Raw genomic sequence first — 288,358 nt, forward strand, 5'->3', positions numbered from 1 at the left:
ATAATTGAAAACAACAAATAATTTTTGTCTTCAGATTTAATATAAGAAAAGTTTTTTCTGCCTTCATTTCAAAGTTAATTTTTCTTTTGTTACAAACTTATATTTTAAAATTTCAGCTAATTTTTATAAAAAATGTTACTTTTTTAATCACAAATTTGATCTTCCTCTTTACATACTTTCTAATTTGTTAAAAATATAATAATAATGCCATTAACAGTTACAAATCTTCCTAATTAAATTTATTTCCAGAATGTACTTTTTAAACTTATCATATAATTTGTTCTAAAGTTTTATATATTTACATAAATAATAATTATTTGTCAGATGTGATTGCTTCATTATTTTTATTTAATTTTAAGGAACAATATGTCAGTATCAAAAAGAAAGTGCCAGTATTCCCAAGTATATTGTAGCTTAGGGTTTATTCCTGTGCCAGAAAATGATAAAATGCCTCTATGTCTCATTTGTGAAAAAGCATTTACTAACAATGCTATGAAGTCATCCCAGATGAGAGCACACCGAAAGACTGCATTCTATTAGAAAAGGAAATAATTTAGAGTATTTTAAAAATTTAAAAGAAAAATTTCTTTTACGTTCAAAAATGGGACTTAAATCATTTTTTAAACCTTCCACTTCTAAAAATGAAGAAGAGGAATATAAACATGTTACAATGTATCACTTTTAATTGCAAAAGGAGGATATCCTCACACTGTTGATGAAAAATTAATTTTACCTGCAATAAGAGAGGTACTAAGTACTATAATGAAAAGAGACCCAGATATAATATGAAAAGTATTCCGCTAAGTAATGCTATTATTTAGCACACTGTAAAACATTGATGAAATGGCCGAGGATATTAAAAAGCCTTTATTATTTGATCTACAAACAAACAAATTTACCATTCAGTTAGACAAGGCAACTTTTGAAAAATGAGCATACTGATTATTTATATTTGCTATTAAATCCTAAGAAATAACAGAAGAATTTCTCACTGCTGAGCAATTAGAGACTTACACAACAGGTGAAATTATTTTTGATTGTTTTGAAAAGTTTTTTGACAAATATAAAATACCTATTTTGAATATAATTGCAGCAGCTTGTGATTTCAATGATTGGCAAATATAAAGGATTCCTAGCTCATTGTGTTTTGCATAAACATTTAGTTGCAAAAAAAAAGTTAATGAAAAACTTTATGATGTTCTAGATTTGTGCATAAAAACTATAAATATTATAAAATCAAAATCTTTAAATAATCATCTTTATGCACAGTTGTGTGATAGTAATGATGCAACATATATTAATTTGCTTTTTCATACAGAGGTGCATTGGCTGTCCAGGCAATTCTTTGCAGAGATTAGTCAAAATTTTCAATACAGTTGTAGAATTTCTCTTTAAATTGATGAACTTATGGGAATGCAATTATTAGATCTAAAAAGACATGTATTTTATTTAGCAGATATGTTTTCCCAATTTAACAATAGCCAAAATAAATTACAAGGAAAAAATATTAATTTTATTCAAGCACAGACAATTAATTATTCTTGGATTTCGTTTTAAAATTGATCTTTTTATAACCCCACTAAACCAATCAGGTTTTCATTATTTTGAAAATTTAAAACAACTAGCTATTCTCAAAAAAAATAAAAATTTTTGCTGATGATATATTATTATATACTGATTATTTGAAAAAATTAAAAGAAGATATGAATATTTGCTTTAAAGATCTCGAAAATTTGGATGTGCCATCGTAGATCACTGAATCATTTGAATGTGACATAACCAAAATAGATATTTCTTTACAAGAAGAATTAATTCAAATTAGATATGATCTCATATTAAAAGTTTTGTTCAAAACAAACATATGCAAAGTTTTGAATTCAAAAAATATAAGGCAAAAATGCCTTATATTTTTTGAATGGCAAATATAAAGGATTGTTTGAAGGGGATCAATGGCTTTTAATACTGGGCAAAAATGCCCAGTATTAAAAACCCTTGTATATTTGAGCTCTTATTAGTCTTGTTGAGTTATTTAGAGGAGGCCAATTTTTTAGCCACCTGAATAATTTAAGAAAAAGTAGAAGTAAATGAAATATATCAGAACATGGAGATTTATGATTAATAATAATTAATTTTGAACCAAACATTTCAAACATTATAGCTAAACATCAAACCCAACCATTTTATTAATAATATAAATATATTATATTCTTTTATTTTTATTATAGGCCTGCATTCTGTAGTATTTATAAATATTGTTTTACATTTTCTATTTACTAGTACTGACTTCATGCTTGTATGTAATATTATTTTGTACAATAAATTATTATTGGAATATTTTGTGTATTTCAATCAGTTGAACAAAATTTTATTAGAGCTAATATAATACACTATTGACAAAAAAATCTGAACACTTATAGTAACTATCTTGAAATTTTCAACAGCATGTTTTGGGTGCTATATAGAGGGATAATCCTGCTTATTTTCATTGAAGATAATTAGGTATTAAAAATGATAAAATATTTTGTTTAATTCGTTATCACTACTAGGGGTGCATATACACACACTTGGCAATTTTATCAACAACTTTTATTCAGGAATTTCTTATTATATATAGAAATATTTTGTGATGAAGACTAAAAACAAACTGAAAATTCTACTTGTACATACATTGCCCTTCCATTTGAACAAAATCTAAATTTAACACTGTTTATATACTATAAACATACAGTTTTAGAATTATAGTAGTAATTGTTTGAAGGGGAATCAATGGAAACCTTTTTTTCTTGTAAGGGGTCAATGCTTATAAAAGATTGGGAACTTCTGATTTAGCTGGTGTCACATAATTCCTTTTTTATTAACTTACTGAGAACAATGATAGTTACGAAGGAATTTATATACATATTAATGGTAAAATCTATTCTAGAAATTATACATATGAGTTTTGAAACATTGTAAAAGCATCTGCAAGACATACCTCCTAGATCAAGGACATAGATTTCCTTTCATATGTTGATTTACTTTTTTAAAAAGTTATTGGGAAAATTTTAGAATTTATTATTACAATATATGACATTAACAAAACAACTACAGGAAATCTTCATTAGTTCAAACTTCAAGGGAATAATAATAATACACTAACAGCTTGCAAACAAACAAATTTTTAGACATCCACAAACCATAGTACAAATACATTCCACAGACAGTATTGGAAAAAACACACACAAAATGTACTATGACAGAGCCATAATCGCAGATAAAGCAATTTACCACAACAGACCAGACATTACACTCATTGACAAACACAATAAAACTACATACATTATAGACATATCCATTCCAAACACTCAGAATATACAAAACATATGCAGTGAAAAAATCAGCAAGTACACAGAATTCGCCCAGGAAATAAGGCATCTGTAGGGTGCTTATTGTATCTTTTGTTCTCCCTCTACAGGTGTCATATCACCTTAGGGTCACACTACACAAAAGCCTGGGAACATCACATAGAAACATATATATATCACACTACAGAAGGCCACAAAATTGAATACATGTCATATTGTTAGGAAATTACTGAATACAGACACACACACAGACACACTTATTTAATTTTTGTCTTATTTTGGTTGCTATGCCTTGACTCTGGTCTGGCATAGTATACAGCAACTGGTGTCTACTGAGTATAATTCACTAAACCCGACATAATAATCTTAACCTTGACAAAGGTATTAACAAGGTATTTTAAAAAGTATAAAAATGAGCAAATTTTTGTTTCATCAATTCAATTGTAAAAATGAGTATTTGTAATAATAAATATATAAATACATTTTAAAAATTATTTTAATATTTTATTTTTATAGAAAAAGATACAGTCAAACCTGTTTTTATGCGGGGGATAGGGGCCGCATTAAAAAAAACGCATTAAAAAAAATCTCACGAAACTTCACGAATGGCTGTAAATAATAGTTTTCGCAACACAATTAAAAAATAATTTTTTTATGCGGTCAACAGGGACCGCATAAAAAAAGTCTCACATAGAAAATAACTCAAAACCGTACGAAATAGAATTTATTGACAACAGATGTCAGCACTTGACTGCATCGTCTGGTCTATCGTCTGTTTTACATATTTTTGTCCAGGTGGTGTTTTGTTGACTTAAAAAGTAAATTATTTCATTTTTCGCATATTCATGCAATAATATTACTATAATAAGTGCATTTATGCTATAATAAGTTTATTTAGCTATAATAAGTCAACGTGAGACATGACGAATCGCATGAGACTAGTCGCCAACTATACCGCACAAATTAAAAATTTGCATTAAAAAAATCGCACAAATAAAAATCGCACATAAAAAGAGCGCATAAAAACAGGTTTGACTGTATTTAAATTTATTTGTTTGATCCATTTTGTAACATTTTTTTAGACATTGAAGGTTTCTCATTGAAGAAGGAGAAATCCCTTTATTATAAGGGGTTTTTGTTTTATAACTAGCTTGCATAGATTTTTCAAAATTATGGACTAATAGATGTATGGAGTCAAATCCAAAAATGACACACTGCTACGGTTCACAAATCACAAACACAAAATTTATAACAAACAAACAGGTTACAGATTAATTTTGGGCAAAACAACTATTAAGTACAAAGATTACAGTTTGCACAGCGTGTCTCCACTCGTACACAGTTCACTATGTTCAAAAGTCACTAAACTCTGATACAGGTCCATTGAAAGAACACCTTGCAGCCCTTCCTTCCGATTGTAACAAGCAGTACAGACCTCGTAGACTTTGGGGCAACCAAGCACTCCCTTAATCCAACAAAATTAGCACCTTCTGTAATTTTTTAAGGGAACCCCTTTTTCGCCTAAAGTTGCCTCTTTTATGCTCATCAGAGCTATTCCCGGCCCACCAATCAGCGTTCCGAGGTCTCCAGCTCGCCGACCAATCGCTAATTGAGGATTCAAACAAACGGTGGTTGTCCTAACCGTCACTCTTCTAACGGTCGTTCTCCAATGGTTTCCTGTAACATCCACTGATTTGAAAATGGAAAGAAAAAGGCGGGAATTGCACATCTTGGCAATTTCCAACCATGACATATGGACATATATTACACAGATGGTACAATTGAAAAATTATTAATAAAATGTTCTGAAGACATAAGAATTAGGGATTAGTATTTATTGAAAATAAAAATATGTTCAAACCATAGTGAATATTTTAACTATTGTTGTCTATGCAATGCTTTCTCTTATAAGCATTATATTCACAATAGCTAAATCAATTGCAAATCTTTTATTCAAATTTATTTTGGTTTGATCATTTTGTAACTTCTTTAGAATATTACCAAGCATGTAGTAATGATGCTGACAATGATAATTAAAAGGTAAAATGAAAATAATATATTTTTTAGATGAAATAAAATGAATGAAATTAAATAAGAATATTATAAAATGGATTTTCTATTTTGTTTTTATAGATGATGACTGGTGGTGGTGGTGAAGAAAAAAAAGGTAATGAAATTTTTAAAAGAATAACTTGAATGATAGAATAATATGTATTTATAAAATATAATTTATTTTACAAAAAATATGATGATGATTATTGTAACTATTTTTTGTATATAAATACTTTTATAAAAGAAAATAAATGAAAAATTTTTTCAGTGAAAATTTTTTTACTTCTCAATATTAAAATTCAAAAAACACTTTTTTTTTATACTGTCAAAATAATAAATTATTACAAATTAAATGTGCTTGTGGAATCCCTATAAACATTGTATAAAATTTTGAGGTAGTTTAATATCTTTGTGCTTGAACATATTACCAGTATATTATCTTATGATCTGTAAGATGCCATCTGACAAAAATATCATATAATATTACACAACATACCTTTCTCTAATATTCTATTAATTTGATTTATTGCAGAAAATTTACTGTACTCAGATATATACATATAAAAGTTAGAGCTGGTAATTTCTTAAAGTTTATGATACCGATCTTATTTCAGTTCTATTAATCAGTTCATTTCTGCTCAAACCATTTCCTAAGTCAAATTTACTTTAATTTTCTTTGCCATTTTTTCAATAATTTCTTCTTTTAACCTGAAAAAAATTAATAATTATCAATTATACCAGTTCTCTCAGAGTATTTATACTTACTCTTCTAATCATTTGGTTCTCTTCTTGTTTAGCAGAAACTAATTACACCCCATTTGATTTTCAGTTCAGATCTATATTACAAGACAAAAGTTTAGAATCTCCTATTATTTTCAATTAGCTAAAGTAGCTTGTTGTAATATTGTAGAGTAGTAATATTGTTGCAGATTTTGTGGTGCTTGCACATCTGTTTGTCTCTATCATATAACTTAGATAGTCATCCTGTGCATGATTTTTTTCCATAATTGTCAGGATCTTTTAAGTAATAGTGAATAACTTGGATCTGTTTAATAATTTTGCAATTTCATATTTTGATTTTATATCCTGTTGATGTGCTAATTTTTTTCTTTTTATAGTCAGTTAAAATTTTACCAGTATCCATTTTTAAATAAACAAACAGGAAGAATATGTACAGTACATTACATATAAATTAATTAGCACAAATAAATTCTATGAATGTTTTATAATAAATATTCTAAAGTGGTATCAACTTTTGTCCAGTATATTATTACAGAAGAAAATTTAAACTTATTACTTTTTCATAAATATATTAATGATAAACAGTGAAACTTATTAAATATACAGTAGACTTTGTTAACTGGATAGCTGCTTCATGTTCTTTAATTCGTTTTTCCAATGTACGACCTGTTTTCCCGATATAAACCTTCGGATTCTGACAGTTGCAATTAATTTTATACACAGTACCAATCTTTTTTTCCCTATCAATTTTAATTGGGTTAGTTCTTACTTTAATATTATTTAATATTTTATTGGTCAAGGACGAAGCCAACACAATTTCATCATTTTTTAAAAAATTTATACACTTATTATATATAATATCCACATAAGGGAAACTATTATAGAGATGTTTTTTATTCTGCTTAATATTAAATTTATTTCTTTCATAATTGGTATGCCATTTCTTTAATATGTGTTGTGGGTAACCAAGTTTAAAATATAACAATAAATTTTTTAAAACAAAATAATTTAACAATAATTAAAGCGGATAAGACTAAACAGCTCATACTAATAGACAATAATGACTTAGAAAATAATGTTAAAGAACAAGTAAAAAATGAAAATCTATATAAAAAACTCAATAATAATCCATACGAAAAAATTAAAAAAGACCTCACTAAAACAATTAAAAATATTTATTCAAATAATGATATTAGTGAAATAAATAAAATAAGATATTAAATTTTAAAAATAATAGAACCCCTAAATTAAACATTCGGTTAAAAACACACAAAGAAATTGAACAATACAGACCCTTAGTAGATTTTCGTTACTCTATTTTGTATAATTTAGAAAGTTACATAAAAGAACAGCTAAAACATATTGATAATTCTAGTAATAGCATTAGAAATGCGGATGAATTTATCAACACTATTCTTAAAATCAAAAGAGAGAACACAGATACCCTCATGAGTTTAGATATAAAAAATATGTACCCTAACATTAAATGGGAATTAGTAGAACATAGTTTAATTGAAAATAATATCAATCCAGTACTAATTGAATTAATCAAGTTTGCTTATAAAAATAATTATTTTGAAGTTTATAACGATTATTATAGACAAATTGATGGTATAGGATGGGGCCAAAACTTGCCGAGTTAGTAATGAAGAATATTGATGTTAAAATACAAAATATACCTGGAGTAAAAATAGTAAGAAGGTACGTAGATGATTACTTTTTAATTTTTAATAACAAAATCATAAATGAAAAATAATATATCAGTATATTATTACAGAAGAAAATTTAAACTTATTACTTTTTCATAAATATATTAATGATAGACAGTGAAACTTATTAAATATACAGTAGACTTTGTTAACTGGAATTCAGGCAACTGGCAAAACAATAAAAATTAAAATAAAATCAATTTCTAGCAGAAATGCAAGTTTCAACTTGATGTAGCATGCCAAATTTAAACTTACAAAAATATTAGTTAAGTTCATTAAATTGAAAAGTTTATTGACTGCCATTTAATTAAAATTGCACATTGCATTCACAAAGCTGTTTTTATAATAAAACTGTGTTTACATTGAATTAAGTTTGCCTTTATTTGTTGTAATTTGCTTTTAATTATTGTATTTCAATAGTAATATCAAATCAGTACAGACTTTATGGTATGGTATAGTATGGGGTTTAGTATTAGCCTATTTTTAATATTAACTCTCAAGCATCCAGAAACTATTTATCTGGCCTCTACAAATTCCTGTGGGTGCCAGTTATCTGAGAGTCTACTGTACTTACATTTAAATGCTTTGTTTAGTCATTCAGTTAAAACTTTCCTAAAAAATTTTCTTCAGAAAATCATAGAGGTCTTAAACTTCTGTCTTACACTGTGTCTATGAATAAAGGGACACTTAAACAAAAAAAGTACTTCATCTAATCAAGCTACAATAAATTGTTAGAATGTGAAATTTTAGTTGACTCAATCAGCATTCATCAGAACATTTCTATCCTCTAAAAACAAGTTGAAAGATGTTTTGAAAAATAGGAATATTTCAAGCAGTATTTATTATGAAGTCAATACTAGATATAATAATACCTAGCAAAGAAATAGCATTTGTTTTAATTTTTATCATAGTAATAATTTAATAAATGGAATTGTCTTTAAAGAATCAAATTTTAGCATGTCTTTTTGAATTTGAATTTACAAATAATAAAAAATATAGATATATAAATTTAGAATAAATCTTTGTTGCAATACTGTTTTTACTATATTTATGAATAAATTTTAGTTCTGAGAATTTTGTTAAAACTAAATTTTTCAATATCAAGACATCTTATTTATCAATAAATACTTCACTTTTTAAATTTGCTTAAATTATTCCTGTTAAACAAACTATTCCATTGGTTTAACAGAAATTTTGCCTCGGTAGATTTTTTCCTAATTTATTCCTATTAACAGTAACTTTCTTCTATATTTTTCATTTACATTTTATGTTTCTGTTGCATGTAGTATAATTGTAAAATTATTTTATACATTAATCTTTTTATTATTGCAATTATATTTTTTATTCCATAACAGAAGAGCTCACCTGTCACTCTTCCTCCTCCATATATTCTTCTTCTTGTATCTTTTGTACTGATATCTTTTATTTGTACAGTTGAACTTTGATCTTTGAAGATATCATTAATACCTATCTGTTGTATTCTACAAATTGATATTGTGTTGTGAATGTGTGGATTTTATAATGCTTGACAGATGAAACTTGTTCAACACATTTGTAGATGATGTGTCGAACAAATTTCTAGTGAATCTAAACACAATAATTGGGATTTTGAAAGTCATACCAGTGAAGAGGCTGGTTGGATTAATAGGTTAAGGCAGTGGTTCTCAATCTTTTTGTAAGGGAACACTAAACTTTTACATTTTTTTTTTCTGTGGAACACTTACATCAGCTTTAAAGCAGGGGTGGCAAACCTTCTTGAAATCAAGCACACTCAATCTAGTAGATGACGACATTGGCATTTGCTGATTGCATTTTCGTACAAAAATTATTTTACATTGTATTGATTTTTCTTTTGCAACAATTTTTAATTGTATATTTGATTTTTTTCACGGAACACTTGAAGTGGCTTCACGGAGCACACATGTTCTGTGGACCACGGTTTGAGAACCACTGGGTTAAGGCAACACAATATATATAGATGATTTGCAAGAGGGTGCCTCTCTGGTGGATTTTCTGTAGAAAACTTTCCCTATTTAGGTGTTAAACATTTAAATAATTCTGGAAAACTCCAGCCCATTGGTCAGGCACTCCCAACTAGTGTTAAGAGGTTTTATCCGCTTGGCCACTAGTTGGCTGTAGTGCAGTGCATTAAGACAAGAATAATAAGAATAAAAATGAACATTAATTTTGTTCTAAACTGTCAATAAAGTAATTTTGAATCTAATTTTTAAGTATAGTTTTTTGCTCTTGATATTCGTTTTTCTGTGCTGTGAGCCTGGAACCTGCTTCTTGCCATTAAAAATTACTCTGAACGTGCAGATTGCCAACGCTTGGCCTGAACAGGCTGAGTAGGTCATGGTCCAGTCACTTTTTTCCTGATAAAAATTGAAGAAAGCTTAATAAATAGATAAACTTAATTTAGTATCATTTTAAGCTAGCGCTGGCCCCCACTAAAAGTTTGCTTCCGTAGCCTATGCTGAGGCCACTCCATTGTCTTTTCTTTGAATCTGTATATTTTCATATTGTCTGGTAATCTATAATTAGCAAAAGAAAAATTCTGTTTTAATAAGATTAAAGAAAGATCGAAATGCAGAGCTTAGATATTGTTGGAGATATTCCGACAAATGTTGATACAGTATTTAAATAATATATTTGTTTAGAGAGAGAGAGAGAGAAAGCTTCGATTTCTATTTTTATCCCCGTAGTTAGTGTCTACTAGGACAGTATAGAGTGCAGTTCTTTCGCTCTTGTGACAACTTAGTAAAAAGACTTTTATTAAGTGAACATAACCCAGTGGCGTAGCGTGGGTGTCAGCCGCCCGGGGCGGAGGAAAATTTCGCCCCCTTAAATAAAATACGGGGAATCCCTACAAGTCAATGAAGACGGTGTTGTCAGTCGCTACAATGAGCAAGATGTCATTATTATACATTCATTTAAAGAAAGGAGATTCCCCAGTTTCGTCACAGAATAAGTAATGAAAAATTCCGTGCTCATTTCAATCGGTCCGAATCGTAGGTGCGACAAAGATATGAAATGAAATAGTTCAAATTTTTACAAGATATTATTATTATTTATTGTGAAAAAATGCCGCCACCGATGTAACCTTCTGTTTATTATTGCCTAAGAAGCTAACAGATATAGCTCTCTATTGGCCCTCCTGTCACTACGCTTCGCCAATCGCGTTAATTCTTGACAGTTGTAACGGGCAGACAAGAGCGTCATGGCAGTATGTGACAAATGATGATATTAAATGTGGATAACAGTGAAATGACCTACACGTGTAAATAACGGAAAAAGAACAGAGAAGGACCGCGAAGTGAAAATGTGAAAATAAATATGAAATTGAGTTGATAACATAATCGAACAAGTCGAGGCAGCTTATTGGCTCGAAATTCGCGGCCGTCAATGCCAAATAATTGTTCTCATAGACTTCGGAAAGCTAAATGCTTGTAATGAAAGTCACTTAGCGTGCACAGGAGAAAGCCTGAGACCGTTCGGACTACCAAGCTGTCTCGAATCTGTGAAATCATAACTGTGACTTATACCGACATCTTATCTGTCTCTTCTCCGTTATCACCAGGCTACGAGTCACGTAATTGTAAAATGGGAACTCTACGACGGAAAAGTGACGAATCGAAAGTATCGTGCGTGCACATTATGATGTATGCATAGGCATACATGGACTTTTTTTTTTTTTTTTTTTTTAACTCTTTCCGCCCTGTGGGCACTACGAGGGCCTCTTTTAGTAGGCCCATTATGGGTTCGGCCAGGCCCACAATGGGGCGACCGGGTGGTGAGGGACGGGGCCCGACATATCCGAACGGACCACCCCCCGAAAAATTCCTGGGGATTATTCGACCCGTTCGGATTCGATCCCGGGTCCCCCAGAGCGGTAGGCTGCCACCTTTACCGCTCGGCCATCCGGCCGTCGGCATACATGGACTAGAGCGACAGAGGAAAAAGAAAGGGAAGAGCAAAGACGAGCGCTTAAAAACTTCTTTTTAAGTCAGGGTCAGACCTCAGATGTGCGACGATTCTCGAAAGAATGGGTCTGTACTGTACGTGTGCTGATCTTTGTAACTATAAATTGTGAATACGTGTGACTAATATTATTTTGTTTTTTATTCAGTGCAGGTTATAAGTTATAAATAAATATAAACAAACAACACTAATCCGATAACATTAAATCTAAATACCAAAATGATTAATTTACTGTGTTTTTGTTATTTCTTACTCCTGTTTTTAGCGTATAAAATAGGCCGAATACCGAATAGTAACCGAATATTCGTTGCATCACTAAAAATAACAACATAACCGCCGAGTGGTGGTAAATACTGTTCAAAATAGTATTTTTGAAGTATTTACGTGTAAAATATATATTTTTTTATTTCAGTAGCAGCTTGAGTTTCAAAACAAAGAATTTAACAAGTATCCTTAGCTTATGTATTAAATCTAACACGTTGAACATGCTACACTTCTTAACTATAAACAGCCATATTTCAATAGTTTGTATTTAAATGATATAAATGATATTTAATGTTATTAACTTTACAAAAACTTTATAGCTAATTCAAACTTATCACTGAAATATGCCCGCTATATTTCGTATAAAATAAGATAATTATGCAAAAATCGTCAGCTATTGGATCGCAGTCGGCAATTGATGCATTTAACTTAAGCTGTTTCCATATCTCAATAATAATAGAACCCTGCTCAATTTGAGTTTGAAACGTCCGAAGAATTTAAGAATTTATGCTCGGTGATTATCTCGACTTATAATGTAATCACGACTGCGTAAATTGTGCTTGCCAGAAGTTCGAAATCGTAAACCCGTACGAAAGATAAATTTATTAGTTTTAAGGAAAAAAGTTGGTCTTTGCTTTAAAAACCCGCTTTTATTTTCATTTCAGTTTGTCGATAACAAATAACATCGAGTGGTGCCACTCTGACTTAAAATTCTCCAACTTAGTTGTGTCTTGAATTGATATCTCTATGGATAGGATGGTAAAGACAAACTTGAATCGGGGCCACAAACTACCGTTTTGTGGACCTGGAATTTGACTTCTGATTAGTTGAGTTTCGTGCATGGGTTGACTCGGATATGTTTGATCATATCTTTACCATACAGTCGTTATATTGTGGGCCTAGCCCGAATCAGCGATGAATACAGTATACAAAAAACGTCTTTAGTCAGTAATGAATATGCTCACCCTAGTAATTCAGAACAAAACGCATTTTAAAAAATGTATTAAAAGGAATGAATATAAACAGGAATAATTTGTTTTTAACTATGAAGTTCAAGAATGATTCCTCTTTGTAAATACTGTATAAACAATAATCGGTATGATATTTTTCACTAGTATTCTTACTTATACTATTCCTATATATTTAAAAGCGACGTGTCTAGTTGGATCTCATTTCTTAATTAAAATAAAGTGTTTGCTTAATATTTAAACCGAGATAAAGTCTCATAAAGCGTGTTTGATCTGATCTCTAAAATCTAATGCAATTATTTATGATGTTTACTCTGCTCTTTTTTGAAAGTTGGCGATAAGATAGTGTTGAAGCTTCATCTAAAAAATGTCAAAACCATATTTCAAAAAATTATCCTAATTTGGATAAGAAATAAAAGTAACAATTCAATAAATGTAACAGAATGTTTAATAAACGCACCATTAAACTGCAGATTGAAATTCCGCATTTCAAAACTGAATTTTAAATTAACGGTTCGTCAACGGTTATAATTTTGTGAAATTACATGTTTAGAAAACCACCTGAAATATTACAGTTTATGTAGCTTATTGCATACATTTTTAAAACATTTTGTTTTTATTAACTAAAATATATTAAAATATTAACATCAGAAAAAACGTACTTGGGATCTAAAAAGAAAATGTTGGAAAAAAAATTACTAGTCGATATGACAGAAAGATATATCATCAGACGTCGGAAAATTTGATGAAATAGTTTCAGCAATTAAAGATTTTATTGATGCTTGACTTTCAAACGATGAATATTCGCATCTGGAATCAAGAAAGTCAAGTAACGGATAAGATTCTTTATTGCACGGGAAACCGAATCGAATGCAGACATTAGGATCATATCTAGAAGATTCTAGAGGATTAAAAAGATTGGACGAATTACAATCGTCATTATTCTCTATTAATCTAGGATTTAATTGCAAACAATTAGCTACCGAATTGGCCGTAGTTCGCGATAAGCCTTCAGTCAATAAACGAGCCATCAGCACAGGTTCCATTTCTTTTCCCGTTCGGAGAATTTCAGTTAAGACTGCAATGTAATTCCTGGCTAATCTGAGGGTCTCGATCTTTGAAAGCTTCTGAGATCGAAATCGAACTGGTAGACGAGAGCGTAGAGCATCCAGAGCTGCATTTAATCCATGCATTCGGTTTCTTTCCCGGGCGTTAGCTTTATGACGTCTCAACTTGAATTTGGCCAGTCTGGCTTTAGGAGAAAGTTTTCTTTTTTCTCTACGTCTTTTACTCGATTTCCATTCTTCCTCTTCACGACTTTTACAACGATTAAACATTTTTTTTTTCAATCTGTAATAAAAATATAAAAAATGAATAAAACCCGCATTTTAAAAAAAAATAGTTATTCAAATCTCAAACCTATATCATTATACTGTAATTACTGACAAAGTTGACAACTCAAAAAAAAATAATAGTAGCTAAAAGCAAACAAAAACACACTAAAAATTGCTTTAAAAATTTCAAAATTCGATTTAAAAAAGTACTTAAACATTATTTAAAGGTTGGTTTTTAATTTATCTATTTTTAACTTCATTCAAAAAAGTCCATTCGTCATTAAATTCCATTACTTCTTCAATTTCTTCATTGTATCCAAAAGATGGTCCTGCTTCAGACTCTAAACTTTGGTATGATTTTATAGTGCCTATTTTTCCAATGACATTTGCTGGTAATTCATAACCATAGTTGCATTTCCCTAATCTCTTCAAACCATATCTAATTGTTAATATGTTACTGAGCGAAATACAGGGCGATTCAAAAAGTAAGGTAACAAGAGCTTTTCTGTACAAACTCTATTTCACAGGCACGTACAATGATACAGAATATTATGGCACTGGTACTTGTTATTTTTCAACATAGTCACCATGCTTGTCCAAACATTTATTCCAACGATATACCAAGGCATCGATGCCGACAGAGAAGAAATCTGCGTCAAGTCCCTTCAGTCACGCCGTGACGGCTTACTGAACTTCCGTATCAGTTTGGAATCGCCTACCACCCAGATGCTTCTTCAATGGTGCGAAGAGATGGAAATCACAGGATGTCAAGTTGGGGCTATAGGGAGGATGTTCCAGTACCTCCCACTTGAAGCACTGTAACAATTCAGTTTGCTCAGTTTGCACATCTGTCCTGCCTTTATCGAACTCAGTGCACCAAACCCACACCTGTTTTTGTGACATGATATTACCACTGTACACCTCAACAAGTTGACAATGAAATTCTACTGATGAGTTGCCCTTCAGACCGAATCACACTACGCACTTCCATGTTTGATCACGTTTCCGTGAGCGTAGCCATTTTCAAAATGATATTGCAAGAGTCTGACGCAACATTTGCACCATCTAACGCCTGTGCGATAAAGCTGTGGTCTTCTGCTGCTGCCCTAATGGAAAATTCGAACAAGAGGAGGAATATGACACCCATGAGAGCTTTTGTTACCTTACTTCTAGAATCACTGTCGTAATATTCAATTTCTTCCGCAGTTTGGTCTTAACAATATTCATCTGACTAAATAAACGTTCTACTTCTGCGTTTGAGTGAGGTAATAAAAGAATTTTTAAAACAAAATTGACCAAGTCTTCAAAGGGATTTTCTCTGGCAGTATCTCGGTATTGAGTTACTTCCATCCACAGGTTTAACCGGCTGAAGTTTCTTTCCACTGGATTGTATAGATTTTCCTCCATTGAAAGTCAATGCAAGTTAATACTGCATCATCAGTGAAAAACATTTTCACAAGGTTTATTATATCACTTATAATTGAGTTGTGACAATAGTCAATACTTAGTGACGTCATGATTTTCAAAATTGATATATTGTCAGGTAACCTTTGCCGAAGTTGTTTTATACGAGACAAAAGAAAGGCAATGCAGCGACTACGAATATTTTTTCTAACAGTGCAGAATTGTTTGTTGCAGTTTCAAACTGATAACACAAATATGGATTGAGTGCTAAATGGTTTTCAATCACTACATCATTTGTTATTTTTGTTTCTGGAATAAAAATCTTAGAACAACGAGATTCTATTAAACTTAGCAAATCCTGTAGCAACTTCGTAAGATCAGTATTCTCAGATTTAAATATTTTATTTAATCTCTGAACTTCATCAAGTACAGGTTTAAGAAATAAAAACAGTCTTTGGTCATCAAACATTGAGAACAAAATTTCTGTCGTATAATATCTCGTTTGTTCTGGCCAAATTAAAATTTGCATTTAAATCATTCCATTGTTTCAAAATTCCATCAATAGCGGTCTGAAATCAGATCCAACGAGTCTCACTACATTGTACTAATTTCAATGGTTCATTTCCTTCGTTCATCAAAGAATAGAGTTCCTTGTATTTGGATTGTCTAATTGCAGAATGAGAAAACCAATTAAATGTTTCTTTAATAAGAAATTCTATTTTTCTTGGAAAGCCTTCTTTTGTAGCGTGGGAAACAGCTAATTGTAATGAATGATGGAGGCAACGTACCAAGATGGCTCGGCTTTTACATGTTTTTGAGTTTTCCTATGCTTTTCTAAATCACTTACTTTTGCTATCATAATGCAGTTTACAGCAACACTCTGTATATTCTCCTTCAATTTTCCGCAACTAGTTTTTATACCTATCGTCACATAGCCATTCTATTCGAAATTTTTGAGTGTATTTTCTCTCATTCGGCATTTTTACACATATAAGGGTAATAAATAATAAATTGTAACATCAATAAATAACAGTAAATAATATTATCTCAAAATGACACTATATTAACAATTGGTTTCTCACGATGCACGATAGATAACTTATAAAGACTCCCAAATTTTAAATGTAACAACGATCACTATCAAATTTTTAAGAAAATTGACAAACTGTTTTAATCAGGATAGGACCTGCTACTGCTAGTTGCGAAGCCAGTGCCTACTAAATTTCGCCCCCTTTACAAACGTTTACCAAATGTAGTCATGGTAAGAAAACTTAAGGTCTAGTTTTGCCCAGAGGCGTAGCTACCGTGGAGCAGTTGAAGCAAACTACTCCAGGCGCACGAATCATGAGGGCGGCAAGTTAGAAAGGGTGAAATAAACACTTGTAAAAACATTTGTAAAAAAATTTTTGAATTTAATAATTACTACTAGATTTAAATCCGTTGGACAATTTTGTGCCCTTTTTAAGTGCTTATCACCCGCATATATTGTCGCCTCATCTGATAAAAATATTCTGGAAAAATCAAAATTTTTACAATCGGCATGTCCCTCCGACAATTCGCCTAGTTTTGGACTTCAACCGCTTCGATTTAAAATGCGTTTTTATACTCAGGTAAAAGAAATTACTTCTATAAGCGAAGTTGTCGAACTACTTTTAATTCACACCGCAGCCTCGAGTAGCTTTTCCGACATTATTGCAGCATGCCTCGTTTTTTTTTTTTTTTTTAACTTTACCGGCGACGACGACGACAGCAGAACGAAGTTTTTCAATATTAAAATTAATCAAAACTTATTTAAGAAGCAGCATATCACAACACCGTCTTAGCTCTGGCTGCTGCTGTATATCAATTGGAAAAACAATAGCTTGTCAAATTGATGTGGAAAAAGTGATGGACCGATTTCTAAACGAAAAAGCGAGAAAACAACAATCTTCAAGTTGTTTTATGTATTATTATGTATTTGTTACGAAAATAAACTTGCATACATTTTGTCAATACAATTTATATAATATGTAGTAAACATTATTAAGTACTCCGTACTAGGCCGGATGGCCGAGCGGTCAAGGTGGCAGCTTACCGCTCTGAGGGACCCGGGATCGAATCCAAGCGGGTCGAGAAATCCCCAGGAATTTTTCGGGGGTGGTCCGTTTGGATATGTCGGGCCCCGTCCCTCACCACCCGGTCGCCCCCATTGTGGGCCTGGCCGAACCCATAATGGGTCTACTAAAAGAGGCCCTCTAGTGCCCACAGGGCGGAAAGTTAAAAAAAAAGGGTACTCCGTACTTAAAGAATTATATTTATTAAATTGAATATCTTATCGTTGAAATGCCTTGAATCTCAAATAAATTGTTATTAAGTAAGATATATATTAAGTAAATAATTAGATATATGTTTTTAAACTAAATGTTAATAATAATTTTCGTATAGCGCACCGATTCTACTTGCTTCGGGGCGCTGAATATGTAGCTACGCCGCTGTTTTGCCACTTACTAAAAATAAGATTTGCGACTCATACACATAATTATTATACATTAAAGATAATATAAATTAAGAAATTTATTTCATTTTAATAGTTTTATGAAATTTTTTGATTTTGTAGAAAATCTCTAAAATGTAGCTAAATTTATTAAATTTCCATCGCTAAATTTCAAAAAAGGCGCGAACAAAATCAAAATCTCGCCAAATTTAGTGACTTTTTCGCTAAATTGGCAACCCATGTGTACTAAAAAACAAATAAAGAGGGGGTTGAAATGCAAAATAAAATTTAAAAAAAAAGTAAAAATTCTACAAATGAATAATAATGCAGCAAATTAATCTACATTATTATTTGTTTTAATAAAAGCTAAAAATAAGTTTAAAGCTTCAGACTAAAATTACAAAATGCAGAATAGCATACCTGAAATAATGTGAATCGCTGAATGTTTAACGTTCATTGAGCTTCCTATTAAAGAGAATGATTTAATTAGTTATATTGATAACGTCATCCATTTATCAGAGTCAGGTTCAAGAGAAAAACATACTTGAGAGGTACGGTGGAGAGTCGAGTTGAATAATCGAATTATTATATTCGGTTTTCCCAATTAATGAATGCCTGATGAAATGTATAACCAGGGCCGGATTTACATAAGGGTATTTGGGCCGGTACCCAGGGTCCCCATAAAACTATGTTTAAACATAATTTTTTTTTTTTTTTTTTTTTTTTTCTATTACCGCGACAGCCTAGTGTGGCCTAATCATGAGGGCCACAGGCAGAGAAAACCAAACCCGAAAAAAAACCTATGAAACATATCGGAAAATTTCGGGAAAAAATTTTACATAGGTATTTTTCAATTAAATTAACGTGACACCAATTGTAATTCTAGTCTAAACTTGCTGACACCTATGACTTTATTAAGCCTTGTTATTTTTCTTTTCTTTACTTTCCTTGTACTATCTTCCTGCGGTAAAAACTGTACTTCCGGCTTCTGTTTACTTAACCACACTGTAGTTAGCTAATCCGTGTGGTCTGAACTGTAATAAAACAAAAGGGGATGACACCCGATCGGTCGAGGGGTTACTGGCACAGGAGAGAGGGAGATTGGAACGAAAGGAAGGAAGATTTTTCGGGGAGAGAGGAAAGCATGACGAGCATGTAACAAAGACAATTATTAAGGAACGGATCCGAGGCTTTTTTTTTATTATTGCCAGTCACCCCTTTGAACTTTTTCATTCTGATAATTCTTATCAACCTTATCTTGCTCTAGGGCCCTTACTTTGTAAATTTAGTTAAACTATAGTTAAGCTAGACATAAGTTAGAATAAGTCCTTTGTTTTGTCGGTACGTGGGGACCAATTTGTGATATTGTTATGGGTGATCCCAAGTGTCTTTGTATTTTCTTAGTTAGTAAGTGTGTATAATTGTTTTTTTTTTTTTTGGAAACTATCGGTGTTAACTGTAATTAATAAACTTTTTAAAAATTTTTATCAAAGCCGAGCGATTCTCGGGATTCTGTTATTTATTACTCGACTACACACCCTCAGGCATCACTGACGTATGTGAGCGTAATGGAAAAACATATAGATGTGCTCAATTGAAAATGTAAGATATCTCTAATTTCCATGCAAATTTCTAGTTCGTTGCATGTTAAAATTACACAGGATGCATTTATTCTGAAGCATGTGAATGCCAATAAAAAAGTAGCCAAGCAATTCCAATAAAGCGATCAATATCAAATATTACGTTATAAGTTGCGAAAAAGAAAAAAAAAACAAGAAATTCAAACGTCTTGTAAAAAAATATTTCTTCAAATACTTCATGTTAGTAAAGATCGAGTTTGGTGATGGTCAAAAATCACGTTTTAAGCGGTGAGATGCGATATGAAAAACAAAGAAGTTCACCAAATAGAAAAATTCAGCATGAAGAAAAAGGTCATAAAAGTGTTCATGGAAAGACTGAAATGCTGCATTTCATTATTGTCATGGTAAATCCATTCACAGAAACTATCCCAGTGATTTGTAAATGCTAATTCTTTTTTTTTTTTCCTTTCTCAAATAAGAGCAAACAAGAAAATAAATAAAAAAAATGAAAATTTACTATAATTGTTTTTGTTCATTAACTTCATTTTTTACAATACTGCAACCACTGAAATATTTTGTTTTGAATTGCAAAAATGGCTATTTTTTACCCATAAGAACAAAACTTACATGATTAAAATAAATAAATAAATATATATATATTTTTTAATCGTATTAGTTTTGATCTTAATTGGAATTATATACAATATATATAATAACAGTTTTACCTGTATAAGAAAATTTGATTCCTTCTATTAAAAAATTCATTGTTTTCTGTTTCAAACTTTGTTTCATATCAATGTTCCAAAACTCACCAAATCCAGGGTATCATTCTAAAACTGTCCTTACTCAAACAAAATAATTTAAAAACACTACCTTATATTTTCTAGGATTATCAAGCTAAATTTTATAGTATTTTAATGAACTTAAAGGTTAACAGAAAAAAGATTATGGTGCTGTAAGAAGTTGTAAACATTTTCCACTTTGTGAAAAATTTGGAAAAGTAGAGGTTACTTTTGGCATAGCACTCTTCAATTGTCTTGTTTCATAACAATATTCTATCATATTGATCATTTATAGCAGTGGTTTTTAACCTTTTTAGTGGTCAGCACCCCCTTGAATCTGAAAATAAGCTCTTGCACTCCCTTAAAAATGTGTGTATATTTGTTGCAAGAGGGTTTTACTAAATTCTTGAACTGTGTTAGAGTGAATCCATGCTATAAAAGCACTGTATTATATGGGAATGTTCCCAATTCTCAAACTGTGCTAAAGTGAATCCATGCTATAGAAGTGCCGTGTTATACAGGGGTTACCTGTAAATATTGTTACAAACCTCGTTCACGTTCTTATTCAAGGGATGTGAACACGTCTCAACTAATTTCTGTACTGCACATGACAATGTGACTACATTAACTGCATGTACTGACAAGTGCAATGTGCTGAGAGAAGGTAAAATAGTGTGTAGAAGTGAGGTGGTAGAGAGTGAAGAAGTGGGGTGCCGTGTTGCTGGGTACCACGATTTGTAGAGAACAGGGTCGCCTAGTTTGTATTTTTTAAAAAAAATTTTTGAAATTTCTCTTGCACCCGAGAGTGCACATACCCCAAGTTAAGAACCACTGATTTATAGGTAGACACAATGTGTAGCAATGGGAAATTCACACTAAACTTCGTTCTGAGATTATCACTTCCCGTAAGTGAAAACTGGCTAAAAGGAACAATATTTCCCAAATACTGATGACATCAAAAATGTGGTAGCAAAGCTGAAGATTGAAGAAGGTGACTTTAAGTCACCTTCTTCAATTATTCTGAGTATCTTTTCACCACTGACAGAAGAATATAATTATAAAAGTGGATATTTTGAAGGAAATAAAAACTATTCTTTGGTTTAAACATTTTTGTACAATTAAAGAACTCGTAAGAAATTTTTGAATGTATCAAAAATACAATTGTTCTTTTATTGTTCAAAATCAATCATACATCTTTTATTATTGTATTTATAAACTATTGATATTAAATAACTGAAAAGGCTGAATAAATGGAATTAAAGTTGATATGAAAGATTTATTAACAGTATTTCAGAAAGCAGTATTTATACATTAAGGCACTTTTATTTAAAAAGTCTGTTCTGATCAATAAACTTTAAAATCCAAATAGTAGTATTTAAATACAAATATATATATGTTTCATTTATTTTGGTTTTAAGAAAACTGTTGAGAAAAACATATTATTAATTTATAACAACTTTTTTAATTATAACTATTTTGATAAACATATTATTTGAATAGTCTTTGAAAACACTGTAAATATCTTCTTGATATAAGACATACTGATTCTTGTACTATCTAAAAAATAAACAGTAATAACTATTTTTTAATTTTTTTAAATCAAAATTAATTTCAATAAAAGTTATAAAGAAAGCCTTTTTTCTGGGTCTTTTATTTTCAATTTAATTAAGTGAATTCTTTGTTCAATTCGTTGTATTTCTTCAACATATTCTTCACAAACACCATTATCCAACATTTTTTGAATAATATCTTTTCTTTTCTTGTCTTCATAATAAATAATTTCTTTTAATTCATTAATCTGTGTGTTATCAATATTATTCTTAAATTCCTTTATTTTTTTTTCAATTTCATTTATTAGATTTTGAGATGGATGTTGTAAACAAATTAAAATATCAATTATACTTTCAAAAGGATAAATAGTAATACTATTCAAAGATTCTTTGATTCCTTTCACTTTATTTCGTTTTAATTCCATAAATAATCTTTCATTACCAGATCTTTCAAGAATAATATAAGGAATTAGAGCTTTCTTTGCCAAAAGTGCTTTCTCTAATCCTTCTGACTTTTGAAATAAAGAAGCAATCTCAACATTACTTACAAATGGTTTCTGATCTAGAATAATGACATGAATATCATTATTTTCTGCAAGAAACAATTTAGTAATATTAAAATCAAATTCTTCATTTGCATCACACAACTGATAAGATTCATTTTCTTCATACACATCAGTTGTTTTAAAATTTTCAGCAGTACAACTAGAATTTGTGAGATCAAGAGATGGAAGAGCTAAATTCTCCTCAATTAAAATATCATTTATGTTTATATTCTGATTATTTGCTATATTGCATAGAAAAATAGATATTCTGTCTTTAAAGTGAGTGTTAGTTACTAGTGCTACTAATTCTTTATCCATGCACAATTCTGAAAATCTAATTTTTGCTTTTTCACTCCAATGTATTCCATCGATAGGCTGAACATAAGATAATCTTCCTCTAAGAGCTTGAGATGGTAAGCTCAAAAATTCTTTTTTTAATAGTCTCAGAGATTTTTTTGATACCTTGCATTTTGTACCATAATCTACATAAAATACCTCAACCTGATCTTTCTGAAGCACTTTGGTTATGATCCCACGATGCCAAGCGTTATTAAAAGACCACAATACAGCACATACATTATGTTCTGCAACAAAATTATCTGGCATCTGATATTTATCATTTTTTTCATTATTATATGTTACCTGAAGATTTTCCATAAGCATTTTTAAACTTTCAGAAGTTGTTTTTCCTTTAAGTTGAATCCAAAATTGATCAGGACTATCAATATCACACACAGAAATTGATATAAAATCTGTTAATTTCTTAGGAAGAGATTGTATTGTGTATTTATCACCTGGAATTACCGAATCTTGGGGAATTCCATTCATTAATTCTGGAATATAAGGATTTATAGTATCTATACATGGATAATCTGAATATAAAGAAATGAACAAAGTAGATCCTTCAAATGACAATTTAATTGGTAGACTATTAGATAATTCAAAGATAAAAGATTCTATATTATCATAACCTAATCTTGCCAATGGAAGTTCACTTTGGAATTTATTTTTGTAAATCTTTTCAAAATCATCTAAAGAAATCTTCTTTAAATATTTTATCAAACTTATTATATTTTCTTTCAGAGAGCTATCAAAAGATGAATTGTCTGTATAATCCTGAGAACATTCAACTAAACAATTTGATTTATGGCAATTTTTTGGGTCATACTCATCACAAGCATATAATAAGCAATCACTTGTTTCATTATGTAAGGAGATAACTTTAAATATCTCAGGAAAAGCAAAAACTAATTCCATAATATCATAGAAGTTATAGTCAGATAATCTAAAGCATTTTCCAGTAAATTTAAAATATTCACTGAGAAATCTAGATGCTAAAATTCCAGAATGAGAAGATAAAACTTGTTGGAACTCCTTTTTAATCTCATTTGGTAATGTTTTCTGAAAATTGTATAATTTATTTACTTTTTCCACACTATTTTGTATATTATCAAATAATTTAGTTTTATTTATTGAAGGACCTATATATTGTTTAAAAGTTTCTAAATTGTTAATTTCTTTCCAATCTGAATTTTGAAAAGCACTGCTATTTGCAGCTTTGAGTCTTAAAATATCAAAAACTTTTAAAGTAGAGATTGCATTTTCATTAGTTTTTTGATTACAATTTTCTTGTGTATCAGTATTTCCAATTTTACTATTATTCATCCTAAAATTGAAGTTCGGCTTCAAATTGAAATTTTCAGTATTTGGAGCCAGTTCCGAAAGTTCAGAATTAGATTTTTCACACACACTTCTATTGTTAGTAGCAACAGTTGGTTTGCAAATATTTGGGTTAAGTTTTACAAAATAATACGAACTAATACATTCCAGCAATACAATATCAGGAATATACATTAAACATTCAGTCAAGGTGCGGAACCCCAAGTTTTCAACAGGTAAATCCCTTCCAAAATATTCTTTGAAAGCATGCGAAAAATTTCTTAAATCTATACTTCCTCCTAAATGATGTAATAATTCTACAATCTCGGTTTTTAACTTAACTGGAAACATATTGCTCAATTCTTTTCTTAAAGTTTTCTTAATATTATCACAAAAGTTCGGAGAAAACTTTGCATTTACGTCCAAATGAGAATCTTTTGGATATTCTTTCGGTTTGCTACTTTTCGGTTTAGTAGTTTTCGATTTAGAAACCCTCGATGCATTCTTTGCAACTGGCTTTGGCTTCACGGTATTAGCATTCGACGACGGAGCAACATTTCTACAATGCCCTTGGAAACGTGGAGCAACATTTCTACAATGCCCTTGGAAACGTGGAGCAACATTCTTCTTTTTTATAATATGACGGTGTTTTGTATTCTTTTTTTGCCTTTTGACCATTTTCTCAATATGTTTCGTGGAAGCATCAGCAACTGCTCCTAATCCATATTCGTTCAGGTTAGGCATCCACTCTAGTTGGACGACGTCGTTCAAGCTTTTTACGAAATCTTCGGCATTTTTATAACCTAACTCAGCATATGGAAGCGTTCTACCGTTTAAGTCACGGTAATCTTTACACAATTGTCCAACCGTTATCTTCGATGGACAGGAAATTAATAGTGAACGAATGATTTGTTTTGTTTCTAATAAAAGTATTTCGCTCATTTTATATCTTGTATTTTCTAAATATCAAACTTTCGAACCAAACCGTCACGCTCTTCAACACTTGAACTAACATCAAATTTTCGAACCAAACAGTCACGCGCTTCACCACTTAAACTAACATCAAACTTTCTCGAAAGATAGCCAAATATCGCCAAATGTTTTTATTTTATTAATAGCCAGATGTTACTTCTTTTAATAATAATTATTTTTATACGAATAATTATACCACGAAATAAATTTTATGGGTGTGTGATTTTAAACAAATATCATCTCCGAAAATATTCTCGTTATGATCGGAACACAGTTCCGATCGTAACGTATCGCGATTTAGTGGCACCGTCTCCCGATAGAGGGCATTTTTGCCCGAATGATGAATACAAACTGATCAAAAGTTTATAGTAAGTTACGATTCGTAACTTAAAAATGGATGTTGCGGGATTAGAGGCCGAAGCGAAAGCAACTGCGGCCAAACACGTTGCTAATATGCTTCAGAGACCGGATCAGTTAGAAAAAGTTGAGCAATATAAGAGACGAGTTGGTAGGAAAAAGGTAATAAGAAGGGCGTTTTCTTATGTTTACATGATTAAATTTCTTTTATTTATATATATATATATATAGATTTATGAGCTGTGAAATGATAAACGTATCCATTAATAAAATTTCAAAATATCCAATGAGGCCAGAAAATTTCAATGTAAAAACATTTTATAAAAAATTAGTGGAAAAAACCCTCCTCCTGTTCTGACTTTAGAGGTGATCCACACAATCAAACAACACTTATAACAAGAAAAGAATCATATTTTTATAATTTTTCTTATTTATGTAATTTATCATGATATCTGTCAGTTAAATTACATATTATAATGAGGTGAAGAAAAATAATTTTTGGCAAATGAAGCCAAAGTGCAAAACAAATTCCGTTTGCTTGATTTATAAGCAGTTATAATGATAAAAATGTTTATGATTATTACCGGTATATAAAAGGGGCTGTAAATGATGTCGCAGGAGCGTAGTTCAAATACGACAACGTGACTTAGCGTTTCACATTTCTAGAAGTTGAAGTTTGAGTCCGACTCTGGCTGATTCTTTTCTTCCAGAAATATTAAAATAAAAAAAAACTAATTTATAATAAATAATTAAAATTAACTTGAGATGATGGCATAACTGCATACCTCTAGACAAATTAGTTTCTAATCGTTAACTTGGTTGTATAATAACTCGATAATTTGGCAGACTGTTTTGTTTTGTCTAACATTTCTGTTCTCTCAATTGAAGAACGTCTTGCAAATCCACGGGAATAAAATAACTTGCTAGCAAGGTGTAGCAAAATTAAAATTTTGTTTAATGTAATGCTATTGTTATGTAATGTTTTATTTTGATAAGAGTGTAAAAAAATTATTTTGTTAATATCTGTTACATAATTGATATAGTGTATTTACTTCACAATGATACAAAGGCTTTGTCAGAAGGGTTGATGACCAATGTGACATCATTTGCAAGGGGGTGTTTTCGTAATGGACATTAAATGTAAAATATAAGATATGAAATGATTATAGAGTGAAGCTAATAAACCACTTAATTAGAAGAATGCATTTTGGAACAAGGAAGATGTAATATATAATTTCTTAGGAATAAAACAAAAATGCTAAAATTATAGGAGTTAATTTTTATTGGTAAAATGTTTTTTGGGACTTTTCCATCCCATCTTTAGACCACAAAAATTTAAATCAAATGTTTGAATGCTTCACAAAGATTTGAACGTTTTATTCAAATTTTTATGGTCTGAAGAGGATATAGAGAAAGTCCCAAAAAATGTCTTACCAATAAAAACTTGTAACACCTATAATTTTAGCATATGTTTTTCTTCTGATCTTAAATGAAATTGTTATTTACACTCAGAAACTTGTAGCCCACCAGTGGCCAAGCAGTTGCGTTCCCTGAACACTGAGAGTTTGGTTGTGGGTTTGCACCTTGCCAGGATAGGCAGGCCATGTGGAGTTTTCTGGGTTTTCTCCACATCTTTAATGCCTAAATAGGGGCCAGTTACCCTTTAAAGATCTCCCGGAAGGCATCCTCCTAGGCGGATTGCCCAAGTCTTGCATTGCTACAAAACAAATAAACTGAAACTTGTAATTTCTTATTGTCATTAAAAAATATTAATTAAATAAAATGTTATTGAATTAAGTAATGAGTGAATTATGTTTCATTCTATGTTTGATATCAATTTATTTTTCAATAAGAAGAATTTCATGAAATTGATTCTAATATGTTCAGATTTATTTTCCTTAGATTTCTGAATTCAGTTGTCTTGTGAACAAATCTCTTCTTTTAACATACTAAGATGATTCCAAATCTTTTATTATTCTAACAATAATAAAATTAGCTTATGTTGATGTTAAGTGCCTTTTTTTTTTTTACTTCTAATTCATGAGACAAAACATAGTAAAATACTTTCATAATGTAAAAGCATTAAATCTTTATCTAAAGATTTTTAACTGCCTTTATCAAGAAAATATTTAATATGTGAATAAAATTTTCCTGAAAAAATTAAAGTAATTAAAAAGTTTTGTTATGTTACATACAGAATTTGTTTTAATGTTAAAACATTTAATAAATATTTGTTCATATGCCTTAAGTTTTATGATAACATTATATAAATTATCAACTTTCAGTATAAAAATGTTTAAAAACTATTAAAATTTACTTTGTGATTTAAAATAATATAGTTTACATTACAAAAAACATACAAAAGTAGTTATTACTTTTCTTTGAGCATGTGTGATTTTTTTATTTTTTTATTCTGTTTTAGAGATCATCTGTAAAGCAGAAAAATCATCATCACCATGACCTTTAAATAATTTCATAGATTTAAAGTTTTCCCTTCTTATATTTTTATTTGATATTTACAATATATATTTTCTTTATTGTTATCAATAAAAACACAACTTGGATCAACAGTTTGTCCTCCTAATGAATAAATTCAATTTTTATAAGGAAATCAGGGTAAATATTTGAAAGTTTAAGTTAATTTTAATATAAATTCACATGAAGCTTGTCAGGATTAGACTAAAAAATTTAGAGGTTCTTTTATAAAAAATCTGTAAACAACTGTGAAAAAATTAAAATATGATGAATACATTTAATATAGATTAAAATCCTTATTTTTATATTTTATTATTGAATTTATTACTGAACTTGTGTGTGAATATGCAAAATGTAAATAACATGACATTTTTCCTTGATATCCCTCTTATATAAATTTATGAAGCATTAATTCTTTTTTAATGATTTGGATCAGATTTTTTTCTTAATTTTGTTCTTTTGTATAAGATTTCTTTAAGCAAGGAATTTAGTTTTAAATATTTTAGCAAAGATTATGAAATTTAAAACAGAATATTTAATCATAATAAAGTAGTTTTTTTTTACATTAAAAATTTAAAATTAAGAGAGTGTTTGTGCAGTGTGTCATATTTTTAAAAATCGTACTAACAAGCATGTGTGGATTTTTGTTATGGTATTTTGATTCCTGTTACATTTTATTATTGAAAATGCATATATTGCTTTTTCATTTTTTGCTTAATTTTACATATACAAGATAACTATTTTAATGTTTGAAATTAATTACCTTAGTTTATGAAAAGAAAATTTATTTAGATGATTAAATATGTATATTAAATTGTCAATATTGTTTTATAAATTTTATTAAAGATAATACTGAAATATGACTACTACTAATTTATTGTTTAAATTATTATTTTTTTTAAATATAGTTTTTGTTAATTATGAGATAAACATTAAAATCTGTGTCAATTTGTTATTTTTATTTTAAAAAATTCTTCTTGTTTAAATTAGGCCTCAGTTGAAGCAATGTTGAAAACTGCCATGCAGACACAATTAGATGGTGTGAAATTAGGTTTAAATCAGTTGCAGACAGCATTACAGGATATACAAGATATTAAATCAAAGTATGTAATTTCATATATACAAAAAATATATGTACATAAATTAATACATAAATTAAATATTTGTAGTTTTAACATATTGTTTTTAAATAATTAATATACCAAATTATATATTAACAAGTAAAATGACAAGGCCATTTTTGGGACGAGACTGTCTTGGAGACTCAGGGCTCAACTGCACACAGTTTTCTAAGGAAAAGAGAAAAATGAGCACTAACCAATGAGGAAAAGCTGACATTGGTACTCAGAGTCCTGGCATAGATTATGGCAGGCTTTGTTGCTGCTGTAGTTATGATGGGTTGCGTTATCACAGGCCTGTTTTTGGCTATGGTAAGTGGGAAGATATTTGTACCTGAATTGTCCCAATGTTGCTCACGTCATTTTGCAGGATGGCGAAACGACGAGAACAAGATCAAATTTTGACAAACGTGTAACATGTCACACATTTGTCAAAATTTGATTTTGCAACGTTCGCATTTCGAAATTCCCAATGAGCAATGCATGCACAAATCTGCATTAGTGCCTGTTTGAAGAAACAGTGTCACCATTCTGTATTTTATTTTGACTCAATTCTCAGTCCCCTGACTATCTACAAGTCTGGTTTTTTTTATGTGCACATGATTGGGCACTAAATACTCTGTGCCAAATTGCAACCCCTGACATGTACTCCTTCATACCTCTAAGGAGTCCAGCCATTGACAGCAGTGCGATTTTATACACAAGACATAGTCTTGTCAATAAATAGTGTTTTTTTTTCTGCAGTTTAGGTTTGACAAATGCCAGATCAATAATAGAAAAGTTTCTAATAATAAATATGAATAGTATATTATTTGATTTTATTATGATGATTTTTTGAACTGCAATTTGAAAAAATTGACCTATAAATTCCCACTATCCATCTGTCTTTCTTAATCTTGAGAATGGTGTTAGATAAATGAAATCCAAATCCAGATTTGGAAATCTTAGGGGCAGGAAGCCCTGCTTAACTGTATATAAACTTCTGATGCAAACTGGAAGTTGTTATTTCAATTAAAAAATTTTCCCCTCTAATAAGGAGTTAGATAGATGACGGCATGACTCTGTTGCTAACAGGAAAATATGATGTACATGTTAGGGTTTCTCGATTCCTGGTCTTTTGCTTGTCCCGGGATCCCAGGATAGAATTAATTATTTTTAAGATATACAAAATATTTTGTAATCAAATGATATAATTATTTTTCATTTTTAAAAGTAATTTAATATGTTCTGCATCTTCCAAAATCATATTAATAATGCTGTGTAAGATATATATTAAAAATTACCTTTGAATTACATAGAAATTTTAACAATAGAAAAAATTTATTAAAGTTTGCTGGAAACTGCATACAACAACAACAAAATGCTTTGAATTGAGTTGAAAATTTAAAGAAAAAATGAACTTAGATCAAACTTTCAACTTAAAAGGTAACTTCCATTTTTTAAATAAAACATAATACAAAATATTATTGTAAATTTTTATAATAAGGTTTTAAAAAGCAAAGATGGTCAATACACCAATCACTCGATCTGGTTCTTATTTAACTAATGAAAAGTCCTGCTAACAAGAATTCCCTTTTCGATTCAATTTGTGAGTGGAATCCCAATTCTATTAAAGCATCAAGCTTATAGCCCAATAATTTGGCAGTTTGTTTGTCTTTAATAATCAGGTTTATGAAGAAAAACTTCATACTTGCAGACGTCATACTCGTTTGTATCCTTGTCCAATTTGCACAACCTGGTGTTATGCAGTTATTGAAGCCATTGGGCATGGTTAAAAATTAAGACAGCATAAGCACAATTATTCCAGATATTACTGGTAAAGAATTTTGAGAGTCCTGCCACAAATAAGCTACGTATTGATTATTGACCATTTGTGAAGTGCCATAACGAGCAAAAATTTAAAAAAAAACTAATAAGTAGGTTTAAAATTAATAAATACAAATGTATTCTGACAGTTTATGAGTTAATTATACTTTCTATTTGCAAAATTTCCTCAAACTTAACGTAAAATAAGGAAAAAGTGAATTTTTAAGAAATTTGTGGGGTTTCCTGGGTTAAAAAACAACCTGGATCCCATTTGAGAAACCCTAGTACACATGTTTTTTCTGAACAGGAAAAGTATTATGTACGGGGACAAGACACCATAGTACTAATTTTGAGGTGGAGAGCATATATTTTAAATTAAATAAATTTAAAAAATATGATTAAAAATTGCAGTCCAGCATTGTGATGATGTCACAATAAATAATTGCTTGTTTGTAGCTGATATCTTATTTAAAGAAAACATGTGTAAATTATGGTCTACAGGTTATAAGCAATCTGTGACCATTCTCCTAATATCTCTTGAGATACTTTTGAAAAATAAATGAGCACTAAAAATATATTATTATAACAAAAACTTTAAAAATATTTTGTTAACTCTTTAAATATGAAATCAGTCAAAATCAGCTTAATCCATTCAAGATGAAATTGGCCAATAGAAAAGTTGCTTATATAGTCTTACTATGGGTGCGTTAACTTCTGAGCTAATTTTACTGTCAGCACACTCAACCTGTATACTATGTCTGAGCACTGTGTTCATTGGCATTTACTTTAGAGTTGTGTGATGTCATTTTTAACAGAGTAAGTTGGGAGTGCTAGTTAGTTTGCTGTTGAGCTTTGCACTAATTCAATATGGTTGCTCCCATGAAAAAATTACTTTCTGTACAAAGTAATGAAAATGGAATTATTTTTGGAAAAATAAATGGCAGAAAGTATTTTTATTGGTAAATTTCAATTATTTGTTGTATAAAATGTTTACAATGATCTTTTTTTATTGTAAGGCTCAATAGCTTTAGATGACTTTTGAAAAAGTTAAGTTCGATTTCTTGTTCATGATTAAAAGTGAAGTTTACCTTACGTGCGTTTGGAATCTTCAAGATAACACTTGAAGATTCCAAACACATGTAAGGTAAACTTCACTTTTAATCTTAAACAATGAATCGAAACTTAACTTTTCAGAGCATTAAATAAATCGTAAAGAAACAGCATTAATAATAATCCAAAATTACATAAGTTTGTATACTTGAATGAATTTTCACTTACATATGGGAAATGACTTCTCAAGAAATTGTATCATTTGAATACCATTTTCTCATTACAAACTGAACTTATATGATGACAGCAGCTTATTTCTATTGAAATAAGCTGCTTCTTCAGTTGTCTTAATAGCCATATGCTTTCCATCAATAAAGCCTATAATTCCAGGAAAACCATATTGGGTATAAAAAAAATTCCATTATTCTTACAGCTTCATGCTGTGATGGCTAAGAGATTATTTTTTCATTTTCATTTAACACTAAGAGAGTATTAACAACCTTATTTAAAATATTCCATGCAGTTTGTCTAGACATATTAAAACGATCGCCAATGCCCTTAGAGAAAAGAAAGAAAAAAAAAATGTTTTCAATTTAATATCAATTATTTGTTGATTTTTAACTCAGACCATAAAAGAGCAATGTCACATCTATTCACTGGGTAAAACAATTGCATTAAATATGTATTATATATGGATAATCTGCTATTCTCTTATATACTGCATCTAATTTCATATATTACTTCGTATAAACAAACCTGAAAGATTCTTGATTTGTTAATGTCTGTAGGCAGCATAAAGGCTGCTTTTGAGGAGACACTGGTTGTTTTCCAGAAGAAGTAATTTTTCTATGTATAAAATTGGGCTTATTTTTTAAAGGAGACTTTCAAAACATTCTCTTGTAAGTCTAAGGTAATGTTTAAAATTGATTGGATTATAAAAACAATCTCTTTAGTAAAAGTGTCTATCTCTTTTATTCAATCTTACTTTTCTTTTTTCTTCTTTCATTTTTTTCCACAATTATATCCATAATATGATCATCCTCATCCGATTTGGAATCAAGTCATTCTATCTGTAACGTAACATTTAAAATAGCAGCTTTAACAATATTATTTGCAGGAAACCACCATATTTCTTGTTAGCATTTGAGTTTACTTTCAAACTGGACATGTAAGCATGAATACACATGCTAATGACATCATTTCTGGTGTTCAGAAGTACCACTATTAGCTCAGAAATAAATGCACCCTATACAAGTTTTCTTTGTAGTCTGAGAAGTAAAAAAAAATTTAGTCTCTACAAACAGAAAAGAAATTTTTAGAGCTTAGAGTTAAAACAATATTTTGCCCAAAATAGAGATTAAAAGATGGAAATAGTTTAATTCATTCTTAACTATACAAACCAAGCTTTTCATATTATGAATACTACTACCATTGCATAATTTTTATCTGTGTAGATTTTCTTATTTTTTATTTCAATAATTAACATTACACATATTTGTTATGGAAATTATATATTGAAATTTTGTGAATGATATTCAATTCATATTTTTTTTTATCTCTTTATTTTGAAATATAAAAATTCTCTTATACTCAATTAAGTTAATTATATATATAATATATATATATATATATATAAATATATTAAATCAATATTTTTTTATGAATTGCAATTTCTTTCAAATTAGTTTAAAGGAATTTGAAGGAAATTTTCAAGTTATTCCATTATTAGCAGAAAGATTGCAAGATGTTCGTGAAGAAAGTATGAAACATAGCCAGGTAAGATGTGCTAAGATATTATCAATCTCTTTTATATATTACCCATCATGGCCAATGCATGATGCAACTCAAAGTGCTGTGTCCTTTGGTAGCACACATTGTTGTGTCATGCCATTTCATATAGGAGTCTGCTGCATTGATGTTCAAACCATTGTAAAATGCCAATTTCACAGTGCTATAAAAAGACAACAATAACTATAGCTATGTTCTTTGTAGCATTAAATTTCAATTTACAACTTAAGTACAAAGCTACAACTAAAAATGTTAACTTTCTAAATAACCAACAAATATCTTAATAAACAGTATTTTAAACAAATAAAATAAAAAGTAATCTGCTACATCTTATTAAAAAAGAAAAGCATAAATAAAAGTTTTTTATAACCTTTTGAAATGGTAATGTTTTCCTTGCTTTCCACTGTGGTGAATTATTTGAATTACAAAGGACTTCCAATGCACTTTCCTTGACTCAGATCTCTATATACAAACTTTTGACATACATAAAACCGAATTGTTCAAATGCAATCAAAATGGAACCTGAAAAACACATTTGTAAACAAAATACAAAGTTCTTGTTACTCTTATAAAAATCCAAACAAAATGAAATAGAGAAAATATTTCAAGAACTTGTAAAATTTTATGCATTAAAAATGCTTTACAGTATATAAAACCAATCAAAATTCATAAATATAATTAATATTTTTTTTGTTTCCAGGGTTTGTAAATTAACCTACACCATCCACATGCAAGATCTTGCATGTACAGTATCTAATTTGCATAAATGGATGTAACTTAAGAACCATGCATACATAACCATAATTTGAATTTTAACTAGTCTATTAATAAAAACATAAACTGAAATAATGCTGAATAAAATTTTTTTCACATCATTTACAAAACAAAAAATTTAGTTATTTACAGATTTTTTTTTCTAATTTACATAAATCACATGTTATTTTCATGAAGAGTAGTATGTGTAACTAACATTAATCCCAGAAAAAATGAATGGCTCTCTTTAATTCAAAATAACATTATCTAAAATTACCCCACAGTTGTGTCAAAAACACTTCTCCATCAGTTCACTTTACCTCCTGAATGTAAAAGAGATGTGGTGACACAATGTTACTATTATGAACCCATTACATGACCCATGGTTTACACCAGCTAAAAACCTAAATGGAGAAATTAATTAATTTGATGGTTACCATACAAAAGCTATAAATCCCATTAACAAGCTAGCCTATTTGACCAACATTTTAAACAAACATATTACAAACACATATGGCGATCTATGAAAAATTTTTTAAAACAGACTGATGAAAAAATTACTGGAAAAAATGTTATAAATTTTAACTGCACTTAGAAGCTTATAATACTGGAAATGAAAAACAAAATGTAAAATTATTAGCTTATTTTCTTCATGATTAATATAAATTAAATGATCTATTAAGCAATAGATAGAGAAGATGTATATAATTTTGATTAACACACAGAAATTGTGACTAATTGATACATTAGCTAAACATTGCCCACAATTAAAACTGTCAAAAAGAAAAAACTGCCAAGGATCCACACATTCATGACACTGTCTGAATAAGCACTTTAATCTAATTATAGCTGTTTACCTTCTGAGGGTAACCAGGAGGTTAATTATCTGAATTGGAACATTAACTGGCCTAGAGAACACATGAAAGAGTTGGGAGAACCATAAACCTATTTTGTTATGATCTTATATCTTATGTGGGGCCAGGAGTTGAAAACATAAATAATAGTAATAATAATTACTGTTTCCTCCCTATTCGAAGTTTAATTTTTATTTCTCGAATTCATTTTTTTATAAGTAATTTAACAGGATAACGAACCTATAAACAGACATCTGTTGGGAGTTCGCCCCCCCTATCGGCAAGTGGTTGTCGAGCTAAAGTCGTTAAATCGGTGATTTATCCAGTAAACAAGATCGAGGTGGTTGAGGAATGGGTACGCTAGACGATTTAATTGTCACATTCCCGACCTAATTGACAGATCCCCGATCGTACATCGTGAGAACGACTGAGGGATCGTCCGCCGGGGTAACTTTGGGTCATCGGGTTGCACCGGGTTCAAAGCGGAATCTGTCCGGCTCTCCATCGGCGGGGCGGTAGTCGGGGCTGAGTAGTCCCAGCTGCACCTTCTCAAGTCAGAAAAACACATTCGGAGTGTAATTTACGGGACCGTCGTCCGGGGAAGGGCTTGACCCGACTCGGACGGGGAGTGGCCCGGGAGGGGGAGTTCAGGGATCTTCAGCGACCCCGCGGCCCGAATCGCGTCCCTGGCAACAGACCAGGGACCAATAGCGAAAAAGAAGACCCTCGTTCGGACCAACCAAAAGTTCGGGATTTTCGGGAAAGAAAGGTTATAAAAGCCCGAAATCCCCCGGACACGGGAGGTTGAGGTTGAGAAGAGAAGACCCGAGTCTACGGATATCATCTTGGAACTGCATATACAGGACTCTGAACGTTTTCACTCGTGGGTGACGAAGACTAAGGGACCCAACTTCCCATTGTGGTTCTCTCAGTGACTTTTCTCCCCATCTAGCCTCCAGTTGGATCTTGCTTTTGTGGTAACGGACTCCAAACGGACGTCGAACCACCTGCCAGTAGGAACGGACTTTACTATGAGACGACACTACTCTTATTGTAAGCATATTTCTGTCAAATAAACGCGTTAAAATGGAAAATACGGTCTCAGTGTGAGTCGTCTTTGCGTCCAGCAAACCACTACCTCCATACGGTAAAGGCCCTTTCGAGACATCCTGACTGGAAAAATCCTTACAGTGGTCGGGTCAACTTTGCCCCTTTAACTAAGAGGCGCAAATCCTCACACTTATTATGTTACCCAATAATGGTTATTTTAAAGCAAAAATGTTAGGTCATAGATTTTGGGTGGGCCACAAGTTAATACTATTGCAATCTTGTTGGGTTATCTAATACCTGCCTTTCTAAAGCCAAATTGATAGAAAATATTGAGTCAAAATTCCAAACATGAGACAATTTTATTTGAATAGTGTACTGAGATAATTTTGATTATACTAAATTTTTTGACAGTGATTCAAGAAAATGTTTCTTATTTTTAAACTCTTGGTAGTTCTATATTGATGCCATTCTGAGAAAATATATCTGGCAGTTTCATTTATCCATTATTAACTGATAAATTAATTTATGTCACAATTACTTTCGTACATCTGGCATTCTTTTAAGTGCAATGTAGGTAACAAAAACAAGTAATACCGTATTTTACGGACTATAAGACGCTACAGACTATAAGACGCACCTTAATTTTTAAGCAATTTTTTTTATAAAAAATACCTATAAGACACACCTGAATTTTGGAGGCAATTTTTCGAAGAAAAAAGTGCCATAGTCCATAAAATACGGTAATTGGCAATGTAGTGTTTAAAAATGAAATTGTTTTTCAAAAATAGTCAGATGGCACTTAATTTTAATTAATCAAATGTGATAATTGGCTATGAATGAGATTGAAACTTATTGTGAAACTTATTAATGAGATTGAAACTTATTATTATAAGAAATGTATATTTTTAAAAATTTATTATTACTGTAATAGAATATTTTCAGTTTGAATGAATAAAAATTTCAGACCGAGAAAACAGATACAAAACCCTAGTGGTTTGTAACGGAACTGGATGCATTGCCATGATTATTCTTAATTAATAGTTATTAATAAAATTATTGTTCCTTTAAACTCCACTTTTTTGTGACTGGAGGGTCGGCACCTCTTTGATGCCTCATCAGGAGGGCACTTTTGTTCGACATGGCAAATTAGTTCAAAAGTAGGTCACGTGAATGATGATTGCGTAAGTGCTATGATTTCAGATGGAGGGCTATGAGATGGCGAGGTGGAAGTGACTCACTCAGATACCAGTTAAACATATAACCATTTGTTTGTAAAGAGAAAAAAAGGATTCATGATACATATAGAGTACACAGATACATATACAGTATACAGGTCAAAATAACTTGTATACTGTAGATGGTTGCAGGGGAGAAAATATACACTAGAGCATACAGAGATAAATACCTTGTAGAGGAGTGGAGATCTGGTGTTTGCTGGTTAAGTAAGTTTTGAAAATAGTTCTTGCAAAGTACATCTTGCAAAAATAGTTTGTAACTTGTAGATATTGTCACAGATGAAAGGGATGAAGTATTAGTAGCTGAGGTAACCGGCAATACAATAATGTAAAGGTTTTTGACAGGAGTGCACACATGATTAACTCTCTCAAGGACTAGACTACGACTGACAGATATTTGACAAAGTTATTATTAAGATGTTATGTTGTTTACTTTGAAGTCCTGATTCTTACATTTTAATGCTAATTTAATAATTTTAAGTTTAAAGAGTAATAGTGTTTTTCCAGTAGAATGATTACTTATTGATTATTCTGATTATTGGAGAATTAATTGTCAAAATCAGTGGACAAGCTGTAGTAAAACTAATATCAGTAAACTCAGTTGCACTTATATTTATATTGATCACTAATGATTGATACTTGTAGAGCTGTAACATAAAAAATAAAAGATTATATAATACATTTACTATTATTTATTTTGGAAATTGATGTACCAGTACATATTTGCAACAGACTTGTAAAATTATTAGTAATGATAATTTCATCTAGCCATTATATATTAACAAGGCAGTAAACACTAAGTTATGGATAGATCAAAATATAAAATAATAATGATGTATTTGCTCTGAAGGCTGATATGAGACTTATGGATTTAGACTGCATTCTGAATTATTTTTTTCTGAATTTTTTTAATTATAATGCAGTCCCAAAATATTACTAATAATGGAATGCAATATGGTTTGATCTTCACACCAAATATTTAATGTTTGGAAGGAAAATCACACTGAGTGCAGCATTATTACCAGCTTCTTTAAACTGGTAGTGCTTTCAACGAATTTATGATCATCATCTTCAGGCAAATGAAGATTTAAAAACGAAGACAAATGCTCTAATGTGAGATGGAACAAATTATTTAAATTCTAAAAAACCTTTTTAAAATTAAAAAGTTTTTTTAGAAAGCATTTGTGTTTGTTTTTAAATCTTTGTTTGCCTGAAGATGATGATTATAAATTCATTCGAAAGCACTAGCAGTTTAAAGAAGCTGGTAATAACGTCGCACTCAGTGTGTTTTTCGTTCCTACTAATAATGGCATATATGTGTATATATGTAGTATCAAATATTTGTTTTAGTAAGTATATTAGTGTAAATCAATTATTCATATGCAGTAGATTCTCACTAATCCAGTCATTCTTTGCTCAGAAGGGTGCCAAATTAGGGAGAGTGCTTGATTAGCGAGAATGTAGACCAAAAGGCAATAAATGACAAGACTTCTCACCATTCAGTACTAATTATTTTTGGAGGGAAGTGAGCAAATAGCATGGCAAGCTGAAATGCAATGCTATAACAAAAATGAAACCTGAGTAAACAGAAAAATGGGATGAGTGACATGACTAACAGTTTTATTGAAATATAAGCACAAAGGCAATCACACTGGAGGGTATGTCATAGTATTGAGGACTGGATTAGCAAGATTCTACTGTATATTAATTTCATAATTTTAATGATTATTAACTTATCTTTGAATTTTAAGTAACAATTTTTTCTAAAGAATTAATTTTTTAATAATTTAAATTGATATTGAACACTAAATTTTTTCATAAATTTAGTATGCAGCAGCAATGGAAAATTTAAAACATATATTTAATGTACCAGAAAGTGTTCAAAAAACTCAAGAATGGATTAATGATGGAAAATTACTACTTGCTCATCAATGGTATGATATTATTCATAGTTATAAAACTTTTAAAAAATTGCATTATTTTTTTTTATAAATTAATAATTTACTTTATTAATATGGAATGCAGATTCCAATATACTAGTACTGTACATAAAAATTATTAGAGTAATTTATCTGCCTTTCATTCAAAATAAATTAATTATAATCTTTTCAAAAAGATTCAAAAACTTTTTTCGTGAGAAATATTTTTAGTTTTATTAGTACAAATTTAGCCATAATTTTTTTTTATAATATCAAATGTTTATTGACTTCAAGATATCACTTCTGGCATCACAAAATAGAGAAATATAACAAATTTGAATCCATGTTTAAAAAATATGACAAAATAGTTAAGTGCAAAATAATTAATTGTCTACAAAGAAAATAAATAACAGCTCTGAATAATATATTTCTTTACATAAAATTTACAAATGAAAAATATTATGTAGTTTGATATTTTATTATTTGTGAATATTAAATATTTTAAGTTCATATTATAATGTTAAAATATGGTTGACAAACCTTAACTCAAAGAAGAAAACTCAGTTTTTTAGTGTTAAATAAATGATATTTTTAATAACTCAAACATTTGATATTTCAAAGTATTTCCAAGAAAATGACAAATGAATTTGAGTACTTGAATTGGAACATATTTTCAAATTCTGGTTTGTGTTTCATTTTCTTGAAAAGGATATTTTAAAATATTAAATATTTGAGATATTAAATTATTAAAAATATTCTTTATTAAACACCAAAATACTGAGGTTTTTTTTGTCATAAGTAATTTTCTTATATTAATTTACAAGCTAATTTTTATACATATAAATTGCTTGGACAAAAAGTAACGAAAGCAAAGATTAAGATTATTAGATTATAGCTGATTGTCAGAAAATGAAGCAAATAAACGAATCTAATGATGCACAGAAATATACAGTTATATGTAACATGAATAAAAGCTGGATGAGGGGAGACACTGTGCCACACAGAGACATAGAAGACCAAACAAGATGGTGACCTATGACCAAAAAAATGTGAAGCTTGCCAACATAGTGCCATCTAATACAAAATATGTCTTAGTGACTTAGCACACAGGGATTACATTTTTACTTTCTTTCACACCAATCTTACCTATTTTCACTGAATGCAAGAATTAGGTCCCCCTCTTCTGAGACTAATTAGAAAATTTTAGATATTTGCTTACCATACTGGGATAATGATAATTAAGACTCACTGCAACCATTTACCGGTGCTTAGTACCACTAAATGATGAATAATAAATGTTTTTGTAACTCTTTCTGGGTTCTTCTTCAGGTTTACTAAATTTGAAAAATAAGCTGGATCCTCTAGAATCATTCATAAATATAAATTTGAACATAAAATTGAACGTTAAGATGAAGAGTTTGAATAAAGTGAACTTATGCACAGGCGCTCCCCACGTCAACTTTATATATGATGGAACACTAAATATCATTGAGAATTTTTAGAAGAGTCTAAAAATATGTTTAATTTTCCGCATAAATGTTAAAAAGGCATCTAAAATAGTACAGTAGAAGCCGAGTTCTTCGGGATAATCTCCCTCTCTCTCCCCCGTGGTGGGAATTTCAAAAAATTCCTTCTTAATGTGCATTCTCATGGCATACCCTATTAAAACACCATCAAAAATGCAAAAACCGCATCTAAAATAGTATAATAGAAGTCGAGTTCTTCACGGTAAGCCTTAATCCTGTCCCTCTTTTCCTTTAGGGGAAATTTTGAAAAATCCCTTCTTAGTGTACATTCTCATGACGTACCCTAACTGTCTACCAAATTTCAACTTTCAACTCCTAACCGTTTGGGCTCTGCACTTATTATTATCATTATCAACCCATCTTGATTATATTATAAGATATATAAATGCTAATAAATTGTTATGCACTAAAGATAATTTGAGAATTAATTTATGAGATTTAATATTTAGATGTATGCAAATCAATAATAATTGTATTTAATTAGAAATCAAAGTATCAGTCTGTTTTTCAATATAAATATTAAATCTTATCTAAGTTTTTAATTAAAAAACCAGTCATAAATTTATTTTTAAGTATTTCAAAATGAGTGCACGTTATCATATAAGGCAGTGTTTCTCAAACTTTTTAGTCCACGACCCCCTTTTGCACTTAAAAATTTCAAAGGACCCCCGAAGAATGAGTATGTGTAGAAAAACATCCCGGAGGGATGGGGTTAATTTAAATTCAGGAGGAGATAATTTCTTTTGTTTAATTAATCTATTCCATGTTGAAATTTCTCTCCATTGCGTGTCGCTTTGCGTTGAATTTTTGTCAATGTTAAGACTAACGAAATTTTTTTAAAAATTATTTCTTTATTTTTCACAAACAAAATAAATATATTGAAAAATATAAAAACAAAAAACATTATATTTTGGAAGTTAATCTAGTCTCAAAACGTTCCGATTCAGCACAACACAGTCCTCAGAAAAACAAGCAAAACTTACCACTCACGATGAGAAAAAGTCTCGTTCAAATACTGGCGCGTCCTTAAGTCCCTCTCATGGTCGCGATCAGTGTTGCCAGTTAAAAACGCATATTAACTAAAATAATATCGGAGTATCCCAAGACATAGCCAAATATTGTGGCGCCACAGCACTAGCGGAAATTCGAATTTGCCGACTGAAACGCTTTCGGTTGATTGGTTTTCGGATACGACGCTCTACTGTATTTCTAACTCGACTTGCCTACAGACGCAACGCTGCTAGCGAACACCGTTCCAAATGACAATGCTGTTCTATCATAGTTTAGGCGGAGAGTGGAACTTGGGGATTCCCCAATAGCGCACAAATTTATAATATTATATTTAGGCTCGTATTTAAATATTTATATTGTTTTATTATTTATATATGCAATTTATTTAAGTAAAAATTATTTTATATATTTTTTATTTCTATTATTTCTAAACATGAATCCATAGTAAATTTATAAAATATTTGAAAAATATTGATCTGGCATCAATTTTTCAGCGACCCCCCCCAAATATTTTTCACGACCCCCTTGGGGGTCGCGACTCCCACTTTGAGAATCACTGATATAAGGTATATATTCTGGACTTTAAGTGTTTTGATGATGATTACTCTATTTGCTTTTTTAATATATATATTATATCCTTTTTTGTATGAGTAAAAGGTTTTTGACTTTGATACCATGGAAGACAGTGATAACTTATATGACATATTTTACTGTGCAATAAGTACAGAACAAATTTATGTTCAACAAAATCAAAAATTGGTCTCAAGTTGTCAATTTAAGAAAAAATCTGAGTGGGCATGTAGAAATTAAGGTGTATCTTAGATTTAATGGTGTATTACATTCAAGTAGATGTAGTAATAAATTATATGAATTAATTTTTTAATATATTAATAATTTTATTTAAATTAATAAACAGTATTTTTAAAATACAAAAAATTTCATGAACTTTTTTTCTCTCCTTCCGTCTTTTTTGTCCGTCGACAGTCTGGAACAAATTACCTCTAATTTGTTCCAGTTTTAATTAAATTTTCAATTTGCATAATGTTGTGGGGTCGTAGTCTAAGGAAAGGTCATCTCCGCATATAGGTAATTTGTTCTGGACTGTTGATGGACAAAAAGGACAGAAGGAGAGAAAAGAAGTTCATGAATTTTTTTGTATTTTAAAAATTAAATACTGTCTGCCAAGTTTTTTAATGTTTACTTCATTTAATAAATGGTATTTTAATGTTTTAACATATAAATTAATTTTGTGTTAAAAATTTTTGTTTTATAAATGAATTATTTATGTAGTGATGTTTTAATTCAATAAATTAAAACTGTGCATTATAATTTGGATTTTGTTTTATTTAGTCTTGCTGATTTAGAAAATTCTAGGGATGATTTATTGTTTGAAATGCACAAACTTCCTTCAAGAAGCCCAACTGATAGGAATGTAAATATTCTTAAAAGTTTTGTATATTTTTCTTTTTAAATGGAACTGATTTACATCTTAAATAAAGTAATTTATAATAAGGGGCTGTCCATTAATTATGTATACAGGGGAAGGGGTTGCAAAAAATGCATGAATGGTAAGAAATGGGCTGAGGAATCTTTTTAATGATATTAGTGGCTTACAGATTTGTTTTTATAAGCCTATTTACTAGTAATGTGAATAACCTATCAGAAAATATTTGGAAAACTTTTTAGTCATTTCTTCAATGTTATGAGATCTATGAATTGTTGTACATGTAATTATAGGAATGGCATTTTTGAAAAGTACATCACTATACACAACAAGTAGAAAGGGAGTCAAAAGTGATCTAAAAACTGTACATATAATTAATGGATGGCCTATAATTTATAAGTGTAAATTAACTTAATGACATCATAATGGAAAAAAATATGAATTACAATAATAAATGAATAAAATATATGCAGATATGCTCGTATTTTTTTTTATTATAATTATTTCAAATTTATATTTTATTTCACTACAATATCATTAATTAATAGTTACGACACTACAGAGAAAAATGTTTGAATATAAAGAATACTGAATAATACAATTCTTTATATCTATATTTGATACCTTTATGTATTTTATATTAAAGAATAAAATAAATTTTTAAATTAAAGATTACTGTAGTTAAGTGTATGAACTGTACAATATTTTGTTTAGATTATGTTGTTCAATGTTTTGTAATGTCTTTGATGATAAAATAATTTAAGAATTAAATTGTATGAAATAACAAACATTTGATTTCAGATGTTAAAACAATATTTTGCTGATGTGGAAAAAATGTCAGAAGAATTAAGTAAGCAGTTATGGTTAATATTGAAACGTACCTTGAATTCTGTTAGAAAAGAACCTCAAGTAATTGTAACTGCCTTACGAATTATTGAAAGAGAGGAAAGAGCTGATACTGCTGCTCTTGTTAGACATAAGACAACTGGATTTTTGCCACCAGGTAGACCAAAAAAATGGAGGCAGCATGCATTTGAAGTTCTGAAACAAGCTGTTGCTGAAAGGTTACATTTCTGTTTAATAAAATATATAAAAATTTACTTTTTTCAATATTAATAAAATAATCAATTGTTAATCATAAGATTAAAAAAATATATTGAATATTGAATATTTTCAGCAAATTGTGTTATTAGATTCAAAAAATAATTATAATATTATTTCAATCTCTTAGTATAACTTTATATGAAAATATGTTTCTAAAAAGTTACAGCATAGACTAAATGGAAAATATTAGAAAAAATGCATTCTAAATGGAAATATATTACTTTACATTTTTTTTCTAATACAATTATTTTTTATAAATTCATTTTATATGTCAAAATGTATTGTAGAAAAGTTATTTTTAAAAAATAATCAACTTCATAATTATTTTTGAATCTGATATGTTATAAAAATGAATTTTATTCATTTTGTAAGATGTTATCAGCTTTACAATTATTAGTTTCTTTAAAAGATCATCTTTGTAAGTTTCATACATTTACTTGCACAATTGGTCACATGCAAAATACAAATGCACATAATATGAAATTGTATGAAACTTTCATAAAATATTCACTTATATGTTCGTCATTAACTTGTTCACTTTTATTTTCATGTACTGTCTTTATGCTTATTTGTTGTATATTTATATACTTTTTTTAACCACTGTGTAATGCAGTTTGGCTTACTAAGCTTTTTTTGTTTTTAAATTAAAGAAATAATAACAAACTAATTATTTGTTTTTAGATTTGTATAAATAAAAATAGGTAGGAATAATTGTACAAAAACTTTGCTTAGAAAGAAAGGAAAAAAAACAGTTTAAATAGAAATAATTTGCAAAAGTATAGATTAAAGATTTGAAATAATTAATTTATGCTCTTGACAGTTGACAGATAGAAAGTATTAGTTTATTTATTGTTGTTAATAAACAAAACAAAATTTTAAAGATATACATTATTTTAAAAATGAATATCAAAATTTTTTTATGTTGATACAATTTGTAATAACAAAATAGATTTTAAAATTAAAAAGAAAAATTTTGATTTTGTGAATATTAAAAAGGCCTTATTTTAGAATTGAAGGAAATCAATTAGAAGAACGAGCTGAGAACAAAATGTGGCTGGTAAGACATTTAGAAGTTACCAGACAACTTGTTATTGAAGATTTAAGAGTTGTTAAAGTAAGTTATTTTGATTCCTTGACAATTTTTAATATTATATTTCAATTTTAATTTAACATTTTATATTGCTGATCATCATTGATATTTTATTATAAGATTAACAAATTATATTTATATATTTCACATTAGGAAGTTTTAATTTAATAATTTTTCTGTTATTACATGAACATGAATCTCATTAAGATTCATGTTTTAAAAAATATTCTGAAACTATTGATAAGCATGACTTACTCAAAATTTTTTAAATAATTTCTTTTTAATGTTTCAGAAATATAGAAATTCTGTTTTAGTATTTTTGTTACAATCAGTGACCAAGCAGTTTACCATTGAAAGTTTACCCAGTTGAATATTTACTTAATAGAAATGAATGTAGGAAAGTTATTTCATTATTTTTTTGATTTCATGGTAGCAATCAGTAGTGACTATTTCACATTTGTGTATGTACTTCAAATTATATCATAGTTTTGCATGAAACATATTTCAGCATTACAGATTTAAAAAACATATTTTGTACATTTTATTAATTATTTTGTATTCAGTTTAGAATTTATTATTATAGCAAAGAATCCTAACCATTAACTCAAAACTGCTTGTTCAGGAATTATAAAAATGTGAAAATATTTATTCAAAATTAATATTTGGAAAATCATATAAAATACTGTATGATTTTATAATTACGTCTTCAGTTGATAGATACATTATACTGTTTGTAGAATAATACTATATAAATTATTTTGTTATTGTATATTTTTTCCAGCATTCTCTTGATACTAGAGTAGTATGCAGTGAATACAGATACTTGTCTTTGTTATATGTTTTTTCTATTTATTTTATTAAAAAAATTATATACAGTATATATATTTAAAGATATAAGATTTATTTTTGATTTTAAATTTGATCACATCTAAATAAATAAAATCTCTACAATAATTTTTATAGAATATATCTTTCAAAATATTCTTACTATTTGATTTTTGTAATATTTGATAATTTTATTTTGTTTGACATCTAAATGAAAAAGAAAATTCTCTGTCTCACAGAAAAAATGTAATCAATAATATAAAATCTAGAGCTTCTTTATTTATGTAACTAATAAAAGTATTAATTCTGAGAAAACTGTAAATGTAATACAGTATATTTAATATTCAAAAGTAAAATATGATGTATAACTATAATTAATAGTGAAAACTTTATCTGCAATTTTATGAAAGATTTTTTTTTCTAATTCTTTACAAAAAAATCAAAAATGAATAAAATTATTCAGTTTAATTTTTTATCATCTGGATTTAGATATACATAACAAACAAGTACTTGATAGTTATATTCATTTTGACAAATGATCTGCCAGATTATCCATTGGGCTATATTAAAGCTAATAATTAAAGCTGGGAAATTGAGATACCCCTGCTTTTTGTTATTTGTACAGGAGACTGTTTCAAAGTATCATAGGATGGTTCTTTATTAAATTTACAATTATTTGAAGGAAGTATTAGTTTCTCTTTACTCCTTTTATACCGCTGAGTACTTTTTGGTATCTATACCCCTTTTGCACTTAAATTGGGGATTTTGTGTATTTTTCTATTTATAAATCTGAAATTAAATTTTTAAATAATTTTTTGATATTTTGGTATTTAAATACATTTCTGTAAAATAATAAGGATGTTTTGTTTATGAATGTGTGCAAGGGATGCGGTGGTGACATGACAGCTTTGATTTGATGGTTTGAAAAATATCAAAGCTACCAAAGTCAAAACTGAAGGAGTTAGTGAATAATTTTAAAGATGAAGGAATTATGACTGATGATAGTATTTTGATATGTGAACTGTATGATGTTTCCATAAATTTGGATAAAAAATATTGATTGATTTAATAAGTGAAATGAGATCAAAATAAGTCACATTAAATATCATTAAAAAGATAAATTTAACAATTTAATAGTTATTAAGATTTTTACAAAAGGAGAAATTTTGCTAAACATTGTTGTTTCAAAAGTTTAGGTAAATTTCAAAAATTACATTGAAAAAATTTTTAATGGCTAATTGAGCTTCCATTATTTTTAATAACATTAAACACACGATTTGGCATTGAATTCACAAGAGTTTGTAACAATTCTGGTTTCAAGTTATACCATGAAACCTCAATTGCACATTTAAGTGCTGTAATTTGAAAACTGACAATCACCTGCATAGATCTGTCTTGCCATGATCCCCTATAAGTTTTCTATTGGGTTTAGGTCAGAGCTTTTTGCAGGCCATTTCATAACATTCACATTTTGACTAACATTTGCAGCATTTGATTCTGAAGCCATTTTTTGGTTGAATTTGAACAATGAATGGGAGCATTGTCCTGTTAAAATTTGTACCACCTATCATTTCTGCTGTAGGAAGGAGACGTTCTATGGTATCTTGAGATAATGTTCTGAAGTCTGACATCCAGAAATAAATTGCTAGACTGGAAATTTCATTGAATCCAAATGCTCCCCACACCATTAGAGAGCCACCTTCTTGCCTGCTCTAAAACAGTCAGTCTTGTTTTTTCAGATCATGCCAGTAGTAATTCCAATCATCAGGACAATCTAGGTTTCACTTGTTTTCATCACTGAAGAGTGTACTTAATCATTCATCTTTCCACTGCATGTAGCTTTTGGCCCATTCCAATCTTGCTTTAAGATATTCAGATTTGAGAGGTGGGATTTTGCACAACCTTGTTAGTATACAGTGAATCGGTATAAGGATTTTAATTTATTATTCTGTGCACGGTATTTTTAGAAATATTTAAGTTAGACTCTCTTAAACCTTGTCAAACTGATAAATTTTGTCTAGATTCCAGTCTAATAATACATCTTTCATCTGTGGATGATGATGCTTTAAGTCAACCTGAATGTGTTGCTGGTTTAAAATTTTTTTTTTCGTGCCAAAACTTTATATATTCTTGAAGTTGAATGACTTATTTTGCTTGAAATTTCAATAACTGAATGTCCACTTGTTTTCAATCTTCAAATTTCAGTCACTTTTTCTGAAGAAAATAGATTTTCTTTAGGCATCTTGATTTTTCCATTATTTCTTTGTTAATTTCAAAAATAACCATTATAAAAACAAGATTTTATTGTTAGTCATAACTGATGCTATTCATTATGAATTTTTGTAGTAATTTGGTCAGAAACAAATAAAATATTATTATTACCTAAACTTTTGGGACAGCAAAATCTAACAAAATTTCTATTATTCTAAGTAATTTAATAACTATTACATTTTTTAATTTATCATTTTAATGACATTTAGTATGATGCATTGTAATCTCATTTGTCTTATTAAATAAATTGAAATTTCAGTGTTTTAAAAATTTTTCATGAAAAATCATTTTCCCTAAACTTTTGGGACAGACCCTATCTAGCATAAATAACAATGAGTTCTTGGAATTCCAGTAGCATTGCTTTTACCAATTGGCGTAAGACAAGTACTGTACATATATGATTCCAGACATGGGGCTACTCAAGGGAATCAACTCTCTTGAACATGTCTTGTTAAAGAGGAACAAGGAATAGCAAACCAGATAGGCAAGATCAAAAATGTGACAGTGATATTTATAGATACCTTTAATGTTGGTGAACAGGAAATCTGAGCCAACAGAGATAGTTTGTTAGACAGGTGTAGGGCCTGAAAATGTATTACAGTCATGTGTTCTTTTTTGACCAAAGAGATGTTATTAAGACATTCCAAAAGATGTAAGGAGTTGTTGACAGTGAAATGGTATCTTGTCAAATTATTGTTATGGAAGTTGACCAGCTTTTATCCATAAAAATGTTTGAAGAGGGATTTTTTTTGGTTACCAGACATAACTGTGTTCCAGGTTTGGATCTTTGCAAAAGTTAAAATGCAGAGTGTTCTAGGTACATGGATATGGAATTTGGCATTTGTAGTATCCCTGCAAGCTGGGTGGAGATGAATCTTCTTATCCTGTGTTGTAGGGAATCCAAGAAGTTTGGAGTGTAATTTGACAATCTATATTTGTGATGTATTCTTGCAGCCTCTCATTGTAAGTGGACTTTTGATCAAGACAATGTTCTTGGACTTGTCCACTCTCATGATGACATCATCATTCTCTCTTAATTAACATTTGCAGTTTGTAAACAAGATGCAATGTTTTGTGATACAAAGAATTGAGCAAAAATATTTTTGTTTTAATAATTATGCATGCAGTTAATAATAAATATATATTATTCATTCTTTAATTGAAATATAAAAAATATTTTCATAGACTAGAATATAAAATTTATAATAAATGCATTAACTTATGATTTTCCAGACTGCTTGTGTTCCTTGTTTTCCTCCTGAATATGACATTGTCATTGAATTTGTTAAGATGTATCATGATTGTTTATCTAAACATGTGAGTAATATTTTTTATTTATTGATAATTTTAAATCCATCAATAAATTAATTTATTTAAAAAAATTTTGATTTAAAATATATATCAATTCAGTTTGAATTATTATAAGATTATTTTAATGTAACAGTATAAATTACGGTTTCTTATTGATTTATTATTGAAGACTTTTTTATTCTGTTAGTATATTTGTTTTAATTTCTAATTGAGATGAAAAAAATCAAAATTAATGATATTTAGAAGTTAAAAATAAATATGAAATAAATAATATATTTTTAATGGTTTTCTTTTCCTATAAAATAAACATATTTTTTGTGAACTTAATAAATGAATTAATTTATTTAAATTAAGGTTTGGGGTGTGTTTTGGGAGTTTAATACTATGTAAGTATATTGTATATAACTTACATTTATTTAGTGCCTGTTCAGTTTCTCCTTAATCTTCTGTATTGTGTTACTCTATATACACACAGTACAGTGGGTGATTGGTTAACGAACAAATCGGATAACGAGCACTTTCACAAAAGATTTTTATTTTCGGACAACAAACACCTCCAAAACAAACACAAGAAGAAGCGAGGTAAAATAATGAATACCGATTGGTCTTCAGGCAACAATTCGAAACTGCAGGAGATGTCGATATTGATGCTCAACCCGGTATATACTAATTGGATAGTATTCCTCCAAACTTTGAAACTCTTGTAATTCCCTTTTATTTTTCTGACAGAAACAATTCTTTTATAGTATTCGGATGGGAACTCGTTAAGTTTTGCATCAGTTTTTATTTTTGAAAGGTGAGAGTATAATAGCAACGGTAGAGAGTGGGCAGATGTCTGATGTTGCTGGGCAGTATGGCTTGAACAGGTGTACAGTAGGCTGCATTTCAATCTTATCTAAGAAAGATATAGTATAATCAAGAAGACTCAAGCAACTTAAGCAGTAACAAAAATTATATCTGAAAAATAAAGAACATCAAAGTGAATGAAGACCATCAAGAAACTCGGTGAGATATGTTTTCTTCTGAAAAAGAGGATTAATGTCGATATCTGCTTTTGAAGAAGTGGAGGATGTCAGAACAACAGTCTTAGAATGGCATCCAAACCAGGATGAGGTTAATAGGCTTAGGGATCTCTACAATTACAATGCTATTAATTACTTCTGAAAAATCCTGAAGAAAAGAGAAAAGCAATCGACATTAGACAGAGTCTTTAACTTCCACAAATGGAAAAACATGACTAATAAAAATGCAAGACTGTGTATAGGTTTTTATTATTACATATAAATAGTAAGAAAGTATATATTTTTTTATTTTTTGGGGTCTTCAGAACGAATTAATCAAATTTCCATAAAAACCTATGGTAAATCGATAATCGGTTAACGAACAATTCGGATAGCAAACAAAGTCTTGGAACGGATTATGTTCATTAACTGATCACCCACTGTACTGTATTTTGTGGCATGCTGGTCTATCCGGGGAGACCATGAAATCAGATATTTCTGTACGGTAAGATGCTGGCATGCTGGTTTAAGTGAGGTTATACATCTCTCTCTAGAGGGTGCATTAAAAAAAAACAAATGAGTTTTTATTCTAAAACTGTGAACTGTCAGCATTGCATCAAAAACTATGATTATATGTTTAATTTCTTCATTTTGTCTTCTTCTAACAACATAAAGTACTTGTGGAATGTCAAAAGTGCTTTTTTTTGTATGTACAGTAGAGCGTCAAAAGTGGAACCAATTGGGGACTGGGGTCCTTCCAGTTAATGATTTGTTCCAGTTTCCGACTTTGTACGAAAAAATACATTAACCTGTCTGATGTTCAAATTTTTCTCCGTTGCGTATCGCTTCCTGTTGAATTTTTCTCCGTTGTATGTCGCTTCGTGTTGAATTTTCGTCGATTTTAAGCCTAACGAAAATTTTTATAATAATCATCGAGGCTATTGTATCGTTAAAAATTATTAAATTTCTGCATTTTGTACAAACAAAATAAATATATTAAAGAATATAAAAAACATGAAAATTATACTTTAGAAGTAAATTTAGTATCAAAAACATTCGATTCAGCACGACACAGTCCGACTGAAAATCGTTCCACTTTCCGGCCATTCCACTTACCGACATTCCACTTATCGACACTCTACTGTATTTTATTATTTGATTAAAAATGCAAAAAATAAACACATTGAATTTAAGAAACTCTCTAAATTATCTCAGCTTACATTCATTAACATTGGCTTTGTATAAAATTTGAGAGGAAGTTGTTATTTTTAAGGTCTGGTAGATGGTCAGTGTAGCCTACACTGACTTGCTGCTGCTGCTGCTGTCAATAAGTCATTGTGTTATTGTCTTGTAAACAAAAACTCTCTTCCTGATTTTAAGTCATTCAAATTACTATGTTATTATTTATTGTACTCAGAAGAATGTTTTTTTTTTTTTTAATGTTTAATTAACAACTAGTTTTGTTAGATTTGATTAATTTTATATTTTAGTCACAGTTTAACTGGCATGCCGGAAACCTTGGGGTTACTGGAATGCTGGTTTTTCCTGTTTTTATGCAGCATGCCAGTCATTCCATGAAAATATGATATAAAAAATTAAAAAACTATAACTAAAATTTTTTTTAAACCCCATCTTTTTAAAAAACCTGTGCCTGGGTCTGATTCTAATCATTTCTGAACTGTCAACATTCATAAAATTCCTTAATAAAAATGATTTTTAAGAACAAAGAATTAAATATCGGTAACTTTTTAAAACTTTTAATTATTTCACATATGTTCAGAAATAAACTTTACTGAATATAAATTTTAAAAATTAATATAACATTGTTAGAATAAAAATAAGTTTTTGTCACATATGTACTTATAAAACCTCATAAAAGAATCCTAAGAAATCCAGAGCTTTTGTAGAAGCACAGTTTGAATAATATTAATCTACTCTGTTTAACTTCATTTTGGATGAGAAAATTTTCATTTTATAGCAACTTTGTGCATTTCTTGTTTTACATGTTGCCACAGAAAATTTAATTTTATGTTAATCATTTTTGTTTAATTTAATTTAATTTTATTATTTCAAAAATACATTAAATAAAAAATATTACAATGTACAGTACATTTGCATCAAATGCACCCTGCAAATAATATTTTAATATAAGAATAATGATCTTTCTAATTACATAAGCATAGGAAGAAGAAAAACTCTACAGGATTATTGCTTAAATACTGTCATTATGAAATTAAGATGATATAATGGTTTCTTGAAAATATTATTGAATTTTAAATAACATGAATGTTTGTAATCTATTTCTTAAAAATTTGTCATTATTTCATTAGCCTGTCATTTTAGTAAATATTAGAGCCTAATTGATAAAGAAATTTTAAAAATTTTGAGAAAATATTGTCTAAGAAAGATAAAAACATTTTAAAATTTTTAATTTTTGAATACTATTAAAATATTTTAAATTTTACAGTATATTAAATTTAACATAATGGAAAAAACTTTTAACAGCCAGTAAAATTAATCTATAATAAATTTTTATTCATTTATAATAAACATAAGATTATATATTTATGGATAATATAAAAGCAAATGTGTCTAACTTGATATCAAATCTAAAGAATTTGTAACTTTTTCAAGATTCCCATTTTTATTTTGCTTTTAAACTAAATGTGGCATGTTTCAGCATAATTGAATGTAGCCCCCTCAGACTACATTCAAAAGAATTAACAATATATTGCAATAATTTTCAATAAAATAGCAAAATAATACATTTGTAATATTTATCATGTATTCATTATCTATATTTTTAAGTGAATACAAATACAAAGCAAGAAAAGTTTTAAATGAAGTACAAACATTTGTAAAAAACTAAGGCCATAGAACATATTACTTTTCTTTTATATAAATCAAACTACAGTGGAACCTCTATATTCATCATTAATCTATTCCTAAAGACCTAACAAATATGGAATATGACATTACGAGAAAAATTGTTTCTATATTAAAGTAACTGATATTCAATTAATCCATTTCCATCCTAAAAAAGTACAAGAATAAAAATTATGTTGTTTGTAAAACTTTATTATACTATATAAGTATAGTGGTAGAAGTGGAAGAAGAGTAAGGTTATTATTGTTTAGAAGACATGCCATCAATTAAAACATTAGGTAATTTCAATTATGATCATGGGTTCTGTTTTGCTGATGATTCAGTAGCACTCGATTTAATAAAGAACTTGTCCAGTGTTGTCTGTTTTTGTCTGTTTTTTAAAACTTTTCTGATGTAGGAAATTACATTATCATTGGATGCATTTGTATTTTGGTTGACTATAGCAACATTTGGATGCCACTTTTCAACCATATTCTGCACTCTGGCCCAATTAGTCAGCATTTCATTAATATCAGTGTTAGGTATGGATTCTTTACTTGACTCTTCCTCTCCGGACTAAATCACCTCCATCATTTCAGTTTCTTGGTTGTTATGAAGCTCCAACAGTTCTTTTGTGATGAGTTCCCTCGCATGCTCCATAACCAATTTCTCTACATTTTCACAATCAACATCCAAACCCATCGACCTTCCCAGACACAATTTCTTCAACAACAGAATGTGATTCAAAACCCAAAATATCTGTTTCTAGCATACATTCTGGCTATAGTTTCTTCCAGGTCAAGATCATTACCTTAGATGACACTTCTTTCCATGCCTTATCAATAATTTTCACACAGTGGAGAATATTGAAATGACCTTTCCAAAATTCCCTTAACATAAGTTTGCTTTCCGACGTCACTTCAAAACATCTTTGAAATAGAGCTTTAGTGTACAGTTTTTTAAATCAGACAATGCAATGACCTGCTGATCCATCGGCTGGATTAAAGGGGTTGTGTTAGGAGGTAGATATTTAACGTGAATAAAGCTAAGATCCTCCTCCTTCAAAACGTCTTGCAAATTTGGAGGATGAGAAGGAGCATTGTCCAAAACCAAGAAGACCTTCACAAATAAATTAAGGCTTTCTAAATAAGCTTTCACGCTTGGGGCAAAGACTGCATGGATCCACTCCAAGAAAAACTGTCTTGTAACTCGAGCCTTACTGTTGGGCCTCCACATCACATTTAAGTTATTTTTTTTTGACATTATTCTTCTTAAAAACTCTTGGGTTTTCTGAATGGTACACCAGTAGTGGTTTGATTTTACAGTCACCACTAAGGTTAACACTTATGCTATATGGTAATGCGTCTTTTATTGGCTTGTGTTCAGGCAGTGCATTTTCCTCTTTTGTGATATAGGTTCTTTTGGGCATTTTTCAAAATAGGCCTGTCTCATCACAATTAAAAACTTGTTGAAGACTAAATCCCTCGGTGTGTACATACTTTCTGAAATCAACAAACTGTGTAATACCTTCTGCATTCAAGCTCAAAGCCTCCCTATGCCTAATTACAGAGTGAATGCCTGTTTCTTTTAAATTTTTTGAACCAGCCCTTACTTGCCATGAACTGACCACTGGTTCCTGGACTCTTTTGCTGTAGGTTGTCATATAACTTCTTAGATTTTTCAAAGATGATTGCTTCTGAAATGCTATCACTAGCTGTTTGCTTCTCAGTAATCCACAACATCTTTTCCATGTCTTCAATCGTTTATGATTTCCTAGCAGCAAGGATTTTGACACCTTTTGCAACATCAGCTGTTTTAATCACCTCTTATTTTTTATTATGCTGCATATGGTAATTTTTGGCATATTAAATTCCTTGGCTAAGTTGGAAACACTTTCTTTATTTTTAAACTTAAAGGTAAAAAAAAAAATTATTGCTATTGTTGTTCTAACAGCTTTCCTTTTTTGCTGTTTTTCTTCAGTGTGCTTTGTTGGAGCCATTGAAACTTGAGTTTTTGAAAATAATCAACACAAGAAACCAAGAACATACATGATGACAACACAAAGCAGACTAACTAACTACAGCTAGCTAACATAGTGTTGACAACTCAAAATTCAAATTTATAGCTAGACATTTTAATAAAAATATTCAAATTATATTGTTTTCATTAAAATTGTTTGATTTTTTTTATAGCTAGATAGCATTATAAAAATAACTAGGCCATTATAATTTAGGTAATTTGCATAGCTAGATTGTTCTTAAATCCACTAAATCTAGCAAAAAATTAGCTAAATTGGCAACACTAAGCTAACACAACACAGCTAGCTGATCAGTGTGGGTGTGCAATTGTAGCACCACTGCCGGTGTTGGGAATGACGATGAATACAGAAAATACTGATGAATATGGAAAACAATGTCATCAAAATGTGACGAATTTCGAATATGATGAATATAGAGGTTCCATTGTATTTATTCTAATTATCACTTCACAGAAAATATTTTCACTAATAATATTGCTTTATGTACACTTTTTTTTTTTTTTTAAAAAAAACTATTGAAGAAACATAGGGCTCCATATACAAAAGTATATTTTCAGTAATATTAATATTACTACTAGATTATAATTTTATTATATAATATAAACTAATGAAACTAAGCAAGTTATAAATTACCTGTTTCTAAAAAATATTTAGTGGTGGTATAATCATATTTTACCATATTTTTATTAGTAAAAATAATGGAAAGAACTGAAATTTATTTTAAATAAAATTAGATATTTTTAAATATTACAAATATTTTTAAAGGATTTTACAATAAAGTATTAATGTAATGATTTTATTTAGCTATTTAGTTAATTTGATCTTCGTAAAAAACTAAATAAGAAATAATAGTCATCATCATTTTTCTTCTCACATGGTAAAATGCATATATATTAGGGTGGGAAAGAAAAAGTCACATAGCACCCTGCTACAGAATATAGAATGTACCCAAAGTTAATTTGCTCGTGTCAGGAACACATTACACCGAGGTAGAAACAGATGATGTTTGTTACATGCACGGCTGCCATCAAGATGGTAGCCATGCATGTTAAAAACATTCTTGTAGAGTTCTGACCCTAAATGATGTGTCACATGACCCCCTTTCCATTTACAGTTTCAGAATTGCATTCAATATGGCCGCCATCAAGATGACAGCCGTGCGTGTAACAAACATCACTCTGTTTCCATCTTGGTGTAATGTGTTCCTAACATGAGCAAATTAACTTTGGGTACATTCTATATTCTGTAGCATGGTGTTAAGTGACTTTCTATCCCACCCTGTATGTGTGTGTGTAAATATAAAAAATGTTAAAATATTTTTATAAGAGTGTTTTCTAAATTACAGTTTTCTTTTAAAGCTTCAAGACATAATTGCAAATGAGTTGGAAGGAAATGAACATATAACTATTTTGAATTGGTTAAATACTTATGAGTAAGCATCAAGAATTTTGTGTTTTCTTTTTTAATAGAAAATTATTATATTTATGTACAGTTGAAACTTTTTTTAAAGATTTTGTCATAAAATTCTTCATTAATGTTCTATATAAACTGATTATCAAAACAATCACAATAAGAATTTTATTTCTTGTTTTGAGTATAATTATTTACTTTTAGAACTTGTATTTAATATTTTTTTTATTTTTATTAACGTTTCGAATATCCATTTAATCATAATTTTATAAACTTTAGTTATCATGCTCAAATTTTTTTAAGGTCTATTTTATAAAAGTTTTGTTTTTATATTTATTTAAACTTAATATTAGAACTTCATAACTTTTAGCTTCATAAATAAATAAAAATGCAATGATTTATTATTTATTTCTTTACTAAAAACAGACAGATTTGGTTTCACTGATCCATTATAAAGTATATTAGAATAAAATAAAATTTATAACTTTTAAAAGTACTTAAACTTTAGATAAATTAAGATTATAATTTAATACTAATCAGTAAAGATCACATAATATAATACTATAGATAATAAAATACTAAGATATATAAATTTTGTAGAATTTTTATATTTATTCCCATTTATCCTCAAATAAGCTAATGAAGCAATTTGACAAACTATTTGAGTTATCTTTTAAGAAAAATCATTCAATAACTTTTGAAAATATTCAAATTTTAAAAAGTACTTTAAAAGAATTAACTTGAAATTGTTTAAAGCAGAAGTTCCCAAAGTGTGCGCCGTAGCGCACCGTGGTTTCCTCACGGGCGCCATGAAATGTTATAAAATTTTTATAATGTTAGAATTTAATGTACTTATTGGATTTTGTATAATGTACTGTACTTGTTAGAATTTGACATGGGGCACCTTGGGAAAATCTGCATTTAGCAAGGGCGCCTAGAATCAAAAAAGTTTGGGAACCACTGGTTTAAAGAATAATGACAAATGCAGCAATATTTAGAAAAAAAAAAATTCTAAAAGCTTTTTATATATAAATAAGGGGGCGCTTAGTTCGCCAGGTGAATGGGTGCTAGTAATTGTGCTCCGTACTTTGATCGCCAAATCTCAGGATATTTTGCGTCGACAGATAAAAGGAATATACCGTTGGATAGCGCAAGTAATAAGGATTCCGTAAGGGTAAACATTTTGGTTTTCCGACCGGTAGTTCGAAAGTTACGAGCGTCCGTAATTTTCGATTTTGCTCGGGCTCCTTAGGGCCCCATTTTTGCCATCGATTAAGATTAACGACGGTATTAGTCAGATAATACTCCCATCTAAGACGTGTATAAATTTCATTCGGCTCGCTCTTACGGTTATTGAGTTATTAACGATCTAATTTTACCGTTAACAAAGAGCCAATCCGCCACGTGGTTGCTAGCCGATCGGCGTGGTTTTAACCGTTCGGCGTCGTTCTCGTGTGATAGCGGGTATCTGCCTCCCGGTTCCGCTTTTTGGTGGAAACTTTATCTTTACTTTTTTACCCACCGGGTTAGTGCGAGCTGATTCGGTTCGGCGGGTTAACGGCTAGGCGCTTAGCCGATCGGAGTACTGTTGTTTTTCGGAACAAATTGTCTCCGCGTTTACTTAACTGTTTCACGTGTATTGCTGTATTTGCTAAGGGCCCAGTTCTCCGAGGCCTAAATCCTTGTTGTGTTAAAGTTACTTTCATTAAGCCGATCGGCGTGTACGAGCCGAACGGCTATTGCGGTATATTTATTGGTAAGGAACGTTTTGACTTCGCTTCTCGATCACGATGGAATCTCCAAAACCGCCTGAGGATGTGGAACAACTAACAGTACCATCTACGCCATCAGTACCAGCCACACAAGGTCCTCCGGCCAGTATACAAAACCTCGAAGACAAGATCTTGGGGGAAGCCAGCCTGCATTTTAAGAAGGTTATGGATCTTCTCCCCGCCAAGCATAAACCTACACTGAACACAGAAGAACGTAAGGAGTTAAAGAACCGTGCGTTACAACTGCACAGTTGCGTGAATCAGATGTTCGGGATTCTGCGCGAAATGAGGACCAAACTAGAGGCCACTCCAGCACAGATCCCAGTCCAGGAATCACCCTCAACGAGGAAATCTTATGCACAGGTGGCCAGCGCTATCGCAGACATAGGACCTGGCATCAGACCTAGCCGCACAACGAGAACCATTTCGGACTCGATTCGCACGAAGGTGCAGTCTGAGGGCACTGGAGGAACCCACGCCGTCCTCCTGTACCCACAAGCCGTAGAGGAAGGTGAGAAAATCGATATGAACGAGGTTACATCAAAAATATTCAAAGAAATCAAACCTCACAAGCTAAAGATAACGGTTAAGGCCGTTCGCAGGGTCAAGGCAGATGGAGTGTGTGTTAGGGTCGGAAGTGAGGAAGACAGTAAAGTATTAAAAGACGCCATCGACGCTATACCGAACATACAATCGAAAATCAACTGCAAGATATCTGAGGGCAGAAAGCCCAGGGTTATACTACTAAACGTCCCCAACGCCATAACAGAAGAAGACATCATCGGAGTTATGGCAGAGCAGAATTATATTTGGGGAAACAAGCCAACGGACAAAGTAAGAACAGAGTGTAAAATCAGCACAATTCTGAAAAACGGCAGAGTCAAAGAGAACTGCCGAAACGTTGTTCTGTCAGTCACGCCAGCCATCCGCAACATTCTCATCCACCACAGACATATATCCATGTCGTGGTTTACGATCTACGTCGATGACTTCATACCGATTGTCCGGTGCTACCAGTGCTGTGGTTTTGACCATTATGCACGGGACTGCACAAGTGATAAAAAATGTAGCCACTGCACGAAGGATCATGGCTACAAAGATTGTAACAGACGGCAGAAAAATCCAGTATGTGTTAACTGCAAAAAAGCAAACGAAAGTCTCCCAGAAAACAAACAAAGGCCGATCAATCATAATGCATTCAGCAACAACTGCCCTATCCTCCAAAGACTGAAGCAACAACGCATAAATAGAACAGATTATGGCCTATAGTCACAATAGCAATCCAACTCAGATTCACACCACTGACAACCAGTTGACGGAGGAAACAACAACAAATAGCCAACACCGGACTACCAACACGATCAGAATCCTTCAAATAAACGCCCAAAAGTGCAAGGCAGCCAGCTCGTTACTTATTAAGACAGCAAACGACACAAACAGCGATATCATAATGATCCAGGAGCCCTACACTATTGACAATACTATCGTCAGATTTGGGAACTGGAGAATTCTTGCAGGCCACGTAAATACACGGCCGAAGAGCGGGATTCTCGTTTGCAACGACAACTTAAACATCGCCCTCATCCCGTGGCTTTGCTCGCCCAACATATGCACTGCGGTGTTACACCAGGAGAATCCAATATACCTAATCAGTGTGTATTTTTCACCTGACGAAAATGATGAGAGCTGCATCAACGAGCTGGCAAGTGTTACAAACAAAATTGACATAAAAAATGTCATCATTGCTGGGGACCTGAACGCAAAATCAGCGATCTGGTTCCACACTAAGGAAGATAAAAGGGGAAGATTGGTGGCAGATTTTATGGACGAAAATGACCTCATATCGGTCAACATGACAACCCACCCAACTTTCCACACTCCTCATGCGGAGGGCTGGACGGATGCCTGTCTGGTTTCTGCGGACCTAAGTCATCGGATCGCTGACTGCGAGACGTTGCTTATTCCGTCCGCCAGCGATCACAGATACCTCCTGACCCAAGTCTCTGACATCATAATCGAAGAACGACAAACTAATCATCATAGAATGCAAACAAACTGGGAGGCATTTCGGGAATGTTTTAGCAGGCAATGGAGGACCTACCATTTCCCTGATATAAAGACCCAGGAAGACATGGATGGATACGCAAAATTCATCACTGAAACCATTTTACTGGCCAAGAAGCAAGCCACCAAAGTAAAAATTACAAAACACAGAAAGACTTACTGGTGGACGGATGAATTATCCATACAAAGGGATAGGGTCTCCAAGACCCGCAGAAAGGCCTCCAGAACGAGAGACGAGGAGGAGAAAGCAAGGCTAAAAGAGATATATAAGACAAAACTAAAAGAATACAAGAAACTGATAAATAAAACGAGAACGAAGGCGTGGAGGGAATTTTGTAGTGCGTCCAATAAAAACGGTCCCTGGGACATTCCATACCACGTTATCTACAAAAAGAGACAAAAGCTAAACATCCCCGACATCATCGAAACTAGCCACCAGGAAAACAACAACATTCCCAATATCCAACAAAATATCACAGAAATCATGGATTATCACTTCCCGATGGATATCGCAGAGGAGGACTCATCAATACACAATACCATCCGCACTGGCGCCGATAACTACACAACAACGAGTAACGACCAGCTATTCTCATTCCGGGAGGTGGAGCGGGCAATCACGTCGCTCGCCAATAAAAAAGCGCCCGGTTTGGACAATATTACACCCGAAATGGTGAAAGAAGTCTTTAAGGCCATACCAATCTCGTTGGTCCACTTATTCAACAAATGCTTACAGACAGGCTTCATCCCGAGCGAATGGAAGGTGGGGAATATCAAACTAATCCCCAAGGTAAAAAAACCAACCGAGCCCAGTCACTACAGACCATTAAGCCTTCTCCCGGTGCTCGGGAAGGCCCTGGACGGACTAATCATCGAAAGAATTAATTGGATATTACACCAAGGAAACCATCAAAGCCCCAAACAATACGGCTTCCGTCCTGGAAAATCAACAACAGACGCCGCCCTTCAGGTTAAAACTTACATTAAAAACACTTGGAAGAAAAACAACCATGCAATCTTAATCAGTATAGACTTCAAGAAGGCGTTTGACCATCTTTGGTGGCCGAGCGTCCTACACCGGCTAAAGACAATAAAATCTCCAATGAATATCTACAGAATCACCAAAAATTACCTCACAAACAGGAAAGTGGTATTCAGGAAGGGAACTATAAACATCGAAAAGAACATCAACAGGGGCTGTCCACAGGGCTCAAGATGCGGACCAGGTCTATGGAACCTAGTGTTCGACAGCCTATTAAACTCGTTCCCAAACTCCGAAGAAGCGTCCATCCAGGCGTTTGCCGACGACCTACTGTTAATGGTTGCCCACAGAAATAGCATTAAACTAGCAGAAATCTCCAACAAACATCTGGAACACATCTACGATTGGAGCACAAACAACAAGCTGCCAATAAATTTCGAGAAATGCCAAGCTCTGGTCTGCACCCGTCAAAATAAAGGCGGAAGGCTACAAAGGGCACCCTGCATCTACATCGGAGGGAAAAAAATAAAGGTCGGCCAGGAGCTAAAGTACCTCGGCATATACTTCGACGAGAAGTTAAACTGGCAGCATCACATCAAGCAGCTATACCAGACTTCAATCCAACGGGCAAACGTGTTAAAATGGATCACGGGAAAAGATTGGGGATTAAATTTCAAAAACAAGAGAGCTATTTATAAGGCAGCCCTTGAGCCCGCTCTGTTGTATGCCATTCCAATCTGGTACGAGGCATTGAACAACATACATGCAAAGAGGCAGCTGCTATCGATCCAGAGGCGCTACACCATACAAGTCTGTAGGACTTACCGTACAGCGCCCACCAACGCCCTGCTAGTTATGGCCGGTATAACACCGATCCACATAAAGGCCATAAGTGTAGCCTACAAGTGGCTCATTAGTAAAAACATAAACATTCAACATACGACAACAAGACCGAGCAACGGGAACGAGAATCAATATACAAGAGGAATCTCGGACATAATAGAGACAGTTAACAAAAACGGAATGGAAAGCATACAGACAACCGGCATGGAAAGACGTCACCCACACGAGGATAACACCTATGTAGTAAACCTTAACCCGGAAAACGACGGAAACACTCAAATTACATGGGACGTCTACACAGACGGGTCAAAGAGCGACGAAGGAACGGGTGCCAGTTTTGTTATAATGAACAATCAAGGGAAGGCTAAATACCAAGCCTACCTCAAGATGGCCTCCCACTGTACAAACATACAAGCGGAACAGTGGGCCTTATACAGAGCAATCAAGTATGTCACGGAGAACAACCAAAGGTATAAAGGCCATATAAAGTTTCATACAGATAGCCAAACGGCACTTAAGATCCTCATGAACAAAAGAAGGTATACCGGCCTCTCGCAAGAACTAATATCAACGGCCAATAATCTGGGGAAAACCAAGAAAGTCATCTTCAACTGGGTACCGGGACACCAGGGAATCCCCGGTAATGAACTCGCAGACAAACTGGCAAAAAGGGCTAGCATATTAGACGGTGAACCTACTTATAAAAGACTTCCTAACACTTGGCTTAAAAATCAACTGCACACGCTTGAAATCAGCCAGTGGCAACGTGATTGGGACTCTGCCGATACCGGCAGGACTACTCACAACTACATCCCATCTATCCATCTCCGCTTAAAGACCAAACATTACACTCCTGACGCTGAAACCTCGCAGATCCTTACTGGCCACGGCAACTTCGCCTCTTACCTTTGCCGATTCGGCAAACGAGAGGCTAACACATGTAATTGCGACGACTTAAGCGAAGGTGATGGCAACCATCTTCTCTATGACTGTCCAATCTACGAGCAAGAAAGGCTCCCGTTTATGGGGACCTGCCTTAAAAACGGTCTCAACTGGCCCCCAAGACCGAATGACATTTTTAAGAACAAAGATGTCTGGAACAGCCTCAAGAAATACATCAAAAACACAAAGGCGCTGTGCAACAACTATCGTACTGTGACCGCGACATAGGACTCGTCATCTACCAACCACACCAATGCCAGGCGGTGTAGAGCCGCATTGTTAAAGGTCATTCGAACGGCTGTTGGACGGTACTTTCGGTGGATTGGTAACTCTGTATTAGCTTCTGGTATCCACAGGGGCTGTGTAGGCAGCCGTATCATCTTGTATAGTCATGTATCTTACGTATTGAATTATTTAACTCGCGTATGTGTAAGGTAATGCTCCTTGTAAATGTCAAATTGCGTTTTCGTTATCCCATGTGTTGTAAACGCGGCATAATGGCCGTGATGCTGTTTTCTGTTCCTCTAACCTATTATTGTAGAAATTTTACTTCATATATGCTAGTATTAAGTCTCCTGTTGTAACACGCGCGGCGAGCGCAGCGCCGCCACGTTTTTGTGGAGCTAGCCAATTGTACCTGTTTTCCTACTTTAATCTTGTTACCCTGTAATTATATTTATGTTGACCATCCATGCTCTGTGTACACATCATCGATGTAAAGTCTATATTGTAGTCACGTTATAACCAACTGTAATTATTTGTAATTGTCTGTAATCAGTTTATTAATAAATGCGATGCGGGCGCCCATGGCGTCTCCCAGGCCTTACTTCACACTTTCCTATCTTACTTTCTGTTCACACTTCGACCACATGCTCTTCCTTCTTTCCTCTTCCAACAGGGCCAAGTCCGTAAGCAAGTAACGGATAGCTCTCTCTGCCTTTGATCTAATATCTAATATATATAAATAAAATTAAAATATTTAAATAGAGAAAATTTTTCTGTTGTTACTAAATTCGATTTATAGAATTTTTAAGTCATTAATGTTAATTAATGTTTAAATAATGCCGTTAAAAGCTATTAAAAATAAATTTTACTTACAATATCTTATAATTAAAGTGTTTTATTTTATGAAAGAAGGTTTATTTTCTTACAGAAAATTAGCATTTAAATAATGTAGACATTGAATAATTTGTTAGACTTAATAATAGAAACATTAATGTTCTTTTTATTATTTTAAAATGTACTTTTTTTAAAATAATTATCCTACAACAAAAACACTGAAAAAATATATTTCTATAGAAAGCAAATTGGCTGATCGCTAAACTAATTTTCAAAGCGGGAATTAGCAGGATAGAAGCGTGCGTCACACGCACACAGTCTTGCAAATAATAATAACCTTATGCATGTTGTAGGCACAATAGCATGACGTCAGAATATGTGGCTGGCGAGTTTTGATCATACATAGGAGGGCGAAAACCACAGATGGCAAAATCAAGGGGATGAAAAGCAACCAACTATACATTCAGGACTACTGACTTCATTATCCGGGTGCCATTCAGTTGTTGGCGATAAGTCATATGAGGGGGTAGTCCCAGTATTAATTTTCGGTATTTGTGCCTTTGTGTGCACATCTCTTAACACTAGGCAGATTAGCCTAGTCAGCTTTTTTTCGCATGACTTAAGTTAGTATATGTATAAAAGAAAGAAGGGGGAGAATACGGTCAAAGTCGAATTAGGATCGCAAAACTCGGACCGTGTTAAAGTTCATAGGAGTGGCGCACTTTGATGCCAATTTGTAAAACGGAAAATTAAACTTTCATTTTCTCCAACGTGCTTCCATCTAACATCAATTTCGTGCTTAATTTCCAACTGAACATTTTTCGTTAGTAGCGAGTGAAATAAGCTGGGAGGTAAAATGAAACAATGCCTTCTAAAGGGTTGAAAGTTACTTGTTGGTTAAAGGGAATATATAGTTTTAATTCCATTTTACGTGCTGGGTATGTGCACTTGTGTCTTGGAAAGCAGAATTCTGATGCATTCTTAATTAACATTCACTCGAATTACAATCAAGATAGCTGCTCCTAGAAAGACAGATGAACGAAAGAGAATAGAAAAGTCTGTTTACACAGTTAACTCTGGAGTATTTCTTTAAAAAGCGAATTTACAACAAAATACCTTTCAGCGTACATTGGGCGCAAATGTAAGTTTAATATGAATATATAAAATGAGGTTTTTTTATTTTTTAAGATTTGTTTTACACAACAAATTAAAATATAAAAGTAAATTAAGTGAGATATTAGATTCTAATTCAGATATTGTTAATTTTTTTTCTATTGTGCAAATTATGATGTCAGCAATTATTGAAAACTGATTTTAAAATTTTAAACATTGAAGATCTTAAAATATATTTGATTTTTAAAAAACTGAAGCTAGTTTTTCCATTCTTATTTACTTTAACAGTGAGAACCATTTTTGAAAAATAATTTTGAAATTATAAAATCAAAGTTTTGTTAAAGTATTGTTAAACCAAAATAACATTACATATTAAATTAAGGCTTAAGATTTTATTAAAAAAGCTTCATCCTCAAACAAAAAAAAAAGGTGATTTTAGTTTTTCTAAAAGTGTTTTTATTTATTCAAGAATCTATTATTCATTAAACTAAATTTATTGATAACAAAAGCATTATGTAATTATTTAGAGATATATAAATATCCATTAAGTACTATAATTATTGCATGGATTTCAATATACAATCTAAAAATTTTGTAACTTAGTAAGTACTGTATAAGATTAGATGAAATCTTATAAACATCTAAAAGTCTGGTGATTGTTGGAAGCAAAGGATTGGAAAAAGTCTGGGTGGTGTAATTGGCAACACATCTGCATGGTAGCAGCAGTTGCTGGTTCAAGTCCCACTCCAGGCCAATTCTGTTCTTCCAAAATTTTTTAAATTATTTAATAAACGTCATCATCATCATCATTATTACCTATTCCTGCTGATAACCAAAGAGGATACAGTGAAAAAATCAAACTTTTATACTACCATCCACTACTTTTCTCAAACTATCAACAGACAAGTTTTTAGCCTGGATTAAAGTTAAATTCTTTTTCTGTAAAGCCTGCTTAACACTATCAATCCACCTTTGTCTAAGTTGTCCCCCTTGGTTTCTTTCTGTTTGATTTTAGCTTTGAATACCTGTTTGGCCAGTCAGTCTTCTCCCATTCTTTCCAAATGGCCAAACCACCTCAGATTAGCCTTGCTTACTCTCGACTGAATATTGTTATCTTAAGGTGTTTCCTTATGTGTTCATTTTTAATATGAATTTGCCACTGTAACCATTTATTAACACCACTAATTTTTCTAAAAACTCTCATTTCTGCTGCTTGTAATTTTTAGTCAATTCCCCTTATATCTCACCACTCTCAGAACCATATGTCAATGTAGATTTAAAAACTGTTGTACACAGCTAGTTTTGTCTTATGACTTATTTTTTTCTTGTTTCCAGATATATTTGATCAATTGGCTCCCTCCCTGACCTGTCTTGTTTAATCTAATGCTAATTTCCAAATCTAACTTTCTGTCTTTGCTAAAGATTGTTCCCAAGTATGAGAACATATTAACATGTTCCAAGCATTTGTTACCAAGTTTAACTGTTAAAGTCTCTTTCTCTCTACTAATAGCCATAACCTTTGTTTTCTTGTAACTGATTGACATACTGAAATTCCTGCAACTTTCTTTTAAATTATTTAAAGATTCCTTGGGGAGGTCCTTGGGTTTACTTTTTATATTTTCCAAACTGAAGTTTGTCAATAGTTTTGATTCGTTTATTAAATTATCCACGAAAATTATGAATAATAAAGGGGACAATGTACATCCTTGCCTCACCTCTAGTTTTACTTGGAACTAGTTACCTATTTGTCCTTCTATCCTTACAGCTGATTTGCAGTTTCTATACAAGCTTTGGATTCCTCTAGGGAGAGTATCATTGACACCATATTTCTTAAGAACTTCAAAAAGTAATCCTCTATACACTCCATCAAATGTCTTCTCCAGGCCAATGAATCCTAAGTATAGCTTCTTGTTATATTCCCATGTTTTCTCTGTCAATTGCCTTAGTATAAATATTTGATCTTGGCATTCTCTATTTGGTCTAAAGCCTGTGTTTTTTGCCTAGGTCACTTTCAACCATTCTTCTGACCCATTTTTCTAAAATGCTAGCATAAATTTTAGCTGGTACACTGAGGAGTGAGACTCCTCTATAATTACTACATTCTGTTTTTCTTCCTTTTTTATGAATTGATGCAATTAAAGTTCTTCCCCAATCCTCTGAAACCTTCCCTTCGGTGGTTACATCACATTATTCAAAGATATTGGCCTACACGTTTTGAATAATGTGACGCTACTATTATTCCCCCATACTTTAGCATCTCTGGTCTGATCTGATATCATCTACACTGGCAGCCTTTCCACATTTGATGTTTTTGATGGCCTTATCCACTTCTATATCTGAGATAGGATCTGATACTTCCAAAATTTTGGTACTTTTCTCTTGTTCAGCTAAATCTGTCACCTCTTCATCAGTAGCTGTTCAAAGTATTTGCTCTGTACCTTCAGAATATCTTTTTTTTCTGTTATACTTTCACCTTTATCATTCTTTATTCCTCTAGCTACAGTTTTCCCACTGGTTCTTTACTAATTGCCAGAATATTTTGCCTTCCCTCTTTGTACTTGCTTTCTATTTCTGTTCCAAAATTTTCCTAGCATCTTTGTTTAGCCATCTTTACTCACAGTTTAGCTGTTTTACATTTAGTTTTATAATCTAATAGGTTGCTTATGGTCTTATTTGCCAGACATCTTTTATAAGCTGCCTTCTCTTGTACTGCTTGTCTAACCTCTTTGACCATGGAGTTCTAACCTTCCTGTCTTTGCAAATGACTTCTCCACATACTATTTTTGTCGAGTCTACCAATGTTTCCTTGAATTTTTGCCATTCCTCCTATAAATCCATTTTGGTAATAGAGATGGTATTAGCTGTGATATTAATCATATTTCTGTATTTAATGGCATTTGGAAGATCTGATAATTTTTCTGTTTTTATCTGTTGAAGCACCTTTTTACATCTCCTATTCCTAATATTGATAACTGTTTTTAATTTGCTCAGAACAGATGATGATCACTATCAACTTTGAAACCTCTAAAGACTCGTGTCTTCAACTAAATGGATAATGTCCTTGTCTACAATAATATAGTCAATTAGGCTTTACAGATTTCAAGTGTGTTCTCTCCATGTGAATTTGTGATTCTGTGTTGGAATAGGAATATTGTATTAGTAAGCACAAAGCTCTAGCAATCTTTAGCCATTGTTGTTAGGTTTTTCTTTCTCACCAAACTTACCTAAAATGCTGCCATAGATGTAGTTGTCGTTTCCCACTCTACTATTAAGATCTCCAGCTAGAACTAGTTTTTCATTAGTATTTGTCTCTAATGCTGATCTCAGAAGGTCATAAAATTTTTCTGTCTTCCTTCTTTGAGCCTTCAGTAGGTCCATAGGCACAGATAAATCTCATTATCCAGTTTCCTATTTTAAATTTTGCCCAGATGACTCTGCTAAAGAGTGCTTCTCATTCTATAAGATTATCTTCCAAAGCAGATGTAAATGCTATGGCTACACCCTCCTTGCATTGAGCATCATTCCCTGAATAGATTAACTTATATTTATTGTTTAGGCTTGTCTCTCCAACTTTAATTTTCTTAGTTTCAGTGATACCTGTCATTTGTACGTACATTATAATTTTCTAGCTCTTTAGCTAGCTCTACTTCCTTTCCATTTAGACTTCTAACATTGATGGTACCAATCCTGATTTGTGTTCCAGTAGCATATTTAGCACTGTGTCTTGTTTCCCTGACCAACACAGTGGGGATCTTGTTGACCTAGGTGATGTCCCATCTGGTATGACTTTCTATTGATTTGATTTACTGTGTTTAAAAGTTTTCACCAATAAGGAGATCCATTATGGTTGGTTAATCCTATAATGGCAGCCCATCCTTGTTTGCTTTGATAGCCCAGTTAAATGGCTATCTACTACCAGGTTGTCCCATGGAAGTGAGGAATGGACATTAGTCTGAGTCCTCAGTTGGTTCCTCGCATGCCTGACTGTCTAGAGAATGTGAAGGTCTTCCTCTGGTTGAAAGACACTATTCAATAAATGTTAATTATAATTAAATAAGATATGCTGTCTAATGCTTACCTATAGTGCCAAATTATTCAGGATTTAATAGTTATTAGTAGCAATAATGCAGTTTGATTTAATCTGGTAATTGTTTGGTTTTAAATGAAATCTTAAAATTTGTGCTTTGCCCTTTGATTTTTTAAATAAAATTTTAAACTTGTGTAAACAAAAAATAAAAGTATATGTGTGTTAATAAATATGAATATAAAATTATAATTCTAAACATAATGACTTCATATATTCAGCATAATAGTATGAATTCATAATTGTATGGCAACACATTACAATTATGCCAATGTATAATTTTTTTTTATAATATAAAGATATTAAATACATTTAAAAATGTGCATTGAAGGTTTCTTAAAAATTTAATTTTTGTATTTGGAGTATAAATTTTTACTTCATTTATTTTTAATTTTTTTTTTTAGAAGTGTAGAAATGTTAGGACATCCAGATTTGAATATAGATGTTAAAAAATTAGGTCCTCTACTTGAAAACAACATAGTGGAAAATCTAATAGATGAGTAAGTTATTTTGATAGAATTTAGTAGTGTATATTAAAATTTTATTATATAATATGAAAAGTGAAATCATTTTACAATTTTAAGGATATTTGAATAAAACAATATTTTTTTAGTGATATATTGATATAATTTTAATTAATTCTATAATAGGTATCTAAAAAATCTTAATACAAACTATCAAGATTGGATGAAGAATACATTAGCATCAGAAGTTAAGGTAATAAATTGAAAAAAAAACTTTTTTTTAACTGATGCTTGTTTAACCAATTATTAAAATATTATATACCTCCAATGTTTAGCTAAGTTGATTGATAGCACAGTCAGTCACATCAGTCACAAATAACTGTGATATTTTAAATTGATGGAAATAAATTAAATGCAATCAATTAAAAAAAAAACATTAATCTTAGCTATTTTAAATTATTGTAATATAGAATTAAATATTTTTCAAAGGCTTTTTTAAGACAGTACAGTGATGTGTACTTATAGAAATAAATTTCAATTAATTAGTAACTATTCCTTAATGAAGACCATCCTGCTTTTTTTTAATCATCAGTCTAATGTTGTTCTGCATTTAAAATCTATTAAGACAGATCTAAATAGAATAATAACTTTATTTGTCAGACTGTTAAAAATTTTACATTCAAATGTTTCTCAATTATTGTCATTTATATTGTTAGGAATTTAAACATGTCAGAAAATGAAGCAAATAAACAAATCTAAGAATGCACAGAAATATACAGTTATATGTAACATGAATAAAAGCTGGATGAGGGGAGACACTGTGCCACACAGAGACATAGCAAACCAAACAAGATGGTGGTGACCTATGACCAAAAAAATGTGAAGCTCACCAACATAGTGCTGTCTAATACAAAATATGTCTTAGTGACTTAGCACACAGGGATTACATTTTTACTTTCTTTCACAAAGAAGAAATTTAATTATCAGTTACACGAAGTGTAAAAAAAACAGATTATGTCTATTTTTATTAATGACTTAAAAAATTTGTTCAGAACTTTTTCTTTTGTAGATAATTTTAACCTTTGTGAAAATGCTCTTAGAAATTTGTATTTTATTTTAAATTCTAAAGTAAAATGTAGAAAAATATAATTGATTATTTTCAAACTTACTTTAAAAATTTTAAATAATATTTATTTTAATATCTAAAACTTACAATGATGCTTTTAATATTAAAATAAATATTTTGCTGTATTATTATTATTTCTTAATTTTGTTCAATTTTTAAAACATTTTTGATAGTTGGACATCTTTGATCTTATCCTAATATTATTCTTATTTGAAGAGTCTACTACATTGGAGAGTATTCAACTTACAAATGGAATTAAATAAATTTACAGTCAAACTTCTGCATAGCAAATTTCTCTGTATAATGAATTTTTGCATTTCAGACTGCTCTTTCAGACAAAAATATATGTAAAATTGCTTCTAAATAATGAAGTTAAATTTCTATATAATGAATTTTTTTTAATTTGTAAGTTACCATTGATAATTAAAAGTTGATTACTCCTTCTCGGTTGAGTTCGAATTTAGGTTCAGTTTCAGATATAAATATGTAACCTTTGTATAACCACCCTAAATAAACCATTTGTAAAACCACAGCCCAGGTGTGAGAAATACTGATCATTAGTTTTTAAAACAATCATGTAATTTGGTACCCATGTTGCTACCGGTTGTAAAGAAGGGGAAAAGAGATTAGGTTCAAATGCAGTCATTGACAGATAAACAATTTACAATTATTGAATGTCAAAAAAATTAGAAAGGTGATAATTTTGAGAACTACTGGACTAATTTTTGAGGTTAGTGAGATTTTATTTTATTTAATAAGTCATCCAGTTGGAATTTGAATAATTGTTAATATGGGCTGTCATAAATGAGATCCACACTGGAAGGGAGGGAAGGGGTTATGAGAAGTTGGACAAAGTCAAACAAGGAGAGGGGGGTAGAACTTCAATGGAGTCTATTTATTTCATTAAATTTTACATAGTTTATATACTTTACTATTCATAGAGTGATAAATATTTTGAAGTTGGACTTCCAAAGAGGGGAGGAGGTTACAGAAACTTGGACAACAGTGAAAAGGGAGTAAAAATTTCAAGAAAAATATGGACATAATTTATGGACAGCTCCTGTAGTGTTTAAGCATTACTAAAAAAATTAATGTGTTGCAGGAAGTTGATAAAGGCTCTAGAAAGAAAGACATTATAACAAAATTTGAAATTTCTGTGAATAGTTTATTAACCATAATAACAGATTATAAATCAATTTTGAATTCGCCAATAATGCAAGACCTACGGGAAAAGATGCTAGGACCATTGTTTATGTTGATGTAGATGAAACAGTTTTAATGCTCTTGATAAGTGTAAAGCACATTATGAAGAGAGGACATTTTTTAATTATTATGTGCAACAAAAAACTAGTTTTTTTCTTTATGAAAATGTAGTTAAACTAAGTTGTAAGTATTTTAACACACAAATATAAACTTATTTAAAATTAAAACTACGTTTATATTACATTATTACTGTATATTACATTTATATTAATTTATATTATGTAAAATAATGAAAAAATTATGTTAAAATATTACTTTATTTATCAAAAATTATAGGAAAATTTTGTTATACAGAAATTACAGTGAATTTTTTGGAGATTTAGCAACTTCTTTATGTAGAAGTTTGATTGTACTAATATTTAATTGTTATGACAGGAATTCAAATTTTATTAAAATATGGTATTTGACTTTTTACTGAAAATTTATTATGTTAAGGATAAGCATCAACAAAAAATTCCTAGGGAGTAATTGCCAATTAGTATAGTAATTGTCACTGCATACAGATTCTATGTTAATTGCTGCAGATAATATCAATGTTACTATTTGTTAGTCATTGATAATACTCAAATAGGTATATATCATGAATATTCTATTGTATTTTGTGATGAAGAGTTATTATGTATTATTTATATTTTACTTGAAAATTATTTAATATTTACAGGATTGGCAAAGAGAAATTGAACCAGAGAAAGATGGAGAAAATCTATTTCATACTTCATTACCTGTTATTGTTTTCCATATGATTGATCAACATGTAAGTAAAATTTAAATGAAAGATATCTATTATATTAAGAATTTGAATATTTTAAGGACAGAAATAATTTAATTACAATTAGAAATTAAAATTATTTTACAATGAGAGAATAATTATTAAAATAATTTAAAAATTATGATGATCTATTTTTTTATGTAGATATAAACTTAATTGTTTATCAAATGAAATTTTATATAAACAATTTTTGCATAATTTGTTACACAACATTTATTTATTTTTTTGTTTTATATTTTGGAGAAGTTATAAGCTTAGTAAACATTTTCTTCAAAATATCTCTGTTTATGTATAATGATTTACATTGAAAGAAAAACTTGTATCTTTTATGCATATAATAACTAAATGTAACACACATCAAATATTAATGTTTTGTATAGTACTTTTTATATGATAGATTAATCTTTAAATAAATAAATATACAGTAAAAACTGCTTAGACGACCACCTGCATTCAATAGGCACCCGTCAAAATGGGCAAAAATTTCCAGCATGAAATAGTTTATACATAGTCTTTGTTTATACATAGTATGCCATTACCTGTATTAAATGACCACCTGTGTAACATGACCGCAGGCAACGATTTTTGGTCCAAAACAACATACAACAACTGTAATAAGCGACCACTTCCGTGAATATATCTGGTCTAAACAATTGTTTGAACCCATTTCAACAATGTTTTCCCCTTCTAATATAATGAATTAGTCTAAACTCTTGTTCAAACCCACCTCGAAGAAAGAGGGACTTTATCTCCCACCCTTGAAATTAGGTGCAGGTGTTAATGAATTAGTCTAGCAACAAAAGAAATTCATTTCAGTTTGTTCGAAATTGTCCGAAAAATGAAAGAAATGCAAAGTGCTGTCGTTAGAAGATCAGGTTAAAGTTATCAGAAAAAGTGAAAATGGTTTAATACAGTGGCAATTAGCCTTGAAGTTTAACTGTGGGATCGCGAATCACACCTAAACTCAAATTTTTAAGCAAATAAATGTAAAAACTTACAGATCGAACGTTTTCGGCCACAAATTTATCAGCCTTCTTCAGGAAAAATTAAACGAAAAAAGAGTTCTATAAATAGAACATAGCTGCCTTGTAAATTTTAAAAGATCTTTTATGATCTTTTAAAATTTACAAGGCAGCTATGTTCTATGATGTAAAATTTACAAGGCTGTGATGTATAGTGTATGATGTCTGTTATGAGTCTAGATAGTGTTTCCAACCATTGATACAGGAATGACATCCGTGTTGATGTAGGTTCCACTCCTGCTCACCTTGTAGATCTCCACTGCTTCTAAAATTTTAATATTTTGCTGGTCGAAGACCTTGTGAATTAGCTTGGCCTGGTCCCAACAGGGAGAAATCCCCACAACAGGAATGTCCCAATACATCATCATCTGAATATGAATAAATAGGAAATTTTTTTGTGTTTTTATCAAATTTAAATTTTTTCGTTTTAAGAACATTATTTACTTGTTTAGTTAAATACAGTTAAAGTGTATTTTCCAAAAAATGTTTGCTTATTACAACCTCAGAACTATGGTGAGTAAACAAAAGCATATGGTGAGTATATAGAAAATTTTTCTGTGAAATTAAACTCATCATACATATGTAACTTTAATTATACAAATTATCTACATAAATAAAACCAGATAAACTAATTTGTCAGGTTTTAAACACGCATTCAGAAAATTACTTTGTTACATAACAAACTTTAATTTAGGTGAAGAAGTGTCCATTAGTCTGTTAAATTGAGGTTTTACTGTATTAAAAATTTAAACCATATGAACAATTGTCAATTTGAAAGACAATTTCTATTTTAAATTACAGTAGGCTAATTTTTTTTTTATGAATTTGAAAATTCACTTGTGTTTAATTAAAATTTACTTTTTTAAATGATCATTAACATTTCTTATCATTAATCACAAATTTTATGTAACTTTCTAGAATATAAAATTATATTTAAATTTGATGATCATTAAATGTAATTAAGCTTTAAGTTTTTATTTTGTTAATTAAAAAAAAACTAAACATTTCTTTGAAAATTGTATTCTTAGATAATTGATGTTTGGTATTATTTATATCTTTAAATTTAGTCCAGTTAGGAATAAAATAAAATTCAGTAAAATGTAGTAAACAGTAGTAATTGAAAAAGTTATTAGAGACAGTCAATTGTAAGTGAAAAAAAATTTACAGAAAAATATCTGAATATTTTTTGTTTTTTTAATGAATAAACTTTTCTTTAAACTTTAATGTGCAACAACGTTTTAGAAGTTTTTTGTCTTCCTTCTTACAAAAGTTCATCATCACAGATGCACATACATTGTAAACTGGTGTGGAGTTTTATTTCCATATTCCCAAAATAAAATGTAAGCATTTAACTAAAGGTAAGAAGATTTCTAATGAAGAATAAATGCATGGATTCAATTATAAATGAAAAAATAATTTTCAGTGTTTTTACTAAATTATCTTAAACTTCTTACAACATCAGAGATTGATGATGCAATGTATGCCCACACGAGGACACACGTGCATATTCATTTGCAAGCATATGTAAAGCAGTGAGATAATGTAGACTCTCGCAGTCACAAATATATTGAATTTTAGCTTATCATGATGTGGCCATTCATCTGCTATCTGCAACTGGCACAATATACAAAGGATGACAGACTGCAATTTGACTGGTGCAATATAATGTTAAATTTATGCTAGGACAAATGACAATGGCTTGAGCACATTTTATGGACTGGCACTTTTTCTGGAGTGAAGTGTGTAACTGCCTTAATGTGCACACTGGACAAAATGATTTACAATACATGCAAAATACATGATACTAGTTACGTATTTTAATTATGTGCAGGATGGTGCACTGACTTATTCAAGCAGATGTGTGTCAGTGGTTCAATGTGATTCAACAACCAATGGATAGAACAACAAGGTTCTGTTCCATAGCCAATATATACTCCAGACTTAACTCCACAGGAAAATTTATAGCAAGATTACCTAAAAGCATCAGTTTATGGCACATTTCCAGCAGTGTCATGTGATTTTGGAGAGCTGCAGAGACAAGTACAAGAGACTTTTAGGAGGGTGACACTAGTTATGCTAAGTATTATCCATAATGCCACTCTCAACTGTGTACATCTTTGTATTGCTGTTGAAGATGATCATTTTGAACATATACTGTAGCAAAATAAATTAATACAAAAACAATTAGCTTTAAGCTAAGTTAGTTTTTATCCTTTACAGTCTTTTTTTTCATTATCCTTATACTCAGGAGAGATGAAAAAATTTATATACGAGGTCTGTTCAAAAAATATGCGGACTGTTTGAATTGCGTGGCTCCAGTTGGTTCCAGGGGAATCTGCTTGGTGTTGCTAGGTTTGTACAGATTGTCTGGTGATAAAGCCGTTTCCGATTACAGATATCTTTATTTGTTGATTAGCTACATAGTTTTTAGTGAAGTGCGATTTTGTTTGTTTGTTGGATTTCAGAATGAATGACCTGAAGGAGCAATGGCATGACTGTGAAATTTTGTGTTAAACTTGGAAATCTGCGACTGAAACATTTGATATGCTCAACACGGCTTATGGTGATGTTGCTATGAAGCGTACGGCATGTTTGAATGTTTTAAGGGTGGTTGACAGTCAATTGAAGATGAGGAGCATCCTGGATGTCCTTCTACGTCAACTGACGACCCACACATCGACAAAATCAACACCCTGGTGCGGGCAAATCGACGTCTGACCATCAGGGAGCTTGCTGAAGAGTGTGGGATATCAGTTGGATCTTGTTACAAAATTTTGACCGAAAAATTGAAGATTCACCATGTTGCTGCGTGTGCCACGCCTGATGATGGACGACCAAAAAGCCAATTGTGTCCAAGTTTGTCAGGAACTGCTTGATTGTTCAGAAAAAGACTCTTCTTGTCAAGGATCATAAAAGGTGATGAATCATGGGTTTACAGTTATGACATTGAAATGAAGGTCCAGTCATCCTAGTGGGTGGATGAAACATCCCCCAGACCCAAAAAATCTCTCCAAGTTCGATCCAATGTCAAGGTAATGCTGACAGTTTTCTTTGATGCTAAGGGTATTGTTCACCATGAGTACCTCCTCGAGGCTCCACAGTGAACCAGACTTACTTCATTGAAGTTCTGAAATGTCTGAGGGATGCCATCCATCACGAAAGGCCAGAAATGTGGAAGAGTGGCGACTGGTTTCTCCATCACGACAATGCTCCGGCCCATTCAGCCCTCAGAACTCTTGAGTTTTTGGCCAAACATTCGATCACTTCTTCTCCACCGACCTTGCTCCTTGTGACTTTTTCTTGTTCCCCAAACTCAAAAGACCCTTGAAAGGAAGAAGATTTGAGAAGATTCCCAAGATTAAGGCAAATGCAATGAAGGTGCTGAAGGACATTACAAAAGAAGCATACCAGGACTGTTTCAACAAGTGGAAACACCATTGGGATAAGTGTGTGAGCTGGGAAGGAGAGTACATTGAAAGGGACCCAGACATGTAACATCTACATAAAGTACATTTTGTTTTATGTCAGTCTGCGTATTTTTTGAACAGACCTCATATTGCCAAGTGATTTACACATGTCCCTTTTTGAATGAACTTTTATTTTACTGTAAACACCTTACACTCATGCAATGCTGGAAAGATCTCTCTTGTTCCTGGATAAATGTTAAAGTTAAACACCCTGAAATTGTCTTGAATTTTATTGTAAGTTATAAGGTATTTTGACAATATTGTTAAAATTTTTCTGATTAGAAGTTGATAATAAAAATATTTTAAAAAAATATTCCATTAAAAAGTTAAGTAATGACAAACAAAAATTTTATAGTTACAAGTTGCAAAAACAGTTAATCAAATGGTTGTTAATCGTGTAATGGTATTAAGCATGGAGCATGTTGAAGCATTTACATGCAAATATAGAGGTAAGTTTAATATTCTCTACTTTACTTTTCCTTTATACAGTTTATATTTTTAAATGTACTAATATACTGAAGATAATAAGAAACTGAAAATATAAAGATTAAGAGTTTAAAACTACACCTGTAATTAGCTTTTTATCTGTTGTGAGAGATTTACTGTGTAGAAATACAATCATAGTTTTCTTATTTTCAAGTATATTTCATTAAGTAAAAATGATTAAATATAAACTTCAAGCATTATTTTCTATAAGAATATCTTACTATTTTTAAAAGGAATATATTTTTTTTAATCCTTAGAAGCAATACTAGAATACAAAAACAAGCATTTTGAAAATCGAAGTGTTCTCAGGTTTTTCACTCATTATATGGTAAATTTTTGTTTATATTTTTTTTTAAGTAAGTTTAACTTATATTTATTTATTTTTTGATGTATTAAACTCTAATAGGCAACTTGACAGAATTTTAAGAAAATTAAAACTTACTAATTATAAATTTTGAATTCTGAATTAAATTAATCAATTTTAAACTGTTATGGTTTTTTAAATATTTTATTAAATTTATCTTTCTTGCTCTTTTTCAAGAGGAGAATACACTAAAATGGTTCTCCTTTTCATATCTGTTTTCTAATAAGTCCAAGTGTTGTTCTGGTGATAAATTAAAAATTTTCCATCACTGTTTTTCCAACAGACACACATTTACTATTCCATCTGTTGCTACAAAATACATTTTCGTTATAAATAGCCCCCTTCAGTTGTAACCAGTGGTGATATTCGAAATAGTTAACAAAGAGTTCGCTAGCAGAAAATTTTTCCCTGACAATCACCGACAAACGAAATGGAAGTTTTGTGTAGAAATAAATACAATACCTTTTCTTGGATATATCTAATAATCAGTGGCGTATTCGGAACGTAAGGGGCCCTGGGCGGAGACCAGGTAACAATAGTATATTAGTGCTGTCAACCTTTTTCACCCCAAATGGGCAGAGAAATTTTTCACCCCGAATGGCACTGCTGATAATAGACAGATGTCATCATCTCTCGAAATACAATATCCTTTTTATTTTGCTGTCCATAGCCCGACATGTGTTCAACAGCCATCTTGTATTATTTCACGTGCATCAGATTGTGGGATCTCTCTTATGACTGGATCTAGTTTCAAGAACTCTCTTGAATCGATCGCAATTAAACCTTGTTTCGGTCGAGATTGAAACAGTCGAGAGAGATTGCACCAAGACATAGTCCCCAACCTTGCTCACAATCTAGATTGAAATGCTCGGTGCGAACGGTGTATAAGGCTCTAGTTTAGTAGTATTACAGAGTATAATATGTATATTTTAATATATTTTTTAAAAAAAACAAAACCACTGAGAAATGTTCCGTGTGTTTAACAAGGTTCGGAAAACTGAAAATTTTAACAACGGGTTCGGCCGAACCTATGCGAACCCGCTGAATATCACTACTGGTTGTAACGAATAAAATAAAATACAGCTTGCATAAAGCTTTATGTAAGTTGTATTTTATTTCTTTTATTTGTACATTTGGTGTTATAAAATGCATGGGATAGTAAATATGTCTATTAGTAAAACAGTGCATTGAGATTTTTAATTTATCACTGGAACCACAATTGGACTTATTAGAAAATAGCTATGGAAGGAGAAACCCTAGTGTATACCCTATTTAATATGGCAGTATTATAATAAAAATAAGAATACATTCTTTGAGTAGTATATACTTAACTAAAACAATCATAAATTAATTTAATGAAGCTTTTAATCCAAGATTACTTCTGTAAACTTGCAAATGCTTTTGACCTTGTAATCATTGTCAAGTAAATAATTTGAACATTTTTAATCTAATTGTGTAATGATTATCACAAAACTTGAAAGCACTTGCAAGGTTTCTGACATAATCTTGAATTAATAATTTTGTAATGATGTGTTCAGTAATTTCACTTAAACAAAACAAAAGAAATTTTTTAATTATGTTATCATCATTAGCTATAATGTACATATATGATTAGTTTATCTTATAATCTTTACATAATTTATTTAATATTTATATAAAAACCTGATAAATTTTAAATTTATAACTTCAGATTGCAATTGCCAATAATTGTCTTCAGTTCAGAGAATTAGCACAAGGATTACGTCAAAGGTATTGGAAACCAAATGTTCATGACAATGAAGCTGAAAAAATTTTTCAGAAAACTCTCTTCTTATTTGAGAAGTTAAGAGAAGAAGTGTAAGTTAACTTTAAGGAAAATTTCTGTTTTCAGTTTTTTCAATAAGAACATAGCTTTGTTTTTTAAACAAAATTAAAATTAAAAAATTGTTAGTTAGTTATTTTTTGATTAATATTTCTATTATATTTAGTTTTTATATACACATAGTGGCCAAATCAAAAATAGTCACAAGGCAACTCTACTATCTTACCACAATTGTGGCAAGGAATGGAAAGGCAATGCAGAAATATACAAATGAACATGCATCTCTTAGATATAGTATCTATACCAACTGATGCAATCTGTTGTTTGTCTAGTCTGATGCACAATGATGATGACATTACGTGTTGATGTAGAAATGACATCACTGAGTTCCAGAAGAGCCAGATCATAGGCTAGTGACAGGCATTGGACAAAGAACCATCCAATATATCATAAAAACTTGGAGAAACAGTGGAGAAACATCCTGCTGATGCAGTACATGTGGTCAGAAGACCATCCTTAATGACTGCAACAGGAGAACATTAGAATGCATGGTGAAGTCCAATTGTACAAAATTAACAAATAAACTCACAGATATATTTACTATGGACATTACAAGCATTTCCACATTACCAATGCAATAGGAACTCAAAAGTTTGGATCACCACTGTGTAGTCACAAGAAAGCCACTTGTAAATGATATGAAGTGGAGGAAATGTCTCTACTTTATGAGAGAACATAAGGATTGAATTGTGGAGTAATGGAGGATGGTCATGTGGCCTGATGTGTCAAGATTCACCCGTTTCCAGAAAGATGGGTGGATGCAGATAAGTAGGGAACTGTACAAAGTGTTACACTCACTACATCCTGCCCATAGTCCAAGTCTCTGGAGGAGTGTGATGATCTGGATGCGTGTTGTGTGGTCTGGCCTGGCCTGGTGTAGTCTCAACATTATACAACAATAAAATGATGTCCACAGATACCTCAAATTGCTGGATGACAAGGTTTTCCAGTGATACATTTCTTTGTCTTTGATGGCATGAGATTGTTCCAGGATGAAATGCCAGAATACATTGTGCTCTGATTATGCATGAATGGTTCTGGGAGGACCACACTTCTTGACAAACATGGAATGGCCACCATAAAACTGACACAAACCCCATCATATATGAGGGGTGTCCGATATTAAAGGTACAAGCCAAAATTACACTAACATCTATAATTAAAGAAAATATTTAATACATTCCACAAAAAACTACATACATCTGTTTATTTCTCAACATAATCTCCGTAAATGTTGAGACATTTATCCCAGTGTGACACTAGTTTTGAACATCCCTTCACTGTGCTGTTGCTTATCAAGTTGCTTGAAGTAGTCCAGAACAGTGTCTTGCAATTCCTCCTGATCCACAAAGTGTTTCCCCACCAAAATTTTCTTTAAAGGTCCATCAATAAATGAAAATCCAAGGGAGCTTAATCTGGACTATACTCCACACATCAAAGCAAATCATAGTCCAGATTAAGCTCCCTTGGATTTTCATTTATTTGGACCTTTAAAGAAAATTTTGGTGGGGAAACACTTTGTGGATCAGGAGGAATTGCAAGACACTGTTCTGGACTACTTCAAGCAACTTGATAAGCAACAGCACAGTGAAGGGATGTTCAAACTAGTGTCACGCTGGGATAAATGTCTCAACATATACGGAGATTATGTTGAGAAATAAACAAATGTATGTAGTTTTTGTGGAATGAAAGAAAATATTTAATAAATTATAAATGTTAGTGTAATTTTGGCTTGTACATTTTGTGATGTGTTGGAGAAGAAACTTTGCAACCAATCACCCCTCCTATCGGTATGATATCCATGTGGAAACCTTGCATAAGTTTGTAGTTTCCATGCCATGATGAATGTATAATCATGCTGCTATGAACACAGAACTATTAAGCTAATAAGTGTAGTTCTGACTAGAACATTATTATGCAAATATGAGGATCATTCAAAAAGAAATGAGTCAGAGGCCTAGGAACAGAAACCCTTAACTGTATGTCAGAAGTATTGGCCCTGGCTGTTGAGGCACTTATCCCACTGTTAACAAGACAGCCATTCACTGCCTTGTGTCAAAGTCCTGGGGTTCCATTGTCAACTAGTTCCTAACGTACTGCTGTACGTCGTCATCCAAGAGTGAATCGTTTGCCCTTCAGAGCCTTCTTTAGGGGGCCAAAAATGGCATAATTGCAGGGAGAGAGGTCATCGGTAATGCAGTGTGGTGTTCCTGACAGTGCATCATCGGCTAGCAACACCCCCCTTCCCTGAAGTGCTTGTGCCATGCCTTGACCCTTGTAAGGGACATGGTGTTCACCGTACATTGTGACATTCTTCAATGAATGTTCATTTCCCCTACTTCTTCTGCTGTCAGAAAATGAACAACACCTCTTTGCTCTTCTTTTGACGCCTCCACTTCACTGTTTACAACTTGACTGACCGCGGTGGATGATTGATGCATGCTTCTGCTAGCTTTGTAGTCACGTGGTATGCACCCGTGACCCCTCTAAGGCAGGCTGTGATCTTCCGTGCTGTTGTTGGAACCACACATTCTTACATACGCAACGATATTACAATTCTGTCATCGGTTTTCACATTCCAGCCTCTGGCTCATTTCTTTTTGAATGATCCTCATACAGTAGTCAATGATCATTAATTTTAATGACTATACAAGGCATATTCAGTAGAAAATTAGAAAAGTGTCACTAAAAGTCAGATAAGATGAAGCATAGTAATTTTGACTTTTGATGATACTCTTCTGGTTTTCTATTGAATGTGCCTTGTAGATAAACTAATTTTTAATTTTTCCAAATAAAATAAAAAGTTTTTATTCAGTACTTATACTAATAAAAATTTTGATTTTCAAATTTTTCCCACGAAACATTTTAACAATGAAATAAATTTTAATACATAGAAACAATAATAATAATGAATAATTTAATATATTTTTATTAGATTTTCATTACAAATAATTATTATAACTATCTTGAAAGTGTCAGTGTTTTAACAAACAATAAGTTAAAAATTGTAATTTTATTTCAATTTTACCACTCAGCAGTGAGCAACAAATATATTTGTCAAGGGCGATTGTGTGACAGTAGTGAGGGACAAATATATTCACTAAATTCTTTTGGGGGTATCGTCAACTACTAGCCAAAAACTACCGCGAAAAAAAAATTCACATAAAAAATGAATTATGTAACAATAAAAAAAGACTTTCCTTTACTAGACATAACTGTTTACAAAATCTTTTTCCAAAACGGTAATGAGAAAAAAACGCGTGAAAAAATACTTTAAAAATTTCCCACATTTCTTCTCCACAACTAAGTGGTAGTGCCACATCTGGCTGTTCCACTGTTGAAAGGTTAATATCAGAAGATAGTCAAACTTCCATATTGCAAATTTCTCTGTGTAATAAATTTTTGCATTGTATACTGCTCTTTCAACCAAAAATATAAGTAAAATTGCTTCTAAATAACAAAGTTAAATTTCTATATAACAAATTTTTTAAAGGACTAAAAATTGATTGCTCCATCTGGGTTGAGTTTGAATTTAGAGATTCAATTTCAGGTATTAATCTGTAAACCCTTTGTAAAACCATACCCCAAGTATGAGAAATACTGATCATTAGCTTTTTAAAACATTGTGTAATCTGCCCTCATATGGCTACCAGTTGTAAAGAAGGAAAAGAGACATTATCTGTGAACAAGGACATTTGGACCTAAACAATTCACAATTAACAAATGTTTTAGGGTTACAGTATTTACGTATTGAAATAAATAAATTTTAATACTGTATTTAGTAATACTAACTTATAGTTAATGATGCTGTATGAAGACATGTTAATTGATAATTAAAATTCATGTCACACAGTGAGATTTTAGTATTTTATTAAATTTGTTTACTCAAATTTATAACATTATTAAAAATTTATTATTACATTTTTAATAATGTTATTACTGAGTTTTTGTTGAATATTTAATACTGATAATAGATGCATACTTAATTTTAGTTCACATGAAATTATGATAAATGGAATACTATCAATAAACAGTATTTATAATAATTTATTTTATGTTATATACAAACAAAATAAACAAAAATTGCATTTTAATAACAACAACATATATTTAATATTTGAATATCTCTGTCGTATTTGTTACTAATCTTGCAAAACTTATTTCATCATGCACTAACATTTTAAAAATTAGATTAAGGAACATGCAGCTTAATAATGTATTGTTTTAGTTGTTACAGTTTTTCAAAAAATATTATAATTATAAAATAAATATTTTACTGATGGGCTTATTTGAATAATTGAATGAACATTCAAATCTGTATTAAAAAAAATGATTTTTTTTTATTTTAATTTTTGTGATGTTACCAATAAAATATTATTGCAATTACTTAATGTATTCCACATAGTTTAAGCTTAAAAATATGAGTTATCTATTTACAAATTCTATTATTGTTAAAGTAATATTTATATTAAAAATAACTTATTCAAAGTGATAAATGAACTAGAAACTTTAATTAATCAAATTATTATTTTAAATAAATTTAAAGACTGAAATTGTTTTTAGTCGTATATGAAAATAAATCAAGAGAATAATCTAAACAGCCATTGGTTTTGTGTCTGATAGGAAACTGCCCAACAGGGACAAAAATAGTTTTTTGATGCAAAACTTTAACATTTTTATAATCTTTTGAATTTTGTAAAACATATCAAAAAGGAACAAGTAAATATTTTGAATGCCTATAGCCAGATGATTATTTTAAATTTGAATGAAGCCATTCATAATTTTAATAATAATAGTAATAAATCAAGATGCATTAAAATAAAAATTTATAAAAATTCTGAAAATAATTTACTTTGTGTTGCATATGGAATTTTAGTCAATGTAAGTTTTATAATTATACAACTAATTCAAATTTGTGATACCTTATTTAAAGAAATTTAATGCGGACTTGAATAACAAAACATTAAAATCAGATAACATACTGTAATAATTTGAGCTTATAATTTCTACATTCAGATTAGACTTCCTTCTAGAAGAATTATTTTTAGATTTGGATCATGAATTCAATGATCTTGTGACTAAAAAATGGTAAGATTTGTTTAAAATGTTTTATGAATTTTGTTATATAGAAATTAAAAATTGTTATATTAGAAAATAACATTTTTGTATAAACTGGAAAAATTAAAATAGGTTAATGACAGGAAGTATTACTGTGGATACTATAAGTGCAACCTTAGAAGATTATTGCCTTGACTATACTCATCTGATGTCCCGCAATTTGGACTATCTAATGACGGCACTTCAGATTCGTGTGGCAAAAAATTATATAATAGCAATATTAAGCAGGTAAGTTCATTATTATGTGTCTTTAACTTAAATATATATTATTTTTAAAAATTAATTAATTTGATAATAAAGAATACATTCTTGAAATAACTAACTGTCACTTTTAATATGACATGGAAACTATTATAACAATTGTTTTTGTGCTCATATTTTTTTTACTTTACTGTAACTCAAATGGAAACTTCTTTGAGAAAAAGCTGATGGTTTGAATCTGGTATGTCCCAACTATTGTCTAAAGCATGTAAAAAAAAAAGCAAATAATATACAGTGGAACCTCAGCATATGATCTTAATCCGTTCCTGATGTTTGGACTTGTACCGAATAGGACGTATACCAAACCAACCTTTCCCATAAGAAGTAATGTAAAAATGATTAATCTGTTCTCATGTAAAAAAAAAACCCTCTTGATATGATATATTAATGGGGTAAAATAATTTAAACACTGTTGAGCTCATTAAAAATCTATAATAAAATTTATTTTTTATTAAAGTTATTACAGTATATTGTATTATATTATTTAAATCATTAAATCAAATCAAACTCTCCTTAATACTAATAATCTGTTTAGGAATTGATTAAACCCCTTTCACAACGTTAGGGGATTTAATAATGTCTTTATGTTTTCACGATTGTCGATATCGTCGTTCTCGGAATACGGTATGCAACAGTTAAATCTCGAACACCCATGCCACCTTCATATTTCTCAACAATCTCTTTTTTCAGTTCCATTGTGATTCTAGTCATTTTTTTAGTTTTCTGTTGCTTTTCATTTGACTTTTTGCAATTCATGATTAATAAAAATAAAATTTTACTTACAAGTTAAAATCAGAAGAAATTTAACAAAGTTATAAACTGTGGGACTGCGAACGTCTAGTCTGGTCTAGTACACCGATAGTGGTACTTGTTCATAGATGACACTTATAATTGAATAAAGTCGTATACTGAGCAAAATTTGTTTCGTCCAAACAGGACGTATTCTAAAACAGACGTATAGCGAGGTTCCACTGTGTCTCTTTTGGAAGCAAACTCAAAAGTTTGTAACAAAAATTTTATTGTGGAAGGAACAAGAATACAGTCGACTCACTTTGAGAGAATATTGTAATAAAACAGAATTGGAAAAAATTTAATAGAACTAATTTTAATGTGAGTAATGGTAAGATTTGTAATGGTAAGACCAATGACAACTGGTTTGAGAATTGATTGCTTTAGTATGAATTTCTTAATATGATAGAATTTTTCATTGAGAAATCTGATGGATTGTAATGGTTAGGACATTAATAAGAGTTTAAAATTCTGTTTTGTTTAGAAATAATAGTGAAAAAAATTTTTGCATGTCTTCAAACTTAAACTGTGTATGAATAAGTAAGTCTTATTATTACTACTTTCATATAAAATGGCTTTTCACATTGTAATTAGTTTAACATCATTACCATTTTGCTTCATTTTTTTATGTTTAATTCAACTTTCATTAGCAAAATGATGGAAGATAATGCTGTTGTACATAAATGTAGCCTGTTTAAAATGATTTTGCAGCTATTTTAAACATATACAGTCAAACCCCTGTTTTTTAATGCCTCACTTTTCAAACAATCAGATTCAGAAACAGAATTTCAAACTTATAATTGTACTAGTTGCTATAAGATAATTTGTTTGCCAAACAAGCAACTCTGCAAGAGCCAGCCACAGATTACAGAGAGACAGGAAGTACAGTATAGGGACTTGGCCATTTATGTTAAAGAAAGTCAACAGACTGACCAATCAACAACAGGTCTACTGATTCAGAAGTTAGTGGCACTGAGATTGTTATTTAAATTTTTCAATATCATTGATGATTCATGTTGTGACATTTAATGACTTCATGCAATGTGCTACAGTTGAATCTAAATCAAATTAATTAATAAAAATAGTGTTAATTGACATTTATGTAATATAAATGGCATCCAAGAATTTGTGTTTAAATATGCTGAAGTTTAATATATTAATAAATTTTTGTTATTTAATTTTATTGCATTTTTATGAATTAAATACAGCTTAAAAAAAAAAAAAAAAAAGGCTTTGTTTCGGTTTTAGAATAGCTTTTAGGAATGAAATATGTTTGAAAACTGAGGTTTGACTTTTACTTCACAAAATTTACTAAATAAAAGCAATGAATTTAGTCTGTAAAGATACATGATGTGATAATTGTTATCCTAACCATCAAAAAAGACTTTGTGCAGCCAAAGATGAACTTTTCAGTCACTTTTTAATGAGTGGTTAGTCAGATTATGTTATTTAGAAACCAACTGTTGTACTTAACCAATCAACTATTGATTATAAGTTTTTCTCTATATATAACAACTCTCAAAGGAGAATTATGAAAACTTATTAGATGTTCATATCTGAGCTTTTAAAGCTAATATCAATAAAAGCATGAATTGACATGCACAAAATGCCTCTTTCCTTTGGTTTTCTCCTGTTGTGTGTCTCCAATGGTTTGATGTGTAAAGAATTTTTTGTGCTTCCTAAAGATTTCCTTGGTCTAAAGTCACCAAGAATAAGCTAGTTGCTGAATTTGTAAATTCAAGTTAAAATTGACAAGTAAAATCCTTATCCACTTTCAAATTAGTTTTTCTATGAGTTGCATGTGTTTAAAAATCATCATAACTTTGTGCAGATAATCATCATTGTTTATATACAGTAGAACCTCTATTATCCAGACTAATTGGGGATGAAGGTAATCTGGATAATCGAAAAAAATAATAATTGACAGTGAAAGACATGTACAGTACATAAACAGTGTCGCAATTCGCCAAGTGCAGATCAGCAAATTCGTACAATTTTTGTTTATTTTGAACAATCCGGATAATCGAGGTTCTACTGTATTATATTACACTTTTAACTAAAATTAAATAGATAATTATTCTAAATAGGAAAATTTCATTAAAAAATTATGAAGAAAGAAAAGAAACAGCTGAAAAGATTATTATAGAAGGTGGAAAGTTAAAAAGTTTATTTTCAAGATTATCGTCATCTCCCATTAAGGTAACTGTTTTGTATGTAAAATTTGGAAAATAATAATCATTTTTTTAATGTAATTGGTTTGAATTGTTCTTTTTTAATTTAAAAATTTCTATTTTAATAATTTACATTTATATAATAAATATAAAAGATTTATGGAAATGCTTAATTTTTAAATTTTAGAATAAATTGACTGAAAATCACGGATCGTGATCGTGATTTTCAGTCTGGTAGGCAATCAACATCATCAATCACATCTCACCACCTTTGCTGCAAACTTTCTTCAAAGAAAAATCTATGCTCATGAGAAAGTGTCAAAGTTGTCTAACATCAGATATTGTCATTGAACTGTCTATTTGCAAATGGTTGTGTATGATTATTGATATGCAATGGAGATTTTATATCGTTTATAAGTTGCATGGGAACAAAATACAGTTGAATTGTCCTAATCACATTTTGCAGTTATTGGGCTACAAATAATTTGAAATAACCTCTAAAAATTGACATCAAATGACTGAGAAATTATTATTTCCTCTATCAATATCAGCTTTCTCTTCTAAAGTTTTTCACTTTTTATAATTGTTTTGACAGAATTTGTTCACAGAGAAGTGTGTATATAAGTTGAGAACAAAATTTATTAGTTCTCATGTTCTTAAGCAATTACATTTGCTAAATCATAAAAAAACTAATGCAAAAAAGCTAGATTTATTCATTATACTAAAATTCTTTATTTTTTTTATACATTAGGATTATTATGCAATGATTTATTTTCTAAAAAAAACCCTGATTATTATTGAATTAAATGCCTTACTACACAGCTTATAACTTACCTTTTCAGCTTTGTTTTTACATAGTAATCAAAATGTAAAGTACTACTTTTTTTAGTATCTTAGGAAACCGACTATAATTACGGTCGGTAAAACTTCCGTTAACCTAATGGGTACTTTACGCGGATTCGAGATTAGTTTGCCAGGCCTGGGCTTTTAAGCGTGCACCGAAAAATTAGTAATAACAACGATAAATATCAAGTCAAATCAAAAGTTCAAATATATTTAATTAGCAACTAGAACGTACTACGTACAAATATCAATAATTCCAAACAAAATTTATTAACGAAAATCAACAAGTCAACCTGACAATAAACTTAGCTTAACTTAATAGTAATTCCCCTTTGAAATTCGACAAATCAAATACTTAGCAACTATGAACAAAATCTCTTACTAATTAAACGTCTATCCGTCACCTCACTATACGAAGAAACTATTTCCTCAATCCTTTCGATATCGTCAAATTGTCAATCGAACTCCTCTTTAACACCTTGGATCGTCCAATTATCAATCTGGACTTCTATCAGAAAATACTTCGCTTTCGAATTAACCTCGCTCTCACAGTCGCCTCGATTTGGAAATCACCTCGGTTTGGAACTCACCGGTTTGGAACTCACCTCTCCTTCTTCGGTTAACGTACGGGTTTTATATTGTGAGGTGACGTCACACTTGAGCTGGGTTACTCCCCTTATTTACATACTTAGTTGCTAACATTAACTTTCTTTTCTGGCAGCTTTAAGTTTCCGACAAAGCTTATAAACCGTTTACAAAATATTTATCATAATTTTCTGGGATGTTTAAGACGGTTTATCAAGTATTTCTCTACTAGTGATTGTGGGGACTCCCCCCTCCATTTTTTTTTCTGCGGAGTGTTACTTCCGCCGGGCAGCGCAAGTGCACAAGATTTTTCCTACGGTGCTTATTTCTCCGTGAGTTGTTTTATCTTCATTTTTCATTACTAACAAGAGAGTGGTGGGGAACCTTCGTCCTAAATAAACATAAACCCCAAACAAAAGATAATAAAACGGAAATAATAATAAAATAAAAAATAAGGTTCGGACTCAGTTCCTTACAAAAATATTATAAGTTATGGATAATAACTATTGAAAACCTTAAAGTGAAATAGGCCTCTACATATTAAAATTATTGTGTTGCAAAGTGATTGGTCTCTGCCTGACTGCTTTTGGCATCAATCATAGTATTTTTCTGAACAATTATTTTTTTTTTTACTGTAAAAGAGAAAGAGTGAAATTTTTAAATTTAATAAAAGTACATTTACTTAATTGAAATTAACTTGTTAGCAAATAAAGTATAAGTAGAAATAAGAAAAGATTACACAAATATATGGTTTAAGAATTATTTCAATGTAATGTAATTTTTCTATTTAGAGGGATTCTCCATTTGATGCCTTGCCCCTTTTGGCTGAAGTATTAAAACTAAAAGATGCAAGTCTTCTGTCTTTGGAAATATCAGTAGGTTTGATCAAATGAAATTTAACTTCACTTGGCATTGTTGTATCACTATGTTTTTCATACAGGGTCTAATTAAGAGGTATCCTGATATTTCTGTCGATCAATTGACTGCATTAGTGACACTGCGAGGAGATGTAGGAAGAGCAGAAGCAAAACAGGTTTAATTAATAGTCTTATAAAACAAACTTCACAGATAATTGAAAATAAAACATTTTTAATATTTCCAGCTTGTGACAGAAATGATTCCTGAAGCAGGAAGTAATACAGAAGTGAAGAGTATATTTTCAGAAATTCAATTCTAGATAGCATTATGTTATGATCAGTATATGAAAATACAAACAAATTGAATTATACTGTATATAAGCATATTTAATATTTGAATAATGTATTAAATTCTGTCTTTAAACAAATGAGTAACTTTTTCTTTTTATCACCAATTGAATTAACTAATATTCTTCTATACACATTTTAATGAAAAATTTAAGTTCATCACATAAGCTAATTTATTCTACTAATATTTTTTATCGAACTTTTTATTAAATTATATGATTTTGTTAAATACAGTATATTGAAAACTTGTCTATGTTCACTGTATTTTAATACTTTCAATAATCATTGCATGATTATTGAAAGTAATATGAAGTTATTATATATAGAAAGTTGGTATATAGAAATATACCAACTTTCTATGTAACAACTTCAGAGTGGTAGTAATAGTAGTAGTAGATATTAGAAGATTGAATATTGGTATAACAAAAAATAGATTTAGTAGTGTTTTTCTTAATATCACAATTAGGGATTGCAATCCAGTTGGATCCAGCGTTGTGGATCCGCAAATACTCGATTAACTTTCTAAATAATGGTGCAAAAGTCTACGTTGTCGGCGTTGCCGCTTTGCTACGTGTGCTATCGCTCGGCAGCGAGAGTGATGTTGCCGTTCAATGCGGCACATGCTACACCCCCTCTCTACACTGCACTGCCTGCCCTTTTGCCTCTGCTGATATAATTGCCAGTTGACTTTCCACTCTTGCTAAATAAAGTGTCTTCGCGCTAAATAAAATAAGTAACTCTTCTCCTAGTCCTGGTGCATAATTCTAATTTACAGTCAGTTGTGACGTCAATGAATCACATGACGGAATGATTTATGATTATTTGATGACCCCGAAACCAACTAATGTAGAGGCAGAAAGGGCCTTCTCTGCAGCAGGATATATATACAGTTCATTAAGAAGTAGGTTGGGAGACAACACCATCAATACCATTTTTCTTGAGATCCTACTTCCAGAAAAGTCAAAAAAATAACAGAAGTAATTCTTGAATAAAGTGATTTAATTTTATTTAATCCTTTAAAATACAAGACTAATATTTTATAACTTCTACTCTAATTCTATTAAGTTAAAAACTCTAACTTTTATTCTATAAGTGGTTAGTGGGCTAGGCAAGGCAATTTTATTGTGAAAATTAGTGAGAAACTGAGACTACTTAGTTAGTCAAATAGTTAATTAAATTAATGAGTATCAGTATCTTAGATATATGATGATATGAATGTTATGTGATTCATGATTGTGATGGTAATAACTACTAGACTGCTACTAATTACTTACTCACTACTTTACTAACACGAATAATTAAATTAGTTATAAATAACTACAGACTGATATGTAGAGCCTATATAAGAAAACTGCTAAGACTGATAGCCCACTGATTATCTGTCCTTACATTATTATAATATATTAATATAAATTAATTAGTAGAATTACCTTTGCTATTATTTAACTTAGATTATAATTATAATGTAATCTTTAACTAAACATTTAAAGTTAATTATCTCTATCTCAAGTGTTAAACCGAACCAAAGTTAAGTTTACTACCTAAACGTGTAAGAAGTTTTACTGATTTATAGTGACCAGTCTAAATAATAAAAGTTTCTTAAAACTTTTTTTTTAATACTTATTTCTTTTAAAAAAAAAACCATAAATTGCTGGATAGATATAGATAGATAGATAACACTTTATTGCACCAAAAATACATCTGTGCTGGATTGCAATCCCTAATCACAATACAACTTTAACTTTTCTATACTAATAACAAATAGAATAGAAGCATGCAATTTGTTACCATTATCCTTTTAAGACTATAACAACAAAATAATAATACTTATGCAGTATTTGTTTAATATAGAAAATTATTAATTATTGATGATAAAAATCTTTTTTTTTTTTTGGGCTGTGAAATATGCAAAGGAAAGTATGAATTGTTAAATTATTTGAATGGTGGATTTTAACAAATAGCCTAGAAATAGTTGAAAACTTTTGATGATGATAGTTTGTAATCTGGAAAAATAAGGTAAGTTCATAGTACTTGAGAGAACAGCAAGCAATCAATTAGTTGTATGTTATTTGAACTTAGCATAAAATTGCTATCGAAAACAAATCAATTGTTGTTTATAACATGAAATTAACTACGAACTTTATAGATACCACAGTTCAAAGATATTTTTTGAAAGTGATAAAATTATCATTTGTTAAACCATGTGATGTCAGAAAGGTCCTCAAATTACTATTCCAGCACACCTATTGAATATATACGTGTGTGTATAAACAAAAAAATTAATTATTTACTGTACAAGATATTGAAATATATGGTATATATATATATACATATACAATTTCTTTCAATTAAACAGCTATCCAACAAAACTATTGACAAATAGCTATATAATCACACTATAAAACAACCAATGCCTAAAACACAAATAATTTATAGAAAACTAGATTATTCCTGCTAATTTTTGAAAACAAAAAATATTAACACCCTATAATAATAATACAAAATCAACAACAAAATCAAAAAATCAAAATTGAACAACAAAATCAAAATTTTTTTTAAATCAAAGAACTAATTAATAGTAAAATAGATGTATTGTTAAATAATAATTTAGTTTATAGTTTATATAATCAAAATAATATTACATAGGTCAGACAGATAGAATAATTACTAGTGTCCGGATTTTTGTGTGCCGCATCCACTTTGTTTTTGAAAGGGGCAGAGTGTAAAAAAGAAACGATGTCGGTTTTAGTGCAGTAGGCTCATTCATTGCCAAATTGTTTAGCACTCAAATGCACCCAAATGATATATTTTGTATCCAGCTTTCCCCTTTTTTACATTTTCAAAGAATATGTTGACAATAACAAGGTTGCGGCCAAAGTTTTCATCTCTAAAACGTGAATGTTGAGTGCCGCTTACAAGATAGTAGGGCTTGAAGTTCAGACTCAGTGCTTTGCTTTTAGAGATGAAAACTTCAGCCGCAACCACGCTAATTAACTCTTTTTTGGTGGTGTTTATTCATTCACTTGAGGAGGAGGAAAAAAAACAATAATTAGCTTACTCTCTTTTGTTGAGAGAAGAGGAGAATTTTCTGGACTAAACAACTAAACCTTAGGGTTGTTCTAAGAATGTAAACAGATTCACTGAAAAATTGCAACACATTTTCTTTTCTAAGAAAAGAACAATCCAGAAAATTCTGTATTGATGTTGCCTTACCCTGACTTGTAAGTGCAACAATTCCAATTTCCTTTGTTCAGTCACATTAGAAAATTGCAAAATTGTCCGCATCTAAACTGAACATTTTAGCAAATAAGTTTAAAGATGAAGGTGTATGCATGGACAGAAAAGTTCTTTGCTGTTCCATTTGCAATTATGTGATTTCAGTTGATGTGAAACTCCAAGAAATGAAAATCATCTCACACATGAGCTTGGAAAAGAACAGAGAAGGCAAACAGAAAAGGAATTTTGAGCAGACATTTACAGGAGCACATTTCAAATAGGAGAAGAATCTCAGAAGGCAAATAATACATTTTATGCAGATTTAACACCTGCTCTTCTGTAGGCGAATATACCTTTATATAAAGGTAAACGATCCAGTCTTTAAGTCATTTCCAGAAATATACAGAAAAGCTTGTCCCCGACAAGAGAACACTTATAAACTGGTTTCACACAGTTTTTTCTAATCAAACCACATCTAAAATCCTGGACATTGAGACAATCCTGCAGTGTTCATACTGGATGAAACAACTGATTCCACAAAACTGTGCATGCTGAACATTCTTGTTGCACCTCTGACCGAATGCTATGTACAATCAACATTCAAAATACAAACTCAACTACAGTGTTCCAAGCTTTCAATGATGTTTGCATCAAGTTGTGGCCAAATGTGTCCAGTATGAAAAGATTTGGCTTGTTGTTACAGATCAAACATCTTACATGTTGTCAGCATTCTCAAATTGGAAGTGCATCTACAACAACCTAAAGCATGTAACTTGTCTTTCCCATGCTCTACACCGAGTATGTGAACGTATTTGTGTAGAATGTAGTAAGACCCGACAACTTCATTTTGAAAATGGTTCTTAAGTGCCCTAGTCCAGACCACTTGTACCAAGACCTAATTGAGCTGCCATTATCACCAATTTCAGTAATCACCCATTTGGGGTCTTGAATAAACAGTGTGGTATTCTACTGCAAGAACTTTGATTTTTCTCAATGTGTTTATCAACAAACTTCCTCTTGGCAATTCTGCAGCCGTCGACAGTGTCAAGAAACTGGTCGCCGATCCAGTAGTGACCACAGAGCTGCACTCCATGCATTCGTACAAGTTATTGGTAGATAAAATCAACGAACTGGAAAGACGTAGAACTGAAATGCGGGATCAGTGGAATGTTGTAAGTCAGGTGCTTTATGTACTGGACAGTTTTGCCACAGACAAACTCAGATCTAGTTTATCAAAAAATCCCGTTTGAAAAATATTTTGGATTGCACTGAACTAGAATTCAGAGTAAAAATGAAACATGCCTCCTTAGTCTCAGTTGACGTAGAAAGATCTTTTTCCCTGTATAAAGACATTCTATCCTTCAAACAAGAAAACTTCACGTTTAAGAACATTGAAATGGTTACTGTTGTAAATTACAATGCTCATCTTTGTGTAAATATAATACTTCTTGTTGATTTTTGTTTTAATAATACAGAATTTAAAACCACCCAATCCTTTCTAAAAATACTGTACAGTGAATTAAAAGGGCATAACATATCAGACTTTCTGATGTGTTATAAGATGAAAGCCTTTAAAAACTGGTTAAAAACAAGGTGTATTGGTTTTAAGGGTTTTATATTTTTACTACCTTTTATTAGTCAATTTTTTTACATTTTAATACTGTTTTTACAGGTATACTTACCCTATCAATATTTGATTATGTTTGTTTATTTTCTTATTTTTTAATTTATTTCAGTTTTACTTGTTCTACTCCACTTTTTAATAATTAGTTATTCAAAAAGAATTACCTAAAAATTATATTTTTAGGTAATTCTTTTTGAAATTTTTGTGAGTTATGCATATGTTAAATACATTCTGTAATTTCTTATTTTATTATGTACATCAGTAAAATTATATAAGGACTGAAGAGGGGCATAAAGCCTGAAATGCATATCCATTGGAAAAAGTAATTTTTATTTTCTATAATTTACAGCAAGAGGAGAGTTCCTGTATGATTTTGTTCTCAATAGCAATTTTATGCTAAGTTCCAAAGAATATACTTTTATAAGGTATTCATTTTTGAGAAAGGAAATGTATTTACCTTATTTAGTCAAGCTTTCATTCTGAAATATGAGTCCATTTTGTGTTACAGTAGCTAATTCTGTAGCTGCAGTTTGATAAGCTAAAACTGTATGGCACTAGTGTCTTTGTGGAGAATACACAGGGTTATTGAATCAAATTCATATATTGATTGAATCAACTCATTTTATGTTTTCATTAGATTTTTGGAAATTTTTCTTAAATATTGTTTAAGAACAAAATGGATTGATATAGAAATGAAAATGAAAGTAAAGCAAGAGAATCGAGAAATTTGGTAAGTTGAACTTTTGAACTTACCAAATTTCTTGATTCTCTTGCTTTACATACTGTTGTATGTTAAAAGGACTATTATTTAAATAGGTACTGTTTAACTATTACTACATTAAACTATATAAAAATATTACTACATTTGAAAAAAATAAAATGTATGAGGATGTATAATACTACTTCCATTTTGGAAATAACAGAATGAGAAGTTAATTTATTGCTTTTAGTGGCAGATTGGTCTGTAGGCAGCAACATCATAGGTTTCTTTGTTAAAGCAAACAATTGTCACTTTGAAAGAAATTTTTGGACTTTCATATTTCATTTTATAAAAATTGTAATGGGAACTAGTTCACACGAAAGTATATAAATAATATTAAATATAAATTTCCCAAAGTTTAGAGAAAAGACAATAAAATTCAACATCCCCACAAATCCACAGTGTCTACAAAGTCCACACATATGTAACTGTGCCACAAACAAAAACAAAATTTTCCTTTTGTTTTTAACATTACATGGAAGGACCAACTACAGGAATCAAATAGTGTGTAGCTTTCTTAAGTATATATTGATAAGGAGTTTCATGTAGTTACTCATAAAAGGATCATTCTTAAGTCTGTTGCATGTGGTGGACTGAACCATAGCTACACAATGTATTTTCTTGCACACGTTGCCCATTCTCTAAGTGTTGAAGTGATTCATGCTGTATGTGAAAAGAACTTTGCAACTTATTCACAACAAATTTAAACCAGGAAATTGCAGAGACTGAAAAAGAGTATGCTGAAATGATCCATGTTTCACTATGTAGAATGCAGTAAGCCAGGATACACTACACAATGACAACTCAGCACCTGTTGACAAGGTGAAGAAAAAAAGCTGGGATGTTAATCTATAAACCAAAAGGTGCATCAGTTACTAAGAAATATCATAAAACAGGTTTGACAGTCAATAAAGGTTGAAAAACACTGGGTTAATCTCATGGCACACTTGAACCTAAATTTCTGTAGATTGAAACTTGTTTGTAAACATTCTATCACCATATTATTTGCCATTTAACCTAATTTTTTTTGTCTATATTTTTTTGTGAATTAAGGAACACCAATACTGTTTTATTTAACTATTGTCGTAACATGCTGCTATTTTATTTAATCATTTCCATAAGGAAAGCAATTACCGATAATGTTATGTCTTAATTTGCATTTAAAAGTGGCATGATAATTGCCTTTAGACACTTGCCCAATGTCATGCTATTTTTTAGATTACATATACAATTATTGATATACTTTTGATTTAAAGAAAATTTCATTTTAAATGAAATAACCTAGTGTTAAGCGCACATAATTTTGCGTACGAATATATGCTTACGAAACGTGTATGAATTTACATTATGTACACATTTACATGTTTACGAGTTTTTCATTGTTATAATAAATAAAACCTCTTTAAATTGATTATTTTTGACATGTACATTTATTGTTCTTTGGGCTGCTTTTGAAAATTTGTCACAAAAATTTTTGAAGGTTATCAGTTGAAAATTGCCAGTCTAACCTATGCAATGCACTACATGTTATGGAGCCCTACACCTTTGGAAAAGCCAAAAAGAAACTGATATTTTTGAGAGAATCTATAAGAAGAAAACAGCATTCTATAACAGTATTCTTACCTCAGATGCCAAACCTGTGGCCTCTAACTCCCAGGATGATAACCCATCATCAGAAAGTGATTACTCTACTTAGATTTGGAATACAGTAAATTATCTGAAATTGAATCTTTTTATTCTTTCCCTATAAATATCTAAGTAAAAATATTAATTCCAGTTCTAGTACAGTATAGTACAATTGTAAAGGCATAGAATTTTAATAATTTTGTGAGGGTCGTATGATAGTTATCCCACACGATCAGTTTGTCACGTGATCTACTGAGTTTTTGTTCATGTCTAGGTTGCGAGTAATGGACTTGGAATTGGGGACTTTAAGAGAATGGAGGAGGAAGTTGATAGGCAATATGGGAACAAATCTCAGATATAGTATTAGATAACAATGAAAAGATTTATTTAAAAGTGATAATTAAGCAAGAAAATAAACTAATCACCAAAATTGCACCTGCTAATTTCACAAAGTTGGAGAGGGAGAGAGTTACAATCAGTTTGCACGTGAGGAGGTACCCGTTAAAAAGTTGATTAGGCTCAATCATCATCATGACAAGGGTTCGGGTCTTCTTTTAATTGTTAACCTGATTGGAAATATAATCCTTATAAATCATCCTGCAACCTTTCCCTAACATCAGCTCACATTAAAAAATTACTGGAACCAGCACTCTGAAGTCAATTTTAGGATAATTACTCTCTACTGCACTAAAATTTCACTTTCTTAAAAATGACAGGTATGTGATCATTTTTGTTAATATTTACGAAATTACCAGTAAATTAAATTCCTTAGGGTCGGGTGAACTTATCCTCATTCACCTTCAAAGTGCTCAAGGCGGTAAGCTTTCTGAGAGAGCCTTTAGGAGCCTTGGAAAGAGGAATCCTTTAGAGGAATTCAGGCGCACTCTCCTTTTATACCTTTCCTTTTGTCAAAAACATTGGTTTCTGACCAAATTTGGTCATCTTGATGCAGTTCCTAACAATCGTCTAATCTAATATTTTAAACAGGAATGACCTCAGGAAGGTGTGTCAGCTGATAGGAAGTTAGAAGTTGATAAAAGTTCATTAACTTCCTCATTGATATTTGCAATGTTACACTTGGTTAAACCTTCTAACAAATATTAAATATTTATAATTCCTCAGATTATTAGAAATATTTAATTTGTGAGAACGGGGCATTAACTTAAAAATTAGTGCTTATTTTAATAAGTAGACAGTCTTTCATTGCAATCTACAATGTACTGAAAATTTTACATTTAATTCAAAATATTTTCGTGAGTACAGTACTTAACTTTCACCGTAATGAATATTTTTATCTTACTTGCCAATACTGGTGTAAAGCAAAACAATAGGATAGAATAGTCTATAGGCCCACTATTGAGCTGACAATTACCATTACGAAATTTCTGGAATTAGTACAGTAGAGAGTAATTACCCTAAAATTGACTTGAGTGCACTTATTTCTTAAATGACAGACAGGTACATGATCATTTTCACTAAAATAAAAGGTAATTTTGTAAATTTTATTAAACTAATAGGAATATTGAATATACCAAGTAAAATTCTTGCATTACTTTTTATCTATAGAAACAATATAAAATTTTTATCTTGCTATTACATAAAAAGTGTATTATAAGTCCTTCACTGCTGAGTGGTTAATACTAAAAAGATCAATTAGAAAAGTAGACATTAATGCATATCAACTATAATTGAATTTACCTTGTTTTTCCAGATGTTTCACTGAAATTGAACAAATGGAAGAAATAAAAAAATCTAAAGTCCACTATTATCAAACTATTTACTTTTGTTTTCTATATTTAACTGTTTCTATCTTATGACACTAAGAGGGCTGTTTGCTGTACATATCTAGGACAAAGTGCCCATAAAACATTTCACTCCGAATTACGTCAATAGTGTGTGATAAGTCCTCACAGAGCCAAAATTTAGTGCTCTGTCATATTGTAACATAAGGACCAAAAGCAATTTACAAACATTTCTGTGTTACGTGGGCCTGCTCTTACCTTTTTCATTCTACTCCACCGGGTCCCACATCTTATGAATTTAAACCTACAAAATGCTTGTACAAATAACTGCACCTAAATACATTTCTTGTTTCAGAATGGAGGGCATTTTCAAGAATATTTATTGAGATACCATTAAATGGGTTACTTTTCTTACATCTAGAAACTTTGGTCTGTTCTGCTGTTTCATGTATTACTTCTTTTTAGCTTTAAGAAGCTAAACTTAACATCAATTGTGATGGGAAATTGCATTTCTCTAGAAAATTTATTTGTATTTACTTAATAGTGCCTTATTTGTTAACCATAGTAAATATGAGTTGAGTAAACCTGAAAAAATTTTAATAAAAATGAATCTCAAAGATAATGGGTTCTAATATTTTGTCCTCTGCCCATTTATTTTTATAAAAAGCAAACCATAACTTTTCATCAAGCAGATGTTAAAGTGAAAAAGATATTTTTTTTCACTTTATTATTGTTGTACACTTCTAAAAATCAATGTAAATGCCAAATGCAAACTATTTGCGGCACAGACTATATACAATTTTTAGTTTGATCTTGTTTATATCTAGTGGATACGGGGAGACACTACACACTTTCATGCTGACTACTATAAATCATTTATTGCAACAAAACAAAATACATTTGCTTAATAAAATTTATTATGAATTAACCATACAGTACAGCACCACAGACCGAAACCAACTGTTTGGTTTTCAGTAGAAGAGTAAAGATTTTTTGGTGTCGTAAATTTCGAGCACTCTCACGAAAAGCTATTATCAACATGTCTCATCAACCTCTCAGAGGCTACGTACTGATCGTCTCTATGTTTCCCAAAATAAGGACGACGGTAATCTAACCCTGCCGTCGCCGACGGTTTCTAATCATTATTAATTTGATATTTCTGATTCTGTAGAGGCTTCTTAGTCAAAATTTAAATACGTGAACGTAATCGATTCGAGGGATTGCATAATGGTGGCACAGATAGATTTGCATGAATTTACAGGCAAAAAATTAATTCCGGAAAGGCAGAAACGATCGAATCTATTCATTTCGACTCGACGACTACTGTTTTCATTCCTTTGCCGGTCCAAGTAGACTTGTATTGCTCGGGAAGAGGATGCTCTGCCTAAATTACAAAGAGAAAAAAGAAAGTTAATAAAAAGTTCAATAGTTTATAACAGACAACGGTCTGAACCACAGAAAATCAGCATTACAGAAAATTCACTTAATTAATCCTTTGTCTCCTTGTCTTACTTTTTAAAAGTACTGTCAGAGATACTTACGAAATCTCCATTTCCTAGTGGAATAGAAACGTTCACTTCTGATGACTTGGAAGTAACAATTTCTGCATCGAGAGACTTGGGACTCAAATATATCAAAACGCCATCGGTTTTATCAATAGCAACTGTTGGCACTTTTCCCATTGACTATTCAAAATAAAAAAGGAGTTGAATGCAAAATTATGTAAATAAAATGTTAATATAAATCAATCAGTAGCATGTGATGTGATATACCAATAACTGTATTCGGTGTCGTCATTGACATGCATCTAGAGCAGTGTTTCCCAACCTGTGTGTTTCAAGTGTGTCACAGAAATAAAAAATATTTTTTTAAATTTTGAATAAGCGCTCTTTAAACTTTCATTTATCTTTCATTTTTTTTAATTGCCGGCCGACTGAATGGAAGTGGTGGTATTCACTAAAATGCCAACTATTGCAAAATTTGCAATATCTGCATACTTCTGTCACAAAAGTTTCATGCATCTGTGTATATGCCAGCTTACCCAGGTTAAAGAACAATACTCACTTTATGCATCACTTCAAATAGTATATTTGTAAAATTAAGTTTTTGTCTTGAGTTTAACTTCTGTATTATCATCATTTTTTAAAATGAATTTTAATTTATTTTAAGCTTTTTTATAGATTTGGTGTCCCTTCGAATCTTGTTAAATTCAAAATGTGTTGCTAATCCCAAAAAGTTGGGAAACACGGGTCTAGAGTGACAACCAATACACACATTCATACATATTTAAAAAATAAAATCATAACGAATAGCATTTATGAATGTATTTTACATTTTTTTAATATTCCTTACTCACTACATACATGATTTTATTATTATTTATAATAATCACACATTCATTCTTTTTAAGTCTGTTCAGTGTATGTTTATTTACTGAAATTACTTAAACTCCTCTTAGTCATGTAAAAAAAAATAAAATTAATTCCAAAATATACCTTACAAAAATGTTATGTAATGCCAGCAACTAACTTATATCCTTTAACCCAAAAAAAACCTTTGTTTATTTTTCATTTTTTGCACTTTCCACTCTGTGGGCAGTAGGAGGGCCTTTTTTAATCATACCTATCATGATTTTGGAATGAATGTCAAGGGATGGGGGGGGGTCTAACATATTTGGACTGGCTATGAAAAAATTTCTGAAGTTGCAGTCCTCCTCATTTTGATCCTAGATCTGAGTAGTTGGCTGACAAGTTAACTTGGTTAAGTTGTCAGCCAATTTAGTTCAAACTTCATTAATTAAGATGACCCTTTATATTGCTACTCTTACTGACCACCAAAAATAATATAGAACATCGACTCATCTATGTTTTTGAGATGGGAAATTCCCGATAAACCACCCTTCATCAATATTACTCCAGAGACTACTACTACAAGCCACATCCTGGATAACCACAGGAGATTAACGACGATCTGGTGAAACAGCAGGTCACCAACAAAGTCTGATTACACAGAGTTTTCTGAACTAGGCTTTGTTTAATATTGCTTTTGATAATTCGCCACATGTGCAGGAAATGAAGCTCTTCCTACACATGAATTGCTTAATTACAGTCTTGTCGACAACCTGTCAATCACTTAATCCAGTATCGTCTGAGTGTCTGGAAGGTGCTTATGGAACATTCTTTCATTTAAAAGTCCTATTGTCACACATTTGGAAAGAGTTGATTAAGGGTACTATCTGATGTTGGAATGTTCAAAGCTTCCAAAGAGCTTTGCAATTTACAAATTTGTCTAGTCAATCCCATTCTAAATTTTGATCACCTCAGTCTGCATGTGATTTTTGGCTGTGAAGATGGTTGTGCCTTGTATAAAAATACTGGGAAAGAAGACTTATTCAATACAAACTCTAGAGTGATTTCCCTGTTCAAAAAACATAACCTGATGAACAGTCAGCAATTTATTGCCAATCATTTATTTTGTGGGATATGAAGATTGGCTGCAGGTCTATTAGAGACATTATTAACAATAAAAAAAACTGGCTAAAAGAATCAAAAAAATGTAAATCAGAATCTTAAAATTACCAAGCATCAAGAATTGGAAGATGAGTTATTTAGATTGGTCAAATCAACACAAAGCAGTTTTAATGTCATGCAGATGAGGTGAGTTATATTTCAAGGTAGTCGTGTGACATTGCTTCACCGTCGTGGGATGGCAGATGCATGTAAAATTTTGTATGCCATCTGCCATCCAGTATGCTGCTCTGTGACAAAAACAACCTTAAGCAATGGTTCTCAAACAGTACACACTCAATAAGTAGTCCTATTATTTTTTTGTTCATAGCATTTTTTCTATGAATCACCTCTAAAAACTCTTATGTATTATGAAAAGGCCTGTCAAATGTCTCTCTTCTTTAAAAACTACAATCACACCACTGTGATTTCTAAGTTTTGCCTCTGACTGGAAATAATAAATGAATTTTTTGGGTAATGTCTTATCATTTTCTTGGTATACCTTATTCAGTTCACAACATACTCACTGTACTAGAATGAATTATGTAATATACGAAATTGCGATGGAGAAAAACTAAATCTATGTTGTAAACTTTTTCCAAAAGAACACCAACCTCATTAAACTGCCAAATTCATGGTTGAACAAACAGGGATGTCTTAACAAGGTTTGACTACAGACATCTTTAAAATATTTTAATGTAATATATTTTATGAAAAATCATTTACCTGAGCTTGTATACTTTGGCAATTTATAACTTCTACCACAGATACAATATCATCAAAGACTAAAGCTGTCTTTTTGCAATTATCTGAAAATTAAAAATTATTTTTATCATCAAAGTTTTAGAATAAGTTAATAAAAAATGGATATAATAATGAATAATAATATTATTATTAAGTTTAAATGTAAAACTAACTAATTTTTTCAGTTCTTCGTTATATTCATTTACTAATTTATTTAATGAACTGCTACTTAAAAGCAAATTGCTTTTAAGCAGCATTAAATGCTAATTAAATAATTAGCATTTATGAAATATTCTTGCTTTGTCTAAAAGTTTCAAATAATTTAAAGCGTTTTTTTCTACTAACCAAAATCAGCAGCATTCAAATAACTGTATAAATTGATGCTATCAAATTTTATACATATCAAAATCATTTATGAAGAGATTCATTCTTTCAAATTAGGAAGATAAAGTTTACGATACAATTACAATAGATGCAAAAATGTTCTCGCTTTCTTACTATTCTCATTCAGATGCCCATATTCCATTTTTGTTCTGAATTCAAAAATAGGTTAGAAAAAATGAAATCTTAAATATTCACTATTACAGCTTTTAACATTGTGTTTATTTTGTCATCTCGTGCCCACAATTTTGGTTTATATATCCAATAATGACAATTCATTGGAATAATTTGTTATTTTAATAGAATTCGGATCATCCATACTCCAAAGTAATTCTAATGTAAATGAATCATTATAATTATTGGTATGTAAAAAAATTTTTAGTTCACTTGTAAGAAATGGATACTGATTAACTGATTAACAACACACAATATAAAATTCTACTCGACTTTTAAATATTCAAACAAACAACAGAACTGCTTTATTCGGTGAATGCACACATCACATTGTGTGCATTCAGAATTGAACACTTTTGGAGCTATGAACAAATGCAATGTGATGATGTGCAAAAGTTCTCCAAATATTATGTCATTAATTCAAACGTGGAATAACATCAAGCAAGTTATTTCTGAAATATTCTTACTTCTTTAAGTAAATATTTTTAAGTCTAAGTGAAGAACATAAAAATAATTACCTGAATTAATGACTTAAGTTATTTTTTAACAGCAAAAATGTTTGAAAATTTATATAATTTAAACATTAATTAATGCTTACTTCTTAATATTAACAGGTACATTAGTCACATTTATTACCATTTTTATATAGTATATATTTATGTAATTTGCACATATATGATCATTATTCTACTATTACTTTCTTTTAAACATTAATACAAAGTCATTATTTAATAACAATAAATATGTCTATGAAATATTATTATTTTTATATTTAATAAAAAATACTATATTTACCATTGCATTATAAAAGAAACTAATGCAATTTCTTTTTGATTTCATTAGATTGGAAAAATTAAAATCATTTAAAAAGGATGATGTTTTATACATTAAAGGTTTTGAAAATTTTCATAATTGTAAGATGATTGTAAAATCTGAAGTTAAAAAATTTTTTTAAGACTGATTAAAATGTGACAAACTGAAGAAACTTACAAAGTCACACAGGGTAATGAAAACTAGTTCTTATAAGTATCTGATCCTGCAGGAATTTAATAGAAATTATATGTATTTACCTAAAACAATAGAGTTAATTTTTCCTTGTACTGTAACCAAACAATCTTCGCATTTATAAACAATAACAGATTGATTCATCTCTGTCTGTGATATCACAAGTCCTTTATTACCAACCTGATGTTCCTATAATAAAATAAATTATAAATGTAAATTCACATAAATTTACTTATATTAAAATATATATATATATATATATATATATATATATATATTTAATTTGCTTGAAATTAAAACAAATTAGCAGTTTTTCTATTTTTTAACTCACAATACACCATTTTTTCCCTTCTAACTCAAATCTTGGAGGCTTAATTTGCAATGGAGCAGAATTCACTGGTTTGAAAGGCCGAGGAGCTGTTGGAGGAGGACGGTATGAAGTGGGTTGAAGTTTCAAATTGGGGTTTTTGTGAGTTTGCTGATCAGCAGTCACTTTCTTTAAGCCTATGTATCAAATTGTTCTCTTTTAATCATATATATTAATATATTATCAAATTTATTAATTACCTTTGGTAATATCTTCGCCCCTATTAATTTCACGGAAAAGGGCTGCTCTTGTATCATCTGCTTGATTAGTTGAGACATCGGCAAAGAAATCAGCAGGTGGAGGAGGTGGAGGTGGAGGAGCACCAGTAGAAACAGACAAGCCAAGATTGTTTGCATCACATCCCTAAATTTAAATAATTTAAAACAATTTCAATTAAATATTTTAAATTGGTGATTTACTTTTTGTCCTTATATTAAAATCTATGAGCACTAAGTTTTGACTATGAAAGAATTATCACACTATTGATATTGGAGTAATCACAGGTTTATGACGACAATGGTATGCGTTTTGGACAGTTTATCTGTCCCTCTTCAGCCGTGCTTGTTAGATGAGTTTACAGGATGTACTATTTAAACTCCTGTAAACCCACCAAATTGTAACAAGCATGACTGGAGAGAGACAGATAAACTGTCCGAAATGCAAACCATTGTTATAACAAACCCGTAATCACCCATTTCTGTGATTACTCCGACGACATCAGTAGTGTGTGTGATAAGTCCTCCACAGAGTCAAAAATTAGTGTTCAGATTCATAAATATGTTAAATTAATAAAAAAAACATCAATAAAACATTCAAAATTTTTATTACTAAAAAAATTATTACAGTAGGATTTAAATTCATACATTTGGATTCCATGTGAGGCCAGTTGTATAGAATTTTTTTATGTATGCTTGCAATTCATTTAAAACTTGTAACCATGCTCGTGCCCAATCAACATGAGTTTTATCTCTGAAGAATAAAAATAAAAGTCAATTGAAACATTCAGAATACTATGTAAGTTCATTATAGAATATAAAAATGATTAAAAAAGTATTTTTTTTTTTATTTTGTTAAAGCTTTTCCATAAAATCATCAATATTTCACTTTAGTACGGAAAAAAAAACTCTCTCAAACATTGAAATAACCAAAAGTTATTTTATTCTTTAACAAAGAGAAAATTATTTTTAAAAGGCGATTAGAAAACTGAACATATAGATAGTACACCTGTACAAGAAAAAATGAAAAACAAAACATCAAATGGCAGTTTAAATAAAAAAAAAACAGTGAATAATTTAAAACAAATAGAATATGTTACTTTATAATTAAAATTTTCAAAAAATTTCAACCATATCAAACTTTCAGATATTTGTTAAAGTAAAAAAAAAACTTTACATTATAATTTAGATTTTTTGTTTGTAGACTTTCCTTAATAAGAATGAAGACTTAAAATAATTTAAAATTAAAAGCTACTTATGTAGCAAACTGTTTTAAGTTCAAATCAGATCTTTTAATCAACTTTAAGTTCCTACTTACAAGTTGTTATTCTTGAAAAATTTAATTTATAAAAATTGTGGTCAGAGTTACAAAAAGAAATTTCTGTCTTAAAAAGAATCAAGGTTATTTGTTTCATGTTATTTTGTTTTGATGTTCAGTAATATGTATACTTAATGAAAAATTCAACACAATGCATGAAATTATTCTATACAATCATGTCTTTGCTCATTATTTTCTCATATCACATTAGTATTACATGGCTGACGTAAGTTACATCTTACTCTGTGATATGAAATGACAACAGATGTCACTACCAGATATGTATTGTGTGATCTTTTATTGCCAATAATTTACTCAAATGATATAGCCATTATTTTCTGTATAATTTTTGTATATTCAATATTTATATTTCTATCTGTTTATGAAGAGAGAAACTTATAAAATTTTCTGAAAGAATTAGTTAAGTAAAAAAAAAGTAAATTTTTAAATATTTCAGTTAAATCATCATAACAATATGAGAACAATAAGACTTTATTATATATATAATTTATTGTGGACATTTAAACACAACGTATTTTTAATGATTTACATAAATCTCACTTATTTCAACGATTTACCAAATAATTATTCAATAATTAGAAAATTAAAACAAAATGTCAATTTTCAGAGAAATTTCTTACTTGTCTTTGTAATCCATTAGAACTCTGTTCGTATAGAACTGACTGGCGTCTGCCATCTCTTTCACAAAAGGTCCAGGTGTAGGAGTCTTAAAAAAATTATCATCTATTAAAAATTTTTTATAGATACTTGAGAACTGGTAAATTATATTAATAAAATAAGGATAACTAGTGCTACATTGTTTCAGAGATCTGGAAGTGAAAAGTAACATTTGTCCAATCATCCAGATTGCTCTCCATATAGTAATGAATCTGCATGGTAAGCAAAAGTTATAGGTTCAAGTCCCATTCTGAATCTTAATTGTTAAACCTTACTAATTTAAATTGCAAAATAATTATATATATATATAACATATACACAACCTCATTCAGAGATGAATCTGAAACATATTTACAACATATTTTTAAATTCATATTTATCTAAAACAAATAAAATTTTAAACTAGGTATTGATACATATAACAAAATTTATTGTATTGTGTTTTTCCTATATTATCCGATATTTGTTGAAAATAATTTATTAATTAATGTTTATTTCTCAATGAATAGATAGTAAAAAAATGGTAAATTGAATGATACTACTGTGCATTTCTGAGTGTTGTCTGAACAGTGAAGAGCTAAATACAATATATATATTTAAATGAATAACATGCAAATTTCTTATTTCTATACCATAATCTGTACTTCCAGTTTGATTACATTATAGAATAAATAAATAATTATAATATCTGTCGCCTAAAAAGAACCATTAATGAAAAGAACTGTTTAACTTTCAAGAACTGAAAATATTTATTAAACCTTATAAGACTAATATCCCACCTCCATATTCAAATAAATAAAATGCCATGTTTAAATGAAAAATAAATACAAAATATGTCAAGCATTTAAACAAATTGGCTTGTAGAAATTACACAAATAATAAGTAATTAAAATAAATCACTTAATTATTTATATAATAATTTCTATATGCAAATTTGTTTAAATACTTGACATTCTGTATTTATTAACTAATTAAACTACTTTTAATTTTTAATATTAAATTAAAAGTTAATTTATATTTATGTAATATAAAACATTCGGCATCGGCAACTTTATACTTACAACAGTTACCCATCCTAAAGCTGATACTGATTCACTGATAGCAGATAAGTGATTGAAAAAAATGCTTGCTCGATTACGCTGACGAAAATCCTAGAATTATATTAATTTTTAAATACTGTAATAAATTTAATACTATATCATAATATTATATACATAAATATTTTATACCTGAATATATTCAATTTTATTACATGTTGGATTTAATAAGTTGAGTAAGACATTTTGAGGTGGTTGCTTAGCTTTAGAAGCTATAACAAGAAACTCTCTCTGTGCTTTAAAGGCTTCATTTACCATATCTACCTAAAGTTTAAAATAGTATCAGTAAATAAAAATTTAAAATAATTGGTAATCATATTTTTAATTCAAATTTCAAAATATTTAGGACTACCGTACTTTCCAGTGTATAAGACAACCCCCGACTTTTGAGAAGATTTTCCTGGGTTATAAAGTCGTCTTATACACCGGAAAATATGGTACTTTATAATTGTATTTTTTAGCAACTGCAACAGTCACTTCTATGTAATGACCAGTTTGGAAGCACTGATTTTAAAACAAAATCTCAGTGCTTTCAAACTGGTCATTACATTTTAAAACAAAACAACAGCCAGTCAAGAAATATGCAGAAAAATCACCAAGCTATGCATTAATTTAATGTTCCATTAATATAAAACAAAAATTAAAACTATTTCTAACATATTGAAAGATTGCAGATAATTTGGCATACATTACAAGAAAAAAAAATTACAAGCACAAGTATTTATTTCAAATACATTAAAAATTTACTGTTAAAATTTAATTTATGGTAAGTAGCAGTTTTTTACTAGTACAGTTTAACCCATTTATAACGTCATCTATGGGACTGGCAATTTTTTGACATTATAACAGTGTGTCCTTATTTGCGGGGTCATAATTTCAGTCTGATAAAAACGTACCAAGAGTGTTTAAGAATCTATTATAAACTCCATTCTAATTTTACATCGTATGTTTTACTGTAAAATTATTTCTTAATGGTAATACAGTATACTGTACCTATTATGATAGTAGTAATTTATTATCGTATGTATAAAAATGCAAACTACATGTTTAAATAAACTTTATTTACATTAATGTAATTAAATATTTCAAAAATTACATTTTATAAGAAATTTCTATTTGTCTTAAGTTTCAATAATGGCGGAACTTCCGATTTTGAGAATAATGTTGAACCAAAAGGCAACAAAAGGTTAAATTAATATATGCCAATTAAAAATAATTCAATTATTTCTTTATAAACTATTTGTTATAATATGTTATATTAAATATAATAGAATATTTAACAATTTAGCATAAAGTAATTTAAAAATGAGCACATAATAACCGATCATCACGTCGTTTAAAAGTGGCGAATTTCACCCCACTGAAGTCAGGTGGAAAGAGCACCGCCCACAGTCGTTCTAGAAAAGTGAACTATGACCCTAGGACTGAACATGTAGTATTTTTTTGTTAAATAAAATTTTAGAGTGCTTCAAATATGAGGGTTTTATGTCATTACAAGTGGACTTTTTAACATTATCTAGTATAGTAAAATCGTGGGACCAATAAAAATTTGACGTTATATTAGGGTTGTCGCTATATCTGATGACGTTATGATCGGGTTAAACTGTATTTAAATTATTAGTTCATTACTTAATTATATTTAAAATTAAATTAAATATATTTTAAAAATTTCAATATAAGATTTGTTTTAGATCACTAACACACATTTCTCCCACATGCTTTGTAGAAATTTATCCCTAAATTGTTTGGGAATCAAATTTGAATCATCTGAAAACTATATTAAAATTTAATTATTGTATTATAATGCAACAATTATTATAATAATAAATATAAAAATAAATCAAGTATTTGTATTTATTGTTTTTAGATCTATACATAGCAAAGTTTGGAACATAAGTTCAGATACTACTCAGGACTGAATAGATTACCTTTTATTAAAACTATAAGCTTATGAGCCAGAAGATACAGTATAATTTTGATAAGTCTGCACTTTTTTAAATATAAATTTTTAAAAACAATTAAAAATGAGAATACTATTGGAGGAAAAATGAATAAAGATCATGTTAGTTTTTTTTTATGAATGCACTTAATGAAAATGCCACTTCTTACAGGAAGATTCAAAAATCTTAGATGCTTTGAGGAAACAAAAAGATCTTGATTTATTATTCAAATAAAACATAGATGACATTAAAAACAGGAAAATTCTTTTAATATTAGATAATGCTTCCTCATATGATGAAGGTATCATCCAGAGTTTTAAACTGAAATTTAGGCAGAGACAACTATTTAATCAATTAATGAAAAAATATAATTATAATTGGTTCAGAAGCATTTCAAAAAACTTTATTCAATGCTGTAGAATAGTTTGTAACAAGAAAAGATGTAAAAAAAAAAAGATTTAAAAAACACTACAGTTTTACTCATTTTATTAAAACTGGTTTATTTATTTTTATCCAGCTTGTATAGTGAAAATAAAGAGGACTTCATAGTCACTCTTGTTCTCTGTTGTGAAGCACTAGCACAAATTAGTCGGTTATTACTTAAAGAGCTAAATTTTGAATGTCACAAACTACAGAAATTTCAAATTTTGAAGAAAATAAAGTAAAGTGAAAATTTGCATAGATAAAATAAAAACATTTGTAATTCATCAAGGTCACTCAAGTAATAATAAAACTTTGATTTAAATGGTGAATTTCAGAAAGTACAGCCACAATTGAAATTTTACCAGAAATCTTTAAACCATTTTAATAAATTGGAATGAATAATTTTAACTTACAACAACAATGCATTTTTAAGCACTACAAGCTGTCTTGAAGTTTTAACTAAGAACTATTCTGTTTCTTTCATTTATTGACAAGTGAAAAAAAGTTCAACCAAAGGGGAAAAAAAAGATTTTTCAGGATTATTCTTATAATGAACATCTAACAGCTTCTGACTTTTAAAAATATATTACTTAAGTAAATATATTTTTAAATGTTAAAATAAAAAAATTTTAGAGTAGTTTTTCTACAAAAATATTTATCATTTCCAGTGGTGATTCCCAAACTTTTTGAGTCACCATCCCGTGGTTCCATAAAGTTATATCCAATGCTTCCAACCCATTCTCCCTTATGTGAGAAAGACTTGGAAATATTCTTAGAAAAGCTTATCTACCAATCTCATACTTTGCATCCTTACCATATATTGCTCTCAACATCTGTAAACCATTAAATGCAATGTTTCTTCTTAGCCATTTTAATAAAGGAAAGGGAAAGTTTATCAGTGACCCCAACCCTTGTCTATGGCTACTGTTCAGTCAGGACCCTACCGCCCTTGCTCCTTTTTGCCTCCTATATTTAATCACCACCCACAAAGAGGCAATAGCATCCACTTTGGAAACTACTGATTTACACTGACAGAATTAATTTTGCAAAAGCATATTGTAGAAAATAATACAATAAAAGTTTTTAATGAACAACATTGAATTTATTATTTCAAAGCACTTAAGATAAATCTAATTAACTTTAAATTTTAGAAAAAATTAAGCAAAGTATAACTACAAAAACCTTCAACTTAAATCATTATTTAAGTTAAGTTGAAAAAAGAGATTAATTATGACATGTTAATTTTAAAGCCATCTTTTTGTGTGTCCCAAAAGGTAACTACAGTATAGAGTCGTTAATCCGAACGATTTTCAGTCGGACTGTGTCGTGCTGAATCGAACGTTTTTGATACTAGATTTACTTCTAAAGTATAATTTTCATGTTTTTATATTTTTCAATATATTTATTTTGTTTGTACAAAATAAAGAAATAATTTTTAACAATACAATAGTCTCGATTATTATTATAAAAATTTTCGTTAGGCTTAAAATCGACAAAAATTCAACACAAAGCGACACGCAACGGAGAAAAATTTGAACGCCGAACAGGTTAATATATTTTTTCGTACATAATCGGTTATCCGAACAACCCCAGTCCCCAATTGATTTAGATTAACGACTCTCTACTGTATTTGAAGTAGTTTCCCCTGCACTTCTGGACTTTATGAAATTAAATATTTGATAAGATAATTATAAAATAAAGAATTTAAGTCGTCGTCTGTCAAATATGATTAAAAATCCTCTCATTTTTCTAACAACATTTCACATTAGTAATAGTAATTACTTTAAAAGATTCAACACCTTGTAGTGTGCTATGTAAAATTATTATTATTTAAATTAAATGGTTTTATAATAGTAGGGACAATTTTCTGTATAAGACATAATACAACAAATTAAATATTGATCCTTTGCTTTTAAAAATAATTTGATTTATACATTTAAAACTCAAGTGGAATTTTTCTGTAAACAAGAATAGCAAATGAGAAAAATGTTACATAAAAAAAACACACTGCAAGTACTTCATTTTTAAAAAACTATGAATTGTTAATGTTAAAAATAATGAATTCTTTTTTAATATTTAATTTTTGATCTTTGAAGACAAAATTACATAGTTAATAAAAAAATTCTTATATTCTTGAATACATGAAATCTAAAATATCCTAAATCAGCATTTTAATCCAAACAATTTTTTTTAAAACTCCATACACAGTCTCCCCCATACATGGCCACCATCCAGCTTTTAAGTCTTCAAAATAACAGTTTCAATTTATGAGATAATTTCAATAATTTTGTTATTAAAACTTTATAGAGACTAAGACGGACTTCAATTGTCAAAACATTGATAATACTTTTCATAAATTTTTTGGTGTCATTTTAAACTTAAGGGAAATTTATTTCAAGATTTAGCAATTAAAAATTAATAGAATGAAATACATTTTATGTTTGTAACTTCATTATTGTATACATCAATATAATTATAGTTTGTTAAGAAGATAAGAAAACACCACCATATACTATTTAATAAACTACTTTTTTGTTATATTTACATGATTAATCTACTTATTCAAATAAATAATCTATACTTATCACTAAAAATTTCATAATTTTATACTTACTTGTGTTTTAACATCCTTTCCAATTGTTTCACTAAGTGTTAAAAATGTCTTTAATGGTCCAGAGAGAATCTGATCATATGCTATTACTGATGGTGCTAAAATATCTATAAATTAGATAATTTAAAAAATTATTAAATAAAATATTCAACTTATTCATAAGTGCATGAAACATATCTTCCATTACATTTCTTCCCAGCAAATAAAAATGACAGAAATGCAACTACAGGTATACCTTGACTTACGTTGTTCCCGATTAGGGTCGATTTACACACAACAGTGACGTGCCGGCACAGTGCAGTAAGCATCAATAAATATCACACACAGCCAATCAGAATTTCATGTACGACACTTGTATGATCGACAGAATACAGATCACGTGTCATAGACGAAACTCTGATTGGCTGTGTGTGATATTTATCGATGTTTATGCACCAAACGGTCACTGTGCTGGCACGTCACTGTTGTGTGTAAATCAACCCTTATACGTCGTTTGTCAAAAAAGTATATGGAAAAATAAAAATAAAGTTTAAGTCATTTTATTTGACTTTACATCCGTCCGCCACAAATATTGAAGTTGTAATATCACTAGAAAAGTGTTAAAAGCACATAAAATCATATTAAAATATGTACATTTACAGTAAATGTTAATATAATCATCATAAATCCTAGAGAACAAAACATGAAAACATCTGTTTCTGTGTTGTCGTCTTATTTAGCGGTCTTTAAGTGCTCATTATTGGTGTTTTCCACCGTAGTTTCGTCTTACATCATAACTACACAAGTAAATTTGACTTACGTCACCTCTCCTGGGACCAATTACCGACGTAAGGCGAGGTATACCTGTATATTTGTTTTCATAAGTTATATAATAAAAAGTTCTTACCTCCTCCATCTCCTCCTACTGATGGATTATTTTGTTTGCTTACTATTTGTTCTAATCTGCATGTAACTGTTTCTAGCCGATTAACTAGATTTGTTATATCTGTAGTTGACATGACTGATGACTTAGAGTGACCTATAAAAATTAACAATATTAAATTAATTATACCATTTTTACTTCTTTGTAAATTTGATTATTATATAATTAAAAAAACAAATTAACAACTAAGATAAGGAAAGAATTTATTAATGCTTGAAATGCAAGAAAAGGATTATTAAGTGCATGTAAACTAAATCAGTCTATCGGTCTTTTATATAAAAAATTTTAAGTATAATGTTAACAGAAGATATTAATAATGATTACAATTTATTTTATTTGCCAACCGATTTCTCGACACTTAGGGTTCAATTAAACACAAAAACAAAAAAAACGGAAAAACACTGACAAATTTTCTCGTAAAAATTAATCATAAACTATCGTTCCCACGGTAATACTTCCTTGTAGAAGATGAGTTAACTGTTGAAAAATAATTATATCATGTAATTCACCATTGGTCAAAAAGGACTTCCACCCTTGACGTACTTCGCAAAATCTCGAACCCAAGATCCCGAGATAAAAGGAAAAACGAACGAAGATGACGCAGACAGAGAGAGAGAGAGATAGAAAGAGTTTCGACAACTGTCAAGTGTGTGTGTGCCGTGGATTATCATCTCCCGCCGTTGAAGCCGTCCATTTCATCTATCTACAGTCCATTGACTCTTATTTTCAAGCAAACTCTCGTTCCTCGGACTTTGTGCAAATCTCAGGATCACAAATCTCCGGATCACTAAGGTATTTATCCTGCTCGCGATGTTTTGTAAACTCTCTCTCTCCAATCACTCGAGACGCGGTTTAATAATTCGATTCGATGATATAAATACTTCCAAATATGTTAATTGATGTATTCCCTATCAATCTCAAAATAAACGGGTATTTTTGTTTAATATTAGAAGAGTGTGCGTTTCTTCCTCCATTACCCTCATCATCGGCATCTTATGCTTCCGAAAAACGCGTATCTATCCGCGAGAAGTTTGATAGATTGGTGTCAGTTCCTGACGTAAACGGGATCTTACGATCCCAAAACCGTAACTAATTATTGACCGCTCGAGCCTTAATCATCCTTTCGACAACCGAGGTCGGACCTCAAGGCTTGTGCCGTTAAGATGTAGAAAATAGGTCATCCTCCATTCAAAAATTTTAAGTATAATGTTAACAGAAGATATTAATAATGATTACAATATTTTATTCAAGTTACTCTAAGCACTTGTTCAATTAAAAAGGCAAAAATAATACTAAGGTATTTTTTTAAAGGCTAGTTTTTAAAATCATGGAAGGGTCAAATTTTGTTTCCAGTCCTACTCTGTGTAGATATATGACTAAGTCAAGAGAACTGGTTGCATTTGTAAGGGAAAATCTTTAGACCATCCTCCACCATCTCAGGCACAAGATGGAACAAATTCCGAAAAACCTTTGTATAGACCTCAAAAGTCTACAGTCAAAGCAAGCCAAGAACTGTGTGTTCTAAAAAAACAGAAATGTTGTAGAAGCATCTGAAAATGTACCCACATTGACTGCAGACTTGCTTACATCATGTAAAGGCAGATATATTTGTTTGCAGTTCTAAGAGTTGCTGCAAGAGCTCATGAAAGATAACAGGCTTATAGAAGAGTTACGGTTCACTACCATTGCCATATTCAAGGATACTAAAAAACAATTTCCACATCAATAAATTTATCTTGATGCTGCTGATCATCATCAACTTTTAAAGTAATCTTTTAAGCCTTCCAAACCTTACTCTGACTTTTTGTGGAAATGTTTACACTATTCCCTTCCCTGAAAATTTGCCTGACTTGAAGAATTACATTATAGAACCAATAGAAACCAGTGATGCCACCATACTCACTGAAGCAAATGCTTCAGTAGGAAGAACTTGAAACTCACATTGATATTTCAGAGTGACAAAGGAACTCATATTGAGCATTTGCAAGCTTGTCAGGCAAACTCTCTCAATTGTAATTTGTATACACACATATAAAGCAGTCTTGTGTTAAATCTATTCCAAACAACATGTTAAAATCATTCAGTTCTTTTTGATTAGTCCTTATTAATAATCAAATTTAAAGAAGTCAAGATATTGACCCAGATTGAAATCTCTAAATAATATGAAACTACTATTATATATAATAGTATATAATATATTCTATATTTAATTAATATATAATTATACATAATTAATAGAATATAATATATTATATAAACATAGTTAACTATATTTATATAACTTTAACTGTTATTTATTGTTCTGCAACTTTTATTCATATTAGTTTACAATATCATATGGCTTAAATTAAGTATTAAATTAAAACCAATCTTTTTAAATCCAGGAAAAAATTTTTGAACAAACTCGAATAAAGTTCAGTATTTGCAGATTATTTAAATTTAAATGTTAAATATCTATACAAAAATAACTGTTTCTATGAGATCAAGCATTAACAATGATAGCAGAACTGATTATAATTTTATAACAGAAGCAAAATACTACAAAACAGTTATATCTAATTTACAATATAATATTCTAAAACATAATTATTAATTGTTTAGTTTAACAAAGAAATCAAGAAATTTAAATTTAGTAAATTTAATAGGTAAAAATAGAAATACAATTATCAAATGAAATAAGTATTGATTATTTAGACATCACTAAAAATAAAGTCAATGCCAAAGTTTTAAAAAAGGTTTTAGAAATCCTTTAAAAAGAATATCTACATAATATTCTATTCACAGAATAAATTATATTAATCCTGAAATTCTATATTGTATTTTCCCACTTTGGTTAGAGCATCAGTTATCCTCATTGTTCCTGTTTGTAAGATTCAATTATCTACTTTTCATATACATTAGATTGTATATGCCAGAGTTGTCCAACCTTTTTTTTCCTAATGGGCCAAATTAGAAATTTAGGTATATTCAGTGGGCCAAAGTTCATATAAATATACACTTTTAAAAAGTTTAAAATGTGAATATCAAATTTTAATAACACATATCACTACTTTGGAAGAACACCGGCACAACTCAAAAAAGTGAGATTTTTTGATTATGTCATAATCAAAATGAAAATGTAGTAAATTTTGATGTGTAAAAGTGTCATAAAAGTAACTTGCGTATTTGGCCACTAAGAAGCAGTTATGTGAGTGTTGAATAAGTGATAAGTGATATTCAGTTAAATCTTTGAATGGGATTTTCTCAAAACTAGTTATTTTGAGTTGTGCCAGTTTTCTTCCAAAGTAGCAATATATATATTATTACTAAAAAAAAAATGCTGTATTATTGACAGTAAAAAAAGAAATTATACTCTCACAAAATAAAAACAACTTCAATGTGATTTTTGACATTGCCTTCCTTTTATAATATTGTCAATATCTGCTTTTATGATACTAGTCTTAATTCTAAGAATGTTAGTTAAATTGGAATCACTCAACCTATTTCTTTCATCAGTTTTGACGTTTTTAATGCATGAAAAGAATTGTTCACAACAGTATGCATTACCCCACATGCATAACAGTTCTCTAGATAATGACATAATTGGTGTTAGAAACTGTTTTATGATATCGAAATGTATCCAGTGAAACGAGAATAAGTTTTACAGCATACTTTACGAAAGTAAATGAAAATATACCTAAAAAAATTTAGGGTGCAGTGAGCCGCAGGTTGGACATCCCTGGTATATGCTTTTCATTAAGTTTGTTAATAAATAATATTTCTTTAATGAAAACTATGTTTTTCAAATCTACATGTACAACGTATGAAAGTTAAATTAATTTTATATAACTTTCACTTTTTATTATATTTTCCTGTTTTCAGATTTCCCATAAATACATATATTTCAATGTATGCTAGAACAAATCAGATGATATAATGAATGAGGTTTTAGAACCAATTACATTCATTCTAATGAATGTTATTGGTTCAATTCATACTTAATTCAATTCATTCATTCTGTATTCACTTACAAATTTGTGTCATAATACAGCAACTTGGTTAATTAGGGCCATAATTGGAGTTTTACTGTATACAAATTCAGCATAGTATAAATAGATTGCTTCAAATGAATCACAAAACATAAGCAATTATTTATTGAATTTACTGAACTTATTAAATATTAAATTAAAATTATATATCCATTCTTTCCACGACTTACATATCTAACTTACCAGATTTTGATTTAACTTACAAGAGAAATATCAAAGTTGGCCTCCCTCTGATTTCACTGAGTTTGATATATATCTTAATACTATCCTTCCAGTACTCTATGAGAAACTATTTGATGCAATTCTCAAACAGTTACAAAAAAATATGAGTTTAAAATTTTCTGTGTTCTTTATGTACTGTGCTATATCAACAAAGTGTCAGACATAGTAGTTGAGTACCTTATCCATGCAGTCACGCTATGTCACATCTCGTAGATTTGACTCTCAAAATTTTTAACAGAAAAATTAGTATTTTGTAATTATAACACTTGCTATGAAATAAAGAAATTTCAAATTATTCTCTAGCTTTGCCACAATTTTTTTATTTCTATGCATTTTATTATATCAGCAATGAATATATTTCTTACTCACATGAGTTGAGTGTCACAAGATATAAAAACTTGTTCAGCAAATTATCACACTAACAAAAACACATCTGTACCATATAACTCCCTCAACTTGCTTAACCTACACCACTGATGACACTGTTAATACACAATAGTTAAGGAACATAGAAAACTTTAAACCAACTTTCTCATGAATGCTTGAGACAAGTTGAGAGGAATGCATCAAGTGGCTTTACCATAGATTACTAAGAAAAACTATGATATACAGTTGAACCTGTAACTCAAATCTTACACAAATGAGAAAAAATTTGAAATACACAGGTTAAGATATATAGGTTATTACACAGTAAATAGTAGCCTAATAGGTTTGATTGGAGGCATGGTATTTATTAATACAATAGCAAGTACAATACATACCTGTATTAGGTATAAATAAAACATTTTTGACATATCTTAACAGAAATGGTTTGTCAAAATTTCTGATATCTGATTTTCTTCATTCAATACGATGCAAGCCAAGCTTGTAGCCAATCAGAGGAAAGCAGCATTAATTATAACTATGTACTGTATAAAAAAGATGTTTTGCAACTACAAATTTATGCTATCAAAATGTACAAGAGGTGTTCAAACAAAAACGTACAAAATATTTTCACAACCAAACCAGTTGCAATGGGAATATGACTCTTTCAGATACCGTAGTGAGACATCTAGGGACGCGAATGTAGTGTCTGGCGTGGTTGTGCATCATGCATATGCATCCGCACATGACACAGAAGAGAAGCAGGCAGTTGTGTGTTCTGTCTAATTGATATGGCAGTGCGTGTGAGGACATCATGGTGTTCACATTGCAAAAGTTGATGACTGAGGAGCAGCAAGGTGTTATCAGATGTGGAAGGTGTTAAACCAGCTGATATTCATCACCTGATGGTGCCTTTAGATTAGCCTTTTCTTTCATTCAAGGTCACTGATCATCAAAATTATAATTTTTATTTTTAAGAAATATTTCAGTACTACATTTTAAATTGGATAAATAAATAAAAAGCTATCAAGAATAATTACAAAGAACTATCAATTTCAAATAAGAAATTAGCAACATATACGGGGGAGACTGTGTGTCCGACAAGTCAGTGAGAAAGTGGAGTGCCCATTTTCGTGAAAGCTTGGAGTGTTTGAGTGATGACCTGAGACCGAGCCAGACAAACACGGTAATCACAGCCAAACTCATTGACAAGGTAAATGACCTGGTGAGAAGTGATCGGCATGTCACAATGCAAATGTTGGCAGTGATGGTGGGGGCCAGCATTGGAACAGTGTGGACAATTGTGCACTACAGATTGGGTTACCCAGAAGATGTATGTGCATTGGATGCCAAAGAAGCTCAGCAAACCGCAAAAGGAACTGCATATGGGATCATCACTGCAACACCTAATCCGGTATCACGAAGACCCTGCTTTCCTGGAGCGGATCGTCACCAGTGACAAGAGCTGGTGTCATCAAAGCGGCACAGCATACAATGGAAACATGTGTTGTCGTCTCCCCCTAAAAAATTCAAAACTGTGCCCTCAGCAGGCAAGGTGATGCTCACCGTCTTTTTTGAAGTACAAGGTCTGATAATCATTGAATTTTTTTGAGCACGGAAAAACAATTAACAATGACGTGTACTGTGAGAGACTCCATAGCCTATGCAAGTCCATCAAGATCAAACGACCTGGGCTGCTCACGGAGGGAGTGATTCTGCTCCACGATAACATGCATCCAAACGTCTCCAGGGTCAAAAAGTGTAATGGCCAAGTTTAAGTGGGAGCAGCTTGAGCATCCTCCCTACAGTCCAAACATGTCACCCTGCAACTTCCATCTGTTTGGTCCGCTCAAAATACATCTCAAAGGGAAGCGCTTTAACTCAGACGACAAACTGAAGGACACAGTGGAGGACTGGCTTTTGTTACAGCCACAGGAATTCTGGGAACAGGGAATCCTTCGGCTCATTAAACAGTGGGATAGTTGTGCTCAGGCCTCTGGTGATTACTATGAATAAAGACTTCAATTATACCCACAGTGTTTGTACCTTTTCATTTGAACACCCCTTGTAGTTGCCAAGCTTTGAATTTGTAACTGATACTTCAGTCTGTAATTTGAGAGGGGCTTTGGGAGAAAATTATTTGAGATAAACATGGAAAATATATTGAATTTAGGATGAAAATGCAGGAGAAAAATAAATTTTGAGATTAAAGGTTTGAGATAGGGTTCAATTTTATATCAAAGTTGTAAAATCAGAAGGAGTCTGATATTCTCTGGTAGTCCTCTTTTTAGTGAAAAAAATAAAATTTATAGTTAAATATAGAATATAGTATCTTTATTAGTATAAATTAAATTTATAGAAAATAGCTATATATATATTTGCATATCTTCACATTTTAAAATTTTAATTGTTGTTAATAATACCCATGCCCCACACTTATGTTTATAAGCATATTGACAAAATATGTAAGTTTTTACTACTAATTATACTTTATTACTATGGTAATAATGACATCATTTTACTTTAAGTATTACTTATTTATAAATCATCATTGATTATTGTTAGTAAATCTTATCTTAGTCTAATGACAATTTTTGTATTGCGTGTAATCTAGATTAGCCTTTTCTTTCATTCAAGGTCACTGACCACCAAAATTATAATTTTTATTTTTAAGAAATATTTCAATACTACATTTTAAAATGGATAAATAAATAAAAAGCTATCAAGAACAATTACAAAGAACTATCAACTTCAAATAAGAAATTAGCAACAGTTAGATAAAAACTAAAAATGAGTAATATATAATTTAAGTAATACAGAAACTAAATACAAATTTAAATCATCAAAAAATGCTTTTCCTCTCTCATGGAACAGAATAATTTTAAAGTGCAATTTATATAGTAAGCTGTCAAAATATCAATTTTCAAACAAATCTATAGAGTAATAGTAGAGGATGATATTAAACAATAATTAAGTTCAGTTAGAAAGATAAGACAAATAAATAAAAGGATAAAGAGAAAAGGTGGATAGCAGTTCACTTACTTGAATTAATTTACTCAAATTAATAGATATTTCTGAAAAATTAACCAAGAAAACTTTGATATTTCCTCAAGTTTAAATTTCTAATTAAGATTCAAATTACAAGTGACATTTTATGCCTAATGAAAATAGCACAAAATAAAACTGAAGAATATTAAATTTCTTTTCAAATAAAACTAAAGAAATTAAACTATCATATAAATTGTTATGAAAACAAATATTAACAAACAGTAAGTGACAAAGATTTTATTTTTATAGAGACAAATTAGCATTAAGAGCTAGAAAAAGAATAAAATTTTTTTTTGCTTTATCAACTATCTGTTTTAATCTCAAATACAACCTTCCAAATCTTTTATATCACTTAAAATCTGCATTTAGAACATAAAAAAGGACTAAATTAACTGTTACAATTATTGTACCATGTATGATTTTAACTTTTAAATTAGCATAAATCCTATTTAAAAGTTGGTTTCTGTCCTAAATGATAATTGTTATTAAAAATCATATAATAATGGAATTACAGATCCAGATGTAATACATTAGTACAACTTCATTTTGCATTGCATACTGAATAACTGCTTGGGAATTTGCCTTATAGCTTAAAATTCAATTGCATAATGAAAGTGCTTCAGGAAATGAACAATGATTAAGATGCTTATCAGTTATTACCTAATGAAGCATGCAAAAGTAATATTAGCATAATACTGTAAATCACATCATTAAAGAAAGACAATAGCGATTAATGACAAAAATCAATGCACTTATTAGTCATTACTTTTCTAAGCAGATAACGAACTTCATTTTAAGTAATCAAATAAGAGTAATGCATTATTTGGATTCTCTCATGTAAGATAAAATTTCATATGGATGATGCTGTATATTAGATATACATATGATGAAAAAGTATCATCTAACTGGAAAAATACTAAAAGCTTTCATGACTCATTTTTTATATCAGATATTCACAAACCAGAAATAGCAGATCCACTATTTTAAACCAATGCATTTCAAATAATTTTATAATAAAAGTTAATTTATTATAAAATTATTGCCTTTAGGTAAGAAAAATATTATTCCACTTGAATAATTTAATTTTTAAAAATTTGTCAATTTAAAAAAGAAATATAATGTTTACATTTGTATTTGAAATAAATCACTAACAAATCAAACCTACTTTAATATGATCAAAAATAATATTATGTAAGAATTTTGTATAATAGTTTTAAATATACATACAATGAATGTAATTATTGCTATCATATATTTTAAATAAGTTACTAATGATGTGTTATGTAAGAGCTAGCTAGCTAGCTAGCTAGCTATAGTAGAATAATCTTATTAAAATGTATTTAGAAATGATAAATTCTTGTATCTTAAGAAAAAGAATCAAAAGAAAGATCGTAGTTCTTATCTATATATTCTGCAAGATGCTATTTAATATAATAATTAACAATTAATAAACTAAATATGCCTTTATTTTTGTTTCATCGTCATCTGTTTTGCTTAAATACCAAGATATAGATGATTATTAAACTTCAGATAATTGTTCCTTGTTAATAATTATTATAATCACTGAATCAAAACAAATAAGAACCATATTCAAATTTTGTAAGTATTAACTATGATTAAATTGTAAATTCTTAACGTTATATATTTAAATTACAGACAGCTATATTTCATCATTTGTTAGCCAATATTTCAACAAAACAAAAATTTTGTTCTTAACAAATATATTACATTATCACTTTTACTTTATCACTTAATTTAAAATCATCTTACAAATTAGGAAAAACTTATAAATTTTAATATATACTTTTAGTCACACATCTTGCTTGTCGAAAAGTTAGTACATTCACACTTATATCTTCGGCAATACAATTAAAAATTAATAATTATAAAATTCATAAAATTTTTTCCTATAAAAAAATTGTTCCATAATGAAGAATGTATTACCTACTTTTTGTAAATATTTTAGCATTTCATGTCCTCATTAGGAAATATATTTGCAACAAACAAAAGCTTTCATTTTGGAAGTTTCAGATATTCAATTTCCAATTATTGTAGATTTATTTTGAATTTAAAATTCCAAACAAAGTCAATTGCTTTTATAATTACTTCATTTTATTACATGATTGAAGTATTTTTTTTATTTTGAAATTTAATATTAAATATCTATTATTATTATTATTATAATTAACTATGAATTTTATATATAATTCATTTCAGAGAAATAAAAAGTTAATTTCATATTAATAATATCTTGTAACATTAACTCTAGTAAGGTTTTCATTATATTTTCATCACTAGGTTGTTAGAAAACTGTTTTAAAATCAGCATAAAACTGATAATCTTAACTAATATTGTAATAATTTATCTAATATAAATATGTATATTATATATTGTCCAATTAAGCATTATAAATAATAATAATCTTTCCAGACATATTTTGGCTAAATAAATGCACATGTACACTTTTTCTTGTTATATTTTAAACTTTTATTAAAGTTTATTTGTAATGGTATGTAAAATATGATTATCACAAAACAGGTTCTAATTTCACCAATGCAATTAATACAATTAAATTTAAATTTCTAAAAAAGAAAAATAAGATGGCTATTTGAAGACATAAATTATTTATAATTAAAAAATATATATAACATTTAGAAAATCAAATTGGTAAACAGGTGTAAAATAAACTAACAGTAAAATAAAGTTATGTACAATATTACCTTGCAATAAATTGTACATAATTGTTAAGACTATATTCTAAAATAAATTCTATACAAATGTGTGTTAAAATAATAAATCTGTCTTTTGTATTGTCAAAACATTATTATTGTTTAATAGTTAAATAACAATTCCTATTTTTACTTTAAAATTCACCTAGATTTTAAATGGATTGCACCTAGTAAAATTTTAAATTTATATATATACAAATATATATTTAAGAAAACTCCAAAAATAATCATGTTTCTATCAACTTCGAGTATACTTAAATTTTCTCCGTTTAATTTTTCATGTTAACGATTAAAAGATATAAAAAATATGGGGGAAAAAACAAAGAAAAAATTTTTTTATCGCATTCAATTTAAACAATGTCTTTGTTTACTTAAATCAACATTTTCATTCAAGTCATATATAATTTTCTAACCAGAATACAATGGCAGCATTTTAAATAAAAGATGACACATTTTTTTCTAATTAAAATTTCATCCAAGTTTATTCTATTAATTTAGAATTCAATTATTTCCGAATTCATCCGTTACGGGATACATATACGTGTAGATTTCATTTTTAAAAAAATCCTTATCTCGATTACAAGAGGAAAGAATAAAAGAATAATACAAGATTGACAAAAGTCTGACTAGAGCCTGAAATTGATAGAATTAGGAGAGGCGGCCTTTTAATGGATAGAGCAGAAGCTGTCAAATCTATAACTGACACAAGGATATTGTTTTTTTGAAACCGAGAATATTAGGCAACAATGTCTCCTCCATCGAATAACAAACGAGAAGTAAAATAATGTCATTAGCGTACCATTAGGTGCTTTGTTGGACAATGACGACCCCATCTTTCTCACCTTACCGTACACCTACCTCGTCAACAATTTTCCTTCTTTCCTATATAAAGCGAAAAGACGTCGACCGGAAACAACCTCGTGGACGGCGGAGACCGCAGCGTGGCGCTCTTTAAACGGCCATGTGACTCATCGCTTCTATATTCAGTCACCGATATATTTGTTTCGGTAATAAACACTCATTTAAATACTATAGTCTAGGTAGAAACGTACATTTTGCCAATTTCTGTTAAATCGCGTATTGCTCTTTACGTGTCTCGAAGACGTATGCAAATCTGCAATTAACATATTTGAAATAAGCTGCAATTAAAAATAATAAGTCGGATATGAAAAGGCGTGAAGTTCTGACTCAACCAGGAAAGAGTATTCAGTTCCGCAAATTCTTATTTTAAATGTAAACTCATTTGAATTAAAATTCTAAGTATTAATATCACTGAATGTGGATTAAACTAAAATACATGTTTATATATCGATTTAAATTAAAACACACTCGAAATAAATTTCGCAGATATTTTAATTAAAGTTTAAACGATCAAACTTTCCTTAAAAAATGTATTATATTTTAACTGGAATGTTCTTTTAAAATTATATTTTTAATATAAAATATAATTTCTGTAGATTAATTATAAATTACGTAAACTTTAAAATAATATAAGCAATATCATTCCTTCGTTACGTATAGCTAATGCACACGTATTGATAACAATAAGTGGCGCATTGTGACAACTCTGCTAAACGAACGGTTTTTATTAAAAAATATATTCTTTTAACATCTGCAATGACATAACTAATATTGCAAACAGTTTCGAAAAGACACCTACGTGAGAAAATATATATAAATACCAGTAACTCATTTATAAAACTTGGCCAACGAATAATGCAGTCATATTGGGCATAGCTAGCACGCCCACTTTATTTTTGCAAGAGCGCACACGAATACTCATACGCTTCTGTATATAAAGACTTTGGACAGGTGTTTGATCTAAGCGCATGAATTCAGATGCATTAACGGTTGACTTAATAACGGTCTTGTTCTTATTTCGAAATAAAAGTTTATTAAATTGGATTTTGCTTCTATTTGTAATGAAAAAAAAAAATACGGCGAAACATTCGTAAACGTCGATATTACGTAATAACTCAGTTATATACCAGCCACTAAACACTGCCAAAACTTTAAAAATAACCAAAAATACACACACAATTTCGAGTGATTTCTTTCTATGTCAACTTACACGGACTGTGTTTTTATTTTAATTAAATTAATGTAAAACGGTCATCATTGAAGACGGGAGGAGAAATCGAATGGCGAAAAAAGTCCGGGCTGTAACGATCTTCAAAACTGAAAACTTATTCTTAAAAACTTAACATTTCAAATTTAGAGACATTAATCATAAGCTCTTAAAAATTAAGAAATTCGCAGATAATTTTAGATTATCTAAAACACCTTGTGCAATCAATTGCGGTTTCTTAAAGTGGTAAATTCATTTAAAAAAACTATCCATGTTTGTACTGGTGACCAAAATAAAAGCTAAACTTTCATATTTCAGATGTAAAAAAAAAATACTTCAAATTTCATAAAGTTTGATACATGCATGGTAAAGAAACAAATTATGATAGAGGAATAAGTATTAGGGCTTCCAACTGTATTTATGCAAATAGCTTCAAGTCTTCTAACCATATTAGGTAATCATAGCCTTAACTTTTTTATTCAATGGTGGTTTTGGCAATCATCCATTCAGCCAGTTACATACAGTGAATGGATTGACTGTTGAGATGAGTACATAGAGAGATGAAATAGATTTCATCTCTTTATATACTGACTTGTATTTTACCGTATAAAGAAATAATGGGTCTTAGGGTGCGACTATGCAGACGCAAATTTAGAGCAAGCGAGAGGTTGCGAGCAATTTAGTTTTCGCAAAGGAACACATGCACAATAAGAAGTGAGAAATCTCGCTGGCAAGAGCAAATTTCTGGTTCTCGCACATATCTGACAGGGTTTGATATTTATCACGTCTCGTCCTTCTCGACATATTCTCGCTTGCTCACGTCTGCATAGTCGCACCCTTAGTTTCTCCTAAACGAATTGGGCAATGAATTTTCTCCAGCAATTTTGATCTATAGCCAGTTTGCTCCACATAATATTTAGATTTTATAGGTCCTTCAACAGTGTTCATTGCCAGGTGTTTTGTGGTCATCCTTTTCATCAGTGTCTATCTGGAATGATCCACCTTAGTGTTGTTTTATGGAATTTTTGAATAATACATTAGTGACACATGACCTGCTAATCACTATTGTTGCTTTTTAACGGTGTTATGCAGGGTGTGCTGATCACTGTTTTAGGATTTCATTCGTAATACAGTCACTGCAATTTATTTTGAAATTCTGCCATAGAAATCTCTGTTGGAAAATAATTAGCTTGGGAATAGATTCTGAAGACATTTGACATTTTCTGTGTCTTGAATATGTTGCCACTAGCAGAATGATTGAAGCAAATAGTTAAACCTTAATGGAGATACTGATAGATGTTGACATCAATATGGGGTGCATTTTTTGGAAAGTTTCAGAGGTCTTTCCAATTCTACAGCTGATCTCAGTGTCAATATTCCAATTATAGCTTATTAGGCTGTCTACGTAGGTGAATTTATCAACATGTTTAAATTTATGTACGGCATAAAAATCAATCAGCAGAATTGTTGTTGTTAATTTGCATAGTGTCTTCTCAATACTAATCCTCAATCCTATTTTTCTGGACATGTTATCAAGCTGGGTTGTTATCCATTGCAAATGTTCTTTTATTCCAGCCTGGAGAATGTTAGCTGCAAAATCTAACTTGTAAGTCCGGATAAAACACGGATATGCATTCCACATGACTGCTGTGTCCAGTCTGGTTAGTGCCTTTTTCGTTATAAAATGTATTGCAATCAGAATTAGGAAAGGTGAGAAGACACATCCCTGTATGATTCCTGTTTGTATTCTAAATAAGGTTGTCAGTTTTTATACAACAGCTTTAACATAAAAAAAATATATGGTTATAATTTATCAAACAGATAGCAGATGTTAATACAGATAATTATGAGGAAATATGATCATTTTCTAATGACAAGTCATATTAATTAAAAATTATATCTAAAGATGGAATTCATTGTCGCTACTGGAAGAATAATAGGTGAAGTTCAGAGAGAAAACTGATCAGCTGTAAGACATCTCCTTAAGATAGGTAATATTAGGTTCAGGTCTGGAAATCTGGATGAACAATTCATCTTTCAAATATTTTCATTTTCAAATTAATCATTGATAAACTAAATTTCCAAAGTTCTGTTAGTATTTACTAGCAATAATGGTTTGTGGACCCAGAAAATGGAAGGGCAGATGAAAAAAATTATTTAGATTACTAATAAAATTCAATAGATAAATATAATTAATACAATTAACAAAACAACAAATGTCTATTTTTATATAGTTTATTTTATGTTTATACAGGTTTTAACAGCGTTTATCACAGCAAAGTTGTGAAGAATACCATAATGAGAGATTCAAACCATGTAATTACAATAAATGCTAGCATCAATATTTAGTAAAGAAAAAAATAAAGAAAACTAAAAAAATTGTTTAAGAGGAATTTAAAATTAAAACAAGTGCAATAAAAAATTCTAAAATAAAATGAATAAAAGTATAAATAAACCAAATGCTTTAATATATGCTACAAAATAAAACAGAATTAATGTAATAATAAACTACTAAATTGGTAAAAAAAAATATTAAGGTGTAGCTAAGTGGTTGAGATTGTTGGGAAATCACCTAAAAATCTGAAAAGTTCACAATCTCATTTTGTTGAATAGTCTTCCCCAATTAATCACAGATCATTAATTAAAACAATGATACAGATAATTTTAATTACAGTAGTTTTAAAAAAACAGTAAAACATGTGAGTAAAAAGTTTTTAATTTGCACTATAAAAAAAATAAAAACTATATAACTGAATCTTGAAATTTTAAAGAGATATTGCTGTAATAAAAACAGAGTGGTAAAGAGAAATTTCTTGAAATTGCCTTCTCTTCAACACTCCTTCCCTCATAGACTATGGCCACTTTCACATAATCTGAATGTTTGTCCAGACCAGCTGTCGGCAACCCACAGCTCCAGACCTGAATTTGGTACTTTCATCAATCTGCTGCAGCTCCCTGTGGCTTTAGAAAATTAGTAGTGAATATTTAATTTGAATTTATTTAATTTTAGTTCATTAATTTTTTAAATGCAATTTTAAATTTGAAGATTATTGTGCTCTTGTAACATTAAAATAAAGTGTTTAATTTTTTTTGTTGCTCAAAATATGCATCACAACCAGCAGCGTGCAATTTGTCGAGCTTTTAAACTCAGGAAGGCAAATGATGGATAAATCCAAGAAAAGAGAAAGTTCTGGGGAAAAAAAAACAGAACATTTAATGCTACTTGGGCAGATTCATTTGCTTTTACTGCTGACAACAGTGGCTTACCAATATGCTTGATATATGGTGAGTTGTCAAACAACAAAACATCATATGTTGCAAAAAACATTTCCACAATAAACACACAACCTTTGCCAAAAAATATCTGGATGGAAACAAGAGGGGAGGAAAAAACCATTTCAGAACTGATGCAGAGGGTTTTTATCACAGCAAAAATCATTTCAAAAAGTGGATCCCATTTGCAAATCAACTAAATATACCAGTTTTGTGACTGCTCAGGAAATAGTTAAGACATGGAAGCCATTCAGAGATGGGAAAATATAAAAGAATCATTCATCAAGATTTCAGAACATCTATTCACCAACTCTAAAAACAAAAGTGAAATTGTGCAGAAAATCAGATATTTTCTGCACAATTAATCAGCACTTTGCAAAGACTGAACCATAAGAATGGCAGAAAAAAAAATCACCAGACAGCAAATTAAACACATCAATTCAGCTGTGGCATACTCAAATTGTCTGTAATGAGGCCAAAGACAAAGGTGATATTGAACAAATAGCACTATTCTGCCAATATGTGAACTCTACTGGACCACAGGAAGAAATGATTGAGTTGATACCACTGAAAGGCCAGACACAGGGAAGACATGTCTTGGATTGTTTGAAAGCCAAAAAAATAAACACCACCCACTTGCTGTCGGTGGCTACTGATGGGCACTGAATATGATAGAAGCACAAAAGGACTTTGTGACTTTACTGCAGAAATTGCTGGATAGCTTCTGATGTTTCACTGCATCCTGCACCAAGAGGCATTGAGCTCAAACATTTCCTCCCAAATGCACAATCCCTGACACTTATGTGAACATGAAAAAGTATGTATTTGGAGTCCTGTCAATCTTTGGATCCACATGCAAAAGTGAACAAGTCTTCTCCAGCATGAACTAAATTAAAAACAAACATCAATCATGCTTGACAGATGACAGCTTACAATCCTGTGTGAAGGTAAAGGTGGTGTCTTACAATCCTGATACGCAGACACTGTGTGCTGAGGTCCAAGAGAAAAACTCACATTAACCAAGTAAAAAAAAATTTTACTTCACTATTATAGTGAAGATCCTTCTTACTCGTCTCGTGATCTTTACAAATGTTCCGTTAGAAGGTCCGTCGGAAAGTCACACCTCCACACTCAATGATTAGTTATATACAGTTTATTTACAAATATTTACAAAGATATACACTATGCAATAGCATTACGTACACTACAGTATCGAAGCTGTGATGCAGCACGTCGACTTAGCTGGCCTGGGAACACGAGTCACTCTTCCGGAGATGGCTTAACCTCGTGGCCGTCCGTCTCTACAACAACCTTTCTCCAGAGGACTTTCCAAGAGGAGAACACTCTCTCTATCCGCCTCAAAGGTCTGCCTGTTGTTAGAGACCGCCACGTACCAGGTCCCTCGCCCTTTCTCCTCGCTTTTTTGCCACCCTTCCAATTTAAGGGATTCTGGCCCTGCCTCCTGCGACCAATCACTTCCTTCCCCTTCTTAGAGCCTTCCAAGACGTCCGCCCTATCTCCCGCCGACGTAGCTCACATTTGCGTCCGTGCTTTATTTATTTTTGTTTTCCCAAGCTGGCCGGCACGTGGCCAACGCATTGACCCTTAAGTGGGGACGCTCCACCTTTGATCCTTCCGGCCGTTTATGACCCCGGCTCCAGGTGGGAGCAATTACCTCAGTCGGGCGGTTTCTTTGACTCAGGCCGCCAAAGGCGACCTTTACAATTATTTTGCAAATATATATTTTACATAGTTTAGTGAAATAATGTTTTTCATTATTCAGCTGACTGCATGCTCATGCAATTAAAGGATGACGGCACACAGAAGCAGATTGCATTTTTTGTTAGCTACAAGTAGATAATTTAAGTTCATTTTTTATTTCATACACTGGAAGGCAAAAGTTAAGTTACAAGTAGTTTTTGCCTCATAACTTCTGAAATAAAGCACCAAAACATTTTGAAAATGTAGACATATGCAAATTTACATGACAAATAAGAAAATAGCAAAATATCTTGTCAATATGCAAATTACGTATGTTTAATTCAACCTTTAGAGGTTCATTGGTCACTCCTTTGACTTTGCTGTTTTTTGTAATCAAACTTAATTTAAACTTCATTTTTTTAAATTAAGGCATATTCATTAACATTCTAATGGCTTCTAGGCATTGTTTAGATGATTCTTTAAGATAGCATGCTATTGGATGGATGGAAATGGGGCTTAGTCAAGCTGATGCAGCAAGGCGCCTAAAAGTTTAAAGAATGGCGGTTTTACGACTCTGGAAACAGTTTACAATTAGAGGGGATATCTCCAGAATTCCTGTGGAAGGACATCCAAGAGTTACCACAGTGCAAGATAACCGATTTTTGAAAGTAACTGCCAAACGCAATAGAGGACTAATACGCAAAATGCTTGCTTCTGAGCTTGAATCAGCCACAGGAAAAAGAATTTGTCAGAACTGTATCCAGAAGGCTTGCTGCTGTTGGTCTTTCTGCAAGATGCTCAGTTGTGTGTATTCCATTGTCACCATTCCACAAAAAAGAGCACTTGAATTGGAGTCGTCAAAATCAAGACTGGATAGACCACAAAGTTCTCTTCACAGATGAATCCTGCTTTAGCTTACAAATGATTCTTGATGATGCTTTATCTGGAGAGAGGCTGGAACATGATATACACCATCAAACACAAGAGAAAAAGACAACTTCGGTGTAGGTGGTGTGATGGTCTGGGCAGGCATCTCTCACTGGGTGAACCGAGTTCCGTGTCTTTGAAGGAGGTTCCTTAACATGTCAAAGGTATCGCGATGAGATCCTTGAGCATTACATTCGTCTAATGGCTCACACAGAAGGCACAGTTTTGTTTTAATGGACGATAATGCTCATCCCCATAGAGCAAACTTGGTGACTCAGTATCTTCAAGATGTTGGAATTCAAAGAATGGACTGGCCATCCAGGTCTCCAGATTTGAACCCAATAGAGCATGCTTGGGATGTCCTTGGAAGAAGGTGGGAAGTCTCTGTCCCCCACCCAGAAACCTTAATGAGCTCAGGACTACTCTCAAAAAAGAATGGACTTTAATTCCTAATGAATTGATCCTGATTTAAATTTAATCATGGGGTTGTCTATTGCAACTTTGTGATTATGTTACTTTTGGATATACAAAACTGGCTCATTGATAATAGTGTAGTATAATTTTTAGCAAAAATTTGTCAGTAAGGCTCTTCTACATACAAAAACAATTAGAAAATGATTAAAACAATTTTTGAGACTACTTATGTAGTGCATCACCACTCTGACAAGAGTTGCTTCTGAGCTTGAATCAACCACAGGAAAAAAAATTTGTCAGAACACACAATTAAAGTCATCCATGGAAAGCTGTTCCATACAGAAGTTGTGAGTTAAACTTACCCTGGCTATAATGTAGAAAATTTGGCAAGAGCATTTGAAAGTATCGTATGATCTTGTCAGAGGCAGATAAAGCTTGCAGCAACTGCAAGCTTTACCTGCCATTGACAAGTTCAGAGGTTAAAATTTGTATAAGCATAATTACCCATCTGGAAAGAGAACATTTTTGAAAAGGACTGGTTTTAGCAGTGAGATGATGTTCATCTCTCCAGCAAAGTTAACCCATAAGAATATAAGAATAGGGAAACAATCTCCTAATGCTACAGTATAGCACAGTTAGGATAGTCCAAAAATCATCCTCTACAGGTTTTTGTCATATTAATAAATATGACAAAAACCTATGATCTACTTTTCTTCTCAGAGGTAACAATGATGAGACATCTATCTTGAAGTGTACCTCCTACCATAGCTATTAGAGAATGAGAACTTATTTTTAACAAGGCAATATACTTTGTCTTCCTAGAGACATCCTGATACCATAAAAGTATCAACACTAGTATCATGAGTAGTTTTAAAGTAATCTTAAAGTTTTGAACCAGCCAGTATTAGCATCAGGTATCAGAACTGTAATATTTGCAGATTTCTGATTCAGTATATACTAAATGTTACCAATACTGCATTAGTTGATTTGAGATGTTAATATATTTTCAAGTTTTTCAAATAATTGGCAAATTATTTATAAATAGTAATCTTCTAAACACTAAGCATGCTGTATATAAACTGTGAAAATGAAATTTGATGTAATAAATTTATTGATCTTTGGTCATTAATATTTTACTATATAAGTTTAACTTAACTAAACTTAACTAAATATTACACTATTTCTGTTTCAGCCAAAACTGGCTTCAAAACCCAAATTCAGTTTCGGTTTTGGCTGCTGCTGTAAAATCCAATTTTGGTCAAATCTTACCTGTCTGTGAAAATGTAACAATACCAGATCAGATATCCAAGGAAAAGCATAGATACCAATATCAAGATATAAACAACAGAAGATAGGATATTTTGGAGATATCAAATTTGTCCAACCTGTGTTGTTGCACAGATTTTTTATGACGACACATCATTTTATGTAATAAGGTTATATTTTCCACCATGTGATGATATTTCAAGTTCTCTTTACGAATCGGAAAAATGTCTGCAATTATTGCATAACAAAAAAAATAATTATTGCTATAAATTTTAATGCTAAATCACAAATATGGGATAGTAATATACAAGAACCACAAGGTAAGGCCTTATTAGAAATAATTATGAAATGGAATTTAGTTATTGAAGATAATGCTATGGAAGGCCCTACATTTATCTCTAGTAGGGGCTCTTCATTTATAAATCTCACATTGACTTCTATTGAAATGAGCCAGGTGTTAATGAGTGGTTAAAGTCTAATAAGATGGTTTTGTCTGTCGAGAAAACTAAGTGTATGTTATTGAAAAGGCTTCTTGCAAAACAACAACTGCCATTATTAAATTGGATAATAATAAGATTGGAGATGTTATACCAAAATATTTTATAAATGTATGTTATGAAGAATGTCTATTACTTCACATGTTGAATACATGTAATAAAGCTCTATATTGTTTTTACAAATTGAGAACTATTGCAGGAAAAAAATGAGGAATGAGTTATATTATTGAAATTATTATAATGGTATATGGCAGTGATTCTCAAAGTGGGGGTCGCGACCCCAAGGGGGTACAAAAAATATTTGGGGGGGGTCGCTGAAAAATTGATGCCAGATCAATTATTTTTTCAAATATTTTATAAATTTATTATGGATTCATGTTTAGAAATAATAGAAATAAAAAATATATAAAATAATTTTTACTTAAATAAATTGCACGTATAAATAATAAAAACAATATAAATATTTTAATACAAGCCTAATATTCATAAATTTGTGCGCTATTGGGGAATCCCCAAGTTCCACTCTCAGCCTAAACTATGATAGAACAACATTGTCATTTGGAACAGTGTTCGCTAGTAGCGTTGCGTCTGTGGGCAAGACAAGTTAGATATACAGTAGAGTGTCAATTATCCAAAAACCAATCAACTGAAAGCTTTTCAGTCGGCAAATTTAAATTTCCACTAGTGCTGTGGCGCTGCAATATTTGGTTGTCTTGGGCTACGCCAATATTATTTTAGTTGGTATGCGTTTTTAGTTGGCAGCACTGGAGCGACATTGAGAGGGTACTTAACCTTCGTACTTAAAGAACAATTTCTACTGCTGCTCTCCAAATATTGACTAATTGTTTACCAATCGATATAGAAGTGATAAAATGGTATTATTTCAGTAAAATAAGAGAAAAAAGTTTTGTATTTAATTAAAGGCCTTGAATATGATTTTAGTATTGATGTTGATAATACAAAAACTAAAACTATTAAATATAAATAAAGAATTGTTGGCATTGTGCCAGAGTAGATGGAATATGGAAGTTAAGGGGTAGAATAACAACATTTTTTCTGTACAGTGGAACAAAGAGTAAGTACAAATTGGATATAATTGAATTATTATAATACCCAGTTGTTGAGTGGGACTGGAGATTTCCAGCAAAAATTGTATCAGTTTTTGTTGGTTGAAAGTGACATGTAAATTTGGAAAGGTGGATACTTTGGAACATTTTTTGTTTGAATGTGATTATTTAAGAAATGAAACTGATGATGTTTTACATATAATGAACACAAATAAAGATGAAAATTGGTCTTTTCAAGATAAATGTTACAAAATAGTGCAAAGTAAAAATAATTTTATTAAAATAACTAAAGTTGTTAAAAATATGTTTGAAATTAGAAATTTGATACATTGTGGTTAATTTTATCTGGTTAATTATAACTGAAAACTTGTTTGTTTTGATGATGTTTGTTTAGTCCCTTTTATAATTTGTTTTAAAGGGATTTCTAATCAGCAGTTTCCTATTTTACTATATACAATATTTGTTTATGTGATTTTTATTGTTAATTACACACAGTTTATTTTATGTTTATTGTAGCTTTTAATATTTGATGTTTAAATTGTAAAGAATCACAAACAAAACCTTTTTAACCAGTAATTAAACTTTAACATAGTTTCCAAACGTTTTCAGCCTTCACCAAGGCCTGCCTCGGGTGTTAAAAATAAAATAACTTGCAAAAATTGGAATGTTAGAATGATGATGCTCAACTTTAAATTTTGAATGTATCAAATTCATGCGGTTGATTGACTTCATTTGAATTTCTCATATAGGTACTTCTACACATGCGCAACCGTCTCACAGTCTTTAAAGTTAATACAGTTTCCTTTCAAGTTGGCTTTATAAATTTCCCAAGCCTCCAGGCAACGATTATGGTCTGTTTGAAAGGCTTGCTTAATTAGTCTGGTGTTCTGGAGGTCAGCATATACTTCTGGATCAGTGGTGTACATGGACAAGGCAGTGTTATGCATGTTGTTCACAAGGTTGTGTTCGTGTTCATGTATCCTTTTACGTATGGTAGAGCCGATATATACTAAGTCTCTTTGGAATCTATCATCCCTAAGAGGAACAGAGTATACTCCTAGGGCTCTGCTTTGACCTATTTTATCATTTGCATTGTGTAGAAGCTTGTATATTGTACTGGATCTCCTGTACACAATTTCCATACTACTCTGGTCTGCAATATCTTTGTATATGGAGTTTAAATGTTGATTGAACTGAACTATAGTGCACCTAGAGCCTGTGATGCATTGTTGGCATCTTTTAGAAGTAGATTGAGTGTTGGTTGCTTCACAATTCTTTTTAGCAGCATATGCATTTTTATTAAAACTGTGCATTCTTCAGGAATGTGTCAATGCACAGACATATCAAAATATCACAGACATTTACAATACCACAGTTAAGGAAGCATTTCTTATTCAACAAGACGGGGCATCCTCTCATACCACAAAGTCAACGACGTGTTGGTTACAAGAAGGACAGATTGCAATCCAAGGCAGGATTCCTCAATCAAGCAATTCCCCAGACTTAAACTCCATTGAAAATTTGTGGGGAGTCATGAAATGATAACTTAATGAACAGTGCCCAACTTCTAAAGAGGAACTAGTGACATGCATTTGACACATTTGGAACTGCATCACCAGAAACGAATGTGAAGCATTAATGGTTACATTAAGACGGCAATATGGAGAGTATAAAAGCACAGTATCTCTAGTATTGACAGAAGGAATGCAAAGCTAAATATATTGGAATGGGAGTAGACTTAAAATTTTTAATTTATATATCCAATAGAAAAATTTGATGTGTTTTTAGAAAGTAGGCAACCAAGACAAACATATGCAATTTCTGGGCAGTCTCTAAATGGAAGGTTAGAAAGTTTAAATAAAATGTAAATTTTAGCCAATTCTGAATAAAGTTTATTTAGAGTAGATAGAGGAACAGAAGCCCAAATATAATCTATTATAGACTGTGTTGGTGAAAAATCATATTACAGTAAGAGCCTGCTTAACGCTGTTTCGGTATTACGTGGTAGTATTGGAATTACCCGAGATGGCACGCAGTGTTGGGATCAAGGCGTAATATCAAATTTTAAAGCTTATCTGCGACAGACGTTCCGACAACTGATTGATACAACAGATGGAGCAGATAAACAATCCATTAGAGATTTTTGGAAAAACTATATCATCATGAATGCTGTAGATAACATCAACCTTTCCTAGAATGAGGTGACCGAGAAATGTTTTGAAAGGAGTATGGAAGAATGTATGACCGGAGCTAAGCAAGGATGTTGACACAAGAGAATCCATTGTTAATGTCGACGAAATTGTCAAGCTAGCTAATGAAACAGGGTTGGATAATATAAATGCACAGAATATTGAAGAATTATTGCAAGTTACAACTGGAGAAAGTTTTTCCAATGACGATCTTAAAGAATTAGTAGAACAACAGGTGCATGAAGATGACGAAATTAGCGTTTCTGAAGATGGGGAACAAAAGGAACTTTCAACGGATTTTCTAAAAAAAAGTTTAGCCAGTATAATGGAAATAATGGATCAGTTTATACAAAATGATTTCAATTTTGATAGAAGTTCAAAGGCAAGACGAAGTGTCATGGATGCGATGTCTTGCTATCGACAACTGCTTGCTGAACGAAACAGGAAAAGGCAAACGATGTTAGATGACTTCTTCACAAAGAAACAAAAGATATCAAATGAGGAAGAACCTTCCTCATCACAAACATAACTTCTTTACTCAAACTTCTTTTTTTTATTTTCGTGAATGTTTTATGAATAAATTTAGATATTAGCAATAAATAAGTCTATAATTAATGTAATAAAAAAGTATTTAACAATAAATGTTACAAAATAAAACAAAAAAAAAACTGATAAATTTTCCTATTCTCTGTTCTGTTTCACTTATCCCCCTTATTTACATGTTAAGATGACCCCGTTTAACACTGTTTTGTTTAGCGCTCTGTCATCTAGGAACACATCTCCCATGTTGAGCGGGTCTTACTGTATAAGTGTTTTTACTGAAAATTATTTTAAGATTTTATCAAAGCATTCCCCTATGAATTGAGACTTGTTTAAATTTTCTACAACCAGTTTGAAAAAGCATTTTGAATCAATTATTATACCTAAATCCTAAACTCAATCAAAGATTGAAAGTAGTTGACAATCAATAAACAAGGTATAAGTTGGTGCTCTTACCAGGATATAAATCATTATTCTAGTCTTTCTAGAATTTATTTGTAAATTTAACTTCTTAAGTAAGGTATTAAGTTTATTAATATTGCATTGTAATGAATGATGATGATATTAAACTTGCCAATAGCTATCAACATATTGCATTTATGAATGAAGAAGAAATACTAGAAAGTGTTTTATTTATATACACTATGAACAGTAGATACTAAGGATCAAACCCTGAGGTATTCCCATCAGTAGTGAAAAATGCAAAAAGTAAAAATTGGAAATCTTAATCTGACAAGTACATAATAGGAAAAAATTAAGCCAGGTCAAAACAATGTCATCAATTTAAAATTCTGAAGATAATTTATCTAACAGAATATATAAAACAACAGAATCAAAAGCTTTTACAATATTGACGTATGCCACATAGGTAGAAAGTTTCAATTTGAAATTTGATAGAACTATATGCTGAATTTCAAGGAGATTGCTTATAGCAGAGGGATGTTTTATACTAGAATGTTGAACAGGATATAAACAAGAGGCAATTGGGAGATAAATGATTTTATGTAGGCAGATTTGAAATAATTTCAACATGGCAAAGGCTAAAGAAATTGGACAATCAGAGTTAAGTTAAAAGTTCTTTTTTTTTGGGCAACAGGAATTACTGAACAAGGCCATTGGGTAGATATGTAGCCAAAGTCTAGAATCTGAGAAAATAGGTGAAGGAAAATGGAGGTAGACAAAGGTGCTAATTTCTTATTATAAAATGGAAGTAATGCTATCAGGACTGTATGTAGAAGTAGCAAGCAAATTTATAGCACCGAAGAGAAAAGAAAATAAATGACTAGTAGTAGTAAAACCTAATTGATTGAAATTCAAATTTCTTACACTTAACGGTTGATACTGTGTTTGGGATGTAATTAAGATAAAATGATTTATATGTATATAGCATATGCTATATGCTATATACATATAAATCATACATAGCATGTATGCTATATATAGCATATTTAATAATAATATCTTTAATAAGATGGCATTTTATTTCACATTTAGAGTATCTAGGAACTGTTAGCCAAAAAGTTTGAGGATCATGTGCAAAGTTGATAATAATTTGGAATTTACATTCTCTTTGATAATGCTTAATTATAACATAATATAAATGTTTCATACAGCATATATATATATGTTACAGTAAAAACCCATTTTTAGTGAAAACTCATTTTAACTAGTTGAAACTAGTTTTTACTGGATGTCATTGTTAAAACTAGAATTTACTGCTAGTCAAAAATGAATTTGAGTTAAAACTAGTTTTAACTAGACAAAATGGGTTTTAACAAAATGGCTTAGTAAAAACTGTTTCGACCAAGGTCATTCAGCTAACACGTTCCTATAGTGTATGATGAATTTCGTATCGCTTTAATTAATGTTAATAACACAGATGTGTGACCAATATTTTCAATAAATATCGTATTAAATAATACAAATGTTTTAATCCCAATCATCACTATTTATTTCCCCCAAACATATTTATGTAGCTAAAATTAGTTTTAACTAATGTTAAAAGTTAAAAAGTTAATGTTTGATTTTAGTTTTATCTAAAATCAAAACATGTACAGCAGTAAATTCTAGTTTTAACTAGACAAAACAGGTTTTAACAATGACATCCAGTAAAAACTAGTTTTCACTAAAAACGGGTTTTTACTGTAACATATACAAATATATTTTGTTTTTTGTCTTATTTGATATCATATAATACATTTAAAGAATAAAAAGTAAGTGTAAATCAATAAAATATATAATAGTAGTTAAAATATGTACAGATAAAGTGGCTCTGCCATTGACATTAGGAAGGAAATCAACAAGCTACTGTATGTGAAGTTTTAATTCAGTGATACTTGAGTTAGGGAATATTGTAACAGGCTTTCCATGTAACAGACACAAAAGACAGTCTCTCCAACATTTATTGATAAAACTAACAAGCTTATTACATCACTTAGAGCAGGTTGGTTTGATATTAAAAATTTGAAATTTTCTGAAAACACATCATACCCTAGATTGTTTGTTTGTTGAAGTCAAGTCTTATAAGGTGAGATGGCCTTTAAGACTGTAGATCAATAAATGAACCCATACAACATTGAAAAAGTGCTTTGCAAATTTATGTGGTAGGTCATAGGAAAACATTATTTAACATGCTTATCCTTCAAGTGATTCAAAAAACAAAGTTCTAAGTTAGAGAATTGTTCTATAACAGATATTAAGTTTCACAAAGCTGATGTCATATTGCTCTTTCCATCAATCCCTAAATTTGACATTACCATATTTGCCAATATGCTACTTTTGAGTAAAAATTATCCTCCCAATCTTTTTACTAAGAGTTAGAAAACAATTCAGCTACTGTCAACAACAACTATTTTGTTTAACAACACAATCTATTTGCAGTGACAAGGTTTACCTATGGATTCCCCTTAATCCCATTTTGGTTCCTTTTATCTCCACCATCAAGTTCATAGTTGAAATTGAAACTACATGCAACACTATTGCTTTTTTACACCCAACACACACACACACACACATATATATATAATTATTTAGAACCTAAAATGGGTCCTAAATTTAATTTTGGGGAATACCATAAGTTTGATAGCTTACAATCTATAATTTCAGCAAGTTAATTCCAGCCATCACATTGTAAACATTTTGCCATTAATATATTAATCCATACAGTTCCTCTTAATGAATTCACTAGTTGTTACACAAGAATTAGATACAATGGAAATTTCTGAGAGGGCAGCAGGATTCCATGGTTCAACTTTGTATACATATGCAATAAGGTCTACATTTCATTATTCTCTGATGCAATTGTTGCACACTAGGCACTCATACAATTTTTGTCCTTTGTTGATAAACAAAATTTTAATTATACATGATAAACTGTACCATCTGTTCAAAAAATATATTAATAGCAATATATTTTGCAAAAATGCATCAACCCTCTTAAAGACTTGTGGAATGGCATCCTACCTTTAACAACAAATTAGAACTCTCAGGTTATATGTGATTTCCATCTCACCACTTGTGTATTATATTGGTGCTACAACAAGAAAAAGTAAGAACTAAGGAACAATTAAACATCAAAAAAAAAGGAATACTTGTACACAGTTAGCAAAATATGTATTAGAAGACTTACATTTTGTATTAGGAGCAAGCATTGTTATTTAAGTGTGTTATAGACAACAAAACTGTTTATACATAAGACATTGTTTATCAGGCAATTAAGTTCTATTAACACTCCTATGGTACAACCACTTGGATCTGTGTGATTTAACATGGTAGATATTTGGCATCATATATGCTATATTACTAATTGGTTTAAATGGTTTAATTGGGCTGCAATTTGAAAAAATTGTACACCTATAAATTTCCACTGTCATTCGTCCGTCTGTCTTTCCTTAATCTCGAGAATGGAATTACTTAGATGAAAGCTGAACCGTATACATGAAACTTAGGGACAGGAGGGCCAGAGTAACAATGTATGAACTTCTGATGCAAACTGGAAGTCATGTTATTTTAATTCAAAACTTTTCCCTTGAAAGGAGTTAGATAACTGGCATAACTCCATTGCTAACAGAAAAGAACGATATGAGGGGGACAAGACACTACAGTACTAACTTGAAATGGAGAGCATATATTTTAAATGAAATAAATTAAAAATATGATTAAAAATTGCAGTCCAGCATTGTGATGTCACCATAAGTAATTGCTTGTTTTTATTTTAATTTTATTTTTAATTAATTTTTTGTTATGTTAAATTGATATAACCATACATAGATATGTGTTTGGAATGTTATTTTTACATTAATATGATTTATTAAAATACATGTTTTTATAAGTAATCATTTAATCTTATAACTTGTAATACACTGGTTAATGTTACATGCTTAGAGGCAAATTTCTTGCAGAAAATGTATAAAACGGAAACAATACCTTTGCTTACCGACAGAGCAGATACCATTTACAGTTAAGAAAGTGCCATCTCAAATATTTAAATTTTTTTTTTATTATATTGTATCATAGATGTAATTTAAAGTTATAATGTCAGCATTTCATTTTACTTAAGTTCTATGCACAATTTTAAAAAATCCAAAAAGTACAAGTTTTAATATTCAGGATTTACTCTGTTTAGTTTTCCTTAATATGATACCAAACTCTCAAAATATTGATAACAATCCGAAATAAATTGCAAATTTTCAAAATTTTTGATTCGATTAATTCAATTCAGTGCTTCAATCTATTATAAAAAAATTATAAATGTTCTAGTTCTAAATGCTAACTTATGTATAATTCTGTTTTAAGTTTACTTTGTTATTTATTTATTTTGTTTAATTTGGAAATGTGCCAGAAAAAAAAATACTTTTAAATTTAAAAATAGTTTTAAGTAAATTATAAATATGACTAATAAGCACTGTAACATTATATGTAATATTTGATGTTAACTATACTACCTTTTATTTTAATGAATCAAACTTTTATTAATCTACAGAAGTGGTGTGATACTTTTAGGAAATAGTAGTGTTGTTTGTGCATGCCAGTTTACTAAAAGAAAATGCTACAACAATAAATTTTTAAAATATTTAATAAAGTTAATTTACTTTTGTTAACATAAAAATGTAATGTATTATATTTACTTTTTTATTGGTTTAGGAAAACAACTTTCTATAATAATAAAAATTTAGAAAAATACTTTAAAATAATTTATAGTTCTTTTTTTTTTATAAAAAAACAAACTATAAATATACCAACTTTAATATATGATGTTTTGGTGTCTAACCAAAACAGGCTGTACAATGATTTACAGTAATCAGACACATTGAATTCTGTATATTTTGTGCTTGTATCTTCCTAGAACAGCTTGGAAGCATATGTACAATAGAAATAAATGCTCAAAAGTTAAATTTTGTAATTTTTTTTTTAAAGTGCATTAGAATAGATCCAGTTCAGAAAGATTAATACTTTAGAGTGGTGTAGTATTGAGTTTTATTTTCTATTTGTGCCATGTGTTTAAATTTACTGCATTTAATATAGGGTGGATCAATAAGTTTATGCAGTTTTTGTTAATAGATAGATAGTGGTGGGCATTATGAAAAGCAACAAACTTCAGTTCAAATTTTGAAAGCGTGAAACCATTTGAAATTAACTTTTCAACTATAAACTATAAACTTCCTTTATTATTTTAAAAAAGGCAAAAACAGTGTACTTGAAAATGATCAATTTGCTTATTCATCTTTCAATTGACATCAAACACACAAAACAACAAATCTTTAAAACATTTTTTTTAAAGAAAAAAATGTTTTAAAGATTTGTTGTTTTGTGTGTTTGATGTCAATTGAAAGATGAATAAGCAAATTGATCATTTTCAAGTACACTGTTTTTGCCTTTTTTAAAATAATAAAGGAAGTTTATAGTGCCAGAAAACAGAATATTTATTTACAGAAAAATAATACAAAATAATTAGTGTCATCAAGCTCATTAAAATGTGTTTGTTGATGTTTTGTTGAAACACTCTTCCAGGCAGGACTAACTTCTCTTGAACAAATGAGTGTTAGTGTGTTTTCACAATTTTTTTTATTTGCATATGAGTTATGAGTATGCCTGATAGTATTCTGAATATATACAACTCCTAGACAAAAAAATTAGAATATTCACCTAACTGAAAGTTTAGTATACATTTTCCTATGAACAACACAGTACAAAACTTTTTTCGACACTACATAAACAGTGCTTATGTATATTTATTATATCCATTAATCAGACAAATTAACTCAAATGTTTTTTGTTACAAATGGAAATGAAATGACAAAAAAATAGAACAACAGTTTGATCATGATAAAAAATTAGAATATTAGCTATATGTGGGTTAAATATAGGAAATACAACAAAATAAACTTAATATTTTGTGCCATCACGTTTGCTATAGGGTCAATGTGGGTAAATATGAAACACTTTTCAAAACTTTTGTAATAGCATTTGTTAGGATCAGTATTTTACGAGAAATACATGACAAGGTCTACAGATGGTTTTAAAATCTAATGGAGTATTCATTTTTTCTGCATGTGAGAAATGTTGAGCAAAAAGTTTTTCCTATCTCATATTTTACCTTCAAAAACTAAAATATGAGACACTGGGAGGTGAAAAATGAGACACCATAAGAACTTACCTATGCCAACAGGGAGGTTAATAATCAGGTACTACAGGTTAAATGCAAAACATTTTTGTATAAAACATTGCTCCGTGATATTTAGCTCCCAAGATATATAATTTTTAAAAATGATTTTTTGTACAGCTTGACATTTTCACATGAAATTTTTTAATTGAAATAAGTAGATAAGATTAAATATTCATCTAAAATTAGACTCACTTCAACCTTTAACCAGTGTGTATTACGGTTAAATCTCGTTAATTGAATGTTTTCTTAACCCGTTCTGGGTTTTTCTTCAGGCATCTTTTAATTGTAAACTAGCCAGATATTCTAAAACAAATACAAATACAAATATAAAATTTGAACATATTCAAATGGAGCAATGGAATTTCATATGACAAGTTCTTCTGCACATGTTCTCATGATACGTTTAAATATGTTCGAACATAATGATCGTTGTTGAAAAACGACTTTAATACCAAGTTGGAACTCAATAAATGTGCATGAGGATGAGTTCGAATAACGAGAACTTATGCACATGCGTTCCCATGTTTCCATAAATAAGATTGAATGTTATCTATTGGTGTCAAGTATAGTCTCCATGCCATTGAAAGACACATCTTGTCTTTAAAATTAATGCACACGGATGTGCAGCAAGCTTTAAAAATCTCAATTCTCTAACCATTTGAGGTGTTCCAGGTATGGGGTGGTAAGGATGATTTGTGCTCTGGTGAAGTCTGCCACAATGTCAGGGTCCGTCGCATATGTGAATGGTGTAGTGGCACTCCTATTAGGTTGTACTATACATCCAATTTATGCTCCCATATCCTGACTCCCATTGAACATTTAGTACACCATTTCCCTATCACATCTGTTGTCTCTGATAGGGACACTATAAATGCCCGGTAGTCTGTCAGGGTTAGAGGGGTCTTTTCTGTTACGTAGTAGGTTGAAAATGGTGGGGCATCTCCTGTATGCAATACTGATCCAATGTCTTTTTGCAATAGTGGTGTACAATTATTTTAAATGGGCGTTAAAAGTGAGAGGGATCCTCTCCATATTCTTTTCTTGCTTATCCCTCTGTATTTACGTCAAAATGTTGGAAGCTGCCTGTAGACATCTGTGGTGTTCAGAGATTCTTTGTATAAGTTTGTTCTGTCCATGTGCCATCTATATGGCTAAATTTAGCCATATAGAAGATCTAGTTTTAAGCTAGTTTTCAAATCAAATGCTTTATCTTGAAAATAACTTATCCCCTTAGAGTGTCTGAACCAAGGTCTTATACCCAGCAGAATTATCAGGTCAGCCAATTGTTCAGGTTAAAGATTGCACTGTCATTGGTTAAATTAGTTGTTGATTCCAATTTGTCTCTCAGCACATCCATTTTCAAATTCTTATCTATTGATGCATTAGTGGTAATGTCTATTTCTGGTTCCATTCTGTTAATATAAGCAAACACAAAATAGAAGAAGTTATGCTGTTATAGAATACTACTAAACATCAAGAGCTGAGTAGTATAAACCTGTTACAAAAGGCATTTTAGCTTGAATATGCAGAAATCACTTTGAAATTTATTGCTGTTCATCAGGTATGTACAGTACATCATATCTACTAAACAACTGAGACTTCAAAACAACATGTAATAAAAAAACATCACTGATTTTTATAATAAAAATATAGAATAAAAGATTCACTGAAATTTTTCCTTCACCACCTCTAAACCATGGGTTCATACAGGAACTGTCTCCTCCATCAGCAGCTATCAAGATCAGAAACATCTCCACCAATCAATGAATGATAACTCATTTTGAATTTTCCAACATCACTGCTCTATTTTCCAGTTTTACAGCCTGATGATATCCAACAGAATGTGGACAAAAACATTCACGCGTAAACAACCTTTGCTAGACTTTATGCTATCGAGTAAGTTGAATTTATTCATCTTCACTATCATCTTCCAAAACAACATTTCACCGATATTCTTTATTTGCCAATGGCTAGATATTTCCATTGCTTGAAACCTTTTGGACATTGCATAACTTTCAACTTCTTCAGATTATTCTGCAGGTTTAAGTTTTCAAAATGATGGTTATGAGTGCCTGTTAAGTGCTTTGTTGCAATTGTTTTTGACATTCATTATAAAGGTGTCAAACAAATTTCCAATTGACTCTGAAATTATAAATCACCTCAGTAAGCTTAATTTTATTCCAGTAATATCTTGAAAATGACAAACATTTTTGAACAGATTGAATGTCCTGCTTCAGGTATGTGTGTCTCAATTAGAATGTTCATTCTATCACACTACATTTGATTTGAGTTCAAACTTCAAATATACTTTGAAATTTCCTGGAGTGCTCAGTGGAGGAATCATTATCCACAAAAAAAAGTTCCTAACTCTCTTGCCAAGTCTAATTCTTCGCTCAATTTTTATTTTAGATGAATTCCTTAACAGATTCACTAAATCTTTAGCTGAACTTTTTCCATTGATAATATCTACACATTTTAGATCAATGTCGTCTATTATTAGTAATTACATCAATTCTTCCTCATTCAAAACTTTCATCTCATTAATTCATGACTATCATTTTCACCAATATCATACCCCTCTCCACCAAAAGTGTGACATTTACTATATGATTTAGTGTACCCATTTTCCTGCCAGAGGTAAGACCACTTTAAAAATAGCTTCAGGTCATTCTTCCAGCAAGCATTTAGTATACAGAATCCTCTAAACTAAATGCTTAATTCTGAAAGAACATTTACTAGAGTAAGACAATTCATATGAAATCATTTGTTTTTTATATCAAAATCACACTGTATAAATACTGCATTTTACAAGGGTTACCATATATATAAAAATTATAACTATACTAACGATACTGAATATTTATAGGCATTAAATGAGCTTACAAGTAAGCAGATTTCAACAGTTATAAATTGTTATTGTAGGTTTTATAAAATGTTCTTGCATTTTTGTTCTCTTTAATTTGATGGACAATTTGTGTTTTGATTAAGTTATCTTAGATATTTCCTGTTAAACTTTTTTCACATATTAGAAAATAAAACTAAATTTTCAGAATATATTTCAGCTATGTCACATAATTACTGGTAAAGATTAAATCAAAATCGATAATTTTATTATTTTATCAATTTTTATCTAAAATTAAAAATTTTTTAAATAGCACATCTTTAGCAATTAAGAAACAACTTCATAAAATTCTTTTCTATTGTATTTTTTAACTAAAATGAACTAATACTACTACAGTCAAAACTCCCAGACTAACATTTTGAGAACATTTCTAGGACAACTTGGAATTGATTCCAAGCTAAAAACAACTTTTAACAAGATGTCCTAACATCCATATGTCAAACTCAATTTTGAAAATAGAATTCATTTTTAAACAATCATCTGAATTATTTTTATATAAATGTGAAAAAAAAAATTACAAAAGTTTACTTTATTTTTAATTACTATTACTACTACTACTACTGAAAACAAATATTTATAGCAAGGAAAGGGAAAAATATTTATAGATTAAATATTTTTTGTTAACCAATTATCTAAGAGTTTAAACTTAAAATGTCTTAATTAAATATGTTCTCTACAAACCGTGTATTACTCTAATAAAAATACTTTATATAATGCAAAGTTACTAACATATGCAATGATTTTTAAGTGCATTAAACCAAAATAAATAATTACACTGATAACAGTAATGCACTTAGTACAAAGTACTTAATAGATTAGTTTTCACTCCATATATAGGAAATGACTAATTTAAAAATATAAATTGGTTTAAATTTATTGTTAGCTTAAAAATAACAGCTAGTTAATACATCCTATTCTTAGAATAGTTTTCTTTTAGGTATAAAATTGAGTTTGTTTGATCAATCATTATGAATAGTAGAGAAATCATCATCCTGATATTCCAGATAATTTGATAGAAATACCCAAAATACTGTTACACTTCTAGTTTAAACTAATTTTATGAATATAATATTAAAAATACTGTATTTGTTATCAACTAAGTTATAGCATGAAAAATTAATTTAAGTTTATTTTAACAGTTGATCTTTGTTCTTTATCTATATCCCATCAAAAAATTAACACACCATTTGCAGCTTTATCTTTCTCTTTCATATTAATAATTAATAGATTAATAATTGTCATCCATATTTTATCAATTGTCACCATTTCTGTACTTCTCATAACTAGAGGATTTGATCCCAGGATCCCGACCACTCTTTAGTCCCAAAATTTTTGGGATTGACATCATTTTAAAAAAGTTGCAAAATAGACTGCATGAAGCGAAACGTTCAGTGCCAGTGCTCTTAACAGAATTGCTTGCCTATCATTTTAATATAAAACTTCTTGTATTTTGAACTAAAATGATAGGCAAGCAGTTCTCACTGGGTTACCTGGTAATATAATTCATTTTTGTATTTTTGAATTTTTGCGGGTGCCAATCGATTTTCTGGCGCAGTCGAGAGCACTTTTGGTTGGCTGTAGAGTTCTAACATGACCCTTCAAAAATTCTAATAAGTCATTCAATGGAGGAATATCATCACCCTTAAATGAGCACTCCCACCAGCCTCTGGTTGGTGCATCCAATTTAAATTGAATAATGAACATAAATAATATGCTCGAGAACTCATCTATATTAAAATTTAGAGCTTCTAAGTGCCTTTTCAGCAGCTGCATGTATGTGCAACAAACTGAGAAGCAGACTTTGTGATGAGACACTGGATGCGTTGTTATTTCTCAGATCATATTTTCGCAATTCAAATTAGAATGTTCCTATTAGATTGGTTCTCTTTATATTTAAGAAAAATGTGACTGATTAATATTATTTTTAAATACTTTTTGCTAAGAAACTTACTTTACTACCTACTTACTAGGTTGTTACATGAAAGTTGTCTATTTAGTCGATATGAAAAGAGATTTTTGTTAATTTTCAACATTTATTTGCATAGTTAGTTACATAAACGTTTTTTCAATTTATGCAAGTTTAAAGAGATCTCACTGATGCTTGAAAAAAAAATAACTTTAACATGAAAACTGAGTGATTTTAAGTCTGGTTAGTCTGACTCTAAGTCTGATTAGTTAGAGTGATTAGATTAGCTAGGTGTATACTATAAAATATGTTGATTTTTGTTTAAATTTTAATTTGTTGATTAAAGAGCTGATTTCTATAAGATTTTCTTAATTTTTAGTTTTTATTAACCCTCAATACCAAAATAATCCCAGGATTTCAAGATTGACTAAGTATAATCCCGAAATCTGGGGATTAGAAATAAGGGCCGGGATCAAACTCCCTACTCATAACCATTTACATCACAAAGAGTTGATAAAGGACTCAAAGTCCAAAATGCATACTCTAGGAAATAAAATGTGATTTTCTAAAGCTTGTCCTGTTTCTGAATGATGGTGTAATAAGTCTAGTGAAAAAGAAAAGCCATCATAGAGCTCATAAATTGAATACAAGACTAGATAAGGTGTATTACAGAACTAACTTCAATTTATATATTTATATTATATATTTTTTAAAAATTAATTCAATGTTTTATAAAACATTTTGTCAACTGGAAAGATGGTGGCCACTGTTTTTTGGATTCCCAAGTAATCATCCTGGTCAACTACTTGGAGAAAGGAAAAACAATAACAGGAGCCTATTATACAACTGTGAGGCCCGGAAATAGCCTCCCAAAAAAGGGATATGTATGAATTTGTTAAGGTCAACAGTAAAGAAAACAAACTGTATAAGTGTCAAGTCAGCGACACTGGACTTTGACATCAACGATCATAAAGAGTAACAGGAAAAACAAAATTTTAGATAAAGAAAATTTAAGGATGCAGTTTAGAAAGCAAAATGAAACACTCACTGAAACTCTGTGTGCTGACATGTGATGTGCAACCTGCATGCACGTTATTTTTCGCATTGTAAAATGACATTGCGCATGCATCAGGAACTTCTGATGCATGCGCAATGTCATTTTACAATGCGAAAAATCTGACCTGCCGTCCTGGTCAGCAATTTTGTAAAGGTGGTAACACTAATTACAATCATACATGAAAGAAAGAAATGAAGACAATATACATGAAAGAAAGAAAACTAAAACTTGAACCTAAATGGTTCAGGTTTTAGTTTTCTTTCTTTCATTTATATTGTTTCCATTCACTAGAGGCATAGCTATTCATTAACATGATTATGCAATGTATTAAAAACTTTCCCTATATTTGCAGCACTAACATTATTTAGGGAATGTGGGAAGGGTAATTGGGCTATACTGGAACAAGGCACAAATTTTGAACATAAGAAATAACAGAGAAGCTTGTTTTTATTTATGAGAGATTTTCTGAACAAAATATACTCATAAATTGGGGTTATACTGTGTGTGTGTATATACACAGTTTTACACACGCTTATGTAAACACAATATATTTAGGACCAAGTCCTAGTGGCCAGCCAGAAATGGCTGGCCACTAGGACTTTTGGCTAGCCAACATGGTCTAAGTCCAAGCAATATATATTTTTAGGCTAGTATTTTACATTTCACAGTCTAGCAGCTGATGCTAATGGAATTGGCTGCCATTCCAGACCATGAAATGACCAACATTTTCTGACCCGATGTTAGTCAGAAAATATTAGCCAGAGTAAGAAGTTTGTAATTTTCTTAAAAGTGATATTTTAATTTTACATTTCTGAAAAGTGTATACTCAAGGCTTATAAATAGATTTGTTTAAAATGTTCTCATTGATAATAAATTTAATATAATTCTAAATTAAAACAGTGTTATGAGTTTGCATTTTGTAAAAAGATGTAATAAAAGATGTTATTATACATTAAAAACATTCCAGTGGAATATTTTGATTCTAATTCTGATATTTATTTTTTAAAATGAATACATGTTAATGTGATATTTTAGAAATGCATAAAGCTGAGATTTTTTCTTTCTTATACACATTTGCAACTATATATTTGATGATATATATTTTCATTCCAGATCACTAATATTAAAGAAAAGTATTTTAAATTTAACTGGATAATATGACATCAAGCCTGGTAACTGCCAATAATAATAATAAAGCCCGATTAAATAATTTTCATTACATTCATATTTTCATAATTTTAAATTTACAGCATTTCTCTTTAAGTTAAACTTTTAAAATCTAGAAAAGATTTTTAATACAAAATGTTTTCAGCTACATTAGTAGCACTCATCACATTGGAATTCAGATTGTATACTTATGCTGAAAAGAGAATTTAATAGTGCAATTTTTACATTGCACTGGTTTCTCCTTTATCTTGCAGCAATGTACTCAACGTATTTTGTTTTTCACATCACTCTAATTCTATTTTACTGCTAGCCGCCTACTAACTTCTTTCTCCAAAGTTGACCTCTTTTAAAGAGAGAATTGAATATCAGGACAAATCTAACACTCACTTATAGCTTGCTGTTGCAAATCACATGAGACAAGAACAGATTGGCAACAGTGTAATGTGTTCACAAACACACACACATTCATTTGACATAATGTTGGGTTTTGGTCAATCACCAACACCATATCCCAGACAGACCACAAAGTACAAAATGACAAATTTATTTATAGTGCAGGAAACAGATCTCAGACAGTGACCCTATAACACACAAATACATATACAAACTTTAATTTAGCACCACAATTTGATTACCTCTAAAACTGGCACTAAATCAAATAGGTAACTAAACTAAGTACCCGAAACAACAAGAATTTTATATAATGTACAGTAATAAGCTTTGCATAAGGTTTGTGTGTTAATATTTATGAAGATTTATTCATGAATGTTCAATAGTGCTTTATGAGAGAGACACTAATTATAAGGGTTTGACTACACATATACATACATTAGTTATTAAAAAAAGATAAAACATTATCAATGAATGAAATCAGAAAATTATCAACTGGCAATGCAAAAACTTACTTGATAAGCACTCTGTAATTTTGCATTACATGCATTTATGATGTTTGACTCAGTCTTTTACTCACACATTAATACTTCCATTCCAGTATTAATAAGTGCACCAAACCAAACATTAGTCATTATCAAAATAATAAACTACTGGAGAATTGTTTAGAAGGTACTACAAAGAAGGTTTGGTATTAACTTAGTCTTGTTTTAATTACAGACAACATATATAATCGATTGATTTCACAGTACATGCTATTTAACAGAGATTATTTCTGATCGAAAGTTTAGTACAGATATCTCGAGAATAAGATAAGATACAATGTTCCGACAAATAAGTTTCAAGAAAAATGTTAGTTTGCATCTAGAGATGGAATGATGCAAATATACCTAGAAGCTGCACAAACTAAATCAGTAACACTACCCCTTACTATATACAGTACAAAAACAGTATTATAATACAGAACTATATGACAGTATTTTTACTGTACAGTACCAAATCACTTTTTCCCAATATAAAATGCTATAGATAACAATTTCTTCTTTATAGCTCCTCCTCATTAATTACAATCAAACACAATGTAACCAAGATAATTAAATATGCAATAATTATGCCAAATATAAAGATTAGAATTAAACTAAACCAACAGAAAAATTGAATTAACCCAATTATTTAATAAAATTGCACTAATTGGATTAGCTCAATTCTTTTCTAAGCGATTTTCACCGTAGGCATAATTATAAATGTAAATTAACTATTAACCCAAAGAATTTCGGCATAATTAATATTTCTGCAAACGGCATCAATATAAGGCATCGACGAAAGGATTCGTAAATGGATAAACTTCTATCTTGTCCACTTAGTTTAAATTATTCCGGTAAAGAAAAATAAAACAGTTTGTATATCAATTTCTTAGTGTTAACACTTAATTAAGTAGAAAATAAATTATATATTTAATTTAAAAATTTATTTAGGAAAATTCACCATTAAAATTTCACATAAACATGCACATTTATTATACATAAATTTGATTGGAAAAATAGCTTTATGTAATCAATTTATTAAAATTTAATCAATTAATTTCCTTTATTATTTGGATAAGGAATAATTCTAATACAAAGCGAATAAAGCTTATCATTTATCGTTCTTTAGCAAATACTAACTACTTCTAGCAATATTCTATCAGATAAAAGAGAAACCGCATAAATGCAATTAAAATAAAACCTTTCACATGTTACCTAGCATAGATCTAAATCTGGAAGAAAAAGTATGTTAGCATCTACTTATTTGAATAGAAGATGATCGCCCTATGTAATCATTGATACAGAATGAATATATATATATATATTGCATGCAAGCATACTGTATAAATATCATCGCCGATGTTTTTATCCATTTCTGCTGTTTTGTACAGAAGTAATAAAGAATAAATTCGCTTGAGACTATCTTACCTTTCAATTCGTCGAAAATCCTCAAGATAAAGCTGACAGTCGAGGAAGTACAAGTGTTGCTTCCTACCGTAAAAGGTCAATAAAAAAGGGGTGGAAACTCAAATGTATTAAACAGTGCAAACACCTCCGCTATTATTTCAACTTTTGCCTAATGCCATCTGGTGACGACAATACAAAGTATAACGTCTTTGTAATTTTATTATTATTTATTTTTTAACTTGCTAGAGAATATAATATCAATTGCGTTTTTCTTAATGTTTAAATTTCTTTCATATATTCTTTGTTTTTTATTAATTAAATTTAATATGGAACGTTCTTTTGAAAATAGATTTATATAGGATAATAACCAATTTAATCCTTTCATCTGTTTCTCGATAAATAATTTTAATAGCTTATTTTTTGTTTTTCTATCTTAATTAAGGGCACTCTCGGGACCATCTTAAGTATATCTATCAAGGGTTCGGACAAATCCACAATGGGCACAGGTGGGAAGGATGGGGCATGACGTACCGATACAAGTAACACCTGACCAAATCCTGTGGTTTTTCAACTCGTCCACATTCGATCTCGGATTCCCCAAAGCGACAGACTAACATCTTAGTCACCATTGCATTTATTAGTAATCACCAGTGATCGAGTTGATCGTGGGCTATCGTCTGACCAACGAACTGGCCACGTGGAGTTTTTCGAATTTTCTTCGCATGTCTACTACCTAAATAGGAGGTAGTATCCTAGAAAGTCCTCCCCTTGAGAGCCATCTTCTTTGGGAGATTACCATTCCCAGGTCTCATCAAATCAATCAACTTATATATACTTATTGATGAATGACAAACCTTCAAATAATTCATAGTTCAATTAATTTAATTTGATATTTGTGCATACATTTCATTAACCGATTGATGAAAATATACCCATACAAATGATGTTTTTCACGTCGTAACTAGCTATAACATTCCCAGCAATCAAATATGAAGATGCAATCCACTGCCAGTCTGAAATAAACAGTAATAAATAACTACTGATTAAAAAATAAATCCCAATATATTAAGAATCAAGATACTGTTTTGCAGCAATCAATTTCCCCAGAAAAAAAGATTATTGACAACATTCAGATTCTTTGCTACCGGTAAATCATTCGAAGATTTAAAATTTTTCTGCAGCAATTTCGGCAACAGTCGTGGGAAAGATTATTCTCGAAACATGTGTGCGGTAATAATACATGTTCGGAAACAACAATAATAATAATAACTGGTTGCAAGCTCTTGGCAACTAGTTATTATTGTTGCGCTGGAGCACACAGAAATATTGAATATGCGCGCACATATAAATGTTGAATATGTAGCACTAAAACTGCTTAATATGTTCTTCATTTTTAACAATGTGCTCTATTCGCAAAACCATACTAAGTCAGCATTTCACAGATGCACGAGTAATCAGCAGTTATTTTCCAACAGCATGGCCTCCTCTCTCGCCGGATATCACCCCTTGCGACTTTTGATTATGTGGTTTCCTGAAGGACAACGACAGAAGTAGAAGCCTTGCGACTATAGAAGACTTGCATCTGTGCTAGATCTGAAGGACGGCATTCGGCACCATGTTCTTAATATTCTGGCAGACTCACTGCGTTCAACTGGGGAAAATATGGTTTTACGATTAGATTTAAAGTAGTTAGTCATGGGTTTGCGCTTTGCCAACGGGCTGATCACGTGGAGTTTTACGGGTTTTCTTCACGTTAGTAAACTACCTAAATAGGGGACAGTTTCTGATAAAAGACCTTCCAGAAGACATTTCCTCTAGACAGATAGATCGCCCATATGTTGCGTTGCCGTAATCGAATAAAACCAAACCAAATACGCCTAAAAATAAAAATGCGCTGTCCGACAGGTTTTTAAGTCAACTACAACCAAACAAATATTCTACGTATGTGCCTATCCTCGTTGACGTGAAAATTACAAATATTCTTCCACTTCACTTCTTTTAAATGACACGCAGAATTCGAATAAGGTCGTCTTGCAAGCGAGCGTTTGAGGGCGGCGTGAGGCTTGGAACGAAGGTACTGCACATTACATTGTCGAACTTGAAATGAACACGTAGTCTCACCGGGAGTGATAGTGTAAGATCAGTTTAACACTGAATTATAATAATAATAATAATAAATTTTATTGGATTTATTTCGTAAGATACATACGAGTTATTTCATCTGTTTGCATACTTTACAAAAAATTAAAAACTTTTACAAACTCCCATGTAACTAATATCTGGAGATTCCAAATAATTTAAAATGCTTCTATAACTGCGAAATTACTGCTGAGAGAAAGGCTCCACAACTCTACAAGTTAGAAAAAAATGTATTGTCATTCTAACACAATTAGGAATAAAACCGCAAAAGGTGCCGGTACATAGGTTAAAACACTGAATTATTTAAATAGCTTATATAATTACAGTAGTTTTGAAACAAAAAAATAATATTCATATACAGTATCTCGAAATGTTTGACATAAAAAATTTAAGAATTAAACAATCATTCCAACAATTGTTTCGACTATTATTATTAAGGAAGCAATACTTACCAACAACAATGAAGATAATTTCAGATATTATAAGAGCTATGCACATATCCCTACTTTAAAACAATAATAATCCAGTGTGACTTTACGATCATAGTTATGTTTGAATAAGAAATTATTATTCATCACTCACAGTTCGAATTTTGAATAAAAGATAATTACCGTTTCTTCAGTTCAACGCGATCTGCCATCTGCGATCTGCCACATAATAAAGGATTGACACAGAAGACGTAAGACGATAAGCAATCCAAAACAACATGCAGAAAATAAGATGTAGACTTGGAAAAAGAAGATATATGATATGAAAATTGGTATAGTTACAGGAATGGTATTGTATAGTTATTGGTATATAAAACAGTACGAGACAGTAGGTATAAACATTTGTTAAATAGGATATAAGAGCATTGATATTATTTCGCAATATATCATTTAGAATTTTTTAATACTTTCGAGTCGTCGTTGTTATACTTTGGAAGAATATTCTTATGCCCGGGAGCACGCCTTCATTGTATCTAGCGTGGGACCCGGGACAAGTCCATGACACATTGGTGCAAATACGTACATGATTGATATTACAAGATAGATATCACGAGTAAGATCAGATACACGATAGATATCACAAGTTCATGACACATTGGGCGAGATACATGACTGATATCACAAGTTCATGACACATTGGTGCAAATACATGATTGATATTACAAATCCATGACACATTGGGTCAGATACACGATAGATATCACAAGTTCATGACACATTGGGATAGATACATGACTGATATCACAAGTTTATGACACATTGGTGCAAATACATGATTGATATTACAAATCCATGACACATTGGGTCAGATACACGATAGATATCACAAGTTCATGACACATTTGTGCAAATACACGATAGATATCACAAGTTCATGACACATTGGTGCAAATACATGAATGATATCACAAGTCCATGACACATTGGGTGAGATACATGATAGATGGAAACAGGAAACAACGGGATTAATCCGAATAGTTCGAGCCCGTTCTTTATCATCCGGTCGCCCCATTATGGGCCTAGGAAGCACATAGGACTCATTCCATTCTATATGCTTTTCGCCCAGAGGACGGAAAGAGGCAAAAAATAAAATAAAAGATTCGAAATGCAATATAAAATATTTATTTAATATCTAAATAAACAAATAAAATTATAGTATTTTCGAGAATAAGAATGAAGCCGAAATCATAGATCTTGAATGTGTATCACACTCCGTCGCGGCTTAGCAACGAAAATAGAATAAAAACTTCTAAAATTCAAACATTACTATCATATGACCCAATATTTAATTTTTCCTTTCTTTGTATTTTCTTATAATCTCAAATTTCTTGAGAAAATGTCGAAAATAGTTTCAAATACATTATAACAGTTTAAGGCTTTATAATTTTCTTATATATGTCCTATGTTATGTTTTATTTTGTAATGAACAGGGGATTATTTTTCTTCGCTTATGTAAACTAATCAATGCCTGCTTCATTCTTATTCTGGAAAAGACTATAGTAATAAATTTATCTATAATAAGTAATAAATGGCCATGATGTGAACAGCCTTGAGTGGGTGAGTATTATTTTGTATTGCATCCAGAAATTGAAATAGAATTTTATCACGTATTTCCCATACAGTCCGACCTTGCACCCTCCGATTAGCACATCTTCGGCCTACTAAAGGAAAATACGTGAGGGACAAGATTTGGTAGTAAGGAAGATATGATACAAGATAAGATGTCCAAAAGTGAGTTCCTACAACTAAATCAACTAAAGACTTCGTGAGCGACATCCGCGAGCTTCCGGACTGTTGGCGCAAGTGCAAATATGAGTGTTTGTAAACAAAACAAAAACCGTTTACCGAAACTAAAAGTTCTACTTTTCAACATAACAACAAATCTTCGCAAACCAAGGGGATTATGTTGAAAAGTCAGTGCCATAACTAGCCATTCCTGTTCCCTGTGCAAGAATTTGCATTTAGGTCCCTTAATTAATTAGGTTTGGGAAAATAATAAAACAAATACATGCATTTTGGACCCCCTTCCAAGTGGGCCCTGTGCGGGTGCACCTGTTGCACTTGCATAGTTACCGCACTGCCTTCAGTTTCGGTAAGTGGATTTCAGTTTTTGTTTTAGTTAAAGTTATGTCACATTTATTCTCGTAATTATTGCTTTACTTCTTCGTGCGCTGCAATTTAGCAAAAACGAGAGAATCTCTCGTTTTGTTAAAATTTTCTTACGGGATTCCTTTAATACAGTAATGACTAATTGGGAGAAGATATGCCCGCTATTATCGAATATCCGTTAAATTGAATATGTTTTAAAAACATGTTTTAATAACAAGCTTACAACATACAGAATGTAAAGTATAAAAATGAATAAAAATATAATTATACAGTAATGTACTGTACATTGAGTAACTAATATTCGTTGACTAAGATTCGTCTTTTAGCGTGATCTATCCACGAATTAAAAAAGATTATAAATTTTTCTACAAATAGTCATTATATAAGTGTAAATTTATTTTTTAAACTTAGCAAATCAATTATTTTTGTGATAAAATTATAAATATTTTTCTTTACTTTGCCTATTTGATAAATTTAGCTAAATTTCAGTTTTTTAATCCAGTTTAAGACTGCTGTAGGATTGGCTAAAATATATCACTCTGAAATCTCCATTCTCTTTTTTATATTTGAATGTTTTAATTTAATGTTTAGTAGTGTTTCAGGGTGATCTGTAGTGCCTCTATAAGAAGAAACGCATTTACAGATTTTCGGGCGTTTTATTTTGACCAATTTTTTTTAAAGCAGATACTTGCTCAGCAAATAATTAGTCTAATTCACAACACAACACCTTTACTTGTTGCTGAGATAGTTTTATTGAAAGAATAATTTTTTGAAATATCATCTCAAAAAAATTAGTTAAAATTATTAGTATTTATTCAAGTATTTTTCCCTAAATTTTACTCAAACTCATAAAATTTAATTAAAACGTAACATCTAAATTTCAGTTGTCGCTTTTCGTGACCTCATAGTGGCGCTGTAGGATGTTCGTAATATTTTCACTGTTGCCAACTCCCCTCCCGAAGAGGAAGATTTTCAATGTTGTTATAAAATGAATTAAAATTTTAAAAAAAAACTATCAAAATATTTTTAAAAATATTTTATAATGAATTTAATTATAACAACAATTTATTTAATATTTAACATCGTATTTAATTCATAATTTTGTAAGCGTTTTATAATCGTATTAAATGTGTAGCGTAATACAGTATACATTTTTAATTTCGAGATACTAACAAATATTTTTTATATATTTTTTTTATTGTACGAATTTATTTAAAATGTAAAAAAATTTTTAAAAATTATATCGTAATTTATAGACTATTGTATTATTCAAGTAACGGTAATTAAAATGTTTTATATGTATATAGTGGCGCCATCTGATATTCGATACGAGAGTTATTTATTGAAATGCCTTATAATTTTATATAAAAAGAACAATAATCGACACAGAATGGCAAAATAGTGCCATAATTTTATTATTAGACATGTTTACATATTACTTCTTTGTGATCTCGGTTTGAGTTTAGATATAATGTATACATCAATTATCTAACTCCGAGTAGAGCATAATAAGGTGTATTGACTAAATAACATATATTCAACATTATTATTTATTTATTTATTTATTTTTAATTCGTTTCTCCTTAATGAATCAGGACGAACACATACGATCACAAATATTTTTATATTATATATATGTATATATATGTATGTAAATAACGAACGTACAGTACATGATTTCGGTTATAACACGGTGTGTATACGAGGCACAAATGATTATGCTATATACGTTTAAAACATAAAAATATATTTTCTTCTTTCCTAATATATTAGGACGGATATTTTTTTTCCTATATTATTATAAATTTATATATTACGATTATTTTAAATTCTGTATTAAAACGGAATTACAGGACGGAATTCATCGTTATTCTTTCTATAGACTTGTCACGTGCATAATATGATTTTTGGCATTTTCATATATACTGTCGATAAAATGTGAGAAACATAAAAGGAGTATAATATATATATATATTAGTTTATGTCGCTAATTAACTAAATTACAAACATAGAAATTAAACATAAAAAATTACATAAATGTTACGAATATTAACATGCATTTATAATCGATCTTTCATATTAGTTTGGAATAATTTTATTTAAAAAAAAAAAATATGTTTTTTGCTACGATTTTGATGATTTTTAACAAGATTTAAATTCGTCAGGTGATAATAAGCGGCATGGCTTAATGCATACTTAAATGAATATATTGTTACGGCCATCATCTGTAGATACGCTGAGCAAATTAATACTATCACGCCACGCGCGCCGTAAAAATCTATACCGATAAGATTCTAATCTTGTGACTAATGAACGAATATTTTAAATGGAATACTAATCAACTCGTTCGGAATAATGATATTTTCTAAACCGACAAACGAAGGAAATAATGGAAGTTTCGACGCATCGTACAAAAGTCATATAAAGCATTTAAGTACAAATAATCCATCACCTGTCCGGCTATAGATAATCCTTCGGTGAATTAAAATAATGTATTTTCAAAAAAAAAAAGATCTTCAAATAAATATATAATATAATAATAATAATAATAATAATAATAATAAATATATTAAATATAATAATTTGCATTGTAAAGAATTTTTCTTTAACTAGTTTAGTTTCAGTCATCCATCCTTGTGATACTGATTAACTAGGAATCCTAAGTCGTGCTAATCGATTGTCTTTGTCTTGGACGTATGTAATTTTTCGTTTTCTTATTAATATACAAATATATATATATATATTGTTTTTTTATTGCATCCTCGCTTCTTGGATCTGAGGTTGAGTAGCTGCGTAAGGCACAGCAAAAGGCGTAGCGTTACTTCCTGGAAGAGGCTGAGGGATGGTATAAGCATAAGCTGTGGGAGGCAGATAAGATGCTCCTCCCGGAGTACTTGTTGCCGAAGGAAATGGATACGTCGGATCTAATCCGTTGGCAAATTGAGTGGGGTAAGCTGCGGCGTAATCGTAGAAATGCCCCGTGGCTGGAGACAATGGAGCGTGAGGAGGCATCAAAAGTCCGGGTGTAGGGATATAGGGCGAAGGATAGACGTAATGTGGAGGCAATCTGAAAAAAATAATAATAATCGTAAATATTCGTTAATTCGCTTATTGTTACGTATCTAACGCCCAATAGTTTACGACTTAATATTTATTTAATAATAAACTATTGAATAAATATTAAGTCGTAGTACAACGGATTAATAATTTATAGTGAAAACTTTATAATTTTCGCTATGAATTATTACCACGCTATAATTTAGTATGGCCGAAACCTGTATTATGAAGTGAATCGTACAAATACTTCCCGTAATCCCTAGATAATTCTTTTTATCGGGCATCTTTTCAAAAGCGCATAATTTTATAATTTATAAAAATAAAAATGTAATTCCCTGACCAAATTTTGTATTACCGAACACTCACGAAAGGATAAAAGTAGAAAAATAATAATAATAATAAATGACGAAAAAATTCGTAACTGATTATAATAAAATTTGATTGGTACATAAACAAGTTATTGTTTCTTTTTTTATTATTTTAAAATTAAAATTTAAAAGTTTTCTACCTTCGTTAGGATAACTTCTTTTAACTTATATTAGCATTTTATTTACGGCGATGATAAATTTTTTTGAGATTTACAATTAATTAAAAATTCATTTGAAAAATGTAGACGTTGGAATTTTTATTTATTACAAGATATATTTTCGTATATTTCTAAAAATACCGAGTTTCTTCTACGAGATATAACGTTAAAACGGTAAAAATTACAATTAAATCCAGTTTGCTGTTATGAAAGATTGGCCTAAAACTTTCTAATATTTTTAAATAAATTGCAATCTATACATTTTGTTGGTTAAATAATTTAAAAATAATAAAATCTAAATCACAATAAAACAACAGAAAACAGAAAAAAAAATCTATAACATTTTAAATAATTAAATTTATTGTTTAATTTCAGAATTTAATAGAACAAAATACTCACGTATTATAAATTATAAATTTCCTCTTCTGTATAATTTAAATAAAAAATATTTACACGTTTATTGTATTTTTAAAAGCTAAATTAATAAATAATTCATTTTAAAAAATGCCATTCGTTGTATCTCCGATGATCTGTAAAAACTTTTTGATTTTATACTCTATAATAGGAAGCGGATGAATATATTTATTATTCAGTTATAGAAATTTTTAAATATATATATATATATAAAAACCGTCCATTAAAATTTAAATTATTTTCCCTGGAGTTAAAAAATTAATAATATAGGCCTATATACATACATATTCCCTGCGCTTCGACCTATATCTAATATTAAAAAAAAAATAATGTTTAGTTATCATTAGTGTACCTGTATATAGTTAACAATTAACAAAAAAAAGGAGGTTAAATTAGATACACGTGTATATAAACAGAGAAAAACATCACGAATGTTATAAATTATTCAATGGTTTCGCATGCACACTGTAATAAGTCACATGCACACTGTAACAGAGAATTCAAGGTTAGAAACCAGAGCTTAGTTTACATTTAGAGCACAAGATGCAATGTTGAAAGACATCAAAATAAAATTATTATCGTTATTATTATTATTATTATTCAAAAAGCTAGCCACGTATTTTTGCTTTTTATTAAACAAGGCATGAATAGGGGAATGCTGTTTTTATTATTATGCAGTCTGTCGAGGATTTGCCGTATCGTTAATCTAAACAAAGTAATTAAAAATTAATATATGTAATCGAAGTACTAAAAATTATTCATACCTACTTTACATTGCGTTTAGAACGAAAACAAAGAAATCAAATTAATGAAATGAAAATACATTTATGTTATACTTCGTTGTTCCCCCCCCCTATAAAATTACACGACAGTTTTTTTAGAACTGTTTTTATAGTGGTGTAGTTAACGCTAAACACTGATTTCTCTTATATTTTATAACAGTGGTGCCCAAGTTTTTCGATAGGTGGGCCGAATAGGCCTATTTCTATCGGTATTTATGCGATATTAATGTAGTTTGGGCATATCTCTTTTAGAAAATGCCACTGATTGATGAACAATTCTTATTCAAAAACGGTTAAATCGGTATTTCTGACTTAACAGTAAATAATTGTATGAAGTAGGATCGACAAGAAATTTGTTATTATTATTATTTTTTAAATGGCAAATTTTTAAAATGATTTATAATCCGATTTCTGAAGATTTATGCCATATTTTTGAGTAAAATTCAAACTGTTTTGATAGTTTTCGCTTGCCTTAGTTGATTGAAACAACTTTTTGGCACGTCTGAGTCAAAAGGAAAAAAGTATTAGTTTACTGACATTTTTTTTCTGTTTAATATAATTTTTTTTCGCGTAGGAAAATAAGTAGAAAAATTATAAAATAAAATTACTAAGGTCCTTAATGCTTGAATCCCAAGTAAATTTTAAGCACGCCATGAAATTACCGCTTATTTTTGTAATTAGTCTAACGTTGTTCTGTTTTAATAAAAAGACAGATATAAAATATATTATATAATTGCTTGAAATTATAAAGAAATAACCCGGTTTATAGATTAAAATTTATTTATGTTTATATATAAAAACTTAAATAATTTACGCTAATAATAAAAGTAATTTTACTCTACAATCTGTATCGTAGGCGGCGATATCGCTATTTCAAAATTGTTATCTAGTTATAAAAAGGAGTCTGACCTTTCGGCTGACAATAATAAGGTGCTTGCCAAACAGGGCCACGTTAAATTTGACGTCCCTTCTGACCAATAAGTGGCATCTCCACCGAACGTTTTCCTGTCGGTTGGAATGGGTGAGAGTTTTCTATTTAAAAAAAAAAAAAAAACAATTTTATAAGTATTTATTTAAGTATTGTATAAAAAAAATATCACGATTATCTTTATTTTTAATCATTTCGCGGGTTAAATATTGAAGTTTAAAATGTTTTATAGAGGTTTTCTTAACCCTCCTCCTTGAAAAGTGATGATGTACAACAATCCCGATCAGAAGAGGGAGTCCTGGAACGACCAGAAGCACACCTCCTGACTTAGCACGTCTATATATAGCCAACTGATGGAACAATCCACCTGTTCTGAAATTTCCATACAATACTGGCAAGCAACAGCCTACGTTCTGATTTGTGGCAAGGATTGGATTTATACAATTTTCGACCCGCATTCCGGAAACGTTTTCCAGAGCGTAAAGTGACAATTTCTTTCTTCGAGTAGAGCCAATTGTATATTTAACGATGGGGGGAAGAAATATCTAAAAATATCCTCAGTGATTAAAAAAAAACTTAAACCATTTTTATTAATAACGATATATAAAATTTGTATTACAAATTAAAATGGTTTTCGTTATTAAGTTAATGCGGCGTTATAGTAAACGAAAAGTAAAAATGTGCGAATCTTTTTAACGGAAATTTTTACATTTAAAATGTACTTAAAACATTAAAAAAAAAAGTTTGAGAATTTCGTTGATAAACAAAGATCGAAGGGTTCAATGTTCGAAGTGCATACGTTTCCATTGTAATTTGTACATTTCGCATTTTGTTGTGCCAACCTAGATATCTGCAATAAGAGAATTCGAACGCTGAGTTGGCGACATTCCTGCCAAATTGGGGATTGTCCTTCAGACGTCCACCATTCGTATTAAGTCAACATCGAGAGACAGACTACGTCCTAAACTTCCTGAGACGTTCCGTTACATTATACAGTACTAAGAAGGCGCAGGGTTCTTCGACGGGTCGAAAGTTTATTGGACGAGAGACAAAAATGAGCCGAAAATTAGAACGTCAAACAATGCAAAAGAGTAAAAAAAAAATGATCTCATTGTACAAAAATGTCTCCCCCCCCCGATATTTTTTTTCCTCTCTCGTCCTCAGTTATATCTAAGTGACGCGAGAAACAATCTTAAGTACGATTTTTAAACCGTTTTAATTAAAAATTTAACAATTAAAAAAATAATAATAAGCTTAAGGCAAAGTAATAGTGTGAATAATTACAATATTTATACAAAGTCGTAACGATGTTTACGCTTAAAATTACCGAAAATAATTCGATATTTATAAATCGACGCCATAGCTAATATGTTGCGTCGTTAAGAGATGGCGCAACGTGCAAAAAACGGCGAAAAAAACATGGAGAAAAAAGAAATTTTGCAGACCACGAAACGTCAGGAAGCTGCTAAAGTATTTTTAGAACGAGTCTAGATTTTCGACTCTTCGGCAGGAAAGATATAGAAGTCAATAACATCTCTTTTTGTTGTTGACAACCTTTACAAACTGCGAAGATTCGTCTATAGCAGTCGGAAACAAATCTCTTACGGGGGAAAAAAATGACAAATTTACCCATATTGTCCAGGAACTACAGTTGGATATGCTGCTCTGACAGGAAAGGGAAAACCTGTAAAAAAATGTATATATATATAAATATATAAATAAATATTAAAAATAGCCATTAAGATTTATTTATTAAAGAATAATTTTGAAATTTTCCCACTTAACTATTTGTGATATGGTAACGAAATCGTGACAAAAGTTTATTTTCTTACAGAGAAAATGTTTCTTTCTATCATCTGTGATTACTACGTTCTTAGTAATGGATTAGCCTGGCTTAATGTTCTAGACGGAATCTATTAAATATCTTTTTCCTATTCTTTCATAATTCATTGTCGTCCTATTTATATTTATTAGAAGTAATGCTCGAGTAGGCTGTTGAATTTCTCTATAAAGGTTCTATCCACAGATTAACTCAATAACACGTTACTCTGTAACTCTTCCTTGCTAAAACTTTTATTTTTATTCTATTAAATGCTTAAACGGTCAATTAAACTATATATATAGTTACATCAGCAATAGTTAAAGTTAAAATTTTAAGATTATGACAGTAAAACAACGTGTAATAAACAATTAAAACCGCGCTTAATTATGTTTCAAATCTATAAATTGAGTGTAATTTAATTAAAACTATAGATAATTGAAAATGTCTGACGGTAGCTTAGAAAAATATCAAATTTTTAGATAATAATTTTGTTGTAAATAGGTCATTTGATGTGAAAATATAGCAAAAGTTGACGGGTGTTATCATTTCGGTAACACTTGGTAAATTCTCATCTCAATAGTTACATTTCTCGTCATCTTCTGGCATATGCGATGAAAATTTGATATCCCGTTTAGTTGCTAAATAAGGTAAGTACCAAACAAACAACAATAATGGATCCGTCCGATGCTAAATGCCGAATTCTACCGATTGAAATTCGCCATTTTACTACTTATCGCTTATTGAAACATCGATGTTTCTACCGTATTTCGCGTAAGAATTAAGAAACTATATTTATAAATAAACTGTTTTTTTTTTTTCCTCCCTCCCCTTAAATATTTTTGGGTTTGATTTAGAAATAAATAAATAAAATAATTTTCTAAACTATTCGAAAAATTGATGGAATGTTAATAAGTTACACGTAGATTTTTTGTAACGTGTATGTAAACTGTTTTTAAGCTAATCTATGGCCTAGTAGTTTCGGGAAATGTAAGCTAAATGATAGCAGAAACATTCCGTATAAATAGGTTATCACCAAAAATAGCAGGATTAACTCATCGAAAGCTGCAAAAACAATAAGGTAATAAAGAATTCTGTCTGCACCAAATCATAAAATTAACGAATAAGGTTAAATAATGCGCCGTAATTGGAAAATTTATATAATTAAGTAAGGAAAAAGAATGGAATTTTTAAAATTTTATTTTATTATTTTTTTCGTAAAATTAATCATTTATTTTATTAACGCTATCGATTAATTATGTTTACAGATGTATTTCTGTGGAAATTGAACATATTTAATTGATTTAAAAGTGTTAATTTACGTTAAACAGCGCCGAATGAGAAGAAACAAAACCGAATGCTAACGTATAGAATAACATCTCATCGTCACAAATTGATGCTGATAATTTAGTATCCGATTCCATTGCATAAATCATTGTAATGTAATTTGAACTATACCGCATTCGATATTAATGTTGAATTAATCCGATGAAATTAAATATTCAGAAAGTTTGAATTGACACAGATTATAAATAAACATCGATTAATTTATAATTAACTTCGATTTACCTGTTTTAATATTACCGGAATGAAGAGAAGAAAGATTATTTTAATATTCAAAAGAGAAAGAAGGGAATTTTATATCTGATATTATCATCTACGCTCACGCATTCTATCTAATTAGGGATAAATTAACAGTATGCATCGATGATAATTATATAAAATGCGCATTTTACATGCTTAAATATAGTATAAAGACACTTCGCGACTATTTTCGGAATTAGAAAATCAAAAGATAAAGGCATGAAACCTTTCGAAAATTATTATGGTTGATGTCCTGTTAAATATAAATTAAATTATCTACACATAGAATGCATCATCGCATAGATACTTTACTTTAATGTTAATTAAAATATAGAATTTAGAGCCTTTTACCAGACGTTTCCATGGTCAGGCCAATAATCAGTTTCTGAGATGACTTTTCGGTGGTTAATTAATTATAAAACCTATCAAAATAAATGTGAATAACCCCGCGAAACATGAAGAGTAGACTAAAAAAAATATATGCTAAAACTTAAGTTATAAAGAGATGAGTCTATATATAGATAAAAGGCCGCAGATGTACGGGACTCCGAATTCCGGAAAGCTTACTCTTGTTCAAAAAATAATAAAATAAAATAAAAACAATAAGCTATTTCAGTAATTTTATATTATATCTTAGCACCATTTTTATTCGTCTATGACACAAGAACACAAAAAAGATCTATAGATTAAAAATAGATATAAAACTTCAAATGAATAATTCCGTTGTCGCTATTTTTATAGTAACTCATCGCAAATTAACCCCGTGCCTCCTTAATCAAAGGGTCACCCATAAGTTTCCTCATATATCAATGGCGTATCCGGGATTTTGAGAATATGGGTAGAGCAGATTCGTGAGTACAAGGCACGTGTCTCCTTTTGTTTCTCGGAAACTGTTACTCAATTATAATTACTTTAGTTATCTAATCTTACATAATTGAAGGTACGCGATATGCGTTATTATATTTATTTTTGTTTTAAACTAACGAAGCTGATTGCTATAGTGCTACAGCACCATAAACACCCCCTCTGGATACACTCCTGTTACACTCCAAGAAAACACGGTGTATATTGCTTCCAACCCATCAATGGCCGATTCGATAAAACCAGTGAACTCTGAGGCCTGATCTATAGGTTGGCCAAGTGGAGTTCTCTAGGTTTGACACCTAAATAGGGCCAATTTCACATAGAAAGTCCTCCAGGGAGGCATTCCTCCTTAGCAGATCGCCCATGTGTCGCGTTGTAGTATCCTATTAAAGCAAAGCAGACCATTGTTTCTGTTGGAAATCTTTCTATATCTTGATTATGTATGAACAATTTCTATTTTGATTTTAGTTATGAATACGGTGATAGTTTTATATACACCTGCACATGGACGTCCACAGAAAATTTCTCGGAGAGAGGCAAAGCTTGAAAACAAATAATTACATCAATAAAGTTTTAATTTTGGGGTATTTTTTCGCAAGTAGATTATAGAATACATCAGTGTTCCATGATCGAGAATGTAAGGTTGCATATCTCAATCGCTTTTACGGTTATAATTTGTGGAACTTTTTACTCGATTCCAGGGATGTGCCCCGTTTGTCCCCTCTGTGGACGTCCATGCACCTGTGTATACTGAGGTAGAATATTAGATAAAAGATTTACGTGCAAATTTCTTAATAGAGGATTAGTGACATTGAAAAGCGATTTTTATATTGATAATATCTAATTACTATTTGTTAACGTTATCTGATTACGAGTAAATATTTCTGGTTAAGAATCTAATATTAGATCTTTAATCTAACAATAGTTACGATTTAGAGTATTACGCCATTAAACTACATTAATATTAATATAACTAATTTTTTCCATCTTTAAAACTTCATTGAAATCTCTCTTAAATCAAACGTTGATTTTCTTTGTTTTTATGAAAATTTCCTGGAAATTAATTAATTCGACTCAAGATGTCAAGCTAATGATCGATATTTACCTGTAACAGTCAAATTTTAGTAAATAATTTAAACAAAAAAAATTTCATTTACGTCCTGTGACTTTTTATGTTTTTAATGCAAATTTTGTATATTTTGTAAAAGCAATAACCAACGAATATCATTACAAAATAGATTATCTTTGCCTGTTTGTAAAATTGTAAAACCGTTGGATGATTTAATACATTTTATAGGAAATAAAACATTAATTGAGTGAGCGTATGAGGTATAACAACGCTAACTTATTATGACTCATTCCGACCTATGGACTAACTAAGAGGGTCTTTTTCCATACCCATCGTGGGTTCGGCCAGGCCCGTAATAGAAGCAACAGGGTGGGGCCGGACAGCGCTCATAAAAAATTATTGGGTGGCCTGGCCGGATTCAATTTCGAGTACCCCAGAGCGATAGGTTGACACCTTGTTTTTGTTTTGTTATTGCATTTATTGAAAAGACCTGAATTGATCTAGGACTCAGATTCTTCCAATAGTTGCGATTAAAAGCATCCACTTATTAATAAAAGAAAAACGAATGATAGAACTCCAAACAATTTCGATTTAAAAATAAATTTGAATATGAATACACACACGTAACCTACTTGCAATTATTTATGATGGAAAATAAGAGAAATTCAAACTGTTCATCTATGAGAGACGTACTGTACAAAGTCTACCCCGGAATCTTAGTTTACAATTTAGATTTACTTCCTGTTGCATCTTAGGCGATTTTCTTTTTCTTCCTTTTTTAATTGACTTTTAAAATGTAAATCATAGAACGATATTAAAAAAATTATCTGACTGGGATTATTATTACGTAATTTGCTAAGGAATAATGGAAGTATTACAGACTTTGTTTAATTACTGACATCGCTATTTGTGACGGTGAAAAACACTTAAGCGGAATATTTTCAACTAAAATATATAAATAATCCTTATCGGAAGTTGACTGTTGTTTAATTCTAAGTCTTATATGCATAAAACGATTCAGATCCTAGACAGTATGAAATTTGATATTGACAAATTACGAAGACGTCAAAATGGGGGAAAAAAGCTCCTTCTAAATTTCAGAAATAAACTTGAAATTTGAATTTAATTAAGATACGAAAGTGAATTTGAATAAATTAAATACAAAACATATTAGGCGTAAAAGAAGGCCGATGGTAATACGAATCGGTTCGATCAGGTTTTGTTTAGTTAAGATTTAGTACACGTAATAATTATTCTAAGTTAACATAAACAGATTTAATAGTTTTCAAAGATTATATTCAGAATTTATCTAAAGACTCATTGGAAATAAGCGCAATAAACTTATTTGGGGTTCCTTAAAATTGGGACCCGAAACAAATGTTTCTCTTTATCTAAGGCACCGATTTGAGGGGGAAAATAAAGATGATATGGAGTGTGACTATTTCAAATTAAAACGATTTATTATTTTTCAAATATAATTTGTAAAAATATATTTATTAATTAAGCATATCATATGTGATCGGATAGGCCCTAAAATTTATTTTGCTTAAGACGTCCGAGATCTATAACGTGCCACTCTATAGAGTAGAGACTATAAGTTAAACGTAGAATCCAGTTTCAAAAGGCTCTCCAGTGACAGAATGGATAAAAGCACCGAACACTGGTAATTGGTGTCGGGTTCACACATGACCAACGCGTATCTAACACCTAAATAGACGTAATAGAGGCCAGTTTCTCATAGAAAGTCCTTTGAGAGGTATCCCCCTTTAGCAGATTACCCTCTTGTTGCATTGCCTTATCCTATCAAACCGAACCAGTTTCAAAAGCTCATTTCTTTCAAAGTATTCATACGACGTTATTTTATATATTTGTGACTTCTTATATTTTAATTGCTTAAAGTAAGTTATATCAGATATAGCAAAATAATCCCAAATTTCAATGTTTGACAAATAGAATTATGTGATTAATAATGATAAAATAATATTGTTAAATTGATAACATATTGAATAATTCTCTCATTAATAAGCCACTTAAAAACTTTAATTGTTTCTTTTCAGAAATATAATTTAATGCCTGCCAGTGGCCGATTGAACGAAACCACCGAACACTGGTAGTTGGTCGTGGGTTCTTATCTGACCAACGGGAGTTTTCCGAGTTTTCTTCACGTATTTAACACCTAAATAGGGGCCCGCTTCCTTAAAAAGTCCTCCCTGGAGGCACTTCCCTTGTCAGATCACCCTCGTGTTACGTTGCCTTCATCCATTAATGCAAATATAATTCACCATTGATATTAACCTCGAATATAACGAAAAAAACTAAAAATATATGAGTATTAATCGTTATGTTTTTCAAAATAATGATTAAATTATAAAATCTTTAAGAAATTTAAATATTAAATTAGTTCATATTTAAGATTTTTACTAATTCTAAAGTACATTTTCTTAAAATATTTCTCTCGAAATTAATCAATAATACTCGATATAACTACTTAATGGGCTAAACTAAATAATATTTCATTATTGAATCCGTGAGTAAATATTGTACGCTACAATATTAATTAATAAATGCATAAAATAATTTAAATTCCACGCCAATTCAATAAGTAATGGTACAATTTACAATTTATGAATAAATTGGTATTTAGTAATGGAGAAGAACTTTATCAAAATTTTTATCTTCTTCTTCTTATTATTATTATTATTTTAAAATAGCATAAAATTAAACTCTAGACTTTTTATAAATTATATAATATATTATTTTGATATGAATTCAGGGTCGTCAGAGAAGGAACTAGGGATTTTCCCCCAGCCCGAATAAAACTTAGGCCCACGCGTAATGGTTCCTACCCCCATAATTTTACTTTAAGACTGTTATTCATTAATAAAGAAACATTCTTCATGTTTCATTTGTTCAAACAAAAAGGCAAAAGAGGCCTGCTAAGGAGAAAAAGGGGCCGCCCTACCCCAAGGCCCCCATCAAGCTTTAGACTGTTCCGTATAAGTGTTTAACACATTATTAATTAATTAATTAACGATTTCTTAACAAAATTTAATTAACGATTTGATTCTTAATCTTATCAAAACTTAGTAAATCCTTTTAAAATTGTAAATATATTATTTTAATATATTTTTAGACGTCTCGTAAACGTCAGGCATAACCTTCAATTACGTATACCCGCACTTTATATTAAGTAATAGATGTCTCATATATTATTTCACTTCCTGCATTCTTAAACGTGGGGAGAAAGGAGATGTTCAATAAAACTAAGATGAAAAAAAAATCAGTAAAGAAACATCTAAGGGACTACGACATCCAGAATTTCGGTCAATGGACTAGTATTTAAGAAAATGATTAGGCATCATCGAGTAGCTAAACACGTACCGGATTAAAAATAAGTTCTTTCATAGAGCATATTACTTAAAATAGCATAATACGTGAGATGGTTATTTTGGTTGCAGGCAATGATTTTATTCGAAATATCTCAATCTAAATAATTTTTTTTTTATCACATTCCGGACAAAATGTAATCACTCCATTCTAAACCCAATACAGTATACAATTGACAATCACAATATTAGGTATACTTTAATCTTATTTTAAAACTATTTAAAATGTACTACTCTTAATACCGTTGAATTATTAATTAATACTTTGTTCCAATGAGGTGTGATCATTATCTACAGCATCCATTGATGTAAACTGTAAAACCTTTTGTTTTTTTTAATTATAAATAATATTTAACGATTTTTATGTCTGTTATGTCGCTTATAGAATTCGATAAAAATATAATAGACGAGCATACTCGCTTAATCATCAGTAGTCAATTAAAAAAAAAAGGAAATTAATCTCTAGAAGCTTGATTGTGAAATTGCTCAAGGCTAATTCACATTAAAGCTCTTTTTAATCATGCTATCAAGAACGCGTAATTAACACTCTAGTGATATTTGACCAAGAATAATTTGACGATTAGAGAGATTATACCTTCGAAATAGCGCAAAATTATCGGTTATTTCGAGGTCGGATGCTTTATCCGAATCGGTTTTTATTCCCTTCGATACTACAACTAATTTATTATTTCAATTTACATATATCTTACAATTAAATAAAGTTAATATCCATAAATTAAAGCGAAGGGTCGCATAATTATTCGTATCAAAGACAGAATGAGATGAGAGTTAAGATAAGTATACAGACTATTAATCTGATGAGAAATTCCAAAGAGGGAAAATAATAGTCTCTTAAAAGTAATGAATTTAAAGCGAACATTCTCCAAATCAATTAGGCCGGTAAATAAACGATGTAGCGATTTTTAACACGTTCGAAATTCCCTGATAAAAATTACACTTCATTTCTTTAACTCAGTTGGGATCGAATGTCGCTTAAGATAGGCCTATTTGTGTTTTACTTAATAATTACTTTTTTACCTTAAGATTCGCGGATTAAAGTTTGTAAACCGCCATTTTAAATTACTTAGCTTAATCTCCGTTTTTTTTTTAACGATTTATTTTTTAATTGTTGCTCTTTGCGCTAAATATTATATAACAGAGAGAAAGTATGGCGATTGGTCGAAAAATGATCCTCAAAATTTTTACATTTTTGGACTCGGATGACTTTGAAATGTCGAGAAATGCAAAACATTCGGAGTTTTTTTCCTGTATGTATGGATGGGGTGCAAAATTTTGTTTACCCTGTTTGAAGCTTAATAACTCCTGTGCTTTTTGTCGAAAATGTCTGAAATCTTGCAGGGAGATTTGTGTATAAGGGGCATTGATGCTACTAAAGTTTGGTGGTTATAGGTCAAAGGGGTGGCGAGATAAAAGAGGTCGTGTGTCGTTTCTCGAGTAGGGTCGGACTTAACGACGATTTTACTCGTTATTAGCATTTACATTTTTTAAATAAAACCCTTCAAAATTAAACTTTTTGTCATTTATAATAATTAAAAATATAAAAAGTTTTTAAAAAAGAGATGGCGCCACCAAAATTTTAAATGTTGCCTGGAAAGTTAAGCAACTCGCTAGTGCATAAAAAAAAAAAAAAAAAAAAAAAAAAGTGTTTTTAAGATAGATTGAGTGACAGATTAAAAATGTTTAAAAATGACTGAAATTTATGAAAATTAAATAAAAGAAAGACCGATTGTAATACGTAATTTATGTATTTAAAACAATAACAAACTGCTGAATAGAGCAGCGTGACAAATAAACAGCGCAAATAGGAGGATGCTACTAACATTCTTCATATCCTTTAGACACACTCGGAAGTCTATTTTTAAAACTAGAAGCGTATTCGTCTCACAGAGAACGGTTATCTACTCAAACCCACTAATTATCGTGTATATGGCTAATAAAAACTTACATATCCGAAACCCGGTTAACAAAACATCATTCGGACATCATTTAATATTAAAATATACTTGCCGTTCTGGACGTTTCCTCTCGGTTTAGCTCCTAAATACGCTAAATTGACATTAGCTTTCCGACCGTCGATAATAGGATTGGCATCTTTCACTGCTCTTTCTGCAGCTTCTCTATCCGCCATTGTTACCTGAATAAAAGAAAATATGATCAAAGTAAAATCCGACATTTAAAATATATAACAAACACACTCATTTGTTAGTTTTATAAAGGAAAATTAATTACAATAATACTTTTTCTGTTTCATCAGCGGATACGGGATATTTTTCTTCTCCGATTTAATAATAATAATAGTAATAATAATAATTAAAAATATTATTTGCGCTGTTAAACATCGCTTTAAAGTAGAAACATTAATGCTATTTACTTTCTTTCCCCCCCAAAACCAATATTATAACGAGAAATGTCTTAAGGATTTTGCCTTCAAATTAAGTAACTTAATAATATAATATAAAGTTTTTTATACTACACATTTTTAAATTTAAAGAAAAGAAATATACAATATTTACTTTCTAAGCTTGTTCATATAGAAACATTGCAGTGTTTGTCTTGTTTTTAAACATAAAATTTTAAATTGATAAAGTTTTAGGATGCGTGTACTGTACATAAGCTTGTCGAACTACGTTAATTGCGGGCATTCTCATAGCGTGAAGGCCTCTTTAAATAATACATGTACTGTCTTATCTCCAATTTATAAGGTTATTTTGTCATTAAAATGAAGTTTCAATGGAAATGTATACTTCTGAATTAATTTTAAATCGTGATACCAAGCAGTCGACATACAAGAAAGAGTACACAATAGCTAAGATAATTTATTACTTCTTTAATTTTTTTTTCTACAATATATCGCCTACTGGACGATAAACTAACGAAATTGAGAACCAAGTTAGTTATTTTAAGCAGTTATTTTTTTTTTTTCTAGATAGTAACTTTATAGAACGAAGAACGAACTACTCAAAAGATAATAAACTTACATAATCTCGAAAGTCGTTTTAAAAAAGGAACTTACCAAAATACTTATTATTTTTTAACGAAACTAATTTTTTACCTCATTTAAGCACATAATGTGAAAGTTTATTATATGGTAGATTCTCGAGTCAAAAATATATAAATCGACATGTTACTGGGTAGCTTATTGTAGAGACGACGGTGTGTTTTCGCCGGAAGTTCGATCGGAAGTTGTCAAAATCTATATTAAATAGTGCACACTTTATGAAAATGAAAGCTGAATCGTTATATATATTGTTTATAATTAAAACGAGACTAAGTCAAAGGCCATAAGTTCATACGATGACGAGATTTAGTACTAAATAAGATGTCATTTTTCATCAAAGAATTTCCGCATCGTCCGACCGGTTTATAACTTTTCAATTTTTCACGTCGAGTGAAACATCGTATTTGGAATAAATATTTATAAACAATGGAAAGTATTAATGCACTTTCGAAAATTAAATTAATGAATTTTGACATATAATAGCAAACGAATATTTTTCGTTCGTACATTTATACCATTTATTAGAACGAATAATATTGTATTTATATTAATTTATCTGTTAATTAATTAATTAATTATAAAACTTTATACTAAACAAACAGCGTAAGGTTTTTATTTACCGTTTTATAATACAAAAAACTAAAGAATTATTCTTATTTTATGTAATTATTAAAACTTAATGAATGTAACGCGTGTATTGCAAAAGATATACGCTTCATAAAGGATAATCTACATTTTCGGTATCACTCGTCAGTTAAATAATTAACTGAAGAACGAATATTGTACTATATTTTCAGTTAAATACTTGGCGTGCCCTTTTTATATAACAACAAATTAAATACAGCATAATGAAAAAGAATGTCGGGTGTTTAACTGAGATATTATGTTACTCTTCAGTTAATTATTTAACTTGAGTGATAATGTGTTTAGAGCACTATATTTTTTTGTTAACAAGATGGAAAGCCAGTCGAATATTTTATTTAAAAGTATTTAACTTACTCTTTGTATATATTTGGCATAACATTTTAACTACGTGGTGTATCTCATGCCAAAATTTTTGCATAGATCACGTGTATATCTTTATACTATTCACGAGGGATTTCAGAATAAGGATAATTTGTTTTTTAATATTATATTTTCTTAGATAATATATATGAAAACAAAAATTGAAATTATTTTATTCACGAAATTCTGAATAGAGTAGTTCGGTTATGAATAGATTGGTTTGCATTTAACTCAATATAACAGCAAATAAACAAGAGTAAATGAGAAATGTCTTTTACTCGAACAGTGGAAAAAATCAATAACAATTTTAATAAAAAATTAGAACTTAAATTTCGAATGGAATTTATGATTTAATTTAAATATTTTGTGTTATAAATATTATAATGCATTGAAAAAGGTAAAAGAAAGAGATTGTAATTCAATGTGTTTTTATCCTTAAATTAATAGTAGCCATTCGATTATCCGAGCTAAGTGAAAGTGAAATCATCTCGGATAACCGAGACTCTTAATCCAGACTACGTTATCGATTTTTGAGAAGGTTTCTATTTCCCATAATTCTTGTTGTAGTCCCTCGACTTATCGAGGATAAAAATCTTGCCGCAGGCTATCTTTGATCGGTCTTAACTAAATCTCCAAAAATTCTAAAACGAATTTTTTGCTTTAAACAAAATACTATCTCCGCTATCCTTTTTAATTAACCTATTCAAATCCAGCTTTATCTAAACGCTTTAAACTACATCAAAGACTTTCTTTGAGATTATGATGGATCAGCAAATAATAAAAATTAAAAAAGGAAAAAAGATCTGTAAACTAAACATTTAATTACTTCATTTTTCACCAAATAACAAGTTAGAATGTACTTTTTACAGCTAGAAGTTTGCGTTTTTAAACAGAAAATTGAAATTTGATAAGCTTGAACATCATTTGCTAAAGGATTTACCAAAAAATATAAGAAATTAATAATATTTAAAGAAAAAAAAAACTTTAAAAATTCCTCGATTGTAATTTCTTTTGTTATATTTTATATTTTAAAACTTCCAAAAATAAATAATTTTGCACGTATTTAAACATTAGATCACGCTGTTCAACGAAGTGAAAACATTTATTCCAGACGTAATAAAACTTAATCAGAAATATAACATACTTTTCTTCAAATTGCGAAATTAAACACGCTTTCAAATAACTCGCATTTATGGAATGAAATTTTTACTATTTAACTAATCTTTCTAAGTTAATTGGAACTCGAGTATATGTATTTTTAGATAGGATTTTATATGTTTTTATCGTACGAAATTTACATGATAATGCATCCATTTGTCTTTATCCTTTTTATAATCGTTATCCTTTAATACAACAAAGATTTATTTGTTTAAAAAAAATTGTAAATCGACTTGCATTTTCCATCGACGTAGATAATGAACTATAAGGTCTTACATATTCTATACAAAAATTTGATGATGTAGATGTAACAGACTCAATATCTTGTTGGTTTGATTGGCGAAGTCTGAAAAAATTAACTGTCTCCGACTAGAATCTCATGTTTCACCGCACACAAGAAATATTTCTGCTTAAAAAACAGATAAAAAAGGTTACTTACATTACTAAAAATATTAATATAAAATCAATAATAATAATAATAATGTGTTTGTTTTTAACTTCTTTTTAATTTACTTTAAATAATTTATTATAAATTCAACATCAAATTTTGTGAAATTGTAGGCTTTAAATTCCTAAAAATTCACAATAAAATCTATATTTTCTATAAATAAATGTTTAATATTACAAAACTTTATAAAATTTATCCTTCGCACTGTAAAATATTATTAATTTTTATCAAATAATATTTATTATGAAGTGCTATAAGATATTATTTGAAAGTGTCTTTATTTTCACAATCTCATAATCGATAAATTTCATAAAATAAATCGAATGGTGTATTATCTTTCGTAAGTTGATAATAGTCAAACAAATAAAAAAAATCAATATGATAAGAAGGAGAAATTTAAAATTTTTAAGCAGATTTTCTAAATATGATGAGATTTTTGGAGATAATATACACGAATAATCGAATATATTCATCAAAAATTAAATGCTACAGTCAATGGTTACGGTTGAAAAAATAGAATAAAATAATTACGAATGATTTCGGTTATACTTTATAACGTGATTAATTACTAAAATTCAGGTCTTTCACTTCGCAAAGATGCTTCGAAGACCAAGTTTCTGATTTAAAAAAGAAAATAAAAGCCATTGTTTCATTTAAATAGGTTGTTAAAAGTAGGATAAAAAAAAGTAATTCTAATAATAACATCTTTTCGGGTATAGACTCGAAGATAACAATGGAGAAATTAAGAATAAATTGATTTTTATCTAACTATACCTCTTAATAGAAGAAGAGCAATAAATTTAAGTATTTACTATAGATTATATCCCGTTTATCTCAAAGCGAGAAGAAATATAGCCTATCTGTTGTATATGTTAATAATTTAATTTAAAGAGGATATCTGGGTTGCTAACCTAGCAATCCTCTTTAATTTAAAATATTTTTAGGCCTCGAGCACTTTCGATAGAAATAATTTATAGATAGGCCTATAACGTGAAGTATAACCTCTTCAGAATGCCAAAGTACCTCTATAAATTCCAAAGAAAAGATTACATATCCTTTAAAGGGTTTAGACCCTTCAGAAAATGTTTGAAAATTCGAGCTGCTATGGAAAATGTTTCATTGTAGCTTCAAAAAGTCTAACCTCTCTAAAAAATAGTCTCAGTCGAAGATGGTGCCATTCAAAAGAATACTTTTGTCGATTTTGTCGAGTTGAACTTTTTAAAGTTGGAGCATTTCGAAGTAAAACAACAAATATCTGGGTTGGATGCCACGCAAACCTACTTGATATTTTGAGATTTAAATGTAAGAATATCGAATAATTATTTTACAATTATTCATATCTGTCACATTATTTATTTATTTATTTTAACAAAACGTATCGAAGAGCCAAAATTTACGAAAGAAATGTTGTTACACGCGTGTAAGATTTTCCAGTGAAAATTATTTTAAATACAGTATATCAATTTAAACAGAATTGTGCTGTATATAAATATTACAGCATCCTACTTTATCATCTCACTCCAAATAAAAATAAATAATTTCTTGCAGGGAATAAATTTAATTAGCAAAAATGTAGAAAATATTAGAAGATAAATAAGTTATCTGATTGAATATGAATACTTTAGATGGATCTTCTACGGGGAAAATTAATAAAGATGCTATCTCTATAACGAATAGTCTAGCCACAGGTAACCATATAACGCTAAGAAGAAAGCCAACTTAGATAATCTATTATTAATAATTAAATTTAAATTGAATATTTAATAAAAATTTTAATTATAACTTTTAATTTATATTCCTCAGAGGATTAATTACGGCAATAAGTAAATACTATTAGTAATAATAAAATAATTTCCGTCGGCTCTCTTTTAATAACTTCATTAAAACCAATTCGGATTCATAATATATATATATATATATTTAAAAAATGATAAAAGTAAATCGGATTCTTACCTCGTACGACTCGAAAATTCAATAAATACGTTACAAAACTTCGAGCTGTTTATTGTTTTGATCGAAACAAACGATTGAATTAACTTTTCAATAAAAGTAAGTGAGTTGTTTTTCCGGTATTTTGCTAGCGCATTCAATAACATTATGCAATGGCCGTGTATCATTCCGTTGGATTTGCATTTGTTGGTATCCGGAATGGAAAAAAAGAGAAATAAATAGGTCATCCGAATATTTAGTTTTTGCATAATAAGAGAAATTGCTTTAGTACAGAATGAATCATTTTCTGTCTAGTCTACGTGAAAATTGGCTTGTGTTTATGCTGTATATATACACCCTGTTCGAATAGGAGTGGAATAACGTGATAATAATTGAGTTACAATTTGAAAAACCCGTAGACCTATAAATTTCCACTGTCGTCCGTCCGTTGTCCTTTCTTAATCTCGAGAATCGTATTAGATAGATGAATGTCGAGACCAGATATGGAAAGCTTAGATAAAGAGGGAGACCCGATTAACTTCGAAACAAACCGGAAAACGACTCTATCGTTAAAGGAAAAGTGTGGAGTACAGGGGCAAGCCACTACTAATCCGAGGTGGAGAGCATATATTTTAAATTAAATAAATTAAAAATATGATTAAAAATTGCAGCCCGGCATTGTGACACAATAAATTGATGTCACAATAAATCATTTCTCGTTAAATATAATATATATTATGTTATGTGCGTACATTAGATCACAAAGAAAATGTGTATTATCTTTGTTTCGACTCATCGCAAAAGTATACAAGTAATACGATACTTTTCGAAGAATTGCCATTCGAGAAATTAAAATGATTCATTCGTACAACCGAAAAACTTTGGATCTTTTTATAGCTCTAATTTGAATGTGTATGTTTTTAAAAGTTTATTTTTTTAATATTACGTCTCATTAAAACTAACAAAGTTCAAAAATATTCTTAACGCGAATTTAATCCGGTTGAAAAAAATTAAGTTCTTGAACTTTCTGGAAAGCATCTTTAATAATAAACTTCTTACTATTCGAACAATCGAATAAAGCTGCGTATAATTACTTTAAACTAAATATAAATTTTATAGAAATTATTTAACATTAGCCTGAGTTAAAGAAGTCGGTTTAGTAGATATTTAATTAAGTACGAAAGAAATTTTTTTAGAATAATAATAATAATATGCGCTCGACATACCCTATTTATACAACATATATTTAATCTTTGTGTTTATTTATATCGAGTATACAGTATAGACGTATATCTAATCAATTATCATTTCTATAGAACTGTGTGAACTGCTTTAAAAAACACACGTTTTTATCAACATGTTTTTCTATATATATATAATAAAAAATATATTACACATAAGGATAAAAGAATATAATGTAATTAAAAATTTCATATTATTACTCTTTACATATAGCACGATTCTTTCTATAAAAAGTAATATCCTTTCGAGTTAAAATATCGATTTTTTCATGCTTTTAATTGTCTTTAAAAACCTTGTAAAAATTCAAAAAATAAAATAATAAAATAAAAATTGAAATATGACTCGAGATATTCGTATTATAAAAATTTTATTTTGGGTGTTTTGTTTTCATTTTTATGGATAAGAATATCCGTATGCTTAATGAAGCATCATCTGTTTCGTAAATAAAATAAATATATTGATTTTTCTTAATGTATTTTCCTTTTAAATCACTCCGTTAAGAAGTAACTGATCCATTTATTTTTTAAAAACGAGAAAATTATCGACGAAGAGAAAACTAATTGCGATACTCTTTTAAAATCAAGTTATTTTATTAGAACAATTTAAAAATAAATTTGGCGAAATTAAAGTTAATAATATTATATGAATGTGAATTTATAAAAGTAATAGACAGATGACATTAGCACACTTTAATATTCTAATATCAATTAAAATAGAAATGAAAAGTAGAACTTTAAGCTTAAAAAAAAGACAATAAATTATTATATTTTTATTTATATGATTAAATACTGATGCAATTTGAGAAATAATTAAATGAAAAACTGATAAATACTTTCTAATTTTTTCTTTCGCCCGTAAAGTCATTACGCCATCACCTACATTTTTGCTGATTTTCTACTAAATTTATCGTTATGAGAAATTTTGTCTTAAATAAAACACATATTTATCTTCACCGTCTTCACCTCTACGTATAATAAAATCATATTATGATCTACAATATAAAGTTATGGTCTATTTAAAATCGAGTAACCGAGGAATATACATTGTAATACGGTATTAAGATCCAAATTTATATTCGCATTTGAATCAATCCGAGAAGAAATATCTTACAAAATGAATCCGAAAACGTACGTACAAAACAAATTAAATTTATTTAAGTAGTAAGTAATATTAACAAATCCAAAAATTTTTTTAAAAAAGAGGAGAAATGTAATAGCATCTTACTCCTTTACGTAACTCGGGTCCTATTTTTAGATAAATTGATTTCATGGTCTATATTTTCTTATACTGTAGGCCTATATTAAATATTAAAAAATTTTATCTAAACATATCTCCTAAATATATATATTTATATTGATTTTATTAGAGTATACGAGTGCTAACTCCGGATTTTTTCGTGGATTTTTAATAGTAAAAGTCGAGAGTTTAATGGGAGTTTAGTAGTCGCTCGCATTCACCTACCTTTTTTCATATCGTAATAACAGCCCTTGTCGATATAAATTCAGGAATTTCGAATAGATTTATGTAAAATTTGATTTATATATCTTATCGGATTCATTATACTCGTAAATTGTTTAGTAAATCGTCGCGAGATGAAGATAATTAATTTTCATATTGATATATCTAAATGAGTATAAAAAAATTTGTTTATTTTAATTTTAGTAATAATAAATAGAAAAAATAAATAAATAAAAAGTGAATTTTATGCAGTTGTAACATTTTTTTTTATCTGTCAAGGAAATTTATAAAAATCAAATTTTTTTATAAACCCGCTTAGTTATAAGATATAGTTGATTTACATATATTTTAAAAATCTTATTTATTTCTGCTTCAGGTAAAATTCAAAAACCTTACATAGACGTAGACTATAGTCATGCAGACTTCTAGATAAAAACATTTCTCATTCAAAATTTAAACTTCCAAGAATGAGTATAAAATTGGTTTATAAAGCAAGCAACATGCAAAAGCTTACTTACTATAGTAGACCTATATATGTATATGACTAGTCGATCTATCCACAAAACGAACTCCACGTTTGTAAGAATTTAAAATTTTATACCCTAGAAACCATTTAAATAAACGAAATTCCCTGTCGGAATTTGTCGATTCGGATAATCTTATTTACCGCGTACAATTTATTATTTATTACTCGAGTACAAATTAATTTCCTATGATAATTAATTGGCATTCGAGTTTATCTCTTAACATTTTTTTTTTGTTTTGTTTTGTTTTTATCCAAAGATCAAACATATTAACTGAGTGAAAGTAAAAGAAAAGTATAAAATGACACAGGCCTATGCGTTAAAGTTCGATCAAAGCGTAAAAAAATAATAAAACAACAAACAACTTTTAGAAACGTCCACGTATAAATGATCTTTAATTAACTCAAAGATTTTCAGATATTTATATTTGAAATTTCTATTAAAAATCTTCAAAGTACTTATCCCTCAATTAATTTTTTCTTTACGTATTTATTAATACAGGAACCAGAATTCCGTTACGTGCGATTTTTTTTTTTTTTTTGTTTACTAACTTCTAATTGCCATCGCCCATTAAAGCGAATATGTTCGACTACAAAATCTGATTTAGCCTCAACTAAAAAGAGATGAAAACAAATAAAAGTATCGTATCGTTCACGAACGTATTTAAACTTTCATTATCGACGTCAATATTTACGTAGTAGACAGGAAACATTATCGTGACTTCTAATTGACTCTGTATGTTGATTGATTTCACAAATCGTGTGTTTTCTTGCTCATTCAGATACTTACTAATTAAAAATTAACGCGATAACTTTCTTACGGGTTCGTCTTTCATTTTGGAACGAGTATTAAGAAAATTATTATTTGAAATTTTTTTATTAATTCTTTTTTGTAAAACGGGATTCCATGCCAACTTTTCTTTTCTACGATATTACCGGCGTGCTCTTGAGCTACATAACTCAATGGCAAAGTATTCTATCCCAGATGATAACCAGATAAATAATAATTTTAATTGTTTTTCTTAATTATTTAGCAAATAAGACTAGAATAAAACTTAAAACAGTTCTAAACTTCTGTATTTTTAACTTATTTTCTTTTAATCCAGCAATGAAATCTGATGAAGAATCAGAGTTCATTCACTTTGTGTATTGTCTTGTTTTCTAAAAAAGATTACACCAATCTCTCTCTCTCTCTCTCTCTATATATATATATATATATATAATCTTTTTAAAGAAATCTTAACTACGTACGTGTAATATCCAATAAAAACCGGGTGTTTTATTTGAATTGTAAGCAAATTTGAAAGAAAATGTTACAAAGATAAGAAATTGTTGAAGATTAGAAACTGTTCTTATTAAAAGAGGAAAGCAATTAAGTACATTTGGCAAGGACTCCGATTCTTTAAACAATCCTCGTCTCTAAAAAAATATCAGTTCATTAAATGGTTAAAGACTGTTCGAAATCATTTTTCATAATTTTGAAAGAGAAAAAGCTATTTCGAAAATCTCGTTATAAAAAATAACTTACTAAAATTAGTAGAAAGTCATTTAAATTAACTAAAGCTAACTTAATCAAAATTAAAAACTATACATATGATACTACGCTGTTTTTCATTGGAAAGTTTCTTTCTTTTTGTTTTTGTTTTTTTTTTTAAATAATAATAATATATTTAAAATGATTAGATTTAATATTAATAATAACACGAAAACGCGTGCATACATGCTTACATAATAAATGTAATTATCTAATGTAAATTGATTTTTAAATACAGAACATTAAAGAAAAAAGAAATTAGTATTTTCGTATTTAAACATGGTAAACTTTTGAAATTATACAATTAAAACTTAGCTTTCGAGGATAATATTTTACAGACACACCATAGAATTAAATTATCGTTGTCTTTTTCGGATTTAAAATATATAAATTGATAAATTAATACAATCTGCTCTTTGTGCGAACGGTTAACTCATCATTTTATAGTCTAAAAATAAATACCTTCATTCTATAAACGTTACCCAGCAAATTTTAATTGTAAAACTGTCATTTTCTGATAAAATCGCCTAAAAACTATAGTTAAATCGCTAAAAATATGAATCAGAAATAATGTCGAAAGTTCTTTCACCTTTTATTCTGTAGTTCGAGATATATTTAACAGTTAAACAAATTAATTAGAAAGCTAAAAAAGTGTATTTTATTTACTTTGATTAGATTTATAGAAAGTATTCTTTCTGTGTAATTCCTCGAATTAAAGGTAAGTTAAATCATTTTAAAACCTTAGCTTAAAAAATATCTTTTCATAAGAATGTATGAAAAGTATCAATCTGCCAGTTTTTACTAAAAGACAACTTGCAACAAAAACTTACTTTAACACACCATTGTCATTATCTTAATTATTTTTAATGATTCCCAGCGTTAGAATTTGCTTAATCAATAAAATTTTCAATTTTTATTAATAAATAAAATTATTTATTATCATTTTTCCCATTAAGACAAATAGCTGCATCTCATTTGATCCTAGAATAATCTTGTTAGCAACTTTGGCTGCAACACGGTGGGTGGCTTTTATAAAACATAAGAAAATTGAAAGGTTGAGGGAAGCTTCATAAACAAATCCAATCACTCTCCGTTTGATGACAGTTAACTAGAGGTTAACGTTTAACAGTTTTTAAATGTCCGCACTAATCAGTGAATTTTTTTCCTTTTTTTTTTCTTTTTTCTTCCTCTCTGGTCGCACGCGTATATGTCTATATATTTTTTTTACTCGGTTGTATTCTCGAGTCGTCGGTTTGTTGGTGAACTTACTTGTCACTGCCAGTTGCTATCTAAGCACTAAGAATTTAAAACAATGTAGTCTTGGCATTACTCCAAAAAGTAGCATTCTCGGGCAGTAACGGGAAACAAGTCGACCAACATCATACTTAGGCTTATTATAGAGGCGAGAACCGTACAAAACATAGTAAAAATTTGTAATCGTCCTACTAAAAGTCATATCGAAACATTTTCGAGAATAACTCCTTCCCTTTGTTTATACTGTTTAGTATTTACGTTCTTCCCGTCGATAAGTGTTTAAAGTTTGACTAAGTCGCACGAAGAAATTACCTCAATTAGCCATCTTGTAGATATTTTGGTTTAGACGGCACGTCTCTACCCAAATTATGGCAGCATGAAACAATGGAATCACGTGACGATTTTGGCAACTAAATGAAAATGCTTTTTGTCCTTTGTAGAATGCGCAAATTTTTTGACTTCTCGTAAACAGATATTCAATAAATATGATATTCTGGAATTAAAAAAACACATAAGAATACTTATCACACTGCTAGTAAACCAACGATTGCGTTATCAGTCTAACTTTTTACACCTCACTTTTCCAGAATTAGGACCAATGGAATCATAGAAAATACAAATACTACATTCTAAAATATTTTAAATTAAATTACTTCATTGTACAGATACAACATAGAGTGAACTTATTATACTATAATAGAAATTATTTATTAATACCATACGTATTAAAAATAATTTAAGTATCATGATTCAACGTGGAACATCTGCAAGCTGTTTATGATGTCATTTTTTAAACATGAAAAACGTTCAATCGCATGTTTCGTGGTGATGCTTAAGCTTGACAACAATAATAATATTTTGAATGGCTTTCCCTACGGAAACTATCGGCTTATATAGCGACAGATGGAAAAACAAATACGTTTATACTCAACTATATTTTTTTTTTTATTTTTCCTCATCCACTACACTTTTTTTCGAAAGTGATGAAAGTTTCCGCTAGAATGAATGGAAGAATAGAATTTAAAGATTCCACTATATCCCATTTTACAGTCTGAGTCAAAATGTTTTAACTTTATATTTTAGGAGTATGAAGATAAAAAGGATGAAAGAAAAGTCTGAAAGTAATGAGATGAATATTCTCAGAGATTTTTTTTATATATGGATTTAAACTTTCTTGATAATTTTTTCAATAAATAATTATAATACAATTGATTTTTTTGAGCAGGAAGGAGAATTATAATGAATAGAGTACATTCGATATTACTAAATTGAAAGGGAGAATAAGCAAAATGTTTTATAAAATTATATTCCTGTCTCTCGCTTATCTAATGAAGATATTATTTATTTATATTTCGGTTAATTCTATCCGAAACCGAGCTTTATATACAGTATTTACTCGAGTTTATAAGTATTTTTAGATGCAAATAATTTAACGTAAGAATTATTTTGATGATTGTAAATAGAAATATCATTTGATTAGAAACACCGAATGAGTTTATAGCGTGCACAGAATCAGCTATGTAAGTTGGGAAATATGTGTATTAAAAAAAATTGTATAGAATGACCTATGACTTGATATATCACGCAAGCAGTCATCATGGGCGTCTATACGTCCCTATGTATAGAAATTCGAAATGAAAAATATGACAAAATGTTTTCTGTTGATAATAAATAGTTCCCGCATGAAAATTGAAATAAAAGCAATTCAATTGAATCCAGTAATTGTTCTTCTCTCTGGCACTTCCAGGCTTATCTTTTGCCAACAAATAGTTATTTTAGACTTTCTTCGACTTTAATCGCCAAGTCAGTCTGTGTTTTGCGATTTTGAAAACTGTATTCTGTACTGATAGATGGATAAATATTCGTTTTTAGCACCTCAGTTAACGTTGTTTTTAAATCATATTTTTTTAAAATAAATGTTCTTCTAAGAAATATAATTTACAATAAAAAATGAATGGGTATTATTTGCTTGCCAGTATTTACCTAATTTTTGATTAATTTTCATTATGATTAGTACATAATTTTAATACTTATTTCTATCAATTGTTTTATGTATACTTTTACATTATTTTTCTTCAAAATTTTTGTACCAATGAACAATATGCAAAGTTACAAAGTTATTACCCGTCAATTAAAATATATACATTTAGTACAAGTTGATTAAATTTTCCCCAGTGCGTATGTAAAAAAAACGACAGATCCGACACGTGTCTATCCCAAGATTAAATCTTGTAATCTAGGATTTAAAATTTACATATATAATTTTTATTGATAGCATCCAAAAAACTGTACTTACGAACCCATAACCTCGACTCTTTCCCGTTTGTCTATCAGTAATGACAACAGCTTCTTCAATGTCTCCGAAAGTTTCGAAAAATTGGCGAAGAGATTTGTCTGTCGTGTGGTATGGCAATCCACCGACAAATATTTTGGTGAAAGTCGTGTCTTTTTGTTGGAGGCCTGCTGTCAATTGCCCACCGCTATCGGACATTGTGAGAAGAAACGAGTATGAATGGAAGTGAATAAGCGATGTATGGAACTAGCGAACGTACCCCATGAAACTGTCTAAGAGTTGACACATGACTAACACGACTGCCGAACACAGCCTTTGAGATGTGCGCACATCCCAGCTGTATTTTTAGTAGTGCTATAGCCTCGTGACTTTAACTCCACCTCCTTGTCACGACAAGAACATCTCGTTTTATCGTTGATTCCGCTCTTCTATAATGTAAGATATAGGATTAAGCATAATTTTCTCGCACCCCGAAGACGTTAACTATATAAATAAGTTTCATACGAATTTCGAGTGGGCGTCATTATGTATTGTCCGCAAGCCAAAACTTATTCGCGCGCGCACAATGTGAATTAAGACCTATCTTTGTGTGCCAAAAACTCCCCACGTGGGAGTATACAGTGCATAAATGGAGAAAAAAAAAAAAAAAAAAAAAATCTTTCCTGTCGTAAGCTGTTAAATATTCTGTAATATTCGGCTGTTTCCAATTGTCATCGTCTAAAATAGAGAAAAGAGGATATAAATTTGGTTTCAAATATAAACATCACGAATATCGCATTATGTAAACTCTAAGTGAGATACCAATCGCAAATAAAGCGCTTAAAACTTCAACACACGACGTGTTCGGCTCTGTAAAACTACACAATGCTTCAGACTATCGCGTTGTAATATTAAAGATATATTTATAAACTCTAATATCTAAACAATTTCTTGAAAAAATATACTTTAAGTTTTGTACATTGTTTAAATATTTATTTACCAAACATAAATTTTATGTTAAAATAAACACGCAGAGTTTTAAATATTAAATGATTAATATTATTGACATAAAACGTATATATATATATATATATATATATTTTTTTTAATATATTCGCCTTTTAGAATGGTCCGATAGACTTATAAATTATTTTATAATTGAAGCAATACATTTCCATCTCAGTTGCTGCCACATATATTTATTATATTTAATTATATAAATTTATATATAAAAATAATTTTCACACGAAATATTTCGAAAATCTCACATTAGATGGCGTTAAACAAAAGTGTCAGGTAAGTGACTTCCTGTATTTGTAAATGTTCCTCCATTTTGCCAGTCGATATTGATTTCCGCAGTAGAAGTTGTAGTTGTTAGAAAAATCCTAAAACACTTTCAATTGAAGTTTGATTAATAGCAAAGCGTAAAGCCGGTACTTTACTTAACCCAACAGAAAATATTCCTTTAATAAATCTTAAAAGAAAAGAAAAGAAAAAAAACAACAGAAACAAATTTGGCTGTACTTAAAACTTGGTCTTTCTATAAGCAAATGTTTCGGCAGGGTAAAAGTTTTGCAAAAGTGCTTAATATGTGTTTAATTCCTTTTAAGAAGCCATTCTTTCGATAAGGTTTGTGGAAATAATCTCGATCTTTGTAGATATATAATCTCTATGCTTGATTTCTAATCCTAGTTCGATAACAAGCGTGGACACGTCCAAATGGATCACAGGCAATCTCCAGTAGGTCCTGCGAGGGTAAATAATCTTTCTATCGGTTTATTTAACCAGAAATCGCAATCGTTCTGTTTATAAGTAATTTTTCTTTCGTCTTAAAACGGATGGACAAAATGTTCTATCGATTTATTGATTTACGAAATATGCGAATTACCAGGAGGACAAAACGCATTCTTCCCTAATTTTACCAACAGTGATTTAATCCGGATTAAAAATGGAAAGAGGAGAGGATAAAATAATTAATATAATAACCACTTAATTAATTGATTTTTCGATCTTTGTTATTAAACGAAGTAGGAAACGGAAACGTGGTTTCTGGCCATTCGCCAACAAGTTGATGTGCATTGCTGAATCAGCATCGTTCCTATGAGTCAGGCAAACTACGATGATGACATCCACTTTAGAAACTGTGCAGTCCGAATATTTTTCGCCACCTGTTAGAGCGACTTCATCGGGTAACCATCACACAAATCAATTTTCATAAGTATATACGGCTTAATTCGGCGATAGGATCCGCCGCGAGTTCAACGCACCCGAAGAAACCGCGAGTGCGCGACACATTTGCATAAAAATTTATGTTAGGCAGTTGGACGATAGGTCTATAGCAAGATAATCGATTTCGACTGCGCTAGTTAGTTTTAAGTTTGCAAATTTAATTTAATCACATGTTTGGTTAAGTTTCTCGCAGTCTCTCCCCCCGAAGCAGTGATGTTTTCATCCAGTAGTTAAATGCCACCAGAGTGGAGATTACGAGAGTTCTTCGTCTCAATTCCTGTCATCTGATAAAACAAGAAATTGCAGTATATATAATACTTAATACTCATATCTCTAAGTACCATTCAGTTATAAAATAAAATAATTTTTATAATTCGAGAAAATAAATCCAACAGACTTAGATGCCTCACATCAGATTCATAAAAGAGAGTACTTTATCGAGTTTCGGCTATTAAGATTTATTTTTAAAGTTTTTTCCCCCCCTCCTCCCTCTTCCTTCTTCTTCTTCTTCCTTTTCGTTCTGGAGATTTTAAAAATGTAAAAATTTCCAAGTTTAAATTCTGGCTTGACTTCCAACTTATCTTAATGTTAGAAATTATATGGAGTTTAGTTCTTTCCGCTATGTCACTACCTGATGCAGATGGATGATATGTCATTCGCTATATATAGGGTCTATACTTAAACGACCTCTGCACACAACTCTGTTGACGATCCCTCTTACTTTTTTAAACCAATGCCGGTCGCCCCATTTCGAATCCTAAATTTTATTTACAAAATTAAAATAGAAAAATATATATTTTTTTCTTTTACAATATATATATATATGTATATATATGTATTTTTTTCAACTTAAAATCCGAGTTATCGATTTGGATTTTTTTTTCTTTATTTTATTTTATTTTGTTTTGAAGCGGGACATTTTTGTCTATTAGTATCATATTTTATTTTTTTCCATTACATTGCGAGATTTAATGACCCGTAGTTAGTTTATTGTTGGAGTTAAAGAAATGCTACCTTCTATATTAGTTTTTGCTACAAAAAAAAAAAAAAAAAAAAAAAAATAAATGACGTGTCACGATTATGATAGAGGATTTTATAAGTCATCCAGATTTGGTAGGATGAGGTAAGATGTGTTAATTCGAGGGGGGGATGAGTTTCAAGTTAGGGTCAATTGGGAACGTGCTTCCATCTGGCGGTGAAATTCGCAAAAATGATCACCTGGCAATCTAATACATCCTATTGTATTATGCACTATAATATACCGTTAGAATATAACTCGGTCGTACTATTCGAAGTTGTTTTTTTCTTTTTTTTTTACAATTTATAAATTTTTCTGGCTTGAAAATTTCTGACTCCTGAATTGACTTTCAAGGTGAGTCCTGTTTAATATAGATTCTAGTAATGTTGTAACTTTTTGATTGTTTCTAAGTTAAAAGTTTTCTAGAAAATAAAAATTGTGTGAAGTTCTCTTTGATGAAGAATTTTTTAAATGAGAATATTATAGTTTCTTTAGACATTTAAAATGCTATCCGTGCTTCCGTAGAAAAATCTTTAATTTGATTAAAATTAGTCATTAACTAGTAATTAATACTTACTATTTGAATCTGTAGAGGAAAATCAAACACTATATAATCTAAGGCGCCTTATCTCGTATACGTTGATAAGTAGATAATTTTACTTGCAACTTTTAAGTAAAATTAACATTTTTCTCTTCTTATTTTTCATTTTAAGAGTTGAAATTATATATTTAAATTACTTTAAAGTAGAGTTTTCTTCATCTTTGCGCAAAATAACCGGATATATTTTATAATATCGTTATCAATTTCGTTAAATTTATCGTAGAGCAGAGTTTCTCAAAGTGTGGTACGCGTACCCCTGGAGGTATCGTACGCGAAAAGTCTTTGACAATTTTCATCTATGTACAGTACAATACAGTACATGCCAATGATACTCTTACTCAAATTGTAAGTGCCACATTTGGGTACTTTGCAAAAGTTTTTTTAAAATTATTTTTTGATAAATGAGTACTGGAAAATCTAAGAAGGGTTACACTGTAGTATATGGGGAAACACTGTAGTAACGATTTCTAATTTCGTAATTACCGTAATACTATTTTGACTAAATTTATCGAAACGTTCTTTGCTTTAAAAATCAAGATTTGTATTAATATTAAAATAAAAAATATAGACCTAAAGACTAGAATAAATGAACAGAAAAAAAAATTATACCCGATAAACGTAGGCATTTCTATCGTAAAATATTTCGAGTCTTGAAAATTTTAATTAGATTTGCAATTACTGATGTTAATTGTAAATACTTTTTAAGTACATTTTTGCGAATTTTGGTGCGCAAAACAATTCCAGTATTATTAATATCGAAATGAACTTTTATTCATTTATATTTATTTAATTGGAAGAGAAATCAAATGTAGAAACAAAAGACACTTTAAGAATAAAAGAAGTAGAAAACTTTGATTAGATTTTATTAATCTATTCAAATTGAAGTATTATTTAAATAATAGTTAATCTCATTATGTATAGAAATAAAATTCAAGAATATTTTATAATTATAAAAATTTCTTTATTATAATAATTATTACTATTTTCATAAAGTTATTTATAACGGAACAAATGATTTAATTATTTATTGTCTTAATTTAATACGGTATATAAAAAGTATTAATTATAGCGATTATAGGCCTATATCTTTATTTGAAGAGTAAAAAATACATATATATATATTCAATGTTATAATTATTCTTCGTAAGAGTATTTATAAATATGAAGTTGATATTACAAATAATCATTTAAATCTAGCAAAATTATTTTTGAAAATTAATATATATATATATATATATACTAATTAATTTACAAAAGACTTTTTGCCAATTAACTTTAGAATTTAAAAAAATCGACTTCATTGCTACAATAATTAATGGCGCGTCAAAAGTCAAATATTATTTTAAAAGAAATATATTTAAAATTTTATTCTTTTCCTATCAAAAATCAAAATTTTATAATTTAATATAAGACAAAAATTGATTTGCATTTGATAAAAAGTAAAATAACAATATCTTAATTTCTGTCGAATAATTAAAAAACAAAAACATCAAACGGCTTTAAAAATATTTATATAATAGAATATATGTATATAAAATATATACGCTTGAAATAAAATTAAAATACTTAATTAGATTTACTTATAGAGATTCGAATATATGCAATTTTTAATTAGGATCTTCAGACTACAGTATTGACACGAAATAATTATGCATTTACCCTCCCCCCTTTTATTCTGTTTAAATATTTATGAAAATTTTAATACGCGTATTAATTGATAAGCTTATTGAAAAATAATAATAATATTATTATTATTTTTTAAACGATATTAATCACATAACGTAATTAATAACAGGAGAAAAAATGAAAAAATTTAAAATTATTTCCTATTTTTTTTAAAGATAGAATAGATAAGCCGATGCTCTACAAATAAATAATATTGACAGAATATTTGTCACTATGGAATTTAAAAATTAATTTCAAATATTTTATTCATAAGTTTTGATTGAACCTTTGTTATATATTAAAATAAATAAAAGTAAAGTTGTTTGATTAAGGCCTAAGGTATTATAAATACAAGGAGATAGATCCATATATTATTATTACTTCAGGTGAATTCTGTTTATTATCATTCGTCAAACATGGATTTGACGATAATAGTTTTGAAACAGAACATAAATCTTTTATTAATGTATTTAATAATTTAAAATGATTTTTTATAGCCCGAGGTATTAATTATAAAACTTTTTTTTATATTTTGTAATCAACTTTTATAGATAGTTTTGGCCCGGTTGCTTATATTGGTTATATCTCAAGACGCATTAATATTCTATAATTGAATTTTATTTATTTATTTTTTTAATGTAGACACACGCATATATATATTTTTTACCTGTTTATTTACTCTTTTATACTATATATTTTCTAAATTGTAATTTATGTAACATTTTCATAAAGATTAAAGGTGTATAAATATAAATATGTTACATTTTAAAGTGTGTTTTTTTAAATACATGAGATCAGAAATAAGAGAATTATAATCAAAAAATTTCTCACATACTCTATTCTATTGTTCGGATTTATAACTGTAAGAGTTTGTCTTATATAAAAGAGTAAAATATTTATAATCACGTTTGGTTGTTTGTCTGAATTTTAAGATATTTAAATTGAAAAAGTAAAACGTATCAATTTGATATTTCTAGAAGTTTTACAGCGATTATAAATTTATAAATGACAAATATACAGTAACTATGCACTTTATATATATATATATATGTGTTTACAGATTTAAACACAATTATAAACGATACAGTAATTAAAAATGTTGTCATGTGGAAATTAAATTTATATAAATCAAATAAGTTTCTTTGTTAATTATTGACTTTTACAACTCATAAAAATTTATTTATGCAAAATTTATTTTTAGTTTCTAGTATTTCCCTTTATTTTCAAAAGTTATTTTCATCTTCTTTTAATAAATTTAACATATTAATAAAGTATTTACAATATACTTCTTCAGTAGCTAAGAGACCTTGTGGTTTAATGTAGTCAAGAAGCTGACAAGTTTTCGAGTTATTTTAATGGTTTTATTATTGTTTAGTAAAATTCCTGTATTTGAATATTTAAAATTAAAATTGTAATTATTCCAATTTTTAATTTTTATTTATTCACATATACGAAAATTGAGTATTTAAAATCAACTGAAGTGAAGTTACCGGAGGTTTTCCGTACGATATTAATCGTTAAAGATTTTTATTAATTTTGTTTTATAAAAGTAGAAAGTTTTAAAAATGACTTTTACATAAACATAAATGGTATTAAATTTCTTGGGACTGAGATCAATTAAATCGTTTCTTCAGGCTCAGCTCGCCTAGTAATACATCCTCAACAATTAATATAATGAGAATCATATTTCATTCAAGTAAATAATTAAAATAATTCACCCGAAGTTCTTGGGTTAGAAGAATTAACGTGAAAATCATCCAAATTAAGAGAAAAATTCATCTTTACGTAAAGAAAACTCCGTAAGAGTCGCTAAGGAACAGAATGGGGATGCGGCTATAGAGGGCCTTTTGGGGTTTTAAAGACCCAAAGGCCCTCTTTAGCTGTGAGGAGAAGATAAAGAAACTGCAAGATGAACGATTACAAACGGCCTTTCAAAAATTGTCAACTAAATGTCCGGTTAGCTTAACGAACGTTAGAAATAGGCTTATAAAACATAAGGCAGTAGCGCTTTACGTCTTCTAAAGACTATAGCTTACTTCACGCCTTTCGTATATTATAGTAGAAATTCGCATATCGATTAATGATCTGCGATTCGAGTTTTCAAATTACGTCAGCTGTTACGAACCGTGACGTCATCGAGTAGGTTAAGGAGTCGATTAGAGACGAATTTTTGCGTAAAAAATAAACTCTAGACGAGAGGTTTACGTAGATTTAATAAAGTGTGATTAGAAAAAAAAGGAGCGATTTCATATCCTTAAAATTTGATACGTAACGCTAAATTTAACCGGCGCGGGTTAAATGACATCATCGGATGACTACGGCTGTTGATAGTTACGCAAAATTTAAAAGCTTTCTAGATGCAGTTTATATTTGTAAAAGACGCCAAAAATCTGATTAATTAGCAATTTAAATGAAGAAAAGAGTAGAACATTTATTTACTTATCCAATGAATTCGACTGTTTTCTCCACTCTAACTCTGGTTCGCCAATAATCCCCTCATGGGTACTGTATGACGTCAGATAATCCCTTCGTTGATTATTAGCACGAGCGAACAGGAGCACTGCTCTGGCCTCATCCAGGATAATCCTAGTCGCGTCTGACGCCTAACTCATTCGTCCTGAAAACACACCATTAATCCCAAAATAATATTTTGATGGTTTTTGCTTACTCATTTGTTCCACTCATCTAGTTTTTTTTTATATTTTTATTTTTAAAGATATTAGTTCGTTTTGTCATTCGCTTATTAATCGTGTTAATTAAAGACGGCTTAAAGTATTCAATTTGTTTTTGCCAAGTTTCTTTGCAATTTATTTAATTCGTCGCTTTTTTTCTTCTTCTTCCTCTTTAGTTTTCCCTCGTCGCGCATCGTCCTCACGTCACTCCTAACCTTTAATTCCGACGACGGTCACTAGATGGCATTTTCCAATAAACGTCTTCTTTTGTTTGAACAGAGCATGGTAGTCGCAGCGATTGTTTTTTCTCTTTCGCCGCGTATTTTTACGATTTTAAAAATTAAGACCCGGTAGAAAATTGAGACGGGACTAGGAATTTAAATTGAATATAAGTGTATTTAAGATGAAACGTGGAATTCTTAATAGATTGGAGCGTTTAGTTGTAAAGAGCAGTTACGTCATTGGTTATAAATATATTTGATAAAGGAAAATTTGTAGAGAAAAAAAAAGAAGTTTGTTCTTGGCTTTTCCGCGGTAAATAGTTTGTAGTTGCATAAGCAATTATTATTTAAAAATTGACGTTTGATTGATGGCAGCCTGGAAGGAACGGACGAGTTGCCGGAGTTATTAGGGACAATATTATCGAAAAATAAGACGATTTATAAGTAAAAAGTTGCAATTTGTTTAATGGGAGGCATTCGTCAGTTAAGTTTTGCGTAGCCCATAGCAATTAATAGGTTAACCTTAGTTGGAGTGGTTGGCCCGTAAACGAAACGAAAGAGCTCGGAGGCTGCGGGGTGAAACAATTTCTTAGCGTCGGAGTAATTTCCGGTGGTCAGAAGAGTTTGTCGGAAAAGGAACCCAGTGGATCTTTTAACGTTTCTAAATTATTTCAGTAGTCAGTTAAAATCGGCCACAAGCAAAGTTCTTTAAAGTCTCATTATAAAATGTATCTTGGCGACGCACTCCCATCTGTTATGTAAAACACATTAGAAGACATACATTTTTGTTCATTGCAGCAAGACAGATAAGGATTTAAGTGGGGAATTTTGTGCTTCAGGCACACCATAACAACTTCCAGCCATTAAATAGTCCAGCGATAAACCATCAGTGAGACTACCGTCATGACATTCGCCACAACCATCTTTCACAGCTCGCCTCATAATGACTGGCGAGGTGTAACATACGACAAAATTTTCATTCACCTCTAGAGAGAAACTTTTTCATTTCACGTCTATTTGGTGACGATTCTCAGCCGTTCGAGGAACAAGTTCTCTGGATAAAGAGCCTGTCACTATCAATCCAGGCTTATCGGGTTTTGCCGTAGAGTCATTATTGGGAGATTACGGGTGGAAAGATTTGAATTTTAATGCTCAAGTCTGAGGGGCAAGTTGTGGTGGATATCACATCACCATGGCCATTTATGCAGTACCAGCTTATCAGAGGAACGAAATGTGACAATAGGAAATGGCAATGATTCAGAGCTACTTCGCCGTGAGGTATACTTCATTACGTGAACTTCTGCACTAATGGCGTACTTTTCTTTCTCCTTTCATTCCTTTATGATGTTAGGTTTAGAATGAAGTTGGACTCCTATCTCAAGGCAGCACACCCAACATTTGGAATCGTTAAAACTGGATAGTTTAAAATTAATGGCTTAGCCTGCTTTCAAATTCATCCATAAGTCTTATTTATCATTGGAGTCGGTCGTACTCCGTTACTTGGGGCAAAGAGGTTTTAGTGCGACAAAACGGTTTCGGGCACTTTTTCCGAGAGGAACATCAAAACTTTTGAATAACTCTTTTGCATAACAGCTAGTCAAAAATGGGTAAATTCCCCCATCGCTACATTTGCATAGACGGTGACCAAAAAGTGGCCGTAGGGTTGGTAGGAAAGAACACAATATCCATAGATAACATAGACGTAGATAGGCTATCCAGTCGCACCAAGGATAAAAATCCCGGCTTTCAATAATTGTACTTACTATCTGCATATTATCTGCATCGTTGTCGTAAAGAAACCAAATGTCTGTCCCTAGTCTGAAGATAGCAAACGGAAATATTACTTGTAATAGATTCAGTTTCCAGATAGCTTCTCTCTTGTTCTCTCCAAATAAAACCAAAGTAGCATCAAGTGAATGCTTTTACCACAGCTCCAGAGACAAACTGAAAGATACTGATTTTTTTTTAAACCATCGATGCAATTCTTACAATTATGGATTGTTACAACAGTGTTGTGACCGCCTGATACGCTCTCCTCTTCTCAAATAGGATATTTTACAACAGTTCATTAGTTTATTTTGATAAATCGTTTTCTTCTTATATCGGAGATTTCGGCTAATAGATGTTTAACTTCTCGATGCAAATGCTGCATCCTTGACATACGAATGTATATATTTGTATTGAGATAAAATTCGTACGAGCAAGCAAAGAAAAAATAATAAAAAACAGAAAAAATCCACATCAGCTCTAAATGATTAGCGATGACGATGTTTCTACTAAAGAACAAACTCAGATTTATCAATGAGAAAGAAAGAGTAAAATACAGAATTAACGAACCTTTTCTTTACAAAGAATGATTAATAAAACAAGATGACCATTTGCTGAACGATGCGATGCAACATTAAATATGTCGCTGTAATGATTGCGACAGAGGTAGTTCTTTAAAGATATTTATTTATCGCTTGACGCTAGTTTTATTTAAATCTTTGATTTTCTATATTATTCTAGACCATGGTTATATAATTCGACTCTTTAATCGAGTTCACCATTAAAGAAATATGCAGGGATGAAAGACTTTCTGGATGTTTATTCCCAGGTCTACTGTTTTAATTTATTAAGATGGCCACCAATTTCCTATCTTCTCGAAATCGTCGACTGTAAATAAGTTTAATGACGTAACGGAGCATCGTTAAAAACACGAAACAAGTTAGGAATTTTATAAAAGTCGGAGTTAAGTCGCGAAGAACAGAATATTTGATTGGTGAAATGACGAAATTTTAAAGATATTTTATCGCCGACTCGTTGTCTGTAAAGTGACACTACTAATCATTGTCACAGAGAAGATAATATTCTTCGGTGTTCGTAGGACAGCCAGTTTACAGAGGTTGCATTTGTGGTTCTTATATATTTCGTCCATCCCAAGATAATTAATTTCCGTAAGTTCGTTAGCAGACTTTATAAACCGTAAACGGAAGAAGCGGATCGATATTAACGCTTTTCCTTGCAAAACTTTGACCAATCTCCGTAGAGAATTAAAGGAATTGCATTCTTAGAATTTGTTTAGAACAGACCGAATCATTTTGTTGCTCAATACGCGTGTTTTTCCGGTAGCGTTCCCCAGACGTAAGCGATTCGCTAATTGTTTGTAGATCCCGAAGGCGAACGATCCATTCACCTGTTTATGTATCATCTCAGGCGATCGTGTTTCATCCTCTTTTCCCATTGAGAATTCCTAGCATGTAGTTTTATGACATTGCCAGCTTTAGTTGACAATCCCGAGCGAATCCTGTCCGCTGTCGGCAAATGGTGTGTAGCGATAGCCGTATTACAATAGCTGGGACTTTGGTTCATCACTTTTACTGCCTCTGCCAGACATATGATAGCTCTGTGGTTGCCAAGGTCGCTAAAAGTCCGTTTGTCGATTACATGATCGGACAGTTACGACCTTCTTTACTAACTGCCGATTTTCTACCTGTAGTCTATCGTCCACCGATTGTGTTCCGAAAAAAGGATCTTTAAGAGGAATATCCGCAATCAGTCTCGGTTAAATTGACCGAGTAGCTTTTAAAAAGCTATCAGTGGGGTGGAGTTAGTAGAAAGTCTCGATTCGCGTCCTTTTCTCTCTCGTTCTCGTTCTCTCTCTCTCTCTCTCTCTAAGCTGTCCTTTCATCGTTCTGTATTGTCAAATGTCCGGCTTAGATTAATACTGTCCTTGGGAAAAGGATAGGAACGCGATCGTCATTTGTAATCCGCATCACTCATCCAGTGGCCTGTTTAACTTTGACCGGTGGAACAGTCCTGAGTCAACATCGGTGTCGTGTAGCTATAAATTCACCGTCCCTTTCTATTAAGAGATTACAGGAATCGCCATGCATTCCATACATCACCGACGTTTCAATGGAATGTGCAAGAAGTCCAAAATAATTTAACTTCTTCCTCCTCCTTCATTTATCCCACTAATACGTCAGAGAAGTTTTAACTACCCTTCTACAAAGTGTAGTACCTTTGTATACGACAAAATTTCTACATAACTTTTCTTATAAATCCTCCTCTTCCCTGATTAATTCTTTACGCAAAACAAAGAGAATAAAAATTATTTAATTTTTATTTTAAGGTTTCTTCCATAAAAATATATCTCGCTTCGAAACTATTATATAATATTCCTAACTGGTCATACTTAAACGGGCGAGAAATATAACTCGGTAGCAAAATACGTACGCAAAACTTTCGATATTTAAATTTGTTTTTCCAGAAAATCGCATCATATCCACAGCCATATTTATTTATTTATGCGACCAACCGAGCATTTCCGTTTCCTATATCAGACGTTCTTATACGTATTATTGCCGTATAGTGTCGAGTGTTTATCTTCTCAGAATTATCTTTCGGATAATTCAAAATAGTTCTTTTTAAAGTTGCATTTAATTCAAATCAAACTTTACGATTTCAAAAATTATAAATCAATCGAACAAATTTTCGGATAAACGTTTCTAATTTAAAAGGATGCGAATCTTTAAGCACGTCCTTGACGTTAAACAAGCGTTAGACGGAAGCCCAATTCGATGAATCTTACTAAATAAAAGATTAATCTGACATTAATTATTTCATTAAGTCTGTAATTGATACGAGAGAATTTACACTTTTCCTCAAAACACTCGAGTTTTTATTATTAAAAAAATATATATTAAAATTTGACCTATTATCTATACTTATTTTCTTAAAATATTTATTATTAACAGCGAATTAAGTCATAGTAACGACTGGAAACAATAGCCTGGTCATTAAAAGTAACAAATGGGCGATTATTATTCTATACGACATCGAGCGAATTAAGCGACGTGTAGGGAAGAAATATCGAAAAACGGCGAGAATAGGTCAATTCGGCGGTTTATGACGATTTCTGGATTGGGAGAGAAGTACTGTCCGAGGGGGACAAGCGCTCCTTTCAAGATTTATGTGGGTCTATTTACGGGATGCTTTCCTCTGGGCCACGAGATTGTAACCTACAATACCTGGCAACCACCGCATTTCACTTTTATAATTTAGCTTACGCGCTTCACAAATGCGTTTTTACCTCTTATGATGAATGCTCTCGAAGCTAAAATTAATAGGCCTATGATATATTGTTTAATTCGTCGGCTCTCATTATAAGCGGGGGAAAAAATTACATGAATATATAATTCAAATATAAAACTATCGTTAATATTATAAGGAATAAACTTATTAATTTTTATTTAATGGATATACTTTCCCAGTAAGAAGAAGGGGGAAAAAATCCAATAACCTGTTTTCCAAGTCTAAGAATTATTCTTTTATATTATAATTAAACTTATAAATTTTACGCGATTTATATTCCTGTACTAGTCACAATGGGATAAATAGCATTAATTTGATATGAAAATTCTCAGATTTTCTTGAAAAGACTTAAATTTTTCATATACTGTAAGTTCTGCGAAGGTATCGCTATTAATAGATTATAAATATATTATTTATTTTCGTTTTAAACAACGTTTCGGAATTAGGCCTACGTAATTATCGGTTAAAATGAATGGATTATAATGAGCATTAAGTGCACGATTAATATCAAACCACTAGATAAGTGTATTAATAAGTAGGCCTAGTTGCGAGGGAGCGCCAACAAATACAAAAAACGGTGACGACGAAGAAGTTGGAAACTCGCATTGGTTTAAAATATATTTCGATAAACAGCGAATAACCTTAGTGATGATATAAGATAAACGTAATTCCGCATAAGAAATGTATTTAATTTAATAAATTAACACGATTGAACGATTTTGTTAAACTTAAAGGACGGCTAAGATGTGCAGAAATCGCGAGTATAATGATTTATTAAAAATTAATTTATTTATATTTTAAATTATAAAAGTTAATTGTTATAGCAAAAAGTTACCCACTTCATCTGTTTTTTCCAGATAATGATTCGGGTTTACTCTAGCGAAAAAAAAATAAGACTTAGTCTCTTATTAATGGAGTTATGTGGACTGGCAAATTTATGTTCTTCATCAATCCCGATATTGAAGGAGAAATTAAATTACGGTAAAATTTGATCATTTATTAATTGATTCGATCAGTTAGATTCGATTTATTGATTAATAAACAAATCACCGTTTCGAAAAGTTTACACAGTCTAATTGATCATTTCAATTTGTTTAATTACTCCAATTGTGGTTTTGCAATTATTGGAAAATTAGAAAAGTCTATTTTTATGAAATTCTTCTCTCGTAAAATAGCCTACTTTTACGAGAAATTTTTCACTCATTTTTCCCCCTCCCCTTCTTCTTTTCTCTTTCCGACTGAAATAATTTAAAAAATTGATTTTAGTACACAAAAAAATTGCTTTATAATTTAACTATTTCAGTACCTTGTATTATTTCTAAAATCTTAATAAGCCTTAGTGGTTAAGCCATCGCAAAACGCTCATAAAAAGGTAGTTACGGTCTACGGGTTCTTTTTCCTATTATACATAATTAATAAATACATCTATAAACTTTTTTTTGGAACTCTTCGGCAGACAGTAATTTTAAATGGCCGATTTTTAAAAGGATAAACACAAAATAAACATAAATTATTAGTCTAATTCGAGAGAATCTCTTGTTAAATATTTTTATAGAAAAAAATAATAGAATCAATTTTTCGTTGGGGATTTTAAATTTACACAATTAAAGTATGCATTTAACGGTAATTTGTATTAACGTTCTTCTGGTGTTCGTTTTAAAGTTACATCCCCAATGCGGTTTATTGGACTGGCGATATAGATCTATTCTTGTAATGATAAGGTCCATACATACCGCCGTGCCCGTGGACAAAATGTCGATAATCCAGGGATTTTAGAGAAAAGTCCTTTCTTTCAGCTCGGAGGGCTTCTTTCGTGTTCCTATCCTCCGTTGAGTTGGTCCATTTTACGAATAAGGACGAGGATATACAGATAAATTATTATAATTGTTAACCAATATAACGTAGAAAATTTTTACCGACGGAATTGCTTTCAATTAAGCGCATTTAAATAATGATATTCGATGAATAATGTAAAAATTTTTACATAGAGTTCCAATCGGGATTTTATGCGCGCTTCAGGCAGAGGGGTTGTTTTTAGAAGAAATGTTGTTAAATGAAGTGAATATTGGTAAAGTATTGCTGTATTGATTGTTATGATGGCGAAAGAAACTTCCAAGAGGAAACGCTCGCTTTCTTTTTTTTTTTCTTTATTTTTATGATTGACAAATCGCTTATTTGCATCCACTTTCTGACAGCAGCCTTTCAATTAGCCCGAGCGTCGTCAGAATGTCCAAATGACGCATTCTTAGCAAAGCTTATCGGAAATGAAAATCGTCATCCTTCGAGAGAAAAAAAAATATATAGGTTTTAGCTGGATTTTGTCGTAAAATCACGTTTGAATCAATTCATTTTGCCAGCCGAAAGAAATATTTTCATTTATTTATAACTTCCCATCGCGAAATACTAGAAATATTATGTTTGTTTATAAAGTAACTAAACAAAATACGCCATCAACAAGTTTGTATTGGTTTTTAAACAAATAAGAAATATCGGAATAACTTTTATAACATCCGTTATTATATCTAGAATACGGTTTGAATTATTTATTGAATAATCATGCCGGTGACAATATATTCTCCAATAGATCTTTTGTTTTTTTTTTTTTGTGTGTGTGTGTGTCGAATTAACCTATTTCAAAAATTCAAAATGGTAAATACATCATAAAAAATAGATATTTTACCGAATGAAAATTTTAAAAGAATAATTTATATAGTACATACTTATAGATTATACGAATTTTTTTACGTACAAAAATCTAGTTTTCAAATTTTTATGTATACCTAATCAGATATTGAAAATGAACAAGTGAATTACTACGAAAAGAGGAAAATAATTCTGAAAGAGAACAATAAAAAGAAAAAAATAAATAAGGTAATTTATGATTTTTTTAATGTAAAATAATTACATAAATAGCGAAATTATTATTATTTTTTTTAATAAAAAAAAGGATAAATCAGTTGCAAAAAAGTCAATAATAACGAATGAATACTGTGGCGGTATTATCATTAATCAAGGTCAATAGGTAGATACCAGAAAGTGAAACTAACGAACTGTACGGTCTTATTTGTGATAAGTGACATATTATTGTTTATTTTCTAATGTTAAGACAGTAATTCAACGATCTACACGTAAGATAATAATAAGAGATGCGTTAAGGCAGAATATAAAACGATGCAGTTTTATTTTACAACGGAACGTTTTTGCCAGCGATGTATTCGATTCGAAAGCGGACAAAAACGAGGAAACGAAACATAAAAGTTGTTAATTGGACAAAGCAGAAGCGTTCAGGCTTCGAAAAGAAAAATCGCTTGATAAGTTGTTTCGGGTTGAAATGCGATTTTTGTTTTAATTAACGGTACCTGCAGGAACCAAGGGGCGATGGAGATCATCGCTCATGCCTACAAGACATCAGACAAAACTGCGAGTTTTTGTTTTATGTATCAAAAACACTCCTCTCTACACTCGAAATGAATTATTCGAGCGGAAAATCTCCACTTCCGGCAAAATTCCCCGATCTAATAACGTCGGGTCGTATCCTAATCCGTTTAATCTAAAGCAAAATCCGGTCCCGTTTCGAGCGCGAAATAAAGGATAGAAGAGAAAAAAAAGCCGTTAAGGTGCGATGGAGGTATAATTATTTACGGTACGGACATTTAATATAAACATTTACAAGAATGTTAATTGATACTGTAAGATAAGCTGCAACATCCATAACGTTTTCTAAGCCGGCAGCAGATTCTCAGATCAGATTTCCATTTTATATCATATAGTCGGAGCAATCCGATATTCCGAATACCTAGCATGTAGGCGAATTAATCGAAAGATGGGAAAAGTCGTCGTCGTCGTCGAAGGAAATTCTTTAATTCCCATTCGTTGGGGTTTGCGCCACAAAGGCTTAATCGGCCGTGGGAAAAACCGCTAATTCCACTTGTTTATCGTTATGGATCGGAACATTCCGCAGACCGAATATATTCAGCTAACGGTAATTTCGTTTAAAAACAATAAGAACGAAAGTGAAAAAAGGAAGAGGAAAAAGTATAGCGTCGATGGGAGTGTGCATCTCGATGTTACTTTTAAAAACGCGAATGCCGTAGTGAATGACGTCTGCCTGCCATAACATTTATCATTAAAAGAGAGAGTGGTGGCTAACACCACCCCGGTTCGTTTGTCGCTCACCTGCCATTAGAGGGCGCGCCAACACAACAGGGGAGGTGATCGGCGCCGTCTTCATCCGCGCGCACTTCGGTCCGGATAACGGGCGACTTTGTCTTCTTCCAACGACCATCTTGGGCCGAAACGTCCGAATTATAACGAATGCACGTGTACTACGTCACCGCATATTATCCGGCCTGTCTGTGACGTCACGGCTGGGCGTCTATCCCACTCGCACTCATTGCGCTTGCGTGGTAGTACAAGGTGTCGTTATGTGTGGTGAGGTCGGCACAGTCAACAAGGCGTCATGGTTCGAACTCGTCACTGCTAAGAGGGACAGGGTGGGACATGGTTTCCGCGTGGTCCACGTAAACATCGATACAATCACATCACCATCCGACTCAGCATGGATTTTCAGTCGGCGATGGAGACGTTCGCAGAAGCTTGGGTGGCTGCGAACACCCAAACACCGTTGACAGAAGCAGCTGAAGCTCAGGTTTGTTCAAGGACTAACCTGAATAACCCTCAAGAACTAGTGAGTAGATATGTAGTTAGTAAGACGTCTTTAGTCTTGTAGATACGATTAGATCGCTGCTTGTAGGCCTGACTTGATATTGTGTTGCCCGGCTCGAAAATAGCTAGGTCAAGTTGTTGTTACCGCAGCAGGGGTGTCTCTTCGCCTGTCTCTCTGCTCTCGATTTGGGCGGAGTTTTTAAGCTTGTAAATATCCGACTTCGATTGGCAAATAAACAGCCCGAGAAACAGACATCACGCTTTATCGTGCCCGATATCCTGGCCGTTAGATTGCTGCCTTCGCACGGATCAGATGTGTCGTGGACGAACGCCGAAATCTTTGTTGTTGTTCGTCTTAACGTTAAGCCGTGGATCGAGATTACCGACTGTTGGATGTCGATTCAAATTGGCCGAGTGGCCCCGCCGTATCAATCCCCCTTCGATCCGGGCTCGAAAAAGTCGATGGCGGATGGGAAAATCGTTATTTATCGATATAAATCCGCCGATTAAGCAGAATTTTTCATTTAGGGACCTACCAGGCGATTCGCTGCTCGCCGAACATCTCAACTGCCTTCGCTTGCTGTTGGTCGTCGGCTTCGCCTGTCCAATGTCCACGTGTGTTTCCGTACGAACGTGGATCGAAACGATTTTATCTCTCTCCGTGCACACTTTGTCCTTTCTTAACCTCTTCACGCTTCTTTAACGTGTCGTACGTCGAAAAATTAAATCACCCGCTGTAATTAACGCCTTTTTCGCCCTTCTAACCGTTTGCTATGAGTTAGCTAATAAAATTATCCGGAGATTATCGAAGATTAGTTTTGTATGCTACATGTTTTGTCTTTTCGTTTCTCCTATCTCCACCGACGTTTTAATAATTCCTAACTAAATATATATATTTTTCTATATCCTTATCCGTCTTCTGTTGTCTGTTTTTTGTTGTGTTTCCATAGCGGGATTTTGATATAAAAAAAAAACTTTTTATATAATTTTAATCTGATTAAATTCAAGCGTTACATTCTATAACAGGCCTCCACTTTTCCTTCTTAATGTTTTGAAATCTTTAAATTTATTGATCTGATTGATTGTTACAACTCGAATGTTTTGCCAATTATTAATTATATATGCAACAATTACATGCAAGGACGTCAACTTTTCCGCTTTACATTTAATTCTAAAAAAGTAGTTTCATGGTCACTTAATGCTGATCTGATATCACGAAATATAAGTGTGCTCCACACGAAAATCTAGAAGTCTAAATTTGCTTAATTAATTCCTTCGGCAAATTCCCTATTATGTTTTCATTCTTATTTTCTTGATTTCATAACATACTATTTTTTTTTTAAGGCCTTTATATACAAGTTTTGCTCTTAACTAACTGATGTAAGATAATTCTAGTTTTAAAATATATTTTAATGATATTTCATAAGGTAAAAGGATACATTCGAAAGTTAAATAGTACTCTAAGGATTAATTTGTATGTTGTTAATCTGTGATTAATAAAACGATTTAACTGTAAAATTAAAGACTCAATTTATATATATCAAAAGACCATTATGAGATGGAAATAATAGCTTCGTTTTTGTTGCCTTTTTTTTTAAACAAAAATACTCAGCAAGTTAAGTAAGTTCGGAGAATACAATTGAACTCTTCTGTATGAGAGCATATAGTGATATTAAAGAAATATTTAATATCCTATTTTTATATATATATATATATATATAGATATATTGTTTGAAGTAGTTTGAATTTGCCCTGGAGTTCTGAAAATTTATTCCCATCCGAAGTAATTTATGAAGTTTCCAGAGTATCTGCTCTCGAGCATTTTCCAATTGATCTCAAAATTAATTGTAAATAAGTACTCTGTTCAAATACGTGTAGGAACGTTACACAATATGTACAATTTTTATGAGGGGGAAAAATATTATATATTATAAATTTAACGATTTAAAGGCAATAGAAAATAGATTATTTGTAATACTGGAGACATGACATTTCTCTATACAAGTTACTACTGTTTAAATAAATACAATTACAGTCACACGTTATAATATGTGATATTCAAAGTTTTAGGATTTAATTCGGACTTACATTAGTTTTTTTTTTTATTTTTTAAAGTGTTTATGCTAATTTTCAGAAAATGTTTCCATTTAGAAATAACCCATAAGGTCAATAGATGGAGACACTTTCCATTTTGGAATAATTAAAGAGGTTTTTATCCCACCCCTAAAAATTTAACTTATTTGTCGTAATGTATAATCTGAATGAATTTATTGAATTTCTAGGGTGTTCTTTTGGGTCAAGCTTCGTTACCTCCCTCGGCATGTATACACGACTTGACAACAGAAAGGAGAGAGAAACAAGAGGGAAATGGAGAAAATGGTAGTCGAGCCACGGGTTTGAGAAGTCCTGCTGCAGGAACATGTCTCGCAACTCTTGCTGATTTCCGTGGTATAACCACAAAACTTCCCACAGGTAGGATTATCCAATCATTGACGGTCTTTCATAATCGTTTTTACTATTTTTCTTTTCTCTCCCAGTCCTTAATCTTAACGATTCTTTGTTGGGAATTAAGTATGACATCAGTCAATCGTTTGAGAGTTTTATTTTTATTGTGCCTTATTTTTTTTTCCCCGAAAATAAATTTGTCACATTGATTAATTGAAAACCCTAATGTCAGATAAAAGTGACACTAAGACCGAGTGAGCATAAATTTGTGATTTATAGTATTTTTTTCCCGGCCTACTGGATCAAAGTAAGATTTGTCTGAAAGTATCTGATTGGATTAGTGAATTAATGCAAATTAAATATCGAATTTTTAAAATAATTTAACTAAAAGTTGATTAATAAAAATGATTAAGAACGAAAGATTACTTCCCCCCTTTTTTTATATTAAGAATGTATTTTAACTTGATCGTTTTAATGTGGCATGCATTAATTTTATAAAAAGGACAAGAAAATCTTTTAAAAATAAATCTAATTTATATTAAGTTGTTATCCGCGATAAATAAATATATATTAAAACACATCGAAAATAAAATTAACGAGAATAAATAAATAATAATTAAAAAAAAACAAAATTATTATCAGTTAAGATCTGAAGGAAAAATGCAACAAATACCCTTGATTGATTGTTAAATAATATCCAAGTTATAGGTGTATATATATATATATATATATATATATATATATGTATGTATGTGTTTTTCTTTATTGTTTTTTTTTTTAAATCCAGGTTTCGCAACGCAGTTTTGGGCGTGATGGCCAAGTTTATTAAATTTAAAGTATCTGTATTTAAAGATCTATGACGAATTTCATTTATTACTTTATTTATTTATTTATTTTTTGATTTAGTAGTCACGAAACGAGAGATCTCTCTGAAGAGAACGATGCTGTTTATCTCTTCGAGTTGATTTGGAACTGTTTATAAAGGTGTCGTTAGTTGCTATTGTTTTTGCTCGTAACGGAAACGGCGCATACTTTGGAACTGCAACTATCCATTCACATCGTTTAATGTAAAGATGGATGCATTGTTGAAGCTCAAGATAGGTTGAATGACTATTTTTAATAGGCACAAACGGCAATAAAGCAATAGAACGCTTCCAAAAATCTGGAAATCGTATTTATAAAGCAAAAAAAAAATTTTTTTTAAATTGTATCCCGTTTTCTAAATTTATCTAAATAATCGATTAGATATTAATTAGAATATTTTGACTCTTAGATCACTTTTCTTTTTTTTATTTCTTAAATTGTGTTATAAATATATACACGAGTTAAAAATAAGTCGTAAACCGCAACTTAAAATTTGGTTAAGTTTTAAATAGCAAACGTGTATTATGCGCGTAGCTACGTTTACGTATAGCGCTGAAAAAGGGGGATTACGTACAGTTATGCGTTATAAAAACGCTTAGCTGTGTATGAAAGTGTTCGTTTTGTAGAAAACATTTTATATTATTATGAAAATATAGTAACAAACCAAAATGCCTTAAATCTTTTTCTATTAGGAAATACAATATTTCGTAAATAAGCGTACGTATAATGTTTATTGCAAATACGTTTGTTTACTAGAAATGTGCTAAATTGTTATGAGAAAGTAAGTGTTTTCGTTAAGTAAAAGCCGTTTCCGAAGTATATATATATATATATATATATATATATTGAAGGAGCACACCATTTTTGTTTTGTTTTTTTTTAAATGTAAGTGCCGTATATATAAAAAAAGACTTCTGTTCGAATTATTTTTAAAGTGTTGTTTTATAGATCACATCTGTTCCTGTGTGACAAAAGCGAGCAACTGCGAGTTGCATTAATGTAAATATTGCAATGGTAATTAAGTATATATCTAGTTTAATTAAGAATTTTCTCTAATCTTCGATCGTTTAACTTACTTTTAAAAAAAGAAGAATGGCATCGACGATTGGAAATTGAACTGTGTTGTTATTGTTATCATCGTTATTATCCGGCGGAACATTTAATTGCCGATTGATAAATAGTTGAGAGAGAGAGAATATGGAAGAAGTATTCGTCCAATCTGAAGGTTCGTCCGTTTAATCGGTCGGATGCATTCGTCTCAGACTACGCCTGATTAATTCAACGATTTCGACACAACAGCCTTTCGGAATCATCCATTTTTAAATCGCTGCTGCCGAAGCGAATCGGATTTTTGAGCTATTCTTCGCTATCAGTGTCCAATTAGCATGATGCGATCCGGCCTCAAATCTTTATTTTATATCATTATTTTTTAGCTTTGCAGAATTTTCACGGAATTCGTTCGAAATAATTGAAGGATTCCGCCTGATTGTCATCGTGGGACGAGTCGGACTCGGCTTAGCTTTATCCGCGTATACACGCAGATAATTATCTTCAAAAAACGAATGCTAATTCCCCACCAGATATATACGTTAACGCAATTATTAAAATGCACTAAACTTCCCTAACGAAAAATCTCTCTCTCGCTCGTTTCTCTTTAATTGTCCTGCTCCGACGCCTCACTCCGAAATATCCGAAAGTAGTGCGATTGCCTCCCAATACTAACAATTTTAATATTCCGGAATAACGTATGCTGATTGATAAGTAGGAAATAGTCTTTTATCTGCCATCTCTCTGGCGACGACAAGTCGTAAAAATTAAAATGGAGCCGTGGCCGAGCACTTTGTCTCCTGCTAAAAGTTTCCTCCATTTGAACAAATCCGATGGCTTAAGCTTTAAAAGCTATTTAAACAGCTAATACTCGATAAATCGAATTTCACTATAACTTCAATTTATCGTTTTTCCCTCGGTGACAACTCATCATTGCCGCTGTGCACAGTACATTAACAGCATGATTTTTTTTAATACTGTTTTGTGCTTTTGTATATTGATAAGCCGTTAAAATACATTTTATCTTTAAATACGAAACACGAAAAATGTGGTTGATATCGACACATTTTAACGGTTAACGCAAACCTTCACGGTTTTAAATATTTATGTAATTCGATATATATATCTCACGGGCGGTTATTTTACTCTGGTAAATATGGGAACTTAAATTGAATCGGTTCTTATTGTTTTCAATTGCCTGTTGTTTTAATAAACCACAAGAAATAAATAGAAACTCGATTTATGTGTAGGTAAATTACGGATTTTTTCAGAAATGTTTGTAAAGGAGATAGGCATTTTTAAATTACGCAACATTCAGTAGAAAATGTGGAATAGCGATCACTCTGTTAAGTTATACTTACGAAAAACTCTCTTAATTATTTATCATAGTGTTATGTCCTTCAATTGACCAATGGTTCCAGTTAAGAATTGTCGCAATAATCTAGTTGGCGTCATGCCCGGACCAGTTTTTTGATGACGAGCAAACACATTTAATAAATAAAACTCGCTTCTGTTAGGCGTCAAAAATGGCCGATTACGCAGAATTAATTACTGAAAATTTTCCAGATTTCCAATTGTAAGAAGTAGGGAACACGCCGTATCTAGATTTTACGTATAAGGAAAAACGAATTACAGAATATCTCCGCGATTTTATTTTCTCTTTATTAATCTAGATAAAATATAAAAGAAAGGCGCCATTCGGGATTGGAATCGAGCGTCATATCGCAAGAATGAGACTGTATTTGTTTCTGATTGGATACTGTATGTTCCCGGCCGAGAAGATAAGGTAGACTTTCTATCACAGTTTATCTAGCCGCTAGTGAATCCCACCGTTACGACACCTTTGACAGGTGACACGACATGGATTAGGTCCACTTGGCTACAGGATTAGACTCCCTAACTCCTACTTCATGATCTCTCTTATCAGAACGACAAGGCGGATGGGAAATCCCGGAAAATGAAGTTTGTTTTTCCCCACTTCTATCGGATAGAAAGGAGGATTGAGTCTTCTTTCTCTCTTCCAACCGTCAACCCAACGTCTATCACATCTGGAAAAATCGCTGGATTAGTAACTTTAATTGACTTTTTTCGTCGATGCTTCTTCACTCTCCGCTTGTAATGCATCGTATAATGTATTGTACTAGTTTAGTTTTTAAGTCCAAAACCGCCTTATAAATGTTTATATAGTCGTCGCGAACGATTACGGAATTGATTCCGTCTCCGAATTAACATTTCTCTGACGTAATGTTTGTTTTGATTGATCAAACATCTTTCACTACGATACGACCTCGAAGAAAATTGCAAAATATCCAGTCCGATATATAGAAAGTTAATATTTTCATTAAAAATAATCACAATAATAATAATAATAAAGAAAGAAAGAACGAAACTTGGCTTGAAAACAGATCACATGCATTAAGAATTGCGATTACAAGGTCAAATTTAATACCTGTCCTTCTACTTGCTTATGCCAGACTTCCGATCAGATAAATTCGAGACCTTCGATAAACCTACGAAAAAAGAAATAAATAAATAAAATAAAAAAAGAAAGAAAAAGTCGTCGAGTGACCAACCATCCACTTGACGGATTACGCATTACCTGTTGCCATGACGACCGGAGGGGATCTTCATCCCGGTCCCCCTTTGTCGTCCGATTACCGATATGGACCGTTATTTCCGCTTTGGCCTAACGGATCGTAAAGACCCAGATCCATGGCGAATAAATAGCGCGGTTCCGATCGAAGTCAGTTTTTGCCAAAATTGCCCCCTCGCAAGAGGACAGGATGTGAGTGAGTTGGACAAGAATGCCTTCCGACCGCACAAACATGTCATCATCCGCTGCCTTTATGATCTGGCCGAGTTTCCAATCATTAAACTAATGGACACTTGCCTTGCACCGATCTTAAACCAATTAATTCGTTTAATCTACTGTTCGTTCATGTTATGTGCCTTCAATTTCCTTTAAGAGCGATCTATTTATGTAGTATATATATATATATATATATATATATATCAAATAATAATAATAAAAAAATTTATGAGTTCTTAAATTGCTTCAAACATTTCCTTTTCTTAGATTTTTAGACTTTTCTAATAGTTAAAATACGGATTTTAGCCTATATTTTTAACTATTAAACGCTATTTTTTGCTACTTTTAAAATCTTACTATTGATCTTACAGTAGTGCTTACACGTTCTTGTTATTACTTTTAAATTCTAGTCGTTTCTCTTACGTTCGTGTTATAGCTTTCTTGGTTTTACTATATGATATTTTATCTAGTTTTTCATATTCCGCCTATCCATTTTGCATATTTTTGCATCTTTCTATCGTTTTCCTATCCTCCTAGTAAATACTTCGCAGCCCTAACTAGAATAGCCAACACTTTTTTTGGTATGTAGACAAGGTCAGTTATGGCATATTCAATTAAAAAAAAGAAAAGGGGGGAAAAGCTAATACTCAACAGTTACGATCCGGAAGAAAAATTTATCACAAAGAAATATCTCTCTTAATTCTTGTTTTTATAGGTTATGAAAATCTTTAATGGAATTTCCGAAGTCGATTGACAAGGACATAGACTCACATAGCGGCGTATAATATGAGTTTAGCCATCTGGACTTGCTCAATTATTTCGGTTGTCACAATTAATTCTTTAAAAAGCCGATCGTAGTAGCATCTTTCCGTTCGTTTTAAAAATGACTTTAAAGAGTTGACGGTAGAATATTTATTAAAAATTACTTTCTATATATTCTAAAAGATTAATAAAAATTTGCGAATTTTCCGTCCGTCTCTTTAGCAGTTAGCAATTTTTATACGTTAAGTTTTTTCTACTTGTTAAATACGGCGTGTGGCAGTCTTTGCTTCTCTTTTAGCCCCATAGACATACAATTAAAGAACTATAAATTGAGTATTTCGTCTAGTCCGTCTGGCGTTGTCGTCCGAGATGAACTGCAGATAACAAACGGAATAGTTATGCTGATGCTTCAAAACTTCCGACGGATGTAGAATTTTATATTTTCGGAATTTAAAGCGTTTTCTTTCCCGTAAAATATGATAATTAACAGATCCGAAGAGAGAATTTTCGACTTTAAACAAAATTAACTTCTACTCCGTCCATTATTCGACTCCATCTTAATTGACGGAGTAGGTGTGTTCGCGAAACACCTTTACACGCATTTCGAGATTTAAAAGGTACTCGTACGAAAACTTAATTTAATCCGCTGACAAAGGGAGTATTCTTTTTTTCCAATTGTACGAACAATAAAGTATATCTTTGATCAGATTTGTACCTAATTTCGGTCTTGAGTAAGAAGACTTGTTTATTAGCCCAACATAAACAGGAAAGATCAACTGGTTAACTGACTTCGTTTTAATTAAGCTTACGTGTTTAGTTAATGTTAAATTTAGCATCTGGACATTGTTTTAATTCTTATTCCCCGTCTCTTTTGTATGAATTAGAACAGAAGTGGTATTTGGTTGCCTTTTTTTTTTCATTTGTATTAGTTGTTTTTTTTAATTCGCGATATCTCCTCCGGTAAGTTGAAAAGGGAATTTTTTTTTATAACTCTTTGACTCCATTCTTTTATTAAGCGGGGTTTCGGAGATTAAAAACGGGGTAAAATTCTATTATTCTAAATGCTCCTGTCGATATTAAAAAATTTTCGCCGACTCGTTTCACACTAGAAACAAATTTCTATTCAGTTTGTTTAACCAATCGCATAACTCGTTTTTATTTATTTACCTTTTGTTATATCATAAAATAACACGAAAATTTATTTTATACATGTATCTATTGTAATATGTTTATATGGCCATTTTATAATTACATATAAATGTAATGTGTGAACTAAAAGGTAAAGATTCATCACATGCCAGTGTATTTTTTAGAATGGGAATTAAAAAACACAATAAAGTTATTACTATATTTAATAAAATTTGTTAAAAATCTTCGATATTTAGAACGGGAAATTCATAATTTCTCGTTCTAAATTGCTTCAATAAGTATAATTAATTATACTTAGAAGCACTTAATTGCTTTATAGTGCATCTTGATCAAAATATTTAACTTTTTTTTTTTTAATAAAAAGCTGTTTACGTTTTTGTAATAAGAAGAAACGTCTTAAAAACTATGTTATTGAGACGTCCTTTGATTAAGTGTATCATTACGTATCCATACTGTAAATTTAGATATTATGCCATTCATTGCGCTAATGTGTTGATATTGCTTCTCACATTATCAATAATTTGGAATTTACAAGTTTCGAAATTAATTGTAACAATGATCGTGTCAATTGAGTCGAATTTCCACCAGTTCTTGGCCTGCTGTTTCCATTAATGACGTTTAAAATATTGGATTTTATCAATAATATTAGAATTTATCCGCAATTCAAAATCGTTAATTATTCCATTTCTTTATTAATAATTAATTTAAATATAATTTATAGTGATTATATTATAGAGGCCCGTGTTTTTATATATTAACTTTATTCTTGTAACATCATCTGGAGAACGTTTGATTACACCGATGTTGCGCTTTACTGACTTTATAGATGTAAATTCGTTTCTTTAAGAATTCTCACTTGTTCTTAAAAACGTTTCAGTATTCAAGCCACATTTTTATATTGGCAGAATTAGATTTCAAATTTAATAATTCATTTCTTGTAGATTCCGAACTTTTCTGTGATCAATGCGAGTCGATTGAACTTTCAAACGATCCACTTGTTTTTAGTATCGATTACCCCGTATCACCGTAGGAAGAAATTAGTCTAAATTAAGTTTTCCAACGTAGATTGAATTTAATAATTTGTTTTCATATTCAGTAATCAGTTTGTGTATCGTACGATGAATAAGTGTGTTATTTATGTGTATACTTGTTAACGTTTAATTAATAAATAGTCAGACAAGTGATGACGATCCCAAATGTGGATACGGAGTAAAATAATCTCTCGTCGTCCCAATAAGTAGTCTAATGCTAAATCCATGGCTATCACTGTCGAAATTATCTATTGCTTAGTGATGACTGCTGCAAGAGAGAATGCCACAATCATTAACATAGTTATGCTTTCCCCATTGTTAAATTCACAAACAATTAATGAATCATAATCTTCCTAGTGTTTAAATACTTTTCCGAGTTATTACTGTTTAAGAGCTGAAGTTGCAGAGAAGAAAATTGTTGAACTTATTGAGATAGAAAGTTTCGCACTCTACAGAATTGTTAGAACGTAGCTAGAAGGTCGAAGAGGGTCATTTTAAAAGTGTGATCCTTACATCGGACCATCGCTTTTAGTACGGTTTAATCGAAGAGTGCTTCTTTCAATGATATTAGCGGATTGGTTTGGCGCCTCAGGCCTCTTCACATCTCGTTTAGGATCACAATCGTCGAACGAACCTAAATTCAGTCGTGAATAGAAGCAGTTTTCATTCAACCTAGTTCGTGGTTTTAAAAGTATTTGTTTCCGACGTAAAAAAAAAAAAAAATAAATAAATAAATCCGACTTCACACTAACTGCTTTAAACCAGATGTTAATTTCTGAAAAGCAAAGAAAGTCGAGACGATAAACTGGTCTATATATACAGTCTGTACACACACACACGCACACACACAGACGTATACTTATCTCGACTAATAAGATAAATATCAGTGATCTGATAGGATAGTGACCTTTGACGGTCTTGCTATGATATTCTGGTTACTTATCCAATTGCGGTCGTACGGAAGACTCCACGATTAGCATTCGGTTAACCGGTAATTTCTATATGCAGTTAACATTTCTCCCCCTCTTCGTCAGTTCGACATCGTAAAGAGCCCGGCGGACGGCTAAAATATTTAACTGTTTAGTATTTTAGTTTATATTATAACACAAGTAATGAGGAATTCTTATTATTATTTTTTATTTCTTTTTGTTTACACGTAAGTTTGCTACGCAGGTTTTTATGCTGATGGACCCGTATTGTAATTCTCTCTTTTTCCCGAGTCGAAATGACCCGATTTGAACGGATATTTGCCTACTCTGCATAGTCAAATTGAAGAATCGGTAGGCTGTTTAGTATCGAATTTTTGAAACTATCGTTGCCGTTTGATAAAACGTGCTTAACGAATTGATTTTTTACTTTTCCTATAAGGTTTAGTAGGATACACGGAGGCCTATCGCTTATTATGGTGATTTAGCTGGCAGGAAAGTCACATTTAAAATTCATCGTCAGCAAAGTAGATTAGAGGAAATAAGGAGAATAAATTTAATAATAACAACGACATAAAGCGGCATTTGGAAAATTTTCGTATCAGTAAAGTTACCGAATGGTAGTTGACTTTGTTGGCTTAGTCAACCTTTGAGTAATCGTTGGCTGAACTGTCTGTCTGTGGCGGGAGACTTGAATAGAGGTGATTATAGGTCACTCCAGCTCTTTAAGTATCGCCGTTTTTGATCCTAAAGGGATTGCTGTCTCCAGCCTCACTCTCTACAAATACGTATTTGTAATTTAAACTCCATTCGAAAGCATTAGTCCATTGTTACCAAATGCCGCCAAAATATTATTACATCTTACAGGGATGTAAAATAATTAAGAAGTTTAATCTCGTCAAGCGTTGAACAGGGTTTTTTTCTTTTTTTACTAATTAATCTAGAAGTCGTTTCTCTCTTCTTTCTTTTCCAAAAATTGCTTTACTGGAACTTCGAATTTCTCTCTTTCTCTCGCTTGCCGACGACGGTAAATTCCTATCTTCTGTCAACAGAATCTTTGAGTTCACAATCTATAGTGTTTCTCTTCGAGGAATTAGAGTTTGTTACGTTTCCTGGCAGCAGTAAAATCTATTATGATGAAATTCTTTTTGTTATTGATAAATTTTTCGTCTTTACTTAACCTTTACCGACATCATTCGAAAACTTAGTTTACGATTAAATCGATTATTTTCGGTGATATCCTGGCTATTTTTCTTTTAAATAAATAAAAAAGAAGGGTTAGAATCTCTAACTCTATCTATATTTCTCCCAGAAAAATTTCTTACATTAATCCTGCAGTTTGTTATTAAAGACGAATTTATAACCTGGCGTTGTTTTCTTCCTGTCAGTTGTGAAATATTTACAGTTTTATTTAGAAGAATCGCTTCTTTTTCTTCATTTTCTTCTATGAATTAATATAAATAATGCCATATTCCGTAGCCTATGCCGTGAGAAGCCGATTTACATTTCTGTATATTAACCTTACTTATTTTTTTATACACTTATATATTATTTAAATTGTTTTATTTACGTGTAAATCTGTTATTTTATAGGTAAATACTCTCTGTAAATTATAGGAGTGTATAAATTCGTTCAGATTGTGCCATAAGATGAAGCAAGAGTTATCGTCGGAAAGTAGATATAAATTGTAAAGGTGTTGTTTCATTTCAACCTTCTCCATCGAGTCTAAGCATTGAAAGTTTACAATATCTATATTATGTAAAGGAAGTGTCAGAAACACAGCTCTGGATATCAGGAACGTGAAGATCTTTCTGAATAAGGATCTAATGGATCTATTATTGTTTTAAACGGGAAAAATAATCTGAACAATGATTATTCTTAAGTTTGTAGTGTTGAATTAATGTTTGTCGCGTGTAGTGTCACAGAACTTTCGGTATTTATGTCGCATTAGAGAAAGCCCAAGTGTGAAAAATTTGTCTCTACATTTTATAAATAATTTTCAACACGTTAAATCGTCTAGATTTGGTTTGTACCACAGTTTCTGATAAATGCACCCATTACAAATGTTTTAAGCGATTTAAATCGATTTAAAATTCGTCATAAATATTTATTGAGACGTTTAAATGACTTTTTTCCGCAACTGAAATGATTTTAATATCTAATTACTTAATTAAAAATAAAAATAATAGTGTAATATATAATTTCATAATCCGAGTTTTATGTAAATCCATTATGATTTCTTATAAATTTTTATTTAATATATATTCAAAGGTTTTAGATTTAAATCTAATTTGTTTTTTGGTTTTGTAACTTCATTATAAGTGATAAGTTTTTTAAGTTGAGATTCGTTAGATTATTCTATTTTTATTTAATTTGAAACCCATTTTTTAAGTGTTGTGTCTCGCATTTTTATTTATAGATTTCTCAGTTCGGGACAATTACTCTGCTTCATTTTTCCCCCCTCAGAGTCGAGTTTTCGGTCATTTCTCTACGCTAATTTATGCTATATGAAATCATCTTTCCCGCCTATCAATACACGAATTTATTGTACTTAATTCTTTCACTTAAGAGCTACTCGGTCACCAAGAAAAGTACATGTTTTATTTACCAGATAGGCAATTGCCTGTAATTCTTATCAGCAGTCATTCAGAAATTTTGTAGATAAGATCTCTTTTTATAAAATACACGAATATTACGACAAGTTTAACGAAAATATCGCAAATAAAGTAAGGAAATGTGAAGTTACTGGGATATTAGTAGTTAAGCTGCTGATATTCTTTATGTTTTTAACCTCGAACGGACTCGATGACGGTTATAAATGTATCGATTCAATTGGGAAAAAATTAATTAAATCTGTGCCATTTTTCTTAACCATATTTTCGGGAGAATCCTTTCTCACGAATCATTAGCCTCCCTTAGTTATCATTTGGAAGGAACTTTACAGAAGAATCATTCACAAGAGAAATCCCATCAGAATATTTCTTCACAAAGACTTATTCTGAACCAATTAAACCAATAATTTTAGCTTTTCTTTTCTTAGTTAGACTGGTGGTGATAGCTTTTGTTAACCCGTTGGTCCTCCTGATCTCCACGGAATATATATATATTTATAAGACGTTTTTGATTCTTAATCTCGACATATAACTAATTTGCTGATAGGAAATCGAGTTTAGATCTTTTCCGGTTGCCTTTTCATTTTCCCATCTTTTAAAATGCTTATTAAAATCTTTACATTTCACAAGAATAGAATAATGGAATTGATACGTTGTTCCTTTCTACAGAAACCTTTTACCAAATTACTCAGATTCCTTTTTTGATCCAATGCTTTCATTTAAGTCTAACATACTTTTAGGCTTTCTCATATTTCATCGATCTCCTCGTATTCTTAATCTCGATAAATTATTAATCCTCTTCTTTATAGAACTTATCAGATTAGTTCTGGAGAGGCATCCTGCCAAAACGAAAAAAAACCCTTCTAATTTATCCTTTAATAAAATATTCTTTTCTCCAACAACAGAATATTATATTTGATTAAATAGATATTTATTTGTGTATTATTATTATTTTGTAATTTATCAATTAATCGATCTTCGAGTGAAAGTTACGCAAATATTTCTTGCAGGAGTGATCTTTGATTTCAATTACGTTTACGTAAGTGTAAATTGAACGGTAGTTTCTCGATTAGAATTGTTTTTATATAAAAAATTATGAGCGGAGTTTATTGTTTTGGATCAGAATTTATCAATACTACACGATGACGGAACGTAGAGTGAGCCGTCTACTTCGTGACGGACTCAATACTGCTTCTCATCTGTTCACATTAACCTGATTTTCTTCCAGAGATTTAGCTTCCCCAAGGACATAGGTGATTTCATCTTTCTCCTTGTCCTTAGTTCTACTTAATGATCTTATATTTCTCACCCCATTTTCGAGAGAATTTTTTAACCCGTTAGCGAAAGAATTTCTACCAATAATTTCTTTGAGACTTAAACTCCTATTTTAGGAATATTTTAAAGTACCATTCGTCTCTTTTTTTTCAGTTTGGCGATGACAACGCCAGCCAGGAGTTTGTGCGCGTTAATATATAATTAACAAGTCACTAGTAGAGGTGGAATAACTTCACCGGTGCTATCAGACTTTGGGAGAGAATCAAATCCTCATAAAACCAAAATTTATAGAGAAACCACGTTTCATTAATTCTTTAGAATTGTTAGAACTTTCAATTTCCGTTACCGATGTCGATTCGGAAAAGTGTCGGTGGAACCGATTCAATTTTACACAAATCATAACTGGGTTTCTGCTGGAAGAACATCAAAAACTTTCTAGTTTTGATTTCTATTAGATTAGGTATTAAATGAAAGGATAGGCCTACGCAGTCTTTATATTTGTCAACGTGAATTTTTCACCTTGGTGCCGTGGTGAATAAAATTATCGTAGATGTGATGATGCTGCGAGATTTATCGAGTAGAGAAATGTATTCTACTTTTACTGTTGGGGATTTCGTTTCGTTTGTTCGTCCCACAGAAACGTTTATTTACTGTTTATTTTTGGTTACAATTAACCTACAGAAAATGCCGTTTGATTCCCTCTCTTTTTAAGCGGATAAAAGTATTTTTGAGGCCAATGAAATACTGGCCATCGCGCTAATAATTCTAATTTCGATAATGACGTTAATCTAATAAAAGTTTTTGGAAATGTTAGAACACTTCTAAAAGGGGATAGGCGCGATTTATCGTTTTCAGGCTAACGTAATTCTAAAAGTAGTTTACCTTCGCGGAGATAAAAGAAAAAAAACGAGAGTTTTGGTAAATCCAGGCCGGAAAAAACAGCTGATTTTAGTTAAGAAACGATTCCCCTTTTTGTTGATTGGTGACTATTTTTGGATTTTAATCGCAGAAAGAAGTGGGGAATCTTGCGTTTATCTTTTTTTAGGACACTACTTACCGGATAAGCCCTACGATCTTTAAATTCGATAAATCGTTACTCCGTGCTTTTCTCTTTCCTATAAAAGTTTATATACAGAAAGCGAGTGCTTATCAAATTCTGTTTATTTGTCGGTGATCTGAAGGAAGGCTTTTTGGTTGACACGCAGAAACGAATCGCTGCGTTTCTTTAACGGACAGAAGACCTTTTACCAAAACTACTCGTTTTCGCTCTTTTATTAGATGTTTTGTAGCTTTAAAAACCATTTTTTTTTTCATTTCTTTGATCTTCATCGGTGTCCTTTAGACGCTTAATCTCATTAAAATATTCCTCCTTTCTTGCGTCGATTGGATAAGAAAACTTGCCAAAATAACCCATTTTGTTGCATTCTTTCAAAAAAGGAATCTGTATGATCTGTACTAAAATGAGACTCGTTTAATCTTTCTAACGTGCGGTGTTCGAAATTGTTTTGTTGTCCCCTCGGTGCCTTCCCCCGTTGTGCTTTTAATTCGTAAATATCATTAATTAAGAAAGCTTTATTCTTATATTGTTGTATTGTAAAACGAAGGAATTATTCTCTTTTTCATAATAAGAAATTACTATTAAGCATTCGTGATAGAAAATGAAACAGCGGAGTATCTGATGTCGGGATGGATAATGTTCAAAGGCCTGCCGCTAATTAAAAATCTTTTGCTATGGGGTCAACGTACAAGACCTATGCAAAAGAGATAATCCTAAATGTAGATTTTGAAGTCCAGATCGTGTTCCTTGACACGTTAACACCTCCCTGTCCTCGATCGTGATTTTTCTTTGGCAAATAACGTTGTAAAATTCGGTTTAAATTTTTGATTTAGTTTTGTCGAAGGACCGATTGGTTTATCTGCTAGAAAAGTATGGAACCGTGAACGTTCTCTTAACTAGAAATTCGATATTACCATCTTATTACCCATCAAAGTACATCTCGTACGTATAAAAACAATTTCTAAGTACGTTTACTTTTAAATTTCTCGAAATAAATTTTGATTCTCTCGTCTTCCGCCGGAGTACGGAGTCATATTCAATTTATATCTTAATTTATCAGTTCAAAAATAAACCCCATTGTTGTATATAACTACTGCCATGCTTTACAATTGTTAATGGATGTTTAGCGAGATGGTGTGTTCTTGTAGGCAACTATTATGTTCGATCAGATTAGTTGTTAGATCGGCAACTATTTCATAAGAATATTTTATTAAATGGTCGTCATTGTTCTGTAACGTAATTGAAATCTTTGTATTTTTCAAGCATCGATTTAATTTATGTTAATGAAATGAATAATGTCGAAAAAACAGACAATACGGTTTCTTTCTACACAATGCCATTTAGTTTATTCCGTCGTATACTAAACTATAATGCATGAAAGATAAATTTGAAACAAATATTTATACGAATAAAGTAGTAATGATAGATTTAAAAACGTGTATACTTTTCAAAATATTTGTTTCCGTACAACTTAAAAGCATCGCAGTAGAAAGTAAGCATAGCTTTTAATCAAAATAACTCTCTTCAAAAATTGCAAATGTTGTACGACATGAAAATAGTCTTGATTTATCAACAATCGAATTTATTTTCGACTTGGGAATTTTCTCTTTGGCAAAGACCCTTTTCATTGTCTGTACGGCATTTGTTCTTTTCTAGAAAAGGTAAGAACCAACGTATCGAGATTATTCATTTATTTATTAATCATTTTATACAAGAAGATCTTTTCCTTTTCTGAGTGGAATGATGTCGAATTATACTGTTTTATTTCTCTTATTTTACTTAGAATTATATGATTTTATTTTATTTTATTTTTTCCTCGTTTGTATCGAGGGAGAAAAATTGTTATTTCGAGTCTTTGCAATTGAAATTGTCCGAATTATCATTATTATTTTTTAATTTAAATAAACACACTCGGGTTCTTTCTATCTACAGAAGCATCGCCGAACAACTTGTTTGTCGCTAGATTTTTATTTAAGAGCGATAAGTGATCAAAAATCTGAATTTTATTAAAGCTTCGCCTTTTCAAAAACTCGGTATTAAGATTAGGTTGCATAAGAAATCCTCTTTGGACGATAGGAATGGGAAAAAGAGAGGAAAAAAAGAGGAAAATATACTCAAAATTTTTAATCTTTGGAGCTATTGATGCAAACACCATAATTGATGATGATATAAATTAACAATTCCCCATGGATTGCGCCATTCCCATCAAAAGAACGGACCTGTAATTACGAGTTAACAAGTAAACAAAAAAGAAATTTCCTTCTTTTTTTCTTTTTTTAAATGGTAAAATTAGTCGATGCCTTTTTTCCCCTAGTCCTAAATAACTATTAACGCGGATGAAACGAACGAAAACAGTCAATTGAATATGAAACGGTATATATTGTGTTTATATTCCTTTTATCTTTCTGGAAATCTCCAAGTGTAATTATGCCAGAAATGATTATTTTTTCTACAATCGTTAAGAATTTCGTATTAGTTACCGGGAATTTCGAATTGATTGCGAAACTAAAAATTTTCGAATGATGTTTAGTAGAAATTTTTAATGCGATTAGGAAAAATATAGAATTTAGTTAAAGGAAATTTCTATTAATCGGAAAGAGCAATAAATAGATTAATAGGAATTTTGAGGTTATCGGGGAGGAAAGAATGTTAGGCGGCCAATAAAATCTTTGAGGTGTTTAGTGGAAATTTTGAGGCGATTAATAAAACTTTTGAAAGTAGCAAATTACATCGATAGGATAGCAAATAAAACTTAAAAAGCTTTAAATTTTAAAGTAGTAAACGATTCTGGAGCGAACAGTAAAAAGAATTTCGGGTTACTAACGAAATATTCTATAGATAATTGAGTATTAATTTGACCGTTGCTGATGCTGCTCCGGAGGATGCGAGAAGTGGCAAATAAAAATGTTAAGAAAAACTCATTCATAAGTTATGAATAAAAATATTGGAAGGAGTAATAAAAGTTTTTACTGAAAATATCAAGGCACTAATAAAATATTGAATTGATTAATAAAAACTTTCACATTGTTGTTGGTCGACTGCGATGTCGAGATGGTCGAAACATTTTTGAAAGGACTAATAAAATTCGAGACGTGATAGTTGTTTAGTTTACATATATATATAAGTGATATATTTAGGGGAAAGTATAAGTTATATGCGCGAGTGTGGGTTATATAAATATAAAAGTGGAAGGAAAATATGGCAAGATTAAGATATTAGAATAAGAGAGGGATATTTGATCAGCAAAGCATAGTACAAAAACAGACTTAGATGCATCACTCCAGACAATTCGAGATTAGAGAGGAAAGGGGAAAGAAATACCACTTTCTTAGAATCGGCTTTGGCATCGGTTGCTAGTGTAGTTATGCCAAGACAAAGTAAAGAGAAGATAATGCCAAGAATAGATTGACCGTAGAAGTATATGTTAAATTGGAAATGGCGATATAAGGTATGTTCTGATCCACTTTCTTGGAAAAATAGACGGGATCAAGTTTTCGAAGCTTTAAAGTTGACAAGATTGTCTAAGCTGCAGACAAGACAAACTTTACCGTGGATCAGTAAAAGAAAAACAAAAAAAAATAAAAAGGAATGGGAGTAAAAATCTTTCTTTATGCAGCTATTTTATTATTGGCAACGACAAAAACGTGTATTGTAGCGCACGTAAAGAAATTTTAAACTAAAGATATTTTATTGGAAAAATTTAATTAGGCCGCATTACGTAGTATTTCTGTCGTAGTTTTGCCGGTAGGTACGATAATGTTAGTTGATTCGGTTTATCTCTTCATCTCTATATGCTAGAGAACGATCGCGTGGAGAAAAAAAGGCGCTTTATGAATGTCGGAGACGAGGCAAAAAATGAAAAACATTCGAATTCCGTGTTAATTAATATTTGACGTTGGAAACAAACGAGATATATGAAGTTGATTTTTAAGAGTTAGATGACCTCGCTAGATTTAATTATAATAAAATCAAGCTATTATTTTGTTATAAAATAGCGAGTGAGAAATTATTTAAGCATAATTGCAGTGCACACATTGCACAAACTGCATTGTGTCCGACTTAATTGGATATACCAAAGCAAGTTTTTGCAAGGCACGCTCTTCATCTCCATACAAAAGTCGTGGGGGAGATAATATTATATCATAGGATTATTATTATCCCGCCGTCGAGAGTCGAAGAATTTCGGAAGTACTGTTAGATAATTGAGAATGCCGAAAAGCCGCCATATCTTAAAATTCATCTTCCCGTCAGGTATTTTTTGGGGAATTTCTAGAATTTCGGCCAAGCAGTCGATATTATCCGAGGTTGGAGTAATTAGGGGTGTCTACTCCATTAGTTTCCGAGAATTGTTTCCTAATTAAAAGATGGAGGCATGTAAACAACATAGAAACGTTTGGAATCGGAAGGAAAAACTCGTTTAGTCGAACGTGAAGTCAGGTTGGAGCGAGCGAGGAGGAAGAACGGTGCCGTCATAAAACGTCAATTGGGAGGAAACAAACGTCCGGGTCTAATTCGATTCGTATGTTTCTAAAACAAGCAGCAGCAATCTTCGATTCCTTTGGAGCGGCAATTCCGGTGTGACATCTATAATCGACTGTAATCATCAATTGAACGGAAGCAACCAGATGCCGTCTTTCGTCGGCCATTCAAGGACGATACAATCTTATAAAGCAGCAGTCCACATTTAATTATTATCTGCGGATGATGGAACGAACTGTTTACTGTAAATAAAACAGGTTTTAATCTCCCCGTTCCGTCTGTCAAGTTCTTTTGTCGGAATTTTTGTCCGAAGTTTTGGTCAATTTGTTAGTAGCGTCTTCAATGTTGACAGGTGAGAGAAGAGGTTTCTCTACCTGATGGTTCGGGAGACGAGATAATAGGATTACACTCCAGTGGCAGAGATGCAAATGACTTAACAACCTGCCTTGGTACTTTATTAATTTGTCTCCGTCATCAGCTGGTGTTTTTGGGGGGACGTCACATGGTAGAAAAACGTCTTCCCCATTTCCTTCCGCTCAGTAATCACTCCATGTCACTTCCTATCACCGTACGGCGAACAAGACGTCGTTTCCAAAGACAGCCTTCTTAGCCGGTCTTCTTGTCAAATTTTAATCCCGAGTCATCATTTTCCAATGGTTTCACATCAGCCACCCAGATCGGCCTGTCTCTCTCGATCCACCAGGATTAACTGGCCCCAAATGCAATTACTAGTGGCCACGGATTTCATTTCCGAGGGATTAGGTAAGAAGGCCAGCACTGGCGGGCGCTGACTGTCTTTACCTGCCGCCCTGGGGGGAGACCAGCTATTCCTGCCAGATAATAAACTTGTTTTATTCTACATCTTGTCAGACAATACTTTTTACAGTCTCTTCTCTTTCGCTCGGAAAGGGCCAACGAAGTGCGATTCCGTGGCTGACGGATAGAAGGCAGCCGAAGGGAGATTAGGCTGATCCAGTCGAAGAGGGAGAACAGCCAGAGATGCGTGCTTGTCTGTCTCTCTGTTTGCCAGCCCCGGGTCAATCTAATCCCCGCTCGACATGCCGCTCCACGCTTAGTCCCGATGTTCCATTAGCCTCGCTTTACCATAGAAACTGCGTGTGATCACACATAATTATCATGCCCATTAGTCGTGTATGTCTGGTCTAGCACGTTCCAATCTGAGCTTTTCGGAATTAAGCGTTTCTTTTACATCACAATCGCCTAATTGTGTCTTTCCCCTTTTTTCCTGCCTGCAAGAAGCACAATGCATTACGCGCCGATCGGCTTCCCACCATCCTAACAATTTTCTCTCTCTCTCTTTTTTTTTTATTCCGATTTTAAATTTGTCTAAAAGAATTTCTTTTTCCGATAGACCGACAGTGGGAAAAACTCTGCAATACACGTATATATATATTTTTCTTAATTTATTCTCAAGTTTTCAATCGAGGTGATTCCCGTTAAGAAGCCGAAAAATCGGATTTAGCCACTCCAACCGGAGGTAGACGGTCGGAGCATGCGTACGACCAGCCAAGAATTTGCGGCAAATCCCGGTCGGTTTGGACCCGGGCCTATTATTGACGAAGTCACTTAAACCACAACATATAATTCGAGGGCATTCATGTGATAATCGTTAGCGAACATAAAACCGGAGCAGACACACACCGCTCGTCTGTGAATAACTGAAAGTTGGAGTTGGTGAAAGCGCCCTCTCAGCGATGAGGATTAGGCCGGGGGGAGGATATTGACTTCCTGCCCGGCTTGGCTCCCTTTTTTTTATTTTCCCTCTTCTCTCTCTCTCTCTCTCGTGCCTATCCGCTCGTTCTCGGGGATCCCCGGGCTTGTCAGTGGCCAAACGAAAGGGAATTAGCTGGCTGGTGCGCGTCATTAGAAAAAAGTTTTCACCACTGCAGGTTAGCAACCTTTGTCCCGGAGTGATTGGCAGTGGTATTACGCGGCGATAGATAGATGCGCCCGCTAAACGCCGGCGTTAGGGAAATTTTGATCCACTCCCTCCCACTTTGCATGATTTGTAGTTTTTATTGTTCGATTGGGATGTCCGCATTTGTTCACGCCATCAACTGAAAATCATCATCGCCTTCCTCCGTCTTTAAAACCTGCTAAGGGATTGACTTTTGTGATTCTACTGTAATGCCGTGCCAAGCCAATTTCTTGTTTTTTTTTTTCCTTTTTTTCTAAAAACTTCTCTTATTTCTTTCCCGGAAAATTTTCAGTTTTCTTCCACTCCAGTTGGAATTCTCCCAAAAATGATTTTAATAAAGTTATATCTGAACACTTAATTTATGCGGGAAAACCTATTTCGAAACGTTGGAATACCGGCCTAAAAGGGAAAATTACACGTATTTTTTTTTCTTTTGGCAACTTCGACCGTCGATTCACTTCCAAAAATCGGATGGTTAAGTCCCGATTCAAGGTCATAAACGAAACTTTTTATCACTCAATCGAGCTTAGATAATCTTCGGCCATCTTTCATCTCGACTTGTCGTAAAGCATTTTCCTTCGAATTAATCCTTATTCATCTACTGTTTTCCCATTCAAATTCGAAGAATTAAAAATAAAAGAAAAAAAAAGAGTCATACGCCCCACTTGAAACTAGAATTTATTACGCAAGTTGTTATGTCGGAACCCCGAGGCGGCCATTCTTTAGACTTGACCCGTTTCACTTGACATGGTTACTAAGACATCATCTCACTTTCCGAAACAGAAAGATATCGCGGATATCAAATCAGATCGGTGTCATTAGTCTATCTGTCGATCGAGTAGCCATTTTATTTACTAATTAGATGTACAGTACATTGGCTTTTTCAATAAACTTTTAGACGAGGGGGGTGGGAATTAGTTTCGCGCGGCCATTATGACTAATTACATTTTTCGTAAAGTTTGATCAAAAAATATTAACCGTTCCATCACTGACAGAGCGAGTGTGCCTGTCTCAGAACACGTCTCTAGCGTATTGTCTCTTCTAGTCCCTAAGGACTCGAACACCAGCAACGAAATCATATTTTTACAAAATGTCTTTTCGGTTTTTTTCCCTTGCTTTTTATTTTTGTAGTGTTTTATTCTGGTAGTTGACACGCGATTTTTTTGCTGGAGTTTAATCAATAATGCATTTCACTTATGAACGGGCGATTTCACTCGCCATGTTTTGTTGTTATGCACAATATTTGATTGGAGGAGGAAAAACTCAGTGGAGATATAGCACACAAATGACGATCGGAATTAATTAAGGGATCTTTATCACAAACGAAACAACTTTAGAAGAGGGAAAAGGTAAAAAACTTGCTAAAATCCTTGTTTACACCTGAAGAAAAGAAACTGGCACGTCTGAGTGTTCTTTTCTTTTTGCTGTACTGTCGTCGCAGTTTCTTTTTTTCTGTTTTGTTAAGAACTGAATAATTTAAAACAGATGGAATTCGAACCAAATTATCGTCCTATTTGATATATTTTTCTGTTGCTATATTAGATAACACGCACTTAATGAAGACAGGGAAAGAATCGCTATTGTCTAAAGGACTGAATCGTTATCTCCTTCTCGTCTGTAGATTACTCTGTGGACGAGATGTCACCGTATCATAAAAAGTCAACTGGTATTTATGACTGATTCCCCGGTAGTAATAATATGTTTACGATGGGATACTGTAAAGACCCCTGAGTATAAGATGCAGTTTGGCCTCAAGGAATTAGCTGCCAGTTGTCTAGTAATTAGTATACTAGTCAACCTTGATGTTTCTCATCTACAACATTCTTCACTAATACAGCCTTGAAGGCATCGCTTGGTCTCGATTGAACGGATCTAGTTAATGAGCGGAAGTAGAATATGTACAGAACTTCGGTACGTTTTACCGCATTATTTATAGATTTATAAATAAATATAAATATCCGGATTGTAGATATTGGTAGGGAAATTTAGAAAATCTCCTCGGACAGTAGACTTCTTTCGCGACAGGTGTATAAATAAATTGCCACATGCCTCCTAGGCCCGTTCTCAATTAACGAAACATCCGTGACTTGTTACAATTAATTCTGCTTACGTGACCATACATCCAAAGATTAAACTGAAATATCTAATATCCACTTTTGTTAATACCATTATTTGCATCAATTATGCGTCAGTTGGCCATAAGCGGGGGCCTACTTATCGGTAAAAGATTACATCTTAAAAGAAGAAGGTCGCTCGAAACTGCCAACCCGTTCTTTCGGAAGTCGGGTTTTAAATAACCGAGTTTTTGTTTTCTTTTTGTTTTTCTTGCAGGTAAAAGCATTCCCATCCATTGCGTGGTCGAACAAATTCAGAGCTGCAGTCAAGGAGGAGAACCGGTGGAGTTGGACAGCTATGCCATCGTGCCGGGAAGCGCCGTCTTTTCGGACTTAGTTCGAACGGCCCTCATCAAATTAGGGTATTCTTCGTCCGAGGCCGTAGGCGCAAAGGGTAAGAGTAAAAATTAAACCGTTTACGCTATTTTATTGCTAATTAATAATTTTGTGTTTGTAACAAGAACAATGATAGCCATTCGATTGTTAAAACGTAAATTGTTTAATAGGATTTATTAAGTTAAGAAGTTATTTTGGAAGTCGCAATCCTGTAGGGACGAAATAGTCAAATTAGCTGCTGTTAGTAATCTTTAATAGGATTGAGCATTTTACGGAAGTTAACCAATAGCTGACGAATAAATTTTGTTACAGATGTTAATAATTCATGTTTCGTCATTGTTATTACTAATATCGGAGTATTCTTTTCTGGGGATGATTTTTATGATGTTTAGAAGGAAGGATCTGTTTGATTGGGAGACTTTAATAACATTAAGTGAAGTGAAAGATTTCGGTGTCAAATTTATTCTTTCTTTATTTCTACGTAGTATTTCTTGTGCAGAAAAGAGTAAAAAGGGATACCGCTTTTATAGCTTTAATCCTATCCATATATAACAAGACGGTTGTACTGTAAACAAGACGGTTGTTTTATCTCGGGGATTTTTCTTATCAGTATTTATTTGGTACGGAAACACTTAAATATCAACAAGGCGACAATTAGAGAGAACCGAGATAGACGAAAAGCCAATATGTTTTTGAATTTTGCTCCGGTATCCGTTTAGAATCGGCTCCGGTAACTGCGGCGAATCACTTTAATATGAAAAGAAAAAGTCTGCAATATATTCAATAGCTCGTCAGCTTAATCAAGCGAGAAAGAGCTTTGAAATCTATGCATTTTATAAGTTGTAAGGTTTATTCTGACTCACTGTCGCATTTAAGAAAACTGGGAAAACAAGATTGTTACCGAAATACTCTTTTGCTTTATATATATCACTAAAGGTATCAAATATTTTCTTTTTCTTTTTTTCGTCCAACAGTCTACTGGGAACAGATCTTTCTTTGTTTGCCATCTAATCAGATATGCACTGTTACAGTTCTTGGAAGAGTCAGACTTACAGGATTAGGCTACCCTTCTCTACAGGATTCGCTCTTTCCATCTCTGGAGTTTCCTGCATGCACGTCCTTAGTTGCCACTTTAATACTTACTCCAGTCTGTTCCGAGAGGAGATCAACAAAAAAAGAAAAAAAAATCTAATCTTTAGACTACATTAGAGTGGAGATGGAAGTTTATGAGCTTACCAAAGAAGCTGCTGCTACATGTGTGTAGAGCCCTGTCAAGGAGTTCTACCGCAGAACTGAGGAACAGCAAGGTGCCCAAAGCAGCTTTACTGTTAGGTCCATGTTTTATTTAAGGCTGGATTAAGCACAGGTCCTGCTGCATGCCAGCTTAGGCAAAGCAGGGAGCTGGTAGTGGAGAATCCCAGCTTAAGGCCTGACACACGTCAGGTGTAAGAGGATTAGGGGGAGCCGGCATGCCAAGGGAAGTGACAGCTCTGTGCTGCTGCTGTCTTATCACACCACAGCTGGAGATGCATATGTAGACCGACAAGTAACTTTCACTTAAACAATGTCCCAAGTAGATGTATTTTCGGTATTTACTAGTAAAATCACCTAGACGTTTTTTCTTCTCGTTCTTCGATGCGTTTTCAGAAACCAATGGTATTTCGATCGACTAATCAACATGGTCAAAAATCTGCAAATCCTTCTTTAATCTTCTATTTATAAAAAAGTCGACGGTAGTTCTTGTCGTTGCGTACCAACATCCTGTTAGTTCGGGGTAATTTTCTTTTTTATGTTGGGATTTTTTCATCGGAATTCGCGATCAAGACGAAAATGAGTTAATGGGATTCTTTTTCTATTCTTTTAAGAGCCAGCTTAACTTTCCGGGAAAGATCTTGGTTTTTTTCTTCTTTGACAGATGGCAGCATTTAATTTATTAGAATGATAATGTGGGATTTTGTTTACTGTCCATATGTTGAGCTACAAAATTTACACAGACTACATTATTGTTGGTGATTTGTCATTTGAGTAATTAACATGCCTGTCAAGTAGATGCCAAATAAACAGAAAGTGCCCCAGTGGACCGGGAGTTGATTATGCAACTTGCAATGACATTACAAACGGAATCTTTTTGCTGTCACCTTAACGCTTCCGTCTCTCTTTTCTCCCAAATGTTAAGCGATTACTCGCTAAAAATGGTGTGCGTTATGACGTTATTAGTGCAGAGTTTGGGGACAGATCTTCCCGGTTTATAATCAGGTTTTCAATGGAAAAACACAGGTCCAAGTGGGAATTGCGCTTCCCACCGTCAAATGCTTCTCGTTAACGTCGTGTCGCTTAAATCCTCGTCTTGTTAGCGCGTCCGTCTTCCGACTTGACCACCGATTGACCCCTTTTGGGCCGCTCCGTCGACCGTAAAATTAACCCACTTTCGTCGTTAAACACTTATTAACAGGCCACAAACGAATTCTCGCTGCTGTTTTAGGGGTGAAAAAAGACGGAGAAAACAGCCATAAGAAAGATTCGCGTTTGTTTTGTCTGCCCTACAAAAAGGGGAAGGAAAGAAGTAGGGCACGCGTCAATAGGGAAATGGACATTTCGGCTAGAGAAACGCTACTTTCTTCTAGAAGATAATCGAAAGTTACGGAACGACGCCGGTTGTCGTTCCATAATAAAAGCCTCAATGAAACTGGAAAAGATAATTTTTTCCCATCCACACTAGAGGAAAAAAAAAGAAGTTATATCTGTCTATTCAAAATGCTATATTAGTTTCTGATGAGATATTGAAGTGCATCGCATACAGCACGCACGGTATACGTGTGGCATGATACACAATACGCTTTTTGAATGATAAATCTTTCAAAATACAATCATAACAATGGACAAATGAAAAAAGCAAAAGTGCGATCTGTTGATTGCAAATATAGCCGTTTGCAACTAGTTATGTAACGGATCTTTTTTTCCTATATCTATGTATATACCTTGTAAATATATATATATATATATATATATATATATATATGTATATAACTATATATATAGTTATATAAAGTTTTTTATTTTTGCGAAAAAGAAAAAAATAACCGATTTGAATGCATTATTTGCAAAGTTATTTTTCTACCGGTGCAGACTCGGAATAGTGTTAATCTTAACGCTTGACAGTTGGGCAAATAATGAATAAGGAGCCAATCTTGTTTGAATTCCGAGAGGATTTCCGCGGAAATTCTCCTTTTGACAAGGTTATGTCATCTCGACTGACAAAATGTGGAAATAAGGAGGAGGATAACAAAACTAATTCTATAGAAATTTAAAAACAAAAACGACTTAAACAATAGATAGCTTAATAATAAACGTACCGTATCTTAAGGATTTTTTAAAACTACTATTATTATTATTATTATTACTGAGCGATCTTCTTTTCGACGTAATGCGGTTTTGAATATGCATTTGATAAAAACTTAATTAAAGCGAATTATAATTTATTTTGTGTTTTAGCTGATTAATTCCATGCAATAATTAATTTGCCAAATATTAAATACAGTAAATTAATCAGGTAGATTGTTGAGAAATTCCAAACCGTGTAGGGTGGAAAAAAAAAATGTGTGAACCCGTTCGTCGGTCTGTTCGTCAGCTCCATTCATTAGCGTGCGCCATTTTGAGGCTAATGATCGGAAATCAACTAAATATCGTTTTCACGCGTGTTTAGGAATTAAAAATCTTTTTGTTATCGGGAAAACTTTCTTCCTTTATTTAAAATACCTTTTCTTCCGTTTATAAATTTAAAATTATAAATGCAAAAGTTAGAAACTTCTCAATTGTTATTTAAATATGTTTTATGTATATGTATGTTTACTGTACATACATATAAAGTCGTAAATAACCGATACATTCAAATGTTAACATTTCAATACCCTTTGCATTATCATTTATGATCATCCTTCAATTTATTAAAATTATTGCCTGTTTTATTATATAGTTCCTTTTGTGATGACACTAATTTTAATTCTTATTTGATAAAGGAATGAGTAGACCTAATTCATATTTCCGGTAATGATGGTAAAATTAATGACTGTAGCAGATACAATTATTCAATGGAATGAATATATTAAACCACTAACAAAAGTTCAATCAAACCATTACCATCATTGAAAAATATACTCCATCCCTTCCATTCTTTATTACAAGAAAATATGAATTTACATATATATTATGGCAATGCATTTATTTAGAAAAAATCTTTATTGGATTGTTTTAAATAATAGCATGGATTGATAAAGATGATAACTCATTGATTAGTAGGGTGATGACTGGTTGATCAGTCAACCAGTCGTCAGTTGACTAATAAATGTTAAGTTTGAAATATCATGTGTGAAATTGACTGATTGGATTATAACAGCCAAGTAATATCAAACAACTTTCCTCTAAATGGTCATCATTTAACAATTGAGTAAAGATTGATGATGATAACTCTCCCAAATATTCCATGCTATGAAGATATATATTACATATATTAATATATTTGGTCCAGAATAATAGTTTTTTTTTTAAAAAAGGAGATTAAATTTGATTTTTTAATGCTAAGAAATTATTGATAGTTATTTACAGTAGATTTTGTTTACTTTTTCTTCCATACCAATTAATTATAATTTCAAAAAAAAAAAGAAAATGTTTGAAATTTTTATGTATTTTTTAATAGATTTTAAATCTTTGAATTATTTATTTACTTAAAAAAATTATGCGTTTTTATAATATATAATTTTATAAAAATATGTCTAATTAAAAATATTCAAATAAATAAATTTGACAGCTGGGAAAATTTATTTTTACAATTAAAAAAAAATGATGATTTTTTTATGACAGTTAAATTGTATTTCATAATTATTTGTGAAAGTTATAGAGTAAGTTTCAAAGTTTATACCATGTAACACTTTATTCAATTTTAATTAATTAATTATAATAATAAAACTTTGATCAGGAAAATAATTATTTTTAGTAATCAAAAATCCAATTTTAAAAAATTTTTATTTATAACAATTTATTTCTTAATTATACAAAACAATTTATTTATATGTTTAAATAGAGTCTATTATTCTTTTTTATTTTTGTTTGTTTGTTTTATGCACTCTGTTTTTCTTATAGGTGCTATACATATTAAAAATTGGAAACCGCTGACTCTGGACCAGATTACCGAATCGCCAGAAGCTACCGTGGCCGATATTTTAGGAGAACTTGCATCCGTAGCAACTCTTCATATTCGTCTCTATAGGTGTCTAATAATTGCTTAATAACTTAAATATAGCAATATGATAATTAAGACCTATTTCGAATTTTCTAAAAAAATAATTGCTTTTTAAATTACGGTATTTTGTAATAAGTTTTAGAGTATGTTCTATTGCAATGCACGAAATTTGATTTCAGTCGACCCAAGATGAACACGGCTAATGAAGTTAAAGAAAAATTACTTCAAGTGCTTTTGGCTCAATCCCAAACTCTTTTAATCAACTCAGGTTGTCCTATTGACCAAGTAAGAAAGTTTTTACAGATACTGTATTTATAATTTCTAATAAAATAAAATAATTAATTTTCATAAATATTGGATTAATGGGTTTAATTTTTAATTATGTATTGCATAGCATTATTAAATTTACATTTTATTTTATATTAGATGCATCTGTAATTTTTTAAAAATATTTTTAAAGTAATTAAATAAACAGCAATGCACGTAACTATTAATTGATTTTAAAATATGCTAATAAAGTAATAGAAAAGAGAAAGAAAGATGGTGGGAATGAAATAACAAAAACAAATTAATTTAAAAAAAAATTAATTTAACATAATAGCTGCAAATATTTAACATTTAATTGTCATTGAGTAATTAATAGAAACAGAAAGAGAATATAAATAAATGGTTAGTTCTTACTAATATGAAAAATTTGCAATGTCCTATTTCAACAAACAGCTTAGTTGAAAGAAAGTTTTTGTCATCTATTGAAATTCTCTGAAGAGACTTCTCTCTTTTGTGTCCAGTCTTGTGAGAAATGAGCTCAGTGTGCATTCTCTGTGAAATCTAGAGACATGTTCCCCCTTTTACGCAGTGCCCTACTAGATCATCGCTTGAGTGATAAGCCGAGGTCTGAGTAAGCGACACAGTCTGCTGGGGATGGGATCTGATTGTTGATGTTGGGATTAGAAAAGCCCAACTCTGAGGAGTTTGTCGTTCCGGCCAGCTTACTCTAGAGTGTAGCAGTCTGTGTCTTGGTGCTGTGGGAGAAGTCATGACTATGAATACTCAGTACGACTGCATCAAGGAGGAGGATTAACTTCAAGGAGAAGTTTTTGTTGTGCTACTTGCCAGGTCTTGACTGCCAACTGAGTATTTTATCATGCATGAATGCTGCCAGAGCCTTAACTTTCCACTGCAGACATCGAGAACTATAGACTAATCACAAAGAATTAGGCTGTTGGAAAAGAATTCTACCTGCTGTGATTACTCGGCATGATTTGTCAGCAGTCGCAGTGAGATGCACTAAGCTCTCCAAAGACTTTTTTTGCTATTATATTGTTGCCAGTTGTGAAAAAGTACACTTTGAATCTATTGAACTGGAACTACTAAAACAAACCATATATATTCCAAGACTTATTATTTTGAAGTATAATGACTTATGTTGACAAAAAGTCTCGATCTCTTAACTTTTAGTGACTGCAGGGGAAAAGAATAAAAATCTTAGATTTTGAAATGCTATAATTTTTCAGAATAATTATAAAAACATTAACTTGCAATTACAAGTTTATTTTGCATAAACTTAGTTTATTATTCTTATTATAGGAATAATAAGACTTTTTATATGATCAGTTCGGAATTAAACATTTGAAGTCATTCCAAAGAACTAATCATTTATGCAATAAAAGAACAAAGTATGCAGAAAATAAGTAGTGATAAAAATTAGTAATGATGGCCCATGTACACAACCCTGCTGTTTACTAAGCCAATCTGCTTACTCCATAATCTTGCAACAATTATACAACTGCTTTCTCTCAAAGGTTTCCATCTTTCAAAAGATGCTAATTACATAAACCTGATCAGTTATTCCACAAATTTTAATATCATTATACTCCTCACATGAAGGAGAATTAATTCTGTAAACATTAGTTCCTTTTTGTATGACATAGCTCAGTTCCCTAGCTTCACATCAGTAGGTGTAATTTAATCTTCATTATGGGGGATTACTTTGTACTGAAATTTCCTTTCATCAGTGTGACCAGGATAGAATCCTTGTTGTCGGAACTTTTGATCTGCAGATGACATCTCATCCCTTAGGCTTGGCTGAAATTCATACATACTCCATTCATAAAGGAAATAGAACTTTTAAAACATCATGATTATAATCTTTTGTCAAGTCTCAAAACAAAAATGAAAAATTTCAGTTTTATAAAAATAGAAAGAAATGTTTATGAAAATCACATTACTGAGATTAAAATAGATTGATATATCTTTCAAAGTATCAAATTCCATTAGTATTAAGAATTTTTTGTTACTTCCAATATTTTAATTAAAACTAAGTTTTAAAAGTAAAAATTGATGACTTGTAGAAGTATTTGAATTCTTAATAATCAAACACAGCATTAATATATCTGAGTGATGACAAGTTAGGGCAGAAGTTTCTCAACCTAGTGCCTGCAGGCAAAGGATTTAAGGTACCCATTTAGAAGACTTAGAAAAACTTGTATAATTAAGTAAAGTGTTTTTTTTTTTTACTTTATTAAAAAGAAAATACATTTATATTTGAATTTCAAAAATAATTTATTTAAAACAAAATTATTTATTATTGTTTTTTTTTTCCATGTTTTAAAATATGAATGTATTTTTAATATGTTTTCATATCAAGTTTTAAGAATTAATATTAATTTACACTTGTGTCATACAAGTATATTAATCTTTTTATTTGATATATATATATATATCAAATAAAAAAAAATATATATATATATTTATGCTTTACATAATTATTTTTTTACTTATGATTTATTGTTTACACTAGAAAACATTAGGATTGATATAACAAAAAATATTAAATAAACATAAATTTTTAATTTGTTATCAGAATTTTAAAAATAAATATAAGTGAAAAAATATCTGTAGTGAACAGCAATTACAATTTATTTTACTTCTTAGTAAATATTATATCATTTGTTTTAAAATTTTTTACGTAAATTATTTTGGTTGATAAAAATGAATTGAAATTCTGTTATATAATGAATAAGTATTGATCAAAATTCTCCAAATGAGCTTAGTTTTGGATATAAAATATAAATTAGTTCTGAAATATTTTTATGTAAATAATAAATTTTAATGTTATGTATTAAATACATTTACTATATTATAGTTTATTACATTTAATATTACATTAAAAAAAAACAAAAAACATAACAGTTTATCAAATTCTGCATTTATGATTATAACATAGTCTTTCTAACATGGCCTTAATTTGAATATTTCATAATTTTTCATATTTAGTTATATATGATTATTCAAATTTGTATATAAAGTATATAAATATATATTTTTTGCAAGAGAAAAATTGTACAAAATATGTGTTAATTTGTATTATTTTTTGATAGTTAATTGCGAGATAAAAATTATACACATTCCAGTAAAATAACAGATCAACAATTTAACTTTTTATTGATATTAAAGTGTTGTTTTTTCCTTTCTTTAAAACCTGTAGTTTTTGCCTTATATAACTATAATGTAAATAATAGAATTTTTTAATATATGATTTATGTTATAAAAAAAAGCAATATCAGATCACATTAACAGATCTGTATATAACTAAAAATTTTTAATTAATTACATTCATTTCAGTATTTAAAACACTATCTAAATTTTATTTTGAAATATTTCATCAATTGCTTTGTTAGTATTTTTTAAATGCGTCATGTAGATGGCACTTCAATCACATTCATATATAAGAGAATTTATAATAATTAGTTTTACATTCAGTTTATTTATGTCAGGAAGATTAAAGTTTATTATAAAAGTTAGTTTTTGTGTACTATAGTGCAGTAGAATGAATAAATATAAACAAACAAATAAATATTTATAAATTCCAAAAAAATAAAGAGGGTGGTTTTAAAGTTGGATCATTAAAACTAAAACTAGCCAAATAATTGCAAAGTAATTGATTGGCTAAATTGATAAAAGATTTATAAATTTAAATAGAAAAATTATTTTTATAACAACTTATTAATCAAATGAACTTATTTAATTTATATAGGTCTTTAATATAGATATAATTATCTAAAAGGACATAGCAGTATTTTTACATAAATTACAATTTAATATATAATATACTGATCATCTTAAATTTTCACATTTTTAATATATTTATAATTTAGTACATATTAATTTTTATAATTAATTTAATTCTTGTTTCATTCAAAATTAAATTTGAAAAAATGTTTAATAAATATGGTAAACTAAAATATAGTGTTATTATTTTGTTAGTTTAATACATGCAACACTACTTTTTTAATGGCTTTAAAGTGCTCCGAACAGTGAATTGTGTAGAATCTACAAAAATGTGTAGGTCTGAAGATCAACTAAAACTTTCAAATCAATAGAGATGTTTGAAAAGATTTAATATTTTTATTGTTTTAATGATAAAAACTCTTGGTTAATTTTTGTGTCGTCGATACAAGAGGAAAATTTTTTCAATAAAAGTCGTAAATTTATTAATTTGACTTGTTTTCATAAGTTAATTTTTTATTCTGAGTATATTTACTTTATACAGTAGAGATTTCTAACATGTTATTTAATAGTTAAGAACATTTTCTTTAAATTTAAAAATATTTTATATTGTTTGATAATTAATCAGTTTCCAGTTGGTTCTAGAACAGGAAAGAAAATGGTGATCGTCTAAAAAATTTTTAGAAACGACTGTGTCTTTTAATTTATACAATTAATCAGTTGTTTCAAGAAATATTTTGTGTCATTATTTTAAATAATTTTTTTCTCATGAAATTTAAAATTTTCTTAATTAAATAAAATTTTTACAGATAAAAAATAAATGTAATAAAAAAAAAGTAAATAAAAATATTAATCAATAAATGTTTGACAACTGGTAATTGACAAACATGGTGAGAATCACCATGTTTATCAATTACCAATCTTAAATAGTAAATAATTTGTGATTTGAAGTTTTAGGAGATTAAATGTTTTGTTTTAAGAAGCAAAGAATTGAAACATTTTTAAAAGTTCTGATGAAACTAGAATTTATATCAAGTGTTTAATTATGCTAATTTCAATCTATTACAATTTTGTGACAAGAGACAAAACTGATATTACAGTGGTTACATTTAATAACTAATGATTTAAACATTTTATTAGCTACAATCATACTGAACGTATATTTCTGTTATGCTTAATACAATAAGCATAACCAAAACGTAAGAAATGCTTTTTAAGTGTAAAATAATTGTTACCCATCATTATTTGAATTTTAGTTTAACTTTTTACAATATTAGTAAATTTTTAGCTTGTCATAATATCACTTAATACAGTAACCAATCTAACTATTCTTAATTTCCATTTCAGTATCATTTCCTATTATTTCTGCTCTATTTTGTTTTAAACTATTTTTGTAAATATTTTTGCTGCAGTGTAGCCATTTATGTTTAACCCTAAATAACAAAACTTAATTCTCAGTTACATTATAACTATACATTCCTCAAGCAGACTATGCATTAAAAAACGTTAATATCAAAAAACTGTTTAATAAAAATAGGAACTTGTTATATGGCACAATAGTATGGGTAAGTAGGTAGAAAATATGTAGAAAATAAAATTACGCACAGTTGATACTTATGCGCCCCCCATAATCCACATTATTGGGGCCGCAAATTGCATTCTTGCATTTCATGCAACGGTGTTTTGTCATTCGTCGAGCTTTCGATGGACATAAATAGCATATTTTACGCGGATTCGATGCAGAATGAGTAGGAGCTTTTACACTGGGCACATCACCTAGAATATTTTGTATCGTGGTTCTGATATCATGCCTCAAATTCATTGCCTGTATCTGCTGTTGTAGCCAGAGCTCCATGAGTTGGTCTCCCATCTTCATAAAGAAATCTTGCCAAGACATCGGATTTTTTTGTTTCTAACATTATTAAAGACCTAGGTGTAGACAACCACTTATGTTTATTTTTTCCATACAGAAATTGGGTAGTTGGCTGGAGAACGCATGGATTGCTATTACGAGTATTTGAGTTTTGAATCTTACTTATGCTGATATCCTCACCTTGAGAGTCATCTGATTTTATTATTTGAATTCTTTGCCTCTTACTAGGTCGAATGCGATCATCATCAGACACTCCGAGGAGCTACTCAGAGAATCAGATTCGCTGTTAGTGTTCTGGTGTATTTCCTCCTCTAAATTATCCTCAACTTCCGAAAATGATTCGTCAGATTCCTCCTCATACTCATCTTCCATTTCTGAATTAATCTATTGCCTTATCTGCTCTTCTTGTCTCCTCAAATCCATCTAAAAATAAAAAATATAGGATATGAAAATAATAAAAATATATATATATAACAAAAACAAAAAAAGACTATCATTGTATCAAAAGTACACATTATATCACCAGTCTTCAATTATTTCATTAGACATATATTCAAATAGATATAATTTATCCTGAATATAAAAAAAACATTCTGCATCAACCTTTAAAACAATAAAAATAAAAATAAATGTAATGTACATACCTTTGCAACAAAGTTACGTAGTAACTAAACTTTTGTTGAGCGGACGACAGGGATGGCCGTAAGTCAATTTCTAATTGATGTGTGAACACAATTGCATCACGCACTGCACTGTTTATTAAGGTAGAAAAAGAATGACCAGCAAAGGGCACGGGGAAGTTTGTGAACTTCACTTTCGAGCCGAGGCGCGTCATCACGTGAATGAATGATTAGTTATCTAGGGTTAAAAAAACATTGTCATCAGAGTGATTGTTTATGATAAGTAAGAATAACAATAATTAAGTACACTACTTTTATATGAAGTATCAAAATAAAATAAAATCTATGATCTATTGAAAGGAAATAGTAAATATATTTAATATGTTATTTATTTGTGTTAACGTAATATTATTTTCTCTGAAATAATACATATCATAAAATATATAAAATTTTAAATGTCTTAAAAGTGAATTTTTTCAAGAAAAATTAATTTACTACTTAATTTTCTTCTATTTTGTTTATTATTTTTTGGATGTTCTTTGATTTACAGTAAGTTTGTTGAAAATGTAAATTCATAATTAAAATAATTTAATGTTATTTTTAAAATTTATAATAATATATACTTTTTAATGAGTTGTAAGCAAATTATTTATTATAAATATAATGATAAAATTTCAAATTTAATGATCAAATCTGTAGTAGTACTTAATTCTAAATTGTTGTTCTAACTTTCTAAAAAATATTAAAAATATAATTGATGTTTTTAATATTTCTTTATAAAGTTAATTGAACTTTTCTTAGTAATTGATTGATATTTAAATTATATTTTATCTTTACTAGTGTCTAACAAATTTTGTCTTGTTAATGTTTTTTATTGACTGAGAAAAATATTTGAATTGGCAGATGTCACATTTACAATTAAAGGTGATCTAAATTTGAATTTTTAAATATTTTATTTTGAATAGATTGAATTTAAATTTTCTCATATTGTTTTTTATCTGATTCATCTGCAATCAGTTTTTTGTCCCTAAGTTAAACCCATTCTAAATGTAATTTAACAAATCCTCGGCTCTAATTTTTCTTATTGGCTGAGAAACTGTTTGAATCGGCATATATATAAAAGAATAATCTTGTTTCATATTTTTAATTATTTCAATTTGTTTGTAGTTATTTATTTGAGTCATGTTTCTTCTTTTTGTAACTATTGTTGTCTTAGTTATCCTAATATATACAGTGCTGCAAGACTGATAGATTACATTTGAGCAAAACAATATTTTATCAAAAATAGATCAAATTATGTCATTCATTTTATAGTAAGCCTACTATTAGTTCAATTAAAAAATAGTTATATTATTTATATCCAAAATAAGTTCTTTTTCTGTTGTTTCAGTAATGAAAATCTTAGTTTAAATTCTTATGATGATAACCAGCATAAAATTTCCTAAGAAACAAAGGAAATATCCTTCACTCTTTGAAATAAGATCTTATATTTAAAAATACATATAAAATTTTAAAAGTATTTGCAAAAATAATTTAATGTAAATTATACAATCCTCTAGGTATTAATTATAATCTTTAATGTAGACTATTTTAATTATCATTTAATTTACTGAGTGATAAAGAAATATGACTGTAGAAAGTTTAAAAACACAATAGTTCTTTTATTATATTGTTCCAGATGAAACATAGATAAAGAACTAAATGATAAATCACCACCAGTATATTTAAAATTTTGTTGAGTTTTAATATTACATTATATATCAGTAATTACTTATGCAAAAATAAATGATTTAACAAATTCTAGATAGCAATAAAAAGTATTTTTTCTCTTCTAGTTAAAGATTTAATTGTGTGCATATAAAAATTTATAATTAAACATATCATGTATCTTAGTTTCTACATTTATCTTATTAACAACAAACATTTATATTTTCATTAATGTCTTTATAATTCTTAAAGATCTCTTTATATTATTTGTGATATATAAATTTACTTATAAAAACTATCATGCAATTTTTTGATGTTATTTACAAAAATGTGATGTTCTTGACGATTACTATTTTTTAAACAATATTATATGATATCATTTATAAGAGAATCGCCGTTTAAAAGTATTTATAAAGATGTATTTGTGATGATTTAATATCCTATTTATGACCTTTAAAGGGGTCACAACTTTCAGTAAAACAAATCATGGCTTTTCAATTGTCAATATTAAAAATCCTGATCTATTTGTTATTTTATTTTGTAATTTTTAACTAAAATAAATCCCAACTTATAACAGTTAAAATAACAAAGTATTTAAAACATTGTGTTTTATAAATCTGTCTTCAAAACTTTATTTTTGTAATTGTTTCAGCTGTTTATAATTTTAAAATTTCTTTTTAATAAAAAAAATTATAAACTTAAAAAATGACTTTTTATATTTAGTTATAAGTATAGGCAGCTTTATATTCTAAAACTAGGATAATATAAGTAGAAAAATATTAAAAAGATCTAAATTTTTATTGTGGTTTATTGCAGTTGTGATTATTATTGTATTTATTGCAATTATTGTGGTTAATTGAAATCTGTTTGAAATAAAATAATTACATCAAAAGACTTCCAGGTTAGGATAAATAACTTTTATGGTTAAATTCTAATTAAAAACTAATATATATCTGGGTTGATTTTTGTTAAGACTCGATAATATAATGATATGTTTGCAAATTAGGCAAGATTGTTGGTGTGAATCATAACTTGCAGATCTTTTTCAAAATGCACGAAATAATTAATTTTGAAATTTATTAGTTATCAATAGATGGCAACACATCTACCTATAGTTAAATTCACGGATCATTAAATAATTTACCTAATTAGCTCAGTTCAAATTTAGACATTTTCAGCATAATAATTATTATTATTTGAAGTTTAACCATCAAAAGTTGTAACATTGTTATATTGTTTAAATTACATTCATATTTTTCTTATTAAATAATGATTTCTTTTATATGAATTACTGTATTTTATATTTTAAGTATTATGTAATAGTTGATAGGAATTTACTTCAAAATAAAATACTTTCACTATTTTGACTTCATCAATTAATAATGTATCAATTAAATACGATATATATTTAATACAGCTATATATGCATTTTGAATTATTGGTAGCATTAAATTATTTTTAAATTGGCAATTTGATTGCTTAGAAAATCATAATAAAAATTTTATATGTTTAAGATTACTAAAATTCTTGAGATTCAATTTAATTCTGGTAACTTTTCTTCTTATTTTGAAGGATCAGTTTGAAAATTCTCAGCTATACATTCTATTAAATACAGTTTGTTTTTACAGCTTTTCTTTTTACTGTTCTTACTGCTCTACCATTTTTTTTCTCCTCTTTTCCTATTTTAGAATCATATTTTTTATTTTTGTTGTTCACTTGTCATAAAAAATTTCATAAATTTACTAATGAGGTATTACCTAAACATTAATTGATAATTAGCTATAGATTAGTTAATTGTTATTCAAAAATTGAATCTTCAAATATTTTAAAAATGTAAAAAAGTTAAATAAAAACTATTTAATAATAAAATTAACATTTCAAAGAAAAGTTGAGAAGAAGATAGTTAATAATGATCTGAACAGTTCTAAAAGTAACAACAATGATACAGATATATGATATTGTCAAAAAGCAAAACAATGAATGTTTGCTACAAGTTCAGCAAAAATAATTTACAGTATTTATTGCATAGATCCATCCATAAATTATAATCTATATAAACTATTTAAGTACAGATTTGCAGTATTGCAGATTTGTATATCAAAGGTCAAGAAAGTTATCTACAAGATCAATGCTGGAAACAATATTCTGAGTGCACATTAAAATGACATTAAAACAGTGCATCTATATAAACAATGCTAATTGATTGTAATATTTCATTATTTTAATTTTATTTAGTTATTAAAAAATAATTGCTATTGTTTTGTTTTTTGATCCAGTGTTCATCTGAATCGTATATTTGTTTTACTTTTGCAGTTTTTCATTATTTTTAAACAACTGTAAATTTACTTTTGAATTAAGTATTTTTAACAGGCATTTATTTTAAAAATAATAATAAAAAAGAAAATGACATCAGCAGATCATTTAATAAAATAAATCAACTCTCCCTGTTAAGATATGTTTTATTATTTATTATTGTAACAGAAGTGATTAGCCTGCATTATATATTTATCGATTTAATGTAATGCAAACCTGTTTTATAACATAAACAAATATATAATAGTTTAAAAAATGTAAAATGTAGTAAAAGTGGATAATACCTCCTGAAACAAATCAACATTGATTAAAAAGCGTTGAAGTTAATTGTTAAGGTGATAATGTGATATAGAAGTTTTAAGATTGTATACTGACTCCATCTTAAATATATTCATAATGCAATAGTGCTATTCATTATGTACAGATAAAGATTTATGTAATACTTTCTAAATAGTATCACTCATGTAATAGCAGCAAAATACACAGTATCACTACTATAGCAAAGATATACTGCATTTCAAGAACTGCATTAACAGAATGGATTGGACACCTAAAATTAGGAAGAAAAGAAAAATTATTTACTCCTCTACATCAACATAGAAAAACTAGATTTAGTCAAAGTCAATTTGAACAAGTGTAGGTGCCAATAAATACTTCGTATATGGATCTTCACCATAAACATTAAATAGTGAATCCTTCATCATCTGTGAATTACTAAATTTACAATTTTTCACTACAATCAACATTGTAGTCATCAAAGTTTTCCCTCTCTCAAACTTAAACTCGTGTGTAGATTTCAATATTGTATATAATTCTGAGGTTCTGCAATTTAGAATCGCATTTCATTTAATGGTAGTTTCAGAGGAAAACAAATTGTGGCACTAAATTGAGGTTTAATTGTGTATAAAAAGGACTTTAAAATATATTCATGAATGTATAGGAATTCACTGGTATATCAAAAGAAGTATTAACATGTTACTTACAATATGCAGATGGTTTCAAAAAAACAGAAGTGCTCTTTTGTGTATTTTTCATTTGCATATTTTAATTTAAAGATTATTTGAATTGAATTTTTTTTGGATAACTATTTTCAAACAATTAAAAAAACAGAGATGCACAATGTTTTTAATTATTAGGATAACAACTTTTAATTTAACCTAATAAATTTTAATAAAAAAATTTTTATAATTGTCTTTAAAAATGTATGAAACAAAGATTCTTAAAGATATCTTTTGCTTTAAAAGAAGAGTTGAATAATTAAAAGAATATTTAAATAAATTTTAAAAAACAAAACCATAATTAAATTTACACACTATTATCATCAGATGTATTTGATAATAGCTACAAACTTATAATTTAACTGAATATTTTTAAAATGTGATTCTGATAATTCAGATTATTAAATTTTATAATAATAATAAGAATAATAATAACAACAACAACAACAATCAGATAATTATATTTATTCATCACTGTAATAAAATATTATGGTTAATAATTTATTGTAAATTTTATAAACTGTTTTTGCAGTCTGATCACTTTAATTTAAATAATTGCTATGAATCAAAGATTTTGTATAGAAACTTCAGTTACATTTAATAGAAAATTAGGAACTGTTCAACTGTAGCAAAAATCAAATACCGTATAGGCTTGTAGGAATATATATATAAATGAATTTCAGTTTAATCACTTACTTGGATTAGGAAATTATCCAAATAAGTTATTTCCAAGAAATACTAAAAAATTTTGATTGAAGCAATTGAAAATTTAGTACACTATACAGAATGTAATAAATTCAAACATTGATTAATTTATAATTTATTTTGTTGATTTTGATTTTGCAGTAGATTTTATAATGCATGTGTTAAATTTTCGAAACAAGAATAAGAGAAAAAGCACATAGTGAACTGCGCAACTTTAATTTTTTCTTTTAGCTAAACAATATTTTCAAAATGAATTTATAGTTTTTTATTTATGCAGATTTTATCTATAAGTTTTTAAAGATTTTAAATGAAATCTCTACAAATAATTGTTTTTTTACAGGTGAAAGGAAATTGATTGTCTATGTTACAGTTTTTATAACAGTTTTTAAGTTTATATTTTTATTATATTAGAATGTGATTTTCTAGAGTTTTATTTACAATTATAACAGATAGTTTATTAGCTTATGCTACTATCATAAACCCTATTTTGTAATATAAAATTAAATTTACTTATTTTAAATACCAAATATCACATTGAAATTTTCCTAAGTTAGATTTGATTATTCAAGTTAATTAATGATATGAGCTTTTGGACTGTAGATAAGTATGGCATTATTTGTTATTAACATTAATAATTAGTAAATTTTAAATAATATAATCAAATTTATATATATTTGAAAAAAAATCTTGATCTGAAATTAGGATTATAGTCTTAATTTTTGCATGACATGATAGTATTGTTAGTTGTGCTATCTGGACTTTCAAACTAAAATTATTTCAAATTGATATAACTTTTTACTGATACTATAAACGTAACATTTAGTTACTGCTATTGCTGAAGTTAATCTAAAATTAAATACAACTACATAAACTTTGATTTGGAATTTGGATGGTATAATTAGCAATACAAATTGCATAAAAATCATAGTTTGAATCTCATAGGCTATTTTTTTTCTGAATATAATTGAAAGAGATATGCAAATTAGTCTAAGCCAGTGGTTCCCAACCTTTTCTAGGATGCGGAACACTTTTGTGAGCAATTTTCTTTAGCGGAACACTTACTTAAGTTAATATGAAATACATAAGCTTGTCATCAGTTATTTTATTAGAATTGAGCAGTTATAATTCAAAATCTCTACTCATATTATTAACGCCAATTCTAAGACAGGAAAAAATATACCTAAATAACTTGGGGAAACTAAATGGGAAACTTGTGCCTGATGTTTTTTACATATTTCATTCAGTTTTTATCATTGCCTTTATCTTATTCTGAAACAGTAGTACACTCCATAAGTACGAGTCGTACATATATATTTAAGTTTATGAAAATTTTATGATTTTAATTTTTTGATATTCGGCGGCTCGAATACGATTGTACACTTTCCGATTTGCGACTAAATCTGCGGAACACTTGGGAGATGCTTACGGAACACCAGTGTTCCGCGGAACACAGGTTGGGAACCACTGGTCTAAGCTGAGAAATTCCTACATAATATTTAAAAACTTTAATATTTTGAGGATTTGAATCATTTTTTTATTAAATGGATTTATATTAAACAAGAATATGTAATGTTCAATGTATTTTGCATATTTCTTGATAAAACTTGTTATTTGATTTATTTATATATTTGTTTTTCATCATATATGATTTGTTTGCATATATATCAGCTTTATAGTTTTAAAATGTAAAAAATTGTTATAAGGTTTTATGTAATTGTATGTATTTTGAATGCCATTAAACAGTTGAAAATTATTAGTTGTTGGATTCTCTATGAAGTTACAATTTGATCAAATAAATCAAAAATAATTTAAAATTAGTAAAATATTTAACAATTTTACTATTTCATAAGTAATGGCAAAATCTAAACGGGATCTAAATAATTTAGTCTAAATAAAAGTAATGCATTGATATTTAAAGAATGATCATTATTGGATTCAATTAAGCAATCTTTTTGTTGAATTATTTTGTTCCATTTATTTTATCTCTTCAACTGCTTCAATCTTCCATCCATTGTTTTGCTACTGGCAGTAGGCTATTACTAAAAAATTTGTTGATGGCTTTTGCCCTAAAAGCCCCTTTCTTACCTATGTTCCTGTATTGAATCATTGATAAGTTTAATAATCTATAACACTTTTTTGATTCCTTCATCTTAATATCAATACCATTTAGTATTAAAAGATGAATTACTAAATGCAGTGATAAAATAGAAGTGATAAATTAGAGTAATGATTATCAATATTTTTATTGCAAGCAAAAATATGCAAAAAAATCACTTTCATACTTAAGATTTATTAGGTCTATAGATCAACTTTAAAAAACAAAGTAACAACACAGAATAATAATTAATTAATTAAAGATGTAGTTCTTTATTAGAAAAAAGTATTTTATGAAAACATATAGTGTAACTTATATCCCGAGTTTTGTTATTAGAAAACTAAAACCATCAATTTTCTAATATCATTAAAACTATTAAAATTTTATTAAGAGGATGGATCTCTTCATGCTCAGTAATTTTCTTAGCACTTATAAATATAAAATTGTTTTGAAACGTTAAGAAGATAAATTGTTACATTCCCTGTGAGGTATTGATGTCTGTACATTTGATGTTATCAAGATTACCATATTTTTTGCCTTGTAAAATGTATCATTGTCTTGAATGTATCATGCTTTTCAAATCAGTTTTAGGGAATTCTCTGCAGGCAGTATAAGGCACATTCTACTTGTAGGATGCATCTTAATTTTCAGATAAATTTCTGGTATGAGGCAAAAAATACAGTGATTATATATAATAATCTTATCAACCAGTCAGTCATAATTTATAGACAATCACAGAATTAAGAAATGAAGAAACTGAAGATTTCTTATTTTATCTTCTGACAATAAAGACTTTTATAATGATAGCAATAAGATAAAATTTAAGTATAATAACATAATGTAGTAAAATAAGTATAAATGTACAATTTAGTACGTACGTATGTGTGTATATATATATGTATATATATAAAATAAAGTAAACTATAAGTGTATGTATGTATATATACATACACTTGTAGTTTACTTTATTATACTTTATATTATATAAATACCTAAAACTTTTATCTTACTACTGATCATTGCAATATTTTATTGTTATTGATTATTATATTTTTATATCTGGGATATATTTATATAATTTTTAATGATTAATAAAAAGTATTGTTTAAATGAAAATTTCATTTTCTAGAATTTTAATATTTACATAGGATTTTGACATGGTTAAATGTGTTTCAAATGATGAAATTTAAAAACAATTACTTCATAAATATCAAAATGAATAAACTTTTGTTAAATTTAACGTAATAAAATTATAGGTTTATATTTAAGAAAACTAGATTTACAGTATTTAGCAAAATTAAACATAGAAATATATGAATACAATATATTATAATGAATGGAAAAAATGTATCCTGTGCCATGCATCTAATGCAGCAAAAATAATTTATATCTTGTCAATTCTTTTACTTAGGATAAACTATTCAATTTGAATTGCTATTTCAAGACATTTTGTTATTTGAAATTAACTTTGCATTCAAAAATAACATTCACTACTTGCCAATAGTTTTAGTAAAAGTAGTAATAGTAAAAGTGATATATTTATTAGACATAGAAATAACTCAATATGTTTGTTTTTAAAAACCAAGAAATGAAAACTCAAAAATATGATTACCATAAATAAATTATAAATTCAATACTTTATTAAATGACTAACTAGCCATTGTAATTATTTTACTTAAATGAATTATTATGAAGCAATGTTAAAAACTAAAATTATATTGATACTAAATTTTATTTTGAAGATGATTTAGAATCTTTGCAAAGCTTCATTACTAGCCTTTAATTTAACAGTTTTGCAGGCCTTTATTACTGTAGGACACCAAATTCTCTTAGATACCATTATTAGTGGTACTGTTATGACAATATGAAAAATGAGAATTTTGTAATAATTCTCTCTTTCTACTAAAAGCTATCTTACTATTTAGAATATAGTGAATTGTTTTAATCCAATTTTAGGTTTAATTGTTATTTTGAGAAAGTAACATTTCATTCTTTCACAAATCAACATGATTAAGAATTAGTTTGAGATTTTAAATGTGCTAGAATGGAAATATCTGTTGTAGGGCAATGGATCAATATCTATAATCAAGATTATGTCATTGTTTTTTTACATGTCTCAATGAATTTCAAGTTCTGTACAGGAAGCTCTTTAATTTTATAAAGCTTGACTGGAATAGTGTTATGATTTATTTTAAATAGTTTGATTGTTCAGTTATCATGAAATGATTTATGTAGCTTGCTTTATAATCAATGTGTTTTTGATCAGTTTTCTTTTCTTCAGAAAATAACTTAATACTCTTCTTTTGTATTGACTCCATATTCCCTATTATGTTTTCATCTAGAATTAACCAAATCCCAATTATACTTTCTTACTTCATACATTTTGTTTAAATACACAAAGAGACAAAGTTATCTAATCATCCTAAACATAGCTTGTCCTTTTGTCTTTGTGATTTGCATTAATAACTTAGCCAAATGAATGTTTGATGAACATTCATTTGGCTAAGTTATTTGTATTTGTTTATTTTGTAATTTTCATTTTGTTTTTTACATTATATTAATAATATAAAAATTCTAAAATTTTAAATTAATGTTATGATGAAAATCATAATTTCAGTATCATACAGTGAAATATCAGGATAATTTATTTTTCTTTCTATAATTTCTAAATATCAGTTAAGAAAATAAAAATTTTTATATTATTCACAAGATATTTGTTACTAATAAAAATATATTAATATATATTATGTCATTCAAATATAATTATACATATATTAGAACTCTGATTATCCGAACCTGATTAACCGAGGTTCCGCATTATTCCAGACAGACCTGTAAGTGAATACACTTCTTTTCTTATGTTGTAATTAATAAATGAAAGTTTAAAATGATAACTTGGATTGTTAACATTTTAAGCTTTCACAAAATGATTTGTTTCTGTTAACTTTTATCATTTAACTTCAGTGTGAAAGAAATCATTCATATTAAAGTGTAACTACAATAATACACATTATTTTTAAAACTATTGTATGTACTGTACATTAGCTGTATAATGAATAAAGGAGGAATTGTTATTATTTTTATAACTTGGTGAATTAAATTCACCAAGGTATAAAAATAGACTTGAAAATGATGCCATGTAAATCGTCTATATTTGTAATTTTAATCTGAAATGGCCACGGCTGTCTGTTTTATATGAGTTTTCAGTTATCCAAGGGCGTATCAGTCTACATTATCTTGGATAATTGAGGTTCTTCTTGTATACATAATATATTATTCACTTAAGCATAATAGTTTATTATTTACAGTATATGTATATCATAGTATTTAATTAAGAATTGATTATTGTAATGTTAAATATATTAGTAAAAACTCATCAGTTATTTTTAATACTATAAAGAAATTGTTAGAAATCAAATCATTTAAATGCCACATTATTTTGGGTTATATTTTGGTTAATTTATAACTAATAATAATATGTGATTTGGTCTGTCTTTAGACCAAATTATTTGATATCAAGGAAGAACTAATTTGTTATAAAATACTTTCTGATTAACTTTTTCCTCTTACAAGGATATAGGTATCATTTGTTTCTCTTATTGATAGAGCTTTTAATTTTTTTCTCAAGTTGGGAATATCTATAATCAGAACTAAAAATTTAGGCAAATTTTCAAAATTTGTGGTTATAATCAGAACTATGTTTGGAGTTTAGTCAGAAAGATATTTTCTCCATCAAAAATAACTCATGAAGAAGATCAACCACAATCCAGACTGATGCTTTCTAACACATTTTTTTATCTGTATGGTATAGAAATGAGCAAAAATCCAAAAACCTCTCCTACATTAAGAAAAACTGTAACATCTTTGAGGTATTATGTAACAAAGTGTGTATTGACTCATTAAAGAGAGGTGGAATGTATGTAGTATATATGCACTATGTAGTGTATATATACTACATACAGCATAATCTGCATAATCTTACTCCACACCTATATATACAAATTTAATATACAGGGTTTTTCAAAAGGTCTTAGACAAACTTTAAAGATATGTCAGAGATACAAAAACAAACCATTTTTACATATAAACATCAGCAACAAACACCATCTGGAGTTGCTAGAAGTACTGTACAGGAAGAATCACGCAAGAAGGAATACATGTAAAGTATACATGCTTATTAGAACACACATTTCATTTGCAACTATATATTCCTAGGTAAAAATGACCTCATTTTATATATTGTTAAATTTGTTTATAAATAAAAAACAGAAAATACATTCATATTTTAAAGACTTGCTTTAATATATAAATAAAGATTTGGTTAGAAGTAATTATAAGAATATTCCAATAGTTATCCAAATTAATATCCATCTGTTAAATGTCTGAAAAGAAATATTAATGCTATGTTGTATTTAACTGACTTTTTACGTATTGGCATAAGAAAAATGAGAATTTTTTAAAAATTAATATCCATCTGTTAATTGTTTTTACTTTTTCTTAAAGTTATTCAAAGAAATCAAAAATTAACAAGTAAATTTTTGTTTTTATTACTCAAAACATCTTCAGATTGTTTGTAATCTGATCTGAAAATGTTTTCCGTAATAAAAGTGAAAGTATTTACTTATTTTTGGTTCTTTTGAATAATTTTAAGAAAAAGTATCATTAATAAATGTATGAATGTATGTTTAATATTATGAATATTTTTTTTTTTAGTTTTGAATTTCAATTTAAAAATAGTATCTATCTATTTATCTATATTTTATTTTACTTTATTTCATTTTTGTTTGTTTTTTTGTAAAAACTCAGAACTAGTTTTTAATGTAATGAAATAGTAATCAAAGTTGGTGAAGATATTCAACCTGTATTAAAAAATAGATATTTTTCATAAGCAAACACAAGCATCAAGCCATTATTATTATTAGCAAAATGCTATCAGAAATCATCATTCTTTTATTTCTTTCAATAATAATTATTGTGACAACCAAATACATAAAATAAAGAATTCAATATTATTTATTGATTATTGAATTGCAAGTAAAAAGCTGAATAAATAAATAAATAAAAATATTTAAAATAAATTTTGTTTAAAATGTTAAAGTTTATGTTTAGAAGCTTTGCTTTTTCAGCTCATTATTATATATGTTTAGAACACAACATAATTGTTCTTTGCATTGAGTTTTAAACATTCAAGATGTTTAAAACTCAATGTAAAGAGCATTTATGTTGTGTTCTGAACATATATAATAATGAGTAATTATGTATTGTGATGTCGTCATAATGCCAGGCTGCAATTTTTAATCATATTTTTAATTAATTTAATTTAAAATATATTTTCTTCACTTCAAATTAATAGTGGCTAGTCTCTGTACATCATACTTTTCCTTTAATAATAGTCATGCCAGTCATCTATTAACTGCTTTCAGGGGAAAAATTTTGAATTGAAATAATGTACTTCTAGTTTGCATCAGAAATTCCTACATAGTTAATCATGACCATCTCCCCTAAGGTTTCCATATCTGGTCTCAGATTTCATCTATCTAACTCTGTTCTTAAGATTAAGGAAAGACAAACAGATGGACAACAGTGGGAATTTATAGGTCTAAAATTTTTTCAAATTACAACCCAATAAAGAAATATAGTATTTATTCCTACTGTAAATGACTTTAAGATAGGGAGAGATCTTTTATATTAAATTTTTTTGAATGTAAAAATAAAAATTTAGTATTTAAAATAAACAAAATGTGAAGAATTACTACACCATATTTTTTTTTTTCCTTTATTCTTACAATGCAGCAGAATATTTGTTATTTACAGTCTGCTGATATCTGATATATTGATAACATAAGAGCAAAGCCATCAAGAGAATTTTCCTCAATCATGGAAAAAAATAGGGACCCATAGTGGTTTCTACCCCTATAAGATTAACATTATTTTTACTAACAGACAGCAAAATTGTTAAGACTACTTTTAATTAATAAAGAAACATTGTATGTATTTCATTTGTTCAAAGAAAAAAAAAACAATGGCAAAAGAGGCTTGTTCTACCTTGGATCGCATACAAGGTCTTGATGGCCCTGCATAAGAGTATGTTAGAAATCAATTTATTTTCATAAATATTAAACTATATAAAAACTATAAAATTTCCAATCGGATAAATATCTATTATGTTCATATGCAGACTCTTTTATCTATGAAATTGCAAGGATTATTATATTGAATATATAATTTTGAAATGAATCCTTGGATAGAATACATTTCTAATTAACTATTTGAGTTATACTTAAATCTGAATGAGATTACAATTTTCGATTTAATTATTTAACAGCCAAAAATATTTTTATTTTGATATAAAAAAATTATTTTTACTTATTTATTCTAACTTTAACAAGCACCATATATTTAATTTTTATATATTTTAAATCTAAAAAAAACAATATTGCTGAATATTTTTATAATATGAATACAACAGTAAAATATAGAAATCTGATTTTACATTTGACTGAGCCTTGGCAAATTTTCAGTAATGCTTTTCTTCTTCAGATAGATAGCTGAATTAACATAGATTTTAATGCTATTTAATTGTTTTAATTAAAATTTTTATAATTCACCTTACTCTCGAATAATTATATATTATGATTAATTGAAATAGTAGTGCCTGAGTTAGTGTGGTGATTGTTTGTTTTTAGTAACTTTCTTTTTGAAATTAAATCAATTTTTAGTAATATAATAGAATCTGCTTATCATAATCACTTTGGAACTCGCATATACTGATAATATAAGTTAACATTAATCAGAATAAATAAATAATGGATATTGTGACTTATTGATTATGACATTAAAAGGACTTGTTAAAACATTTAAAAATACGTAACTTAAAGATCTATTAATTTTAATTTATCCAGCATACAATTGAGTTAACAAATGCCAGAAATTTAAACAGCTGTGAGATGATGATTAAAATGATAATCATTTAACATTTAAAATACCGGTTGAGACTGATAACAATAAATGATAACTAATAACGATTACACATTATTAATAACATCTTGAGGCTGATAGCATGAAAAACAATTTAATAATAGTTATTTACTTTACATAATGATAATTGTGAAAGATTTTATAAAGTGTTTAACTTGCAAGTTATAAGATATACTAATTTTGATTGTGTTGAACAATTGTTAACAATATCCATGATTATAAAAAGCAGCTTCTACTGTAGTAACAAAATTTTTACTATTTAGATTTAACTTATGGTGCGGAGAACATTTTAAAAGTATAATTGCAAGTTTGAAGATATTTCAAAATCTTCAAAATTCCAGTATTTAAAAATCTTCCATTTAAGAAAATAGTGATTATTTTATTTGGCATTATTCATTACCATGACATTTTTAATGTAATTCTTCACTTAGATGTACGTTATAAATTGAGCAATGTATATACAAGCTACCTACATCCAAAAAATAGTTTTACTGTTATTCAATTAATTCTGAAAACTGAAAGCAATTTAGTTAAAACTTCTAGTACACATTATGTAATATCTATGAAATTAATTAGCCAAATTTTATCAAATTTTATTGATCATTAGAATAATTCAGGCTTGGTTGTCTATATTATTTATATCATCTAATGTACTGTACATATAAACAAATATGAAGAGAATTAAAAATTATATTTAATAAATAGGTGAAAATAATGCGTATGAAGTAAAAAAGACCTCCCTCTTTATGTTAACAAAAGAGAATGGTATTTCTTTCTACATTAAAAAAATATAAATTGAGCATTTTTTTTCTATTTAATTTTGAATATTAGATAAAATTTTAAGAGCACTATCTGTTGGCATTAATAAAGTTTTAATGTATAAAACACAAAAGTAAATACAAAATATCTTGCAAGAACTTTCAGCAAATTTATAGAATGGGAAAAGAAAACAAATTTCAGGACATTGATATAAATTTTTAATGTTAAAGTTAATATGTTCTAATTGGAATGCACTTGTTATTGGGCTGAAATTTGAAAAATTGTAGACCTATATATCTCCACTGTCATCTGTCTGTCTTTCCTTAATCTCGTGATCAGAGTTAGATGAAAGATGAGACCAGATGTGGAAACCTTAGGGGCAGGAGGCCCCAATTAACTATTGATGAACTTTTGATGCAAACTGGAAGTCATGTTATTTCAGTTCAAAAATTTTCTCCTGAATAGGTTGACAGGCATGATGCTATTGTTAAAGGAAAAGTATAATGTACAGGGCAAGCCACTACTAATTTGAGGTGGAGAGCATGTATTTTTAATGAAATAAATTAAAAATATGATCAATAATTGCAACCCAACATTGTGATGATATCACAATAAATAATTGCTTGTTTTTAGATGGTTTATGTTGATAGTGCTCTTAAAATTTTTATCTGGTAAAAATCTCACATGAGAAGATAATTATTTCTTTTATTTTGAATAGTATGCTAACATTTAAATTAAAGTCAAAATTTAAATCATGTGCTCAAGGATAAAACTTGTTAAAAAATTACTGTTTTCCATTTTATTTTCAATTACAGTAGAGTCCCAATTATACAAGATAATGTGTATCACAGTATTTTGGACAATCAAAAAATTTAATAACATGAAATGTTTGGTACAAAGTGGCCAATACAACATAAGAATATTGTTATAAAATCAAATCTTTATGATGATTATGATTAAAATTTCTTTATTCATTTTTAAAATTCATACTGTGGAAAGACAATGCAATAAATTCTTTTTAAAATGCTTAAGATTTTTGAATACCATGTATCACAGCCAAGATTTATGAAAGAAACTGCATTCTACTACATTCTACATTCTCTTGTCTTTGTTGACAAAGTACTCTGTCACAATTTACCTTGGATAATGTAGTATTTCAGTTAAACAGGTCTTAATACAATAGAACTCTAACTATAATATTACATAAATTATAAAAATATATGTAAATAAAGTAATTTTAATTAATATCAATTTAAAATTTCATGTTTTAACTGTAGATATAAATCTAGTATCCAAAGAAAGTGTATGTTGTAATTATAATACTTGAGCAGAAAATACAAAAAATAAAGCATATTTTCTACTAAAAAATATTTTTATATAATATGTAGTTATTTATTGTAAAAATAAGATCTCTTTTATTTCAATAAATATATCATTGTTCCATTTATTATTATTATTATTATTATTATTTATATCATTTAATATGAATTTAATTTATATGTAGTTAAATTAACAAAAACTGGACAAAATGTAAGACGATTATGTTAATTTACAAATAAAAAATTTGGTGATTAATAAAATAATTTGAATTAATCTTTAAACTATGTTAATTCATAAATTAGTTTTAAATATTTATATTAACTATACATAATCTTTAAGCTAAAGTGGTTGATTTTTTTTCTGACCTTAACAAGGACATTCAAGTAAGATATATAGTTTAGTCTATTTATTTGTATATTTAAAAAACAATTATTTTTCATGTTAGGAGTATGCATTTTATCCTTTGCATTTCTTTCTTTCTTGACTCCAAGTTAATTAAATCTTGAATATATAAACACTATGACAAATAAGCCTATATTTTGGAAAAAAAATTTAACATATAAATAATTTACTCCCAGATATAAACATCTTTTCTTAGGATGTAATTAATTAATTGTTTTAATGTAATTTTCTATAAATAACAGAAAAAACTGAGTTAATGACGATATGAAGATTAAAAAAAATTTTTGGATTGGATTATTACTATTTCAAATGTTATATTTTATGCCATGCATTTATATTCATTATTATATATTAGACTGTTTAATATAATCACTGTGGGACTCAATAACGACTGATAACAATAACCAATTGATAACATTAAGACTACAATTAGAGGAAATTCTGGTTCACTGACTCTAGCCTTAAAAAGACATGTTAAAATAATTAAAAAAATGTATAACTTAAAAATTACAGTATAATTAATAAATCTTCATTTTTATTTTTAATTACTATTTAATTTATACAGTATTATTTGTCTGCTACCAACTTTAAATAACATCAGCTAGAGTAATGCAAGCAATATAAACTATTGTATTGCAAAAAAATATGATTAAAATGATTAGCATTTAAAGCACTAACATGTACACACTTGTTTTCATTTTAATTATTGATTATTAATTGATTATTACTACATTAATTTCAAATTTCAGAATATTTACATTTTGAAATTTCAATTTCATCTAATTAACACTAATATTTTTGCCATTACAATTTTTTTGTTATGGAAATAGTCTAAACATATAACAATAAATTTTTTAAAATCTGATGAAAACCAGCTTTATTTCAAAAAATATTTTTTCTCATATAGTGTTATTGTTTTAATAGCAGCTATTGTATTCAGGAAAAAGATTTCATGCTTTATTGACAAATAAAGTATTATAATATGTGATATGTATTCATAAAATAAAATACTGGTATAATAGAATCTCATTAATTTGAACTCATATAATTCAAATTTCCTCATAATTCTAACTAGACTCTAGTCCCAGTGCCGTAGCGAACATAACTGGCTCCCAGGGCACAACACTTTATTGGCCCCCCTCTCTCTCCAGAAACACATATAGTTTGTCTTGGAGACCGTTTGGGTGTCCCTCTGCGAGTGGCGCCCGGTGCATGATACACCTCCTTGCAACCCCCTCGCTACGCCACTGTCTAGTCCTCATCCTCCCTCTCTATTTAAATCAATGTAAAATTCTCTTGGTTCCACCTCTTGTTTATTTGAATCAGAACATATGTTAATAAATTAATGTCATCTTACCATGTAGTGTTAATGTGTTATTAAAATCTTTTTTTTTTTGTTTTGTTTTGTTTTATAGCATCTAGAAATGGTCTCCTTTTAACTTAAACTATTTAAGGCTATCCCTCAGAGTTAGAATTATTGAGAGTCTACTATATATTAAATATAGTTTTTAATATAAAAAAAATAATTACTTACTTAAGAATCACGTTATATTAAAACCGAATTTTTAATATGAAAAATGTGATTTTGTAATTTTTCATTTACATAAGTTATAACTTGCTATGCTTGTTCTTGTGAAGCCATATTACTTGGTATTAAACAAGGAACATAGGTTTACAAGAATAATAATATCCATACATATGATGTGAATTTCTCTATCAAATGACAGAGAAAATTAACAAATTTATGGATAGTAAATTTTTGAAATAAAAAAATTTTTTATTGAATTTAAAAATTCAATCACATTTTTAGATTTTTTTTTCTAAATAATAAATTTCCTCCCAACTAAAAAGTTAGTTCGATTAGATAAAATTCAGATTTAAAAATTGTAAAACAACATATTATAATATTTGCATTATTTTTATATAATATTTTGAAATTCTAATTCAAATATAATAATTAATAAATGAAAAAATATTTAAGACAAGAAAGTTCCTGAATACATTTAGATAGATTAAAGAAGCATGCACTACTAGTAATTTGATTAAAATGTTTTTAAAGAAATAATGCTAAATTTAATACATTTTAAAATATTATTAAGTAATAATTAATGTAGGAATGTTTTGCAAAACAGTAATATTCATGTATCTATTTTTTTTTTTCTATAAAAAACAGCCATTTATTTGCAAACTTGTCCTGTATTTTTGCTCAATAAAAATGATACAATAAAGACCATATGGAATTAACACAAAAATACTGTAACAGACCAATTATCTGGCAAATTTAGGACCAGAAGTGGTCTGGATTTGTAGATTTCCAGTTTTCTGGACACAAGTTGAATATATACTTAAAGTATAAAATAAACAATGGAAAGTAAAGAGTGAAATTGTATTTAACAGATACAAATCAATACACTTCTAAATCAGGATCTGTTTGATCATTATTAATCCTCTTAAAATACAGAATATGATGTGTGAATGCAATATTTAGGATGAAGATTAAATGAAGTAATAGAACATAATGAAACTGGCATCATGTAATATGTATACCATGGAAACCAAAACAAAGCAGCAGCACAGAGAACTACATCTGTACTACATTCCAATAAATTCAAAACTAGTCAGTTTCAAAAAGTACTAGTGTTCTAGAAGTGAATAACTAGTCCACTAATGCATTACAATAATTTCATTGTGATGGATTTGAACAGGTAAAACAGCAAAAAGTTTCACAAAAAGAAAAAAGTAACAATTATACTAATTTTTGCTTTTTTTCTGTTACAGTATAATTTTTGCTTTTTTTCTGTTTTGTGAAACTTTTTGCTTTCTTTCTTTCACACATATATTCTGGAATCTCTGAATTAAATAGCTTACAGTAGTCAATGAGCATATTGAAGTTCCATCTTTTTTGATATTGTCTCTCAATTTCTTTTACATTATGATGGAATCTTTCCCCTTGACCTTCATTCATTGATTCAACGTTTTTGGGAAAATATTCAGGACGAGATTTTAAAAAACGGAGTCTCAAATTTATATTGCAACTGAGGTCCTAGAATCCATCCGATATTTTGTTAACAATGTTTACCAACAGAGCCGGATTATCGAATAGGCAAAGTAGGCAAATGTCTAGGGCCCGTAATTCGGAGGGGCCCGGCTTCAGTGCAGAAGTTTTCTGTTTTAAAACGAGTTAAAAATTATTTAAGAAATTAATTCCAACTAAGGTCCGCTCGACTAGCCATTGCCTAAGAAAAAAAAAAAAAAAAAAAAAGGTCAACAGCCATCCGTGCATCAGAAGTGATGTACGCGACGAGATCTCTCACCATCTAGAAATAGTCCTAGGCTGTCTCTCGTGGCAGTACTAATGTATGGTTACGATTTATTTTCTAAATCTAAACTTATACGTCGTGACATCGCATATTCGATATAGTGTTCAAGTTGCTTGAGTGCGAAGATATTACAATTCAATAGTGTTTTATAAAAGAGTTAAAAAGGGTGACACTACGGTGTGACTTGGGGTGACACCATGATATCCGCACCGGGTGTCACCCATGCTAGCTACGCTAATGTCACATTATATAAGATTTGTTTAGAAGCAACTTATTTAAATGGGGCCCAATTTAAATTTTGTCTAGGGCCTGCTAGAGTCTTAATCCGGCGCTGTTTACCAATATATAATTTAGATCCTCCTTTTTGCCGAGAAAATTCTTAATAACTTTAAAAGCTTGCCATGCTATATTTTCTGTTATGAAATCCAGGAAACTCCATTTTAATAACATGAATTGCCACATATATTCTAAAAACACATCAAATAACAAAAAGTCTTGTTTTTGAAAACTGGATCCCATAATTACATAGAAACTTATTATATACAATTAAGTGCTTTATGATGAATAACACACAAAAAGAGAGAATTTACAAAATTGTACCCTTTTGTCCTTTAAATTTATATATGGTAAAAAACTTTTGGTATCAACTTTAAGGCATGTCTATATAATCAAATTTATTCCACTAAAAAATTGAATTCAAGAAAATTGAAAACGGTATTCTGTCTATGCAGTTATACAGTACTTTTGAGATTCAATAAATGATTATTATATGACAAACTTGTGCATACTGTACAATAGACAGTTGCAGGTGGCTATATTGGCTTCTCATCCATATTTTGTAGTTTAAATATTGCACCCAGAAAGGAGCAAGTGACAAGAAACATCACACTTCAATTGATATACTTCTGATATCAATGTTCCTTTTTTTTTTGGGATTTAGAAATTTTCAAATATTCAGCCAGATGTCGAGTATTTAATTTATTTTTTGTCACTGATGTTGCATGAGAATGCTTTTGCCAGTTCTGTGAGTAACTCCATCAATTTATTATTACAATTTACGAGAGAAATAAATGTAAGTTGTGTTTTAGAGATCAGTCCTTAAATGATATTCAGTCGTAAGCTTTTCCACATCATCTTTTCTCCAAACTGCTATTTTGTCTTATGACAAAAATGTTTTATCTCAATTGTTTGGAGCTTTCAAGAGCTTGAATCATGTAGAAAGCATTCTAATTCAGAATTCTTGAATTCAAGAACTTTGAAAGCACAAATTGTTTGGTCTACATTACCAAAGTTGTCTGAATACAAGTTTACATTCACAAAATTTGATCATGCAGATTTGCCTTTAATTTGGCAAGCTGAAATTACCCTCAAAATATTAATCTGTTTGTTTCAATAAATATCTTGCAGACTAGTGTTGTTATATTATCGTTGATAGTTTTGATTTTTGAGAATAGAGTTAACTTCTGAATTTTAAATCAAAAATTATTTACATAAAATTTCTGTATTCTACATATGCAATTAATAGCTTAGATTGCCGTATATTTTAACAATTCAAAATTATAAAAAAAAATGTTAATATTCATTTTTAGTTTTCTTCAGTTTTAATATAATTATTTTAAATTCTTAAAATTTATTTCACCCATCATTGTTTTTTCTTTTTCTGATTTTTCTACTCATGCATGCTAACTTTATGACTTTTTTCCTATTCTTTCTTTTAAATATCTGAATATTTATCTGATTATTCAAAACAATTTAAAATGGGAAAAATTTAAGGAAAAATATTTTTCTTAAATTTGCTTACTCTTAGCGCAAAAGGGAAATAAAATTTCTATATTAATTTTATAACAAAAGTACCAGTATTTTCTATTGTAAAGATGATTAGGAAAATCATTTAGAAACACTTTTAAAATCTGTAAGAAATGATATGAAAATTATCAATATAACAAATAAAAATTTATTTTATAAAATTAAATGAAAGTTACATATATGTGTATGATCAATTTATATTCACAGAAATATTCAACAGAATAAAAAATACACAAAACAATATATATTGATTGATTAACATATAAAAACAAGAATGATTAAAAGTTGACATTTTCAACATTATGCTATAATAACTTATTGGAAAATTAATAAATAATTTTACTTATAATGTTTGCTTATGTAAATTATAAATTTAACGCCATATTTCCTACCATAAGATATACGTTTTTTATCTAGATTTCAGATTATTAAGATATGTCTGAAATCTGGATGCATTTTGCTTTCGACACTATTTCATAATGTGCCGAAGAACTAGGTAATGAAAAAAAAAGAAACTTCTGTAAATAAAAAATGTTAAAATATAATGAGTTTACATAAAAGTTATTCTAAAACTTATTTAATTAATTACCTTTTGGTTTGAAATGAAAGAATTACTATTACTAGAGAAATATTTGGTCCAATATAAAAAAGTAAAGTGTAGATCTTTTTAAAAATAAATAATTATTATAGCAGAAAAGTTTTTATTTTTTTTATTAAGTGTCATGGATGTTCTGACATCTGACTTCTTAACTTTTAACTATGTTTTGGGCATCATTATGTGGACAAAGCTCTGACATGAGCTTTTTTTTTTTTTTTTTTTTTTTTTACTACATTCACTAAGGCCCTTGCTAGTGTCCAGTTTATTTTATCTTTGTGGAGAAATATAGGAACTGAAGGCAAATATGATCTAACTCTGCAGATAACCTCATAATTTCCAGCTATAGCAGTGTGTCTAGCATATATAGTGACTTCTTAATTAACATGAGGACTATATTTAAGAATATTGTATGCAATTTAAATTTACATAAGATGCAAATAATTATCAAAAAATATATGACAGTCAGTAGTGTAGCAAGGGGGGTACAAGGGGTCATGGTGCAAAATATCATGCACCGGGTGCCACTCTCAGAGGGGCACCCAAATGGTCTCCAAGACAAACTATATGTGTTTCTGGAGGGGGAAGAGGGGTGCCAATAAAGTGTCGGATGCCATTTATGCCCTGGGCGCCAGTTATGTTCGCTACGCCACTGATGACAGTAACCCTGTGAAGGTAACTCTGGCATCTCTGCTAAGTTATACTTATCAGAACATATCATTACAAAATAAGTAAAATTAATTACAAAACTAAAATAATTATGCACTTCTAATAAATGACCAATCAACAATCTTCACCAAAACAAAATGAAAGAATGTTGGACTGTCAAGCTGATATTTTGGAATGCTTTTCATAAATAAACTTGCTACATGTTATTTGAAATTCATATAACTTAAACAAGTGTAAATTAAATAGTCACTGCACTATGACAATTTTTACAGAATTGATGGGGCTCTACAGATATAGAAAACCTCTCTTGAGTAAGTCTCTCATAGATGCTAGCAAAAGACTATTTTTTTATTTGATAGTTGTTTGCAGAGAACTTATTTTAACTTAACATTTATGCCTTCCAAATTCTTGTTCTCTGACTAATCTTATATGAAAAGTGTATTCCTAGGTAGATAACCAATTATCCAATCCAGCTGTCTATTATCTTCCTAGGAATACACTTTGCTAGGATTGGCTATTTGATTTTTACATACATTTTAAATTACTACAAAAATTAAATTTTATATTACACATAGATCATCCATTATAAGGGTTATTTTACTAAAAATCCTGAATTTCTGAAGACTTCATTTAACTGCTTTTGCATCAATTTACTTAAAAAATATTATTAATTCAGCTCAAATGTAACATCAAACATTAAATTAACTGAATAGATATTACTTAATGATAATTAATATAAACATAACAAATGATACTTAATTATGAAGATTAATATGTTTTTATTAGCAATATTTTTTTTTGCCGATTTAGTTTTTTTTTTAAGCTAGATGTGCGAGTAATCATGAAGAAATTTTTTTTTAATGTAATAAGCGTTATCGAGTAGTAAATTTTTAATTTTGTATACTGTTTTTTGAAAAAAAAAGAAGTAAATATACTAGTTTGGTAATGATATTTCTCTCAAAAGTTCTTATTATTTTAAAGTATATCTTAAATCAGTAGTGATATGCAGTAATATATATATATATCTTTAAATACAGTATTCTCATTTTTCTAATGGGCAATTTCCTTTCAGTGTATTAGTTTTTTATACTTTAGAAAATCTTAGATTTTTTTGTATATTAATCTAGTGATTGGAAAAAATTATATATTATAGTATTTCCTGTTTAATAATTTTTGATCATTGTGGAATTTTTTGTTTCATTATGTAGTTGTATGTTTAGTTATACGTATTATACAATTTAATCTCTCAAAAATAAATAAATATACATTTTCCGTTAAGTACTTAATATTTTATTAAGTCTTAATCAGTATATATATGTAAGCACACATAATTTAGAATTCAGCTCTTAAATAATATAAAATTAATTAAAGTTAACTATTGTATGGAATAAAAACTGATATCTACGTAATTAATAGTCATTTTAAGATTTTTGTTAATTGTTCTACATCTGTAGCATGTAAAAACTGCAGTAGTTAATAATTCATAATTAATGTTTTATATTGGATTATAAATATTCAAATGTTAATATCAATAATTGTTAGTCATTTTCAGCATATAAATTATACTATTACATATTGCAATCAGTTAATTTTTACTACTATCACTTATATATCTGTAAGTGATTAGAATTGATTATTAATGAAACAATCTGCCATAAAGAAAATTGCCAAAGATTCAAATTTCTCATTTTTTAATTATCTTTTAGTGACTAATTATTCAAAAAATATGAATGATTGTTATCAATTCAGTTCATGATTGAAAATAGAAATAAATGTTTTAATTAGGCTTTATTTAGAGTTTATCAAATCAAAGAATTAACACTATTGCCCACTAGACAACTTTGTTCTAAGTACTGTTAATTGATATAAGTATAGTTCATAGACTATTGATTCAATGAAAATTTTTCTGCATACAATGACATGTGATGTATATATCAGCATTATAATACATTAATTAACATGTTTAAATAATTGCAGTTAATTAGTGATAATATAAAATTGTTATATATAAACTAATAGATTCTAAAGCTATTTAATTTAAATTTATCAGATATTGGTATTTATTTATTTATTAAATTATTTCACAAAACAGTAATTGTATTAAGATAATTTTTTTTTTCATTTTATTCTTTTCTGTATTAAGATAATTCTATTTTTTATTTATTTATTATATTCTGAAAATATTGTTAAAAATTATTGCAAAAACTAAACAAGCACCTGATCACTCACTGAGAGATATTTATTCTTAACACAAACGTTTATTGTTCAAAAACTAACTTGTGTTTAAGATAGACTATAATTCAATAGCAATTAAATTGTTTTTTTTTTGGTGTAATAGTAATTTCAGAGTTTGTAAATATCTCAAGATTTTTAATTTTGTTGATTTCCTTAAGTGCATAATATATGCACACCATAATCTACAAATCTTCTTGGATTAGTTCTAAGTCCTGTATAGGATGAATTTTAAGTTAATGTAGTGCATTTCAGGTTTCATAAAGGTTGTTTCTCTTCATATTCTTAATTTAGTGATAAACACAAAATAATAATACTATATATATATTCCTTTTCCTCTATGGGTCAATTTTTTACATTTTGAAATTTTTGAGTCAAGTTAACTAAAATATCATAACTTTCTATCTATTTTAATGATAATTACTTTATCAATAAAACTATAAGGAACAAGTTATTGTTATTAAGCTTTTGTAATTTAAATTGCAATAAAACTACAACATTAAAATTCTTTAATGATATTAGAGTGACTTAAAAATTTTAATCGGATTCAAATTCACAAACTTGCCGTCATCACCACTGCATGTGCTGTTATCATCTATCCATCAACAAGAATTCCACAAATAATGATGATATGTGCAACTTTGAGATCCAATAGAAGTTAAGAGTTTGTATCTAATAAAGATTTCAAAGCAAATTGAAATATTACATGGAGAATAACTTTTGTTAATAAACAATAGTATTGCAATTAATTTTATTTTTATTTTGACAATATATAAATATGTACTAGTAAATATATTTTAATTGTTATAGTCATCCCAAAAAATTGGTTATGAAAGCCAATAGGATTTCATAGATCGATAGCATATATACCAGTAGAATTTTTTTTTATTGCTTTCAATTGGTTTTTATTGCTTCCTATTGTTTTTAATAGAGTTCCAATGTCAATTATGTAATTAAGGTGAAAATAACTCTTAATTTTGATGATTTCTTAGCTATTTCTAATTTTTCTTCTTATCACACACACTTTATAAAACAAAACCATGTATTAATTATTTAAAACCTGCTTATTTTGTAAAATATAAAACAATTTTTTAATGGATAATTGACTGAAGCAGACTTTTTCTGACTTCAAGAATGTTCACTAAACCCATGTTCTACTATATTATTTACATTTGTAAGAAAACCACTTCCAAGACAAGTTTTCATTATAAGGAAAAATATCTTTATTTTCTTAACTTTTAATTTTTATTAAGTTTTATATTAACTATATATCTTTATTACTTTAGAATTACAGTTTTGTTTTCTTTAAAGATTTCTTTAATATTATTATCTGTTATAATGTTTTAGAGACTGATCTAATCTACTGTGCTTTCGTAATTTCATTTTAATATTTTGTGTGTGTAAATAAAATAATTCAAAATCCAAAGTTTCAATTAATAAAATTGAACCAAATACTCTGTTACTGATAAAATGTAAGCAGATAGCCTAATCACTTTCAGACAACTGTCTATTTATGGTTCATTTTGTACATATGGTTATTTGCTTTGAATGTTGTAGTTGTTAATTAAACAGCAGTTTGATCAATTTGTACATATTTTGGCTATGTTAGATTCCATCTTTTTTTATAATGTGAAGTTCTGTCATTCCTCAGAAGTTGAATCTGACATTAAAGTTAAATTTATTGCCATCTGGTGAGAAATTTAATGTTAACTATTTTTAGTTAAGTTAGTTAATTTAAAAAGATATGATAAATTTATATAAGTTTTAACCACACAAGCTCTAGATCTAAAAAAGATCTGTTTAGATCTTTAGACTAAACTTGTTGCAAATGTTGACAATATAGAAAAATTACAAGTGTATGAGGTGGATCCAAAAAAAAAGGTTACAAGGGTAATAAAAACTTATTTATTAATAATAGACAGAAAATGCAAAAGAGAATTAAGAGGCATACTTGCCAATCACTTTTCCACATAATCACCAAATCTATTTAGGCATTTATCTGAACGCAGGACCAACTTGTATAACCTGGCTTGGTAGAAATCACGTCCCTGCCCATTGAGCCAGTTCTCGGCAGCTGTTTTCACATCACTGAAGAGAACCTTGTTCCAGATAAGTGTTTCTTCATTTTCAGAAAAAGGAAATAGTCACTGGGTGCCAAATCTGGGCTGTATGGGGGTGGCTCCAGACCTCCCACTTAAACTTTTGCAGCAATTGTTGAGTTTTGCAAGCAGTATGGGGCCTGGCATTGTCATGCAGGAGGATGACGCCATAATTCAACATGCCAGGGCATTTGCGTCAATGTCCATAAGAAACGAATCACAGTTTGCACCTCCAAGCAAGACCACTTTTCTAAACATCTTGCCATTTCAATCACTCTGATGCATTGGCGAACTTACATTACCTACCCGCACAACTGCTGTAAGACAACTAGTATCATCTGCCTCCACTCTGGGGAAAAAATATTCCCTCCACATTAATTACTTTTCAAATGCTGCTGCTTGTAACCTGTTTTTTAGATCTACTACATGGTTATGTATTTATTTATATTTACTATCATCTTGTTCTATTATTATCCAGATACTTACTGATTTATAATGCTTCTGTCTTATAAATTCAGCATCTAACTCTTCCATTTAATATCCAATTTCAGTGAGCTTAAGTCTGGTCTTGGTCTATCTACTTGATCTTTCAGGTGCACTTACCTTTAAATTAGAACTATTACAGGATTATTATTATAGTATAAACACTCCTATTGAGAAAGGTGTAAAAAAATCCTCAGTTAAGATAATGTGATTATCCAAAATAGATTTTGTAAATTGTAGATGGATCTTGTCATTGACGATTTTGTCCCAAACAGTCATTCACCTAATGTCAAACTAGTGTGACTCTGATTTACAAGTATTCAATATATGAAAATTTGATGCATGCTGTTTCCTTTTATCTGTCTTCCCAGTTTACATGACAAAATATTCAGTATAACAAGCACTGACCAATATTTATGATAACAAAGTACTCTAATTACAAGTACAAGATTGAAATTTCCATATGCTATGATTAGATGGTTTGCAGATTCCAGTTTCCATTTTCTGTTTCATTCAAACTGTATTCAACTGTTAGTGATAGTGAGCTTTTCATTCTAACAAGGTTAGGAGCCAAGTTATTATGTGTGCAGTTTGAGCTGCTGTAGATCCTAATTGTTATTCCAACAAAACAAACTATATTTTCTATACTAGTAATTAATTTAAAATAAAAAGAAATATGTTTTGATCACTTTCAGTGACCATTGTCAGATTATGGGTTGAAGAAATCAAATCAAGAATTCAAATAACATTCTATAAATTCAAATACAGATGCGTATGACACAATCAAAGATTGTAATAGCATACATACATCAAAATTAAAAGATAATATATGAAAACATTGCCAAAGAGGCAGATTTTATTTCCTATGAGACCAATGTTTTATTAGTAGTTAACTAGTTATAAAATTTAAATAGCTGTACTGTATATGCCAATTTATACTAGTAGAGAAAGATAATGTATACTATTGTCTGTCAGTGTTCATAAAAATATTATTTTGCGAGTACTTTTAACAGTATATAACTGTTCTCTTCAGGCAGAATCATTCTTAGAAAACAAAACATTTGAATTCAACTAGTTATCAGTAGTTACACGATATATAATGACTAAAGCAGTATTAGTTATTAGGTTGATTTGTGATTGAATTCAGTTAATACACAGAGATAACAGAAAACTTCAAGCAAAGATGTTCTGGTAACTCTCAGTATATTAGATACAAATTTCGTCTAGTGCATGGAAAGTTTTACATGAAAAACTCATGAATGAATTGAAACTTTTATTAATTTTTTAAAGTTTATATTTGATTATATTTAATTATCAGTTTTTGCTTGTTTTAATAATCTATTTTTATTCAGTTTTGATGTATGTATGTATGTTACATTCTTTACAACATGAATACAAGTATGAATTTACAGAACGTTGTTTAGTACAAAGCTAAAACTAGCAATATTTGTCGGATATAGTCATTCACTTTTATAATCACTTAAAAGGGGGATATTTTGGAAAAATAAAACAAAATGTTATGTCCTTCAAATCTGATGTTCACCCAAGTTCAAGAATTAGTCAGAAGACAACTTATTCCCAGATATTTTATTTAAATGCATTTCAGATCAAAGTTTTTGACATTCCCTGAGTTTATGACAATTTTTCTGAGCCTCTCTGACATCAATCACAGTAACATTCATCCTGCATCCATAATAAGTCATTAATTATGATCATAATTATCTTATGATTCTACAACAGAAGTTTTAATTAATTTTTTCAAATGTATTGATCTTTTATTGTTTCAATATAACTAATTTTTTTGGACCTACACATAATATATTTATAACTGACAATCTTACCTCTGTTAAACTTTTAGAAAGAGTTTAACAGAATAAGATTGCAAAATAGTGTTTACAACAAATCATATTTTATATGGAATTTTTAAAAAATATTACAACTATTTAAGTAATACAACATTTATTAGATTAACTTAAAAGTTCAAAATATAATATAAATGTATAAATTACCTAATGCTATACACATTGATTTTTCATTATTTTTAATGCAAAATATTTCATGATATATAAAGTGATTATAAATAAAGAGTATCATAGTTGTTCAGAGCTCTCTGGAAAAAAAACTATTGGACAGTTTTTTAACTGAATTTAGTATATATATTGTCCTGAGTGTGCAGTTTCAATTATCAGGAAAACATTTTACTTTAAATTTCAGTCATAGACTGAAATTTGGCACTGCTGCATCCTTAATGCACATATTATGTACTGTTCAGTAAGGCATATCATCTTCTCTTAGCCAATCTTATTGTCCTCTACAAGTATAAGCTTCTGAATACTGGAAATAAAGTGGAAATGTATTCTGTAAGTTGAATTTTTATCATAGAGTTTTTTTCAAAAAAATAAGGATCAATCTGGACCAGTGACATGTTTTGTTATTGCCACTAGATATGAAGATATCTCTAAAACTTTGTTATCCCAGCTATACAGTAGAGAAATTGAATTTTTATGGCACCCACATATTGGCTTAAATGAGCAAACCTTACTGCACAATATATTTTGTATGAAAGAGTGAGTAGTTTGTCATTTCGAACATTATGGCTACTATTGTCATCAGATTTGAACCCTGTGACTTTTGGCTCTGGGGTTCTACCTTGTTTATCAAGGTGATGTTTCCAATGTAGTTGTCTTAAAATAGAATTTCACATGTCCTAAAACTCCAATTCAGATCAATTGCATTCCACTAGTGTGTTGTGCAGCAAATGCAGTTTTTAGAGCATGGGGACAGAGCAAACAGTCTGTCTCGATTCTTGTGAGAATGAGAAAATATTCCAGATAGACAGGTTTTGAGATATAGAGCAGTGATTCCCAAACATTTTCAAGCCACCACCCACTTGATTCCATAAAGTTATACCAGTACCCCAACCTGTATCCCAACACCCCTAACCCATTTTCCCGTGTGTGAGAAAGGCTTGGAAATATTCTCAGAAAAACTTTTCTATGAACCATTCACTTTGTGTCCTTATTGTACATTGTTTATCACATCTGAAAACCATTAAATGTAATGTTTCTTACTCATTTTAAAAGAGGAAAGGGAAAGGTTGTCAGTGACTCCAACCTTTGCCTATTGCCTCCGTTCAATACTCTGCCTCCAGCATCTTCTTGCTGCATACTTGCTTCTTTTTTCCCCCTACATTTACTCATCACTTACAGGAGTAGTAGCACCCACTATGGGAACCACTGATATACAAGTTTATACACAATAAACAGTAATGGTTTTAATGGAAGTATAGCATTTTATTAATACAATAACAAGTACAGTACAGTACATACCTGTATTAGGTATAGATAAAACATTTTTGACATAACTTTAAAAGAAATGGTTTGTCAATAGTTTCTGATTCCTGACTTTCTTCAACCAATAAGATACAAGCCAACCTCATAGCCACTTAGAGGAAAGCAGCATTAATTGCAACTATATACTGTGTTGCAAATGGTGTTTCTCAACTACAGTTTATGCTATCAAAATGTAGTCACTGAGCTTTGAATTTATAATTGACACTTTAGTCCAAAATTTGAGATATAGATATTTTGGAAGAAAAATATTTGAGATAAACATGGAAAATATATTGAATTTAGGCTGAAAATGCAGGGGGGAAATAAATTTTGAGATAAAAAGATTTTTGAGATAAACACATTTGAGTCAAAGTAGACAGGTTCAAATGTATGTCTTTGATGTAATCATCAATTCCACATTTTATATTTGTAATTGAAATTAAACAATTTCACTTTAAATTTATGAATTAAAAGGAAATAATTATTTTAAAGTATACAATTAGAAAATATATGTAAAAGATTCTTTACTTTTAAATTTTAAGTTAAATTTTTTATTAAACAGTCATTGTTGTTTTATCATTAAACAGTCACATAATATCAGAAAAGTTAAATTACTAAGTTATAAACTTAGTAATGAATTTTAAAAAATTAAGTAATGCTTAAGATTAGAACTATATACTTAATTTAATGTTATTTATAGAGATTGTTTAATTCATTCAAATTATTCTTACAACATAATATTTATATTAGAGCTTATTTTAGAGCTGCCATAGAAGGTTGCATGCTTGCAAGTGATTAATGAAATAATTTATGATAGATCAGCTTTAAACAATGCTAGCAACTATTTTAATGCTTTCCCATAATAATATATTGTTTTGTAAGGAAAATTCAATGAATATAAAATAATAGTGTATTATATAATTTACAGAAGGATTATGACTATGACTAATGATCTGCATTGTAAGGCAAAGAGGAACAGGAAAAACATTTTTTGTACTGATCGTTTTCAATGAAAATGAGAAAAAATATAAAGATGCAATCATTGATATAACTATAGCTGGTATATGGTTTGATTATCTTATTGATTTCATTGTAATTTCTAGTGGAAATATAACTAGAAAAAAAGTGTATCAACAGAGTCCAAATAGTATCAGGATCAGGTAACAATTAGGAAAACATTTTGTATCACTGATTTTTATTAAAAATTGCATAATTGATACTAATGCATCAAATATGATTAAAAAGCAAATGAATGCATGTTTATCTTTAATTTTTATAATTTTAGGAAATTAAAAAAAAATTATGTACTGGTATTATGTAGACACAAAGAAAATTTATAAGTAGCATCCTCATTGTGATTCTGCTTTTAGGCTAAGAAAAGTACTGTATTCAAATTCCAAAAGATGGCACTTTTACAGATAAATACAGGTGCTAGAATAATTTTTGGCTAAATTATAATTAAATTTTTAATCCCAAAATTTGTTTATTTATTTGTTACCAGTTTAATATCATATTCATCCAGTAGCATATGTAGATATTGTAGTGGACATCAGGAATAAGTTTATAATAAAATTATTTTTGTAAATAATTTTAATATATATACATATAAATAATATTTTACTTGTTTAAATTTTTACTTATTCATTTGATTTTTCTAATAGTTAAAAAAATTAAGTGTTTATTAGTTTTTAGTTAAGTAAGGCATATATCCTCTCTTCTAGATATGTCTAAAGATTCATTTGCATTATTTTTCTGCAATAAAATCTAGTATTACAGTATATTTACTTTTAATTATTACAAATGTATTTGCTTTCTTCAATATTCTTTATAAAATGCCAAATATTTATAGTTTATTTAAAACTTTAAAAAGAAAAGTTTAATACTTATAATATGTAAGTTTATTATTTTTTTTGTGTTGTTTAAATGCTATTGAATTGTTTTTTAATTTGAATCGTTTATACAACTTCTATAGTAACAGTGTTCAATTTCAAATTTCTGTTTTCAGAGTATTTGAGGATGGACTAATAGCCCAAAAGTACTTATACTCATAATGTGTAACTTAGTGTAAATTTCATTAATGCATTATTTGATTGTTATATTTTTACAGCATATTTTCTAAAATTGATGTCATTTGGTTAATATTTATTTTGCTCTTTACTTTTTTCTAGTAGTCTGAATATTTCTTAATTTAAAACTATTAATTAACAAGCAAATACTAACAAAATAATAACATGTATTACATTTTAAAGTAACATGCAATAGTAACTTATATTCAGAATTATTATTTGCAAATTGAACAAAATAGCACAAAGTCTTGTTATCCCTATAGAAAATTAATCATATGTTCCAGTTGTTTCAGATAAAAGATGAACAATGCCTGATACAAGTAACTTCATGTTCTTTTATCTGAAACAAAGAACAAATGGAACATATGATTAATTTTTTATAGGAGTGACAGGATTTTAGCCCACCCAGTATATCAGCATACTTGTACAGTTAGAAATTAATGGAAAAAAATGATTTTTAAAAACATAGTTACTGCACATTTTGTTTACATGAATATTTCTGAATGTTTCCCATTCATCTTTAGAAATTATTTGAACACTGTTACAAGGAATAACTGACAAAATGAAATTGTTATTTGTATATTTATTGTCAATTAAAGTAATTTAAAAAATTTATATACTGAAATGTATATTAATAACAATATACTGTGTATTCAAATATATAAAAATACAACAATAATAATAATAATAAACAAACATTTTAAGTTAAATACTAATAATTTAACATAGAAAGGTTTATGGATTTGAATTTAGGCTTAATTTAATTAATCCTAATTCAAATTCATAAAATTTTTTAATCATGAAATATATTCAACAAATAGTAATAATTAAAACTTTTAGAACATCTGAAAAAGAAATTAATTTAATTAGTATAATTCCAATTTGAAGATTTTTGCCAGAATTTATTAATATTTGATTATGGTTTGTCTATTCAATTCTAAGTTATCTTTACAGGAAAAACTAAGGGTAAAAAAATCACAAACAATCTTGAGTAATGCGCAGTGCAACTTTTTAGTGTGCATGTATTAAAGTTTTAAACAGTCTTACTTATTTAACTATTCATCTCGAGTAGTTTTTAATTCAATATGCCAAAATTAATTAACGTATTTAACTTCCTTTTTTTACACTTCCTAGTTCTATTCAACTGTTCTATTGTTAGTTCTACTATTCTTGTCTAGAGATATTTTTCTTTTCCAATCTCATTATCCTTACTTCATCCCATGTAATCATGACCTTGTTATTGTATGTCATTCACTTAAAGATGTTTCTACTCTTTTTTTTTATCTTCGTATTATTTAAGCATGTTATCAAATATTTGTAGTGTTTTATCAGTCTATTTCATATTTTTCCATACTCAATCTTCAAATACCATTTTGACTCCCCTCTGACCACAACTGAAAAATTTTTATTCTATTCTTTAATCAGTATGTAATCTCTGTGTGCTTATCTCACACTCATTCTAGATCATTCTGATTAATTTGGTCGCATACAATCCTGTTTTAATGATAAAAATTCATAATAAAGAGGATATAGATTATTTGAAGATTCGTTTCTATATATTTTAAATTATTTTTATATGTGATAGAAGGGATAAGATACTATTATTTTAGCAAAATGGCATTATCTCTTGCTTTGATTTTTTTTCCGTAGAAGAAATAGTGAATATAAAACATTGAGTCATTTTTATATTTGTTTTATTTTGTTATAAAGTTTTAATAATTGTTTATCTAAATCTTTAGCATTTATCTTTAATACTAAATAAAAAAGAATTCAAAAGTATTTATGATAAGGTATATTGTATATTTATATTTTGGTTTTAAACTTTTATTATTCTTACAATTTTTCGTGAATACTCAGGATATATTCTCTTCATAATTGAAGTTTTGTAAATAGTCTAAACTTCAATTTTATTATTCTGTTCATTAACTATTTAACTATAATCATTATGTAAGGGAAGTTAATAATACAACAAAATAGTGTTAATTACATAATTACAACACAAAAAAACAAATTCTTTTGTTAAAAAAATATTGAATTTTAAATGATTGTTATTGAGATAATTTCATTAAACCAGGAACATTTTATTTTCCTCATAAATAGATTGAATAATCTCTTAACCACTTAAGATCAGTTAAGAGATCAATAACTCAAATTCAAAATTTTAATTTCAATGAGTGCACTTTCGGACTAGAAATTTTTATAGAAATTAGAAATGGTATTTGTAAGTTTAGAACAATTTGCATGTAATAGCTTAATATACTGCTAATTGTGTTTAAATATGACATGACCAGGTAATTTTTTATTCTGATCATTATATATATGTTATGGACAAAGTGATTAATACGGGCATTACGAATAATGACCAACAAACTTGGGCATTGTAATAAATTTCAATAATTTATCAAATTGGCCGGTCATTATGAATACTGCTACCACCTAGTCAGACAAAGTGATAATGGGTGCGTTCTTTTATTCCTCCGCGTAACTCCGTGCGAGCGACATCTGTTTAAAAATTCCTGCGGAACGCGTTCCTAAATTCCGGTAGGAGTGCGCACTGTCGAACGGCAAAAATGGCCGTTTGTAGCAGTAGTTTACGGTGGAAAGCAACATGGCGTCCTCCATGGCTCAGATAGTTTCATTTCGGGGTCCATTATGTGGTTTTATGAATGAAAATTTAGAAGTTGTGAAAGTGCAAGTTAGTGCACGCGGTGATGTGTCTTTTTGAATGGTAGCCGGCATTCTAATTTTTTTCGTGGCTATTTTGAATGCTCTTTCAACAGATAATCATTTTATGGTTAAATTTTACAATTGGGACCTTTCTTTTGCCTTAAAAGCTCATATTTTAGAATTATAGATTCCTCCATCACCATACTATTGATAGTGCGAGTGCCGCCATCTTTCTTTCTTTCACCGTCGTTCCTAAATGCCTACAAACAGCAGCGCACCAGCGTTACCACAGTGAAATTTCAAAACGTACTGAAGCTCTTTCAAAAAATGTACTATTTCTCTGTTTGGTTGCTTTTGATATTAATATACCATCATACTCAATTTTTGTGCTTATTTCAAATTCATATTCATGAATACTGGTTAAATATGAATACTTTAAAATTAAATATTTCATAAAAAGATTTTATGAAAATAGTTTGTATGGTTTTTTTTGTTAAAGTTGATTATTAGTTACAGCATTGTTTGACAGAGTTGAGTTGTTTGAACCATGTGTGAAAAATTTTGTCAAGGTCCTCATGAAAATGTGCAGACGACTGAAACGTGTGACACACGTGTGAAAGAGGACCACTGAGTCAAGGACATTTGCACGTGCAACTATTTGTATGTTGTTGACATCGACCGACATACACCATGTGTATGTTGTGATTGGGTACCCCACGTTTCTTTATGCAGCGCTCGAGAAGCGCTTTACAGCGAACACACTGAAACTGGTTTCTAATTGGCCAACACTGCTCGTGATGTCATTTCGCTACATGCTCCCTGCATAAAGAAACGCAGGGGTAAATTAGATTAGCAATCAGTGACACTAGTCACAAGAGTGAGACTTTATTAAACTATTTTTTTTCTGCATTTTCTCGTTAAGGCATGAAATATTATTTTGTACCATAAATGGTACTGAAATATTATAATGTACTCAAAATGTACTAAAAATCTAAGTGTACTTTCAATGCTCTCAAAAAAGCAAAATGCACCCGAAAAGTACAAATGTACTAGGAACGGCAACACTGCAGCGCTTCCCGTAGTAGCGGAACGCGGAACGACCGCTATTAAAGAACGCACCCGAGGAGTGGTCACCCGACATACGCTAGCCAATCAGAACTTGCAACTTAGTTGCGCATGCGTATTGCATTTAGTACCGAATTTTAAATTTATGTGATCAGTAGTTAATCTTTTTTCTTTGACAAAAGTAACGATCATGGAGGAATCATTAAATGATATGAATAATCGCTTCAACAACCGATTAAATGAGTTAATAGCAGAAAAAGGTGAGAACAATCAAATTTTTACAAAATCAGCGTATTTGTCAATGATAGAAAAAGTGAAACAGTCAAAAATGCAAGTTACTTCTAAGTTACTGGAAGAATATCAGCGTTTACGTAGATATGACGTTGTATCTATCAGAAATTTAGAAAAATTAATTATGCCTGTAAAAGAAGGTAATGTGATTAAATATTACGTTCACACGGAAGAAATATTTCAGATATTGCACAATGCCCATATCGCTATTGGACATGGTGGTAGAAACCGTATGGAAAAAGAATTAAGTACGAAATATAAAAATATTACAAGGGAGATGATTGTAATTTATTTGAACTTGTGTGAAATCTGTCAGGAAAAAAAGAATGTTCCTAAGAAAGGCTTGGTAGTTAAACCGATTTTGTGTAATAAAATGAACTCAAGATGTCAGATTGATCTTATAGACATGCAGTCGCAAGCCGACGAGGATTATAAATTTATACTCGTGTGTCAAGACCATCTAACTAAATTTGTTCAACTACGACCATTAAAAACCAAAAGGGCTGAAGATGTAGCCTATGTTCTTTTAGACATTTTTACAATTTTTGGTGCAGCGAGTATTCTACAAAGTGATAACGGCAGAGAATTCGCCAATAATGTCATCAAAGAAATGTGTAATATGTGGCCCGAGTTAAAAATGGTGCATGGAAAGCCCAGGCACTCACAAAGTCAGGGTTCGATGGAAAGATGTAATCAAGATGTAGAAAATATGCTTAGTTCTTGGTTGGAGACTAACAATACTAACAAATGGTCAGAAGGATTACGTTTTGTACAACTGATGAAAAATCAAGCGCATCATACTGGTATAAACTGCAGCCCTTATGAGGCCATGTTTGGAGCAAAGTTAAAAGTTGGACTAAAGAATTTTATACCCAACAATTCGTTGACCAACGTTAATACGGAGGAGGATCTAGAGAGACTTTTTAAAACTATCGACGAAGTAAGTCAAAGTTGTTCAAACTCTGAAAGTTCGGGTACCATCCAAGAAAACATAATAAAACATTATAAAAGATTATTCGATAATGCCATCCTGTACATATTTTTTTTTAGTTTAGTAACGTAATGCATTGGAATATTAATTTATAATGGTTTAATATATATTTTAAAATAAAGCTACAACTGTAAATGTTTACATATTAGTCAATCTGTAATTAAGAAACAATATATATTATATATATGCACACAAGCTGTGGTGGTGAATCTGAGTTCAAACTTGCTCCACACCTGTAATTTAGCAAGTTGAGGCAGTACAGATTGAAACATCCTTCCCTATCCTACTGATATTATTTTTTATTCATACTGGTCAATATCATTGTGGGAGTTAGGTTTATCTTTAGTTACCCCAATTACATCATTTACAATGTACTTAATTTCTCACATTTATTAATCAGTCGATCAATCAATAGTTGACTTACCAATAAATTACCATCAAAGGTTCTGAATTCAGTTTCTGTGTAGGAATAAATTCTATCTTTCTATTGTAATCTTAAGAGATAGAAATGAGATTTAATATAGTGATAGAAATAATTTCGATTGCATTAAATAATGAATTTCTCCTTGAATTGTTTTTGGATTATATCAACTTTTATATTCCAGAAAATGTAATGTTTTGTTTTAAATTTTATAAAACTTATACATTCATATTATTATTTTCAGTGTTGATTTTAACATTTTTTTAATGCACTGGATGCTTTCATAATTTTAAATAATTTATTATGGAAAATATGCATTTGAATCCTTTCTTGAACTTTAAGCTTTTAAAATTTGATTTTTTTCCATTGTATATCAATATACAGTAAATTTTAAAGTATAACAATTTATTAAATGATATGATGTTTCCTCCAAGCTGTGCAGATATGCAGCTCTGCACTTGGATTTTGTGCTACCTTAGCACAGTCTGTAAATATAACAGTTACTTTTGTTAGGAATGTTATTGACTATGCAAACTTATAATTTAGTTTACAAATTTAAAACACTTGTGTATTTGTTTATAATTCAGATAAGTTACTAATATGTTTCTTCTGGCTAGTGTTGATTTTGTTAAATAATTTGTTTATTTGGACCATTATACATGTAAAAATTCAGTTAATGTTACCTTAGGTAGCCAAGATGGCGGCTCGTCTCTGATTCCAGCAAGGAAACAGTGGGACGCACGTTCTAACCTAACCTATTCTAATAATTTGGTTGCTAATAATTATGGTAATTTATTAGAATAGGTTAGGTTAGAACGTGCATCCCACTGTTTCCTTGCTGGAATCAGAGATGAGCCGCCATTTTGGCTACCTAAGGTAACATTAACCAAAAATTCAAATAGTATGTAAAGATAAGATTTTAAAAGTTTAGACTTCTTATTCTTATATTTTGTATACAGTTGTTTTAGAGAAGATTATCATTCTAAAGTAAAAATTAAATACAGAACATGGCCAGCGTTTATTTACATTAACAAATATAAAATATAATTACGACTATACAAAGCTGGAACTTTGTCTTGTCTTTAATCCGCCGTTCGCACCATCAGCAATCCTTTTAAATTTCACAGACTCCTGGAGGCAACCTTTCTTTAGAGGCTCCTGCCTCCGTAAAAGAATGTAAAACCGGCCATGTTCTGTATTTAATTTTTACTTTAAATGTAATAATTTAACTGTGGCGATAGCACTAGAGGACGTTTTTTTACCTGTTTTACATTCTTTTACGGAGGCAGGAGCCTCTAAAGAAAGGTCGCCTCCAGGAGTCTGTGAAATTTAAAAGGATTGCTGATGGTGCGAACGGCGGATTAAAGACAAGACAAAGTTCCAGCTTTGTGTAGTCGTAATTATATTTTATATTTGTTAGATTATCATTCTATTTCACATATATATTTCATTTAAATATTTAAATGGAAATAATAAAATAAAAATTTGTTTGTATCCTTTCTTGAACTTTAAGCTTTTAAAATTTGATCTACTGTTTCTCCTTGAATTTCTCCTTGAAATGAAATATATGTTGTGTATTTGTTCATCAAGGTTACTAAGATTTTATGTAAATTTTATATCATTTAGATAACTGCCTTTTGCTCAATAAATGCAATAATGTCATAATGCAAAGATCATCATTTTTTAGTTATTCAAACCAGTGGAACGGACTTTGCGCATACTTTTAACTATGAGAATATCACATTAAGAGACTGAATAAAATGCCACTAGAGAGCAGTATTTCAAAATTTTTTTCACAAGGATGAATCAAAACTTTAAATGCTCCATCTGAAAAATCAAAATTTTTGCAAATTATAACATTATTGCGTTTAATGATGTTTTCGTGCCTGTGTAGAATATAAAATTACTGTTTGTGGAATACAGTAAGAGAATTATTATGAAAAAATGAAACACCTGTGTGTAAATTGTTTTTTCATCCCTCCATAATAGACCACTTTTGTTTAATCCTGGAATTAAACAAAAGTGAGTAAGCCTTAGTAGTGATGTATGAAAATCACCATTGACCCTCCACTCCAAAACATCCTTTATCTTGAAGAGACGATTTAAAGTGACAACTTATCTCTATATGTGTTGATACTGAGAATTAATTGTCATATAAAATTTTAACTCATCCGTGAAGAGTATATTTGGACTGCTAAGAAATAAGGAAATGTAATATTAACTCCACCATTCTAATTGAGTTTTTCGTGGGCAACATTATTTGTGATAGGGAGCTTAGATTTCCTTGCATACTGAGAG

The 288,358-nt window shown here is 30.0% G+C and overlaps 6 protein-coding genes and 2 long non-coding RNA genes across 12 annotated transcripts in view; 3 read left to right on the forward strand and 5 right to left on the reverse strand.

Moving 5' to 3' along the window:
• Positions 1-13,757: 13,757 nt before the first annotated feature.
• Positions 13,758-14,396, reverse strand: LOC136972011 (neurogenic differentiation factor 1-like). Its single transcript, XM_067266562.1, has one exon. It carries the CDS (start codon positions 14,394-14,396, stop codon positions 13,758-13,760), a length of 639 nt encoding a protein of 212 aa, XP_067122663.1.
• Positions 14,397-22,162: 7,766 nt separating this feature from the next.
• On the reverse strand, positions 22,163-25,416 carry LOC136972592 (tudor domain-containing protein 5-like). The gene has a single exon (XM_067267171.1). It carries the CDS (start codon positions 25,326-25,328, stop codon positions 22,254-22,256), a length of 3,075 nt encoding a protein of 1,024 aa, XP_067123272.1. The 5' UTR covers positions 25,329-25,416; the 3' UTR covers positions 22,163-22,253.
• Positions 25,417-25,668: 252 nt separating this feature from the next.
• Positions 25,669-92,392, forward strand: Sec6 (Exocyst complex component Sec6). Of its 2 annotated transcripts, none has more exons than XM_067267278.1 (21): positions 25,669-25,877; positions 29,181-29,293; positions 33,850-33,940; positions 39,672-39,778; positions 43,651-43,732; positions 44,546-44,808; positions 45,845-45,962; positions 50,268-50,351; positions 57,608-57,681; positions 70,923-71,018; positions 71,169-71,235; positions 74,033-74,125; positions 78,985-79,078; positions 79,373-79,443; positions 81,170-81,315; positions 86,357-86,428; positions 86,531-86,686; positions 89,596-89,707; positions 91,899-91,982; positions 92,048-92,140; positions 92,210-92,392. In XM_067267278.1, the coding sequence occupies exons 1-21, from the start codon at positions 25,752-25,754 to the stop codon at positions 92,282-92,284; spliced, it is 2,217 nt and encodes a 738-aa protein (XP_067123379.1). In that variant the 5' UTR covers positions 25,669-25,751; the 3' UTR covers positions 92,285-92,392. The 2 variants fall into 2 exon arrangements, with proteins under 2 accessions (XP_067123379.1, XP_067123387.1); XM_067267286.1 differs by having other exon boundaries at positions 45,857-45,962.
• Positions 92,393-102,175: 9,783 nt separating this feature from the next.
• On the reverse strand, positions 102,176-157,182 carry capt (adenylyl cyclase-associated protein 1). 3 transcript variants are annotated; one of them, XM_067267301.1, is made up of 13 exons: positions 157,032-157,182; positions 116,626-116,757; positions 115,743-115,846; positions 110,898-111,029; positions 110,730-110,819; positions 109,632-109,717; positions 108,321-108,426; positions 107,658-107,820; positions 107,422-107,594; positions 107,156-107,279; positions 105,513-105,595; positions 102,822-102,965; positions 102,176-102,664 (listed from the first exon to the last, which is right to left on the reverse strand). In XM_067267301.1, exons 2-13 carry the CDS (start codon positions 116,735-116,737, stop codon positions 102,584-102,586), a joined length of 1,398 nt encoding a protein of 465 aa, XP_067123402.1. In that variant the 5' UTR covers positions 116,738-116,757; positions 157,032-157,182; the 3' UTR covers positions 102,176-102,583. The 3 variants fall into 3 exon arrangements, with proteins under 3 accessions (XP_067123402.1, XP_067123408.1, XP_067123399.1); XM_067267307.1 differs by lacking the exon at positions 157,032-157,182 and adding an exon at positions 127,910-128,058; XM_067267298.1 differs by lacking the exon at positions 157,032-157,182 and adding an exon at positions 127,851-127,965.
• Positions 157,183-163,126: 5,944 nt separating this feature from the next.
• On the reverse strand, positions 163,127-192,504 carry LOC136972602 (RNA-binding protein 24-B-like). Its single transcript, XM_067267178.1, has 5 exons — positions 192,042-192,504; positions 178,204-178,330; positions 169,083-169,137; positions 167,435-167,557; positions 163,127-164,813 (listed from the first exon to the last, which is right to left on the reverse strand). Exons 1-5 carry the CDS (start codon positions 192,234-192,236, stop codon positions 164,498-164,500), a joined length of 816 nt encoding a protein of 271 aa, XP_067123279.1. The 5' UTR covers positions 192,237-192,504; the 3' UTR covers positions 163,127-164,497.
• Positions 192,505-209,712: 17,208 nt separating this feature from the next.
• LOC136972612 (homeobox protein dve-1-like) overlaps positions 209,713-288,358 on the forward strand; it is an 84,845-nt gene continuing 6,199 nt past the window's right edge. The window contains exons 1-5 of one of the 2 annotated variants that reach the window (XM_067267196.1): positions 209,713-210,147; positions 212,447-212,636; positions 234,891-235,067; positions 240,146-240,272; positions 240,425-240,530. In XM_067267196.1, coding sequence (XP_067123297.1) covers positions 210,058-210,147; positions 212,447-212,636; positions 234,891-235,067; positions 240,146-240,272; positions 240,425-240,530 — 690 coding nt within the window. In that variant the 5' untranslated portion in view covers positions 209,713-210,057. Of the gene's footprint in view, positions 210,187-212,446; positions 212,637-234,890; positions 235,068-240,145; positions 240,273-240,424; positions 240,531-288,358 lie in introns of both variants that reach the window. The other variant, XM_067267187.1, reaches the window with a different exon arrangement.
• LOC136972638 (uncharacterized) lies at positions 214,375-216,893 on the forward strand. The gene is made up of 2 exons (XR_010880370.1): positions 214,375-214,487; positions 216,194-216,893. It is a non-coding gene; the product is annotated as an uncharacterized lncRNA (long non-coding RNA).
• LOC136972632 (uncharacterized) lies at positions 216,437-217,312 on the reverse strand. Its single transcript, XR_010880369.1, has 3 exons — positions 217,120-217,312; positions 216,970-217,030; positions 216,437-216,568 (listed from the first exon to the last, which is right to left on the reverse strand). It is a non-coding gene; the product is annotated as an uncharacterized lncRNA (long non-coding RNA).

Source organism: Centruroides vittatus, unplaced genomic scaffold (assembly GCF_030686945.1).
Source record: "Centruroides vittatus isolate TY-2023 unplaced genomic scaffold, ASM3068694v2 contig_1057, whole genome shotgun sequence".
Taxonomy (NCBI): Eukaryota; Metazoa; Arthropoda; class Arachnida; order Scorpiones; family Buthidae; genus Centruroides; species Centruroides vittatus.

Excerpts from the sequence above, each read along its gene's own strand:
- Sec6 (XM_067267278.1), top strand. The coding sequence starts at position 25,752 with ATGGATGTTGCGGGATTAGAGGCCGAAGCGAAAGCAACTGCGGCCAAA. Across the intron at positions 29,294-33,849 it reads ATACAAGATATTAAATCAAA|TTTAAAGGAATTTGAAGGAA; the intron begins GTATGTAATTTC and ends CTTTCAAATTAG. Across the intron at positions 71,236-74,032 it reads CATTAGCATCAGAAGTTAAG|GATTGGCAAAGAGAAATTGA; the intron begins GTAATAAATTGA and ends TAATATTTACAG.
- LOC136972602 (XM_067267178.1), bottom strand. The coding sequence starts at position 192,236 with ATGTCCGATAGCGGTGGGCAATTGACAGCAGGCCTCCAACAAAAAGAC. Across the intron at positions 167,558-169,082 it reads GTAGTTCCTGGACAATATGG|AAAACTCTCACCCATTCCAA; the intron begins GTAAATTTGTCA and ends TTTTTTAAATAG. Across the intron at positions 164,814-167,434 it reads TTATTATTGTCAGCCGAAAG|ATTGCCTCCACATTACGTCT; the intron begins GTCAGACTCCTT and ends TATTTTTTTCAG.
- LOC136972011 (XM_067266562.1), bottom strand. The coding sequence starts at position 14,396 with ATGTTTAATCGTTGTAAAAGTCGTGAAGAGGAAGAATGGAAATCGAGT.
- capt (XM_067267298.1), bottom strand. The coding sequence starts at position 127,884 with ATGGGGTCGTCATTGTCCAACAAAGCACCTAATG. Across the intron at positions 111,030-115,742 it reads GAAAGGATGTTAAAACACAA|GTAGATATGGTAAATGAAGC; the intron begins GTAAGTATAAAA and ends TTTAAACTTTAG. Across the intron at positions 102,966-105,512 it reads GCCAAAGTATACAAGCTCAG|TCAATGGGAAAAGTGCCAAC; the intron begins GTAAATGATTTT and ends TATTTTGAATAG.
- LOC136972592 (XM_067267171.1), bottom strand. The coding sequence starts at position 25,328 with ATGAGCGAAATACTTTTATTAGAAACAAAACAAATCATTCGTTCACTA.